At 38.0% G+C, this 224356-nt stretch overlaps 16 protein-coding genes, 1 long non-coding RNA gene and 9 other non-coding genes across 28 annotated transcripts; 20 read left to right on the top strand and 6 right to left on the bottom strand.

The window, feature by feature from the left end:
* Positions 1-28121: 28121 nt before the first annotated feature.
* LOC116287467 (T-cell acute lymphocytic leukemia protein 1 homolog) lies at positions 28122-29810 on the top strand. Its single transcript, XM_031694146.2, has one exon. The coding sequence runs from the start codon at positions 28670-28672 to the stop codon at positions 29201-29203; it is 534 nt and encodes a 177-aa protein (XP_031550006.1). The 5' UTR covers positions 28122-28669; the 3' UTR covers positions 29204-29810.
* A 1465-nt stretch (positions 29811-31275) lies between these two features.
* Positions 31276-31357, top strand: Trnas-gcu (transfer RNA serine (anticodon GCU)). Its single transcript has one exon. It is a non-coding gene; the product is annotated as a tRNA-Ser (tRNA).
* Positions 31358-32443: 1086 nt separating this feature from the next.
* On the top strand, positions 32444-32525 carry Trnas-gcu (transfer RNA serine (anticodon GCU)). Its single transcript has one exon. It is a non-coding gene; the product is annotated as a tRNA-Ser (tRNA).
* A 79-nt stretch (positions 32526-32604) lies between these two features.
* On the top strand, positions 32605-39427 carry LOC148911033 (uncharacterized). The gene has a single exon (XM_089030633.1). It carries the CDS (start codon positions 32983-32985, stop codon positions 38851-38853), a length of 5871 nt encoding a protein of 1956 aa, XP_088886759.1. The 5' UTR covers positions 32605-32982; the 3' UTR covers positions 38854-39427.
* A 1011-nt stretch (positions 39428-40438) lies between these two features.
* Positions 40439-40520, top strand: Trnas-gcu (transfer RNA serine (anticodon GCU)). Its single transcript has one exon. It is a non-coding gene; the product is annotated as a tRNA-Ser (tRNA).
* A 1635-nt stretch (positions 40521-42155) lies between these two features.
* LOC148911032 (uncharacterized) lies at positions 42156-44532 on the top strand. Its single transcript, XM_089030164.1, has 2 exons — positions 42156-44420; positions 44525-44532. Exons 1-2 carry the CDS (start codon positions 42185-42187, stop codon positions 44530-44532), a joined length of 2244 nt encoding a protein of 747 aa, XP_088886290.1. The 5' UTR covers positions 42156-42184.
* A 598-nt stretch (positions 44533-45130) lies between these two features.
* Positions 45131-45212, top strand: Trnas-gcu (transfer RNA serine (anticodon GCU)). Its single transcript has one exon. It is a non-coding gene; the product is annotated as a tRNA-Ser (tRNA).
* Positions 45213-46249: 1037 nt separating this feature from the next.
* Positions 46250-46351, top strand: Trnaf-gaa (transfer RNA phenylalanine (anticodon GAA)). The gene has a single exon. It is a non-coding gene; the product is annotated as a tRNA-Phe (tRNA).
* Positions 46352-54118: 7767 nt separating this feature from the next.
* LOC116287465 (T-cell acute lymphocytic leukemia protein 1) lies at positions 54119-55427 on the top strand. Its single transcript, XM_031694145.2, has one exon. It carries the CDS (start codon positions 54321-54323, stop codon positions 54873-54875), a length of 555 nt encoding a protein of 184 aa, XP_031550005.1. The 5' UTR covers positions 54119-54320; the 3' UTR covers positions 54876-55427.
* Positions 55428-58020: 2593 nt separating this feature from the next.
* Positions 58021-66124, top strand: LOC116299746 (uncharacterized). The gene is made up of 2 exons (XM_089030389.1): positions 58021-61618; positions 62096-66124. The coding sequence occupies exons 1-2, from the start codon at positions 58366-58368 to the stop codon at positions 62629-62631; spliced, it is 3789 nt and encodes a 1262-aa protein (XP_088886515.1). The 5' UTR covers positions 58021-58365; the 3' UTR covers positions 62632-66124.
* A 549-nt stretch (positions 66125-66673) lies between these two features.
* LOC116299745 (uncharacterized) lies at positions 66674-73440 on the bottom strand. The gene is made up of 2 exons (XM_089030390.1): positions 68996-73440; positions 66674-68412 (listed from the first exon to the last, which is right to left on the bottom strand). The coding sequence occupies exons 1-2, from the start codon at positions 72231-72233 to the stop codon at positions 67907-67909; spliced, it is 3744 nt and encodes a 1247-aa protein (XP_088886516.1). The 5' UTR covers positions 72234-73440; the 3' UTR covers positions 66674-67906.
* A 104-nt stretch (positions 73441-73544) lies between these two features.
* LOC116299748 (centromere protein P) lies at positions 73545-76837 on the bottom strand. Of its 2 annotated transcripts, none has more exons than XM_031708469.2 (2): positions 76329-76837; positions 73545-74934 (listed from the first exon to the last, which is right to left on the bottom strand). In XM_031708469.2, exons 1-2 carry the CDS (start codon positions 76786-76788, stop codon positions 74444-74446), a joined length of 951 nt encoding a protein of 316 aa, XP_031564329.1. In that variant the 5' UTR covers positions 76789-76837; the 3' UTR covers positions 73545-74443. The 2 variants fall into 2 exon arrangements, with proteins under 2 accessions (XP_031564329.1, XP_031564330.1); XM_031708470.2 differs by having other exon boundaries at positions 73545-74931.
* LOC116299747 (hydroxysteroid dehydrogenase-like protein 2) lies at positions 76831-89568 on the top strand. Of its 2 annotated transcripts, XM_031708467.2 has the most exons (9): positions 76831-76982; positions 77085-77248; positions 79864-80032; positions 81053-81097; positions 82369-82472; positions 83562-83663; positions 83848-84045; positions 87528-87773; positions 88629-89568. In XM_031708467.2, the coding sequence occupies exons 1-9, from the start codon at positions 76969-76971 to the stop codon at positions 88826-88828; spliced, it is 1242 nt and encodes a 413-aa protein (XP_031564327.1). In that variant the 5' UTR covers positions 76831-76968; the 3' UTR covers positions 88829-89568. The 2 variants fall into 2 exon arrangements, with proteins under 2 accessions (XP_031564327.1, XP_031564328.1); XM_031708468.2 differs by lacking the exons at positions 76831-76982; positions 77085-77248 and adding an exon at positions 77411-78399.
* Positions 83037-83299, top strand: LOC116299757 (small nucleolar RNA U85). The gene has a single exon (XR_004197509.1). It is a non-coding gene; the product is annotated as a small nucleolar RNA U85 (small nucleolar RNA).
* LOC116299749 (uncharacterized) lies at positions 88913-96067 on the bottom strand. Its single transcript, XM_031708471.2, has 5 exons — positions 95800-96067; positions 93790-94036; positions 92582-92791; positions 91553-91712; positions 88913-90490 (listed from the first exon to the last, which is right to left on the bottom strand). The coding sequence occupies exons 1-5, from the start codon at positions 95883-95885 to the stop codon at positions 90315-90317; spliced, it is 879 nt and encodes a 292-aa protein (XP_031564331.1). The 5' UTR covers positions 95886-96067; the 3' UTR covers positions 88913-90314.
* A 78-nt stretch (positions 96068-96145) lies between these two features.
* Positions 96146-101550, top strand: LOC116299750 (metalloendopeptidase OMA1, mitochondrial). The gene is made up of 8 exons (XM_031708472.2): positions 96146-96674; positions 97279-97672; positions 98201-98308; positions 98630-98758; positions 99095-99169; positions 99688-99834; positions 100290-100332; positions 101374-101550. Exons 1-8 carry the CDS (start codon positions 96238-96240, stop codon positions 101445-101447), a joined length of 1407 nt encoding a protein of 468 aa, XP_031564332.2. The 5' UTR covers positions 96146-96237; the 3' UTR covers positions 101448-101550.
* On the bottom strand, positions 101344-107873 carry LOC116299753 (UMP-CMP kinase). Its single transcript, XM_031708474.2, has 6 exons — positions 107684-107873; positions 106064-106207; positions 105516-105653; positions 104906-104982; positions 104317-104413; positions 101344-103771 (listed from the first exon to the last, which is right to left on the bottom strand). The coding sequence occupies exons 1-6, from the start codon at positions 107822-107824 to the stop codon at positions 103727-103729; spliced, it is 642 nt and encodes a 213-aa protein (XP_031564334.1). The 5' UTR covers positions 107825-107873; the 3' UTR covers positions 101344-103726.
* Positions 107874-107973: 100 nt separating this feature from the next.
* LOC116299752 (guanine nucleotide exchange factor subunit RIC1) lies at positions 107974-126935 on the top strand. The gene is made up of 34 exons (XM_031708473.2): positions 107974-108166; positions 108575-108682; positions 108829-108905; positions 109677-109772; positions 110721-110863; positions 111646-111779; positions 111880-111971; positions 112835-112923; positions 113639-113792; positions 114365-114413; positions 114516-114579; positions 114764-114819; positions 115140-115355; positions 115506-115544; positions 115933-116043; positions 116550-116639; positions 116854-117022; positions 117242-117343; positions 118243-118361; positions 118652-118780; positions 119108-119204; positions 119444-119568; positions 119834-119880; positions 120261-120385; positions 120803-120945; positions 121260-121346; positions 122395-122442; positions 122538-122863; positions 123266-123421; positions 123579-123718; positions 124240-124368; positions 124762-124930; positions 125245-125436; positions 126196-126935. The coding sequence occupies exons 1-34, from the start codon at positions 108026-108028 to the stop codon at positions 126434-126436; spliced, it is 4203 nt and encodes a 1400-aa protein (XP_031564333.2). The 5' UTR covers positions 107974-108025; the 3' UTR covers positions 126437-126935.
* A 3691-nt stretch (positions 126936-130626) lies between these two features.
* Positions 130627-168822, top strand: LOC116299722 (phosphatidylinositol 4-kinase alpha). The gene is made up of 30 exons (XM_089030400.1): positions 130627-130717; positions 133400-133790; positions 137915-138165; positions 138340-138405; positions 138765-138864; positions 139508-140892; positions 141421-141631; positions 142399-142594; positions 143092-143176; positions 143357-143530; positions 143963-144175; positions 144359-144527; positions 145004-145131; positions 145902-146108; positions 146587-146795; positions 156815-157025; positions 158420-158632; positions 160145-160263; positions 160529-160619; positions 160992-161276; positions 161732-161919; positions 162256-162482; positions 162990-163192; positions 164207-164332; positions 165167-165287; positions 166161-166278; positions 166606-166647; positions 167045-167134; positions 167674-167757; positions 168006-168822. The coding sequence occupies exons 1-30, from the start codon at positions 130631-130633 to the stop codon at positions 168055-168057; spliced, it is 6042 nt and encodes a 2013-aa protein (XP_088886526.1). The 5' UTR covers positions 130627-130630; the 3' UTR covers positions 168058-168822.
* LOC148911030 (cannabinoid receptor 1-like) lies at positions 151033-151870 on the top strand. The gene has a single exon (XM_089030401.1). It carries the CDS (start codon positions 151163-151165, stop codon positions 151850-151852), a length of 690 nt encoding a protein of 229 aa, XP_088886527.1. The 5' UTR covers positions 151033-151162; the 3' UTR covers positions 151853-151870.
* Positions 168823-170644: 1822 nt separating the features above from the next.
* Positions 170645-172399, top strand: LOC148911029 (uncharacterized; the record flags this gene model as incomplete). Its single annotated transcript, XM_089030163.1, has 4 exons — positions 170645-171037; positions 171129-171557; positions 171998-172150; positions 172316-172399. Coding segments are annotated over exons 1-4 (1059 nt in total), but the record flags the coding sequence as incomplete, so codon positions are not given.
* Positions 172400-172493: 94 nt separating this feature from the next.
* Positions 172494-174280, bottom strand: LOC148911028 (uncharacterized). Its single transcript, XR_016119875.1, has 2 exons — positions 173912-174280; positions 172494-173444 (listed from the first exon to the last, which is right to left on the bottom strand). It is a non-coding gene; the product is annotated as an uncharacterized LOC148911028 (long non-coding RNA).
* A 19879-nt stretch (positions 174281-194159) lies between these two features.
* On the bottom strand, positions 194160-208628 carry LOC116299744 (protein wntless homolog). The gene is made up of 13 exons (XM_031708461.2): positions 208408-208628; positions 205393-205653; positions 204856-204995; positions 202532-202684; positions 202133-202269; positions 201574-201614; positions 201215-201342; positions 200159-200256; positions 199941-200004; positions 198710-198853; positions 197785-197923; positions 196956-197048; positions 194160-196489 (listed from the first exon to the last, which is right to left on the bottom strand). The coding sequence occupies exons 1-13, from the start codon at positions 208508-208510 to the stop codon at positions 196377-196379; spliced, it is 1614 nt and encodes a 537-aa protein (XP_031564321.1). The 5' UTR covers positions 208511-208628; the 3' UTR covers positions 194160-196376.
* Positions 208629-216272: 7644 nt separating this feature from the next.
* Trnas-gcu (transfer RNA serine (anticodon GCU)) lies at positions 216273-216354 on the top strand. Its single transcript has one exon. It is a non-coding gene; the product is annotated as a tRNA-Ser (tRNA).
* Positions 216355-219705: 3351 nt separating this feature from the next.
* On the top strand, positions 219706-219787 carry Trnas-gcu (transfer RNA serine (anticodon GCU)). Its single transcript has one exon. It is a non-coding gene; the product is annotated as a tRNA-Ser (tRNA).
* Positions 219788-222713: 2926 nt separating this feature from the next.
* Positions 222714-222795, top strand: Trnas-gcu (transfer RNA serine (anticodon GCU)). The gene has a single exon. It is a non-coding gene; the product is annotated as a tRNA-Ser (tRNA).
* The last annotated feature ends 1561 nt before the right edge of the window (positions 222796-224356 follow it).

The following is a 224356-nucleotide window of genomic DNA, read 5'->3' as shown; positions in this document are numbered from 1 at the left end:
AGCACAACCCAACCGCCCGAATTGTCATAGGAAAGTTCACCCAGGGCGCTAAGGAGGGAGAGAAACACATGCAAAGGCGCCTAATAACAGACGAAGGTGAGTTAAGTTTCCTCATCAAGCGTGCCCATGACCAAGGAACCATGGTTTCCGTGGAGAAGTGGGACTATTTCATAGAAGCCGAGCAAAAAGAACACAAATGGAATGCTTTATGCTACTACCAAGATCATCGACCGCAATATTACCATCTCCGCGCCAGCATGCTTGCCTACGCGCATATCAACCTTCTCGCAATGCTACTGCGGTTTGATAAAGAAGATGTTCTGCGCGTAGCTACGGATTCTTTGTACGTTAAGCCGAGCGTATTGGAAAAGATGAAGGAATTCTACACTGCCGATGAACTCGCAGAAAGTGGCCAATGGCGCGTCAAAGATGAAGAAATAAAAGCCTGGAGGGCACGCGTGGAATATCACGGCGAGCACACCCGTGGTTCCGTAACGCCTACCAAAGAGCCTCAGTTGCCGACCCCATTTCCTACCAACGCTTCTCTTACCTCTACGGTACGGGAGGCAGCGGTAAGACGACGCGTGTGTTAGAACTCTTTCCGGCCTTAAAAGTGCTAACGCCAACGCATCGTTTGGAAAGAGAACTCTGCGAAATGGGTTACGACGCGCAGACCTACCACAGCTTCTTCCGTTGGAATGGACAAAAATGGGTACCAGAGGCCATCCATGACATACCTCCGGTGATACTTTGGGATGAGATTTGCACCGTGCCTTTGGAAATCCTACAAGAATTCGTAGACTTCCTCCGCGGAAAGTGCCAAGTAATATTCGCCGGAGATCCATGCCAGCCTCCTCCAATAGCCGGAGAGATGCCCCACGAATGGCTGAAAGATTTCGTAGACCATGCGGAGGAAATTAACACAGATTACCGCAGCAAGGATCAAGTAAGGAACCTGAAAGCGGAATTAAGGGGGCTCAGTGACGCCGAGCAATGCAAGACGCTGCGCAAACGTGTACGAGCGAAGTCCTACGAGGACTTTCTATACGCCTGGCATCCCAAAGATCTGGTGCTAAGTAGTAAGCGCGCAGCACAGTCTCGCATACAGAAAGATTTACTCAAAATACACCAAGAGCGCTTCCCTACACATCCCGTGCCCGTTTGTTATAAACCCCACGACACCCGCATGCAGCGCCGCGACGTCTGCGTACCCGGTACCGACATCCAACTGCAAAATGCGGTAACGCATGATAAAGCCTGGGTGCCCATAGAAAAGGTGGAAAAAATAACCTCCCATCCAGACTGGCGCTTGGGCTATTGCATGACAGTCCACAGCGCGCAAGGGCTTACCATAAAAGAAACCTTATGGATCATAGACCAGCGGCTGTGTTGGAGCAACCTTATCTACACCGCCGTAAGCCGCGTAGAATATGCCAAACAGTTAAAAAGAGCCTGGGGGCCGCAACTGCGTTACGACCGCACCCCAGAAGACATAGCAAAGGAGAACATTGCCAAGAAACTCCTTCGCTACAAAAGACACGACGAAGAGAAGGGTCATGTCTTTGAATTATGCGTGGACGACGTCTATAAGAAAGGGGCAAGGTGTGCCAAATGTAACATACCTCTACTATGGAGGTTTGACCCAAATGACGATCAGCCGTTCTCCGTGGATCGCATAAATAATAAACGCGGGCATTGTAGAGGCAACGTAAGACTGACAAGCCTAGAGTGTAATCGGGCGCGCGGAGCAGCACTACTCTGAGTCTTTGGGGACTATGAGCAACTCTTCCTTGACGAATCCGCGACTTGGGCCGTTTAGGTAATACAACACGGGTTGCCCTTCCTTGGTGACGGACTTCGAAATCTCATACGTTTCCAAAGATCAGTTAGGATCCGTGGCTCTCTTACTGCCACCTTCGAGTTCCCCCTGCTGATAGAGGTATCTGACCACTATGTTGCGGGGTAGCTTTTTTTCCTTCAGTCCGACCGCCCTCGAACTTCTGACGTAGGACTTGTGTTCCACGTGTTTCTTCTTCATAGCATCCCTGGGTTTCATTCCCGTAGCCCTGGCCGCCTCGTTGTTCAAAGCCGCGACGACCTGGGGGAGCCTCTGAGTCCATTCCCTGTTGCGTTTGGAGGGATCTTCCAGCTCTTTCCAATACTGGTACCCAAAGAGACGCTCGGCCAGGGTCTTATTAAATCTTTCGACGATGCTCTGACCCCTGTGGTACTCTGCTTCGGCTCTCCTAATCTTAGTGCCGTGGTCTTTCAGGGTCTTAGTAACCACGCCCATGAACTCTGTCCCCGCATCCACTTGCAGCAGCTTAGGCCATTTCAAGACGCGCTTATAAATCCTACCTAGGGCTTCTGCGACTTCTCCAGAATCCTTGCTGGTTATGGGTTCGGCGTCCTTATATCTGCTTGCGATATCAACTACGGTCAAAGCGTATCTATAGGTCTTTCTTCTCACCTTGTCGTGCGGTAAGAAAAGCAAATCTGCCTGATGAACCTCGTTGGGGGCATTTACGGTGAAGCTGGGCCTGGGAATGTACTTGGGCACGGGAAGATAAACCTGCCAGAGGGTTTGTTTTCTTAGCCAGTTCTTAGCCGTTTCTTCTGATACCCTGGCCGCGGTCGCGAGTTTCTTGATGGCCGACGCTCCTTTCCAATAGCCTTCAGGCCCATAGTAAATCCTTTTGAGGTTGTCCTCAGTTCGACCCATTATATGAATTCCAAAACGAGATTGATCTTACGTCCGTTGAAGTCCACCGTCTTTCCGTCCACTTTAATGGTGATGTTTATGCTTTCTACCAAATTAGACAAATCATAGCACAAAGAAATGGGAGTGTATTCTACTGGGTCAAATGGATTACCTTTGGGCAGAAACTTGGACATGAGAGAAGACTTTTCTCCATTGTTGTAACTATGGACTAAATCGCAGTAGACTTCGTAAGAGGATGCGACTTTCCTTTTCACGGGTATGGCCGTGTCGCTAATTGTCTTGCCCGAGGCACATAATAAAGATCCCAATGGGTCAAACTTTCCAAAAGTTACTGAATAGTTTGGCATATTATGTTCGAGGGTCATTTCGTGCGGCAATCCTGTGGTGAGAGTATAACCGCGCTTGGCAAGGGTGATTGGTGTGTAATGTCCATCGGGTAGCGTTACCAGTTGATAACTGCCGGGCCCATTAAGTACGTTGACCATGCCATTGACTAAATTATACCAAGAATTGTACAAAGAGCAACTAACCAGCCGAACCTTACAGGCTTTGATGGGGGGATTCAGATAAGTGGTAAAGTTATTCTTGTCGCTTTCCAAAAAGACGATCATTATATTAGATACGCCAAAGCTACGCCTCCCGCCAGCCCTGCGGCTCCTACGAAGACCAACTCATTGTCTTTTTGTTTCTTAGAAGGCTGGTAGTAATTCTTGAACTGGGGTTTTCTCATTCTAAGGGGCACCGACCCCGTCGATGCCGCGGGGTGTGCTGGCGCATAGAGCTTAAAGGCGTAGTCTGTATTTTCAAAGTTCTTGTCTGCCTGCATTTTGTCTTGGTAGTTCTTGTCCAACCAATCCCTGTAAGCTTGTTTTTTTTCATTCCAAGCTGCCACGTCCCTTTGATACTTTTCCAGCGCCAAGTCGTGCCTCTTTCTTTCGGCAGCGTCGCTGTGATCACTTCTGACTAATCTATCCAAATATTGACCACCATAATTAGCTCCAGTGAATGCTAAAGCTGTAATGACTCCATCTGCGATTAAACTAGCCATTTATATTACAGGGGACAAGTCCCCTTCTAGAAGTAAGCTACGCTTACTGAGGAATGTACTTTTCCTTCCGCAGGTAATCCTTTACCATGATAGCCCCGCCAACGGCAGCGGTCATCTTAGCAAAATTAGCGAAGCTCTTGCTTGGGTCTTCAGTAAAGTCTTCTTTGAGCACTTTATTACCTACCCAACCAATGCCCGCAACGATGGAAGTAATGATAGCTGCTTCTTCAACAGTTTTCAATAACGCGGTTGACATTATATTACAAAGCGAGAAGGTTATTCCATCACGGGTATTTTGCTTCTAGGCTCCTGCGCCACATGCACCGCCTCTAATTCTACCTTTGGCTTTGCTGCCCGCCATTGTAAGTAGAGGCTGCCTGCTGCTATGATGACTCCTAACGCGCCAATGACGTATCCCGGATTAATGAAGGATTCCTCTTCTTTCTCTTCCACCTTTTCCTCTTTCTTTGCTTTGTTCTTCTTATTCATCTCCGCGAGCTTCTTTCCGGCAGCGACTCTGCCTGGAGATTTAGCCTTGGTAATCTTTTGCTCCTCTTGGGGCTGCTTCTCCGCTTCCATTTATATCTAAGGACTTGAAGGACTTGATAAGTAACTTAATAGGACCTGAGCAAGTACTTAAGGACGACTTGACTTAGTACTTGAGGCGACCTGGGTAATTCCTGAGGACGACTTGACTAAGTACTTGAGGCGACTTGATCAGGTACCTCAGCAAGTGCCGCCTGGAAGACCCTCTCGACTTCTCTGTCCTTCTTGAAGTCCTTCCAAGATGTCGTAAGTTCCTTCAAGTCGACATGCTGAGCTACGTGAAGTGCCGCAGAGGCGACTGCCATTAACTTACCGCACTTCAAAGACAACCACCCGCAGGTTATCTTAAGTTCTTGAGATATGACATAGTCCTCGCTTATGTCCTTCCGCAGTTGCTCCACGTCGTCTATGGGCAGCGCAAGTCCGAGGAGTTTGGTGGCCAGCTTAATGGCGGAATCTGCTACGGCATCCGTGGTCTTACTTGCAAGGGCGGCCTCGTACCTCTTATGGAACTTCTTGACTTCCTCTTCTGACAACTTGTTAACTTGCTCATGGGTAAGTTCCTTGCCTATCATTTCTTTGCACTTCCCAGATGACACCAGGATGTTAAGTTGTTCCTTAAGGTTACTTTTGTCTAGCTGTGTGGGGACTTTATCTAAGAGCTGCTCAATCTCCATATACATTAGGAATCAAAGATTCCAACCGGTGTAGGGAAACCTCAAAGAGAAGATCATCTTGGAATGTTGGTGCGTTTTTAGATGCCGCATGTATTCGTGTAACTGTTCCTTGGATATCTCACCGCCGTAGTCGCTTAAGATGGTTTCCAGATCAGACTTGCTCGGAGTATGAAATACGACAAGTGAACCTATGTTTTCCCTGAAGGGCTTAGAGACGCTTGTAAGCTGCTGCGAGAGCAACCAAACGCTAATATTGTCGTGTCTGCCGCTAAAGGCGAGTTTAACGAGCTCTGACGTGCGTCGTCTACGTCGTCCCCGCAGGCAATGTCATCCATTATGAGGAGGGTTTGCGTACTCGCTCGTCGAGCCTCGCGAGACGAGAATTGTTTGTGCCAGAACTTAAGATGTCCAGATAACTCGTTAGGGTCTAAGATATCTACGAAGAAGTCGTCATCTTTCACTCCTATGCCCGTCCAGGTGCGGTTATTCACGTAGGTGGGGCAGAGCAGCACTATGTAGTCGAAGCGGTATCTAAAGGGTCCTAATAGCTGCTCTACCACGAACTGGGTCTTTCCGCAGCCAGTGGGTCCTACTATCAGAGCGTTACAAGGAATATGGTTCGGATCCATTATATCCCTTCTTTCGAAGGGAACTTGTTCCCTGACATATGTGGAGCCAGTGGAAGCAGTCAAAGCAATGGTTAACGTCGTCAAAGAGAAGTCGGACCTGAAGAGGACGGTCGAAATGCAAAGGGAGGAGATAGACAGGCTGAATGAACGCGTAAAGGAGCTTTATGAGGAAATGTGTGGTCTAAAGCGCGCAGAACGGTTTGGCGCGCTGATAACGATGGCAACGTGGGCAAAGGAGTCAGTCGTGGACTTCATGCGCTACCCAATCTAATGTTAAGAGCTCCTAGAAACCCCCTCAGAATGTTAAATGGAGGTTAAGATATTGTTAAGCTGGGTCCAAGACTCCCGTAAGAAATGCCTCAGAATGTTAAGATATGGTTAAGACTTTGTTAAGGAAGGTCGGAAACTATCTCAAAAGATGCCTCAGAATGTTAAGATATGGTTAAGACTTTGTTAAGGAAGGTCGGAAACTATTTCAAAAGATGCCTCAGAATGTTAAATGGAGGTTAAAATATTGTTAAGTATATATGGACTGCTTGAAATGTGAGAAAGTATTTAGTACCAAACAAAGACTGCAATACCATGTTTGGCATGGCGTTTGCACAAAGTAGCCAATCAGTAAGGCCTGCAATGACTGTAACAGGGAGTTCAGTACCTTACAGAAACTACAGCAGCATGTTAAGAAGGGCGTTTGCCGTAGGACAACAGAATGTAGTTACTGTGCTAAGGTTCTTAGTAGCCGCCAACGTCTTCAGACACATAAGAAAAGACACGAAAGGACATACCGATACCTTTCAGAGAAGTACGATCTGGAAGGAGTGGATTGTTACCAATGCGGCGATCTGATGAGTCGTTGTGAACATAGAGATGATTACCTAAGGAATCGAATAGACTACTTTAGGAAGATAAGCAGGACATTACCCCGCTTTGATACCTTAGAAGGTGTCCCATGGACTAACAGGGAATATTGGAGGCAGCAATGTGAGAGATGTGGATGCGTAAGAGAGGAGGAACACATATTCAACTGTCTCTTAACAAGAATTTAACCACACCTTAACATTCTGGGATGGTTTCTGAGATAGTTTCCGACCTTCCTTAACAAAGTCTTAACCATATCTTAACATTCTGAGGGGGTTTCTGACAAGGATATGTGATAGCCTACGCAGCAGCATTTCTTGGAGGATTCCTAATCGCCCTTTCAATATATGGACTGTATTACATGTGAACCCCCCGCAGACTGCATCGTTAAAAAAGAGTCGCCGACCCTCATTGTCGACGAACCCCACTTAAACGACGCTTTAGACGCGTCTAACCACATAGAGGCAAAGGAAGGACGCACTTTGCGACGTCAAAGGCCCAGCGGCCATCCTTCTTCCCATACGACCTCAGATGCGTGAACTCCTGTCCTTCGATGACGTATCGAACGCGATCCGGCGCCCACAGGCTGTACGTAACACCCTCATGCGCCAATAACAACCGTAGCCTGTCAATATCTTAAAAGGCTACATAATTTTTTATTTCATACGTAATGCCCTCCTTTAAGTCTCTCCAGTGTATCTGCCTTACAGCCTCAAACTCCATATATTCTATGAAACATTTTAAGATGCGTCTTTAGAGTGTCCGTGTTTTTAAAGCGCTTACAGCACCACCTACATGGTAAACGCATTCCTCGTGCATACTCCGTGATGGCTCTGCAGATGTCGTCGTAATCGTTGCTGATCAACACTTTGTACCCATTTCTTTCGTATTCGTGCAACAGGCGGCGTTGATCCTCAGATAATACCCCATTGCCTTTAGGGGTCTTCAGCTCTACGCAGAAACCACGGTATCGCACGTGTGCATTAAGAATTAACAAGTCGGGCTGGCCGCGTTGATATCCTTTCTGCCAGCACTTTATACGTTTGCCGTCCGAATCCTGCAGTTCACCTAGACCAGGGGTCACGAGCATTTGGGGGTAAAACCTGCGGATGTAGCCCACTACCTTTTTATGCAGGTCGAATTCATTTTCGATCTTAAATACCAACTTGTTAGGACTGTTAAAACGCCGCTCTATTTCATACTTGCCTGTCTTCCTTAATGCTGGCAAGACCTCTTCAAGCACCCAATCCTGGAATGCCTCTGCCGTTGGCATCTTAGAGCTAAATATCAATTGATACAACCCAGATTCGGTTACGTACAGGGAATCTGGGTGTAAGTTGGAAGGGAGGCGATTCACCTCCCTTCTAAGTTCCCTAAGTTTTATCTTGTACTTATCGCGAACGTGCACCTTAATAGCATCCTTAGGGTCTGCGTATTCCAACGCCAAAGCCACCTCCTTCGCTTTAAAGTATAAAGTTTCGCCTTGCACTATGCATTGCAGTTTGGTGTTTTCTTTGCAGAAGTTGCGTAACATGGTATATTAGACAAATATTTTAATAAGCAACGCTCTTTAGCTGATTCATTTCTACGCTTAGCTGCGCGTCAGACACCACGAAGACGTAGCAGTTTATCTTAGTCGAATCGCTGGCATGTTTGGTGCGTTTAATTTCCAAAGTAATGCCGTCTTGGGTGTTTACCAGCCGCAGACCCTGACCGTGCATAGATTCATCGTTGGTAGTGCGCATGTCAATCCATAACGCATACTTATCCGTGAAGAACTCCTTTGGGGCAATTTGGTCACCAAACTTGCGCGCGACTTCCCGGTACATATCCGCGGGCTTTATCCCTTGGGAGTAGACCTTGTTAGGCACTCCGTTAATACTAACACCTACGTTGGTAATGTTAGGATTAAAGAATACCTCAGAGTCACGCAATCCTGCGGTGTATGTCTTTGCGAACAGCAACATTAACCCTGTAAGGCTGCGCCTGGGAAGGTTAATGCTTTGGTTGATAACCTCTTCGACGTTGTTCGTAAAGCTGAACGTCTTGTACATTACTACGTGATCGTAAAGAAAAGCCTTCCCTGCACTGTATTCCATGCCAGCGCTACGAGCCAGCTCTTCGCTGTATACCGTTTCGTACTGCAGCTCCAAGTTAGTAACGGAGTATGGGTGGACGGCTGCTGAACTTACGTCTTTTCCCTGCAGGATGTTCGTAGTATCTGCTAGGGTCACTTCGAACTGCAGTTCACTTAGCTGCCTTGGGTAGTATGCACCGTGGTTCGTGATAACTTCGAAGTCCAACGGAATAACATATTTAGTACCGTAGGCCGCCTTTATTTCGTCTTCTCCTGAGGCGCCAGAGGCTGCGCTCCTTACCTTACGTATGGCTGCGCTTGCTATTCCTTGTTCTATCCTTTGCGCGCGGTCGAAGGCCGTCAACCATAAGTCTTTGTACGTGGTGTACAGATCGTACCTGTTCAAGTCCAAAAGGGATTCCCCGGCGAACTTGATTCTCATCTTAGAGACGAGGTTTCTGCCTGCGTTATTGACGACATGACGCGCGTCTGCGGTATCTGGCTGCACCGTTAGGTCAAACCTTAAAGCCAAGGTGCCGGGTACCAATACTAGGTTATCCGTTAGGCGGGGCACGCCTACATACAAGGTTTCTCCCGGCTTTGCGCTGGATGGCGTGAATGTGACCCGGTGAAAGGTGCGTTCTGCCTTTAGTCCGCCAACCTGCTTAGGTAATACGTTGGGGTTTAACTTTGAGCTTATCATATATAATGGAGGTAGACGAAACTACTAACTTTGACCCCACCACCGAAGAAGGTCAAGTCGACATTAACGATGAAGAATATGATACGTTAATCCCAAATGACAACGTTTCCCGCGAGTATATTTGGGATAGGCTTCGAAATAGGTTCGGAAGTAGGGCCCGCGAGGCCTGGCGTTCCTTAAAGGACAAGTGGCAATCGAGGAACCCAGGGAGATCTATTCCGGAGTACTTGAAATTGCAAAACTTGGATTCCACGGACCTAAGAACTGAAATGCTAAGGGGGCTTTTAGACGACGTAAGGGAGAAATTTCCAAATGTGGACTTGGCCCGCCTTAATTTCCAAACCGGAGATAAGGGGCTTCAAATTCAAATCCAGTACCAAGGAAGGGATAAGTGGTATAATCTCTACCAAAGGAGAGACTCCGACAGGCTCACCAGTAATCTCCCAAAAGAAATCAAAGACGCATTAGGAAGGCCTAATTTGGTGGAAAGACTAAGAGAAAACGATGAAAACACCAGCGAAGCCTTTGAAAAGTTCAAGACCCTAATGCAGCGGCAACAAAAAGGCATCGAAGCGATAAGGGAAGTCGAAGGACTAAAGGAAACAATGGAGGAAAGGGAAGCAGATTACATGAGGCAAAATCGACTACTCCTCGATGCTCAAAAAAGAGAACTTGACGACAAAAACCAAAGAATAATGCAAATTAGAGAACAAAGAGACAATGCCCTACGCGAAAGAGATCAAGCTCAAAAGTCCTTCGAGCTTGCCCTGCAAGACCTGGACATGAACATAAAAGAAGCCGAATCTTTGGAGGAAAGGCGGCAGTTGGTTGCCGAAAACAATACTAAAGAAGAGCAAATCCGGCAAAGAGATCAGGCCATCGAAGATCTGGAGGGGCAAATGGAGCGGCAGCGAGAAGTAGTTGCGGACCAGACTCGTCCCGAAGAGGAAAGGGAGGCTGCCCAAAGGGAAGTGGAGGCCCTCGAGGTACGCCTTGCGGAATTACAGGCGCAAAAGGAAAACCTGGAAAAGGAGTTGGGGCTTACCACCAAGGAAAAGGTAAAAAGAGCTCTGGTGAAGTATGGTATTCCGCTGGCGTTTGCGGTCGCTATTTCAAGCGTAGTAGGCGTGATCTTGTCCGCGCTTAAGGCTACAGGCGCGGGCGTAAAGAAATTAGGCAATGGGCTGACAGACTTGGGGAAAAAAATGGCAGCCGGCTTGCCTGGGCTGCTTGGTAGTGTTCTTGGCCTGGCACTTAGGGCCGGCGGTGAACTGTTGAAGTTCGTGGGGAATAACATTTGGATCTTGGTTGTCGCTATTGGAGTGGTACTCCTGAAGAAGATGAAGGCTTAATCTTGTCCTTGTGTATTACTGGTGGCTTATCGTCGTCAGGCATCCGAGGCGTCCTCGACTGGGGATAAGTAAAGATAGTATTCGCACCGCCTTGATAATTCGGAACTAGCGGCAGCACACTCATGGTGCTAATGGGCTTGTGATTCCAAGTAGCATCCGTCGAAGGGTTAACGGTCGGGGCGGCATTTATTCGTATGCGGCCGTTACCATCGCTGGGGCGAACTTGAAGCTTCGCATATTGGCAATTAGCTATCATATGGAAAGTTACCGGTGTTATGTCTTCCCCTTGCGGAGGAACGGGCTCCGACGAAAAATGAGTTGGATGCCTGGTATTACTTTTTACCCTGTATGGCGGTAATGGGTGGTTATTCTCATCAACGATCCTAAAGCCGGCATTGCATGAGTACCCCGCCGAAATACAAATAGTGCATATGATCAATCCCAGGCCTCCAACCTCCACCCACAATCCGGCGTCTTGCCACTTGTCGCCCACGTACTCCTTTTCCTCCAGGTAATGGAGAAACCAATCTTCCTTCGCGTGTGGGTTCATATATTTCAGCAAATAAATTTGCTTCTAAAGGCTAAGCACCGTAAGAGTGCTAATGGTAGCGTGATTATAAGGTCGATCTCTTTGGTCATGTATGCTATTTATCGTTACTACGCCCGTGTCGTCTACGCGTCTATCATAGAAGAAATAAATGTTGAAACTGCTTAGTATTTTTAGAGGAAGTCGGTACACGTGCATTAATGTGTTGGATAATTTCAAACTTAAATTTGTCCATAAATCATGTACTCATCGATTCAATTGAGTTCTAGAATTGTAAGTTTTATAATTGGTTTTCGTTTCATGTTCGCGCTGAAGGTGACTTAATTGCGAGTGTGATTTAACGGTTTTTTTATTGCTCGTATTGTGCTACTAACACTCGGATATTCGTAGTTTAGCACCTGTATTAGCTCAATTATTTAGCCTTTAACGAATAAAAAGAATGGTCATGAATTCTTTCTGCCGAATTTGACGAATCGAGCGCATTATATTTTTAAAAAGGAAAAAGTTTTTTTTATTTCTCGGTTTATTCATGTTGCCACACAACTACTTGCGCTCGATATATTTCTTCAAACTCAGCACTGTGACAGAATCCATGAATATGAAGTTTTAAGATAATTAAATCGATCAATATTTGAACTACATGCTCTACATTATTTTCTTCGCGTTGGTCTTTTTTCCCACTTAGGAATATTGTCACATGCATACAACCCGCCATCCACTACGTATCCCCCTTAGTTTCGTTCTTGGAAAAATTTCGGCAAAGTTTAACATGGCTGACATTCATTTTTATGATTTGAATTGCTGGTTAATTTTGGAAAACGAAAGATAACTCACAGATACTGAACAAAATAAAATACCAGGTTTAGTCGAATTTAAGTTGAATGTCTTTCATTCAAATCCAAAAGTATCTTTGATTTTGAGTAAGCAAAGTATTGAAAATTCAACCGTTTTAACATTCTATCTGAATATGAGCTCTATACATGGTTTGGAGGCGGATTATTAGTATTGACTTCAGTAATAATATGTATCTAATGGAGCATCTTCGATCATCAACGAAGAGTTGTATATTTCCTGGGCTAATTCCTGATCACATGCGTTAATACAAGATTTGTGTATTTGAGCGATGATTGGTTCCGAAGTTTCAGTACGCCAGGTACTTTTTGACTTCCTGTGTAGTGTCACAGACATTCTTACAACACAATGGCATACTTTCTATGGCTTCTTTAGAAGGCACTAGCCACGAAGATGATGAGAAAAATGAAGAAATAGAAAACGCGGGTGCGTGCTGTGTGCAGCTATAAAGCACGCAAGGGGCCGGCTGGCAGAACACGAGAGAAGGTTTTAGGAGAAGCACGACGCGTAGCGGAGTAGTTCTCGACACTTCACGAGTGATCTGCCAATCTCCAAGTGCTTTATAACTCCACACAGCACAGTAAGCAAGTTTTTTATTTCTTTTATGAAATACAAATTACATGAATGACGAAAATGAAAGTGCGTGTGCGTGCTGTGTGCTCTCATAAAGCACGCCCTCCCAACTAATCAGGACGCGGGTTTAGACCAGTTGTTTTTTAATAAGACTTATAGGGGTTCACTTATATTTCTTTTACATAACGATGTTTCAGTTTCCATATGATGGTTTTCCGTATGAAGAATTTTACGTCTTTATATGAATCGCATTTTTATCGCTATGAAAATGAAATGCTTCTGGTAGCAGCAAAAAGAAAATTAGCTGGAGATTGCCCAACTGAACAACAAAACCAAAAGCGTCAAGTAAAAAATATGATTTTCTTATCCTTATTCGTCACGATTTTTTCCCCCTGTTATATAAGACAGGAGTATCTCTGGCTCTAGCTGACCAGGACTTGAAATACAAGTTCAAGTTTAGTAAACGCATATTGATCTTTCAGAAAAGTATTTGTCACTTAATAAGATTTGCTTTTTCGGCCCAATCCAAGAGAAACGATTAAAAAACGCTGGAAACTGCAAACACAAGTTGAATGAAACTGCAAATTCCAAAAGAAAAGGTACATCGTTTTTTAACTCCATTTAGACGCCTATTCTAAATTTGAGCGCATTCACATGGAGCAGAAGGGGGCACTTATCTTTCATTGTTATATTATTTACCGCTGTACATAATATGAGTAAGCTTGAGTCCGTCAGATACCGCGCGCTGCCAAGCGCGCTTAGTGTGCCTTGTTAGGATGTGCCTTAGACCTAACGGTCAACCTCATCCCCAGGGCACTCTCACGCTCTCTTCCACGAGGTTGACCTAACGGTTGATTGACAGCCACGCGAGAGGGAAAAAGTTGCTTGGCATAATATAATTTGTTTTGAGCCCACGATGTGCGTGCGCTCAATAACCGTTGAATAACCTTCACGATGTTATTGAAGAATAGACGTTTTGAATTTTTGCACCGAACTCTATACTTTTTAATTTTATATTAAGCTTAATTTTTTTTAAATTCTAAAAAGCTACGTTATATATCTGGTTATATATCAAATTGATTTAAAAAGTTTTTTTTCTAACGCACTAAAAATGGATTTTTCTAGAAATTTGACTTCGAGACCGGCTTTTTAAGTAATTTTTGAGAATATTTGTTCATAATTATATTTTTATAGTTTTATTTATTTTTTTGGTCAAACATATATTTTTTATAGTTATTTTATTATGAGTATATTTTTTCCTACCAGTCTTGTTATATATTTCAACTTATTTATTATAAATAAATATAAATATGTTTTCATAGATAAATAAGTATATATTATATAGATTTGTTATTTTATATTCATAATCTTTTCTTTTTTGTTTTATAATTATAGCAATATTCTTATCACGTCTCATATTATAATGAATTATTAGTTAATTATTACTGTCAATAAAGTGACTATTATTATTATTATTATTATCATTAATGTCATTAATTATGCATGAATGTTTGAAAAGCACTAAAAGAGCGAAACATGATCAATCAATGTATTTCTTTTTTAATATCCATGCGTTATTGTAGAATATGGTTCACAAGCCGGCATTTGTGCAAATATATGGGCTGCAATTAATTCTTATCTCATGAGTTTTTTTTTCCGGTAAAACATCTTGGGCGAAATTTTTGCTTTAAAAATTTGCTCGTAGGCATTCAATAAAAGTTGAACTGCTGGAGAAATTCTCTAGCTTGCATTGACTGCTCTGGCAGTCCTGTTAGGAATCTTGCGTAGTAAACAGGCCATTTGGAGCAGGTCAGTTTCCTGGTGACTGGAAGACTGGTAAAAATATACACCGAATCGAAATGTGTCGACAAATTTGAATAACTATATCGTTCGGGACTGGCTAGCGACTGAATAGCTTTGTATTCACATGGGAACAGCGTGATTCGGTAAATGTGTGTTAATTCTTATTTCAGAATTCCCGAAAAGTTATTTTTAGATCTCGAGTACTCCTTAAGAAAACTAAGATTCCTCTGACAATTTTTCCTTCAAAATTTTCTATGAAGTGAAAGAATTTCAACAGACGAAAATAACAGTAATTTTTTTCTGATATTTTCTATTGATTTCCTTGTCCTGATTTGTGTAGTACTAGGTTTCCCATCATGCTTTGTGCTAGAGATTGCCTATTCTGATATCCCAAGGATAGAGAGAGAGTCCCTCTCTGTCCTTCATGGTCTCTTGTTTATATAGAACTCTCCTACGGGACTCTCGCGCTAAAACCACATTTAAATACGCGTGCCCACATACCAACGCCACAATGAAGAAGATCCGATTGTCACGGTTGGGAACGTCTGTAAAAATGTTTCAAAAATTTCCGGCAAAATGTTTCAAAAATGTGTCAAGTATTTTAAGTATTATTATGAATCCTGTCTTCAATTGTGGTATTTTTATAACTTTGTTTTGTTCTGATACGCAAGAAACGATCATGGCTTGAATCAGCTTCTAGGTAATACAGCTATAATATTCTGAGATGCTAAGAGGTAGTTTCAAGAACTCCTAATGCGACATATGGTAAGCATTTGTCTTTTGGAGTCCTTGACATTAGCTTTTATCAAATATTTAGGTAATTAAGACTAGTTTAGCATCACTAAAAGACTCTAATACCTATGGATTTTAAAGCAAGTGACGTTTACTTGAAAACAAAGCAATTCGTTCGCCCCATATGACACGACAGTGGCTTTCCTAGTTAAACCTGATCGTACAATATTCCTGACTTCTATTGGGCTTTTGAAAAGATTTTCAAAGAAGAAAAGCCGTCATTCCTTAGACATCTGTTTTCGTTGAACGAGTCGCTCTTTCTGAGCAAGATAAGTCGGTCATTGACTCTTGTGATATCAGGAATTCTTGAACCAAAGGTTATCTGTAATGATTCATCTCTTCAGGTTTGTGTTTGCCACACTACTAACCATTTGGTTTTAGGTGTTCGTGAGTACTCCCTTCAATACTGCTTCATGATCACTCATCATCGCGAGACGTTCTTCTAGTCTTTGCAATCCGTTGTTCAATCCGTTCCCTAAAGTCTCGCTTTATATTCCCCATGGCGGGGCTTTTTCGAAAAAGATGCTCCGCCCGGTCTCTCGACCTCTTAGCCTTTTATACACCAAATTGTTGGCAAAATGGTGCACCTTTCATAAAACATTCTCCATTCGTATGCCCAATGAAGCTTTCATGTTGTATGTGGCCAGTAGACCAAATATCAGTATCGATCGTCACGTGCATGCGTTCCGAGTTTGGCTAAAATTCCCCTTTTTTTAATATTAGCATTGCGAAACCAATACCTTTTTTAAAAAAAAGCCTAAACTCGCCAATTTCCAATTTTTTTTCAGTTTACCTCCAGCATAAAAACATACTCCTTTCGGGCGGAACATCCCCGTATGGCTAGCTTAGGTGAGTATCACCAATCCCCCCTCCCCACGGTAATAACTATTTACTCACTTTTACTGCACGCTTTTTGGGGTCTGTTGACCACTAAAATGTCAAATTTTCACAAAATATTTATATGTCCTTTGGCTATTAGTTTAATTGGCGCTTCATGTAAACTTGAAGTTCGAAAACTCCCTGGTTCACTCGGGTCATGTAGAGAAGATAGCTAAAGAATCTCTCGAACCCACAAAGCTGATAGAGGGATCATATTGAACCAATAGTGAAATCCAAGATATGCAACATGGATTACTAAGGTCCCATTCTGGTATATATACTGACAATGCATTCGCAGCCATTGCATGGGAAACTACATTACTGAACTACTAGCATAAATCTAAGGTGTAATTGCACAAACAAATTGCGTTTGAACGTTACGAATGAAGGATAGTTCAAACAATATCCCAAGTGAGCTGCAAAAATGGGTTGATTTCAAGACTTATATCAGTTTCCAACGTATTTTCATATGATTTAGTATACTTTTATATAGTCATATAACAACTTTTTAATGCAGTAGCATAGCTTTAAAACTACGAGTTTTTTAGATAGCCCTACTAGCAATTTACTGATAAACAATTAGATTTACTTATTTTTTAAACAATTTTATATATTCTTTCCATTTTTTTCAGAAGAGTTCGACCATATCGCTTTCCAAATCGTCCTTGTTTTTACGAGGTTAGCCCACACTTAATAAACAGTACATGGCTAACAAACCTGCCGGGCCCTCTTACATGATTGAATTGGAATTTAGGAGTTTTTTGTGGAAAAAGGAAAGCCGTAGAACACGTAGAAAAGCCCTCGACGCAAAGGAGAGAACCAACAAACAACTCAACTCTCACCGTCTCCTGTGGCAAACACATGATCATTTTACAACAAGTCCATTCCGTTCGATTCATATGTCGTTTTATTTCATTCGTGGTTTAAAACTTTGTTTTTGACATCTAGTTATATGCAGTATGTAGCTGTAAATTATACTCTCTTAAAAGGTTACAGAATAATATAACTCATACAACTGTAACTGGTCCAATCAGTCAATCCGAATGACTGAAAAATGATTCGAATTTGACTGAGTAAGATTTGCATGCCAATAAATGATATGCAAGACTTTCTTCAACGTAACTTGTTCAGCACAGCGTTTAGTTTATTAACTTTTAAGGCCTTGTTTCCAATGCACTACCTACACCATCCAACTTTGTTTACAAGCTATATATTTTCAGTGTAATCTACTCTACAAGTGGAGCTTAGATAAGTAAATATCAATACTGAGAGAGAAAAAATCCATTACCCATGAGATCCAGTGCCAAAAAAAAAAAACATATAGAAACAGATAAATGATAGAATACCACATGCAATGGAACAATGACTTAAGAGCTCCGAGCAAACTGTATCAGATTATTACTAAACAACATTAATCTCTTTTATATGAGCAAAACATCTCATGCATGTCACAAAGTTTTTTGATAACTGAATGAATAAAAACAAAGAATGCCATATATTGAACTAAAGGATGAATAAAAACACTACATTAAACTAAAGAAGAAGCAGAAAAAGCAGACGGCTTATCAATGTATGAACAAAAACGTGAGAAACGCTAGACAATAAAAACAACTTAGAAAAGGTTGCTGGGGGAAAAAAACAAGCTACACTAGCAAGTAGCACTAGTCTTTACGGATTGCCTATAGACTAGATATTAAGGCCAGTTAAATTAGATAAGTTAGCAAGTACTTTAACTTTCTTTCTTCCCATTATGAAATCATGACTGATAGACAAGGAGTGCGACTTATGAGTGTTATTAATGGTGTCTTCCGGTGTCGTGCAGGCCATGTTGCAAGTGTCCTTTGCAGATTTTTGTACATTTTATTTGCACATACAATTTTGACCACATCACCTCTCCTTTGATTGCTGCTTCTCCTGGTCTTCGAAGTCCAACCAGTTTTTAATTGAGATTCGCGGAACTTCTGTGTACACTGCTGTACGAAATCTGAACGCCTTCAGATAACACAATACTCAATGTTCTTTTGAAGCAAATAAAATGAACTTGAAAAAGAAGAAACGACATATTCAAGTTTATCTTCAAAAAAAATCTACTATCCAGTGTCTTGTACATTGCGAATATAAGTTGTACGAATGTAAGAATGTAGATAGGATTCGTCAGTGTTAGAAGTACTGACATAAAATCTTCTGAGAGTGATGAGTAAAAGAACGACAATGTAGTTGCATCAAATATATTATACTTCTCAAAATATCCTATGTACGTAGTTCGGCTCAAAAGCTATTGCTAAAACTTATTATTTTTATCATGATCTACTTGTGAAGAATCCCAATGCAAGGTGTTTTTCATCGCATGAAATGTAGTTGCATCAAATATATTATACTTCTCAAAACATCCTATGTACGTAGTCCGGCTCAAAAGCTTTTGCTAAAACTATTTAAATTTTTTTTATCTAGATCTACTTGTGAAGAATTCCAAGGTGTTTTTCATCGGATGCCATGTGGATGAAATACAAATTAATAGAATCAATAGTGTACGCACATTTGAAAGAGAACTAACAGGTGTGTACAACTATAGTGAGCAACTTCAAGAAAAAGCACGCTTGGAAGTGTTCTACATCAAAACCTCTTTCTTTATGACTTTTATATCAATAGAAAGACTTTCATGGCGATATAGATAGGGATGTTAGACAATCAGTGATTTACATCAATTCTCGTGGCACTGAAATAGTCAAGACATTAAATAATGTAACAACCATTTGTTGTGTTATTAACAGCTCGTTAAAGAAATACCCGCTGATGGTTTATTAAATTTAATTCCCATCTGTCTCTGTTTTGTTGTCAAATTCAGCTACAAAACATGATTTTGGGCGGTAAGTACGACTCAGAAATCAATAATTGAGTCCAACTTTTTGCTAAGACAGCTAAGACTCACAATAAGTTCACATATGTAGAAACCACATTTATTTTGGATGGGTGTACAGCAACATCCCAGCTGCTGCATCGCTGGCCCCTTCAGTCAGCATATATGCATCTATAGCATTACCTACGAAAATGTAATTACCCGACATCTAACAGCACTGTATGTAAGCCTTCTTGTAACACTACTGTTACGGCTTGTCGTAATTCATATAGCTTTGTGATTAAAGTAAACGTCTTTCCCACGATATTTCTAACCAAAATAACCCGGATATCTGACATTACAAACATAATGGCTGATAAGCTCCTTAAAACTGAAACCAAAGACGTTTATTTTATACTAGGACTTTGAGTCCCTAAAATCCAAAAATCCGTTTAACGTTGATTGTAGAAAGGAGTTTTGAGAATATATAGTACAGTTATTATGAGCCAATTATATATTCATATATATATAAAATATCATATCAAGTCACACAAAGGTTGATGTTTTCATTCGTATACTTATGAGTATCTTCACTGATTGCTAGTAAATACGACGTCCAGAGGTCCCGAAACGTAGATGAAATTAATCTAACCTACCTCGAGTATTAGTTAGTTTCACACGCTTTATGAAAACGATCCTGTATATAAACTATTGCCTTCTAAATTTCCCGCTAATCGTTGTTTAGTTGGTCTAGGTTGTCGTTCGTCGTTCCATGATCCCAAAAGAGATCCTGGACTGATGTCCGCGATAAGTCGCGACGCCAACAACAAAACAATTTTTTCATAAATATAACTGTTACTATGGTTAGTTTTAGGTTAAACTGGATATGTGTTTTTCGATGTCTTTGTTGAGGTTTCTGTTCTGGATAGGATTTGTCTGTCATGTGGGTTTGTAAGATCCATTTCGGACGCCATCACATCATCACTGGCGTTTTCTAAATTCAACTCCAGAGAAGACGAATTACTCTTACTTACAAATGCAGAATCGCATCCATTGAATTCCGTGCCATTATAATCCGATCTTTCTTCGTTTCCTTCTAAGTCATGAAGCAGTTTATCTAAGAACCTTATATATTTCATTGTTGTCCGTAAAATTTCGTGTTTTGATAGCTTTTTGTCGGTCGGATAGGTTGGTAACAGTTTACGAAGCTCAGCAAAAGCCATATTTACTTGATATTGTCTCCATCGTTCTCTACTATTAGTAAAAAGTCTTCGATGAACGGAACCATCTTGATAAGATTCTTCACGAGAACCACTTCGCTTCACTGTAGCTCTATTAGCTGGACAAACAGTCCCCGCATTACTCGTGTTATTCTTATCAGACCATTGTGATTCTTTCGTTGTTGGAGATTTTCTAGAAGGTGACATCATAGGACGAGAAGTATTCAACATTAGCAGTATGTAACATTGCTTGCCAGCTTTCGTTCACTTTTGATAGACGAGTTGTGAGCCTAGTTAACGTTGAACACTATCGATGAGCCAGAAAATAGATTAAAAAGTTAACAAACAATCAATCTTGATCGAATCAATCATTTGCTATCTGCGATGAAGATTGTGCAGTTTTCAGCCATCTTCTCTTATAAAACCGTTAACATATTTTCAATCTTTCAAAGCCGGCTCTCCGTTTGTATGTCGCTCGGAGATGATTCAGTCCTACATGGCTTTCGCCTCTTGGAGTATAAATTTTTGCTTGAATTTTTATGACACTGAACTTTTGCGATGTCGGCTTGTGCTCTCGGCGTTATCTTGATATGTCGATAAATCGTATTTGGGCTTTTAAGCCAATGGCCAGCTTCTTGAAGGTCGTTATCTTCACCATCTTTGAGAGTCAAGCTATTGCCGTTACGTATTTTGTGGCCCTCTAGCAACGTACACGCGAATTGAGCAGTCGAAGATAATACCTGCACGGGATACGAACAACAAGTAACTAGTTCCAAAGATTCTCTCTAAGGAAGCTCTACAAACTATAAACCAGGTTTTACATTGCAACGTCAACTTGCAATGAGCATCATAACGCTTTTAGTTTAGTAATTTTTAAAGAGAGTTCACTTCTACTCTGGATCTTAATTAGCTCATTAGCAAATTAGCTGTATTGGCTTGACCTCGTACAACTGAAAATAGCTATGAGGTTTGTTGAGGTGGAGGGCTGTGTTCGGTGTGGATGGCATTTCCGTCATAACCCGGCAGATGAGACTTTTTGAAAAAGCAACTTTACATTAGGCTTTCGACTATGATGACAGAAGACCAGAGTTATTAGCTTGAAACTGCCTGGTCTTTTCCCGAGGGGATGCAAACTGCTCGATACAGAAACACAAAGGGTCACTGGATTACCAATTCCAATGTCTTAGACACGGAACAAGTTTTAAGATATATCGTACACTTACATTATAGCAACGACAAACTAGCCACCCGTTAACAACTTTTTTCTGTTAACCATACTACTTGTTTAGTAGTCTTGGCGTTTTTCACTAGGGTGTTGGTCGAGCTGGTAATCCGTTCCCTCCCATGTGGTCGGATACCGCGAGTTGTTGCTAGATTGTCTAGGAAATAATCTCACATTTCTTTTGCCCCAAAAGTAGCCAGACTTTTTGCAAAAGCTGTGGAAGTCATTCTCCATTTAATTTGGTTTGATACTGGCATAGCTGGCTCAAAAATCAGCTAGACGTACAAAGGTGACCGAACTACTTAGACGTTGCCTGTGCGTCAAGATCAACCATCTTTTTTTAGGCAACACAAAATGCAAATAAAGTTTGCCGTTTCTTGTCGTATCTGAAATTTAAATTGATCACCACTCATGATGCACGAACCTTTCAACCTTTCAAGAAACTTTGACAAAATGCTGCTATTATTTAATTTAACCCAACGATAAGTTTTAAATCAGTAACACAAAAGGATCAGCAATGAATATGGTAAGCATCCATGTTGTATGACTGATGATTTCAGTTTTAGTTTGTTTTCTGACTCCGTTTTTATATAAAACCCTTAACACCAACAAACACATGAAAAGCTATAGAATGTCAAATAATAAAAAAACATACACTTAACATATATAATAAAAAAACAGCTTTCGTTTACTGAAATAATTGTTTTTATGTATACAGCTTGAACATCGACGAGAGAGAAATAGTTTGTCATCTATAACGGATGAACAGAGCTTTCAGCGAAATCCTTTCTAGTGAAGTCGTTAGGTTATGAAATAACAGCTTTCCACTCTTCACTTTTCGGTTAACTGTGTTTTTTTCCAGACCAATCTCGTCCCTGGAGATTTTTAGCCGATATCCCAGCTACCATCCAGGGCTTTGTTTACTAAATAAATGAAGAAAGTATTACTGATTAAACGTCTACGCACATAAAAAAACTACCGTAGGAAAAACTCGGTGAATGGCAATTTTCACTCTAGCCTGATCGTCGCAAAACTGAGAATGGTTTTAGTTTCAAAAACTCTCTTTCTTAACTCTACAGCACTGTACAGAATGAACACCTAGCGATACCAACCATCCCTTCTTGTATGCCATAAGCCTTTATGCTGTAGGGCTTTTATCTGCTTTAAACGCTTTACTAAACGTTCTTTCGCTTTGTATATTGAATTATATTTTTCCTTGACAAGATGACGCCCTATTGCATTATACAGGTTTTAAGCCTCTAGAAGCTTTTAGAAAACAGCTACGAAGGGGATTTGATCATCTGGGGAAAGCCGAAGGCACCGTAAATGATATTTCAATGCATTCGATAAGTGATGCGATAGAATATAGCAATGTTTCTAGTTTTATTCCCTTGAGCAAGGGCGTATTTTATAACCTATTCGTATACACTGCTTGTCACTAATGGAACAGTCGACATTATTTGTCGGCTCTTTATTTCTGGGAGAGGGGGGGTGGGGGGTGGGTTGGGAGGGGGTTAACTGGGGATTAACTGACAACTCCCCCCCCCCACCCCCAGAGCAACTATCTTTTTTATGACCCCTTCCCCACCCCCATCTCACTAGCAATTGCTGATACTTGTCATTATATACTGGTCCCCCACCTCAATTATTGTCTAAAAACCAAGTGTGTTCTCCCCAAAATTCTACGACTCTCATTTTTTTAGGATGAGACTTCATAGATGTTAATTTCATCGATAAATTCCAATCAGGAAAAAGAGTTTTTTAATTCTATCAAAAGTAGATACATTCATACCATGAGATACTAGAACAACTGTAATATGGCAAAATCATCCCTGTTGTCCCATAATAAACTGCGCTGCATATTCCTGCTTTTTCGTGGCCGCTCCACGAGCCAGCATGAGTATTATCTGCTATGTTAAATCTGATGCTTTGCCCTCAGTAGATATGAAAGTCGACCATCCTCCCGTCCCTGACAGTTATGACCAAATTGTCTTAAGCCTAGCGTGCAACTTGTTCAACAAGTTGTCCTTAGCGCAGCACTTTATTTCCAATTCAAGATCCAAATCTTGTGCTTTTATCCGAGCATTCGATAAACTTTAATCTATAGCTATAGCCAAATGATAAACTTTAATCCGCTAGCGGGTTTAAGCCATGGTTCTTACACTTCTGTCAATTGATATTATCAACCAAGCAAAGCCATTGAGAAAAGGCTATCTCACCAAGTCATCAGACATTAATCCTTCAGAAAGACGAGCTTTATGATATCTCACGTCGCATCTTCTCAGCTATGATTGTCCTTCTGATCTTTCGAGTATAATTAGACCGCAGAAAATCACTCAAGTTTGTCGATTCGTCAGTAAAACGATTCAAAATAGACGCGTTATGTGAAGAGCTAAATTTATACGTCTTTCTTGTACTTTAAGATGACAGATGAGGTTTGAAAGTTTTCTGAGCTCCTTGAATTCAAATATGATAATTATGGCAGGAATTGGTGCGCGCGCAGAGTTTTTGTTCTAGAATATTAAGGGAATTATTAATGAATCATTTTTGAGGTCTTGCGAATAAACGGCAGAAGGATATTGCGTGACATTGACTAAAAGTCGCTTTAGTTTTGTTATAGATTCTATCTTTGGTTTTTTAAAACAGGAATAACAACATTATAAAGTAGTTGCATTTGAATTTCATCAAGCACGTTAATTTGCATTTCTTTTCATGACTTTGGAATGGCATACTCCAAGTAAATGATTGATATTTTCTAGTCTATCTGCTGACCAAGGAGCGAATTAAGGATTTTTTTCTACAAGGCCGGGATGGAACTATTAGTTTTCAAGTAGTCAGTTAAGGAATTTAAAACGTGAACTGTGCAAACCGCGAATACAGAACGTTTAAAATTGCTATCGTGCGATCTCGTGTGATTAAATGCTTTGGGTTTACCCGTCTGTATTACCCTTGAGTCCTTGAGTTGCATCATAATTTCAAATGTGTTCATTATAACTTTGTTTGTTCTCTTTCTTTCTCGAAGCGACTAGACAATAGCTCTATCATTGCAAGCTCACCGTTCGTGTCACCGCTTCGATGCAAAGGCACGTACGGCTACCTTTCGAGATGGCACACAGAACTGTGAAGGGAACAATTGGAATACGGACCCATTCATTGGTACGGTCCCAATGATTATATTGATACTCAATACCTTTGAAAATACACGCAGATATGAACGAATTATCATTTATGGAATGAAATAGCGTAAAGTTCATGAGCGAACGGCAAATCCAATCATGGGCGGAATAGTTCATCATGATCAGCATATCACATGGACAGCATACATAAAGTATTTGTCAGTGAACACTTCAATTTGATAAGGCAAATTAGAAACAAGTGAGAAAAGGGACAGCTTGTATCCATTCCCAGCAATCGATACGAAGAATGCAAATACTGAAACCAGGCATCTTGCAAACAACAGTTATTTTACTATATACAGAAGGAACTTCCTTCAGTGTATAAGAGAGTCAAAGCATCATTTTTTGACGAGATGTTTATCAAATACCAACTCAAAAAATCTATCGTGTGTTATTACACGGCTTAGTAAACATCATATTTTACGAGTTATCGCGCTCAGTGTATGACAGACACAATATGCGAGCAATCGGCAGCGTACGCGGTAACTCTTTACGAATAAGCGCTGCCTACTTTATTGATAAGTTTTCTTTATTAAATCCAAGAAGCCCTTTGGCTATTACACAACTGTTTTGAGGTACCTGAACGCGTGTAATAACCTCTTTACAGTATGTGGTGTGTTCTTGGCGTGTTCATATTTTCTCTCATGTGTTTTGAATTAATCTTAAATTAGACCGGCGAAATGTGAAACATTTTTTCTTTCGAAATTGATTGCCTTTTAAAAGTCATAGCAGATGGAACATGTCTTCGTTGACTCACTATCTGATGGAACATCAAAGTAGAACGCTTTTAGATTCACAATTAAATAGTTTTTGAAGTTTTTGCTAAACCGACGAGACTTATTAATTCTAATCTGATATTGTTGAAAAAGCTAGCTAGACGCATGCGCATTAATCAAACAAGCCAGACACTTTTAACAATCTGGTACATTTCTACACATCATCCTCTAAATAATTTAGCCTATTGTATTGCATAAAGTATTTCCCTTAGTAGAGGTATTCGATACTAAAATTTGGAATGACCGACTTTCACTTTTAGGATGATACGAATGAACCCTTATGGAGTACATCATTCCGATGTTCAGTCCATCTTGAGATAACGAATTTTGAAGGCGGTAAAACAAACTATCAGAAATAGCAAAGTTACACGCCTTGTTATTTTGAGGCTTAAGTGTTGTTTTGATAAAACGACGAAGTGCTATACAAATATGAATCAATACAGATCCTTCTCACGCACGTTATACGTTAACACACCCCGTATTATGCCGGGAATATACGAAATGATTATCAATCAGTTGTAGATAATGCAGCATTTTTAACTGTTATAAACCCTTGAATTCACTTAAGTGCGTCAAGGAAAAAAAGAAGGCTTTACAGCTTAGTTCTTTGCCAGTCTTTATGCAGCAAGAGAGACTTAGATACTGGCATCATGAAAACATTACTGAGCTAGTTATCGTGCTGTGTTGTCTGGAATGTTATGCAAAAACTGCAATGACCCTTCATGGTTTCTTTTATGTACTTTTTGCTCCCATTCATAAGACTTCTCAATTTTTAACCCTGATGAATGATTCACCAGGGTAAGCTAGAGCATATGGTACTACTATGAGGTTTTAATGAATAATAGATAATTGGCAAAACACATGCATTTTGCCATATTTTGCACTTGAAATCTCCGTAGAAATGGCACGAACTTTAAGGAATGTTCATACCCATGTAAGCCCCTAGAAAGTGGTAGAAAACACTAAAAATACTTGGAATCTCTTATCAGACACCAATCCAGCAAATTTACGTATCTACTCAAGAGCAACTCCGCTGACCCCACTAAAATTGGTTCAATAGATTCGAGATTTATTAACGTTTAACTGATCTTGAAGAAAGTGACCCACTTGACTTGACTATCACTGGTGAAGTGCTTTATCGTAATGGTTTGGTAAATTTTATCAAATCGACCCGGAAACTGATAAAATGTTGTCTAGTTCATTCTGATAATGCTGCAATGCTTAAACATAAACTTAGCTACCTTTCTGCTCGCATGCACTCCCAAACAGATGGATGTTATAATGGCTACTTACTTTAGATGCAAATAAAAATAAGTGAATCAAATAAATTCAGTAAAATGAACTAGCATAAAATGAGTAATGAAATAAGGTTTAGCTTTTCGTTATGTTAAACAATGGAAACGAGTGTGTACACGTGGGCACCATAAAGGTTGACCTGATTATGATGAAACTGAGAAGCACGTACAATAACTACCATTATTCCAAATGCTGCTCGCAAAACTGTAGGGTATTTGAATATTCATTTCAGTTCTTCAAATGTCTCATCATTAATCCCTTAAAAATAATGGGATAGGGATATGGTCTTCATGTTAACACAAACGTACCGAAAAACGTAAAATACAGTAGGACTATATTAAGCCGCCAACCTCTATTTTAGAGACATGTTGCCAAAGTCCCGAAGAGAATGCTTATCGTCTCTTTTTTTCTTTCTTTCTTTTCTTTTCTTTTTTCTTTTCTTTTCTTTTTTCTTTTCTTTTCTGTTTTCTTTTTTCTTTTTTGTTTTCGTTTTTTGTGTGTGTGTTTTTGTTTTTCAAATTACTTTTTGTACCTCTGTTAAGCGCCCGAACTCTATCTTAGAGACCATTTGTGAAAGTCCCAAAGCGCTTTTCTTTTTTGCAGAGTACTTTAATACCTCTGTTAAGCGGCCAACCTCTAATTCAGCGACCAGTTATCAAAGTCCCTAAGATGTTTTTTTGAATGCAATTTACTTATACCTATGTTAAGCGGCAATGCAGCCTCTATTTTAGTTTAGCGACCGCTTGTCAAAGTTTAGTCCAAAAGCTAGAAGATTTTCGCATAGTACTTTATACTTATACATTTCGAAAGTGGCAAACCTCTATTCAGCGGCCACTTGACAATTTCTCGAGGGGGCCCTCTTCAATAGAATTGAGGAACTATTTTTAATAAATAAAAGACTTTTTAGAAAGACATTGCATTGCCGTATTGTATTTCACATGGAATATAGTATTGGTAGCATTGGTAGTATACTGGGGATAACCACATTGGCGCATATAGGTGATAAAATGGACTTGTATATATACTAAAGGGTTTCAAGTGCGGAGACGAGGAGTATTAGTTTGATACATTAACAGTAAGATGGTGATTGACAAGGCGCCCTATTGACCGATAGCATCTTGTTTAGTGTAACAACACGATCAACACCATATCATTCTATCGAGTATTTCGATTTGACTGAAGCGAACAGCACATGGGCTTACAAATCCACTTTTGGAAAACATAAGCAGGACATTGGTTTCCGAGCAAGACTGCTTGAACCTATGTATAATTTCATCCTGCTTTTGTCTGCGTTTACCAGCCTCTTGGTTGAAAGCAAGTGCACGTTTTTTTTTAACTATCATCTGACTACCGACACGGTTAAAACCATTATTTTCGTTGTTTGTCGCCATTGGCTAGTCATACGAGACGCTACGAAAACATCCTAGAGTAATAATGGATGATCTAAATTACCGCTAGTACAGCGATTTGGAAAGGTAAGAACTTCCTATGTGGTAAGCAGTGATGTTGATTTATAGAGAAGTCCCAGCTTGCTGCTTTTGGATGAAAGACTTCCTTCCTTGAGGCCTGCTGGAGGAACTTCTAAAGCGGCGAGGAAAGACATCTGGATTAGTGTATTTACCCACAAATGGAGAAGCTGTGAATACCAATTACCTGAATTCTATGCGAATGGATTGATTTTAGATCTTATCTTATTTGGCCGAAAAATGGAATGAGTTGAAGACCGGACATTGTATAACACACGACAACTTCTGTGGGCCATGCATGTGTAGCCATACATGTGTAGCCAAAAGCATTCAACTTATCGTCTGGTTTAGTCTTGCTTTTTTGAATTGTATTACTTACTACAAGTTCAATTAACGCTGTATTCTAGACACGCTACTAGAAGCGGACCTAAGTTAGGACCTCACGCGTGGTGAGCAATTAATTAGCTAGTGTTAATAGTCCTTCCTCAGAACAATAGAGTATCCAAATTGGATTAATACGGCTGATTATTGGAGTGATAAATACGAGACTAAAGGAAGCGCAATCGCAGAACGCGCCTGGCTTGATCTTATTCGCTAACGGCAAATCGTTTAACGGGAAATGATACAAGACACCATGAGTGAATTTTCAGACTTGGTACGCTGGTATTACAACCCAATGCAGCAGCAACAGCGATCGGAGTTTTGTCCACAATTCCTGCAATTTAACCCAAAAGAACACTTCAAGTACTTTGCTACAGAATACGGAGACTTGCCACTCGACACACTTGCCGTAACGTTTGGCTTTCAGACCAGAATGTTTACAAACAAGCGAGAAAGATGGAGGCAACAGAATGTAAACATGGCATTCACAGAACTGCGCAAGCTTCTTCCTACTTATCCACCAGATAAGAAACTTTCCAAAGTTGAAATTCTACGTAGTGCTGTCAAGTACATTGAATTTTTACAAAACGTCCTTAGAAACATGGACTTGCAAGAGATAGGTGTCAAAGATGGACAAGAGGAAATGTCTGCATGCTCATCAAAGTATTCACAAACTTTTAAAGATTTGAGTAGCGTTTTCCCATCTCCTGGTGAGAGCTGCAGCAGTAGTTCCTCTACAAACTCCTCTCTCTGCCACGAAGAGATAGGGTAAAAATACAAACAGTCAGTAGTCTCCAATGCAAACTTGTTGATGAATTGATTGATGAGATTTAGTTGACCACAACTGGTTGCATTCTGTTCGTGGTTTCTCATAAATAAACTGTGTGACTTGACGGAAAAGAACGTGAGTTTTAAATCGAGTACTTGTGGCAGCTGTTTAATGTTTCTTTACTCCTGCTATCATGATTTCTATTCGTGGTCCCGACTTTGAAAAAGAAAAGAATATGGCAGATAACCAATTTTAAAATGTTAATTATTATGATATCTGCATTTCACGAACAGTTCCTTCCTTCTTCATATTTGAAATCAACAAAATGAAAACAGTAGTTGCCGCAGCATACGTATACATATGTCTCTTGTTCTAGGTCAACTGACTGCAATTCCCTCATATTGAGTTAGCATATCTTCATCAAGAAACTCTTGATAACAAAGACAATTTCAAATATATATTATGTACATGGGGGTATATCACAAACGTGTTTTTTATAAGAGGTGATACGTACAAAAACATTGTACTATTCCCATAGCTACGCTTTGGACTTGGCAACATTACTGTCATTTTAGCCTAATTTTACTCTGCAGTGAAATAAAACATAATTACAGCACTTATAAGCCCTTGTCATTGTGTACAACTGAAGAAATGATTTTTAAGGAAACCATATAAAAGCATCGAAGCACCACCAAGGTTCGATAATCACGAGGGGTCAAGTGATAATTCATGTCCAATTGAATAGAAATCACCGGAAAACTGGGTAATGTAGTTTATACCCAGTGATACTATTCCATCGATGTCTAGATATAATACCTATGAGATTCCATGATGGGAAGAATCGTTAACGTACGAAGAAAGAAAATATTTACTATAGAGCTCGGGATTTGAAGGGTTGAAAAGGTGTGCCGATACCACGGGTATCACTGATCTGAATCTCCACTTTTTGCCAGACTATCTTCAAAAAAAATCCTATCGGATTGGTTCCATAATGCAACATCAAAACATGGGACTTTTTTATCACTTGTTTTTTGGATCCAAAGCATTTAGTTTCAAAGTCAATCGGCAATGTATGTTGCCAGTTAATGTTTTTCATCAGCATACAATGATGTGCAAATATTTTCATTTCTGAATCATGCAAGGAAAACTGAAAAGGTTTCATTTTTTGGACATTTGGAAACAATTAATTACGTTAAGTTATTTATAATTGCTGTTTTTAATTCTAGTTTGAAAAGCTTTCTATGTAGTTCTAGTAGTGGCCAAACGCTTTTTTTTTTCTGCTAGAATTTACTCGATACATATGATGGACCGGCCGTTTGTCATAAGTTATCTAAGAAAACCATGGTATGCCAAGTTTATTGAAAAAGTACGTGCGAAACCCTTGACGTAGAGAAAAAGTAAAAAAACGTTAAAAATAAGCAATACAGATCAAAGGTGGCTCTCTTCTGTAAAATGTAATCCCACTTTAACGACAATATAAGATTTCCTGTCAATGCGAATAACTCTCTGAATCCACTGGATGATACGCCGATAAGAATGTTATCTGTGGAAGAGAAGGGTTTTTATCTGTTTGATCATTTTTCTACAAAGTCTTCGCGAAGAAATAACAACTTAATGCGATTGAGAATTACTGGCCCAAGTATTTGCTAACCGTGCCGCCGAGTTCTGTCATTTCATAGTGTCATTCAATATGTTTTTGCGGATGTCTCGCTCCCTGATCGTAAGGAACCCAAAACGAAAAGTTGTTCTATCAACATTAGAAGGGTCAATATTTGTAGGAGAAGGAAAACACCTCACCGAGAGTAAAACAAGCAATCATCGAATTTGATGTGATGTTTATTCAATGGTTTAGTTTCTCACAACAATAGTCAGGAGACGCATCGGAAGAAGCAATTAAAAGCATATGGCTTTGCAAAACCTTGATCCGAAAATTGAGGCTAGTTGACTTTTCGCTGAGTTATTATTTTGCCATTAGGAGACCATAAGGCCAAACAAACCAAGAAATGATAGGTTCCTTGTGTGATACCTGAAAACAATATAAAAACATATAAATCTAGAAGTTATTAATCAGAGTTGACGAGGTGGCCGAGTGGTTAAGGCGTTGGACTGCTAATCCAATGGGCTCTGCTCGCGTGGGTTCGAATCCCATCCTCGTCGATTCTACTTCATCTTTTTTGCAAAACTGTTTAGCCCCGGAAGCCTTGAACTAACTCAAAGCTAAACATTTCTTTGTGGTTAATAAATGATTAAACCATTTCGTTTTATTACGGCTAAAAATAAATGAAAGAGATTGCACAATAGGCCACGTGATAAAAAGCGGAAACACCGCAGCATTATACGTAGCAGTTGAATGCTGCTTGCATGTGAGCAATCAATAAAGTGAAACTCGATTCCATCAACCCAATAGTGTGAGTATCTTTTCTGTAATGCAACTGAAAGGAAATTTCAGGGAAAAAAGTCCTTTTCGTTACGTCACAAAATGTCCAAACTTGTATAGTAACAATTTGAGGTGCTTTTTCAGATCATGTATTCTGATCACTTTCATCAGAGCCGATTTGTTGGTCATGTTGTACGACGTGAGCTAGACCTGTAAAGGGCCTATTGCCTCAGTCCACTTTACACTTTTATGGCCAGTGGATTGCTGCTTTGATTGTGGTGTCTTTCATTTTTACACCCGTTTTCTGCTTTTAGATTGTCTGCGAACCATCCCACACTGAATCATATGCCCCATAAAGTTGTCAATCACTGTCTGGCTGATTGCGTCATGTGCACAGGAAACCCAAGCGCGCAACACTGAAATGGAACAAATGACTTTTGCGATAGTGTAATTTCAGAACAGCTCTTGAGAGGAAGAAGTTTTAAGCCTACGTCCGAAATTCAATGGCTTAGTTCATCTCCAAATTGACGGTATTCTGATTTTCAATGCCCACAACTCTAGGTACCTTTACTCTAGGTCAGAATTAGCAGTCTTCATTCGCAAGGCGTCAGTTTTAATTTTTTCCCTCTGTACACGGACCGACACCTTTCCTCCCCATCCCCGCTTTAATAGTTAACAAAATCGATATTTCTTTAATAAATACTCCTTTTGATAGTTTAGTTCAGTGTACTCGAACAATAGTGCCAAGTCCAATACATGTGGTTTCATGACCAATCACGACCCACACCAAGGGACAATTTTTTTCTAGGGTTTGGAAAAACCACCTGACTCATGGACACACATACGAACTGACTCGTATTAAGTGTGACGAGGTGGCCGAGTGGTTAAGGCGTTGGACTGCTAATCCAATGGGCTCTGCCCGCGTGGGTTCGAATCCCATCCTCGTCGATTCAGCTTTAACATTTTTTGGGAACTGATTAGCTCCGGCCTTGAACCAACTCAAGACCTTGAACGTACTTGTTGAGGCATTTCTCAACAGTTTTGAGTTAGTGCGTATATCCGTCGTTTCAGTATGTCCAGTGTCCGTGTGGTTCCCTAACCGATTAACCCCGCGCGCCGTGTTGTCTGCCATGTGCTTATTGTGAGTCGTTCATCGTTTGGTAAGTGTTTGTTCTCTCTTAATTTTCATCTTGTTTTTTGTCTTCTATTCGCATTGTTTGTGAGCTAAATGTGCCTCGTTTGTTCGTGGTGTTATAAGTGTTTAACTTAATGTCTTTTTTTCTAGGATTTTACTTTTCTGTGTGTAAAACCAATCGATTTGAACGCCGTAAACATTGTTGTGTAATAAACCTTCCACATCGCCGTAAAATCCAAACGTGATCACCTATGAGTGAAATGTCAAGCTATGGACATGCAAGGAGTGTTAATTGAGAAGATCCGTAGTCTTGATAAATCCCGAAGTGGATATATTGCCTTTTTGACTCGGTTGTACAAGAAAATTGACGAGAGTTTGAATGGTTATGCAAATATCGAAGACATTCAAGACCTCCAAAACCGCCTTAGCGGCGCCTTTGATCGCTACAAGGAATGTTGTGAAAAATATGGAGAATTGTTAAACAAATCGTGTGAGAAATACCGCAGTGTTGAAGAACAGTTTCAGTCCCAGCGACTTAGAGTGCAAGAATACTACAAGAAAATAAATTCTTATATCTCAAACACAGTTGAGCTCGAGATGACAAGGTTGGAAATAGAAATCAAACAGAAGGAAGATGAACTACAACAGGCCTTAGAGCTGTCCAGAGTGCAATGTGGCAGTGGTAAATCAGTGGATTTCTCTCCTGAGAGATCAGTTAACGTGCAAACTACCCAGAATCAGGAACCTGTGCAAACTGACCAGTCCGACCAGCCCCGTGAAATGTTTGAAAACTCGCTTGAAGGAGGAAACTTTAGCAGCTTTGAGGCACCTATAATTCCACCTCCACCCATGTTCTCGGACTACCAAACACCAAGCCCATCTGTCTTACCCAAAATGATCAAGACGTCCACACCCAAAGACCTACCTTACTATCGAGAAGAGGATATTCTACCCCCGAAAAACCGTGAATACCAGTGTCCGAACACGGACCAGACAAGTACGCACAACAACATGGAGAGCAAGGACTGGCTTAACATTGCGACAGCCGGAATAGAGCCCATGCGACCTATGATGATTCAGGAGACAGTGATGAAGGACGATGAAAAACCCGACAAGATCAAGCCCATGTTAACCGTCCCACAGACGGGCCTACCAGTAGACACACCCTCAACTACCAACGCCTTAGCGAGGGAAACCCTTCTCACCACAATCGTATCAACCATGGACAGGATTAGTGCAGCCAACGACCTACCAAATGTTCAAGTGTTAAAGTTCGACGGCTCGCCCAACAAATATCATGGTTTTCGCCAGAGGTTCAAGCAGCTAGTAGAATCGAGACCCCTGGATGACGCTGTAAAAATGACTCGACTACTTCAATTCCTTGAGGGACCAGCCTTAGCTGCAGTGCAGAGATACGAAACCATACCTGGGGGGCTCGACAAGGCTTTTAAGGTGCTAGAAGAGCGCTTCGGAAAGCCGTATCAAGTTGTGAAGGCATGTATTGAAACAATGACAAAGGGACCAGTCATCCAAGCGAACGACAGTCAGGCGCTGCGGAACTTCGCCGATCTAGTACAGTCGAACTACGATACCCTAGATGCGATGGGTTATCTATCCGAGATTAACACAGATAACCTAGAGAAAATAATGGCTCGTCTACCAAGACAGATACAGTCCAGATTTGTAGAGCTGTTGAACAAGCGTGAAAGGCAAGGTCAGACCATGCCAAACTTCAAGGACGTTGCCGAGTTTTTAAGAGAGAGAGCAGATGTCGTCAACCACCCCTTCCTCGCTAAGCCGCCGGCCGAAGGACTGACAAGCCTAAAACCAAGAATAAAGACAACAACACAGAGGGTCTCAACCTTTACAACCAGTACCGATGTTAAAGGTCCAGCAGAGTCATGTTTCCTGTGTTCCAAGTCGCATAGACTGTATCACTGTGATGTCTTTAAAGCCAAATCACCGAAAGAGAGAAACGACTTTGTCAAGTCCAGGCATATATGCTTCAACTGCCTCAGTTCAACTAAACACCGCTCCAGATCGTGCGGGTCATCTACGAGATGTCGTGCGCCAAGCTGCGACAAACCGCATCACACATTGCTGCATTTCAATGACAAGAAAGAGACTGAAGGAGCAAATGCTGCAACTTTCTCACAAGAAACCGGCAAGGCCGAACCCACTGTGAATTCCGATGTTGGTGGATCACACGCAGTCTCCTCAAGTGTTGACTCCTGTGAAGTTCTGTTACAAGTCATACCACTTAAAGTGATAAGTAAGAAAGGAGACTCAGTCACAACCTACGGTCTACTAGACACGGGTTCAGACATAAGCATGATAGACCCATCACTAGCAAACGAACTCGGCATGCAAGGGACTCCGAGCCGAATCTCGTTGTCTACCGTCAGCAATACTGGAGTTCCAGAAAACGGTACGAAAGTAGAGTTCAACATTTCATCATTAGAGAACACTAATGACAGACGATCCGTTAATGTCAGCTCAGCGTGGGCTATTAAGGAGCTGGAGATCCCTCTTAAACACGCCAAGATCCTCAAGGCCGTTGATCGTTGGCCACACCTGAAAGAAGTACCATTTCCAGAAGTGCAGAGAAAGAAGATATCACTCCTCATCGGAACGGGTGTCCAAGAAGCCTTCCTACCCCTTGAAGTTAGACAGGGAAAATCCGACGAACCCTTTGCCATCAGAACAATCTTAGGCTGGAGCGTCCTCGGCGGAGCCTCCAAGGAGAGACCATGCAAAGGGTCGTGTTCCAATCACGTATGCGGAACAGACACTACTCTGAGCCATCAAGTAGAGGAGTTTTGGAAAGTAGAGTCTTATGGTATTGAGAGACCGGAGAGCGAACCAATGTCGGTGGAGGATAAAAGAGCAATGAAGGTGATAGAAGATACCATCTCGAAGCAAGATGGACACTACCAAATGGGTTTGCTATGGAAGAGAGAGAAACCCCAATTACCTTACAACCGCCCGCTTGCTGAAGCTAGACTACGAAGTCTCAAGGGACGTCTCGTTAGAGATCCGGAGTTGTTGCTTAGATACAAATCAGCAATCGAGGGCCACTTAGACAAGGGACACGCTCGGAAGCTAACGAAGGACGAAGTCGAGACAGTGAGCGACAAGACCTGGTTCTTACCTCACCACCCTGTAAGCAACCCCAACAAGCCGGGAAAGACACGTGTCGTCTTCGACGCGGCCGCTAGGTTCGGCGGCACATCACTCAACGATCAGCTGTTACAAGGCCCAAGTATTATCAACGACCTGACAGGTGTGCTCATCCGCTTCCGCCAAGAAAGGGTCGCCTTCACAGCAGACATTGAATCAATGTTTTATCAGACTAGAGTCATCGAGAGCGATACAGATGCATTAAGATTTTTATGGTGGTCCGACAGCCTAGAAGACTCACCAGACGAGTACAAAATGTTAGTGCACATATTCGGAGCCAAGTCTTCGCCATGCTGTGCGAACAGGGCCCTACGAATGAACGCTGAGGACAACGCAAGTGATTTCGATCCAGAAGTCATCCAGTCAGTCTACCGTAACTTCTACGTAGATGACCTACTGAAGTCCGCTCCAACGACGGAAGAGGCTATTCGTCTTGCAACCGACCTAGTTAAATTGCTGAAGGTAGGCGGTTTCAAGCTTACCAAGTTCACAAGTAACTGCCGCGAAGTGCTGACGTCCATCCCTCCAAAAGACAGAGCTAGTCCAACGCTAAATTTGGATCTCGATAAGTTACCAATGGAAAGAGCATTAGGAGTGACCTGGGACGCAGAGTCAGATACCTTCAGATTCAAGGTTATACCAACGAACAAGCCTCCAACGAAAAGAGGAGTACTTTCGGTGGTCAGTTCGTTGTTCGACCCCTTGGGATTTCTGGCCCCCCTCACGTTATCAGTAAAGATCCTCCTGCAAGATTTATGGAGAGCGGGAGTGTCATGGGATCAAGAAATCCCAGAACCATATCTGTCGATATGGCGAGAGTGGTCTCGAGGGATACCACACGTCGTGCATGTCCAGATCCCAAGATGTTTCCAGAGCCCAGAGCTAAGTGTAATCGTGAACATTCAACTACACACCTTCAGCGACGCATCCAGACGAGGTTTGGCTGCTGTTTCTTATCTACGAATGACTGATGAGACTGGGAAGGCGCACTGCGCATTTGTAATGGGCAAAGCGCGGAACGCACCGTTAAGAGAGTGGACAATTCCCCGCCTCGAACTCCAGGCGGCAGTGGTGGCTACACGCCTTTGCAAGACTGTTCTGAAAGAACTGGACCTGTCCGTAAGTTCGACCATTTTCTGGACGGATTCTATGACCACCCTGCAGTACATCAGGAACAAGACAAGACGTTTCCCAGTGTTCGTCGCTAATCGGGTGACCGAAATACACGAGGCCTCGTTACCAGAACAATGGAAACACGTGCCGGGCCTCCAGAACCCTGCAGACGAAGGCTCTCGAGGAGCAAACATTCATTATTTTAAACGAGATTGTAGATGGTGGCGTGGACCAGAATTCTTGCTGCTGCCGGAAGAACAGTGGCCGACAGAAGAGCCAGAGATTACAGAAGAACCCGACGAGCAGTCAGACGCAGCGACAACTGCAATGGTGATAACCTCAGGGTCACAGATTGACCTCCTGTTGAAACGTTACTCGTCCTGGCCTCTTCTAACCAGAGTGATGTCATGGCTACTCAGATTTGTGAGGGGCGTAAAGAAAGAAACTTACCGTTGCCAACAACCTTATCTTTCATCTGCTGAAATTCGAGATGCGAGCAGAGAAATCGTGAGGCTAGCGCAGAGCTGTTTCCACGAAGAGTGCCTCGCCCTACAAGAGGGACGTCAAGTCAAGCGTCAGAGCAAGTTAGCCAATCTGAGCCCAGTACTAAATGAAGGTGTCATACTCGTCGGAGGAAGAGTACACCGCGCACCGATTCCCTACAGTACGGCTCATCCCATGATCCTACCCAGAGACCATCCAATATCTGAGCTGATCGTAAGGCACTATCACAAGATTCTCGGTCATGCTGGAAGAGAACACGTGCTATCTACTATGCGCCAACGATACTGGATCCTGCAAGCAAGAACTCTAGTAAGGCGCGTGCTACACAAGTGTGTTCAATGTCGCAGACGAAACGCTTCAACCATGCAGCAGATAATGGGAAACCTACCCAAGGAAAGGCTAACACCGTACCAACCGCCCTTTACATACACGGGAGTCGATTTTTTCGGCCCGTTTCATGTTAAACGAGGTCGCAGTAGCGTTAAGGTCTACGGATGCATTTTCGTATGCTTTAACTCCAGAGCTATACACATTGAGGACGTGAGTTCACTAGAGACAGACACCTTTATCCAAGCCCTAAGGAGATTCATCTCTGTCAGAGGCACCCCGAAAGAGATATGGTCAGACAATGGGACGAACTTTGCCGGAGCTGAGAAGGAGCTTCGACTCGAAATCCAGGAGCTAAACCAGAAGGAAATAAAGAATGCGATGCTTTCCAAGGGCACCGAGTTCCACAGTTACCCAACTTTCAAGTGGCGGTTCCAGCCCCCGGCAGCCAGTCACATGTCGGGAGTTTGGGAAAGAATGATACGAAGTGTACGCAAAACTATGAGGGCTATCGTTGGAAGTCCAAGTGCAACCATCGGACTTGGAACCTTGCGCACTGTATTTTGCGAAGCTGTATCTATACTGAACAGCCGTCCCCTCTGCCCAAGTAGCGATGACCCAAGGGACCTTGAACCACTTACTCCCAACCACTTCCTGCTCCTCAGATCGAATGCTACACCAGCACCAGGAATATTCACAGACCATGACGTTTACTCAAGGAAACAATGGAGACATGCCCAAGTCCTTTCAGACCACTTCTGGAACAGATGGATCCGTGAATATCTGCCGACCCTCCAGCAGAGACAAAAGTGGCTGTTAAAGAAGAGGGACTTGAAAGTAAATGATCTAGTCCTCATAACTGACAGCGCAGAACCAAGATGCAGGTGGCTACTTGGCCGTGTAACTAAGGTCTTCCCCGGTCGAGATGCTCACGTGAGATCGGCAGAAGTCAAGACCAAGAACTCAACATTAGTTCGCCCCATCACGAAGCTATGTTTGCTGGAGGAATCAGTTTAAAGACAAGATTGAACTGTGAACATTTAGTAGCCTTTGAGCTAGAACTTTGCCTGAATCGTTTATAATTTGTTGTTGATAATTAGCGTAATTATTTCAGCCTGGAGCCCCAGGATGTTGAGGCATTTCTCAACAGTTTTGAGTTAGTGCGTATATCCGTCGTTTCAGTATGTCCAGTGTCCGTGTGGTTCCCTAACCGATTAACCCCGCGCGCCGTGTTGTCTGCCATGTGCTTATTGTGAGTCGTTCATCGTTTGGTAAGTGTTTGTTCTCTCTTAATTTTCATCTTGTTTTTTGTCTTCTATTCGCATTGTTTGTGAGCTAAATGTGCCTCGTTTGTTCGTGGTGTTATAAGTGTTTAACTTAATGTCTTTTTTTCTAGGATTTTACTTTTCTGTGTGTAAAACCAATCGATTTGAACGCCGTAAACATTGTTGTGTAATAAACCTTCTACAGTACTCTAAGTTAAAGGTTTCCTTTGTGGGGAAATAAATGATTGAATCCAATGGGCTCTGCCCGCGTGGGTTCGAATCCCATCCTCGTCGATTTTACTTCAATATTTTTTGCAAAACTGTTTAGCCCCGGAAGCCTTGAACTAACTCAAAGCTTAATGTTTCTTTGTGGTTAATAAATGATTAGACCATTTCGCTTTATTACGTCTAAAAATATATGAAAGAGATTGCACAATAGGCCACGTAATGAAAAAACTGAAACACTGCAACATCGTACGTAGCAGTTGAATGCTGCTTGCATGAGACTACTCAATAAAGTGAAACTCGACTCTATCAACCCAATAGTGTGAGTATCTTTTTTGTAATGCAACTGAAAGGAACTTTCAGGGAAAAAAGTCCTTTTCGTTACGTCACGAAATGTTCAAACTTCAAATTTTTCATCAAAGCCAATTTGTTGGTCACGTTGTACGACGTGACCTAGACCTGTAAAGGGCCTATTGCCTCAGTCCACTTTACACTTTTATGGCCAGTGGATTGCTGCTTTGATTGTGGTGTCTTTCATTTTTACACCCGTTTTCTGCTTTTAGATTGTCTGCGAACCATCCCACACTGAATCATATGCCCCATAAAGTTGTCAATCACTGTCTGGCTGATTGCGTCATGTGCACAGGAAACCCAAGCGCGCAACACTGAAATGGAACAAATAACTTTTGCGATAGTGTAATTTCCGAACAGCTCTTGAGAGGAAGAAGTTTTAAGTCTACGTCCGAAATTCAATGGCTTAGTTCATCTCCAAATTGACGGTATTCTGATTTTCAATGCCCACAACTCTAGGCACGTTTAGCCTAGGTAATTACCAGTCTCCAATCGCAAAGCGTCAGTTTAAATTTTTTCCCTCTGTACACGGACCGACGCCTTTCCTCCCCATCCCCACTTTAATAGTTAACAAATTCGATATTTCTTTAATAAATACTCCTTTTGATAGTTTAGTTCAGTGTACTCGAACAATAGTGCCAAGTCCAATACATGTGGTTTCATGACCAATCACGACCCACACCAAGGGACAAATTGTTTCTAAGGTTTGAAAAAATCGCGTGACTCTTGGACACACATACAAACTGTTTTGTACTAAGTGTGACGAGGTGGCCGAGTGGTTAAGGCGTTGGACTGCTAATCCAATGGGCTCTGCCCGCGTGGGTTCGAATCCCATTCTCGTCGATTCAGCTTTATAATTTTTGGGGAACTGCTTAGCTCCGGCCTTGAACCAACCCAAGGCCTTGAACGTACTCTAAGTTAAAGGTTTTCTTTGTGGTGAAATAAATGCCGGATTGAATCAATTATTTTTATAACTGCTAAAAAAAGTATGAAAGAGTTGCACGATAGTATGGACTAAATAAAAAAACTGAACCAGAGTAGTATTGTACTTTGCAGTGCGATGCCTGCTTGCATGACCACTCAGTAAAGCGAAACTCCATTCCAATAACCCAATAGTGTGATTAACTTTTATTACTAAGAATGTATAGCTGATACGCAAGCCATACCCACCAGCAATATGTATAGTATGTAGCATGCTATAGTGTTAATTGGAAGTGCTTTTGATCATTTTTCCTCGTAGACGGACTTGTTGGAGACGTTGTACCAAGTGACCTAATTCCGCAAAGGGCCTATTGTCTCGGTGCGCTGTACATTGTTATGGCCAGTGGATTGTCGCCTTGATTGTATAGTGTCTTTGGGGGGGGGGGGGGGTGGGGACCGGAGAATCCGGAGAAAATCCCTCGTAACACAGAAGAGTGATCAACAAACAATTCTACTCACATACGATACCAAGCCCGGTAGGACTCAATCCCGGGTCGCATTGATGAGAGGCGAGCTCTCTCGCCACTGCGAAATGGTTTGCAGACAATAGCAGAAAATGCCCCGGCTTATAGTTCTTGCCACTATTAGCCTAGATAGTTTCCAGTCTCCATTTATAAGACGTGTAAAATGTCCATATATATAGTCTTCGGGTATATTTGGGATAATCATATCGTATTAATCCCTGTCCTTACCTATCATACCATGTAGAGCAAAGGTCCAGCAATTGATTAGCATTGCTAAACTTAAATGTTTGGCAATATACATGGTAACGAAATCGCGCTATTTTTAAACATTGTTGCGTTGCAAGCAAGAGCAAAATGTTGCTCGTATAATTAACACTCAATGCGCAACAAATCGTTATTGTCGCAAAGACTATAGAGAGTTTAAAGCCTAGTTCACACGGGCAAACGCAAACGCAAACGCAAACGCAAACGCAAACGCAAACGCAAACGCAAACGCAAACGCAAACGCAAGAAAATCAGATATTTCGCGACACTTAAGCCTGGTTCACACGAGCAACGCAAACGCAAACGCAAGCGCAAACGCAAGAAAACTACGTGTGAACTACAGTAACACAAACGCAAACGCAAACGCAAGGAATGGAAAATTTTTTTCTTGTGCTTGCGTTTGCGTTTGCGTTTGCGTTTGCGTTTTTAACTTGTGAACCGGAGAAAACGCAAATGCAAGCACAAACGCAAGACGTGGTTCACACGAGCAACGCAAACGCAAACGCAAGGAAAATACGTGTGAACTATAAACAATCACTACTGCGCATGCGTATCTTAATTTACTTGCATTTGCGTTGTACGTGTGAACATTGCTTGCGTTTGCGTTTGCGCTTGCGTTTGCGTTTGCGTTGCTCGTGTGAACCAGGCTTTAAATTTGGCGGTTTTACGAAAAATGTATATTACAACTGATTTTAATTTCGCGACTTTATCGCCACGTGATAAACTCGTGAATTTTGTGATCGGATATTTCGCGACAATAATTGCCCTACGTCTAATGGTGGTCATACTCTTGATCTTATGGTTACTCGTACTGATGACGATCTGGTATCTGACACCCGTGTGTCGGATTTGATTATCTCTGATCATTTTCCTGTTCTTTGTCACCTAAATCTTGTGAAACCTCTAAGCAAGAAAAAAATTGTCTCGCTTAGAAATTTAAAGTCTGTCTGTCTTGAATCATTTAAATGTGATATCAGTGATTCCTTTGTTCTTGAGGACAATTCAGACCTGTCAATGCTGGTATCGCAGTATCATGAGGTACTTTCTTCTACACTTGACTCTCATGCTCCGCTTAAGCGTAGAGCTGTTACTATCCGCGTCAAGAAGGCGCCTTGGTATACCCCTGAGATTGATTCTCAGAAGAAATTGAGACGAAGGTATGAGCGTCGTGGGAGGTCGACTGGACTTGCTTCTGACAAGGAGCGTTTTTCTGGGCAATGCGTAGTTGTCAATAGAATGTTGTTTTTATCCAAACAACAGTATTTCAGCAGTGTGATCGCTGATAACGAGAATGAACAGCGCTCTCTCTTCAAGATCGTCTCTAACCTACTTCGGCCGAAGCAGAACTTACAGTATCCACCTAGTTCTGATGACACATGTCTGGCTAACTCTTTCATTCAGTTCTTCTCTGATAAGATAGAACGCATCAAACTGGGTATTTCTAAAACTCTATCTGGTCAAACTCAGTTGCAACTAGAGACTGTTACTTGCTCCTCTACTTTTCGATGTTTTGAAGCTTTAAGCCATGACGATGTCTCACGCTTGGTTGGGTCTACTGCGAAGTCATGTAGCCTTGACCCAATACCTGCCTCTCTCCTGATGGAGTGTCTTGATCTTCTAATACCAGTTTTCACAAATATTATCAACCTCTCTCTTTCCCAAGGTGTGTTTCCTGATTCTCTGAAAATTGCTAAACTTACACCTATTCTCAAAAAGCCAAATGCAGACCATGATGATTTTTCCAATTTCCGTCCTGTTTCTAATCTACCGTTTATCTCTAAACTAATTGAAAAGGCTGTTGCATCTCAGTTAAACAGTTATCTAATGGACCATAATCTTCACGATTCATTCCAGTCGGCTTATAAAGCTATGCACAGCACTGAGACTGCTTTGGTGTGTGTCTATAACGACATTCTTCAATCAGTTGATGCTGGCAACTGTGTTATTCTTATTTTCCTTGATATGTCAGCTGCCTTTGACACAGTTGTTCATGATACTCTACTTGATAGACTTGCTTATCGGTTTGGAATTGGTGATGTTGTGTTAAGCTGGTTTAGATCCTACCTTTCTAACAGGAAGCAATTTGTTGATATCAATGACTGCTCATCCTGCCTTGTTAATCTTGATGTTGGAGTTCCGCACGGCTCCGTACTGGGCCCTATTCTTTACTTGCTTTACACCTCTCCAGTGGCTGACATTGTTAAGCGACACAATCTTAACTATCATTTCTATGCTGACGATTCTCAGCTCTATATATCTTTTAAGGGCAATGACAAACTTGTGCAATCTAGACAATCGTTAGAGGAATGTCTAACCGACATCTCTAGGTGGATGCTTTCCAATGGCTTAAAGTTAAACCATAATAAGACTGAACTTATGTGCATCCACTCTAGATTTCAAGATCGTCCTTCCTTGAGGGAAATTCTTGTCTGTGGCGACACCATTGTCCCTTGTATGTCAGCCGTTAATCTTGGAGTTGTTTTTGACCAATGTATGACCGGGGAGCTCCAAGTTAACAATATCTGTAAATCATCTTACTTTCATTTGAGGAATCTGTCAACTATCAGGAAATACTTAACCTCTCATGCTGCTCAGTCGGTTATCCATGCTCTTATTTCTTCTAAACTAGACTACTGTAATGCTCTACTTTATGGACTTCCTAAATATGTCGTGGAGAGGCTGCAACGCATTCAGAACTCTGCTGCTCGTGTTGTCACCTTCACCAGGAAATTTGACCACATCACTCCTGTGTTGGTTGACCTGCACTGGTTGCCAGTATACTACAGAGTAATTTTCAAGATGCTGTTGCTGACCTACAAGGCCTTACATGGCCTTGCCCCAACATATCTGTCTGATCTTCTGTGCTATCGTTCTTCTTCTTATGCTCTCCGATCTATCTCCAACAAACTTCTGGTTGAACCTAAAGCTAGGCGTACTACGTATGGTTTCAGGTCATTTTCCTTTGCTGCTCCCAGATTATGGAATAGGCTCCCTTTTGAGATTCGCTCTTGTACTACTGTTGCTTCCTTTAAAAGTAAGCTTAAAACTTATTTATTTACTTTATTCCTTAATAATAGGAAATATATTTAGATCTCTTTTGTTTGATTCATTTCCTGCTTTTATGCATATTGCCTTTAGGCTTTTAAGATAAGTTTTTCCTTTTATAATTAGATTTACTTATTAATATTTTAAATACGTAGCATTGTAAATATTGTAAATACATATATATAATTTATGCACATATTCCTGTTGTAAAGCGCCTTGGACATGCTCATGGATATGAGCGCTATATAAATAAACTTTATTATTATTATTATTATTACAATAGACCGTTTTCTCAAGGTTGCGTGCGCATCCAAATTTAAAACTTGACGGGCCACGATACCAGAACACGAACTTTATGATGAGTATTACCATTTATTGCTATGAAATGTTTTTCGATAACAATTCATTCTCGTCTTATGTAAAAATAATCATAAAACTGGCTTCTCGATTTTACTGAATTTGCGTTTTTTAGTTTTGTGGATGCGCACGCAACCTTGAGAAAACGGTCAATTAAACATCGGCGGTTTTACAAGGAAAAAAATATATATTATAACTCACTTTAATTTGCAAACACACATATTTCTGATGCATGTGGCTTCATGATCAATCACAACCCACACCAAGGGACACATTTTTTCTATGGTTTGGACAAACCACCTGACGCATGAACACACATACAAACTATTTTGTAACAAGTTTGACGAGGTGGCCGAGTGGTTAAGGCGTTGGATTGCTAATCCAATGGGCTCTGCCCGCGTGGGTTCGAATCCCATCCTCGTCGAGTCGTAAATAATAAGTTGATTTCTTATACCCATTTTTTTTCTACGATTAGTTATTCTGGAGCGATTGGACGCGTGGGGAATATAATTGTTGCAGTCAACATGGCAACCGCGTGAGTAAGTCGTATGGGAAGGCCTTGCCTGATTACAAAGTTATATGCTCTAGTTTAACGTTAGAAGAGATCATTATGCCAACAGACCTGTTGCACTAACAGCTGAGGTAACCTAGCCGGCACTTAATCGATTAGCTCGTTTTATTGCTTACTATCAATCACGTGACTTTTTGGAGTTAAATGGGGGGCAAACAAGCGGTTGGCTGGGGGGCAACTAGCGGAAGTCAAAACATATCAAAATAAGTCCTCAAACTATTGTATTTGACTATTTTCACGACATTAAACCAGAAAACAAGAGATCAAAACAACCTCCAGGATTCTACAAGCCATCAAAAAAGAGCTATTACCAGAAGTGACGTCTATTGATAGCAACTTATATGGTGTTTATTTTGACGCATAACTGCATGTGTTAGCAGGAGACCTGTAAATGCAAATGGATGAAAATGGATGACTGTAGTGTGAAACTTAATATTAATTTTTAGTATTTATCGTAACTTTTATATTTTCGTTTGTTAACTTATTTACGTATTGATTGGCAATCATAACATTGACTATCAATAGACGTCACTTCCTGTAATAACTTTGCTTTGACAAGGGGACAATTAACATTTGAAAACTTGGAGCCATCTGGCATAGGGGTTGTATGTGACCGTCAAAATCTTGATTTCAGGTTTCAGGCCGTACAAACAGTCATATAGAATACTTTGGGAATATATTTTGACATGTTATGTTTTACTTAACAGTCGCTAGTTGCATATTATTGCCCTCACTCACTTCCCCCCTCCACTCATCTCCCCCCCCCCCCCCCCCCCCACCCACTCCCCCCAGTCAACTCCAAAGATTCACGTGATTGATAGTATGCAGAAACAATCCCAATAACGATAAAACCAATAAAAATAGTAGTCCTAAAACATTATCATACGTTTGCCGAAATAGCTCAGTTGGGAGAGCGTCAGACTGAAGATCTGAAGGTCCCTGGTTCAAACCGGAGAGTTCGTAGGAACTCTGAACAATCCCGGGTTTCGGCATTTTTTTGTTTCTTTTCGTTTTGAATGGGTCATTAACGGTTTTCAAAGTGGAAAATGCTATCAATTTTTTATTTAGAATTTGACCGAATATTTGTTTTTCATATAGTTGAAATTTAACAATTTAACGATTTGTAATTACTCTGTTATGTCAACCAACATGGCCGCAGTCTTTTTATCAGTTATGAAAAGGAAGTTTGCATACTGGCGTCATTAGACTGATAGATTCTTAGATTCCTTGCAATATTCACTCTTCTCCACCATATCAGTCAACTTTGCTTGCTCACGCTCTCAGTTTAGTAAAACGTTTACCTCTTTTACAAAAGAAACGCAGGCAGGCAGGCAGGCAGGCAGGCAGGCAGGTAGGCATATGCATATACAAACATATAGGTATTACAGGCGGACAGAAAGAAAGACAAAAAAAAAAAAAGACAAATTACACATAAACAAATATTTAAGGGGAGAAAATAATTAGTGGATGAAGGTAGAACTGACCGAAGAGTCCTTGATTTTAGAACTGCATAGCATCAGCACGTGTATTTTCGATATAAATTAGGAGAGATAAAGATCTTGGAAGTAGCATTTGAACCTTTAAAACATCTGTTCCTCAATCGATCATCACTCATTAAAAATAACTGAAATCCTTAGTAAAAACAGGGAAAGATAGTAGAAGTAGGCATAAAATCAATGACATGTTGAATGATTAGAGACTTGCGGATCGAATATATGGTCCAGCCAATACTGATATTGCGTTAGGAATCATTTGATAGAACATCATAGTCATTACAGCAGTGATAGCAAAAACATGCAGAAAAGGAAAGGACTGTTAGGAGTGAAAGACGTAATATCGAGTATATGGTCCAGCCAATACTGATATTGCGTTAGGAATCATTTGATAGAACATCATAGTCATTACAGCAATGATAGCAAAAACAGGAAAGGAAAGGACTGTAAGGAGTGAAAGACGTGATTATCGAACATATGGTCCAGCCAATACTGATATTGCGTTAGGAATCATTTGATAGAACATCATAGTCATAACAGCAATGATAGCAAAAACAGGCGAGGGAGGGACAGAGTTGGTAATAAATCTATTTTCCTCAATATTCAATGACTGTAATGATAATATATGTATTTGTAGGATTTTCTCGTTAGAAAGATGAACACTGTGATACGATTTAATCTGGCTTGCAGTCAATAATCTTCATAAGGAATTATGCAAGGCCAAAATTCCTATCATTGTAACGCAAATCGTACACAAATAATCATTCCCATAAGGAGTTTGAGTAAGCAAATTGGATTTCTTGGAATCAATGGCTAAAGATTTCTAGATAAGAGAGGTCGGCTTAGATAGGGTAAAGGTTAGGAAAGTGTTTTACAGATGTTGTTTTTTCCAGTGTGCTACAGGAAACTAGATGAAAATCTCATCTTTCAAAAAATCGAGCATTCCTGGAAAGCAACCGCTTTGACGCAGAATGAGGGCGACTTGATTTGGTTCTTTCAAAAAGTATTGTGTTATAAACAGTGACTTCTAATTCTATATTTCATGTGATAAACTATTTCCTTCTAAGTAATGACCGGTTCAATTGCACCATCGACTTTAAGCTAAAGTGGTTAGTGGTTCATCATATTTGTTGCGACAAACCATCGTTCTGCTCCAATAAGGGAGACTGCTCTCGAGCGCTTATTTGATTTTTTAGTAAACGACCAACTTACTTTTGAAGATTGCCACCACTACATTCTTTAACCATTGCAAAGTTCAAACATATGTTCAAAAGCTGGTACTTTTGCATGAAATCATTCATAACATTCCTTAATATGACAAGAATAGAGCTTTTTAGAATTAAACACAGATTTTGCAGCAGGGGTGTACGCATTCGTTTTGTCAAAGAACTCTGAAATGAAATATCTTGCATCTGACCGATTTCAGAGTTGGCTCATTTCGTAAACAGGCCAAGCCGAAGCACGCCTTTGCAGCAATTAAAACATTTTTACTGTTATACTCCTATTTATACATATGATGATATCCATTCTACATCTCAGTCCATCAAAACATATCACACTTGCCCGTTTGTATTGTTGCTCGTGAATAATCGGGTCAGGGAATTATATATGATTTAATTAGGGAATCTAGCGCCGAGTAGTGCTTCTCAGCCTCTGGCCATGGAGTTTTGGGTTTGATTCCTGGACTTGGCATTACATTGTGAGAAGAGTTTGTTAGGTCCCTGCCTTGATTCGAGTCTCTAGGGGTTTCGTACTTAAAAGAAGATGACGAAAACCCAGTCAGCCGACTTTCATTATAGTACGTACTTGCAATGCAACTTCATGTATGGAGCGCAGAAGAGTTTATTTTACAGAAGGGATAGGTTTACAAGTTTCCTCGTACTTTCTAAGGGGTTTAGTGCTGTGGTTGTTTTAACACGGTCGTTTTACCACTACTTCACATAGTTCAAAGACACTGAATAATAATGTCAGAACGGTGTTTTTCATCCACACGTGAGGTACTCAACTGTAAATACTATTTAAACTATCATTTATTTAACATCTTCCAATTCGGAAATAGATATTTCCTATACTTAGTAGTAATTATTTCCCAATACAAACATCTCCTCAATAGTCCAGCTTAATGATCTTATGAAACTGTACTTGGATTATTAATCTGAGAATCTAAGCCCCAGATAAAGTCAAGTTCGGAGCCTTTCCCGTATTGTTTCCGTGCAAGATTCAGTCCTGGGACGATCACTAACGCGCTTAACCCTCATTAGAGTAACCGCAGACCAATTTACAGGTCTGTATGTTGTCACTTCGAGATCTAATTCGAATCAAGTGTCGGTTTATATGGCTATAAATCTCGACACACGTACACCTTATAGCTTTATTTAAACAGAGGATTAAGTAAAAAAGGATGGTTATTGAAATATGACTAGTTTCATTGATCAAGGAATTTCGTGTCCACGAACATGTACAAACATGTAATAGGGGAGGTGACCACTATATATTTCCTTAGGAATTATGCAGTGCCTACCAAACTATGACTTTATTCAGTTAAAATACATACAATTTGTTTCGGGCAAATCACTGAAAAAAGGCCAGGAATAGAAGGTACAAAGCAGGCTCGTGCTAGTCCTGAATAAATGCAAGAAAACTGTGTAGGATGGTTGTGTTTTTATTTTACTTTCTTATTCTGCCATTAAATGGGTTGGCTCTGAATTTTACTGCGAAAATGACTCACCCACGGGCTAGCTGGAGCTATGTTCGTGTTTTTCAATGTTTTTATCAAACCTCTTGAAGATTTAAGACTGGTTCTCATCACTATCGATGCAATCGGACGCAAACATCAGCAAAGCGCAAACAAATGCAAGAACAGCAAAATCTTCCATTCTCTCTTGCTTTAGTGTTGCGTCACTTCTTCTCTTAATGAGAACATGAAGTCTACTTGCGTTTGCTTCCTTGGGCTTGCATTACGTCGCTTTAAGAACATAGTGCCGTTAAAATTCTGGTGAAATAAAATTGTTGAATGTAGAAAGTAGCGCATTGTTAATAGTCTGTTCGTTTGTATTTATTCCAGGAAAGGCATTTTTAAATTAGATACTTAGAATAAAACATTATTCATTGTTTTGAAGAAGTCTTTTCTGTGCACAGAATATTTCTGATTTAACGAGAGATTTTAATCAGTGGTCCACTTAATAACCGGCGAATGAATAATAGCTAGAACTATAAAAAAATATTTTCGAATATAAAATAAATTATCTCAAAATATTATCAAGCGATTTGATTTTTTTTTTCCAAATGATCTAGGATAACAAGTTATATATAACTCTTTACCCTCAATTTGGGGGATTTACCTGGCTTGTAAAGAGGATATATCAATTTTAGTGTTACTGATATATTTACAGATGGGCTCTTGTTCTTGAGATGCTTTGACCTGGCAACTTATCAAGATCCCTTTTCGTTCACCCAAATTGAAAAAAAGAAAGAAAGAAAGAAAGAAATGACAAGGTGATCAAAAAGACTCGACGTGTCGTTTTTTCCTGTTAAATATATATAGCAACTCTGATGAAAAGGTAAACCAGCGTAGCAAAAATAAATACTATTTTTTGTTCATTGTTTCGTGCCGTAATAAGTAAAAAATGATTTACATTAGATTACATTATCATATTACATCAAATGCCTACGAAATCACAGGGCGTTAAATTATACAAATTATATATTTTACGCAAGATCAGTTTTCCTCTTCAAATCATTTTCTTTCTTTTTTGCTATTTAAACTAGTTCCCTCAAATTACCGAAAATCTACCCATAAATTCATGAGCAACTGATTTCATTTCTCGGCCTATTTTAAGAATGTGGACCTGCTCATATTGTGCTGAATTCGAATAAAACACGTCTAGACGCTGGTCACTGTCTCGCTCGAGAATCCCTTCAGTGATTTTGTACCTCGTGTGTATTTAGGTAAGGTTTCCCATTATAATCCTGCATTATAATCACACGCCCACTCATCTGTTTGGTAATTACAATCGATACTCCAGTCTTTTGAATTAGTATCTTTGGCAATTTTACAGACACACGAGTCTAACAATACCAGTCTGTTTTCTTGGATAAGTATGAGTTACGTTGATCTCTATTCTAATTCTTAATTGCTAATTATTAGCTATTCTACTCTATTCAGTACTGTTCTTTTTAAAATTAATGAACTGTCGACTTGTTCCGATATTAAATGACATTCAATTGACTATTATTTGACTATTTTGTCATGAAAAAACGAAACACAAATAGTTTCTAATGATTATTGTTGTGTGCCCTCTTCAATTAGCTGGCCGCGCCTTGTTGCTGTATGGCCGGATATGAAAATTTAGCATCGATCATTTGAAATCAATTTGTTCAACACACTGGGTTAGTTAAGATTGGAATTTGGGCTGAGCAACTCAATTGATTTGCTATTAATATTTGAGAGAGGAAAAAAAGCTATTTATCAATCTTTTTTAAACCTTATTGCACTTCATGCACTTCCTATTTAAAAATTCCAACCTCGAACAATCTTAGTCAAATATTATTATTAGCACATCTTTTACAGTTAGGTAAGCACAATGAGCTATTTTCATAAAATATGTTTACCAATAAAACAAACACTTGACGCGGCGTGTTGGTGATATATAACAATATATATTGATCAATGGAACGACCATCTTAATTCAGTCGTGGGTCGACAACGAGGAGACTTCACACTTCCTCTGTTTTATTGCTCTATTTTATTGTATTGTTGTTTACCTGCTCCTAAATCTTGCTCTAAATTCCACTTTTACAATAATTAGTGAAAAATAAAATGTTTTTCAGTAATTAATGGGTAAAAAGGACTTTACAAAGTCAAATGTGTTCAGCGAGCAATAAAACTTCCAACCAAAAACTTTTAAAAAATATTTTCCTTAAAAAATGTGTTTAAATGAAAGCTAAATTAACAAAACGTCTATGAATGGCTAATGATTAGTTCCATAATTAGTTACTAAATATAATCTAGAATCTGGAAGGTATTTAAGAACGTTGGTAATGCGGCGATGCCATCCAGACTAATATCCCACTGAGAGTTAGAATTAAAGGTCAAAAAAGCTGTATTTAGCTCATGATCGATCAGAGCAAGCCTGTAGGGCAGGTGAGAAAAGCGAGGAAGGAAGTAAATAAATCACTAAGAATACTTCATATGTGATGTATTTAAACCACTATATGTTAGTCTGCAGTAATTGTTACAAGTTATATAGCACAGGTTTACCGTACAGGTACACGTGGTAATAAACCTATAGTATTCAAGTTTACTGAGAACCAATGTACTTTTGATGCGTTTCTTGGAAGTAAATGCTGGTCGGTGGTGTCATACTGATACAGCTCCGACCTTTCAGGCAGCCAGGCCTTGAAATGTATTCAGGAAGTAAGGCTAGAAAAAGTTTCTTAACTGTAACTGTACGTCATACCGTAGTTTGGGACCAAAAAATCTCGGGTGGTCCGGTAATAAGGACGGCTAGTTATAACTAGGACATCAAAGTGCACCATAGTTATTACTATGAGTGCTCTTAGAAATTAAAAACTGCCAGTTTGGAAAAGATACTGATTGCAATCACTAAACTAATTGGCTAGTTTTCTCCCGACAAAATGTTCAGTGGGAAAATCAAATTATGTCAGCGAATTCTTGGTGGATAAAAGGGGCGAAATAAAAGAAGAATTCATCTAAAACTCCTTAATTTCCTTAGTTATTTTGGTCTCGGATATCAAAAGACGTAAGACCCGGTTACCGGTAACATTATGGCAACCACAAACGCCGACGCATTGGCAGGAAAAGATAGAATAACAAACAAACAAACAAACAAAAACCACACGAAGAACATCTACACTTGACTAAATGAGGATTGTTTATTGAGTTATGAGCCTGTTTATTTTGAGTTCACTCAACTTACAAACTACTTTACAACATATGCAACATGCACTGAGCAACAATAAAACTGACAATTATATTAAAGCCGAAAATTTCGGTTGAGCACCGATCAAACATCCTTGCAGGTCTAATAACTTAATCACGGTATTCGCGTCTATCAATCGCCGTTAATAAGGTTTCCAAGAGCGTAAATCAAAAACGTTTACTTGCTTGAGTGAGTAAAGTATCCTCGCCGGTGAACCCTAAAAAGAAGAACAAAACAACTGGGAGTTGCAGTGGGTCGGAACTTCAAAAATGACTAGCATTTTATTGACACACCTAAAGCAAAAACTCGTATTTCTCTCCTTGCAAGCAAAATCGGATCATCTTTACAACAATAGTCATTTGCCTTGATTAGTGTCTAACTTTAAAGTCAAAACAAAACAGTTTCTATTTCGATACACCTTTTGTCGCGTGAAAGATTATTTGCTTTTCTTCTCCGCAAACAAAACTCTTATCTTAATCCAATAAAGGTTAATCAAGCCGGAATAACACTTAGGCACGATCTTGACACATTTTACACACATTTAACACACAACAGCTATGTTAATATGATAGCTACTAAATTTTTACTCTTGTACTGTGGTATTTTGAATGACAATTGACGTACCACGCGTCCTAGAATGAGCCTCATATGCCTGTATTCTTCGGTACCTTTTGTTTGAAAGAGGGTCGACAATGTTTATCGAAAACATCACTTATTGTTGTCTGAATTTATTGAATTTATTGCAATTGTGACTGTTTTGGTAATAGACACTATTTATCACTGACACAATCATAATCTAATGAATGGGATCTGGTTTTTATCACTGGCAAATCTTTAGATCTAATGTTCTGAACACATTCAATCATACTTGGTGTCTCTTCAGATCCCCCAAATCGAACCCCACTTCTAGTTAACCGAGATAAGAGGTAAAAAATACTGGAGCGTGCAGTTAGTTTTTAATGCCTTCGGCGCTAGCCCAAGGAGATATTTAAGTAAGATTGTTTTTAGTGGTTACGAGGGGTGTACCTACATAATTAAAAGGTGTGTTGCGTATTTGTATCATTAGAAGAGCATGTAGTTCTCAGACCACACAACAAAGCGTAGTTGTTAATGATTACTAATTGAAATTTGTAAACGACTTGACACCAATTATAGACGAAGATTGTAGTAGGAATGTGATTGGTTGGTTCGAGTGTGACTTCAAAAAACCCCCAGTGAGTTGTGAAAAGGCAATTTCCTGATCATGTGTAACCAGAGCCAACACGAGGCGGTGTCTTATAAAGCTCTCGTCGCTTTGTGAAAGACTTGTAAACCGTGCTTGGAATGCGATCAGAGGTTATCTCCAAAAGGATATAAATGAATTACCATTTATAATACGAAAGCCAGATCAACGGATTCGAGGTCTGCAGTGGAGCACTCCCAGTCAGTTGATATATCAGTGCACAGATCGGAAAACAGATAAAGCAAGCGTTAGCTTCATTGAGGGATCACTGTGCAACACCGACAAGCTACAGATACTTATCACCATGCGAGACTTTGAGGCATCTAGCTGCGAACAACGGTCGCTGCTCTCTCCCCTCAGCACAGGTAGTTCCAGTGGATCAGAAACCAGTCTCAGTCCAGGCTCAACCACAAGGAACCAAAGCCGATACTACGTGAACAGGAAGGCTGTGACACTACCTCTGGATGACAGAAGGCATGCCTACATGAAAAGACTATATACCAATAGCCGTGAACGCTGGAGACAACAGCATGTCAACCTAGCTTTTGCAGAACTCAGAAAACTAATTCCAACTTATCCACCAGAGAGAAAGCTCTCCAAAAACGAGATCCTGAGACTATCGATGAAGTATATAAAATTTCTTGAACGCGTTCTTGGCGACATGAACACAACTTCAGATGACCCAAGAGATGCTCAAAATGATAAAAACCAAGATAGTGACACACAATCATCGGCCCGCGATACTTCCTCGAACCAAGGCAATGCGTGTACTTCTAATAAAGACAGTCCCATGACGATAGAAGATGATCATTCATCAACACAAGACGAAATCTCAGCTCTTATATTTGGACAATCATGAACGATCATGGAAGAAAGATATGAGAAGATCTAATTCTAATAATTAAATATCTTCGATCTTTTATGAAAAGGTCGAGATGTAAGATATTATCGCATCGAACCCCAATAACTTGATGTTCAAATTGTACATATTATATTTTTAAAGGACGATTATCACAGTAATTCCTTTAAGTTTGACGAGTCATATGTTATTCGATTGAAATCCGGGGAATGTTATTGTAGATTGTTTATCAAGTAAAAATAAAACTAGGCTAGTTATTATATAATGTTTATTTTATGATCGATAAAAGTGACAGGGGCCAGTGAAGTCTGGATCAACTTCTTTCGTCTTCTAACCCTTACATCTTAATAGTCTAGATTTCAAGAGCGCCTCAGAATGTAATCTATAGGGACTAAGGTTTGATCAGATATAGCATTTTATATTATTTTACGAGGTACTCATCAACTAATGTGTAAACTAATATAATAATCGATTATTACTGCATGGCAGAGAATTCAGTGTTCATGAAAAAGATGGCACCAAAATTACTTAATAAAGACTAAGAAAAACCAATGACTTTGTGAGAGTTTTTGAACTTCTTTTTATCATGGCGGGTAGCCGTTTCTGTAATGAGTTATTTCTTTTTCTGGTAAATGTCTTCAATTCGAAACGAATCTTTCGTGTCGAAGACAATTGTAAGACGAGAAGATAGCGGATGAGATATTGAACTTGAATCCGTGAAAGGGATAATATTTCTGTGGATATCGGTAGATCGACCCAACGATAAGCTGTGATGTGGATAAAAAGGGGGTAATAAAGAACCATTCGAGAACACACTACGAGATATTTAATTGTTTTGCCATAGGGTCAATCCTCTTGACAAGGCGCCTAATAGATCAATGCCAAACTTTCCAAAAAAGACACGTCCTCAACATAATACCTTCACCCATTCTTGGCGATGACCTGAGTGGATTTTCACACAGTTCTAATAGTTTTTCAGGGAACGGCTTAGTTTCCCACGACCAGTACAACTGATACCCAAGGGCCTTGACAAATGGTTTTCATGCTCCGACATTATGACTAAAAGCATTTTTATTAAGTTCAAACTTAACCCCCTAGTGAGGACATTTGAAGTTATTAGTCTGCAACTCACTCTTCCGAACTATAACAAACTGTTTTTCAGATTTCCAAAAGACAGGCTGTGGCGCTGAATGAAACTTGTCTTTATAACTGTGTACTTGGTTTATTTATATGTCTACAGTTTGGAATTCTGGAAAAAATCCAACTTACGAACAATACCAAAAAACAGAATCCCCAACATCCATTACATGCAGGACAACGAGAGTAATAGACTGTATTGTTCAACTTGAATAAAGTATTCAGCTAAGTAAACAATGTGGACCAAATCTTTCTTTAAGTTCTCGGTTAAATGACTTCTAAAGCATTCGGGAGTGCAGTACGATTTTCCCAGTTCGAAGCTCTTTCAACGCAGCCCTCAACCTCGTGTTTAACGGGGGCCTCAAAAATGTTCAGGTTATTCTCATACTGCATTTTCTTTTAAAGGGTTAGAGACATAATAATGAAACTTCTGAGAATGTTTGATCATATATTTATATCATATAACACTTCTGGACAAACTTTCCAGGGTTTTAGAAAATTTTCAGTGACTGACTATATCACTGAGTTCGATGTCTAGGAAAATATTTTGAAGATGAGGTCGAACATTAGGAAAAGTTTAACATCGACCGAGTGTCCATAAGACAAATCAATCGCAATCAGTATTGCAAACATTCTGCAGACCATCATGTAGTGTTTTAAATCAAGAAGAACAGAAATTCTACCCCCCCCCCCCCTCCTCCCCCCCTCCCCCCTCCGTCCTCCTTCCTTCATTGGCTAGTCTTATTATGCTGGTTGGCCTAAGTCATCGTTTGTACGCACATCTTTGCCTGATGCATGAGCAGAACAAATTCAACAACAAACCCACATCTGAATTGAATTTTCAAGTGCGCTGTCCTCTCATTTGACAGGGCGGCCGGCTTTCTGACTAGTCCGGCTTCATGTGGCACACAAGGCAGTCAAGTAAAACATGTTTTTATTAAAACTAGTAAATGCAATGCTGCTTTATACGACAAAGGAAATAAATAAAGTTTTAAAATTTATTCAATTCTATTTTAGCATTATTATTATTCTTTTTTTTAATGCGAAGTTTAACAGTAATGAATCGAGCTTTAATTAGATATCTAGACGCTGTTACCGGCCGTATGATTTTTATCTGAGGTAATAAAGATGCACTAGATATCTGTTCCATTAAAAAAAATATACCAAGTGTTTTGGTGACCGGCAGAACATGTCTGAGCTGAACCTGGTTTTAATAGCATATGAAGACACATGTCGCTTTAGGGGTTAGAGGCTACTGGATCATGCATCGATAAGAAGGCGCCTATACTCACCAACGATTAACAGCACGTTGTTTTATTGACTTTATTCATAAATATGCAGGAAAGATTGCAAGAATAGTCATTTGAGGACGCCTTGGTCTGGCACCGACACCATGAACTTGCATGCGCACCTATGGCTGAACTTTTTTTTAGCATGGCTCAATGGAAGAACGTATTAGATACCGAGGCTTGATTGAAACGTTTTTATCTTTTGCCCTGTATTTCAATCTACCTTAAATTGCAAACCTTAGCTTATTACCGAAGAAAAGTATTCTTTTCAGTTATCTACCACTTGTAGATCCACTTGCTAATTGAAAAGAAAAGAGAAGAGAAGAGAAGAGAAGAGAAGACAAGAGAAGAGAAGAGAAGAGAAGAGAAGAGAAGAGAAGAGAAGAGAAGAGAAGAGAAGAAGAGAAGAGAAGAGAAGAGAAGAGAAGAGAAGAGAAGAGAGAAGAGAAGACAACAAAGAAAGAAAGAAGACAAGAGAAGAAGACAAAGAGAAGAGAAAGAATATAAACTATAATATCGAAAAAAGAAATCAAGATCAAAAGATACAGGAAAGACAAGATACAAAAAAGACACAGAAGACAATAAAGACAAGAAAACAAAGAAGACAGAGAATACAATATAAAAATAGAAAGAAAGTACAAACAATAGAATAAATACAAATAAGACAAAAAAATAAAAAAGAGAAGACAAGAGAAGACAGACAAGAGAAGAGAAGACAAGAGAAGACAAGAGAAGACAAGAGAAGACGAGAGAAGACAAGAGAAAAGTTTAAATCAGGATCGGATACGTATATGCGGAAAGGGCATATCATCACATGACTCTGTCTGATAACGCCTCTTGCGTGACATTCCCCCTCAGTACGTGGCGGAAGTCACATTCTTCTACTTGATCTTTTTTGTGCAACAGTTTTCTTGGAAATAGGATATTTAAATTCGGGGAAAACAAGGAAACTTGTTCTAATCATACTTGCATTGCCTTCAGTGTTCAGTGTAAACCGAGAATCAAAAGTATATTGCACTAAAATATCCATTTGGTCCGATATCATTAAGTTCAAAGAAACAACAATGAAGAAACGTGAGATATTGAGTCTAGGTATTCTTATTTGTTTGATAAAAGTAAACGAAGTCTTGGCTAATGCTTGGACGACAATAACTGCATCACCTTCTGGAAATGATCTTCCTTCTTGTGGTTCCATTGCAAATCCGTGTAAAACACTAGACATGGCGTTACAAACAGCGAAGAACCGAGGTATGAACTTCACTCGAATACAACTCAAACAAGGGAACTACGACTTGAAGAAAACATTCATCTTCACTTCCACAGAAAACGTTTCTTTTGTGGGAGAGACTCCTCAAGTGGTAATTCAATGCTCGGTTAATGTAAGCCTGACTTTTCTATTGAGTCAAAACATAGAATTGCACAACTTGAAGTTCATGGGTTGTGGAGGATGGCAGAAAAGTTTAGTGGCTAGTAGAGGCACTTCTGGTACTTTACAGTACATGGAATACATAACAGGACTGTACTTTAGTTATGTAAAAAACCTCCATATTAGTAATATTGAAGTCTCGGCAAGTCATGGTGTCGGAATAACGCTTAACGATGTCGCAGGGACTATCAACATAACAAAGAGTGCGTTTGTTGATAATCTGCCTAGAGGTAGACAAATTAATCAGATAAACACGAGCAAGACGGAAGAAAATAATCGGGCACACACTGGAGGAGGTATATTTGTATTACTCAATTCCTATGGTTACAACCTGATCAATATCAGCAAGGAGACACACGACACTTATCAGAACAATAACCAATACTTGTTTACCGACGTCGTCTTTCGTGGAAACGAAGCGGAAAGTCCCGGATTTAAAGTCACAATGAATACTCCACTAGTGCCATTCAGTCGTGGCGGAGGTCTCGGCATATATTTGTTCGGTAACGCCAGTGGTAACGTACTTACCATAACGAGATGTGAGTTCGTTGGTAATAAGGCCCAGTGGGGAGGGGGTTTACAAGTGGAATTCAAGCATTTCACTCAAAATAACCGTCTACACGTCCAGCAATCCATTTTCAAAGAGAATTACGCCAGCTTTGCCGGAGGTGGGGCGAGATTCGGGGATTTAACGATGTCTAAACGAGCTCTTCTGCCAAACACGTTCCATTTTGACGACTGTCAATTCCTCAACAACACTTCTATCTGGGGAGGAGGAACCTCAATGTATGGCACAACATTCATGGGACAAATAGAGTCGCCATCAAACAGACAGAAGTTTGTATTAAATAATTGTTACTGGGGAGAGAACAGAGGCAACGTAGGATCTGCCATTGGAGCCTTTCTCTTTAACCTCAACGATAACAATATTGGACCCTATCAACCAGTCCATATAGTTCTTGATAACTGCAAAGTTGTGAACAATGAAGTCATTACTCAAGAAGAGGACATTTTAATTGGTCATGGAGCGGTATACACAGTTGAGGTGCTCATCATATTCAAAGGAAACATTAGTATTGGGAATAACACCAATACTGGTATGGTACTGGACTCGGCTATGGCAGTGATTGATGGACAAGTTGTATTTCATGGTAACAAAGGATACCGTGGAGGAGCATTGGCATTGTATGGCAACTCCAGAGTAAGACTCGGCAAGAGGTCCAAACTGGTCTTCGTTGGTAATGAATGCATGGAGAAGGGAGGAGCAATGTACATTAATGCACCAGGACCCCCTGAGGTTAGCTTTAATGCAACAGGCTACAGTACGCACCAGTGTTTTTTTGACTACGTTGAGCAATTCGTTGACTACGACCAATGGGAAACAGAAATAGTCTTCCAAAATAACAGAGCACCAAACGAAGAATCAGGACTATCGGTTTACGCCACGACACTGCAAAATTGCCGTCGTGTCGGCGAAAAAAGAAAAAACAACACGGTTCTACAATGGCGTATTGTAACATTTCTCGACGCAAGCGGTAAAAATCGAACAAGTGTGAGTAGAGAAGTGTCGACGGATCCTTTAGATATTGCATTTGATAAAGATGATTGGATTGTTGGGGCAAGTGAGCCTTTCAACGCTTCGTTGGCACTCCTGGATGAGAAAGGCAATCCTGTTGTTGGAATGATAGATGTCAATACTTCAAAAGAAGACAGCTCTGGCGGTAATGTTCGATTATCTACACCATCTTCACTCTTTCTGGTGAATAATAAGAAAATACAGCACCTTTCATTGGCTGGCAAAGTAGGCAACAGGTTTAGTGTTGTTCTAAGGTCAATAGGAGAACATCAGCTTCGAAAAGTCATAACGAATCTTACTCTCAAAGAATGTAACCCTGGATTCCATAACGAAGGAGACGAATGTGTTTGCTCTGACACCATCTTAGATGGTATTTCACGATGCGGAGACGATAGAAAAAGTGTGTACCTGAAGCGTGGCTACTGGGCAGGTATGGTCGATGGAAAGTTTCAAACCGCAATTTGTCCTGTCAACTACTGTACATGTCTTGATCCATTTGGAAGTAACCTCGTTGGTGAATGCACTTATATTCCAAGCCAAATATGCACTGGAAATCGAGACAGTGATAGCGTACTGTGTGGAAAGTGTAAGCCTGGATATACGGCTGGTTTTGGAAGCGAGGACTGCGACCAAAACTGCACGCCTTATAGGATTTTGTATTTCATTCCAATAGCATTTGGTTTATCTTTATTAGTAATGTTCATAATGGTGATTGAAGTGGATGTATTCACTGGTTATCTCAACGCCTGGCTCTACTCTTATCAGGTCATTACACTTATTACGCCAGGAACATTTGCCTTTGATGGATTCATGTCATTTATCATAGGATTGCTCAACTTTCAGTTAAGGCTTGGTAGAACGGGAATCTGCTTTACGAAGGAAATAGATGAAGCTGACGAGATGATGATTTTATATTTTTTCCCTACATATGTCTTGGTGCTGGTGTATTTTATAGCCAAGGCAGTGCGTCGCTGGCCTAACTGGCGCTATAGCCGTAAAGTCAAGTCTCCATTCAGCACACTGTGTACTCTTTTCGTCTTATGCTACACTAACATCACGAGTATTTCGTTGAAAATCCTTAACCCTGTCAAAGTAGGAGATAAAATACAGCTGTCCTTACAAGGAGAGCTGGGTTTCTTCCAAGGCAAACACATCGCGTATGGTATCATTGCTATCCTATTCATCTTGTTAGTTGTGTTGATGGTCCCATTTCTTCTCATCTTTCAAGCATGCGTGACCAAATATCTTCGACAAATCAAAATTAACGCTCAGAATCTGAAACCTTTTTTTGACAAACTTCAAGGCTGTTTTAAGGGTAAGTCAACTGCGGTCTCTAAATAATAAATGGTGTTGAATTCCATTTATAATTTGTCACTTGTCGTTTTTGATAGAAAAATGAAATTTGCCGTTTTTTATTTCCTAAGAACATTCAATCTACTCAAAATGTCAATTTTTTTATCGTCAAACGAGAGTTAACGTTCTTGATAGAAACTAGCCTGTTTAAAAAAATACTCTACGAATTGCAAACATTCCAGCAACATAAACCTCTTATTAGGTCAGTTTAGTTTTCTTTAGGCAGGTCCACATCACTGCTTCTAAAATTGGCAGATTTAACCTTTGTTACCAAATAAATTATGTAGGTAGGTAGGCGGGTAGGCGGGTAGGCGGGGTACAATAGGCTTTTAGAAATGATATTTTCAAATGAACTATCAAGCTTACTTCATTTTACTCATATAATTAGTAAAATTAGTCTTGTCATGTATGCAATTTTTAAATGTTGAATTTTTTTTAGACCAATACCGCTGGTGTGCAGCGTTCTATTTCCTGAGTCGGTTGCTCATATTGGTATTGGACACCTACATTACTCGCAGTCCATTGAAGCGAGCTTTCCTCGAAGGAGCATGCGTACTCATACTGACGGTCTTTGTATACCTCCGACCATACAAAGAAGGGAAAGAAGGAGAAACTAGTTACGACTGGATCAATATTTCAGATGCAGTTCTTCTTTCTAACCTGACAGTCATAGCCATATTCAGTTCAGTTATCGAGGAAAGTGCATCAAAATCGGTCAGAAAAAGAGTGGGTGTGCTGATCAATGCTCTGGCATACGTACCATTGATCGTCTTAACTGCAGTGCTATATAAGGCTTTTCAACAGTATACCCAAACCCGCGACAAACAGGGAAGACATCCATTGAAAGTCAGGTTTTCGCAACTGTTATACAACAGGAAAGGTAATGATAATGAGGTCAGTGAATCGACTTCGGAGAACCGATTGTCTGGTCATCGTACAAGTGCTTCTGGATACAGATCCTCTGTAGAGTATTGATTAGCAGGTACGGTTACTGTCTAAAGCCTGTTGTGGGCTCTCTTTTCAACTTTATATTGCCAACTTAAATGTTACCTGGTTTTTCCTTTAATTTGCCATTCCCCGGCAAGTGTTTATGATAATGCTGAGTTATCTATAATTTATAAATATGATGAAATACTGAGGAGCCCAGGTTTGGCATGGTAACATGGTAATAGTCCCCTTCACGGTTCCCTGCGCCATCTTGAAAGGTAGCCGGGCCTTTGCATCGCAGCGAGACGAACGGTGGGCCACAGGCAGCCCAAACAAGGTTCCTGTTTATGGTTTATAAGGGAATGTATGGGAGTTATGATAAAGTCATGACAATAAAATTTTTCACTCAACAATTTGCCTCGAAACCTGCTGCAGTTGTGAGCTTGCAGTGATAGGAACCTGTGAATAATTGTCCAAGGTGTTGAATAAAGGTCTCTATCATTGCATGCTCACCGTTCGTGTCACTTCAATGCAAAGGCACGGCTACCTTACAAGATGGCGCAGGGAACTGTGAAAGGGACTATTGGCCACTTTAGAGTGAAGAACTGAGAAGGAGTACGACATGGAAGGTATTGATAATTAATCTTATTAAAAGATGACGAGAAAGAGCACATGAAAATCAACAGGTTTCTGCAGTATAGCTGCGATTTGCTAAGTAACAGCTGAATTATAAGCAATCAAAAACATCAAAAAATACAAAGAAATGTATATTTACTAGCTGTGGACACTCGTCCCCAGTAACCATACTTTTCTTTGTAATTTTTGAGAATTTTGGAAGGTTGCTACTCAAAAGGTATGAAACCTAAAGTCTTGAAACTCCAAAAATTTACTCATTTTGATGCATGTACTCTTTCTTTTTATGGTGGTTATTTTTTAACTAGATTAATTCTAAAAACTCGTTCCCAGTCCTCAACTCGTTTCTAAGGTGGCCAATTGCCCTGTTTCATTATGACGTCACGGATTGCTTACGTGGACAAGCGTAATAGAAATTTAGGCTAAATCTTCTTTCTTTTAGAGATATTTAGTGGAATATTAATATATATATTAATTCTCGCTTTTCACTGTCTCATGCATAAACCGAGTTTTACTGGGCTTTCGTTTGTGTTGCAGCTATTTCATCTTCTCTGTAGACCATATGATATCTAACAATTTTACAGACTAAATAAACTATAAATGTCGATGATCTTTTTCGTTAAAACGATAGATTGTTTTGATGTGACGTCAAAGTAAAATAGAGCAAGTAGATGCAATTTTAATTCCAGCTTGGAATCTAAAATGTAGAGACATACGATGGAGCCAGACAGCCCGCTTTATCGTCGTGCAACTTATATCAGCTAGCTAGGTGGTGGGGGTGGAGGGGGAAGGGTTGCAGAAAACGTTAAAGGGCCAACGCAACGCAACGCAACTTTCAGTGTAAGCACCGTGGCGAATGACCAATCAGAGCGCAGCTCTTCCAAGACCATATGCGCTGACATATCCGATTTCATTGTAGACCAAGAAGCCTAGCGTTCCAAGTTGCGAAGAGAGTTGCGCGTTGTGATTTTTTAACAGGACCTTTTAAAACATATCTACAAATAAGGTAGACAGGGACATTTAGATTTTTACCGTTGAAGCCTTTTAGAAGAGGTCGTAAGGCCGGTGTTACTGCCCAGATTTACTTGCATTGAGCAATTACCCTTCATTTTTAAAAGTAAGGGAAGGTACTTTCTAATTGTGGTTGGGGGTGAAGGAGGCCTGTGGGATTGGCTGTAAACTTACTGAAAATAGTTGGCACCCCCCTCCCTCCTTCCATGCCTTTGGTTTTATTCAGTAAGAAATCCCGGACTCTCCTCAAAGAGTAAGCTGGAAAAAAATTGAAACTGATACCCTCGGAAATGCGATTTCCAGAGTTTTAATTATGTAACATTTTACAAAGGCAATTGCCTCCCTTTCCTCATAGTGCCTACGGCCCCAGCAAGAAAACATCTTTCGTCAAAATAAAAAGGTTTGTACCTTCCAAAACCTCTAATTATTTCTGATGACCCTCTTCTCTGAAGTCCCAGCCCTTCCCTCCCCCGGCGGCCTCCCCAATGCAAACGTACCTTCCCTAACATAACGATACTTATTGACCAGCAGAAGTTTCAGTGAAGTTTCAACGGATATAGAATACATTATAGCCATAAAACTATTGACAAGTTCACGAGAGTAATAACGTATAGTCTATATATGACATTAAAATTAACGTTTGAAACGCACAAAGAAAGACAATTTATAAATTATATAACTACTGTACTTTTACTCTCTCGTGCGAATGCAAATTGACGTGAAAAATTAACTAGAGTGAATAATACGTGTAAACTTTGTATAGTGAAGCTGAAACTCAAGTAAATTACTCTTATACAAAATCACTTATTCACTGTAGTTTTTTTTTTTTTTTTTATCTTAGCAATAATCGTTTACGATAATATTAATTATTTAGGTGTAGCGGGATTGATCTGTTTCATGATATCCCACAATGCTCCAGTTTCGAGTTCTCTGTTGTTCATCAGGGTTAACCTCGATTTTGTGCAGAATAATTATGTGATCCAGTCAAGGCCCGTGCATAATTTCAAAGTGTTCGTATTGTTGAAGTTATGCATTTGTTACTTTTAATAGACCAAATTCAAAACTCGCACCGATGTGAGGCTTAAGGTGTGAACAAAGGAATCTGGCGTGATTCGTGACTTTTGAATCACGCCAGATTACTTTGAGTCACGCCAGATTGCTTTGTTCACAACTTAAGCCTCACATCGGTGCGAGTCTTGAATTTGGTCTATACCGTTGGCATTTGTGAATATTATTTAGACACTGATTCAAAGCTAACCCTGAGTAAACGAGACTGAAATCAAAGAACACAGTGGCAATTTGAACTCGAAAATGGTCTGTTAGCGGATCAAGCACAGGTAGCTCAAGCTTGGTTTCTGTGGTGTCATGTTATAATGAAATGTATGATTCATCAAAAATTTCAATAAAATCATTGAAACGTAAAAAAATTGAGAAATAGCACTTCTTTCGCTCTGTGTGGTTATTTTTTTAATTTAGCCCGTTTTAAGGATTTTAATTTCTTACTTGGGGGGGAGAATGCTTTTTTACGTTTCAATGATTTTATTGAAATTTTTGATGAATCCCATACATTTCCTTATAACATGACAACACAGATATCAAGCTTGGGTTACCTGTGGATCAAGGGGTTGTTCCATGGAACCGGGTTTGTAAAGCTGATCGTCGTCTTTACGTTCAGTAGAACGAAATTGATTAAAATTATTGTTTGTCCTCAACTTTAAATGTAGGAAATATGCAGGAAATAGCTTTCTCTAGAACTCTTCTATTTTAAAATCCTGGGTTCAGTACTGTGATGGAAAATGAACATTTGATAACTAGTTCTCAATTTGTAAAGGGGTAATAGCGGAAACCGTTAGTGACACCAAATGATGTGTATAACAATAAAATGCTGATAAAAGGAGTTTGTTAATTTCGTAATATATCGGTAACATTTCTATTACAACAACAACAACAACAACAACAACTTTACTCTCATTTCAATAATAATGTTACAATTATAATTGCTTAACCGCAGTTAGCATGAAAAAAAACTATTCGAGACGGAAGCAATTTGAAAAAAAAACCAAAATTAACATAGCTTCATTAATACAGAAAAGAATTGTAAAAAAAAAGAAACGAAACGAAACAAAAGAAAAAAATGCAAGGCAAAGGGACAAATTAAAGGGACAAACTTTCGAGAGGTATATACATCTTATTACCAATTCAAGGGGAAATGTACAGTGACTGTTGGTTCGGTTGGGTGTGTGGGAGTTGGGATGGACTAGATGGGACTACTTCCACTTTATGCCGTTTTCGTTAGACGTATAATCACAACTCAACACAAACTAGCTATAATAACTTTGGCCAAGTAAACGCCTATCCTGATCGAAGATCAAAAATAATGACTATATACTGACTCGCAGCTTAAGTACTTTGAACCTGCGTCTAGGCATAAATCAAGCATTTCAACACGGATTACTCTTATTTATTTGTTATAGAGCTATAAATCTACAATATTGACAAAGATAATAATAGATTGCTTAGCGTCCATCTTTGGAACCTACGATATTCTATCGTCCATGTTACTCAGTTTTCCTTTCTTCAGTTGCTAGCACAGATATTATTCATAATTTCCTGATAACTAAACGTTAAACACTACTCCTTCAAACGCTTTTATATAGAAGTTATATGATATGAAAAGTTATGTACTAAGGCAAATATTTATCAGCACAGGACTACTAACTGATGACCAAGCCGTATTACGCATTTTTAATGTACTAGATTGTTAAAGTTATCAAACATGTTTTTTGACAAGACCCATATATTTGTCAGGTATTTGCAGTCCAAAACGCTCGTCTTGCGCGCGGAAAGCACGTGTTGTTGTTGAAATTTCATAATGAATGAGTAATCATGCATGGGCTCAGGCATAAATGTCTTCCCATTTCACATCACGTGTCATTCCCTTGAAAATATAGCTGGGATTTTTTTTGTGAAGTTGTATCCATAGTCACGTGTCTTCTCATACGCGCAACGTTAAACGATGAAATGATAGTCTAGGGAATGAAACGTGGTCAGAAATGGGAATATATTTTGCTCAAGCTAAGGGGGTCAATATATATGTGTACACAACTCCCCTTTTTCTATTTGAGGGATAGGGGTAGGGAGTTCTAATTGACTAGTGCACTGTATATATGTCTTTTTGCGCTTTGTTTTGCATCGAATGAAAACTATCAGTTTTCTCTGTAATCACAGAGTGGGACAATCACGAACGGAATCCTCAGATCCATCCTAGGTGAAAGCCCAAGATCGAATAGAATGGAGGGAGGAAACCCTCAAAGCACTGGAGAGAACCAACAACTCAACTCACATACAACATACACATACACATACAACACCGAGCTCGCAGGGACTCGAACCCGGGTCGCATTGGTGAGAGGCGAGCGCTCACACCGCTAAGCCACCCATGCTTCCCACAAAATCCTTGAAATGCCTTGAACTATAAAACTAAACTAGCGGTTAACGAGTAAGACCGGAATAGTTCCATTTTTTAGTGAAGAAAAAACTAGTAAGATAATCTTTAATCTGCCAAGTCCCTTCTTTCTTATTTGCTAACTACTTTACTAAAATTAAAATCTTGAGACACAAATGCGACATCTTCCCACTGACCAAAGGATATCAATAGCCTGGTTATAATCGCTCGTTATCAAGCAAGTTCTGTCCCTCCGCTTGGTTCTTCATGAGTTCCTTCTCCATCCTGCGAACCAGTGCTTCGGTTACACGTAAAAACATTCTGAAAGGCAGATGGGATAAATTTCTTTCCCATATGTCTTCTCCTTTCGCGGTAACCTTTGATGGCTTTATACGAAACGTAAAGCAAGAAGACAAATGGTACGTATGCCAGAACATTGATGAACACACCCACTCCTTTTCTGACCGATTTGGATGCACTTTCCTCGATAACTGAACTGAATATGGCTATGACTGTCAGGTTAGAAAGAAGAACTGCATCTGAAATATTGATCCAGTCGTAACTAGTTTCTCCTTCTTTCCCTTCTTTGTATGGTCGGAGGTATACAAAGACCGTCAGTATGAGTACGCATGCTCCTTCGAGGAAAGCTCGCTTCAATGGACTGCGAGTAATGTAGGTGTCCAATGCCAATATGAACAACCGACTCAGGAAATAGAACGCACCACACCAGCGGTATTCCTCTAAAATGACAAAAATACGAAATCAATTGAGGCTCAGGTCAAACGTCGAACCTTCACATGAGCCGTACGCATTGAAAAAGATCAATAATAATATCATTAGGTTCGGCCCATGTGAAGTTCGACGTTTGTATTTGGCCTGAGTAACACCAACTAAATCAGGAAATATATGTATGAATAGTAAATATATATGAAAGTGGAACGCGTATAGCACTAGAAAGCAAGTTGCAGTCCTAAAAAAATCCGGCAATCAGTCAATTCGTAGGTCATGGTAAAATACAGAATATTTCAATATTTCAATATTCCAAATCATGAATTTAAGCCAATCAGAAATTGTTATTGTCACGGTCTTTCGTATGACGAATACATTTGAAAATATTTGGAGGTAGACAGTAAAATTATGTTTTCGAGGTACATAAAAAATCTATCACGTGACAGATTTTGATAGCCGATTGACCCAGAAAAAAAACAACTCTGTGCCGCTGGCTACTGATTTTCGAAGTAGCGGGAAGAGAACGATTCTACTACCGAGAAGCACTGGAGCGAAAGAGCCCCTTGAACCCATGGTACATTACAATATACCTACCTTTAAAACAACCTTGTAGCTTGTCCAATAATGGTCTTAGGCTTTGAGCACATTTGTTGACGCATGAAGTACATGAATGGATTATAAGAAGAAATGGAACCATCAACACAACTAATAAGATGAGTAGGATAGCGGTGATACCATACCCGATGTGTTTGCCTTGGAAGAATCCCAGCTCTCCTTGTAAAAACAGCTGTAATTTATCTCCTACTTTGACAGGGTTAAGGATTTTCAACGAAATACTCGTGATGTTAGTGTAGCATAAGACCAAGAAGATACATAAGGCACTGTAAGGAGACTTGACTCTATTAGTATAACGGCGAGGACACCATTTCTTCTTTGCGCCAAAGAAAAACACCACCCCCACTAGGATCATCGTTACTACAGGGATTAATAACGTTATCATCATCTCGTCCGCGTCGTCAATCCCATTTATTAAACAGAATTTTTTAACTCGTAATTCTAAGTTGGCTAGTCCAATAACAAAAGTCATGAATCCATCAAAGGCAAATGTTCCTGGCGTAATAAGTGTAATGACCTGATAGGAGTAGAGCCAGGCGTTGAGATAACCAGTGAATACATCCACTTCAATCACCATTGCACCTAACACCAACAAAAACAAGCACAAAAATATTAAAAGGAAATACCATTTTTTTGAATCACTGCATTCCTCAACGCATTCGTCACTTTCAAAAGCAGCCGTATATCCAGGCTTACACTTTCCACACAGTACGCTATCACTGTCTCGATTTCCATCGCATATTTGGCTTGGAATATAAGTGCATTCACCAACGAGGTTACTTCCAAATGGATCAAGACATGTACAGTAGTTGACAGGACAAATTGCGGTTTGAAACTTTCCATCGACCATCCCTGCCCAGTAGCCGCGCTTCAGGTACACACTTTTTCTATCGTCTCCGCATCGTGAAATACCATCTAAGATGATGTCAGAGCAAACACATTCGTCTCCTTCGTTATGGAATCCAGGGTTACATTCTTTGAGAGTAAGATTCGTTATGACTTTTCGAAGCTGATGTTCTCCTATTGACCTTAGTGCAACACTAAACCTGTTGCCTCCTTTGCCAGCTAATGATAGGTACTCTATAGTATTGTTTTTCACCAGAAAGAGTGAAGATGGTGTGGATAATCGAACATTACCAGAGCTGTCTTCTTTTGAAGTACTGACATCTATCATTCCAACAACAGGATTGCCTTTCTCATCCAGGAGTGCCAACGAAGCGTTGAAAGGCTCACTTGCCCCAACAATCCAATCATCTTTATCAAATGCAATATCTAAAGGATCCGTCGACACTTCTCTACTCACACTTGTTCGATTTTTACCGCTTGCGTCGAGAAATGTTACAATACGCCATTGTAGAACCGTGTTGTTTTTTCTTTTTTCGCCGACACGACGGCAATTTTGCAGTGTCGTGGCGTAAACCGATAGTCCTGATTCTTCGTTTGGTGCTCTGTTATTTTGGAAGACTATTTCTGTTTCCCATTGGTCGTAGTCAACGAATTGCTCAACGTAGTCAAAAAAACACTGGTGCGTACTGTAGCCTGTTGCATTAAAGCTAACCTCAGGGGGTCCTGGTGCATTAATGTACATTGCCCCTCCCTTCTCCATGCATTCATTACCTACGAAGATCAGTTTGGACCTCTTGCTGAGTCTTACTCTGGAGTTGCCATACAATGCCAATGCTCCTCCACGGTATCCTTTGTTACCATGAAATACAACTTGTCCATCAATCACTGCCATAGCCGAGTCCAGTACCATACCAGTATTGGTGTTATTCCCAATACTAATGTTTTCTTTGAATATGATGGGCACCTCAACTGTGTACACCGCTCCTTGACCAATTAAAATGTCCTCTTCTTGAGTAATGACTTCATTGTTCACAACTTTGCAGTTATCAAGAACTATATGGACTGTTTGATAGGGTCCAATATTGTCATCGTTGAGGTTGAAGAGAAAGGCTCCAATGGCAGATCCTACGTTGCCTCTGTTCTCTCCCCAGTAACAATTATTTAATACAAACTTCTGTCTGTTTGATGGCGACTCTATTTGTCCCATGAATGTTGTGCTATACATTGAGGTTCCTCCTCCCCAGATAGAAGTGTTGTTGAGGAATTGACAGTCGTCAAAATGGAACGTGTTTGGCAGAAGAGCTCGTTTAGACATCGTTAAATCCCCGAATCTCGCCCCACCTCCGGCAAAGCTGGCGTAATTCTCTTTGAAAATGGATTGCTGGACGTGTAGATGGTTATTTTGAGTGAAATGCTTGAATTCCACTTGTAAACCCCCTCCCCACTGGGCCTTATTACCAACGAACTCACATCTTGTTATGGTAAGTACGTTACCACTGGCGTTACCGAACAAATATATGCCAAGACCTCCGCCACGACTGAATGGCACTAGTGGAGTATTCATTGTGACTTTAAATCCGGGACTTTCCGCTTCGTTTCCACGAAAGACGACGTCGGTAAACAAGTATTGGTTATTGTTCTGATAAGTGTCGTGTGTCTCCTTGCTGATATTGATCAGGTTGTAACCATAGGAATTGAGTAATACAAATATACCTCCTCCAGTGTGTGCCCGATTATTTTCTTCCGTCTTGCTCGTGTTTATCTGATTAATTTGTCTACCTCTAGGCAGATTATCAACAAACGCACTCTTTGTTATGTTGATAGTCCCTGCGACATCGTTAAGCGTTATTCCGACACCACGACTTGCCGAGACTTCAATATTACTAATATGGAGGTTTTTTACATAACTAAAGTACAGTCCTGTTATATATTCCATGTACTGTAAAGTACCAGAAGAGCCTTTACTAGCCACTAAACTTTTCTGCCATCCTCCACAACCCATGAACTTCAAGTTGTGCAATTCTATGTTTTGACTCAATAGAAAAGTCAGGCTTACATTAACCGAGCATTGAATTACCACTTGAGGAGTCTCTCCCACAAAAGAAACATTTTCTGCGGAAGTGAAGATGAATGTTTTCTTCAAGTCGTAGTTCCCTTGTTTGAGTTGTATTCGAGTGAAGTTCATACCTCGGTTCTTCGCTGTTTGTAACGCCATGTCTAGTGTTTTACACGGATTTGCAATGGAACCACAAGAAGGAAGATCATTTCCAGGAGGTGAAACAAAGATTGTCTTAGTGCTTGCGAAAACCAGTCTTACTTTGATGACGAGGAATAGTGCTTGCAAAAGCCATGATCGTCCAAGAACCATCATGAAATGACGAGGTGTTTTTTTTTGGTTTTGATGGAGTGTTTTGCGTGATTTGGATCCGCACTTTGATTCACGTAGGAACTCAGAAATTGTCTAGTGTTTTTATGTCACTTATTTTCCTTTGCGAACTGGTTAAACCTGGCGATAAAGCAACAACAACTGGATCGTAGATAAGTGTAGAATATGAATCAAATGTTCTGATTTTCCACGTAAAGCATTAAGGCGTATTCCTTTCAAGTTTCTGAATACTATATGGCGATTTCCAAGAAATTGTCAAGCCAACGATGCACATGCACGCGTAATGTTTTTAATGTTTTTAGAGACGCTTTTTCAGCCAATGAGGATCCATGGTATATGAACCGTACTAATACAGACAAGAATAGTCCTAACCGTGCGCCAGCTATTTTCGCATCCTTTGTATTTTCAGAAGCATGGTTTCAGTTTTTTTAAGCATGCTCCAATGTTAAGGCTTTATATAGGCGATCACACTACTAATCGTGATTGGAAAGTACTACGCAGACAGAAAATACTTCAAGATTCATTGAGACCGCAAGCAAAATACCCAGACCTTAGGGTCGTCGCTCGACATTTAGAGTTTTACTTCTTACTGTTCGTTCAATCATAATTATAAAACGACAACAACCAGACCAAGAATGAATTCGTGATACGAACTATCCTAATCTGAAACAACTGATAAGTGAACTAGCAAGTGCGCTTGATGTATCTCAGCGTGACGTTGTCAAACATATATAAGTATCAATTAGTATTAGTTTAGGCATGTCCTAGAAGCTGGACTGGAGTCTGGACTGGACTCTGTGCTTTTCATCTTGGACTAGACTTCCAGTTTTACATGACAATTAAAAAATATGAGGTTATGATAAGTAATATGAGGGGAAATTAATGATTCTTTACGACGACTATGAAATTCTTGTGATATTTTTTGTTGTCTGTGATCATGATTGTGATTGGTCGATTAGGTCACGTGCCATTTGATCACGCTCCTACTCCTCTGCGTGACTCCCATGTTATCAGAGCGCTTGTCATCTCTTGAGTAACTTGTCAGTATTTGCTGATGTGTTTTTTTTTGGTCATGGCGGAAATTCTGATCCTGTTGGAACATTCCCATCGATGATAGGTAGGATTCGACTTTGAGCATTATAAATTTTTTTCTGCTCAAGAACCAACGGCTTAAAATATATTTTCGAAACCTACTACGTTTATCTAGCTTTTATAGAATAAAGTTGAAAAGACAGCGCGAAATTCGGCTTCCGCGCAAAGCGGTTATCTTACAAGGTATCCAGATATCGATAGACATTTCTTTATCTGTTTTTTTTTTTTTTCCGAGAAATTTTAGCTAGTTTTGTAGCTGTCTTTGCCTCAGTTATCTGTCATTCAATCTTCAGCGTTTTTTTCGTAGAAACATGTACAAATCCCCACTTTAAATTTAGTAAAACTTTTTTTTTGAAAAATATATTATGTCAAGAAAGGAGCTGGAATTTCTGTGCTTTTGGGCTCTGATAACATGGGAGTCATGAATAAACAGCAAACTGTCAGGACTGACAACTTATAACTCCCAGCCATGTCACTTGAGATTTTCGCTTCCAGCCACACACACACACACAAAGAACATTGATTGCCAAAAATAAATGATATAATCTTAAATATGTATAGGTATTGAAGAGAATGAATGATGAAAAGATGTATAATTTTCATGTAAAACTGAAAGTGTAGTCCAAGATGAAAGCACAGAGTCCAGTCCAGGTTCTAGGACATGCCGATAAAACAAGGCGCATAATATTCATTGCTACAATAAAACTACAAGTTAATTATTTCATGTTCTACTCGAGTGATTTTACTTGGCCTGTGAAACGAATTTGAAAGTTGTAAGTCTGCTCATAGATACTGTAGATCTAACTGCAGGGCACAGGACTAAAGTTTCTTAATAGATAAGGTATAGATAAGTTGATACGTGAAATGAAAATATATTTATTTTAAAAAAAACAACGAAATGGTCAAAAAATGCATTTTTACGAGCAAAGACCAGGTTGAGTTTTACAAAAAATCAAATTTTTTTGGCTCAAAAAAGAGAAAAAAGTGAAATTTAAATTTTAAATAGAAATTTCACTTAGTATTTGGAATTAAAATGGCTTAGCTGTGTAAGTTCCATGCTTCAAATCTAAAAGTTTTACTCTTATCTAATTATAACTTAATACCTACTGTTGGGCAATCATTATAATACATTCTATTGCTTGCTCAATTCCAAACCTAGATAACATTTTCCTGAATTGCTCTGGAGTGGAATTTAACACAGGCATTATTTCTGACCCACAAACCTTGCTTGGACAAGCAACAAAGGCATCAATTTGTGGCAGAACATTCCCATCTTTTTGTATAATTATAGTCCAATGAATGATGAAATAAAGGCCGATATGGACTCTATTTCTTATTTCCATAGTGTCACTTCTATTTGGCCCATCGAAGATGCATACCAGATCAGGGTATTTTGACTTAAAGTGAACAAAAGTCTTTTTTCTACAGTCATACCACTTAGCATATTGCTCTAATGCTATAAATGTGGTTCCAATGGCTTTTTCCTGTTCTGCAGTTGCTATGAATCTGTTCAATTCTTTGGCTGCCAAGGGACAATTTACTTCAAATGAAAGCTTTGTCACTCTAACAGTAATATCCTCATGATCTTCTACTGCTATAAACAATAACATCAGGGATTTAATTACAAGATATTGTGAGAAAATGAACCTTAAAATGGGCAGTGGCTAACAAACCTATGGCCTTTGTTTTTTTTATTAAATTGGAATTTAGAAACATATAAATATATTGGATGGTGAGTCTGACAATGAAACTCATTACGACAATGGTGAGAAGCTGTGCAGCATTGCATGCCATCTATGCTTCCAATATAAACCATGTCACAATGCCTATTTTTCCATGCTATTAAGGTTTTAGAAACTACTCAGATCATTGGTGTTTTGATGGACTAGGTTTCTATACTCCTGCTAAAGCTTTTCCTGCCAACTTATTTGGTGAAAAATGATTTCACATTTAAATAACACCATGTTATGGTATTTTTTGCAGTTACTAAAATAGTAGCAAATACTTTGGTTGCATGGAAAAGATTAGCATCATGCAGTCAAAAAACTATAGTTTTTTCCATGAATCAGAAATAGGCTGGCTAGACTCGGGGAGATTAGGGGGAAAGTTGGCACTTAGCCTTAAATCCTTGCCCAAGTACCTGGGGGAGTAGTGGTAGATAGATAAAATATTCTGAAACCCCCTGGAAGCATTAGAGTTCTTTGTAAAGACCTGTTTTCAATAAAGTATTTGACTCTAAAGTTCTAAGGAAAGCAAACGGAGGTATAACAATGTTTTTTGTTTGAGTTTTATCTTGACTTTGATTTACTGGCATTGGGATTGCTGTGTTGACCTACACCGCCCATAAACTGGAAACTAGTCATGCACAAAATGGCAGACACTGAAGGTCAGAAAGGTGAGCATTTTGAATCTTAATCCTTTAAATCTATAAACAAATCATACTATCCACTATTTTTGTTGCAAAATAAAGAAACATGAAAGAACAAAACCTAACATTTCTTGATATTGATTATCAAATGCTCTATTTGCCATACATGTTACTGATATCTTGTCTTTCAGTTTGTTTTATGGATCTAGTGTGTGCACTCTACGGTTTTGTGTTACTTTTGTGATCTGTTATTTCAACTCCATAACAATTTTGTCCCAGGGGCTGGTGGAATATAGGGGTATTTTCTAAGAAACCTTGCCCCATATTTGGGGAAATACAGATAGCTTTCCTCTAGGCTCAAAGCAAAGTCCACACATTTGCCCTGGGTCCCCCCCCCCCCCCCCCCCCCTGTGGAACCCAATGACAAGTACATCATGATATTTGTATTAGTTTGACCTGCCTTCAAGGTGCTCAGTATAAAGTTCATTCTCCCTGACGAATCAAGACCACACTGGCTTGTATTAGGCAAGTATCAGGAAGGTGGGGGGGCTACTGAAATTATGTATTATTTCAACTATTTTCAACTTTGTTATACTGTCATGCATTTTATACTACGATACCTTTCTTAACATTTGCTGGCTCTTCTTCTTCAGGTATTTCTTCTGTTTCAAACTGGATAAGAAACGGCAGACTAAAACATTTTCCAGATAAAATCCGTCTCCATCTCTTGGCTGTTCTTGCAATCTTTATATTGTTATTTATATAGTCATCCGTGGAGGATATTAATTCTGCTTTGTTCTCGTCAAATATAATTCCTGTAAGGCTTTCCAGTTTTTCTAACTTGGACAACAATAAATTTAATTCTTGTTCTTCGTTAGATTTTTTCCTTGGATTCCTATGTCCTACTCGCAGACTATTAATAATACCAGCCAAAGACTCATCAGCAAAAACCTCAGCTACATGGCGCTCCTTGATCTCTAAGTCATTCTCAAGACAGTTTATCTCCTTACTTAGTTCTTCTATTTCCTTAAGACAGGTCGCTTTTAAATCAGGGTTTTCTTTCCTTTTTCTTTTAGGCATTTTTTCATGAGACTTTGATAATTATTTTTGTGCTTTCCGCCATCTTGAATGTTTTGGCGCCAAAAATTGAATGCTCACTCCCAAACGTCTTGGACATAACGTTCGGGGTATGGGGAGAGGAGTATTTGAAAACCGCTGTTCAAAGGTCGTCGGCGCACACGTGTCTTCAACACCATCAAAATGTTGAACACAGGGTAAGTTTTCTTGAGCTTTCTTATCATCTTTTTTTCTTTCTGAATTATTTTCTTTATGTCAAACGAAATTTTAATAGTGTTTTGTGTTGTTCAACTTCAAAGGAAGCTTGCTGGAAAGACCTTATTCATAACGGGGGCCAGTCGAGGTATTGGTAAAGCCATCGCTTTGAAAGCAGCTCGTGACGGAGCAAATGTGATTATTGCTGCAAAGACAGCCGCTCCACATCCAACACTACCAGGGACTATTTATACTGCTGCTAAGGAAGGTAATAAATTAATAGATTTAGCTTATGAAATAAAACTAATTGCAATTTCAGATATTTATTAAGTGAGTCGTTCAGCTTCAAATAATGCTCATCCACAGGCAACCTAAACAGTTGTATTTAAGCAATAGAAAACTTTTTCCGTGTTTACATAGCCTGATAGCAACACGAGGGGAGGTTGGGAGAATTCGAGACAGTTATGCAAACCCGAGACGTAGTCGAGGGTTTGCATAACTGTCGAGAATTCTCCCAACCCCCCGAGTGTTGCTATCAGGCTATGTAAACACAGAGAAAAAAGTTTTCTATTGCTTTTATAAAATAAATACTAAGGGAAAACATTACCACTTGCAAGAAAATAAATCTTTATTTGAATTTGATTCTCATATCAAAATACAAATTCTCCATACATCACGAACTTTGATCGTTAGCCAATCAAATTTCGTGTAATAAACGCCAAGGAGGCAAATGTGAAGCGAGAAAGAATCGCTAGCTATTTTAAACATTTATCATTCTAAAACTTTAAAACAAATACAAAGAAATGTCCAAAGATTGAATATAAATCTTAATAAAAGATTTCAGAATTGATTATCTTTACGAAAGTGATCAAAAGTAGATAACTGAGTGTCACTGTGACTGGAATTCTCGGTTGAAAGAAACGTGGATTTGCTCAATTTGACAGCCAGAAAACATGGCAGCGAAGTTGATTGTTTCGTCTCGCCTCGTGAAGATATTTTGTGGAGCTGAAGAGCTATCGCTGGAAAAAGTTTGAAGCTGCTGACTGTTTCCTTGAAATACTTGTATTCCTTATCGGGCGGTGCATTTAAATCATGAGAAAGCACGTCGCTGAACAACCGAAGCTGTCCTGACGAAGGACGTGTGTTGTAGCTCCTGAGGGAATTCTCTTTGCGGTGACCAACGAGAGATTGTCATGATATTACGATCAGAAAGACCTGTGTGAGACCATAGGGTTATGCCTGAGGCCCTGACACAAGTCAAAATTTGGAACTTCGTCTTCAAAATACATTTTTGGGGGCGTTTTTTTTCTCGAAAGAAACTGTAAATTTTTGAACTTATACCGGGAAAACAAGAAAGTTGTGACGTCAAAACTGTGTTTACATACCCTCATGCAAACATGGCTATCAACCAATCACAGCGTGCGTACTATTTAATTTATTTTATAAATGTAATTAGCTGTGCACTTTGTAGTTGTTCTATGCCTTTCGTATTTGTTCTCGTATATGTAACCTCGGATTTAGGACGTGAGGAAATCTTTGGGAAAGATTAATTCTGATTGTTATATACAGTAGCTATGAAATTTTCCGATATAACGAACCCTCTCATTGGTTGAAAGATGACCACGTGACACTAGTTAAATCTCAATGTATCAAGAACGGGATATAAGTTGCACGTGACAATAATCGTGAAAATAAACAAGTGCAAGTGATCAGAACGTGAAAATCGCTGAGGGCGTGATATTTTGCACCAATCAAAAACAACAGAGCGGAAGCAGATATTTTGCTTGAATTTTCAGTACAAACGGAGCTCAAAGCGTAACGATAGAGATTTTCCAGTGTTTCTACAGAGACATTACAGACTTTTATTGAGAAAAAGAATTCAGAAAATGTGAAAAAAGCACTTAAAAATGTTGTTGCTGCTCTCCTTGCTTTTTGGTAGAGAAATACAAGACCGTTTGTGAGTTGTATTTGTAAAATCATAATCAGTTTTCATGAGCGTCTCAATTGCTATATAACAAAACACTTGACATATCTGGTCCTTCAGGAAATTAGTTAGTTTTGTTTTCCCTCGAGTCTTGATGTTTCCCTTGGCTTTGAAACATTGAGACCCTCGGGAGAACAAAACTACCTATTTCCCTCGCGACCAGACATGAAGTGTATAATGGAAGTCCTTGGACTGAGAATTGGGTTATATTGTCGTGAACGGGAATAGGTGACTTGCACTAAGAGGTCACGTGATGAACTCGGCCATTGTTGCTGGCATCCTACAGGCTTTTTGCAGTGTGAGAATGTAAAAAAAGATGGAGAATTCGGGTAGTTTTTTGACAATGAAATGTAAGTTGACGCACCAAATAACAATAAAAATCCCCTTTTCTTGTAAAAAATATATTCTTAGTAGATATCTAAAGTAGGTATTTTTTGCGCTACAATGTGAAGACCTACGAAGTGTTTTAGTCTTGTTTCGGCTGCATGACCTCAAAATATACCACATTTTTCCTCTTCCTGGTGAATCAATAGCAAAAATCTACTTAAGGCACCCATCAAAAGGATATTTCTTGCAAGAAAAATGCATTTTTTAAGAATGAAGTTGGAAAATACTTGTTATTTGAAGTTGTTGTTTTGAGGTCATGAAGTCGGCAAAACAAGACTAAACACTTCGTAGGTCTTCACATTGAAGCGCAAAAAACACCATATTTTCTTCTTCTTGGCAAGCTATTAGCAAAAATCTACTTTAGATATCTAAGTTTGGACCCCCAAGGGGTTAATTAATGTGAAACTGAATGTAATTGATCTCAAGAGTTTATCATTGTTTCTTATAATATTTACCAGTACAGATGAATTTATCTGATAGTAAGATTACTATTATTCATTTTGTTTGAATAGTGGAAGAAGCTGGAGGTCACTGTCTACCTTGTGTAGTCGACATTAGAGATGAAAGTGCTGTTATTGGTGCAGTTGAAGAGGGAGTGACAAAGTTTGGTGGGATTGACATCTTAGTTAATAATGCAAGTGCAATCAGTCTTACAGGCACATTGGAGACACCAATGAAAAGGTAATATACAAATCAAGGTTCAAAATAGTGGCCTGCAAATGCCCAAAATGCAAATTTATTGGGGAGTCAGAATGGTGAGGTGGTAAGATGCTAGCTTCACCTCTGAGGTCTGGGGTTTTGAATCCCAGTCACCCCATGTGAGCTGAGTTGGTTGGTTCTCTTTCTAACTCCGATGGTTTTTCTGACTTTCCGGTTGTTCTTCCCTACACTCACACCAACCCTAATATTCAAACTGGTTAGAGCTGTGCTCCAGGCTCATACATGGACTGTATAGCAGCTGCCAGCTCAGATGCCTTCACATGCTTTCAGTTCATCCCTGTTGAATTGCACCACTGCTGTACTTTGTGGTGGTGATTAGCAATGACAAGTTGTTTTTTTAATAGTTTTTTTAATGCAGGTCAAATTTTTCTACTTAGAGGGCAACACGATTTTGAACTGTGAAATTTTGCAACACCAGAATTATTTGCCCTGCCAATTTTCATTTTTTATTTTGAGACCAGACTTCAAATGAAAAAAGTAAAAAAGTTAATACATTTTGGTCTGACTGAGAGTAATTGCTGGTAATAGATATGAAGGACATAGTCCAGTTATTGCTGAAAACACCCCCATAAAGCTACTGAGATTCTAACAAGAAATCCTGAAACATGCAGCTACTTTGTAAAAATCTTAAGATGTACATGTATTCCTTGCTTACATTAATTTTGATGATACTTTTATGCTGGTATAAGAAGAATGATATGATACTGTTTAATACATATGGTACATTGACAAAAAGTAATTCTTGTTATTTGCTAAAACATTAAATAAATATATAAACATTTTCATTTTCCTCAATCAGAAGAGAAATGAACTTAATTTCCAATTGTGTTTCGCCTACGATTAATACACTGAGGCTGTTTGTCACATGTTCATATGTATGTATACATTAGAATGTATTGTAATTCAGATGAATATGTATCATTTATTACAATTCCCACAAATATATTTTCATTTCAATTAAACATTTTCTTGTTATTCCAGATATGACTTGATGAACAACATCAATGCAAGGGGAACTTATTTATGGTAAGCTTCATCCTTTATATGTTTATGAAGATAAGATATTCTTTGAAAGAAAAACTCTTGTTAATAAATATAATCCTAATGCTTCATGATTATGAATACATGAAAATATAGAAATATAGATAAGTTATAGTGCTTGGGAACGAGGTTATTCCGGGCGAAAGACCCTTGGAATTAAATTGGAAAAATTAATTTCCGACCTTGCTGGGAATCGAACCCACGACCTTCGGAATTGTACTACTGATGCTCTACCAGCTGAGCTAGAGGTCAGACTGAGAGCAGGTCGGGGTGAAATAGATGTTAGGTCGCGGTAATTATGATGCAAAGATGAGAATATGTGGACCGCGTAGCACTTATGAAATACAATGATTATAAATAGATCTCTCTGAGTGAGAGAGACAGTTTTGGAAAATTGAACTAAGCTCAGAAATAGTGACATAATGCTTTCATCCCATGCAAATAAGACTACAAGTAAGGTGCTTTTCCAACCACTGTTGAAGGAGAAAGAGGTCAAGGTTAGGCATCATATAACCATCCAATGAAAGCAAATTTGTTGAGGGGAGGAGAGGGGAAAAGGGAAAGGAGAGCAGGTTTTAGACTGTAGGCCATAGGATAAAGAAATGAAACTGCAAAGAATTTACATGTATTTTCTTGCCAAATGATGATTCTCCACGGATCTGAATATTATATATTTTTTGCTTTTCTTTTATTTAAGCTTGAAACCAGAGTAATGGTCTGAAATCTTAATGGATATCCAAACTATGGGCATTCATTGTAAAGGCAGGCCTAGATTAAATTCTGTACCCTCTTGCGGGTGACTGTCTTGAGAACAGACACTCTCTTATTAATACAGAATACATCAAACCAATCCATCTTGATGTTTTTAACTTAAATGTTTCTGATGGCAAGAATTTTATATTCAAAGATAACTAGGGCTAAGTAACCAGCTGAGTTGACCTTTGGAAAGATCCCAAGGTCAACCAATCAGAATTGAGGATTCAACGTTGTATTAATTTTGATTTGCATTTCCCATGGTTCTGCCACTAGGAACCATTGAAATGTGAATTTTTAATTCTTTAAATGGTTCATAACTGCTATTCAGACTTATGGCAGAATTCCATTTCAATTGACAAGAAAAATCTACATTGTACTCGGTGCTTGCTTGCAAAGTGCTAGCCAAAAATAGTTGAACCATAATTCCTTTCTAGGAACACAGTCAACTAAGCTGGAATAAGTGAAGATTTGTAGTAATATTGAATTTTTTCTGTTGACAGCTCTCAGGCCTGTTTACCTTATTTGAAAAAAGGAAAGAACCCACACATACTGACATTGAGTCCACCTCTGAATATGAATCCTATCTGGTTCAAGAATCATGTTGGTAATTAGATGCTAGAACACATGTAGGCATTAATTTTGTTTTGTCCTGTGAGTTTGATGTTGAGTCATTCTCTTGAGTGTTATGCTCTTGGAATGTGATATTAAGGAATATAAAATGTACACTCGTCTCTATGCTGTGATGTACACATTGGGGCACACTTTTAAAGGTGTAGAAAATGAGAGAAGTAAGCTCTCTCACATGAGGCATAGCTGAGTGTTTCATGAGTGCTCTACAGCTGCCAGAGTGTTTATATCACAAATTTATACAGAGACATAAGCAGCCATTTTATATTGCTTGTATAAAAATATTTTTGAACAATTTTTCGTGATAGTGTGTCTAATAAAATAAACTAAAACGAAAGTGTGAACTCTAATTTGTTCCTAGCACACACCAGTTTTCAAACTCTAATGAAGTCAGTGCTGTAGGACAAATCATTAAGAAACATACCTTTTGTAAATTTAATTATGCCACAAATGCCCACAGACAGTCCTCAGTTATACAGCTGTAACGGGTACTGATTTAGTTTAGATTTACAGAGAACAAACTTTTACATCATTTAAAGTTGCCACATGATGATACAATGAACTGATTTTTTAAAATGTCTACAAGACATTTGAAACCAGAGTAGAATGGTTTGGAATCTTAGAGGCTGTACCTAAATTGTGGTCCTCCTCTGTAAAGGCAAACCTAGATAAACGTATTCTGTGCTTTTTCTCTTCTGGAGTGGATGCCTTAAAGACAGACATTCATTAACGAAGTCAGATATATTCTCAACAAAAAAATCACCGTTAATAGTGATGACTTGGTTCTTTAGTAATCTGATGGCAATTAAGTAAACATGCGTAAGTAAATATAGGGCGAGCACATGCGTTTTGGCGCGAAAATTCCCGCCAAATCCACAGGTAGCCCAATGAAATAGGAAGAAAGAAAAAAATGATATTATTTTGCCTCCCACCCTGACTACGCCTTTGCTGAAATAAAGAATAGCTCATAAACCAAATGGAGGCCAAAGAGAAGACATGCCAAATTGAACATCATAATAGCGAAAATTTGTGAATAGTTTTTAAATTTTTTTCGTATTTTATTCAGCGTACACAATGGCCAAGTATGGCATGTCCATGTGTGCACTTGGAATGGCAGAAGAATTCAAAGATGATGGCATAGCTGTCAATGCACTCTGGCCAAAAACAGGTTAGCTGGATGCAACACATCCAAGGGAAGCACGGGTTGTGTACGAGGCAAATGTGCCGCCTGTACACAATGCGTTCCGGGTTTGTTCGTATGCGAATAGAGTTGTTTGTTGGTTGTCTCCTGTTCTTCGATGGATTTTCTCGGGGTTCTCCTGTGATTTTTTTTTCTCATGTTCTTTTTGTAGCCATAGCAACAGCTGCCATGAAGATGCTCGGAGGAGAAGAAGCCATCAAACAATGCCGTACCGTAGATATCATGGCAGATGCCGCTTACGTCATCCTAACACGTGACAGCCGCTCATATACTGGACAGTTCTTGATTGATGAAGATGTACTACGAGATGTGGGTGTCACGGATATGGAGCCCTACGCTTGTGTACCGGGTATGAATGAACTTGAACAAAATAAATTTACAAATTTTAAGGTATTAATTTATAAGTCAAACCTAAGAAGAAGAGAGAAATAGAAAAAATAAGTAAAATAGAGAGTACTAATGAGTTAACACTGAAACGAGTAAACTATGGAATGAACTGTTAGTCACTAAAGGTTACTAGTTGGGATTGCGTTACAATTGAAAAGTTTATAACAATACTGACGTTCGGACCAAGGGCGGATCCATCCAAAATTTTATTTTACGGGGGGATGGGCTAATTGAGATTCTTCCGTCAACAAAACGGAAAACAGTTAAAAAAAGCATCTAATTCTTCATTTTTTTTTTCTGCTGAAGGAGGGCTACATTTCTCCTTGCCCCCCCCCCCCCCCCCCCTTGGATCCGCCATAGCGGACGTTAGTCGTTCGTCGGAGTAAAAGAAGAAATTAGAGAAAGAATATAGTTTATGTAGTATAGGAAGTAAATTGCCCTATTTCGCTATGACGTACTAATGAGTTAACACTGAAACGAGTAAACTATGGAATGAACTGTTAGTCACTAAAGGTTACTAGTTGGGATTGCGTTACAATTGAAAAGTTTATAACAATACTGACGTTCGGACCAAGGGCGGATCCATCCAAAATTTTATTTTACGGGGGGATGGGGGGGGGGGGGGGGGGAGGCTAATTGAGATTCTTCCGTCAACAAAACGGAAAACAGTTAAAAAAAGCATCTAATTCTTCATTTTTTTTTCTGCTGAAGGAGGGCTACATTTCTCCTTGCCCCCCCCCCCCCCCCCCTTGGATCCGCCATAGCGGACGTTAGTCGTTCGTCGGAGTAAAAGAAGAAATTAGAGAAAGAATATAGTTTATGTAGTATAGTAAGTAAATTGCCCTATTTCGCTATGACGTCACTGCCTATTTATGTGGGGGATAGAATCACCAAATCCAATAGAAAATTCAACAAAATTTGCTCCTAGCGAAACAGTTTAATCTAAAATGGCCTGGTTTTCGGATATAGTATGTGTTAATATGTACTAAAAAATATTCTGAGAATTTGCTGGCTATTCTACTTCTCTTCGTGGATTGATACGGGTTTTAGAACAATTTTCGGTGAATTTGCGTTGAATTGACCCCCTCCGACGACCATGATCCTTTGCTTTTAAACAATAGATTGTTTTGATGTGACGTCATAGTGAAATAGGGCAATTAAAAGGATGACCAAAAGGAAACAGCATGATGAAACGTTACGACAAAAAAAAACAACAAAAAAACAAAAAAAAACAAAAACGAAAGGTATCAATGAAAAGCGAAGCATAAATTTATCCATAGTTAATAATGGAGTGGAATGGTTTGGAAACTCCATAGGACAAATCTATTGTTTTGTGTACCATCACGTGATACTGACCCTTCACGATGAACCAAAGCAACTTATGGCTAGAAATACTCATTTCCTTATTATTTTCATGTATAATCATTCTAAAGTGAAAACTTTCATTCGATGGCCAAAAACCATGCGAATGAATATTTCCGGGCAGATGCAGTTAAGTTACTAGATGATAAATAAGAAAGTAATAAAAAGGGCAATCTCCTTTCCAATAAACAATTAATATTAATGATATAGGATTAAATAACAAATAGTAACTTTTTTAAAACGATTTTGTAGGGGGAAAAAATTCTGTATACTATGAACAAAAAGAAAAAAAATTTCCTTCTCTGTGCAGGGTGAACGCCATATAACAATGGATAAAGTAGAACAAAAAGCTAGAACTATTGACGAATCTTAAAAATCAAGCTTCGAATCCAGGAGTTGCTTGCTTTGTCATTCTAATTTCTGCTTTTGTTTACCGACCTCACAAGTGAGGCTAAGCCCCCATACACTGGAGTTTTAAGAGTCGTCGATAGGTTTCCCAACCTTTCCGTTCCATTAACTATGATTCGTCCCATTAGAATGTTGGATGATTTCGATTCCAACATCATGGATTGCAAATGCATTTTGTGATTTTTTCGAACTCGCTCGTCATAAAGTATCGTATCAAAAACACTCAGATGTTTTTGAACTTGGCACATGTAGTAGCGTATCACATGTAATAGCTCAAACGTTTAGGCTTCTAACGGTTTATTCGAAATTTTAGTTTTGAGTCGCGTTTGCGATTTTTCACAATGTCATTCTCCCGTTCGCTTAAAAATCAATCAATTTAAACGAAACTTCAAATTATTGGTAAATAGATTTTCGTAATTTTGCCAGCCGGGTTTCGGGAAAAGGTATCCATTGCAAGTAGGCCTAAAATAGCAGCTAAGTTTGCAGTTATAATAAATTGGAAGGGAAGCACGGGTGACGTAGCGGGGAGAGAGCTCGCCTCTCGCCAATGCGATCCGGGTTCGAAACCCGCCCGGGCTTGTTGTCGTATGTGAGTAGAGTTGTTTGTTGGTTCTCTCCTGTGCTTCGAGGGTTTTCCGGGTTCTCTGGTTTTCCTCCCTTCGTAAAGATCCTAAATTCCAATTGGAATCCATTGGGAGAAGAGCCACTCTGTGGCATCAACCGTTAATCCCATTACCTTGCCGTAAATGATGCATATAAAATATCGGCGCACAGAAGACTATTTAAAAAAATCTTTTATAAAGTCCATCAAGAAGTAGTACAAATGCCATTCCAGAAACTGTAAGAATATAATGAATAGTCTTACTCTATTACACGGTTCCAGAGAACGAAAGGAGGGAAAGATTTCATGCTCCTCCCCCCCCCCCCCCCCCTGCACGTCATTCAGAGTTTAAAAAAAGGCCTATGTGTGTGATTGCGAAGTTCCTGTGTTTCCATAGTGTTTCAGCTGTTTTTCTATTTTCATTCGGTTGGGCGTGCCTTCAGATTGGGAAGACTAAACTTATTCGACCGACTGCGTAATCGACGTGAACGAAACGTGACATTTGCATAATGTTTCTCAAAGTAGCGCTTGTTTTCCATTGAACGTCACGCGTAACACTAATTCACGTGGCGAAAGGCGATTGAGTTTCGAAACGGCTTGATGAAGCGAAAAGTAGAAGCTAAATGAGTTTCTAAGACAACAATAAGCTTTGGATTGATCTCCGTCCACACTTATCCAGATATTTTCTTTGCGGAATGGCCTTCCGTGACTTTCGTCCACATGTACCCGGTGAATACGCCACTTGAAAACGAAACACGATTCGAAAACGCTACGTGTGGACGAGAATTCTAAAAAAAAAAAAAAAAAAAAGGGAAAGAAACGGAATGAAAAAAAAAATCCTTTTAAAAATTTCTATATATATATATATATATCCCGGTACGCTGGATACGTGTGGAAGGTACGACGTCAGCGCACGGCTAACTCACGTGATGAACTCCTTTTGTTTGGATTATAAAGTTTCGAAACATTTTTCCACACTTTATAAGTGAGCCAGTAACACTCTAACTAAGGTTAAAGGTCAACGTTTCATTGCGCGACCAGACACCAACCACGTTTCATTCTTATCCTTCTAGGAAGCACTCTTCTTCCCGACTTTTTCCTGGATGAAGCGAACCCAGAGAAGCTCTTAAAGGATCATCACAAAATGGAAAAACTGGAAGCGAGTGCTGGTTCATCAACGGGTAACGTTGCTAAAGTTTTTGAGACCATAAAATCGCTATGTGATGATGAACTTGTCAAGACTATTAATGGAGTGTTTGAGTTTGATATCCACGGGAAGGATGCTGGCTTGTGGTATCTAGACTTAAAGAATGGACCAGGTACTATATTAAGATTAATTATGACTAAGATTACATTTTCTTTTGACTGATTGAATGTATTAACAAAGAATACGCGTTCGTTTACACACCGCCCACAATAATCGTTGACCTTACCACAGGAATCCCTCCCCAATATATTTACATGCAATATCCTTTATTCTATCGGGAAAGAATGAAGGTAATTTGTGAAACTGTTTTGGTTCCTGAAAATATTCTTATTTAGGTAGGGTTGGATTCGAATACTACATGTAGATATAAATGGTGGGAAGGGTCAGAATCTCCTTGGTAGGGGTGGAGCTATGACATCCGATTTGACCAGTTTGTGGGACATGAGGAGACAACTACAAGAGGTTCTTTCAAACCAGCGCCTAGAAACTGCTTGACCCAAACCACAACAACAAGCAACAACAAAAGAAAATAAGAAAAATACTAAAATAAAAAAGTAAAAATAAAACCAATACTTGCCATCTAGCACAACTTGACGAGAAGGCACTTCTGGTATGATTGAAGGCTATGGACCATTTTTGGCTTTGGCATGTTATCTGATTTCAAACTATGTGATTCTTCTTGAGTATTACATATGCCCACATACACATAAATGCATCTTCTCAAGCATTAAAGGAAAACAAAGACATTATTTCCAAGAGAATCTAGTCTATGCAGATATTGATCCTTATGGGTGATATCATGATTTTTTTAAGTATCATGTCATGTGAAGACTCACATTGTCAGAATGGAAAGAACTTGCTCACAAGCCAAACAGGTCATTTGGAAATTGGAAGGATATTTCATGTATTAACTGTTACTTGTTACAAACACATGTCTGATGCAATTATTACAATGTATTGTGTTTAGGTAGTGCAGGTTCAGGGTCATACCCAGGTGGTCAAGCACAGTGTACCATGTCCCTTGACTCTGAGGACTTTCTTAAGATGTTCCAAGGTCAACTTAATCCAACACAAGCATTTATGAGTGGCAAGCTCAAGATAAAAGGAGACATGATGATTGCAATGAAATTAGAAAAGCTTATGGGAAAGATGAAATCTAAACTATGAGAACATTAACACTATATTAATACTTCACAGGAAAGTGTTCCTGAACATTTTTCCGAAGCAATTGATCAAACAAATTCATGCATGTTTATACTTTCATCAGTTCTTTTTAATGAGCTCTTAAGATTATTTAATTATCTTGAAATAGAAGTGGAATAGGCTTTTACAAAATTTAACATTACTGCTTCTTCCTTGCTCTCCAACAGAGCTGCTTTTAGACAACTTCACTTTCTGTGGGGGGTGGGGCAGTAGCAAAATTTTCCTTCTCAATCATCAGCTACTCAGTGTATTACCACTGTTTTCATTGCTACACACTGATCAAGTCAGCAGTTGCTAGAGGAAAATCGGGCAATAGACTGAACATTTGAAAAAATTGTTTGGTACCTTTACATACTCTGATAAATGGCATTGTATTGCTCACTTTTTGTTGTGACTGTTGCCGTGATCAGTGGTAAATAAAAGATATTCTGCTTCAATATTCAACATTGGCCTTTGGTGACGGTTAAAATGGAATCAGCTCTCTTATACCTAAACGAGTATATCCTTACTAAACACAATATTTTAAAGGTTTGTCTGCAAACAAGACATATTCAAGGTCTTGGACTCTTTTCCAATTTATTTGTTGTGTGCTGTGTATATTTTTTTAATACAGGATACCAATGAAAATGATTTTGAAAATTGAAAACTACTGGAATTTGTATGTATAATTACACATTAAAATATTTAATAAAAGTTTTCTTGTTCTTATTGTGTAATACAGTTCCTTTGAGGTACAAGTGTGCGTTGTCAATAAATCCATGACCCTTCTCAAAACTATCCTGAATGGAAGAATAATGTGGTTTCCATTGAAAAAATGTGTCAGATTTCTTTTGTATTTCCATGTTATCCTCACTGGCATCCAATATAATTTTGATATAGTTCCATACACCGTTTCCTCAAGGTTGTGTGCGCATCCAACTTGACAGGCCACAAAATTGAAAAACGAAAATTCAGTATAATTGAGAAGCCAGTTTTATATTTAAAGATGAGAATAATCAATTTTATGAATTCTTTCTGAAAAAAATTAATAGAAATGTATGGTAATTCTCATTATAAAGCTCTTGTTCTGGTATCGTGGCCCGTCAAGTACCTTAAATTTGGATGCGCACGCAACCTTGAAAAAATGGTCTATTGGAATTCTTTTCTTTAAGGGTATAATTTAAATCCAAGTTTTTTCAAAAATGGTACACCTTCATGATGTTTGACTACCCTTCTTGGAGATAGAAGTCCCTTTTGTAATTCTCTCTTTGCTGAGTCTTTGAATTACTTGTCAAGAACAACAAAATAAAGCCAGAAAACAAAGACTTGGCAAAAAGCTGAAATAAAAAGGAACGGATGGGAATTTTATTGATTAGATTAATGGCAGACTAGCATAGTTTATGAATAGTTTCAGTTTACCATCTTGTTGGTAAACACCTATTATTTTACATATTTCAGGTTTTGTAACATTTTATGTTGCTTCCTGGTCTTGTTTTTCTTTTTCAAGTTTTTGTTGTCGTTCTCTGGCAATTACCAGAGACTTGAGTGCTCTAGCTCTAAATTCTAGTTCCCTGAGGTCAGCTTCAGCCATCAATAAAGATTGGTCATCTTCTTGAGTTGGACTGCCTTTCTCTTCACCTGCCATATCTAGAGAGCAATCATATTTAATTTGATAATATTAGAAATACTGGGGAAGAAAAATATAGTAAAATATGATGCAACAAGGAATTTGAAGTCAATGACAATCACCAGACGGCAAATCAATATTAGTTTTCTGTGTGCAAACTGGAACAAAAATAATTTTCATAATTTTACTAAAAGTCTTATAAACTACTGTACATTTTTAAAAGCAACTTGCCTGCTAGCAGATATTTCAAGCAATGTGCTGTTGCACAACAAAATATCACTTCCTTTTCTCTTCATAAGTACTACCTTGTCCCTCTCTTTTACTCATTAGCTTTGAAGGAATGGATTAAAGCTCGTGTAGAGCCGCCAGAAATAGAGCACAACTTAGCGATAAATTTGTCCATTTGATGCTCTACTTAATCATGATTAACTAACAGCCCTCGCATAACTTAGTTTACTATACATAATGCTAATTATGTCATTGCATGGGGTCATGAATATTCATGAAGTATAAAAAGGGCATATAATAGATGCTTAGCACCATCGTGATGGCAGCTATGCCAGGAGGTAGGAATAACAACAATTTATTCAAAGCAACTTTTTGGAACTATGAGATTGATATTTAAAATAAAGAAAGAAAAAAAGACTAAGATACAGTACTGGCTGCATGTATGCAAAAACATACGTCAGACAGCCAATTCACATGAACAATTGAATCTGGTCTAATCTGAAGTACTTCACATTTACTTGAAAACCAGAAATTCCGGTTATTGAAAAACGAATGTTATGTGCTATTCCAATCGGAAGGTTCCAGAAAACTTGGTCTTCTTTTAGGTTCTTCGGGTAGATGCGTGTGCTATTTGGCAGAAGTCAACTTTCCCGCACTTTTCTCACTACTAGCAATTAAATTTCTAACCAAATGGATTGGTTTAATGGTAAGCACCCCTGATTTACCCGGGTACACAAGAAAAATACTCCATTTTTGTACTTTCTATCATGGCTACAGTACCATCGTGATGGTGCAAAGCCTTTATACATATGGGTATAAATTTATGGATCTATCAATAAAAAAACAGAAATAACCTTGTTCCTCCAGCTCCAGCTGTACTGGTTGTTGAGAGGTTTGAGGTTCTGGTTCGATTAGTTCATCTATCTCATCTTGATTGGGTAACAAGCTCATTTCTTCAAGGATACTGACTTTCGGAGGCTGTTCTTCTGTATTCTCTATTGCTGCTGCATCCAACTGAAATATTCAATGACAGTGAACAATCAGAGAATTTTAATTAGTGTTACTATGGTAACCATGGTATAGTTTTGGTAAATGTCTTGCAATGTGCATGTGAGCATTTTCCTATGACATGCACTGAATATAAATATTAAAAGTAACCCTCCTGACAATATTCTCAGTATTGGTTCCAGGTGATCTCTGTTCTATCAGGCAGAACAAATTGGCCAATCAGCAAACATTTTGTTCGTACGTAGTTCAAGATTTTCAAAGTTTTCGGCTCAAAAAAAACGTCTTTAACTCAAAAATAAAGAAAATAAAACACTTCTGTGGAAAGATTTACTAAATACCTCTTAGAAGTAGCATATTTTTGTCTTTGTTGGTGGAAAATATTTCATTTTATCGAAAGATAGAGAAAGCACTTGGGATCTTTCGCTGTGACAAACAATGCATTGTGTGCCTAGATTTCAAATCACCTGGTTCTCACAAGTGGTAAGCTCTGAATCACCCCAAAAAAATTCATAGTTTGAGTGCAGCTTCTTGAAGCTATGAAGTTTTTTCCATGTCATATGCTTATGCTGTGATGTATGAGGAAGCAATGGTTTTTTTTTTTTGTAATTGGAAACACTACTATGCGAAAACTAACATGCAATAATTTCCAAGACCAATGGGGGGAAACAATGACGTACTGTATTTCAAATACAATTTATCTGTGCCATTAATATATTGAATATTAACCTCATACATCACAGTCATTAATAGTTGACGTTTTTTGTTATTAGGTGATAGGTTGAAAATTGGCATCCATATCAGGTTTGTTATTATGATATTTTGTGTTTCGATTTGAGGTTGGTAGAGGTATCTACCAGTATCCCTGCTGTACAAACCTGTTTTGATGTTTTGTTTGCAGATGTATCCATTTTTACACTTTCATTCTCTCCATCGTTAGCATCTTGTGGCTGATGTTCTTGAGCTTCACTCTCATCTGATGATGAAGAAACCATTTCCTGGCCAGCTATTACATGCCGTATCCTTTTTTGGGACATCACTACAAGCTGCTCCAGGCAAAGACTCTTAAATTCCTTGAATTTCAATTTCTTAAAAAAAAAAAGAAATTGGTTTAAAGACAACTGTAACAACAACAATGATAAAATAACAATAATAATTATATTGAGGAGATAACTAGCTTAAAACTAGTGTGAGCTGCATCGGTGCATCTAATGAAACAGTAATGATAAAAGGGTAAATTATACACCGTGAAAAGATGAAAAACCTTACTGACGTTTCGGACGCTAGTCCTTCGTTGGAGTAAAAGAGGAAGTTTTTACAGGGAACGTGCTGAGGTAAACACTTAAAATTCAAGGACTATTCAAGGAGTATACAAGGACCCAAAAATGAAATTACAAGGAGTATGTTCAGCTAAATATGCCAAGGTTTTACAAGGTGGTTGCACATGGCCGACTTTCAGATTTTCCGATCTTTCTGACTAGATCTATTTCAGAACCATGCAAGTAATGATCAAAGCAAAAATTCAAGGAGTTTTCAAGGAGTTTCGTTAAAATCATAAAATTCAAGAGCTTTTCAAGTGCCCTTGAAAACGTGAATTAAATTCAAGGAGTATTCAAGGAGTTTAAGGAGTAGCACGAACCCTGTTTTTATATTTAAAGTGCATTTCACAATAACATCTCAATGTGCTTTTAATTTGTAACCAATGAAGGATTTTACAGACTACATATCAAGGCTCCCTTAGCTAGCAGTCATGTCAGTTGTTATCATGAATGAATTGTTAGTTATAAGTGTTAAGCCTATAATTTTCAATGCAGCAAGTTGATAAATTGCTCACACATTGACAGGTTATACTGGTAAATAGAGCAAGAATGATGGTGCAAAGTAATGCAAGATGCCTAGGCTTGGAACTTGGCTGAGACTTCCATAAAACTGATGAAATTGGTACCAAGTGTTATCATTATTTTTATGCACTGGCAAAAAGTACACATACATGTACAGTACAGCATTACAGGTTGCTATTTATATCCAAAATCAATATATATTTAATACAAACTAGCACTATCTAGCTAGGTGATAACTACAGTACCTTGAGTGATGAAGGTAGAAGATCTTTGACCTCTTTCTTGCTGACAAGTGAAAATATTTCCTTGTGTAACTTCTTTTTGTCATCAATGTACCCCGCTAAGGGTTTAATATCGATGATTTCCTCATCAGATTCATCTGAGTTGGCTGGAGAGTGAGAGCTTCTTTTATGCTTCTTGGATTTCTTGTGAGTGTGAGTATGGTTGCTTTCACTGGAAGAAGATTTTACTTTCTTGTGTTTCGTTTTGGACCTAATGTCAAATTACCAATTTTTGCTTTAATTACCAACTTTAATTACCAAAAATTGCTTGAAAAGAGGGTAATTTTTTAAAATATACTTTATCATAAAATAACTGTTATGAATGTTGCGTTCTGATTGGTTTGGAACGTGTGCTTTATGACAGCACATTGCACGCATGTGCACTTTCCGTTGCGTCATTCCTATCTATTATTGTAATTCATATTTATAACAGAAATAAAAAACTTGCTTGTTGTGCTGTGTGCAGTCATAAAGCACTTGGGGGTTGGCAGAACACTCGAGAAGTGTCCAGAAGCACTCCGCTATGCATCGTGCTTCTGCTTACACTTCTCTCGTGTTCTGCCAACCCTGCGTGCTTTATGACAGCACACAGCATGCGCGCATGTTTTCTTCAACAATGGTAATCTGGTTACACAGCTTTTGAGGATAAGCTTCTGTTAATTTCAGACAAATAATAAAAAATAGAAAATAATTCGCACAAAGGATCTAAATAGATAATTATGAAATCTATATTTTCCTTGGTTCCAGAATGTACTGACAATCTTCAGCAACACCACCAGTTACCAAGCATAAGACCAAGAGAATAAGAGTAATAGATTTGCATCTATGGCACGCACATATTGAAAGCTACTGCTAACAATTTTCATTATTTACAAAAAATGGAATTATTTAGACAAGAAAGGTACTTTATCACCCAAGTTCCACATCATGAACACCAGTAAACATTCATTTTTCCACGGGTTACCCTGATGCTGGGCATTTCCTCATGTGGGTTACCTGTGGTAGTGTATGCTCAGTCTAGATTTATATTACTGTACGCGTATACAGTGCAGCGTGCAAAAGTAAGACTATTTGCATACTTCGATGCACAGCTTTGTACGTCAAACCAACACATTTTGATGTGAAGCTGGCTGGTTTTACCAAATAAGGCGTGTAAACGCTTGTTTGACAGCATGAAGCCTGTGCACAGAAGTATGTGAATACATTAAATGTGGTCATACTTTTGTGCATTATGCAGTAACTTTAACCAAGAGAGTACTTCATACTCTCTTGCTTTGTGTTATAATATCCACTATAATGAATAAGTATGAAAAATGAAAAAAAGACTCACCTGTTTTCAAAATAATTTTCTGGACACAAATCTGTGACCCTCATTTCTCTTGAGACCTAATTCACCATTTTCCATACATTGATTCACTGGTCAAACACAAAGCGCTCAAGCGGGGTGCCAAGGTACTTTCAGAGGATTATTCAAATTTGAACCTAATTGCAACCTCAACTAAATGCTTTGTGTTTGACCAGTGAACCGATGTGTGGAAAATGGTGAATGGCATTCCTTGCCCATTGTTTTATGGATAACTTTTACATAACTCAATAGACCTCCTTGGCTCAGCCATAATGTTTTTCCATTTCAGACCACGTGTCACTCCCTTGAGAATAAGATTCTTTGTTTGAGTTGTAACAATATTTATGTGCTTCTCATGTGCAACCAAGTGCAAGCGTTAAAAAAAAAAAAGAAATGATACTGTAGGAAGTAACACGTGGTCTGAAATGGGAAAACGTTACGCCCGAGCAGAGGAGGTCTATTCTGGGAAATGTCTAACCGAAACTTGGTCGGTAGGTTGTATGGTACAAGTTAAGTTGTTAATTGTGTCAAAGAGTTGCTGTCTTTACTATATCACTTTCTTTACTCAAAAATTCCCAGAGTCGAGTCATCAAACTTATGTATTTATATTATTTACGCCTTAAACTTACTTTTGTTTGTGCTTTCTTTTCTTTGACTTTCTGCTCTTTTCTGAGATGTGCGTGGATGAGTCGGGAGAGACACCTCGATCAGCCATGACTTGGTTTCTTTCTTCTTCTCGTTAATTATACTACATTTTGTGGGAAGTCTCTTGTTGATTCCCCTCCTAGTGAAACAATATCCTATCTCATCCTGTTATATTTTCAGCTTTGTTTTAAATAAATTAGAATTTTAAAGGAAAATTCAATACAGCGAAATGTAGCTCTGCGCACATGAAGGCCGCCATCTTGGATTGACGATCCAACCGAGGGTTCCTGGGCCGAATATCTACGTAGCGAAGAACGCCTGGTTGAAAAGGCGCCAACTCCAATGTTACAATTAGTGTCGTTCACGTTTTCATGTTTTTCCCCAATTTTGTCGTCAAAATGAGAGAATTTTTCATCCGATAGATGTCAATCAGCATTATGGCTTCAACATTCTTGAATAATTTCAGGCATCGCCCAATATGTTTGTTCTTGAGATCGCGACTTTCTTTGCAAGGAATCAGAACATTTCATCATCCGGGACGTTCTTCTTCTTTTAGATTCCTAAATCAACGTTTTGTCCCATTTAGATATTGGAATTTGTCATTTAACAGAACTCAAAGATGTCTACTAAGTAATAATTGTAATCATTCAAGGTTTTACGAGATTCATTGTTGGAGCAGAGAGCATTGGTTTAGAAGTGAAGGTTGGAAGGATGTTTGTTGTCGTCTGAGGGGTCGTTACAAGTATCAAAGTTTTCATACAAGTGCTCGAAGAGATGCTTGGCCCATTGCTGCTTTGTTAGTTAAGTTTGTTGGACCTCTTTCAAAAGTTTTAAAGCTGGTCGCGATGGTGGGTGGAAGGTATGCTACATGTATCATTTTCAGTAGCAAGTGATATGTAAATGCTTCGATACTACTTTCTGAATAAGAAATGTTGGGCTTCCTGTGGTTTTGCTAACATGACTTTGGAAACACCTTTATCAACACAACTTTCTTTTCTTGGTCTGGAACATACTTCCCATCTCACCGTTACATCACATTCTTTGAATCTATATTCCCTAATCTTTATGCATTTCCATTTTTCCCTGTCCCACCATTTCCATCATCTATCATCACTTCCCACCCAACACATCATTGTCTCTCATTCATTTCTCTCTATCCGTCCTATCTTCTACCTCGAACAACTTATTTGCCCCCCTCCCCCCCCCCCCCCCCCCACCCTAGCTTTTAATTTCATGAATATTATCTTATAAACATGATACTGTAAGAGGGGGAGTGCAGGGTGGAAGCAGCATTAGAGTGATTTAAAATTTTTTAGTCCTGTAACATTATTTGCCCTATAGCAAATAAATTTTGTTTGGTTGGGCATTAATAAATGAAACTTATCTTCTTTTATGGATACTCATCTGTGTTGGGATGTAGGGTTAATGAACATACATGTTGTTACATTTTTGTTTATTTTCAGGTCTTTTAGAAAATGGTACCAAAAACTCAGCCCCAAATATAAGTTGCAGTTATTGAATGACAAAAGGACAGAAAAATTGGTTATAATATCTGGAAGTATAGGAGGACTGTTTATTGCATATTACTTCTTTCATCTTGAAGAGACACCTGTCACTAACAGGGTTAGATTCATGCCAATTGGAAATGCACAAATGGAACATCTGGTTGAATCAGAGTACAAGCAAACTTTGGAACTTTGTGGAGAATACATTTTGCCTGTCAATCATCCAGACCATATAAGAGTGTTTCAAGTCACCAAAAGGTTATTGAAGGGTAATCAGTCCAAGGAGACGGATGGAATTAAATGGCAGGTTAATGTTGTGAATACAGCTGATATTAATGCTTTTGTTTTGCCGGTAAGGAACAGTCATTGGGGTACCAAAATAATGTTTTCTACAAGTTTCATCAGTACATGAGAAATAAAATAATGAACTAGTTATATTACTAGAGGGTCAAACAAATATATGTCCAAATGTCAAGGGAGTCATAAGTTTTAGCTATATAGCACAAGCTCCATGAAACACCAGAGCAAAAAGGTAGATTCTAATTTGAGTAGGCCGCAATTCCAACTAGCTGTGCATGTAGTCATCGAGACAAAAATGTGTAAGACAATGTACTATGCTTCTGGCCATTACAATTAAGGACTATGGGGCATGATCCTTGAAATTGAAGAGGCTTATTTGAAAATATACCACTGCAGATTATTATAATGGGGAAGGGCGGGGCTGATACCTGGAAACGTAGTGGGGTAGTAGCAAAATGTACAATCAGTTATATCAATTGCAGTCCCAGATACAATTATTAATACATATACATTAAGTCTGCTTCATAGAGTATCTAAAGACATACTGTTTGTTGATGCATTTTATACTCCATATCTCTAGAATGGCCAGATATTTATGTTTAAAGGAATGCTTGACATGCTATCTAATGATAGTGAATTAGCGACCATACTGGGACATGAGATGGCTCATGCTATCTTGGGACATGGGGTAAGTTTTTGAATATATTTTGTTTTGAAATTTTCATACACAGACTTGATTTTTACATTACATTGGCAGGGGGGAGGGAGGGGTTGACGAGCTGAGTACATGGAAACTAACCAAATTCTTGTATACTAGCTGTCATTTCCAAGGAATTAATACATTGAAAATAAAGCATCTTTGAAGAAAATTAAATATTAAGTACTATTTTGCATCTGGGGTGTAACTCCCAATTCCAAAATTATTGCACTATAGGAGTGAAAAAGTTTACAGTTCAACCATTTATATTATTTTAATTTATTTAGTACTTCGTTTTATTCTCAATTCCAGGCAGAGCAGGCAAGCTTGCATGGCATCATCAATTTGTTCATAGTAGTGTCCTTGGCTATTCTTTGGGCTGTCCTTCCTACAGACTATATTGCTATAGCTGCACAGTGGATACAAGATCAAATTTTGACTGTAAGTATAAATTTGGATCTTCAATTTAGAATTATTGTTAGCCACCGATTCTGGCCCATATAGTTTTTAGAGCTCCAGTTATCACATGAAGTTATGCAACCTCCACAACTTCCAGCTTTGTCTTTTTTTGGGGGGGGGGGGGGGGGGCTTCTGTCGATTATTAATTGTTAACTCAGCTGCCCATTGTAAATTTGAAGTATAGCAGCCGAAAATGAAAAAAACTAACTGCATTTCATTTGAAGTTGTCTGGTTTTGAGATAACAAATTAATATTAAAAAGGTCTATAATGCGTTTAAGATTGTGTTTTTGACTAAGTATTGTAACCTTGCTTTTCAGATTCTTCTACATTTGCCATATTCAAGGAAGCTTGAGGAAGAAGCAGATGAAGTTGGAATGCTGTTTGCAGCAAAGGTTGGTCATTGGTATTATTAATACTCCATTTTACAGTTCTGTTCAAGTGACCATGAATAATAGTTGCAAGTCAAGGCTGCAGTTTCCGCGCATAGCAAAACTATACTTTTTATCATGCATGAAAACTCCAGCCTCGGCTTGGAACGGAACTGTAAAATGGAGTATTGAAATGCCAAACTATGCATATCATAGTAAAGATTAAATTTTAATTCAAAGAAAAGCCCAGTACTGCATTATTGGTGTCCTGGCTGGAGGGGGAGGGGGGAGGGCAATCTCATAATATTTGAATATGTTTGTCCCCGAAAGGTACCCATGCAAGTCAACTAATGATTTTTACCCTACTAGATACTAAATGCTCATTAGCAATAATTATTGTAAATGTATATCTATGAGTGCTACAGTAAAGTGGCAGAGTATAAATCCAGCATCCTTGCCCTTTTCCCAATGTTAGTCCCCCCAGGACTGATGTGAGGTGTTAAAAAATTTGACAATTATTTTGATGTATTGATCATGACTAGGCATGTTTTGATGTGCGTCAAAGCCCCAAAGTATGGAAAAGACTGGCAGCACAACAGCAGTTAAAAGGAAACACTGATGTGGAATGGCTTTCCACACATCCATCTCATGCCACTAGAGCTAACAACCTTGAAAGTCTATTGCCAGAGGTAAGTCTATTGATTTCAATGAGTATATTAGACAATTCTAACACTGTACATATAAATATATATAATGCAAGGACTTGTGGTTTCAACACTGATCTAATTTGTCGCCCAACCCCCCCCCCCCCCCAAATGTTTGGAGGGCATATATTTATGCCAAAATTCTTGAGAACAAAAGGAATTGAAGTCAGAGGTTTCATGTAAGAATACTGCCATGTTCGTTCTTCCAGAAGGCACATGGGATAAATGTCACATAGCAAGGAACAGAGAACAATACATCTACAGTACATGTAGCTAGTTATACTCAACACTTTGTGCATAATTACTTGAGCAGGAATCAAACATATTAGAAGAAATTGTGGCCCCTTTTGCACATCTATTATCAGCTGTCCTCCTCAGCTTGCATCATTTATCTGCCATTTGTTCAAGCAACATCTTAGCTAGATTGTTTTTATCTACAGGCTCTAGAGATAAGAAAAGAATGCAATTGTCCAACCCTAGAATGTAAGTTATTGGATATACTCAAGTTGTTGGATATACTCAAGACATCCAGCAAAACGTATACCCTTACTGCAACTCTGTGAGGTTGTATGACTTATATTAATGAATACTTGAGCATGCCTGCCATATACAGTCAATGTCATTAACGTTGTCCACCAAAAAAAGACATTTACACATTTAGGCTAAAAGAAATATCATGTGTTTCCTTGAAGGTTCTGGCATAAAACAAATGCTGAAATACCATTCTCCATCTTAATTCCTCACTAAATGGTCAGGGCATTCTGAATTTTCGATTCACAAGTTGAATTTTACATTTAAAGTTACATAATGAAACACGTACATGATATATCTTTCAGTCTAAATGTTTGTGAGATATACAACTTTTAAACAGATGTTTCAGTCTAAACGAAGACCTTCATGAGTGTGTCTTTATTTAAACCAAAACATCTGTTTAAAAGTTGTAAATCTCACAAGTCAGAGACAACTTCAAATTATGATGAATGATGAATCCTGACTGCGATTACGGAATATATAATTATATTCTGGTTGTCAAATGCCTAAGAATTCACTCAGGCATGAACGAAACAAAGACTCAGAGGTATTTCCTTTTGTTCCCAATGTATGCTCCAGTGATAATTAATCCACAATTTCGTACAAAATGATGCAAAGACAAAATATGGCTGGTTTTGTTTACGGATATATGCATGGTCCACGCCTCTCTAGATGCATTTTTCACGGTGATTTTATAAACATGGGAACTCTGTATCTCCACGTTGCACGCTGAATTTTTTTTTCTGATGACGTCAATCAAACATATTCAGTTGGTATACCTTTCATTCTTTTTGACTGGTGGCAGCAAAAAACCACATTTCAGTGTGCAACTTGGAGACACAGACTTCTAATGTTTCTGAAAATTGCAGTAAAGATGACCTCTATTGTTTTATAATCATGGGAAACAATGTTAAGCTTACAGTGACAAGAGTTCTATTGTCTATCAACATTGAACAGCAACACTTTAATAATTGAATCTCCTTTTATTTTCAGCTTTGCCTCCTCTCCTAGTTACAACACAGCCAAGACTGATGAAGCTTTTTGGAGTAAAAATGGCACAGAAATAAAGTAGTGAATATATGTTATTGAGTGATCAAAATAATAAATTTATTTTGAGGGATAACTTAGAAAATTGTTATAGGTTATTGCGCATCCCTCAATAATAAAGTTATGTTATTGTGTGAATCCTATTAATTTTGACTACTAACCATGGTCAGGGGTGGATACAAAAATTTGATAGGGGGGTGTCCCAAATGAAGAAATGTATATAGAGATATTTTGCATCGCTTCAAAAAAAGCATACTAATTACGGTGTTAGGGGGTCTCCGGTACACAGCAGGACACCCCCCTGGATTATTAGTAATCAAGGACCAATGAGTCATTAATTTTAATCATGAAATAAATATTATTAAAATAATGTATATTGAAGTGTGAGTTTATGATACTTCAATTCCCAGTTCAGTGATAGCAATTTTTCAACATGAAAATGGTTATGATTTTAAAGCCTGGTCACTAATGCAATTTAACAAACTCCATGTCACATGACAGGGCTGTCAACCCCCGAGATATTCAAATCTGGAGAATTGATAGGGAAGGGACATGACGTCACAGAGGAAAAAAGCGCGCGAAAAGACGTCATTCGCTTTGTGACATTTGATGTAACATTAAATTGGTTTATTTCTGACCAATCAGATTATCGCTTCTATTACAATGGCCTGCTTGCAAGAACAGTTCATGAGGAACGTTTTGATTTTGTTAGCGATGTAAAACAACACAAACAACATAAAATAATTGGAATTTTATGGTTGTGAAAGTCAAGTCTCACAAGAAATGGTCAGCTTCTGCGATTATCCGGGAGATTTGAGACTCTAATCTGGAGACCGGGAGATACGGTCCAAAATCTGGAGACTCCTGGTTTATCCGGGAGAGTTAACAGCCCTGCATCATAATATTATCTTAATTCAACATTGAAAGACTATTTCATCCGGTTTATCCAAACACAGAGATGTGTTATAAGACATTGTACTTCAAAATGTCCCAATAAAATATTTGCTCAATGTTTCATCATGGTTACTCAAAAGATTAATATTTCACAGAGAAAATTAAAGCAGAAGTTGACCAAGCTTTATGCTAGCTATGTAAGTATGAAAAGATACTGTATCCAAACCACTTTTATGGTTGTAGTGATTTACCTGGTTTGTTCTAAATAAACATTTACTTATTAATTTATCTAATTATAAATTTGAGAAAAACAGTGTGATGCCTGATCAGAGATTTTCAAATACAAGTGTCCAGAGGCACTTCAAAAATATGATGGTTACCTCAGGAAAAAATACAAGACCTACAGTACAAACAAAATAACATTATCTAATTGCACTACCAACACAACGTAGAACATCTTAATTGCTAGCCACTTCTACAGGTAACCTTTGGCATAAACCATGTAGACAATGAGGGGACTGAAGGCTTCCGTAAGGGGCCAGAACTGAGGATGACTCCCAACACAGGAAGTCCAAAGTCATAAATGTAGATGCCTTAGAGGAGACTACTTTATTGCTAAATATTTGTTATGTTGTGATGGTATTTTAGAATTTTCAAACCCCCATCCTCCCCAAGTATTTATTTAGCTTGTGAAAATGATTATGAGATGGAATATAAGTCTATTTAGTAATACCTGTTTTAGTCATATAATCATACAGCTTCTCATTAATCCCATATAGGTAACTGTCCAATTATTTTCTTGATTGGACAGGTCTTGTTGGTATAGGATTAATTAGGCAGCTATATAATTAATAGGTAATGGAATTTCATGCTCTCCCATCAATAAATAATTAGACTCAGAAAAATTCCTCTGACTGCCAAATTGGACTCGGCCTAGGGCTTCATCCAATTTTGTCAATCCTCGGATTTTCCTCGTCCTATTATTTCTTAATTGGACAGCATGGAGCCCTATTACATATACTAATTTCACGTCTTAACCCAACTTGGCAATCATGAAAAAACCTTGCTAATACTACTGTACAAACACATGTGACCACATGTGCTTCAAGTTGATATAAAAACCATTATTAAAATCATCAACTAATTATTCTCTTCATTTTGTTGAAGGCAAACTTTCTTTTCCTACAATTGATTCCCATAGCCTAAGTTACTTCTTTCTTGAGCACAAGCAAACAAAGGCAAAGGGAATATTTGAAATTCTATAGCTGAAAACAAGGTTTCAGTTAAGCACTGCTTTACCATCAGATCTAGAGTGATATGTGTTCCTCATTTTTGATGAAGAAAAGTACCAAAGCCAAAGGTGCCATCACATAAGATAAGAAGATTGTTGAACGTCTTGATTGGGTTATTGTCCTAATGTTTTGAATACTTCCTTTACAGTCTGAAACACCTAAAAGAATAAAATACTGGACTATATTTCACAATAAAAACTAACTTACTATTGATAAAAAAGAACAATATTTTTACATCATCTGGATGTCACTGTCAAGTTTAAATGATTATAATTAGAGGAGATTGAAGAATCTAAATATGTATATGTTGTAATCAATAATAAGAAACAATGAGGTATTGTGTTGGTATTGGTAGAGTTTGGCCTTCATTGAATCACTTAGTAGAGACATTGCATTCCAGTTTATTGTTTTTATCCTCAGAGGTGGAATAAGAACTATGCATTCTAATATTTTAAAAGTTACTTCAACCCTAGACTTAACAATAATTTTGACAAGCTTTCAACCTAAGCGATCATCTTCAGCCCTACAGAAGGTATACTGAATGCTTAGGTCAAAAGCTCAACAAAAAACATTGGAAAGATTTTAGGGCTGGCTTTAATATATTACGAATGAATTTAAACACAATTTGCAAAGCACTTGTTTAATAATTCTAAGATGGTTTTTGTCATATACAATCTATAGGAGGTATATATATAAACCTTACCTCATCTGGGGATCCAAGACCAGAAATGGTTCTAACAAGTCCTAATTTTTTATAATATTCTATGATTGGTATGGTTGAATTTCTGTGTGTTTGAAACCTAAAACAAACATAAAGAGTATGAGCTTTGTTGACCCAAACCTTTTGTTATCTAATCTTTTAAATGAATGTAAATTACATACAGTATTTTATTAATAAAGATGCCAAGCTAAATTTTGTATTATTTTTAAAACATTTATTTTCCAATGCTAGGCAAAGTGAATATCAGTTTAATATTTACCAAAACACATACCAATGAGAACATGGGACTTGAATTTTTCGAGCATATCTACAAAGTACTATATGAGCAACAAAGTCACAAGTAGAAGACTTGTTTTCTTTTAGCAAGGATTTTATTTTTGCTCTGCTCCAAAAATGTTCCCATTGGCTACATTGATAAGCACATACACCGAGTACGGAAAAACCCGTTGAAAAATTTGGTGCTAAGCAGAAATTGAAAGTCCTCATTCGTGCCAGCAAAAATAGATAAATAAAAAGTACTTTTAGAAAGTCTAGCTATGTGTAGGATCTCAGGTTGGTACATGCATAATACCTTTTACGCAAACTATCTATATTGTCATCTGATCTTCCACTTGATTTGCCTCTATCCAATATTCTTTTGATGCATACCTAAAGTAAATGAACCATTACCAATAGAAGTGGATTCATAAATATGCATGCATGGGGTAAATAGATTATAATGTTTAGTGTTCCCGATTAGTGTACTACTAGTGGTACGCTAGAATTAGACCAACATGTTAATAATAAAAGATTATGTAATATATGCAAGGGCGGATCCAGCCAAAATTTTAGGGCGGGACTAATATTATTGAGCTTAGGGGGGCTAATTGAGTTTCTTCCGTCAACACAACGGAAAACAATAAAAAAAGCATCTAATTCTTCAGATTTGTTTTTCTGCTGAAGGGGGGCTTCATCCCCCCTAGCTTTGTCCCCCTGGATCTGCCCTTGATATATATGTATGTACATGTAAGATGCAGTATCTCTAATATATCCCCATTATGCCAATGCTTTTGTGAATTATTACAGTAATGTAAATTCAGGAAAAAATATAGGTTTTTGGGTCACAAGTTAGTTTTCATTAATCATGATTTAATATATTTTTAAAACAAACTAATGTAATGAGTATAATAAAGTGTACTAACATCTTCTGGAACTTGGAAAACAAATACAGCCTTGAGATCTACTTTTCCCTTCATTTCTCGCTCCCATCCTTGTAGATTGTCTTCATTTCTAGGAAACCCATCAATCAGGAATTTTTTTATAGGACTTTTATCCATGGCCTGAAATATATCCATAAAGATATAGATCTATATCTTAGCAAAAAAATAAAGTTCATATTAAGGCCTATTTACACGGTACGATTTACCGAGCGCGACTTGACGTATACGGCAAATTTTGGTACCATTTACACGAGCACAACTTGTCGCACGCGACACAAAAAAACGCAAGCAATTTACTCGTCATTACAGCAAATGTTTCTTGTAAAATGCCACCATACACAGTTGAGAAGTGCAGTAAATAATCATGTCTACCATGTATACATCAAGTTGCGCGCGGCAAATCGTGCCGTGTAAGTAGGCCTTAAGGTTTTTTCACTGGAAAACTGGCCTGGCTATATCATATAGCTCAAGAGCTCAAATTTTCAAGTCATACTGTATGTTCTATAATAAGTAGTCTATTCTTATCTGACCTTTTGTAACAGCCGAATAGTTATTTCAACAGGAACAATTTTCCCATCTGTCATGCAGGACTCAATGAGATCTCCATCTTTAGAGCCACTGGCTCTCTCTTCCCTTAGCAGTTCTCCGGCAGATAGATGATTGTAGCCATATTCCTGGAATTAAAATGATTTTACTTAGTGATGAAAAGACAAGTTAAAAATAGACTCATTATGTCTACCGTCCCAGAAAAAGATAGCCTTAACATCATCACATGTATGCATAAGTCTGTAAATATAAAAATGATAACATAGCCACAATATAACACCAATCTGATTTAATAATTAGCATGTGTGAGCATGCATCCCAAAAATGGATGGTAAGTTATGATTGAGAACTCATGTAGAGTGCACCATGTAATAGAGATTTCATCAGAACAAAATTTGATTTTTTAAAAATATATTTGAACAATTTCTTTTGTGGTTTTGGTAATGTTAGAAAAACAATGCATTCAGAATGCTAAGCATTGACCATTCCAAGCGATCATTCCTTAAATAATCATCAAACTGAGCCAATATCAAATCATATGAAAACAAACCATTGTCAATCAAACACTTAACATAATTACTTGATTGACATTCATTCAAGTATTAAAGTAAACACTGTCATTGTTAGTGTAAACACCAAGTAAAACCTAGCTAAAGTCAAGAAGTAGACATCAACTAATTAGCCTTAGAGTTACACTGATAAACTGTCCTATCTAGGGTGGTTTAGGTACACTGTGTGGTAAAAGTGCTTGTAAGTAACAGTATTATCAGGGCAACAACACTAATATTGAAATGTCTACAATGAGAAGTTCCATTCACAACACTAAAATTCAGAGTAAAAACAAGTGTAAAACAAAAAACAACAACAACGACAAACAAAGTGGAACCGCAGCATAATATTTATGTGGAAATTCCACTGTTAAATCATTTACTTATTTCATTTTTGAAAAAAATTAATTCTCAGCAAATCAAAGGTTATTCACTAATAATTAATTAACTACTTGTGCAGCAGGGGTGGGGGTAGGTACTGTAGTAGGTCAAGATTTGTAGACTGATTCCTAGACAAATTTAGTAGACTATTAAAACAGTATAAACACTCCTAGCATGAAGCCTAAAGGTTGTGTATGTACAAGTAACATAATGACATATAAAAGCAATAGCCAGGCCAACATGCAAGGTTGCCATAGAAGGCGGGCCGGGGTAGCAAATAGTTTATGCTACGAAAGGGATCTAAAGTGCTAGTCTTTAACTAGTTGATCGTCCCATCAAGTGAACGTTTCCCCATGCCAGTTTTCTAAACTCTTTATTCTCGTGATTGTTAGCTAAAAGCAAATTGGGGAAAAGTTTGAAGTAATTTCCATGTCATAGAAGATCTAAGGCATCGTTTATTGAGACGTGAGACGTGGCTACTTCATGAATTTAAATGAATTCAAACGAAATTGGATTCAAACCTCAACATACTTCGAACTTATATTGGAATAATATAAGACAAGCTCAACTAAGAAAGAAAGAAACCATCTAGATTTCTAGATGTTTAGATAAATCCCTACACAAAAAATAAGTATAGCTTCGAATCTGTGACGGCTTCGATATAAAGTCACTTACTTGAACTATCTTTTCACATTGAGTGCCTTTCCCAGCCCCAGGGCCACCAAGAACAAAGATTACGATAGGCTTAGCTGTTGCTGACATTAGACGTTTAGCATAAAGCGAAATATCCGCTACAAAGTACGAGAAATGAAACATGAGATCTTCAAATATCTTCAACTCCACAAACTTTTCTCTTAATTTTTGACGACCGAGTACGAACAAAAACCTGGGAACTAGGGACTTTAGCCTCGTCACGAAGACGAGGTCGAGGGGAGAAAAATCGAGAAAAACCGGGTCGAGTCAAAACATCCAAGATGGCGGACGAGTCGTGAGTTGAAGACACGGATATTCAAAAATATGTATTTTCCTATAGGATGGCCTAAATATTATAGTCCTAAAGATGTGGAATGTGGTGAGCTGTCTGCGTTGAAGTATAATCGGGATCGATCACTGCTCGCTGTCATCTCTTCACACAGTGTTTGTGTGTGGAATAATCGAGTAAGAATCATCTACGTACACATAAGCTTTTAATAACTTTAATATGCACTGGATCTGTTTTGTTAGATTTATTCATTCTAGCCGGCTTTGCTGAACTTAGAAGAGTGTATTTTTTATCACGTGGTTTCTCTTCTGATTCTTTAACTCTTTATTATTTCCTAGCTTCGTTCCATCATTTAACTTGGGGTATATTTCGGAGGACCTAAGTTTTTGAGAAGCCCCTAAATTCCTGGAGACATGAAGATCCTTGTGGAATTCCCTGCTGTTCATGATTTATCCCTGAAGAATACATGTGCAATAGCCCATTCGTTGTTCTGTCTACTACATGTACTTGTACTACTACTGCATGTTTAGCTGCACGTTGCATTGCTAAGAAGGATTTTGTTTCCTTTCTTCATTTAATATTAGCCAAGAGTCTTAATTGTTACTATAAGAAGGTCACCAAGTTCTCTAAAAGAAGTTGGAACACATGTTGCAGTCGCCTGGAGGCCAGATTCCTCAGTCATTGCTGTTTCTGTGAGTTTTATGAATATTATGGTTATACATTTATGTTAAGCTTATTCATCTGCCCAGCTCCCTCATCATCAGCATCATCATCATCATGATCGTCTTCATCATCTTCATCATCACCACTATTATTATTATTATTATATGATTGCTAGACTTCAGAAGGAAAGATAGTTTTACTAGAGTTACAAAGAAGTAGCGAACAGCAATTGTACAAGTCACAGATTTTGAGGTTAGTTAAATGCTTTTCGTTAACACATTCGTTTTGTCTACCACTGTAACTTTTTTATTATTTTGTTTATAGTACCATTAATAAAATAAATCCTTAAGTAGCATAGCTACTCGTGTAACTTTATATGCTATATATTGATTAATTTGGTTGATGGAAGTCTGGTTGCCCAATAATAGTACCCTTCACAGTTACCTGCGCCCTCTGGAATTGAAATGAAGCCATGCCTTTGTGCTGAAGCAAGACAAACAGTTATCTTGCAATGATAGAGACGTAAAAAGTCCACCTTTTGAGCGCTAGCCCAAAACACGTTGGACTGTGTTATGGTCACCACAAAGTTTTGACAAGGTTTCCGGATTCCCATACAAATTTATTGAATTTTGAAAAGATAATTCAGACCAATTTCTTTCGTTACTTTTTAGTTACTTCTTTAGCAGTAAGAGAGCTTCAATCCAGTTAGAGAAATGATATTTTGCTTGTATTTAGAGAGCTAAACAATCCATGGAACAGCACTCAAAAGGTGAATTATTGTCCAAGGTGTAAAAAAGATACTGTATCTGTTACTGCAAGCTCACCGTTCATCTCGCCTTGATACAAAGGCACAGCTGCCTCATAACATGACGCAGGAACTGTGAAAGGGACTATTTCCCTGTCGAGACTTTCGTGTCAATCATGGTAAATTACAGTGTGGTAGTTCAAATATCGTATTTAATCTGAAATTTTCACAAGAAAAACAGAACCCTTGCCCAGAGTCCAATTCTATTTCCCTTCCAGCTCATCCAATCATTATCAAAGTCCTTATCAAAATGGAGTACCGGCAATCAAGCTGGTTGAGATTTCCATCATCACGATAACTGGAGATGTCACATGGTAAAATATTTCATTATTTTTCTGAACGCCGATTTACATTGTATGATTTTTTCTCACAACTTTCACACATAACATGCTGACAACACAAATTGCTTTGTGTAAATCAAACTGTACAAGTTACTTATAATGTATTGACTGCAATAAAAGCTAAAACTTGAGGTAAGCATATTGCGTGTGACAGTCGTGAGGAAAAATCATACCTGGCATAACGGCCTTACAATAAATGTATCACTAGTAGATGTAGTACTTTTCAATAATTTGAACAAAGATGAGAATATGTGGACCGCGTAGCACTTATGAAATACAAGATATAGACATATAGATAAGTTATAGTGCTTGGGAATGAGGTTATTCCAGGCAAAAGACCCTTGGAAATAAATTCGGAAAAATTAATTTCCGACCTCGCTGGGAATTGAACCCACAACCTATATCTTGTATTTCATAAGTGCTACGTGGTCCACATATTCTCATCTTTGCATCATAATTACCGCGACCTAACATCTATTACACCCTGGGCTGCTCTCAGTCTGACCTCTAGCTCAGCTGGTAGAGCATCGGTAGTACAATTCTGAAAGTCGTGGGTTCGATTCCCAGCGAGGTCGGAAATTAATTTTTCCAAATTTATTTCCAAGGGTCTTTCGCCCGGAATAACCTCAATCCCAAGCACTATAACTCATCTATATTTCTATATCTAATAATTTGAGCAGGTCAGGGTGATACTGTACATACTTATACATGGGTAACCAATTATAAACAATTATTGGTCGGACAAGGTTGAGGTTGCCAAAGGCAAAGGCAAATAATTACTATCAGGGCACTAACAAATCAAAATATTTTGCATTAACTTAGTTCAATAATGAGCTGTTCATTTGCCTGTAGCCTGATGTTTTTAGAATAATTTTCTTGAGATTTCTTATGCGTGTTATTATTACTGTATTTTTTTTAAAGTTTTGCCCCAAGAAAAGATGAGTTGTTTGTATGCAGTGGAAAAGGATTCCTTCACAGGATCACATGGGATGGATACCTTGAGTCCAGTTACTCCATGCCTGTCCATTCCATTCCTTTTACGAATGACTTGCAGAATATTAGAGGTACACTGTACATAAGGGACCATTAATTAGTAACCCATATGAGAAATTTGATCCGCCCGCCTCTCCTTTGTTGCATAAAAAATGGCCCTATCATTTATGAAATGTGTTTTTGCCACTTGGTAAAGATCTATATGTTAAGTGTATGCTACATCGAGTGTATATTTTTAAATCTGTTTATACACTGGATGTAGCATACACTTAACATATGGCCCTATCATTGATTTTCATTATCACAACATATTTAATTGTAAAAAAAAATTTGTACAACAAATTCTTTTGCATGGCTCCTCTCTCGAGCCTACATAGTTATTTTCTTAGCCTCCCGCAAGGTTCTCTTATATATTCCCCCTTCCCCGTAAAAAAATTAATGCTCTCTAAATTGAATTTTTCATGGCATCATACTTGAAGTTATCAATGACTGTGTATTATTAAGAGCACTTTGCAGTCTCAATGTTTCTATGCCAAGATAACTTAGTAAACTAATAGACCACTGTTCATCAAACTATAATATCTGAAGCATTATAAATAGGGATTTAACGATTGAATGCACCTCCAAATGTCTACAACTTCACCGACAGTCATCAGACTCTTATTCTGCATTCCTTTCCTCACATGTCAACATCCTTTCATAAATTTGTTTCTCACAAATATTATCAAATGGAATATCCGATGCAGACTAAAAGGTTGACAATTGTTGGTGGGGGACTTCGTGTATATAAATTGTATGCGGCGTGAATCTGGCATGTGACATTTGTACCAATATATTTTAATTGATGTTGTAGCTGTGCCACTAGAGTTAGAAGGTGTGTGCTTCAGAGCCATGGAATACAGCCCTTTGCTGGGCGGTTTTGCTGTGGTATTGGCTGATGGACGAGGAGGATTTGTCTCTGCTGAAACTTCCAACTTTGAACCTGCTGTAAGAATTTGATTTGTTGATTATCTGTTTTCTTATTCTCCTATTTTTCACACAGACCATTTATCTTTAAAAAGTTCTTTTTGAAACCATTATTTTGAAGGAAATGATAGGTGTGTGGGCAAGAGATCTTGATTCTGCAACTTGTGTGGCAATAAACCATCGTTACAGATTGATAGTTTTTGGTTGTACCAAGTAAGTCACTACATGTCTGAAGTTTTGATTATCAAGCATTTTGATGGGCAATCTAGATCCATAGATTAGATAACAGAAATACTAACCTGTATGCATGACCAATCAAGTACAACTTACTGTTCCCAGAACAGTAACGATTTAGCTAATTTATTTTTTATCATAAGCATCAGTTCACAAGACTCAAAAAAGCATTAAATGCGGCAGCCACAGGCGCCAAGCAAAGCTCACAGCCTACCACAGTTTGTGGTTTTTCTTTTTGTTTAAAGAGCCTAGAGCAGATTTGGATAGGCGCTATATAAATATTTATTATTATTATTATTATTATTAAATAAGTTACATATAGTTTAAGTTTAAGCATGTGTTGGCCGACTATCGGCTGTGTGTTGGCCGTGATTGCCTGACTGTTGGTCAAGTTGTCCGCCAACGCATGGCCAGTAGTCAGATGTTTGTCCACCAATACCTTTCAGTGGCTGGTCATAATTATGTACATGATTACCAATTTTGTCAAAGCTTGGCTGAAACAAATTTAAGGCGGATCTAAGCCAGGATGCTTGGTAGACCTCATCAGATGAATATTGAAATTGTAATAGTATGTCATTGGGTTTTATGGAGACTGAGAAAAACTAGTTTAGAACACCCTGAGAATAGAAGAAAGACTCTTGCATTGATGGAGATCAGGCCCAACAATTTTCTCTCACTAACAAATGCACGGCTTAATTTCATGCTCTTACATCCAGCAGTCTAATTCAATCTAAGATCCCAGAGGTGATTTTTGTGTGCTTTACTACCAGTGAGACCACCTTTAATACCAAGATCAACTCTACTACATGTATTTATCAATATTTTTTGTCTTTGTTGTTCAGTGGAGCAAGTCTAGTGTATGGATTTGATGACACAACAGGTGCCTTAGAACTATCTCACACCCTGGTACTATCCAGCAAGGACTATCCTGGTATCCTTAACAATTTTATTTATCACTGATGTACATTATGTGTGCTGAAATGTGTACCATTTGCAAGTACAGTTTCACAGCATTTAACAATTATTTGCTGAAGGCAAAGTGAATATCAGGGAACAGGGCCATAACAAGGGGGGAGCACAGGGTGCACATGCACCCCCCATAAAAGCTTAAGGTCTGCTCATCCATCTTCTTTTTTTGGTTCTGATTTCTTTTGGTTACCTTTTTTTTTTTTGGTTCTGCTTTCTAAAAAGAAACGATCAATGGTCCAATTTTATTCGATGTGCACCCTCCCTGTAAAAGTTCTGGTATGGCCCTGGGGAATATTTACTGAGATGCAAGCGTGGGTGTGTAACAGCATAAGAAGTAAATTGTGACCAATGAGAGTGTCATATTCACTTGCACCATGTCTAATATGTATTATTAAATAGGTTAATTTTAGGTGCCTTGTCATCTTTTCTGGTTGCTTTAGTTTCATGATGTTAGATTGAAAGGGATGCAGCTCAACATAGTTTAGTAAATTTACATTACTAATTAATTAGTCTTTCCATTTTCTGGCTCTAGCTTGGATAATTGTATTTTTAATTAATACAAAATTAAATGTACTTAGAATACTTCGACAATATTGCTGCCATCATCAAAGTAGTCCGTTAGCACATTATGTCCAAGAGGTATACAAAGCTGTCATCCTTAACATCTGGCTGTATAGATGCTATTCAAAGTACAGGAGGTGTTCAGTGTCTGGCCTGGACACCAGATGGCTGTGCTTTGGCTGTTTCCTGGTCATGGACATCCCATGGAGGGTTAGCTGTCTGGAGTGTTTTTGGTTCTCTTTTGATGTGTACTTTAGGAGGAGACTATGGGTAAATAATTGTTTTGTATTTTTTCCTGGGGGGTGGGGGGAGTAACTATTGTTAGAACAACTTGCAAATATTAGGATATTGCATATAATTATATAGCCTACACTGTACATGCAGCCTTTAATTAAATCTGGATATCCGAGAAGAAAGTTAAAAGTCTTTAGCCCCCCCCCCCTACTTTTTCCCTTTCCCCTACCTAGTGTCTTATTATAATATTTTCCAATCTTAGCCATCCCCCAAATTTTTCCCATACTATGTACTCTCAATCTAAGCTCCCCCCTCCCCCATGCACACACACACTTTTAAGGTTGTTCCACAGTCCCTGTACATTCTTTATTTTGTTAGTAGAAACCTAGTAATGGTCTATCACAAATCCTGCTATCTGATTGGCTGAGTAGCTTGTGGTGTTTTGGTGAATGACCACTAGTAGCCAAAAGTGCCTGTTCCAAAACCTACACAATGTGAAAAGTTAATTTTAAATGGTTGTTTCCATTCATTTGACCAGTTTGACCAAAAACCACAAATTTCCTCATAATTCAATCAATTTTTATCCTTTTTGATTCCCTAAACTTCAGAAATTCTCAGGAAGCATTTTTGCACAATCCATTTCATGTCAAGTCTATGGTGAGTTAAAGGAAACATTCTTCCAGGAATGAGGCTATTAAATATTAAATATATTTGTGTGTAAAAACATTGAGTTTGAGACTGAATTATTTTGTGTGGTAGGGCTGGGGACCAGAGGGATACAACCTGGTGATGGTGTCGTCAGAAGAAGATAATGGATGTACTGGTAGGAAAAAAACTGAATTCCCCCCACCTCCTGCAAAATACTGGCTGTACTTTCTCAGCCACCTTGTGTGCAATAATGACAGGAAGTGCTCAGAAGGCTATTGCTTATATTAAAATACAGTCAAAGCACTTTCATGATGACTCATTCTTCACACAATATTTCATATTTTCAATTTTTTCCCCAGGTGATATCATGCAGTTACAGTTTGTAAAAAGTACACTAGCTGTCAATCCTTGTATGGTGAGAATGCTTAGCTATGAGAAATTATTAAGACAATAGTTAGCAGCAAATAGTATTGTGTTGTCATTTCCTTATTATTGAGATCAACTACGGTGAGTAATCCAGTACCGCTTGAAAGCTAGATTTTCATTGCTCCCTAAGTACAGTACCGCTTTTGTAAGGTTAGGTTTAGTGCTATAGTTTGGTTGACCAATCTATTGTTTTTTAATCCAATCATGTAACTCGTTCCGAGCGGTACGGGCTGGCTCACTACAGCACAGGGAAACGACTTTAAATTCATGAATCACAATGATTGCAACATGCATACTCATTTTTTCCAGAGCAATCATCGCCACCTATTTCTTCAAAGTGAAGACAGTCTATATCTCAATACTGGTGAAATGGTCAGTGACTGTACCAATAATTTTAGAAATACTAGCAAGAATGGTACAACCACTTCGATTGGTTCTTCAGATGAAAATGGTACAACACCATTGATTGGTTCATCTGTAGGACCAAGTACTCTTGTCAGTAACAAACAGTGGATCATTATACAGGTGAGTTAGGGTTGGGAAAAGTGTTTGTTAGGCCATCAGGGCCATTAGTAGGTTGTGATTAGCCACCCTGAAGTTCCAAACATATTGCTCTGTAGTCGTTGTGTTTTGCTAGCGATGGCTAAATCAATACTGTTTCATTATTTTTTTCAGATACCTGTGAATTATTTGGAAAATAACTGGCCTATAAGGGTATGTGGATTTTAACCATTTCTAATTCTGTTGCCATGAAATATCTTAAATTACTATTATTAGAGAAAGAATGGGGGAAAGGAGAGAAAGAAAGAAAAAACGAAACTAGAAAATAAGAAGAAAGAGAGAGAGAGAGAAAAGAAAGAAAAAAGTAGAAAGTAAAAGAAAAGGAAGGAAGGAAGGAAAAAAGGAGAGAAAGAAAGAAAAAGCCTAAGAAAAAAGTAAGAAGAAAGAGAGAGAGAAACGAAAGAAAAAAGAAGAAAGTAAAGGAAGAGAAAGGTAGGAAGGAAGAAAGAAAAGAAGAAAAGAAACAAAAAAAAAAAAAAAAAAGAAATGATACCATACATATACTTGTTGCTCAAGACGTTGTTTGCAATTCTTCTTACAGTATGCTGCTGTTCATCCAACTGGTTCACATGTTGCTATTGCAGGCAAGGCAGGTATTGCTCACTATGCTCTGCTTACAAGGAAATGGAAGCTCTTTGGTAACATCTCACAGGTAAATCCATTACACAGACACCGACACCAGTATTATTTTTTGTTCATTAATTACTACTTACCACCAGTTTACCATTGTTATTTGCTCCCTTCCTAGTCAAAACCTATTACTAGACTAAGTATTATTTGACGATTTTTATGCTTGCTTTATTCACTCATTATTAACTTTTAGTATTTTTACACAAGTGAATATAGTAAATCCGGCGCACTCATTGGTCACAATTAACGCATTGTGCTGTTATATTCACCTACAGGTGAATATAACTTGCACACGCTTGCTCGTTTGTCGATTTTTACCGCTTGCATAGATAAATAAGATTTGAAAAAAAACAAAACACATTCTCTCCCCGTTATTTATTGAATTCACTTGAATTAGAAATACTAAAACAATTATTCGCCTTATTGTATCATTCGTATGCAGCATTAGAAAAAGTAAGCAAATTATATATATTAATATGTATATCATGTAAAAAATACAGCGATCACATTTTTTGTTGTCTTTACTAGGAACAAACTATAATCTGTCGTGGTGGTTTAGCTTGGTGGAAAGATTTCATCGTGGTTCCATGTTACAACAGTCATTCAAGTAGTGATGAAGTAAGTTGGAAAAATTGCAATAAATGACGTTTAATAAATGTGGGATGACGGAAATACTATTCTTAAGTAATGCTGTACAGGTATTTTCCTTCAATTTAATATTTTGTTTGTTTGTTTTTTCCTTCCTTCCTTCCTTCCTTCCTTCCTTCCTTCCTTCCTTCTTTATTTCTTGTTTATTGGGAAATATGCCATCATGATTTTCCTCTTTTTTCAGGTCCGGTTTTATCCCCGTACTTCTAATCTTGACAATGCATTTGCTGTTAGCGTAAAGCTTCCTGCGCCAGCCTTTCTAGTGAACGTCTTTAGGGATTTACTTCTCGTCTACTGCTCAGACTGTAGAGTCGTGTTTTACTCATTGGAACGAATAAAGACTAGTAGTTCTGGTGAGTACAACCAATTACCACAATTTCGTTTACTGAAAACTTTCTTTCGAATCCTTAGCTTTTTATCCCACAGGTAACCCAATTTCTTAAAAGAAAACATCGCGATTAAAAGCCAGCAGTCTGATGACCAAATATCTTGGCTTATTTGCCTTTCCATCGGCTCTATGTATTAACCTGCATATTATTAGCATGCATATTCTTTGTATTCCTTCCCAACAGACGCAAGCATATTAGTAAGCCGACTTCAAGAGTTTTCATTAGCCAATCACGTGCCTCACCCGTTAGCTGTTATCCACGTGACACTCACTTCACAGTATTCAGGTATGTACTACCTGGTTTTGCTTTCTTTAATTAATTGCTTACTATCAATCACGTGACTCTTTTGGAGTTGACTGGGGGGCAAACAAGCGATTGACTGAGGGACAACTAGCGGATGTTAAGTCAAAACAGGTCAAAATAAGTCCTCAAGCTATTGTATGCGACATGAAACCGGAAAACAAGAAATTGAAACAACCTCCAAGATTTTACAAGCCATTAAAAAAGCAGTTATTACTGGAAGTGACGTCTATTGATAGCAACCTATTTCATTTAAGGGGGCACTTGGATGAAAATCAATGAAAATTAGAAATGACTTTAAACTTGGTTAAACTTATCTATATGGCCCAGATAGTAGCCAGGTAACATATCTTTTTCACATTCAAAAGTGGCGGGTAAAAATTATCAATTTTATTCAGCATCTAAATTGTGAGTAAATGGCGTCATTTACTCAACCCATATCTCAACAGCGAGTGGCTCCCTGGCTAAAATTTTCACTCATCTGATTTTCATAATCATAATTGAGTCATATTATCCTCGAATACTTCAATTATTCGGACTTTCAAAAATCGGGGCGTTTTCATCCAAGTGTCCCTTTAAAGACAGTACTGTGTTGAATTTGCTTGAGTGACCACGAAACAATGGCTCCAAGTCGAGGGTGCACTTGACCAGTGTTTATAAATTTACTGTATTTTATGAAGTCCAACCTTAACTTATAGCATTTGTTTCATGGTAACTCAAGGAAATCTGGATGAAAATGTCTATTGTTTACTATTAATCGGATGTAAATCCCCAATACTTAGATCAGCCTAGTGGTTGATTCAGGTGGTGATGTGCTTGGTTTGGATCGGTTTGGTTGAAATTACTTTACTTTTATTTTATGTTATTTTTTCCTGTTAATGTAGAGTCCGGTAACCTAGACGGTCTTGAGGCAATAGAATCCTTGATAGCAAATGTCGGTGGCTGGTTATTGATGCTTCAGAAGGACAAAGCAAGTCCTGAGAAAGACAAAAAGTCTAAAAAGGTTCGACCAACAAATCTATCAGCATTGTATTCCATGCATTAATTATCCATCCTGCTTACTCATTAGCATTAATTAAGGTCTGACGAGCAAGTTCGTGGGGACAAGCCAATGAGCAAACGGAAGGGTAGGCGGATGAGTGCGAATCCTTCCTTCACGCCGGTTCGCGCCAAATGACATATTTGCATAATTTATTCTTCCTTAATAATACTTAATGTTTCTTTAAGAATACTAATGAATGTTCAATGAAATAGAATAGTTTTAGTTTCCTCACCTCTTTGAAACGTTTTCAGGCGCCGTTTTGTCTGCCGGTGATTCTCGCATCTTGCGTGGAAAATATTTGGACCTCCACGACATCAAGTGTAAATAAAAGACATTTAATGGAGGCGTTGTGGTTGGGCTGTGGTGCACAGGGGATGAAGGTGATCAGCGTTCTTTACAAATATTTATATATATTCCTTTACAAATATAAATCTAATTGGTTATATCTAATAAAGTCTCAGCATTGCGTTTCCAATTGTCACGCTGGACATCCAACATGGCGGAAAATGGTCACGTGATATTTATGTTTATACTGTTGGTTTTAATTATTCCCAAGATTATGAAATGACGAAAGACACGGCGGCCATGTTGGATGATATAACAAAAGAGACCAATGACGAATCTTTTGTTAAATTCATTCAACACGGCGGCTGTGAAAACCATTAATATATTATATGTCTTTATGACCGTTGTGTCAATTATCGTAGGTTTGGTTGCCATTATTCCCTGGTAATGATCAAAAACCACCCAACTTCTTGTCCAAAAGAGTGATGTTACCTTTTCAACTGAATATTTACCCCTTAGGTAAGGATAGAAAGTAATGTATGCCACAACAGTATCAACATGTATTAAAGGCTTGCAAATGTGCGCGCTTATTTGCACTTTCCTTTTGCGCTTTTTTCAACTCGTCCAAGGAACCAACTTGAAGGAATGGTACATGTGGTACAGTTGCTTTATTCAGACAGAGAAAAAAACGGTCAGTTACAGAATAAGTCGTAATTTGCGCAAAGGAAATTATGTAATATTTTTCCTTTCTTTACTAGCTGTGTTATTTCAAGATGCCGTGGTATTGGGTGCTGCAAACGAACCTATGCCTTTAGACTGCATGTCACCAAACCCTGCTTCCTTGTCACCTCAACCTTTTCCATTCTGTACCCTGGAAAGAACAGTAAGACAAGGCCCTTTAATATCCAATATAGACCCCTTGCATTGATTTCCTAGAGGAATTGTTCTGGGGACAAAACAATAGGACCTCTTTTCTGAGGCAAAATAATAATAATAATAATAATAATAATAATGAAAAATTCCATTGTTTTGTCCCACAATGATTCCTCTTGGGGCTCAGGGCAAAGGGTCTATATCTCATATTACACTGAATTCTTCAACGTCTTGACATGATTGATGAGGCCTCTAATTTGTTATTTAATTCTTAGACTCAAGTCTATCTTCACCATGTGCTGAGGCAGCTCTTACGAAAAAAGTTAGTATTTACGCACACTTCTATATTTAATTTACACTAGTTTTCACTAGTTTTCCACCTTATATTTAATTTACATAATATTACATCACTGTGCTGTTATGCTCTTGTAATTCCATTTCTTATCGATTGTTTAAAATTGGTATCTCACTGGATCTTACTTGCTCCTCGGCAAAGCCTTCTTTCCCAGATTACTCAAGTATAACGGGAAAAAATCAGGAAAATGACTTTTTCTAATCCTGCAAAGAGAAGTAAAGCTAGGGTTTTGTTGAAATAATGTGATGTTCTCATATATTAGTGGGCTATTTCCAAGCTAAAGATGAATATGCAATGTTTTATGAAATTAACCCAATATATAATGCACGAATTTCTGTCCTTACCAGCCTTGGCCAACAAGCCCTCGAAATTGCCAACACATGTACAGATCTCCCATACTTCCCACATGTTCTTGAACTGATGCTTCATGAAGTACTGGAAGAAGAAGCCACGGCCTCTGAACCCATACCAGGTATGACGGTAAAGGGTGGCATGGATGACGTACGCTGCTAATGTGTCGTCCTTTACTGCTGGCGGTGAGTCCAACGGGTCGGGTCGCTGGTTCGAGCCCTGCGGACTTCATATATGTATTGAGTTTGTTTGATGTGTTGTTCTATACCTTGCCACGAGAGTTTTTCTCCGGGTTCTCCGGTTTTCCTCCCCCAGTAAAAATTTTTTTTTTTTAAAAAAAGGTTGGACGTATTGAGATTGGTAAATACTGAAGCTATAAGGGGTTTCTTTTCAGTTAACTTAAATGAGCCAATAAGTAAAACTTGATAAACAATAAGCACCGGCTATATATAACGATGTCTATTTTGCGCGCGTTTTCTCTCTTTTTTGATTGCTGTTTTTCTTCCAAGAAACTCATCTATTCGCCGTTTGTTTTCAGACCCAATGCTTCCACAGGTAGTGAGATTCATTCAAGAATTTCGTCAGTACTTAGAGACTGTTGTCCACTGCGCCCGAAAGACCGAGGTAGCACTTTGGAGTTATTTGTTCTCGGCTGTTGGAAACCCAAGAGATTTATTTAAGGTAAGTACCAAGTACGGCATGCCATTTGAGTGCTAAGGTTTGGCGTCATTCTTAACTACTGCAAAACTACCATAATACTTCGCAATTGTTATTCACAAATGTTATCGTCTGATGGGAATAATATTAGGCAGATGATGCTATGTAAACAAGAAAACGTATAGTTTGTGCGGCAAGGGATTCTGGTAGTTGTAGTATTGATATGAGGTTATAAAAAGGTTGTTGTAGATAAAGACTGAAAATAAATACTCTAATAGAAATCTGACCATCATTAATGTGCTGGCTTTGCTGTTAAGTTAATATGATTGATATCTCAGGAATGCCTCAGTTCTGGTCGCCTTCAAACTGCTGCGTCATACCTTATCATCTTGCAAAACCTCGAACATCCTACCGTCAGCAAACAGGTGAAAAGCAATGTGATGATGATGTTGATGATGATAATGGTGATAATGATGATGATGATGGTGATGATGATGATGATGATGGTGATAATGATGATGTGATGGTGATGATCATGGTCGTAATCATGATGATGGTGATGATGATCATGATCATGATCATGATGATGGTGATGATGATCATGATGATGATGGTGATGATGATCATGATGATGATGGTGATGATGATCATGATGATGATGGTGATGATACATGATGATGATGGTGATGATGATCATGATGGTGATGATGATCATGATGATGATGGTGATGATGATCATGATGATGGTGATAATGATGATGGTGATGATGATGATAATGATGATGATGGTGATAATGATGATGATAATGATGATCATGATGGTGATGATCATGATGGTGATGATGATCATGATAATCATGATGATGGTGATGATGATCATGATGATGATGGTGATGATGATCATGATGGTGATGATGATCATGATGATGATGGTGATAATGATCATGATGATGGTGATGATGATCATGATGATGATGGTGATAATGATGATGATGATGGTGATGATGATCATGATGATGATGGTGATGATGTGATGGTGATGATGATCATGATGATGATGGTGATGATGATCATGATGATGATGGTGATGATGATGGTGATGATGATCATGATGATGATGATCATGATGGTGATGATGATCATGATGATGATGGTGATAATGATGATGTGATGGTGATGATGATCATGATGGTGATGATAATGATGATGCTGATGATGATGATGATGATATTGATATTGATGACTTCATTATGTTGAGGATGACGATGTTGATAGTAAGGATGACGATGAAGATGTTGATAGTAACTGTTGATGATGATAATGCTGACTTCATGATGTTGTTGAGGATGATACTGATGATAATGATGATATTGATAGTGAAGATGATGATGATGATGAGTGATGAATTTCCTTCTGAGCAATATCAATGGGTGGCAATGGTGATGATCACTAAACCTTCTTATTTGTCATTAGCACGCAACTATTCTTTTGGACAAAGCTTTGGAATTATGCCAATGGGAGGTGAGTTGAATGAAAATATATGAGAATAAAAAGGAAAACTACCGTTGTTGTATATTAATAGAATATATATATATATTTTTTTTTTTTTTTCACAGACCTCGAAGGATCTTGTACGATTTTTACGGTGTATCAGCGAAGGAGAACTAGACTCGCCACCAAGAACACCCACTTGTAGGCCACTACATTCCCCACCTCATCCTACCATGACTACAGTTGACGATGAAGATATGGCATTCTCGTTTTCGGTAAGCCCTCAGTCCCGCGGGTCAAAGCCTACAACTCGCGGGACCCTATCAAGAGGAAGTTCAGTCGACAAAACTCATTCGGCACGAACACAGTCTCTGGAGAAGACACCAAAGCCTAGTTCACATGACAGCGTCAGTCGCTCAAAGAGTGGGTCAGTTTCGTCAGCGGACGCGAGGTTAGTCATTGATTTTGACGCTTGTCTAGTCTTGTATCCTCCCGCCAAGCTCGGTTTTACACGTGGAGTTTTCATTCGTCCCAGCCTCCCCTCCTCCTGCTCACCCAAATGTAAGTCGAGAAGATTACGGGCGCTTCGAGACTTACACCACAGATGAAAATCGAGTATTTTTGGAGTGCATGTTACGTCAAAGCCGCCATCTTAGTTGACTATACAAAGCATTTCTCATTAAGGTTGGATCAACCAAGATGACGCCTGCTTTATTATTATTTATATCTCAGGGGATTTTTTGGTCACGTGGTAGCACTTCAAGAAACATCCTTCGAGCGCGCCTACTTGCCAGGCAACTGAATTGATCTACGTTTTCCAATCTTTAAATAACTAATTCCATTTCTCCTCCAGGTCTAGTTGCGACGTCGATTCAGCAGAAAACTACTTCATTGACAGCATCCTCAACAGACATGCGCGTTTATTGTTATCATCCAATAGGCTGCGAGATCTTGGTCGTTTTTCTGCACACGTTGATTTTCAAATAGTTCCATGGCTCGTAAAAGAAAGGTAAGACAACTCTTGGAATTTTATTTCTTTTATATTTGTTATCAACATTTGTTTATTTTGATTTTTTTACGACGGTCACGCCCTTGCATTCACTATTAAGAGTATAATCCTTTTTAAGAAATTTTTGATTGATTTTATTCTTATAATTTTATTGTAGAAATCGAGCTGCACGAGTAGAAGGCTACGTACAAACACTACTTTTCGTTCATCGCCAATTTGATTTACAACTGCCATCCATCACCCAACCCACCATAACTGTACAGTCACCGCAATCACACCAACCTGGACCACGAATCAGTAAGTACAAATGAAGGTAGAAAAAGGGATTGAAAAGTTATGAAGATCACCCAAACAAAGATCAGGTTTAGGGTTAGGAAAACCTTCCATTGATTGGATAAAAGCATTGACTTTTCCACTGGATAAGGATTTATCAGTAAGGATAGCGCTATCCACCCTTTGTACGACCGGGCCCAGATGTTTAGTGCATTTCTAGGCTTTCACTTAAAGTCCAGTTTCTTTTATTCCCCTTATGTATATATCTGGTGCTTCTGAGGGAACGACTTTTATAATAGGCAGATTAAGATTCACGTTTTTTATTCCCGCAAACGGCAAACGTGACCACGATTTCCCTACATTTCACTTTACCTTTTGCAAACCTTCTCGACAAAGACAAGTATTCTTTTGTTTATCTACTAGTTGGAGATTTTTGCGATTCCTTTTCGCCAATTTTAAAGAATTTTTTAATGGTCAACTGACGTTTCACGTTTGCCGTAAACGAGGATCTTAAACTCTCTAATGATACAGTAATAACTTAACAGGTCGTCTTGCGTCTGCATCTTCGTCAAGCACTCGTAGCAGCCGACAAGGTCTCGACGATGATGCTCTTGTTGATGACATCGAAGAAGGACACGAGATCGAAGAGACGGCGCACTTGCATCCGCCTAGAGGTATGACGTGACTGCTATTTTCTTTAAACTTCTCAGTTAACCTAAGACTCAGGTCAAACGTCCAACTTCACATGAGCCGAACCTAATTGCAACAACGGATAGCAAGGCGCTCTTCTTTGATGTCATTAGGTTCGGCTAATGAGAAGTTCGACGTATGACCTTAGTCTTAAAAAACCGATTGGCTTTGTAATAACTTTTTGCTATTGTAATTAGAATATATTAGAAGCAGGGCCCCTCTGGATACCAGCCTAGTTGCTGAATGGGCCACCCTGCCTAAATAAAGTTTACCTTAACCTTAACCTGCCTATAGTATAGGGTCTGTTCGTTGCTTACTTTTTCTCATAGTTTTGACAAATTTGATACTACAAGATTCAACATGTAATATTCTTTTAGTTGAAGAAATCGACCGTCTCAGTGCAACTCAATCAGAAACGAGCTCGTTGGCGTGTTCTGCTGATGAGGAGTACGTGTGGGGCGGCCAGGAGATTGGATTCATTGATATTGCTCAAATAAGAGAACAGTTAGCATTTAGTGGATGTCAACAGTCGTTAAAAGAAGTGAGGTAAGCTAAGGAGTTTGTTGGAAAATTATCTCCTATGCATGCGTTCATCACATGGATTGTTGGCTTCGAGGAAAGCAGCGTTAATATCTAAGAAATGGGAAAAAATTAGTACGAGCCCATCCAATTTAGGGACCGCAGAGAGGATCGGAAGGATCTGGCTTAGGCGGTGTAGTCTCGGGCCCCTTTCGTATTCATGTTTTGCAATATAATTTCACCCTTTCCTTAGACACACACATAGACACAGGCATTTTTTGAGGGGTTGCGCTGTTCTTGCTCTTTTTTTCTTAATTTAATTCAAATTTGTTTGTCCGCAGATTTCTCCTAAAAATCTTTATCGAGGCCTCATGCTATGATTGGTGGTTTCTTTTGGCCCTAGTATTGCGTGACGCTAATTCCATTGCAGAATGCATCAATAAGGCTATCACACTCAAAGATGTGACGACCGAGGCACTAAGTCGATTAAATGAGGGAATAAAAGCTTTAGAAGCCTGGAGCGAACGAGAGTGGTAAGACTTTTTTTTTGTCTTTATCTTCGACGTCATTATTTCTTGAAAGTTGTATATTGAGAAGATCTGACGTATGCACTCAATAAGCCTGAAGCGAGATGACGTTTTACCCCCGACTCTATACCATAATAGTTTTTAAAAGTCTTTCATATTAAATTTTTTGATTCCTTAGAGAATACAGGAACAATAGTCATAATAAAAGAACAAAAGCAATGTGAAAAGGATTATGGTCTAGAGACGGGGGTAAAACGTCATCTCGCTTCAGGCTTATTGCAAGAGGTTCAAAAACATAGAAGCCAAAATGGTACAATGGAAGTATGTTGATTAGATGTATCTAGTCCTAGTGATACAGTTCTTGGGATGTAAATAAATTGTTTCACTGACGGAAAGCATGGAGGCTTTTAACACATGTTTTATATCGACTGTGTATCTCAAATACATACATCAGAGTATGTATTAATTTCCCAGAATACCTATCAGTCTCAACTTCTATGTGCTGTATTTAGAACACTAAGTTAGTTTGCAATTGAGCAGTGTTTAAGAAAACAAAATTCGTGCACTTTAGCAGTTCTGAGTTGGCCCCAAAACGTTAGTAACGAGTACAAAAACTAATTAGTACAAAATAGCGCCAATGAATTAATCTGGATTGGAAACAAAAGAAACAGAAACAGATGTGCTAAAAACCTGCCATCATTATTTGTATTATTATATATGGTTTGTACTCTATAAACGTTACTATGATAATGCGTCTTTCCACAGTATTGGTTATAGTTTGTTTCTGAGTCTTCAAAAGCCTCAGTTCCAGACCGTAGCGGATGCCATCACAGCTGTAAAAGCGAAGACCCCTGAGCGCAAAGACAGTAACCCCACCGTGGAACCAGCTCGTCAAACACCTCGAACAAGTACGAGCGAGGAAGATAAAATAATCGAGGAGAAGGATGAAGTTGGAAATGATGAGGAGAAAGAAGAAGAAGAATCGAGTGAATGTGTTTTGTCTTGAATAAAGATCGAGAAAATCATGTGCTTCAAATGCGTGACAACATTTCATCATCGTACCGCTGACTATGAAATATTTTTATTGCATTATTGTAGGTTTATTTTTCGAATTTTACCAAATTATAAATAAAATAATGAAATGTTAACTAGAAATGGCATAAATCATGTAATATATATTCCAATCAACTCCAAGTGCAACCAGAAGAAAACCACCTCATCAATATTCAACGAACAAGAGCAAGAAAAGAAAAGAAAATATCAACAGAGAGTTCTGGAAGTGGAAATGGGTTCATTTACACCGCTTATCTTTGGGACCAATGGTGGTATGGGCAAGGAAAGCCAAATTTTCCTAAAAACTCTAGCGGATAAACTGGCGAACAAAACTGGACAAAGCTATTCTGACACAATAACATATATTAGAACAAAGTTGTCGTTTGAGATTTTGAAAGCTGTAATTACATGCATTAGAGGCTCCCGCACTCCTTTTTATAAGAACAACGAAAGTGACTTTCTATTGGACTTTAGCATTAATACTAACCTTGCCGATATTAGATAATTTTAGACTTTTTTATAATGCTTGTTTTTCATTTTGTTTTTTTCTAGTTTTTTGTAAATAGTAACTTTTTCTCTTTAAATTTTCACAAAGTACATAATGTAAATATTCTTTATTATTATTATTATTTTTTTTAATGATTTACAAACTTATTATTATTATTACATTATTGTTATTAAAATTTTTTGTGTTATATATATTCCAATTAATATTAAAAATGAAATATTTGCCTACCGGTGTGAGTATACACTTTTTAGAGTGATTTCACTTGGTCTGTAAATCACCCTAGGGCAACCCTGCATATACACCCAGTCAAAACGTTTTCAAAATAAAATTACTTGCTAGTTATCTCCTGTTTTGAGAAACTTTAGTTATACTAAATGCACAATTTCATGCAAATTCCATTGTTTTCTATTGTTTAATTAGCACTATTTTGTACTATTTAGTAATTACTGTTTCACGGATTAATTGTTTGCACTCTAACTGTCCACTCTGTTATTTTTCCTGTGATAAAACTTTAACTGATAACCCTGCACCGCCCGGTGATCAGTTCCCGTTCCCTGTGTGCTCCAAATTTTTGCTCCGGTTTTTCGGTCATCGCAAAAATCAACTTCTATAAAATCCAGTTCGATCTGGTGTCGAAAACTAAAGCCAGGAGCTCTTTAGATAGCAATTGAATTTGTGTTTCCCACTTTTTGTTCAATACTTTTCACTTGCATCTATAAAATTGGGCTTCCTGTGCCTCGATAAAGGTATAGGAAGGTACTTCATGGAATCTTGTATATAGTGTCCTCTCGTAGAGTACTCCGCTGACCAGTACTGTTCCAAAACAAACTTTCAAGGGTTATTACTTCGTGTAAGACTACATGAGTTGTCCCGGCTTTATACACCACTATTTTAAAGATTCCCTAAATTCCCCTGTGATCCCCTGCGTTTCCCTGCATTCCCCTGCGTTCCCCTGTATTCCCCTGTATTCCCATGTGATCCTCTGCGTTCCCCTGTGTTCCCCTGTATTCCCATGTGTTCCCCTGTGTTCCCCTGTATTCCCATGTGATCCCCTGTGTTCCCCTGTGATCCCCTGTGTTCCCCTGTATTCCCATGTGATCCCCTGTGTTCCCCTGTATTCCCCTGTATTCCCATGTGATCCCCTGTATTCCCCTGTATTCCCATGTGATCCCCTGTGTTCCCCTGTATTCCCTTGTATTCCCATGTGATCCCCTGTTTTTTCATGTGATCCCCTGTATTCCCCTGTATTCCCATGTGTTCCCATGTGTTCCCCTGTATTCCCATGTGATCCCCTGTGTTCCCCTGCATTCCCCTGCATTCCCCTGTATTACCATGTGATCCCCTGTATTCCCATGTATTCCCATGTGATCCCCTGTGTTCCCATGTGTTTCCCTGTATTCCCCTGTATTCCCCTGTATTCCCCTGTATTCCCCTGTATTCCCTTGTGATCCCCTGTGTTCCCTTGTATTCCCCTGTATTCCCATGTGTTCCCCTGCATTCCCCTGTATTCCCCTGCGTTCCCATGTGATCCCATGTGATCCCCTGTATTCCCCTGTGATCCCCTGCGTTCTCCTGCATTCCCCTGCATTCCCCTGTGTTCCCTTATTCTCCTGTGTTGCCCTGTATGAATTCCCGACTTCACAAGTGTTCCCTGTAATTCTCATTGTTCTCCTATGCTTCCCTAGTGGCCCTCTTTGTCCACTGTAATTCCCTGTGTCCACTTGTGAATCACTGTGATTTTGAGTGCGCACTGGGGTTCCCCTGTAATCCCTTGTATATTTCTGAGGTCCCCGGTTTTGACCTGTGTTCCCGTGTCCACCCCTGATCCTTAGTGTCCATTTACATCTCACGATCTGTCTCATGATATTCATTTGCGTTTTGTCAGTTTTTCTCTCATATACTATATATATATCTATGTATATACCATGTATATAACATGTGTTTTTCTGCTATCCCATATGATAGTTCAATCAAAGTAACATTATCCAATAAGTGCTTGTAAGCCGAGTTAAGATTCATGATAGTTATGATTCATCAGCTTTTTAATTATAAATCAAGCCAAGCTTTTGAGCATCTTGCTCTTCATCATGGTTTCCGATTCAATCTTTTTGGCAAAACTGCTTAACATTCCAAAGCCGACATGTAAAAAATCAAATTTGAAGTAATTATTTTCGTTTTTTAATCAGTAATTTTCTTGGTACTTTTGTTTTAAGCTTTCAACTTGTTCTTTGCAACTTTCAGAGTATTTTGCCAACTTCACGATTGCTCTTGCTTTTTTAAAATATACAGGAATCACAGTGGAGATGGGGGATACAAGGGAATACAGGGGATCACAGGGGAATGCAGGGGAACACAGGGGAATACAGGGGATCACAGGGGAACACAGGGGATCACATGGGAACGCAGGGGAATACAGGGGAATACAGGGGATCACAGGGGAATGCAGGGGAACGCAGGGGAACACAGGGGAATACAGGGGAACACAGGGGATCACAGGGGAACGCAGGGGAATGCAGGGGAACGCAGGGGAACACAGGGGAATACAGGGGAACGCAGGGGATCACATGGGAACGCAGGGGAATGCAGGGGAACGCAGGGGAACACAGGGGAATACAGGGGAATACAGGGGAACACAGGGGATCACAGGGGAACGCAGGGGAACACAGGGGAATGCAGGGGATCACAGGGGAATACAGGGGATCACATGGGAACGCAGGGGAATACAGGGGAATACAGGGGAACGCAGGGGAATGCAGGGGAACGCAGGGGAATACAGGGGAACACAGGGGATCACAGGGGAATGCAGGGGAACGCAGGGGAACACAGGGGAATACAGGGGATCACAGGGGATCTCATGAAAAAACAGGGGATCACATGGGAATACAGGGGAATACAGGGGATCACAGGGGAATGCAGGGGAATGCAGGGGAACGCAGGGGAACGCAGGGGAACACAGGGGAATGCAGGGGAATACAGGGGATCACAGGGGATCTCATGAAAAAACAGGGGATCACATGGGAATACAGGGGATCACAGGGGAATGCAGGGGAAAGCAGGGGAACACAGGGGAATGCAGAGGAATACAGGGGAATACAGGGGAATACAGGGGATCACATGGGAACGCAGGGGAATACAGGGGAATACAGGGGAATGCAGGGGAACGCAGGGGAACACAGGGGAATACATGGGAATACAGGGGAACACAGGGGATCACAGGGGAACGCAGGGGATCACATGGGATCACAGGGGAACGCAGGGGAACACAGGGGAATGCAGGGGAACGCAGGGGAACACAGGGGAATACAGGGGAATACAAGGGATCACAGGGGATCACAGGGGATCGCAGGGGAACGCAGGGGATCACATGGGAACGCAGGGGAAAACAGGGGAATACAGGGGATCACAAGGGAATGCAGGGGAACGCAGGGGAACACAGTGGAATACAGGGAAATACAGGGGATAACAGGTGATCACAGGTGATCACAGGGGAAAGCAGGGGATCACAGGGGAACGCAGGGGAATGCAGGGAAACGCAGGGGATCACAGGGGAATTTAGGGAATCTTTAAAATAGTGGTGTATAAAGCCGGGACAACTCATGTAGTCCTACACGAAGTACTGACCCTTTCAAGAAAAACAAGATGGCGGTGGAAGAACCGAGCTCAGCTCAAACATTACGGCATTTAGCTTGCTGCCTTGCTGCTCTCAACCCTGCACCATGGGAAAAGGTAAAGAGTAAACTATATATATTCTTGTCTTCTTTTTTAACATTTAAAATCGTTGGAAAAGATTGATTTTATTTTCCAATCGAACGTAAAGTTGACAGGCGTCATGCAGAAGGATCCAACTTTCCATCTTGGCGAAAGAATACCTTACTTCCTTCGACTAGTACACCTATTTCCTTTCTTCTTGTGATAAGTACTGATTTCCCTACATAAAGACTAGATTATCCTCTTCATCTTGCCTACTTTTTGTATTCAGGAGGCTATAGGGTTGGTATTTATAATTAAGATTTGCTCTGCTAAATTATAACATATATTCTACTGAAACATTACCTGGTTCGTGTACTGGTTTACCGTCCTTTAAATGATAAATGCTTGGAGAAATGTGACATATGAATAAATAAATAGATTTCTATATCATTTTATTTCTTTGTATTCCATTTCTGCTTAGAGTTCTCAAAAGAATGAAGTCCTGAATTTTACTGATTTATTCGAGAATTTCCTTTAATTAAGATTTAATGATTAATGATGCCATTCACTCGATATCCTGTCATTCGTGAATATTCTGGAAAGTAATTTTTTTAAAAGCTACATAAGAATGACAACTTTTGAAAATATTAGTTCTTTTTATTATATTATGCAGTTTATTAAACATCTGGATTCAAGACAGACACTCATAGGGCGCGTAAACATAACCTATGGGTGTTCAAACTATTTACAATCAGATATGCTCAACAATAAAATATTTACAAATCTTACAATTTTTTACAATATAAATCAACCTATTTATTATTATTACTATTATTATATTATTATTATTATTTTATTATTATTACTATTATCATTATTATTATTATGCAGTTTATTAAACATCTGGATGCAAGACAAAGACACTCATAGGGCGCGTAAACGTAACCTATGGGTGTTCAAACTACATTTACAATTAGATATGCTCAACAATAAAATATTAACAAATCTTACAATTATTTACAATATAAATCATCCTATTTATTAATATATTATCATTATTATTGTTATTGTTATTATTATTAATATTATTGTTATTATTATTATATATATATCTAAAACCTGGATAATAGAAAATCTTGATTCCATAGTGAATGGCTATATTCGTAAATGGCTTGATATCCCGATATGTGGTACACTGAGTAATGTTTTTCTACAACGCAATAAATTTGGTCTCAATATTTGTCCTCCATCAATTAAATTCATTCAGTGCCAAACTGTTCTCCGTAATTCCTTAAAAAAGTCAAGAAATGTTCCTATAAGAGATTTCTGGAAGTCATCAAGCGGTCACACTAATGTTCAATATGATGTGTATAATTCCACCAAGGAAGTTTTTAAAGATTTTCGTTCTTATCAAGAAAATAAACTGAAACACCACCTAACATCACAAGGTTTCTTTTTCTCAAATGTCATAAAGCTTTCATTGTCATCTGTTAATTCTATTTGGTCTTCTGTTCAGTCTAACCTACCCAAGAACATTTACAACTTCACCATTCGCTACATAAATAACTCCCTTGCTACACGTAAAAATCTGACAAGATGGGGATTATATCACAAAGTCCTGATTGCTCCTTTTGCATTAATCCTGAGACACTCCTCCATGTTGTTCCTGGTTGTCACCATTACCTCGAACGCTTTACATGGAGATATGACTCAATTCTTAACTTCATTGCCAACTCGCTCAAACCTGTAATTAATCATCCCTCTTAACTCTATGCTGATGTAAATGGTTTTTTAAGTCCTTCAATTATTACTGGTGACACTTTTCATCCAGATCTCCTTCTCCTAATACAGTCCAAGTGCCTTCATGTTCTAGAACTAACAGTTGGGTTTGAGTCTAACCTTAATAACAATGCAGTCCATAAAAGAGAAAAATACAAGAATTTGATAAAGATTTGACCAGTAAATTCGCGTTAAATTTGTAAACCTCTCGATGAGCTCTCTTGGCGTCCTGTCCGACGAATGTTCTACGTTTTTAGACATGATGAATGACATTGGAGTCGACAAAAAACAACAACACTATATAATCAAAAAAATAATGAATCTTGCCATTAGAGCCACGTATTACATATTTTGTTGTAAAAATAAGATTTGGGAAAGCCCAGACTTAATGAAATTTTAATATATTTTTTTAATATATATACATATATATATATATATATCATTTATATATAAATCAATTTCGAGTAGCCAGTTGTTAATTGCCTATACTTAGAGAGATTTACAACTGTATTTAAGAAAAAGAATAAAGTTTCCATTATTATTATTATTAAATAATTAGTGCAATGGAAAAAGTAAGGCTTAGTTTGCTAGTAGTCATATATTTACTGCCTGAACTACCACTAAATGAAATCATAGAGACAGCTTTTTTTCCCAACCCCTTCCCCTTGCAATGTTGCATGGTCAATCAGTCAGAAGCTACCATTTATTAGGTGAGACAATATTAAATAGGTAGGGGAGGGGGGTTTTAATTTTTGCATAAGGGTCCATTATCTTATTCACCAATTTGTACAGTAGTTCTCTATATTTTTATATCGCAGTATATGAAACACAAGTGGCCACTTTATTTTTACATAAACTGATATAAACGTAGTAGCATTAGTCTGTTGCTGAGTGTTTTATATCTTGATTATATCTTATGACTTGGTATTCTTTTAATAGGTCAAGAAAATGTCCCGCCTTTGTCCAGCACGACCAAAACCTCCCTCCAACTCCTTCATACTAGACAAGCGCAGCCAAGAAGCCATTCTGGCCCTTGGTTCATATGAGCTTCTGTCAAATCTACAGTACAAGGCCAAAATAATGCCATACCTGTTAGATGTGCTTAGAGGACTTCCTCATACTAAATGGATAGAACCCAGAATGAATGTTCTGTGTACCAAGTCATCAATGGCAGGGGAGTTTGCTTTGTGTTTTATAAGCCTGATGAGTAGCTTGGCTGAGAAAGACAACCAGTTGGCCTCTAAGATAAATACATATGTGATTGATGTATTTGGAGCATTGGTTACAAGGTGTTGTTCACACAAAGACTTGAAAACCCTGGAATCAAAAGGTAACATCCCTGATGATTTAAGAGCGTATGTCTGTAAGCGTCGAGAATCTTAAATCAGTTTCAAAAAATCGAATTTCTTTTTATTGTACCAAAACAACCCTTTGGGTAAGTTGTTTTAGGAAATAATATCAAAATGTCCTCAGCGCGCTTTTATTTTTGAGAAAATTGCAAAAGTTTGAAAAATCGATTAAAATGGGTAATTTTCCTAATTAATATGCAAAAATGGATGGCCATCTTTAAAGAGCTCTCAATAGATCAAAAAGAATCCAAATGAATTCATATTTCCCAGGTAGTTAGATCAACTCTATATCTTTAAGAATGGTTCAAGAATTTGTAATAAATTGCTTTTTAAATACGAGAAATCGGCCTTCTAAAACATGTTGTGTTTTTATGATCGAGCGGCAGTCAAATTATAGGTGAAATTCAGCCTCCAATATCGCTGCTGGTACCTAATAAATCGAAAGAACACTTGCACAGCACGAAAGTACACACATTCTAGTTTACTTGTGCCACGTTTTAGCTCCGACTATTAAAATGCCACCGCGTGAAGGAATTTCAACTTGTAGCGTTCAAACACGCTATACGGCTAATCAATTACACGGGTTGTTTATCAATATAACACTAAATCGACTCAATATTTCTCTTTTTTAAAATTTTTGTATTAAGATGGTTTGCCAAGAGTATAAAAAGCATAACTAGAGAGTAAATACTCTTCAATCAAGTGGTCCTCTGTGTTAATCCACGATAATCGAGCGCAGCTTGAGCTTAAAACCATGTCACACAATCTGGGGTCAGGACAAATGCACCCCGTCGTCGGTGGCTTTAGCTAGATTTCTTCTCCAATGCAAAAGATTTATCTCCTACTCTGAGATACCAAATGCTCTATGAATTTAGCCGGTTTTTAAACTATTGAAACGGTTTTTGATGAATTATTACCATGACTGTCTTGAGACTTGCATGTAAACATTTAACGTCCTAGCGAGCTGTCAATGGCACTCTAAATAAACACATGAATTCTACCAAATCCCCCGGGGGGGGGGGGGGGTACTTTGCCAGAATTTGGGTAGGGGTGTTCCGCTGGGATTCTGAAAGGGGTACCCTGTTTATGACAAAAAAACTCAAATTTGTAGACCCTGTTTATGACAAAAGATATAATTTATTGCACTGAGTTCCTGTTTCAATTATCATGTCATCTCGCGTATCGTTTTTTTACGGCCATAATAACCAGTTTCGGTCAATACGAAAGTAGAAACCCTGAATATGACAGGAAGCTCAGGGAGAACTTGGAACTTAAATGAAATTGCATACCCTATTTATGACAAGAAGATCGAAAAACCATACCCGGATCATCATCGTAACTTACCAGTTACCAAACCACCAAACTTTGATTACTTGGTCTGAACAGATATTGCAAGTTTCTTTAACTCCATATATCATTAAGCATTTTCCCTGTTTTAACGGATGGCAAGATTGTGGAGTGACAATCGGAGCATGCTTTGTCACTACAAGTTGAATTAATTTTCCCAAAAAAGTTAATCGTTATCTATAAGCGTTTAATACAACGCGCTAATATTAGCTTGGTAAGCCCGCTTTTGGGTTGTTTAGGTACGATGGCGCTCTGTGGATTTTCGGCTCTTATTGGATATAGTCCTTGCGGGACCAGTACAGATTATCCAGATCAAGTGCACTCTGTTGCATTTTAATAGTCGGAGCTAAAACATGGCACAAGTAAACTAGAATATGTGTACTTTCGTGCTGTGCAAGTGTTCTTTCGATTTATTAGGTAACAGCAGCGATATTGGAGGCTGAATTTCACCTATAATTTGACTGCCGCTCGATCATAAAAACACAACATGTTTTAGAAGGCCGATTTCTCGTATTTAAAAAGCAATTTATTACAAATTCTTGAACCATTCTTAAAGATATAGAGTTGATCTAACTACCTGGGAAACATGAATTCATTTGGATTCTTTTTGATCTATTGAGAGCTCTTTAAAGATGGCCATCCATTTTTGCATATTAATTAGGAAAATTACCCATTTTAATCGATTTTTCAAACTTTTGCAATTTTCTCAAAAATAAAAGCGCGCTGGGACATTTTGATATTATTTCCTAAAACAACTTACCCAAAGGGTTGTTTTGGTACAATAAAAAGAAATTCGATTTTTTGAAACTGATTTAAGATTCTCGACGCTTACAGACATACGCTCTTAATACCTTAGTCTTACTTTTAGTAGATCATTTATTCATCCACCTTCTCTTACAGTGCAACTACTGTAACCTGGACCACTTCTAAAGACAGTTAGACAAGAGAAACAATTGTCATGTAAAATGTCTAATGAAAACAATATATTCCAACTTGGGATAGTAGAGCCAATTAGAAACCTAGACTGCATGAGAATTGTAATTTGACCCTGGTGTTCCTGTAAACAACTAGCCAGCCATCATTATTTTCTCGTGAGAATAAAAAGATATAATATTGAAAGCCTATATTGTTTTCTGCTGATTTCTGATTGGCTCCACTACCCAAAGTCAGAATGTATCATTTCTATTCTACATTTTGATTGGTTCTAGCTGTCTAAGTGACCCCGGTTATAGTACATAGTTGCACTGTAGTTTAATCTAGGTAAAAATTATAATAGTCACTAGCCCACTCTTGATATTTTTGTTGAATAATCACTAACAAATAAAGCATACAGGAGTGAGGTTGGGAAGCAAAAGAATAATTACTTGATTCAGGGCTATATTTCAGAATGTTTTTAAGTAGCCTAGATGGTCATAAGTCTGAAGTAGCTGACTGTGATCCAATACATACAGAAAGTATCTTATAGAAAAGAAAAAGTAGCCGGTGGTTAACTTTGAAGCAACTGCTGGAGCTCTGGCTGCCACCAGATTGTTGTGAAAGCCCTAATGATTACTGCATTTTCCCCTGAGTCTTGATTTAGTTTGGTTTTGGTGTATATAGCCATGTATCAGACTAGATTTATATCAAAAGTAGTGTATTTGAGGACATCTGAGTGATCTGTGTGGAGTTCCATAGCTTACATGTATTTTTGAATGATTTTAAATACCAAGCAATAACAACAAGTGAAAGGCGTAAGCAATATTAAATAGGTCATTCTACTGAGATACAGGAATAGCTGGAATGAGTACAAAATAGATTCTTGAAAATTAATATTTTTCTCAAAAATGCAGTGGTTAGTGTTGAGATGTCCATGCAGCATTGCTTGTAGTCAATAGATTCATCGTACAGGTCTACAGGCTTACAGGTCTCAGTATTACTCATATTTCATGTAGATTTATGTGGCCCCATAAATCCTTTTTGCTCCACCATCGTTATCTATCAATCTTCTTTTGCTATCTGACTCTTTTAGACAATTTTTTTAATTAATATTTTTAATTAATATATAATTAATTAATTGATTGATTGATCTACTAATTAATTAATTAGTATAGGAAATCGCACGATCTCGAGTACAATTTGGAAATTAATAGACACGAGTAATGTTTTGAAAGTTCTTGTAATTGCCGAGCCTTTAGGCGAGTGCAATTAAAGAACTTTCAAAACATTACGAGTGTCTATTAATTCCAAATTGTACGAGAAGATTGTGCGATTTTTTGTATATAGTTCACTCAACAAAATTTCAGTAAAAAATGCGAAGCTACGCCATTCATCTTTGTCCATTTGGCAGCCGATTTTTAGTCCATCGCGCAACTGAAATGCATAAAAAAGATTAGTTCTTACGGCTTTAAAATTTTATTTATATGTTTTTTAAGTACAAAATGATGGAAAATAATTGTTTTGACATTGTTTTGGCCGTGTTGCCATAGCGACTTAATTAAGTACTCCTACGGAGTACAATTAACGCTATAATTGTACTCCTCTTGACCAATCAGAGTCAAGTAATTTTGTTGAGTGTACTATAAATTAATTAATTACAAATTAATGCAATTAATTACAAATTAATGCAATTAATTACAAATTAATGCAATTAATTACACATTAATGTAATTAGTTACACATTAATGTAATTAGTTACAAATTAATGTAATTAGTTACAAATTAATGTTTTTACCTATTTCCTCTAATTTCCCATTTCATTTGTCAATGATTTCTTTAACAGCCAATCTCTGCCAGTACACCATTCCATTACTGCTTGGAGTAGCCCAAGCATTAGGAGTTTCAAAAGTTTATGTAGGATCAGAGCCATTAATTTTTGAGCTAATCTCCACAAGTGGATTTAGCACAACTAAAGGGTGTCTGAACAGCTTCTCAAGACAGAATAGTCATCTTTACCTGCAGACATCCTCTGAACCAAACAAAGGGCAAGGCCTATGCTTCTCAAATGTAGAACTCTCAAGTCTTGTGAGCCAGGTAATATTGTTACCATCATTATTATTTATCAACATATTTCAAAAAAAAATTTTTTTTTTGCTTGTAGCATTTCTAAACTCCTGTAATTAAAATCTTGTAAGCTTGTATTTTTTTTCTGTTGTACTGTCTCATAAATAAATAGTAATAATAATTATGTTCTGAACTTGTTCTCAGGCAGAGAAGATGCTGGATTCTCAAATACTTGCTGCAATAGATGGTATTTTGTCAGAATGCCTTGAGGTAAGTAGAAAAGGAAAAAAAGAACTAAAAAAGTACTGGTTAGACTAAGGTCAAACGTTGAACTTCACATGAGCTGAACCTAATGACATCAATTAATTAAAACCACCTTGTTATCCATTGTTTCAATCATTATTAGGTTCAGCTCAAGTGAAGTTCAACATTTGACCTCAGCCATCAACCTTTTCTTAGATAGCAAACATGGTGCATTGTGGTGTAGCTTCAGTACAAACATCATGCCTTATATGGTGTTGTTTGTACTGAATCTAGACCACAATGCATACTGTTTATCGAACTCAAGGCCTATTATAGACTTAAGTATGCTAATGTTATTCTAATTATGTATACATTTTGCTGCACAGACTGGTGCCCTTCAGGAAAGTTTTGCCTACAAGTCTTTTAAAGAAGTAATCACAATGTCCATGATGGGACTACTGAGAGATGTCTACCGGACAACTCCAGGTATTTCATAGTTAACATGGCTCAACTAATGCACCCTGAATCTCAAAAGTATCCTGGATATAAGGATAACATGGAAATACAAAAGAAATGCCACAAATTCTAGGAAGAAAAAGTGTGATTTCTTTTGCATTTCCATGTTGTCCTTGCATCCACAATGCTTTTAAGAAGGGTCCAATATCGTAAGCTAGTTGGATATATTCTAATAACAAATGGCTTTATGCATGCATACATTTCAGAGATTTACAATAGATACTGTACTGCTGTCAGTGCCAATATCATAAGCTAGTTGGATATTTTAATAAAAAATGGCTTTATACATTTCAGAGATTTAGATACTGTACTGCTGTCAGTGCCAATATCATAAGCTAGTTGGATATATTCTGATAACAAATGGCTTTATACATGCATACATTTCAGAGATTTAGATACTGTACTGCTGTCAGTGCCAATATCATAAGCTAGTTGGATATATTCTAATAACAAATGGCTTTATACATGCAGCTATTGTACTGCTGTCAGCATTCTTCAATAAGGCTGGTTACTGTTTCCATGTCTGAATTGAAAAACATCATTCTCCAACAAATTGTTATTTTCATTGATTATTATTAATAATAATAATATAACTTAATTTTATCCATAATAGGCATGCCACCAAAGCTTTCCAGCAAAGCACAAGAAATAGGAAGAAAGATCTTTCTAGCAGAGAAGTCAGAAGTTCTCAAAAGAAGTGACCACAGCATTACCAATCTCAAATGGAAGCTACAGACTGTTTCTGCAAGTGTTGACCTGACTGTTTGGACAGCACAGGAAGACCAAGATGCAGATACTTTCTGTCAGAATATTTCAGAATTTCTGTGCTCCAACTTAGCTGCATCGCTGGTGCAAACTGACATATGTTTGTTTACATGTTGCTTAGAAGGGCTGGCTACCCTTGCTGAAAAGTTCCCCCACATGGCAAACACTGTTCTGGCTTGTTTTCGTGATTTCCTTCTGACACCAGCCCCTGTGCTGGCCAGGAAGGACCAGTCAACAAAGAAAGTTACAACAACAATCGTCATGTCAGTGACAGATGCTGAAGACAACACCCCTGCAATGACTGTGGGTGTGAGTGATGATAAGAGTATGGACAAAGACTCGCTTGCTCATTTGCTTAAGAAAACTGCACTTGAAAGCATCTGCAGGGCTCTAAAGGCAGGTCAAGCAGTGGATGAAAACTGTGTTCAAGCTTTCTTAACTTCATTATCAAATAAGTTATACACTTTAGAGAATGTAGACTATGATACAGCTAACCTCATTTCAACCAATGCGATCATTACTCTCGGTCATGTGGCTTTTAAGTTGCACACTGTTCCTGAGTCCACGGAGTCAGTTTTGACAATTCTTCAGCACAGGTTTTGCCATCCCCCTTCATCGTTAGATCCCCTGATTGTTGAACAACTGGGTAATCTAGTTCTGACGGGATCGGATCAAATGTACCAGCAGATTATGGGTATGTTTATGAAGATCACTATTGATGCTGGTTCAATGGCATATTCTAGAGAACCAACAGCTGTAAGAGAAACAACACAGGGATATCGACACTGTGCTCTTGCTGTACTCAATGCCTATACTAACCTGGCATCGAACCTCAAGGGTGAGGTCATGTTACAGGACTTCTTAGTAAGAGTACTCGAGTTGTTTGTACAGCTTGGTTTGGAAAGCAAGAGAGCAAGCGAAAAGAGCCCATTTGCTATCAAGGCCTCGTCAAGTGCTGGTAACCTAGGCGTCTTGATTCCTGTCATCGCAACTGTAGTTGCTCGACTTCAACCAATCACAGACCCTAAACCACGTCTGCAGAAATTGTTCTGGGACTTCTGGTTGTATTGTGTGGTGATGGGGTTTGGTGTTGAGGGTTCAACCTTGTGGCCTAATGAATGGTATGTAGGGGTGTGTACCATTGCTGCCAAGTCACCTCTTCTTCTTGGAGCTGAGCACTTGAGGTCACGATTAATGTACAACTCTGCTTTGAGGAACGATGCTGTTGCACCGGTAAGAGACAAGTAGATCCATAACAGCGTTCGGGAGGGGGAGGGGAGGGGAAGGTGAGCCAGTCCCACTCTCCTTCCTCCTCAACCAGCTTCCTCGTCCCCAAAGCGCCGATACGCAAGCTATGTTGGATGTTCTTTTACTATGTCATCCAACATGGCAGCTATGATATCACATACTGATAGATTTTACCAAGGCTTCAAACAATTAAGTGTCTACAGGTCATCGGAGAAATGTCCGGTAAAAATGACAACTTGACTGGTAAATGATTTTCGTTTGCCGGACATTTGACCGAGCAAATTTGATAACAACACAAGATAATAACATCTGAATTTTTTTTTTTTTGTTTGACCACCCTTGGGTTTTAACAGGTCAACATACCTCTGATCTGACAAATTACCTGCTTATCGAAAAAAGCTAAAGAGATCACAGGGGAGTTAGAATCTTACATATCAGCGTGCTAACCATACCTGCAGGTGTCAGGCTGTGATCTTTTCTTCCTGAATCTAAGGGTATCGCTTTATTTTTAAGGCTGAATTGAACGAAGTCCGCACTAAAGTCCTGGAGACCATCGGGAATTCACCAGAAATCGCCGCGTTGGTCAGCAAGCTTAACTTTGGCCAGTGTACCTACTTACTGTCTGTATACAGATTAGAGACGCTTCGAGTATCCTCGGATTCTGGTTCTTTCCATTCCATTTTTGAGTATCTTGAAGACCGAGCTGTTCAGAAAGACAAAGCAGGTATGATTGGATAGACATTGTTTTCGTACGGTTTTCTATACCTTTAACCAGGTGATCTCGGGGAACGCGCGCAAAGGATTGTTGTAATTTTTTCTTACTTTGGTCGCCTTGTTTTCGATGGATCACCTGAACAGATTTCTTCTTGGTCTTATTTGATTTGATTTGATTTGACGTGGAGTACTCTTAAAATGAATAATCAATGAGAAGTTCAGAATATTTTTTCTTCTTAAATCGAGCTATTACAATAGATCCTAAAAACAATAGATCCTAAAAACAATAGATCCTAAAAACAATAGATCCTAAAAACAATAGATCCTAAAAACAATAGATCCTAAAAACAATAGATCCTAAAAACAATAGATCCTAAAAACAATAGATCCTAAAAACTAGATATTCTGAAAAACGGATCTTACGTTGACATTTGCATTTGCGTAATCACATTCACACGTTTTAAATGCAGTGTTTTTTGAGCTACTATCTTATTTTCACGTTTTTTAATTAAGAAACAAACATTAGAATGCATCATGGTCCTTCCAGGTCATTTTGATTGGCTTGGTCTAGCTTTTGGCGCGAAACCTTTACTTATTGGTTTTCTGACAAATGTTTTGTGCTGGAGGAGGTTTGGGGCACACGAACGAAAGGTTGTTTACTAGTCTAGTCTAACTACTTCCCTTCACACATGCGCTCAAAAAAGACTATTTAATTTTCAAGTATGACTGCACACAAAAGTGAATAATATTTTGAATCTTTGCACTATTTGATGACAGGAATGTGGCAATGTGTTGCCGCCATTGGAGATAAAGCCTTTTCGTTCTTCCTCAATGCCATGGCCAGTAAACCAAGGACAGCGGAACGTGAAAAAGAACTGGAAGAGCATGCGCAGTTCTTGCTAGTCAAATTTAACCATCTGTTTAAAAGAATTCGCCGAGTTGCTGATAAATACTTGTCGTCTCTTGTTGATAAGTAAGTAGAAATGGCTTACTCACGCGGCGGCCACGTTTATTCTCATCAAAATAAAAACCTTTGTTTCACCAAGTAATTTAAGCCATCCGCAAATTACAGTGCTTTCCAACCATGCACGTGTTAAATCGTACAATTTTTATCGCGACTAAATGGAGTTTTAAAGGACGTCAATCGAAGAGTTTCCATGGCATTGTCGAAATACAATAAGGTTTGAAGGACGCTTGCCTATGGAATGTCATGAAAACGCCTAGATAGACGTCACCGTCTTTTCTCTACGACTGCAAGTTGTACGATTTGGCGCGTCTGTTTGAAAACTACCCTAAACTGGCTTTTTTCCTAAGACTTTAAAATACCGAGCGCATTAGGTTTTCCCTAAACATTGATATGGTAATTCCTCTCTGAACTAATGTTTGGGCATGGTCTGCTGTTACAAATATGCATTCTCCGAGTCTTATCCTTGAATACGTACTAAATATTTATATATTGTTGTATTAAAGATTCCCGCATCTGTTATGGAATAGCACCGTACTACATTTCAGTCTGGATTTGCTGCATACATTGTCACAAACATTACATCAACCTGTGAGTATACATGTTAGTCTTGTCCCCCTAGCTTGGCTTGTTTTCAAATTATAAGGCTGCGTTCATAATGTATGGCAGAGGGGGAGGGGGGAGGGGGGGACAGGTGAAATTGAGGGGGATCTGCAAAATTTTGGTAGGATTTAACGTTTTTAAATATGTTTTGATCGTTTTTGATCTTAGAACGAAAATCACCAAGTCATGGAAGTAGTCGTACCAGGGACATGCTATAAGCTGATGGTACATGAAGAGATTGATGGACGTGAAGGGACAGTGATGGACTTTGCTGCGCGCTGCAGTGGTATTTTACAAGAGGCTATCAAGTGGGCACCTGAGGCCACACGCTCGCTATTGCAGGTTAGTTGACAAGACTCGTGTTAAAATGAGCAAGGGACAGTGATGCAAGGTTTAGGTACCATGGATAATGCACGTCCAGAAACCCCAGGACTACTTTTCCATTCGCTCAGCACGATGGAATAGTTGTGTAGTAGAAGCAATGCTTCTTGATCAAAGGCTTATTGAAAGGTAAACTCTTAGAAATAATAGAGTTAGCCGTCGTGTCTAATATGTTTGGGACTGAGGCTTGTATGCAAAAAAATCTGAAAAGGAAACCGGAAAGCTGAAGTTTGTAAAAAGAGGGTTCGCTATCTGCTGCAATGAAAACTCGACTATTTCATTATAAGGCCACCCCCTCCCCCAAGATTATGCTAGTTTTTAGTTATTGTAGTGGAGCCGAGAATAATGTGAAGCGTGTACTCAGTAGATCTTTCATATTTCCATGTTATACAGGATTACATAATGGCGAGAGAGCACGATTCTATGTCCTTATCACATCACACGGGACTTGCCTTAGCTATGGAGAATATCATCCAGAACGCAGGACTAAACCAGTTTTCTGCGTCACTGAGCGCAACAACTCTAGTGAAAAGACCAGGCTGTTTTAAGAATAATTGTGCTGAAGTGTCCTCGGGATTGACTCTCAGAAGTAAATATGTTGGTGAGGTAAATGATTGAAATAATTCGATTCGTCTGTCTGTTTTTCTGTTTGTCTGTCTGCCGGTCTGTGTATCGGTCGGTCGGTCGGTCGTTCGGTATGGACTGGATGACTTGCTGGTTTGCTTGTTTCGTCACATACCAACAATATTTATCGTTCAGCTTACTTGACTAACAGTTCAACGTTTCTAGGTTATCGGTATGAAGGAAGCTCTAGCATGCCAGACAGGGAAAGGGGAAGTAACCCAAAATTTATGCCAAATTCTCAACAAACAGTTGACAGATAGTGTTGTTGCTGGTGGTGGAGAACCGTTTACAGCTGCCATTTTTAAAGCAACAGCAGTGATTGTTACTACTAAAGGTAAGCAGTGACGCGTCATTTGCCTCTGACTGACCCTATGCTGAAACTGCGATGCCTTCATATGAACGCTAATGATAGTAATGATAATATTTAAAATTTGTAAATATTTGTAAACTATTGTGTGGATATAATATCGAGTCTGCTGTATTTTGTCGAGCTCGACGGGGCGACACGAAATACAAGGAGAAAAAATGTCCACCCGTATTCAACCCTAAAATGTCTAATTAGTTATTTAGTATACAAAAATAAATTAATTAATGAATACAATTTCTTTTGTAGTTAGATGTATAAGCGTTATTATATTAATAAGTTATCATTCTAGATTTAAATTATTCACTTTATTCACTTGTATAGTATCTTTGTTGTTCCAAGTCACTATTTGGGGGTGGCACTTTTACGCATGAACATTCATTAGTACTCATCTGCGTTTACCTAGTAACTGTTTTCTTACTTTATTGTGATCTTCAACTTTGCAGAAGTAAATAGGCAGTTGATACACAATGTGTGTTGGTGTCCTGCGCAGATCTTCACTGAAGAAGCCATGTCTACTGCAGTGTCGTGCTGGGAATGGATTCTTGGAGCAAGAAAGGACCTCGAACTTCAAGTATATCTTTTTTTATATTATTATTGTTTTAATGAATATATATTCCACGCAGTAAAGTCCCAGTATGATGTGTAGACCAGTGTACGTGGGGATGGTATGGTGCATCGGAGTATCTTAGTTTTTCCTTTTTTAAAATCACGGCCAACATGCTGTGACACGCAACGACAATTTTTTGCGCAACATGAAAGTTGTTGTCGTGTGACTTCGATCTTTTCTGTGATAGCGAACATGGTGAATTGTGGTCTAGCTTGGGTACAAACATCTTGTGTTCATCATACCTTATATGGTGTTGTTTATACCGATTCTAGACCACAATGCATTCTGTTTATAAATCTCAGAAAAGTCCCAATGGCGTGAATGTTATAAGTTTTAACGATAACTTGTTGCGGCAACATGTTGCAGGCTTTTGAACGACCTGTAAAACTCACAACATTGTTGCCGTCGGTTTGTGTTGCCGCGCTTACCGTGTTCACGACACGAGGCCAACTTTTCATTAACGCAACAGTATTGCTCTACAAACCGTTTCAGTTGTAACACCTTTTAAGGTGTTAAAAATCCATCAAAAAAAGACCAGCAAATGTTTCGTTTTCACTTCCAAATTCGATCAATACTTACGGCTGAAATTCGATTTTTGACGACCAGGATTTTCTCCAAGTTTTCATTAATGGAGAGAACGGGAACTAGAATAACCAATAAAAGGCGTCCATGCTTTAGTTGAGTTTGTTAAAGTAAAACACAATGAACAACATATTGGTACTTTGTTTTATTAGATTCTGAGCAAGATAAGTTGGGCGTGGCAGTGGACTGTATGTCGTCGGGTGGGTCTTTTCTCACGCGATCAAACATTAGAAAGCCCCCTGGCGTCATTTGAGGAGAACAAAATCATACCTTCACCTCCTGCAGTTGGTGCACATGATGTCTGGATCAAGTTCCTTGCTCAGAGATTTGAGATTGCCAAGTACTATAGTTCAGATCAAGTAAGACTTACACTACACTACACCACACCACACCACACCACACCACACCACACCACACCACACCACACTACACTACACCACACTACACTACACCACACCTACAACATTACATTACAATGCACTTGCAATACACTACACTACACTTCACTACACTACACTACACTACACTACACTACACTACGCTACGCTACGCTAAACTACGCTACGCTGCGATACACTACACTACACTACACTACACTACACTACACTACACTACACTACACTACACTACACTAGACTAGACTAGACTAGACTAGACTAGACTAGACTAGACTAGACTAGACTAGACTAGACTAGACTAGACTGCACTGCACTACACTATACTTTGCTATGCTACATTACGCTTGTGCGGCGTTGTGCAAGTTAATGTTAACCAAAATCCCGTTCTTTATCTCCAAGCATTTCATCCGTTAAGCAAGGTTGTTTGTTTGTGTTCCAGGTGGAAATAATAGCGACACTCTTACAACGATCGCTAACTCTTACTTTGAGTCGTTCTGGACTACTTTCCCGGCACATCGCAGCTTTAAGACCTAGGTTCAGACTGTTACAACTTGGTCTATCAATCCTACAAGGGGAATTCTTGACGAACTCTGTTGCTAAAAATGTGTTGAGGGAAAGAATCTACACTAACGCATTGGACTATTTCAGGTACGAATACAATTAATAGAATTCATTTGTTATGAGGGGAACTGGTAACTACCCCGTGGTGCACAGGATTAGGGGCAAATGAATATGAATGCTAGATGACGAAGCTTTTTAATGTCGTCACTGAACTCAGGCCCATAATCCTTTGTGCCACGAGGTACTGAGTTAAAAGTATTCTTTTGAAGTTCAGAAAGGCGAATTTAATTTGTTATTTCAAACAAAAATATTTCAATGGAAAGATCTTAAGAAATTTCTTTTTTCTTTCTTTCTATTTTTGTTTTTAAAATTATTTAACTTTTAAAGACAGTGCAGCTGGAAAATAGTGTTTCTTGCCCAGCTGTTTGTAACACTTAAACGATTTCGTAATTTCATTGCCGTTAATTGGTAAACACTGTTTCATTTTTTCTCTCTTACATGACTGTGCTAACAGATGCCGATTTGTGCAACCTTTTCCCTTCATCGTTAGTCTCATAAAAACATTCTTTTCTCATATCAAAATGATTACCCAATTGCCGCTCAGGTATCTCTTGACTGATCTTGACTATTGTTCTCAAGAACTATAAGTATTATGACTTATAATGAAACGATTAAGCAGGTTCGGTCTTCGTTTTTTAATTACCGCTGTAATTGATGCCATCTTGGTTTTTTTTAAACAAACATGGTCTTGACAGCTATGTATATCACTGTTTCAAAGATTCAATTTGAAAAGCTAGGTGGATATTGCTTTGCTTGGTCTTGACTTCAAAATCTTGAAATCGTGAAAATCTCATGGCACTTATTAACGAAAGCAGAATCAGTTGTCTAAGAGACTTTGAAGGTATGCTTGCTCGAACTGAGATTGGAAATCCAGGTTACAAAGGATTGTTTATCACTGTTGCTGTCTTCAACTCTGTACTGACGCTTCCTACTATCCTCGGTAATGGTATCGTTATCCTAGCGATCTTTATAACGCCTACTCTTCAAAGCCCTTCTTATATCCTAATCTCAAGTCTGGCTTTAACTGATATGATCGTTGGCTTGATAGTCAATCCCATCCAAGTGGTAATGGCTGTGGCAGATCTTTCAAACTATTCTGAGATGGTCTGTAGTTTGATTTTACCTAGTCGACAGATTGCTGTGACGCTCGGATCGGCTTCCTTCTTGTCTCTTGTCGCCATCAGCATCGATAGATACCTCGCCATTTATCTCAAACTACAATATAAATTCCGTGTAACGATGTTTCGAGTGCGTATGTTGGTGATTGGGTTATGGTTATTTGCTATCGCTGTTGGTTTTCTTTCCACCAGAAAAGAAATTTCCATTCTCGTTTTCCCAGCTGTTGCGCTTTTTGCAGTTTGTTTGGTTGTCTTGATTGTTTGCTACGTCAAGTCCTTCCACGCCTTGAAAGAACACTGCGCACAGATAAACCCACAAGAGTACTGTGATACTGCAAAAAGGCATTGCGTTAACGTAACAAAGTACCGTAAAGTTCTTATGACTATGGCTTGGTTATTTGCATTCATCATTGGTTGTTACCTGCCATTGTCGTGCATGTTTATTGCTGTCGCATTTGCTGAAGTTAATGCAGACGTTGCGGCGATCTTTTGTCTCGTTGTTACTGCGGTATATGTCAATTCCTGTATCAATCCTATAATTTACATCGTAAGGATGAGTGAGATTCGACAAGCATGTCTTCAGGTGCTGAGAAAGATGAGACAAATGTGTGATAGCAAGCACACTGTAGTTGAACCTTTCTCATCGCCAACCGCCTCTGGTATGCAGTTAGTACCACAGTAGAACTTCTGGTACCCAACTGCCTTAGTCGACCGTCTATCGGTCGTTACAGTTGGGGGACACTAACCGAAAGACAGCTTGAATATAATCTAAAATAAATAACCTTAACAAATTAGGAGGAAGAATCAGTATTATATTTTCCTCCGACAATCATCATCTATCATTTCCATGATTGCTGATAGAATCAAAGGTTTTCTAAGATATCTAGGCTGCGTTGCTTTCTCCCGATTAGTTCAAGTTTTCACTCATGATTGGTTAACTTTCTTTAAGTGTTGCTGGTGTGTCGCATATTCAAGTAATCGGTAAACACTTGCGTCCGGTTACGTGCTACTATCCTTTATTGCTCCAGTTTCAAGTTGTCTGTTGTTCAGGGTTATTATCAGTTTTGTGTAGAATATTTATTTCAGTGTTCTCGCGAAGGTCCGTGGAATTGTCAAGTGTTTGTATTGTTGAAGTTGTGCATTCATATTTTAACGCTGAAGCGAAGCTAACCCTGAGTAAACGAGTCTGTAATCAAGGGATACAGCGCTATTCAACGAATTGGAAAAAAGATCAGATAAAAAGAGAGTTAATTACTTATTCCAAGATGACTAAGTGATTTGAATGCCCAAGGGCGTAGCAGTGTGAACCAATAATCGGAGTGGGAATCGGAAGCAGAAGGGCGACAGAATTGCAAGGATCAGAAGTTTTTCTTCCGATTCGAATCATGATGATCAAGTGTGAACAAAGAATCGGAATCGGAAGTTTTGACCAATTTTGGCCATTGACACTGAGCAGAAAACTTTGCAAGCCTTATAACTATGGGAACAACTAAGACGCGAGCGTCGAATCGAGGCTTACGATTCTGCTTGCGTTGTTTTAGATCACACTGACCACCATATCGTAAGCTTCTTGCGCTTCCGTTTCCGACTCTGGAGCTTACAACGCTAGTGTGAACCAGCCTTAAGAGAACACATGCTGATTATAAATGCAATAAATTTCTTCTTGCTTCACGTTTATGATGTACTACCACTTTTGGCATGTATACCGCATTTGGTTTAACAAGTGTGTTGCCATCAAATACATAAAGGAAATCCTTGACTGACTGAACCGATCTTATAAATGAAAGACAAACCAGAACAGATGTTTCTTCCCCTCCTATACCCCATTCACACCTAAACGTGTTTAGTTAAACTATGTTTTCATTAGGAAAAAAATTGAGAAACTAGAAACCTACAATATAATGAAACTTTCTAATTAATATTGTCACAGCAAGACAAAGGATAGTTTACATGCATTATTTCTCCAAATATTGTGCAGTGTTCGTAGATAGTTTTCCAAACCTGTTTAGTTAAACCACTTTAAAACATGTTTAAGCCTTGGTGTGAATGGGGTACTAGTCTCCTCCATACACCAAAATCTAGAACAACTACTTTTGTTGATAGAACTTGTGCAATAGCTGCGCCTGTGCTCTAGAACAATCTCCCCGATGACATAAAACATGACGACTTTATTGCTGTAATAATAATAACTTTCCTGTTTAACAGGAATAATCGACTACTGTCCTGCTGTCGTAATGAGGCATCGATTACTGTTTTACACACTGTAACATTAGTTTCTTCGTGATGTGTTTTAGCGTCCACGAGATTGGAACAATCAATATTGTGTAAAACATTTTTTATTACTTTCGTTGTGTAAAGGCAGGTGTATATCTCGATCCGATTCGACTCGTATTATACATCAGAATTCAAGGTCTTTTTTAGTATGTTATATTTTGTTCTTTGTTGTCATGATCATACCATTTGTTTATATATTTTAAAAAAATAGCCATCGATGAAATATCTATTTTTCTCTATTATTTATCTTCACATGTGAAAATAATCAAGAATGAAAAAATTGTAAAAGTTGTATTTCATCGATAATTATAGAATGAACAGAATATTACATGGCCGCTTGGAGATACGAATTTTACCTTCTCGAGTTGAAAATGTCTTTCTCGTTCAATATACTCACTTATTACCTCAACACAACTCGAAGATAAAATCCATATCCAGTCCGTATCCGGCCATGTAATATCTTCTGCATACGTTATAAGAAAGACGCGTATTAAGAAATTAAAATTACAATACAACATTTTTGACTGTCTAAAGAGCCAAGTCTTTTGAACCACATAGTTCAGTCCCCTTGAACATTGCATTGACAATACTACGCAGGTGCATGTGAAAATGTTAACGAGCTTTCTAAGATTAAAAAGGCCACCTGAAATCGAAATGATTTGAAAAGAAATAATCATTGAAACAAGCCTTCGGGAACTTTAAAAGGATGTTCTAGGACGATCACAAGACTTCATTATGAACAACACTACGTGTTTAAAGGAGTTACTTAGTTACAACGTTCGTACAGAAATAGGAATTCCATCCACAAGTGAACATTTGATTGCATTTTTTATCATGAACATCTTGCTGGCTGTCCCTACGGTGATGTTGAACGGTATTGTGATAATAGCCTGCTTCACAACCTCAACCTTACGAGGGCCGTCTTACATATTGTTGACAAGTTTTGCGTTTACTGATTTTTTGCTTGGTTTGTTGGCGGAACCTTTGCTGGTGGCGCTTACCATGTCTGATGTTATGCATAACGAACAACTGTTTTGTCGCCTGGCTTTACCCGCAAGACAAGTAACCATTTCACTAGCTACGGCTTCCTATTCCTCTCTTGTTGCCATCAGCATTGACCGATACCTTGCAATAAGACTAAAAATGCGCTATAAATCTGCGGTAACCTTGACGCGTGTACGGATCATTGTCATTGGACTTTGGGTTTTTTCTGTATGTGTAGGATTTCTCTCGATGTTTCAAGTGGTTAAAGCGCTCATTCCCGCAGCAGCCGTCATTCTAGTCGCCTCTCTTGTTCTTCTTATAGTTCTCTATGTCAAGTCATTCAGTGCACTGCGAAAATACTGCGCACAGATCAAACCAGAAGAAGTTTCGGACGCTGATTCGTATGCCGATGGCACCTCCAGAACTCATGTTAAACGGCCTTGCTTCGATGTTAGTCAGTACGAAAGAGCTTTAATTACCATGGTACTTGTCTTCATTATGATAATATTGTGCTACATACCGACTGTTTGTGTTTTTGGATATATTAGTGTTGTTGGTGTACATCGAATAGCAACAGTAGCAATCAATTATGCTACATTGGCAGTGAACATGAAGTCGTTAGTGAACCCCATCATGTATGTGGTACGAATGAGAGAGGTCAGAGATGCATGTCTGGTTATACTAAGGAAAGTGAAACATATTGGTTAATGCGGGTATTCTTCTCTCTCTCTCTCTCTCTCTCTCTCTCTCTCTCTCTCTCTGTCACCTTTTTTTGTTTGTTTGTTGGCCAACAAAATGTCAATTAAATTTAATCAGTTTCTAGTTGAGCTGGCTCATTTTTTACGCGACTTGAAGTTGTGAAAGGCTTGTATGGCACTCTTCTTCAGTCGTTTCATCTAAGGCTCGTAATTTACTTATTACGCATGTTGGTATTTTTACTATCAAATTTCTGAATATTTCTGAGGTTTTTTATCTGATTTCTGTGTTATGAAGTTCAATAATGTATACCGTAGTTTTTCACACTGCTTTGTAAAGAAGTGTTTTTATTTAACATATGGAACCAGCCTGTTTAAATGAAAACGATTCCATTCTTCCTATTTTCCCTTCCTTTCTTCCTTCCTTTCTTCCTTTCTTCCTTCCTTTCTTCCTTCCTCTCTTCCTTCCCTCCTTCCTTCTTTCATTCATTCATGTATATGTTTTTCTTTATCGTCGTTATTTTAATGCCCAACTTTTATTCACGATCATATATTTATGAAAGCAATGTATTTACGGTGATAAAGGCCACCCGTCAGTCCACCTAACCTTCCTCTTTTTGTTATTGCTATTCAGAGGCCCAAGGGGGGTCTCGGCACAGTTCACGACGATTTAAAAAGTACGATCGCGGCTCACGGAAATTAATATTAAAGATTTGAGTCTCCTTTGCAGACGTTCTTTGTGTAAGGAGGCTAGATGGAATCACCAATCATGAAATCAATCGTTACCTCCCCTGTCTTTTTCTCCTCCTTTTCTTTCTTCTATCTTTCTTTTTCTTTTCTTTTGTTGGGGGTGGGGGGGGAGGGTTTGGTGTCGGTTGGGGTGGCGGTGGAGGCGGTATTTGACGGTTTTATTTTGCTTTTCTTTTCGGTTCTTTCTGTCTTCTTTTTCTGTCATTATTGAGGATGCTTTTTCTTCTTCTTTTCTTCTCTTTCTTCTTGCTTATTCTTCTTTTTCTTCTTCTTTTTTGTTTTGTCGTTTTTGTGCGTCCAATTTTCCGCTGAATTTTAAATAAATGCGAAAAATCCCCATGAATAGAAGACATATAATTAAAGCAACTAGCTCAATAAGACAGATAAAGGCCGGAACTGACATAAAAAGATGTTTTCAATTAAGCTTTTTCCACCTGCGTTCTGTCTTTTAAACCAAACCGCCTTTCTCTGTCTCTATTCATGAAACTCCTTTATCATCACCTGTTCCCTTCTCTTATCGTTTCGCTTCTCATATTCAAACTATATAAATAATGCAGAAAAATAAAACTTTCCTTCATTTAAGAATACGATTTTTTTCAGTGTCTTTGGCATTTCCTTTATTTGATTCTTATGAAGTGTATATGACCTTCAGAGCTTGAGGTCCACGTTCGATCCTTAGGATCTCCACCTTTTTTTTCGACTTCTCTGTAATCCGTGTAGCTTCAGCTTTGAATACTCTTAAAACAGAGCACTGATGGAGAGAGGGGGTAAAGTGCGCACCGTCGGCTTCCATTGATAGCAGTTGAATTTCAACTGAAGGAACTACCGACGTTAAATATAGGTACTTTACTTTTTATATCATTCAAACAGTTGAGTTTTTTCTCGTACTATACTGACTATATCACAGAATAGAAGGTTTTAAGGTGGTTGGGTACAATTTATAGTCGACCGCATCAAGCTTGTTTATTCGCTTCGTTTATAATGTTGCTTTTATTTAATTACCATGAAACTTTCATCAAATATTAGACAATAATTGAAGTTTATAATAGTTAATTTTGTTTTGAAATAGCGTTAAATAAATCAAAGTTATAGATAATTATAATTATAAATCAAATATTAGACAATAATTGAAGTTTATAATAGTTAATTTTGTTTTGAAATAGCGTTAAATAAATCAAAGTTATAGATAATTATAATTATAAATCAAATATTAGACAATAATTGAAGTTTATAATAGTTAATTTTGTTTTGAAATAGCGTTAAATAAATCAAAGTTATAGGGAAATATTAAAAGTAAGAAAAAAACAAATTCTGTGTGTTTCCCTCGTTTTATTTTCAAATTACTTCATTTACACAAACTATGATATATGACTTACAAAATATCAAAGCTTAAAAAGACTCTGTGGCGCAGATTTTGAGAAAATAATGCGAACATTTTATAACCTCGATTTTGCTCACTTTTCATACACAATACCATTAAGGTTGTACCATTGTTCCTGGTCTGCTTTTCGAGAATGTGCCTGTCATAGAGGTTAACCTCATAAAGTACACTAGTTTTATTTTAATGAATTTATTTTTCCATTCTTATTTTTTATTTTTACGTACAATGTTAGATTTTTTGCATATATTTTTACAGCACACAGCGCGCGCGCGCGTTTTCTATTTCTTCACTTCAATTATTGCCTAATTGATGAAAGTTTCATGGTAATTAAATAAAAGCAACATTATAAACGAAGCGAATAAACAAGCTTGATGCGATCGGCTATAATTTTTTTAAACAGTTTTATTGGGAAACTAATATTACAATGTGTTGAATAGAAAAATAATAATAGTTACCAAGAAAGAAAAGTCACGAACGGGACACGAGACCCATGCGAGGTGACCACCTCATGAAATGTTGAAATAATTAAACGTAAAAATATATGCAAAAAATATAACATTGTGCGTAAAAATAAAAATAAGAATGGAAAAATAACTTCATTAAGATAAAACTAGTGTACTTTATGAGGTTAACCTCTATGACAGGGACATTGTCGAAAGACAGACCATGTACAAGACCTGTCAATATCAAAAGCAGAATCAAGTAAAGAAAAGTAACGTACTGAAATGTGGTTTTTGAAAGTAGCTATACTAGAAAAGCATGTATAAGGAGAAGATTTACAAATGGAATTCCAAAGTTTAACGATATGAGGCCTGAAAAGTATTAGAGTTACAGAAAGGAACCTTGAGCATCAATCTAGGATTAAGACAGTTACGTATATTACTATGCTTACTAAAGACGACAAAGTCACTAATGTTAAAGTCAATATGTCCATAAAGAGCTTTATAGAAGAATATTAAGTCTTTGACTTCCCTGTCGTAGCACAGGGGAAGCAGATGGAGAGCTTGCAGGCGTTCTTTATAGTTGGTGTCACCTAATCTTGTTCTCAGAATCCATCTAGTTACCCGCCTTTGGACGCGTTCGATTTTAGCCTACATCGCGACCTGGTGCGGCGACCAAACCACCGTAGCGTAGCAAAGCTTGGACTTGACCAAGGACAAATACAGGGTTCTGCGAACTTTGATGTTCGTTAACAAGGGCAATCCTAACATCTTGTTGGCTTTGGCGATGATGAAGTGAATATGTGAGTCCCAGGAAAGATTATCTTTGACCATAATGCCAAGGTCTTTTCCTTCTTTGACATGGAGGAGCTTGGATAAGTTGAGATCATAATTATAATTGACTGGATTTTTCTTGCGTGTAATTGAAAACACCTTGCACTTGGTAGCGTTGAACCTGATATTGTTATCGCGGGCTCCAGATTGGCAAGTTGGATAGTGTTTTGTTGAAGATTTTCAGAGTCCTCAACAGATGTAATGTTCTTGTATAACTTAGTATCATCAGTACATAAAGCAGCGATTATACCATGCCGAGACAGCTTCTGGAAGGTCATTTATAAAAAGGATGAAAAGAACTGGACCAAGTAAGCTCCCTTGAGGAACTCCAGAAGTGACAGGAGCCCAGTCAGAGGCTACACCATCAACAACTACTCTCTGTTTGCGTCCAGTAGAATAATCTCCAAACCAGTTGAAGAGGTGCCCAGATATTCCAAACGATTTGAGCTTGTCTAGGAGAACTACATGGTCCACGGAATCAAAGGCTTTAGCGAAGTCAAGGTATAGGATGTCAGTTTTGCTCAATCCTCCGTACAGGTCACAACAGCAGTCCAGCAAAACAACATGATGGTTGCTTCAGTGCTCGTGTATGATCGAATTTCTCTAGTTCAAATTAGGTTCAGGTCAAACGTCGAACTTCAAATGAGCCGTACACATTGAAGACTATGACTAAGGCGCGATTATTCGGCCTGAGAAACTATGACTTGATTAATTTTTCTTAGTTTCTAGAAGAAAACATTTTCTTGGCATCGAAATAAATTCTTTTCGTAGCCTTCGAAAACCCCATTAGCCTGTGGTCCGCGTTTGTGACCTGGCTCAGGCTAGAACATATTTGAGTTGAGTTTGTTTGATGTGTTGTTCTCTCCCTTGCTACGCCGGTTTTTCTCCGGGTTCTCGGGTGCTGCTCCCTCCGGTGAACATGCGAGTTAAGTGCTGTATGTTGTAAATATAGAATCTAGTGTTAGTGCGAGTAGAGCGAACCTCACGAAAGAGGAACGTACGGGGAGTGATGTTTGCATACAATAGACCAGGTGCGAGTTCCAAATTATCTCTAAGTTCCTTGATTACAGACTCATTTACTCATTACATTAACCTCGTATCAGCGTCTAAGAAGAGATAACTAGCTAAAAACTAGTGTGAGCTGCGTCGGTGTTTCTAATGAAACAGTAGTGATAAAAGAATAAATTTTACGCCGTGAAAAGAAGAAAAAAAACTTACTGACGTTTCGGACGCTAGTCCTTCGTCGGAGTAAAAGAGGAAACGTCCGAAATGTCCGTAAGTTTTTTTTTATCTTTTCACGGTGTAAAATTTACCCTTTTATCACTAGCGTCTAAACAATATTCACAAATACCAACGGTAAAGTAAAGAATGCACAACTTCAACAATGCTAACACTGAAATTCCACGGACCTTTACTAGAACACGTGAATATTCTAACCCTGTGTAAATGAGTCTGCAATCAAGAAACCCAGCGGTAATTTGGAACTCGAAAATGGTCTATTTGCTAGTAATCCTAAAATTAGTATTTTATGGGTTTTTTTTGTTTTTTTGTTTTTTATTTCTCTCTTAAGCGTTGAGCCCATGTGGCCCGTCATGGAAGGTACCGAACTACGCGAAGATATCAAAATCCTCATCAAGTTCTGGCAATCAATATTATCTGACAAGAAATACATGAAAAACTTTATGAACGCACTCGACCCATTCCAGCTCGGCCAACAAAGTTCAGCTGGGCCTGGGTTTCAGTACTCTAGTTCACAGACTGGTTTGGGCCCGTACTTACAGGTGAGTAAAAATAGCCTCCATTACGTTCATTCGTGCCATTTTGGATTTTATGTAACTACTAACCTGCGTCACATCCGGAATTTCGGAATTTTTTGAATTCCGGGTGTGACGCAGGTTATATAACTACCAACATTCAATATTTTGGTCGATTGCCGGGATGCGGAGAATCATTTTCTCCTCTTTCTCTCCCTTCTTTAGGCGGGGAGGAGATAGACTCTGCCATTGTAGGATGTTTCTTTTAAATATGTACCGGCGTCCGAACGAAACCAGTTTTAAAACCGGGCTTTTTTTCTTTAAGGATATTTGCTAATACAGTGTAGTCTACTTTGCAGCCGCTCTTAGTGTCGGTCCGAACGCTTTCCTCTCCACTAAATCGAGCTCTACATTCCTTTCTCATTCTCTGGCCAAACACAGTTAACCTACTATAATCTGGGAGCTGAATCCTGATTGGCTAAAATAGTAGCCATGTTGTATTCCTAACATTACTGAAAACACATAAGAAATCGGCGCCTTAGTCTTGCATTTCCGTCGAAAATTGATCGGAAACTGAAATCTAACATTGCCTGATTCTCTTTCCTTAATAATGAGCCTTTATTTCCTTGAGCACGTTGGAAGCTTTACTACGAACAAAGCGAAGAATCTTCTCAATTACAAGAGTTCTTGAAATCAAGGCACTCGAATGCAATTTTCTTTAGAAGACCGTGAGTGAGCGCTTTCAAGAATAAATGTAGCTTGAAGGCACCTTAAAACTTCTACTCCAAATGTTCCTGTAATATTTGCTTGATCCACTAAAGAACAAATATATTCTTCGTTTGCAATAGACGTCATAGCCGCCATGTTGGAAGAATTTGACAAGATTTTTCAATGAATTCTTTTGTTATATCTTCCAACATGGCGGACATCCCTTTTGTTATTGTGCTTTCTTGGGATTGATTGCAAACCAAGAATAGTTGAAGAAGTATATAGTACTACATACACTGTGAAAACGAAGCAGTTTCATGACAGGTGATCAGTGACACTTTTGACTCGTTGATTGAACTTATATTCTGATCTTCAGGATTGAGCGCTCCATTGAGCAGACGGTATTAGGTGGGGATTTTCGGACCGCTAAGAACGGCTGGAAATGCGTTTGCAATGCCCTTGAGCATGAGCAAATTTAATTTGTCGCGGCGGCTGTCAAATTCATGTAGAGGATTTTGACAGTGTTGCTAAGTAACCTCACGCATGCACGACTGACAAATATAGCGCCCTCATTCGGCATTAGACCCTAGTAGCGTGTTGCAAAATATTAGATGCTTGACAAAGTATCGCAATCAGTTATTTATTTCTTTTATTGCTTAACTTTCGTAGCTAAATTACCATTATTTTGCCATGTTTTTGTGTTGTTTTGTTAGGGCAATCTCTGGATGAACACGATGCCACTAGCAAGTAACCTTTCGTCAAGACGTTCGACCAGCGTCTCTGATACCAAGGACTTCGCCAACAACCAAAATGCTTTCAAGGACTACCTAAAGCGGCGCAACTTGATTTTAGCGCTGATTCGTAAAGAAGTAGATCGACTTTCCACTTGGCACAATTCTACTGCAAGAACTGATCTGGCTTTTGAGGTACGAAAATTTCTAAACTAGTATTTCTTAAAGCAATGGCTCCGCCCGAGAAGGAGAAGTGCTTTCCACGAAGATTTTGTGCAGGGTTTGAATCTAACTAAATATCTTGTTTGCCTATAGAGTTTTCCGCAAACTTCTGTTCTTGCTTTGCTTAAGGTGGCTGGACCCCCTCACGCTTGACCGCTACCTTCCACTTTTGGAACGCTAGTGCATAAACGTCTTTTATCCGATTGCAAATCTTTTTTGCACATAAGTCACATAAAGATTGAATTAATATTTGATGCAATTTTTAGTGAGATCGGACGTCATAACACGTGATTATGATGAAATATTTGTTTTCGTTTAGAAAATAATTTTAGCCTTGCAGAGCGTTCAACACTAAAATGCTTCGTACCACATAATTATATACTGGATGCCTCCATTTGTGGGGATTTTTGAAAAAATCTATCTAGCTAATAATGAGATATTTGAGATTATTTAAATATAGTGCATAATCTACTTCAAAACTAAACAATGGATTTCATACGGCCGAAATTAATATTTCAGAGCTATATATTCACAAAAGTCATTGCTCATTTAGTTTTACTATGTATCTAGTTTTAAAAGGAACATCTCGAAGGTAATCGACTTATGCGATTTTGTGAAAACGTATAGTGCAGAAGACGGGGTAAACATTTGATGCGCACTTTTCATCGCAGTTTTCTAGTCAATCTTACTAGATCTTCCATTATTCTAAAATTCGCTGACCATTTCTCTCAAAATTACGTCAGGATACAAATTTGAACTTAAACTGATATTACACAAAATTGCAAGACTAATGAACTCATTTAAAGCGATCTAAAGCGAACGAGAAATACAGAAAACATTGATCGTTTCCCAACGATTTGATGCTCTGGGAATTCTATTGTTTGCTAATGATCATAACATCAAATTCTTTCGCACCATGCACGGTCTCATCTCGCTTGGCTGCTTTCCGATTTACCCCCGAAGTTTGGTAACAAACAGTTGTTTTTTTTATTCAAACGTGGGACGTTTGTCATGATGTACTTTGTCAGTGTGAGTGAATAGAATCGGCGAACATGCCTCAAATTAAAACTTCAAGAAAGAAGCGAGCAAGACTTTTGAGTTTAGATAAATAACCATACTTCGGTAGTAAATGAGGGGGTCCAGCCACCTTAAACCACGATGTTCCAAATGCAGCGAGAAGAGAGAGTCGAAGTTGCGCGCGGACTTGGACGAAAGTCAGTCCTCTTACAGCTGGCACGAGCTGAATTATAATGCCCAAAATAGTGTTATTCGGGAAAATAATATACTCCTTTAGCTTGGATGTAATGTTTTGCCCATTTCAGACCGCGTGTCATTCCCTCGAGTATTATTTCTTTGTTTGGACGTAAATGAAACAAACAATATTATTCTGAAAGAAATGACACGTGGTCTGAAATGGGCAAAACAATTGCCCAAGTTAAAATGGTCTATTAGTAATCTAACCCTTCAATTGTGTTTGGATACTAGGGCGAGGATTCACTTCTCAACTGGGCCAACCAAACCATCTTCACGGAACGAATATGGAGAGATCTAGTACGGCTGGCATGGCAGATGTCACCTGACATTGCAGTCTATCTACCAGCCAGGTAACAATAAATGTTGGCATTTTGATTGGATACTGATTTACTTCATATACCAACGATCGTCCAATCAAGTAAAGCATATTTTAATTCATAAGGGAAAAAACAGTGCCATCCGGCAGTTCCAAGTAATCACTATCCTTCCATTTTCGGATTGGAAAGACTGCTGACGAAAGACAATCGTCTCATAAATCAAACAGTAAGAATAAATGAGGTGATCTTGGTTAGAGGTTTAGATGATTTTGAAATGATGACGTATGTTTTAAAACAGGTTCAAAGAAATACCATCCTTACATAAGGAAGTATCTCGTCTGGTGAGACTATACCCAACTGCCGTGTCTGATTTACCTGAGGCGTTACAGGTTAGAATAGAGATATGCGTATATATAAATTATCTTTCAAAAGGAATATAAAACGCGCGCGCATGTTTCTTTACTATGATATAATCAGTCTGGTAGCTGTAGAACACGAGAGAAGCAGGCTTGGGAACACATCTCCTTCTCCCCTCGTGCTCTACAGCTCCCAGAGTGTTTATATCACAGTACAGAGACACAAGCAGCCGGTTTATATTGCTTGTCAATTTTGCTCGAGTGTCTCTGTCCTTTGACATAAACACGGTAGCCAACCCATCAGCGCGCGCGTTATATCTCAAATATTTAATAAATATATGCATTTATATATCTTTTATTTTTTGAAACTCCAAGTTAAAATCTTTAATTATTTGTACCCCATAGTTTCTCGTTACCACGACAACCGTCAAGACAGACATCCCAGAGCTAACGTACGTCCTGTGTTGGGCCCCAGTCCCTCCTGTACAAGCAATGGCTTTTTTTTCACAGCAGTATCCTCCACATCCATTGACAGCCCAGTACGCTATCCGGGTTCTGCAGTCCTTCCCGCCAAATTCTATACTTTTCTACATTCCTCAACTGGTTCAAGCAACTCGATACGATGCTCTGGGGTTTGTTTCCGAGTACATTCTGTGGGCCTCACAACACTCGCAGTTATTAGCTCACCAGGTAAATTTGAGTATACCACAATAGCAGTCGGATTCACCTTTCATTGTTCAAGATACTCGCATTGATAGGGACTTCCTTAAGGTCCGGTTACACTAGGCATTTTTTCTTGCAACTTTCAATGCAATGCTGCACGAAGGCAGAGCAGTGCAAGCTGCAAATCAGATGTCAGACGCGCGCAACGCTATGTTAGGAGGAAATAGGAAAAGCTACGCTCTGATTGGTGATTTGCGACATTGGTTGCATTGCAGATTGCGGGATGTATGTTACACGCTGCGACTTGCCTTGCAACGTTGCGAAAAATGGAAGCTCACTCGACTTTTTTCGCAACTTTCAATGGGGATGCTACACGCGCAATCCCTCTTGCAACACAACAGCGTTCCATTGCATATCACAAGAAAAACTGCCTCGTGTAACTCAGTGCCTTGAATCTCTATTGCTCAATCTTGCTTTCCCAGATTATTTGGAACATGAAAACAAACATATTCACGGACGAGGAAGCTACCCACAAAGACTCTCAGATTGGTGATCACCTGGAATCGCTGATCAACAGGATCATTGAATCTATATCAGGACCTGCCAGAGAATTCTATGAGAGAGAATTCGACTTCTTTGATAAAGTCACTAACATATCAGCTATCATTAAGTAAGTATTGCCTATCTATTCCACATGCAATAACATTATACGTACCCCCAACAAGAGTATGGTTGTCAGAGCAAACGGCATTCCCGCAGTCTCGGTATACATACAGTTTCTCATTCTAAAAGCTAGTTTTAGTCGGTCACAGTCAAGTGTTGAAACATACGTTTAAAACAAGACATTCTCATATGATTTATGGACTATATTTATTTGTAGACTAATATTGGATTTCTCCCAATGAAACATAAAATGGATGACTCCAGAGGAGATCGCCCTTTGCTTTATCGCCAAGACAAAAATCGTTTACAATTCGTCTTTTTCTCACATCTTTTTTTCTTTCAGACCATACCCAAAAGGTCCTGAACGCAAACAAGCTTGCTTGAACGCCTTAAGTCAAATCACAGCTGAAAAAGGTGTTTATTTACCGAGCAATCCCGAAGCAATGGTATTAGAAGTGGATCAGAAGTCCGGTAGGCCTATGCAGAGTGCAGCTAAAGCTCCATTCTTGGCGAAGTTTCGTGTCAAGAAATGTGGCATTACAGAACTGGAAAATATTAACGTGAAAAAGGGTAAGTTCCATTTCTTTTTATGGACCTACTTAATGACAGAATATGTGTATGAGAATATATATGAAATATATATTTGTACTGCGGTTGTAATGTATCAAATTGAGCAGATCCTCGCAGTACTCGAAGCAACTTCTGCAGCTGCAAATTGAAAGACTCAGAAAAAATTCTGAGTCTTGAACGGGATTTGAACCCGTGCCCTGATGATAGAATGATGGAAGCCCCGAAAGATTCCAACATTACCACTTGATTGACACTTGATTCACCGGTTTAAATATTGGCAGTCAACAAAGGCTGACATCTCCCTTATAGAGGGTTTGCATTATCGAACGGGTGGCAATGTTAGATGGCAGAACCGTAGAACCCTTTACTCTCGGGAATTCAATTCTTCGTCATGTAAAGCGATTGCATTGTTTCTATCATCCAACATGGCTGCCGTCACGTAATCGTGCAAAACCGCGTGCAAAACAGAAAAAGTCGTTCACTTCCGATGCTCAAATGTTTTTACAGAATTTCCAGAAGAATCAGAAGAAAACAAGCGCAACAACCAGGACAGCAGTATTTACTGGCAAGCGGCCATCTTCAAAGTGGGTGATGACGTCAGACAGGATATGCTGGCCCTGCAAGTGATTTCTTTGTTCAAAAATATATTTGAGGAAATTGGATTGAACGTTTACCTAAAGCCATATAGGGTCGTGGCTACTTCTCCTGGGGTGAGTTGTCTTTGTCATACTAAAAATAAGATAAGTCATCTTGAGAGGAATACTGATATTCTTTTTTCTCCATTTGTTAAATACCGAGGTAATACTTAAACCTCGCTTGAAAGAAAAGTCCAATATCATGTATTAGTCAAATCTAACTAGCGGTCTATCTATGCTAAATTCTGATTGGATGAGCTACTACAAGGCTATAAGTTACAGCATAGTTAATGGAGCGGAATGGTTGGGAAACCTATTGTTCTAGGTTTTTGTTCGACTTTATCCATTATCATATGACGTTGACCCTGCACAGAGAAGGAAACGTTGCTCCATTTGTTCAAAGTACTAGGGAATATAGAAGTTTTTTTCCTAAAAAAATCGTTCCAAGATAGTTATTATTTGTTAATTAATCCTATATTATTAATATCTATTTTTTATTGAAAAGGAAATTGCTCTTTTTCATGCTTTCTTATTTATCATCTAGTAACTTAGCTGTATCTGCGCGGAAATATTTATCCACATGGTTTATGGTCATCGAATGAAAGTTTTCACTTTCAAAATGTTCCATACACGAAAACAATAAGGAAATATACTTGCTTTGATTCATTGTGCACGGTCAGTATCACGTGATGGTACGGTTCAACCTCAAACGCAAAATAATAGCTTTGTTCTATGGAATTTCCAAACCATTCCGCTCCATTAACTATGGTTACAGCCTAGTAGTAGCTAAAGGTGCCGGCTTTGAAAACCAAACCATTAACTTTAATTCAAAACTTATTTGCACCTACATATTTGACCGACTATAGTGGAGTTTGACTAAACAATAAGTCCCCTCACCCTCATGGCACCTCATGACCTGTGAGTCAATAGCCCATTCGGGTTTGGGGCTAATTGCTAAATAGTATCTGTGGGATATGCGATTTGAGCAAAAGCAAATGACCCGTACCATGGCTAGAATGTGAGAGGAAGTGGGAAAACACAAATGACGGAAAGAAAGATGATCAAGAAGAATGTCTTTTTTTTCCATAGTGTGGTGTCATTGAGTGCGTACCAGACTCTGAGTCACGTGACCAGCTGGGTCGTCAGACGGACATCGATTTGTACCAGTACTACTTGAAGACCTATGGTGATGAAAGTACGACTCACTTCCAACAGGTACGAAATCACTTGCACCTACTACCATTATAAGCAATCAGTTATCTTCAAGAAATCGGTGCTACTTCAGGCCAAACAAGAGGCATTTGTTTAAGCCTCCAGTTTTAACCATAAAAGGAGTCGCCATTAATGGCTATTGTGTTGAAAAAATGGTATATTTTATTGTTGAAAGATCCAGTATGGCATGAACCACGGAAGAGATGTGGTTACTTATAGTCCTGCTTCCCTTAGTTACAGTTGCTATGCCCCACAAGCTCACCAAATTAGCTAGACTATCAGAATTTGATCGCCGAAAAATTTATTCGACGTTGTTTCTATTGTTTTTGCCCTGCGAAAATAAAGGAAAAGTGCCTCATAGTCCTCGTAGCACTCGTAGCACTCATTAAAACAGATACTGTATAGTTGTTTTTTTGGAGGAGACTTAAAGTCCACTAAGAAAACTACTGCAACGGTGATTGGTTCGCTATGGTCTGAGGGGGAATCATGAATTATTGGTGTAACAAGCCAGAGCTATCCACCCTTCCTTCAACCTAGCCTCCTCTGCAAGCGTCTCTTTGCTCTTTTCTCTCTTCCTTCTCTTCCTTCTCTTTTCCTATACTGGGCTTCCTGTGTTGGCTGAGAGTTGACCGAGCGGGACTAGTCCCTCTCGAACAGCAGCAACAAAACTCTAGCGAGTAGCCTGCGGAGGAGGCTACGTTCACCTGCACCTTGGAAACGTTGCTGCAAACTGTTTTCTTGAGAATTGACAGAGTTGTTAATGTTTGTACTAGTTTCTTTATTTTTTTTTTATTTATTTATTTTATTTATTTATTTATTTTTTTTTTTTTTACTTAGGCACGTTCAAACTTTATCAAGAGTATGGCAGCCTATTCCATCGTCAGCTTTTTACTCCAAATAAAGGACAGACACAATGGTAACTTGATGTTGAATCGAGCTGGACACATCATTCACATAGGTACGCGTCTAGTTTGTCCTAATGTAAATAGTTTATTTATGAGCTAGAAGAACCTCAGTACCTGAGCATATTTTCACGACGTCAGCGTCTGGCAACGCCAATCAGATAAAAGAGAACGGGATTGGGTACTTCATTGTTGCACTTGCCCATTTCGAAAGTTTAAAACCAGCATTCTACAAATACTTCTTTACAGATATTCTTACTTTGAATAGCCATTTCTTTCACCTAGGGATGCTTGCATTATATAATTACAATCCAAAATATGATCCCCGTGAATCATTAACAGTAAACAACAGAGTGATAGAAAAAAACCTTCGCGCTATGATCTAAGAATTCATAGAATATAAGGCTTTGCACCATCACATGATGGCAGCCATGATAGGAGGCAGGAGCAATTGAATCTGGTTTCATCTCATTTATATGAAAAAGAATTATGTTTCCCAGTGGGAAAAGACTATTGTTTTGCTTCCTGTCATGGCAGCTATCATTTATTGTTATGCCTCTATAGACCTCTCGCATGTGACGTCAAAGCAGCTCAATTTGAAGGACATCATTTTCAATCTGCTGAGAATTGGAAACCCTATTGTTATGTCATCCAAATTAAGCTGCATTACGACGTGCTGCTAGGGGTCGTTTCACTCGGGAAAAGACTATTGTTTTGCCTCCTGTCATGTCTGCTATCATTTATTGTTATGCCTCTATAGACCTCTCGCATGTGACGGCAAAGCAGCTCAATTTGAAGGACATCATTTTTAATCTGCTGAGAATCGGAAACCTATTGTTATGTCATCCAAATTAAGCTGCATTCCGACGTGCTGCTAGGGGTCTATACGTTTCACTCGGGGCAACGCTAATACTTTTTTATGGTATTAGATTTTGGATTCATGTTCGAATCTTCCCCTGGTGGAAACCTTGGTTTTGAACCTGACATGAAGATTTCTCATGAGATGGTGATGATTATGGGAGGCACAATGGAGTCTCCTCCTTTCAGGTAATGAAGTATACATGTTTGAAATATGCAGCTACTGTATGATCAGGTCTTCGGTTATCTAACTAGATTAGCTCTGCAACATGCTTCACACTTGCCTTGGAATCCAAATCGGAAACAACATACACTATGCATCAAGAGTTCCGCATTTCTGCTCAAAGCGCATGCTCAAGGGGTCAAAAAGTGGAACCGTGGGCTGTAAAAATTGCTGCATTTTGGTATATTTGATTTGGAATTAGCTTTACGCTACGTGCTCTTGGATATTTAATGAAACTTGTGCTTGATAAGACAAACACAAATTACTTATGAGCGTTTGTTTCTCGTCAATAGGTGGTTCATGGATTTATGTGTGAAGTCGTACCTTGCTGTCAGGTAAAAATATATTACGATAATCTTGAACCAATATTCCCCTTCACAATTCCCTGCGCCATCTTGAAAGCAAAGCAAGGACGACGGTGACCTTGCATTGTTAAAGATCTTTTTCATACCTTGGACAATGATTCACTTATTCACTATCATTGCTGTACAGGCACGGTTACCTTATATGGCTCAGAAAACTATGATAGAGACTATTTACGATATTGTTTCAGTGGAAGATTTCGTGGGCTGGTTTGGCCGGGTCTTGAACCTATGACTCCGCGCACAACAAGGTTCTAATTTAACACTTTTTTTTGTCGAACTACCTAGTGAAGTTATTCATTACCTCATTTTTATGCGGACACTGAATTTTTTATTGAAAAACAAAAATATGTTCATTATCTTTGAACAGGCCATACCAAGAAGCAATCGTATCGCTAGTAGCACTCATGCTCGACACAGGCCTGCCCTGTTTTAGAGGAGAGACACTTAAAAGATTAAGGTAATATCTGAAAACCAAGACAACAAGACAAATTCCAGTCTTCTATAAGTTTCGGTTTTCACTAATCAAATTTTCGGCAGTCTGTTGATAATTTTTTTGAGTAACGCATGCCAAACGTACAAAGGTGTGGAATTACCGTGGTTTGGTTGTGATGGAAATGATAGAGTGCATTCACTAAACCCGTGAATAATATTTAGTTCTAAAGTAGTAATTCATACAGAATCCTTTGTTTCCTATTGTTTGATTATCACTATTTAGTACTAAAAATTAGTATTTGTTTAATGTTTCACGGGTTTAGTGCGAGCACTCTAGTAAAGATTGTCGGATATCGATATTTTGACTTATAGACAAGATAAAAATAATTACTAGTAATATATAATCTGGGTTTTCATGAGGGCTCGGAGATCGTAGAATGTTACGGTTACTGAGTATAATTCTCCGGGTTAAACCATCGTGATCTTCTCCTATTATTTCAAAACTATTGAAAACCGGCCTGTATATCAAGTAATGATTGTATTGTGAATATTTGTGTCTGTCAGGGCTCGATTCAGTCCAGCTCAGAGTGAAAGAGAAGCTGCCAACTACATGTTAAAAGTGATCAGGGATTCTTTCTTGAACTACAGGTAATATATTATGTGTCTTGTGACTATTTGTGTTTGCTCTTTTTATCATATTTGCTACAATAAGTACCTATTGATCATTAATCATCATTATCATTATCATCATCATCATCAATCACTACTGACTACCACCAAATGTAGTATTAGAACATTAAGTATCATCATCATTACCATCACTGATCATTGATCATCATCACTGATTAACATTCTCAGCGCCACTAAAAACAATCCCACTTGTTTGCTTTTCGCAGGACCCGAGTGTACGACTTGATTCAGCTCGCACAAAACCAGATTCCTTGCTAGATTGCTTAATAAATAAATAAATGACTTCAAATTTTTATTGACGCTGTAATGGTTAAGATTTTAGCGGACTTTGAATCTCTGAAAACGCGATAATATACAAACAACTAGAACTAGTGGCGGACTATCACAAAACATCACATTCATTTTTAAAGGTGTGTTTGTCTGTTAGTGATATATTTCTAGTAAAGTAGAAATAAAAAGATAGCTGCTTAGAGCCCACTTTGTGAAGATTTAGAGAAAGAACTTTGAATTTTATTTATATATTCTAATCGTGACTTTCCAACAAGTTTGTCTGTACTAGAACAGTTATACTATCAGTTCATTCGGGCTGCAAATCTAAGGGTTTATAATAGGCAGATTAAGATTCACGTTTTTCCTTACCGCAAACGGCAAACTTGACCACGTTTTCATCGTTTCCCTACATTTCACTTTACCTTTTGCAAACCTTCTCGACAAAGACAAGTATTCTTTTGTTTATCTACTACTTGGAGATCATTGCGATTCCTTTTCACTAATTGTAAAGAATTTTTTAATGGTCATCTGACGTTTCACGTTTGCCGTAAACGAGAAGCTTAACCTCTAATGTTACAGTTTCTTTGGAATGGAAGCTTTTTCTAACTCGAGGCGAGCACCAAGAAAGAACATTATTCATCTTCCTTGTTTATAATTACAGCTATTTGTTAGGGCGTATGCCGTTATTGTAAATACATTATAGGGTAATTTAATTCAAAAGTAAGAAAAAATAAAGAAATTAGGAAAGCAGTAGTACACTTAGTAAAATCTCCTGGTGTGTTTTTTATTACATTAATTTAAAGATAAATACTGAAAGTATAAAAAGAATATAGAAAGGAAGGAATGAAAGAACGAAAGAAAGAAAAAATGAATGAAAATATAAGAACAATAGACCTTTCCCGATTTAGCTTGATTGATCACGAAACAATAGTTTCAAGGCTAAACTTGATAAATAAAAGAAGTTCAGTCTCGACGTGAAACCATTGTTTCTTGGTCTTCTAAGCGAATACTTGAGCTCCAGTTTCGAGTTCTTTGTTGCTCAGGGTTAGCCTCGACTTTGTTTGAAGTGTAGAATATTGACGTGTTTCAGTGAGGGTCCGTGGAATTTAAAAAGTGTTCGTAATTGTTGAAGTTGTGCGTTCTTTACTTTATCGTTGCTATTTATGGATATTTAAACACTGGTTCGAGGCTAGCCCTGAGTAAATGAGTCTTTATCAAAAAACACAGCAGTAATTTGGAACTCGAAAATGGTCTATTAATGGTCTAATGGACTAAACAAGAGTAAACATACAAACGCTTGTCTTTCCACGGCCGGGACCTTCACTGGCACACGACATGAATACTCTACAAACTGGGGTATAAGTGCTCATTGCCAAGATATAAATTCGATTAGGAAATCGCACGATCTCGAGTACCATTAGGGAATTTATAGGCACGAGTGATGTTTTGAAAGTTTTCAAATTGGACAAGCCATTAAATGAGTTCATTTTGAGAACTTTCAAAACATCACGAGTATCTATAAATTCAGAATTGTACGAGAAGATTGTGCGATTTTGTGTTTATAATACACTCAAAAAAACTGAGCAACTTAATTGGGACTCTACAGAGTACAATTTGGGATTTAATTGTACTCCTCTGGTCCAGTCAGAATCGAGTAATTTTGTTGAGTGTATTGTAAAAAGGAAAAGCTTTGCTCTTCGAAAGTCTGTATCGGTGCAGTCGGTCTCGTGCCTCCCTTCCCATGAGAATAAAAGAAAAAAAGACGTGGCCGCCATGTTGGTTGACATGACAAAAGACATCAAGATCAAATAATTTGCCAAAGTCAACCAAAATGGTGGTTATCAAGTCCGGCATGCAACCCAAGAATAGTGGAGTTCTAATATAATTAGAACTCATTCAAGGTACTCGAGAATACTTCCTCATATATAGATATGTCACTGAAACGAGAAGGGGGTCGTGGCAGACCGGCTACGGAATAAAAAACGCTCCCATGATCACACGGCTGTTTGAATTACGACATTAGGTTCCAGGCGCGCGCGCGGCCAAATCGCGTTGCTAAGCTGCTTCTCTTCCTTGACAACGAAAATGGCGGCAATTTTGAAACTTTGTTTTCCTCATTCAGCAAAATTAAAACCGGTTTAAAAAACCTTTTCTTTCAAGTTAAGATTCCAAACACGAAATACAGGTAAGTTAATCTAATCTTTTATCGAAATTCATTTTATTTATGGAAGTAAAAACGTTTTTCTTCGCAAAAATCAGGGTTTTTCTACCGAGTTAAGTTTCGTGGCTGAGCACGTAATCCTGAAAAATAAAGATATTCAATACGTGTTTACGGCTTCCACGAGCAAACAACATCGACAACTAAAACAAATTTTCGATTCTCATTTGATACGCATCTTAAAATTTAGAATACAGGTTAATGAAGTTTTTTTTGGTTTAGTCTAAAAGCTTTTTTATTGACAGATGAATGGCTTCCCTGAAAGCGTAGCAAGTTTATAGTAATGGAGTTTCACTTACGTGAACTACAACTAAATAACATCGACAACTAAAACATATTTTCGATTCTCATTTAGTAATGGAGTTTCACTTGCGTGAACTGAAGGTATCTTGTCGTGTTTGTGGATTTAAGGCGGGAAACTCGCAAGGATATGTTTACAAAACGTCTACAAACCATGTTGCAGACAAATTACAAGTCGCATATGGTTTATCTGTCCAAGACGACGACGAAAATGTTCATCCACAAAATGTGTGTGTCAACTGTTACGTGAAAAGCTTTAACGCATGCAAAAATTTGAATTACAAGTGCAGCACTCAACCAGTTGTTTGGCACCCGCATGAAAAAGAAGACTGTGAAACATGCGAGAGTTTTGCAAGAAGAAACCGGGGAGGCAAAAAACCAAAGGCGAGAAAGGGAAGAGGACGCCCCAAACAAGGTTTAAGAAGCGATGGCATTAACCCTTCTCAAAAGGCAATATATATTCCTTCAGAAATAGTTCCGGCGGCGCTTATGAATCCCATGCCAAGCATCGAGAGATTTTCCAATATTAGTAAGGAGCTGATCTGCCCTATTTGTCGTGAAGTACTGGACAGGCCATTACAAGCAAGTTGCGACCATTTTTTTTTGTTACTCTTGCATCGAGAATTGGATTCATTACGTCGGAGACGGTGCTGGGTGTCCCGTATGCAAGAGGATAATTAAGATTCAAGAGCTTCGAAAGCCGCCCAGACTACTATTAAACCTCCTGTCAGCATCCTGTCTAGAATGTGCTATCTGTAAGTCCCTTGTAAAACTCGAACAGCTTGCACAACACGAGTCTAGCTGCACCTCTTACACGACTGGTCGATGCACCACGCTTGTTAGCGAAGTTCTGAAAACCCCGTTATCGGCTCCATTGTCGCAGGTAGAAGAGTCCCTGACAACTCATTTAATGAAACGAAAGTTGACCGCTTCCGATTCCCCTACCGTTGTTTTACGAACTGGCGGAACTGTAAGTATAGTAAAGTATATGATTAGAATCTCAGTAGCGAATAGATTTTGAAAGCTAAACACCGAGTTTTGCTGCACGCAATGACGTGAGTGGATGAAGCAAGCCACGAAAAATGATGGGGGGGGGGGGGCGTCACTACATGAATTAAATACTTTCCATAGATTGTACTTTTTTGTGGCCGAAAACTGTACGCACCCAAGCCTCCCTCCTTCCCCACACTGCCAGCCCAGCCTCTCCCTTTGCAACGGCCATGAGTCTTAAACATCATTTGAAAGGTTAAAGAAAACAATCACTTGCAGCGTTGGCATATCAGTTTGATAGCGTTTGCTTAATGGTATGAGTTAAAACCATTTTCGTAGAGGGCGCAACTTTATTCTTTGCAGCCCTTACAAGTATCTATCCTATAGGCAGTGGAATAACCACATCTTCATTTGTGTCAGGAAAAGAAAGTTCAAGACATTCGGTCAAAGTCGTGGTGTGGAAAAGGGCCATGTAAGGAAGAACTTGACAAGCAATTAAAGCAGATTGGTGCTGAACGCCAGGCTTATCATGGTGGGACATTCAATGGCAACCACACACACAAATGCCTTAAGGTATTAAATTATGTTTTTGGAGGCTTTCATTTCCTCTATATAATACTATAAATAATTGTAAGCTACATATAATCTAAGTGGGAAAAGAAAAAAAAATTAAATATAGGTTTTTTTAATAAATAGATGGTTTTGTTCCTTCTCTTATCCCTTATTCATTACCTGTAGGAAACAAATATCAAGCTGTTAGTTGAGGTACCAGTTGTTGTCTCTAGTAAAGTAATGCCCAATTTAATACAAGAGGCCAATGATGTGAAGCAGAAATTTAAAGAAACACTGGAATCATTTGGGAAATACCACAGGATATATACTACGAAAGAAAAGCTATGCAATAGCCAAATCATAATCCTTGGTAAGATATGTATATTTAACAATAATAACATTTTATACACACTGGTTAACTAATTTTCAGAAACAGTGAGGGCAAAGGAATGTTTTCAAAGAGTATGTGCTATTCCCATTGGTTGCTTTGATAAATAAAAATAAGAATTTTTCATAAGTATTGTCACTCCAAAAAGATAAAAAAGCACATTTATATCAGGTCTATATTGTCTGTCCTCTTAATGGCAAAAAATTTAAGTTATTTTGACATTTTTTAAAGTACCAGTGTTAATTAATGACGATTCGTGGCAAAAGAGGACAGACACATAAATAAACAGATCTACAGTACATTCAAAATATATATTATAGACCAAATTCAAAACTTGCACTGATGTGAGGCTTGAGTTGTGAACAAAGAGATATGGCGTGATTTGTTACGCCAGATCGCTTTGAGTCATGCCAGATCCCCTTGATAAGGTTGTCTTCCCTTTCAGAGAAAGAAATTGAAAGTTTCATGAAAGTGTACAGGCAAAACTTTCCTCGTGCAACTGTTTTGCCAAAAATGCATTTCTTAGAGGATCACATGATCACATGGGTTAAGAGGTATCAGTTATGTAGTAACTATTATAAAATAATAACTATAACTGTCATAATAATAATATACAGTAGTAATATAACAATAATGGTAATAACAATGATGATGAAGTTGATTGTAAAGAGTGTCATGAAATAATAAACTTGTGATCCTTATTGACCAATTTAACTACATGTAATAACTTTGTAGGTATGGAACTGGTATGGGGCTGCTTGGTGAGCAAGGGGTCGAATCAATTCATCATGAGATTAATGACCTCTTACGCTCCCACTCCTGCATAAGACGAGGCTGCGACAAGCTTGAAAAAGTCATGTTGGAGCATCACAGACGTTGCTATCCAGCAAACATGACAAAAACACCAAAAGTAAAGAAGCGAAAAGTCTGCGAAGAATAAAGAAAAATTTATATTTTTGCTTTACCAAGTTTCAAAAGCTACTGTAAATTGATCGAGAGATACTATAATTATAATATATCAATCTGAGGATAAACATAATAATAAGGTTTACACAATATCAGATTTACACGTAAATAGATTGTATATAAAAATAGAAATGAATTTACATGAAACTAAAATTAAAATGTCCCCATCATTGGCTCCAAGAAAGTAAACAACCTGGACAAGAAGCCACACTTGATTTTGGGGGTAACACTTTTAGACGCGTGTAAAAAAAAGCGGGAAATTACACCGGAAGTCGAGTAAACGATGAAAGCAATCGATTGATCAAGTATTCCAACATCGAAACCAACGCGAAAACATGGTCCACTTTGCATCCACAAAAAATAATTCATAAAAAGAAAACACGATATGACAATAAATACATTGCTTATACATCAAATTATTTGCTTACCTGAGTCATCAATTGCTCCTGTATTGAGAAACACTCCTCGAAAATACCACAACTCTGCGATAAACTGCACGTGCACGATTTCTCGATCATTCCCCAGATGGAAGGTAAACATCAAAAAACAAAGTCTTCGGCGTATCCTCGTAACTTGAACGACTCTCAGCTAAGAGATAATGTTCTTTTTCTGAAGCTACTTAAAGCAAAATTATTATTTCTTAACCATGAAATAAATAAAAACGCCGCAAACAACCACTTTCTTTCATAAGTAACGATCCTTCTCGGCGCCATTTTAAAAGCCTCGTTACGGTGCAGCTGACCGCGTAATTTCGGTCAATCGTGCTCCTGGAACCTAATGTCGCTTTTTATTTGAATTGAAACAGCCGTGATCAACTGACGGATATATTGACTGAGCGGTACAATGTTAAATGAATACTTTCCATAGCTAGCGGATAAAGACAGCCAGCTGAGGAATAATTTGGTTTTGCAAGAATCTGTGAAGAAATAAAGAGATTTTTAATCAACCGAGCCTAGATAGAAAATTTTTAACATTCGTTTACAACGTTAACGTTACGTCGTATTTACCTCTGATTTTCGATTTTAGGGCAGTTCAATCATGGTGATGGATGAAATTTCGACACATGAATATAACATGCAAACTGAAAAGTATAGCTCGTACTTATATCTAACGGGGGGAAATATCAAATAAACATAAGAAATTAGACTGTCTTAATGCGACTAGAAAAAAGATATAGCCGAATTTACAGTGTTTAGCTAGAAATATCTTTTGTCCATTGTTTATATTCTTTTGCTTGTCTTATACTCATTTGAATGAATCTGTACGAAGTAATAATCCCTAAGTCATACAACGCTCCAGAAAAACATTAATACGGGTATAGCCAGAGCCCAAACAAACAAACATAAATTATCATATTGTTTGTATTATGAGATTTGGAATAAAAAACTCAATTACGCCCAAGGTTCAAGTAAGGGTCTACATGTATAACTCTTGACGTATCAATTATAAAGAAAGAGATAGAGAGACTTTAATCCGTTAAATAGACATTATGATATGCATAGTAAACATAATTGTAATTCCTTTAATTTTGCAATTAAATTGCTTTCTTTTTCCACTGTATTTTACAATTGGTTTCACGGTTTAAATGCAATTACATCAAAAATTCAACGAGATTCTAACAATTTCTTTATCGAGTTGTCTAATTTGGGTATAAGATGTTTGAGATCAAACTATGACTACATGGCAAATTAATATGATGATATCGACGTTTTCGGTAAGACCATCATTACCTATATAATTAAACGTTATCGATATGATTAAACGTCTTACTGCCGCATGTAAATTGACATTTTTTTATTCTTGCGTACTGTAGCGTTCAACAATTCGAAAATCTCGAAGTTGCCAGAACAGAAATGAGAATAAGCAACACTTATCTGATTGAAATATTTTACAAGAATATGACATCGATTAATTTTTTTTTTTTTTTTTTTTTTTTTTTTTAATTATTTTTTAAAATTTTTTTCAAAGAAAATTAATTGCGTCACAATACATTATAATGTATCGATCTTTCGAGTCCCGCGGTCAGTCACGGGTATCATGGGCACGTACAGGATTGTATCATCAGCAGACCTTTAAATTGGTTCGAGCCTTGCAGTGTGGGCGCCATATGTGATTGTCTTTTATTTTTTATTTTCAGATTTCATCATTTTATTCAAGCCCCATTAATTACTTATTTTATATCAATAATGAAATATGAATATTCAAAATGAAAAATGAAATCGATAAAATAAGGAGTAACATTAGGGGAAAAAATCCATGCCAAATGTGATTTGATATTTCCCCGGATACTCTGGTCTTCCCCGTCGTAAATAATAATCACCAAATATCAGATATAGGTTGTGTGCGGCGTAAAACATTGTTTAGAAACGATTTTTTTAAATTCCGTTTTCAAAAAAAAAAAATTTGTCCAGATGTTGTGTGCGGCGTAAAACATGGTTAGAAAGGTTTTTTTTTTATTCCGTTTAAAAATAAAATAAAAATTTTAAAAAAAACGTGTCCAGACGTAGCGTTTTCGAATCGTTTTGCCCGTCCACGCATATACATTTTTGAAAAGTTTGGATTTCAAAACAATCCCCAAAGGTAAAATTCAGTTTTCGAAAATATTCATGTGGCAGATACGTGGAAGGGCCGGACTGAAATATGGAGTCAGTGCAGGTTTACGTATCGCACTAAATTCAAACTACCTTAGAATCGAAACATCAAAAAATATTAACATCAAATAGAGGGGAATTCTTTTACGCGATATTTTTACTCGTAAATGACGACAAAACCGGAGACAAGTGAAGGAAATGGAATTGAAAGCATAATTTAATGTTTAACTGTGAACAACGATTAACCAAATATTGAACACATATATTCAAAGTTGTAATAACAATGCCTGCTAGACAGTTATACAGTCAGCAGTTTAAACAATCCCTTAGCTGGACTAAGGTCTAGTCATTGATGGCTCATTGAAGAAATTGGACCTTAACATCGAATCAAAGGAGAGAACCAACAAACTCTGCTCGCATGTGATGCCGAGTCCATGCAGAAGTCGATCGAGAGACTCCAGCTAGAGAGTTAAGGGCAAGAGTACTATCGCCATTCCACCGCGAGACTATAGCCCGGGTATGCAACTACTGATCTACTGACCAAGCGGCCAGTAGTCAGATAGCTGTCTATTATAGATCGGTAGATCTACGAATCCCAAATATTCTGAAGAATAGCAATGATATACTTGATTTACAGTAAGCAATTGTAATCCAAGATTTATAAATACTATTTATTGAATCTCTAGCTCGCTGACACATATTAACAAATATACAACATACACCTAAAAATTACATTACAATTACAATGCGGTCTATATTACAATTCGCTAGTATATCTACACTAAATTTCTACTATCCGTTTACATCAACTTATTTTCATATTTACAATATATAATATATACAGTGAAAAATTTACAATACGTAACTTGTATCATACAAAGTATTACAAAATTTAAGTATATTGTGCAAGTGAAATTACAATTTTTATTGATGCTAAATCGTTGTTCCAGGCCTACGATTATATTGTTAAAAGTAAGCTACTAAACTGGTAAAAACAAAAACAAAAAAAAAAAAAACAAAAACAAAAACAAAAACAAAAAAAAAACACTAAAACAATTGCCAGAAGAAGAAAATTATCGTAGGTAAAAGTTATGACAGAGCGAGACGATTTGTTTTCAGCTGATTGTGATATTTCATATACCATTAGTCCATCAGGTTTTTTAACAACTCTTCCTTTTGAATCAAGTGTCTTTTTATTTTTGTTCTCTTGTTTTCTTGTGAAGTTCATTCGATTCAGTTTTTGTTTTCCATAACCAGGAAGGAATTCCTTTTTTAACTCCATCGTTTTTTGTTTTTTGTTTCATTTTCTTTTCACTTCTACTCGACTCCCCTGAAGGTCCCGCTTGCATTGTTCTTGTACGCTCACTATCTGCCACTGAACGATCCGTTCTTTCTCTATCTTTTCTCCTGTCGTCATTCCTTGAATCCCTTTCTGAGGGATACGATTCAGCCCCACTGCTAGAATGATTTGGCGTACTTTGTGATGTTCCACAACCCATCGTTACGAAACGACAGTTCAAAGAGCACAAATATTTCCTAATCCTGAAATTCTTGTTCAGGTGGTTAATTCGAGTGCAGTTTTCAGCAATATAGAACGAGAGTCTGGATTATTCAATATCATAAGCGCCTGGGCTCGGTAATTAATATACGGTAGGAGTCTTTAGAAGAGACAGAGTTATTTGCTATTCCATCAACTACGTGATTTTTTATAGAATGAGAAACGAATGGGTTCTCTTATTGACGTCTCGTAATTAAAAAAACAATTACTGATGTAATTATTATAAATACACAACTATTGCAGGAAAAGATCGATATTTTTCCCCTCTGTAAAAGTCGTTGATTTAAAAAAAAGCACACACACACACACAAACACACCAGACACACAAACACACACACACAAAACAGGAAAGGCAGTAATAGCATAGAAGGTATGACCAGTCGGCGACAATTTTGATCAAAGTTTAGATAAAAATTAACAAATGTTCTCAGAATTGAGTCTTTACCCAATTATAGCCTAAGGACCTTTTAAAGTCTTTAAATGCTTTTTACGTCCATGCCATTCTTTTAATTACGAAAATTATTTTAAAAAACTTGTGATATTAGTGAATGACGTTTCGGTGTCAATCTTCTAATCAGAATTCGAGTATTAATGAGATATCGAGGAGGAGAGCTAAGACTTTCGAAATTGCTTGACCAAATCTAATCAAACTGACCACGATACTAATCAAGGGGACGATAAGACGGCTAAGAGAGCTTTTGATTCCACTTTTATCGAACAAGGGTGCGGAGTCACGCCATGGGTAGGCAGCAAAATAGAATCCCAATATATGCAGTTACAAAAAGAAAGGAAGGAAGGAAGGAAGGAAGGAAGGAAGGAAGGAAGGAAGGAAGGAAGAACCGTCAAAATTGGGGAAATAATATTAGTTTAAAGGGGCACGTGGACGAAAATCGCTCCAAAATTAAAACTCTTTCATTAAATCTGGAAGTTTGCTGAAATAATCTTGAACACATTTATAATCACTCACCGAAATATTTTTCTGATATTTGAAACAAAAGTGCCAAAATTTTACGATTTATTTGTTCCGCCATTAACTTGACTTATGCTGTGACGTCATACATGCAACACATTCATGTTTAGCGTCGTTTTGACTATACATTTCTTGTTAAATAACCTGAAGTTTATTTGATGTTTTAAACGCGTTATCGTGAAAAGAATGATCTAAATAGACTTTTCTTAAGTCTTTGATACCTTTTCAAATGATGGAAAGTCCTTTGGGCGCTCACTTTTTCTATTCTGAAGAGTTAGAACAAGTGGCTACCTACGAAGAAGTTATCGCTTATAAGAGAGAAGATGAAGCCGAACTAGAAGAAGAAGCAATGCTTGCGAAGACGTTTTCATAAGAATTCCTTACTTTCATTCCATGATTTGTATTTGCGACATACTGTCCATGGTATGAACATCTTAAATTTAAAGTTTCGATATAACTAACAGCTATTGATGTTCTGCAAAAATCCGATTGCCTTTCGAATTCTGCGTTGTGATATAAAGATTTGTGATAATTACTTAAGATAATTTAGAATGTGAGCTCGTAATTCTCCTGATTTGCTACAGAACGGTTATTATTTGCTCCAAAATGTTCATTATGCATTTGGTACGTACAAACATACGATTATCTAATATTTTCTTTCTAACAGAACATGGCAAAGGTTTCTTATTTATTACTCGCGCGACAGCGGCGTCTGTCACTCAGCTCGTAGATTTTTCTTTTGTCGGATGTTTCGCGGACCCAAATTGGGAGGTTGCTCTTTGCTCTCGTATGTAAATATACCTTGAAAAGTTGTTATCCTTAAAATGATTCGAATAAATCCCGTATCTCCCATTCATGGTGGGATGGGGCCGCAAGAACCTCTTGGCGTGCCGAATTGTATTGAAATTCCCGAATTATAATCGTCAATATATTGTTACAACTGAAAAATTTCAGCGCCTAGACATTGTTTGGTCATATTATAATAGTTAAGGAATCGAATGAGACATTATATATTTTTTGAATAAACCAAATAAACCGAGTTTTACTAACATGGTACATGCATACATTTAGCCACCAATGTTTTGGTTTGGGTTGAATGTTGAATGTTGATTTTTATAGTTCTTATATTGCTGATCACCGGTTCATACCAGCTGTTCTATTGTGTCCAGCTGATCGTTTTCTTTTTTTAAATCAGGGTAAATAAAGATATTATTATTATTATTATTATTATTATTATTATTATTAATGTATGACGTCATACGTTACTCGTGCCAGTCTTCTTGAGCCGAATTCTTGTAACTACAAATTATGGTGGGCGAAAATAAATCGTAACATATTTGACATTTTTCTTTCGAATATCAGAAAGATATTTCAGTGAGTGGTTCTTAATGTATTCAAGATTATTTCAGCAACGTTCCAGCTCGAATGAAAGAGTTTTAATTTTAGAGCGAATCTGCGTGGAATTCTTAACTGAATGACAAAAACTAATTATCGGAATTTCATATTCAAGTCAAAGATGCATAATTAATTAAGAGCGCCACACCTAAACACGTCTAATCTTGCGTTCACAATTACTAGCGCGCGCTTTACCGACGGACGTCATGCAAGTCCGCAGAAAAGAGCTCAATGTGCTTGGCTTTGGTTAAGATCAATTGGTTCTTAACACGACCATTTTAAAAAAAGACACTTATGCTGATTAATTATACAAGGGGATAAGGAGAACATGATTGCCATCTTACGAGACCTGATTTAGATAGGAGGGGTGGGGTTACCGGGCGCCACCATCTATAGAACTGAAATCCTTCACTTTTTGGTCCTCATGATCAACCATCTCAGCTCCAAAACTGAAACTAAGGTCACAAATATGAATGTACTGTCTGTATACGTACTAAACAACATACTTTTAGAATTCTTAACACAAGTGAATTTAAAAGGTTTAAAAGTTTAAAAAGTTTTAAAAAAAATTAAAATAAAAAAAAACGCAGAAATATTTTATATAGAAATATATATTATATTGATTTCACATGCATTTATGGTTTTTAGATCTTTTGATTAGTGCTGGCCAGTTACAAATGACTTTCTCAAGTCTCACTGTCTTTTTTAAAATGTTTGTAGTTCTTTGTAATTCTTTGTGTGTGTTTTTGTGGTTTCTTATCTGCTGCGTGTGTGTATGTGTGTGCTTTTTGGGGATTCGAGGGATTGATATTTGAAATGTGTGTTAAATGCGCTTCCTTCAGCAGCCATATTGGATTCACAAAAATGCCGTTGAAAATACAATACAAATCAGAATGATTTCTTTCCTAACGTCAATACATGTCTTGACCGTTACAGCGATACTTCATGCAACAAAAGCTTTTGTTATTAATATACCAGCCAGAGGTCGATTGGCTGGTGACATAAAGAAACTTGCTGAGCACGTAACGAGCTTTTGTGAAAATGGTACATGGTTGGCATATTAACAGGACAATTTTTTTCAATTTCTGAAGCCTTATATATTATTATTATGTAACTATTATATTCATTAATATATTACGTTTCTTCATTTCATAAATCAAAGGAGACACACCCTAATTAATGACATCTCACCCATATGAGGTCCCAAGAGCGCAAACATTACGTCTAATTAAGCTACTAAGAACATTACGCCATAATTGTTTTCCTTTGTGTTGTTTAATCATAAGTGTCACCCTGATGTTTTTTACCGTGTTTAAATAGAGTTGTCTGTCTGTTTGTCTGTCGGTCTTAATTCATGGTTCCGACTCCACTTAGTCACCGTTGCTATGTCCCTAAAGCTCAACAAAGAGAATAGAATATCTCAAAATTAAAAGCTTTGATTGCAAAAAATTGATAATAAATAGTTTCATATTTTTTTTAAATATTTAACAAATAGATCAGGCTTAGCTATGTTCTGTTCTCTGATAAAACACGACTGCAGCTGTAGAACACGAAAAACGTTATAGAAATCACGAAACCGTAGGTAACCTTAGTTACTGTTGCTATGTCCCACAAACTTAACAAAGAGAATAGAATATCTCAAAATTGCCTCGTTATCCTAGCCTGCGTCACATCCGGAATTTTCTTCGTAAATACGGTCTTTACGAAGAAAATTCCGGATGTGACGCAGGCTACGTTATCCTTCTAGTATTCTTTAAAACAGATACTATGAATTTGTGGGACGAGATTTTAATTTGTATAGGAAATCGCACGATCTCGAGTACAATTTGGAAATTAATAGACACGAGTAATGTTTTGAAAGTTCTTGTAATTGCACGAGCCTTACGAGTGTCTAATTAATTCCAAATTGTACGAGAAGATCGTGCGATTTTTTGTTTATAGTTCACTCAACAAAATTTCAGTAACTGAAAATGCGAAGCGACGCCGTTCATCTTTGTCTATTTGGCGACCGATTTTCAGTCCATCGCGCAACTGAAGTACATAAAAAAGATTAGTTCTTACGGCTTTAAAAATTCTATTTATATGTATTTTAAGTACAAAATGATAGAAAATAATTGTTTTGACATTGTTTTGGCCGTGTAGCCATAGCGACTTAATTCGGTACTCCTACGGAGTACAATTAACGATATAATTGTACTCCTCTCGACCAATTAGAGTCGAGCAATTTTGTTGGGTGTACTACAAAACCGGGAAAACTGATTCGCTATTTTGTCCCCTAGAAAAGCCCCAGATTCGACCCATTTCCCCCTCAACATTGGATTTGATAATAAACAAATAGACTATATTCACTTTATCAAATTCAAAATTTACTTTTCTTAAATCTTTACAATTCAATAATACAAAACTTGCTTTTATTTTAAACTGTATCACAACTGTAACAATGGTTGTTGTTTAAAGTATTAATGCTAAGCTATAAAAATGTTTCCTTCAAAACACAAGCATGTTTATCTAAAAATAGAATAATGTAAAAACTTCCGTAATTTTATGAAATAATTAAACTGATTTTGGCCTTCAACGTTTGGATAAAACAATAAAGCAGCGTGTTTTTTTTAAAGAAAAAATGCATTATTTTATGCTTAGTTCCAAAGACTTATTTTATGGTACAAAGTTGCTGACCTTCAACATTCTGTCATATAAAGTTAAATTAGTAAATATATATATATGTGTCGCGGGGCCGAGATCTTTGAGCTTGTAGTTTTTCACCAGTAAATTCTATTCAGTAATTAGGAATGATATCAAAACTTACAAAAAATAAATGAGATGGATTTTGTGTGGTTATGGTGCATGGTCGCCATGTTGAATGCTTTGATGATATAATAAGGCTCAGCATCATTAAGGCATGGCTCTCAGATGAAAAACTGATTAGCTATATCAAAGCCAGTTTTCTACGAATCTTCCCCAAACTTGGCAAGTTAATGTCTTTTGTGAAAAGAAGGAACCTTAGAGCCTTGGTTACCATGGAAACTAAGTCACGTGACCACAAGGCCGCCATCTTGGATTTTTAAACAAGCCGTTTGTAAACGTACCGAAACATCTTTAAAAGTCATGAAAATGCAGATTACTATTCATATTTACAATGCCTATATGGATCTAATTGGATATCTTGGAAATTATTTTAAGTTTAATTTTTAGAATATTTTCTATTTTTTCCAAAAAATTAAAAATGTTCTAAGAATTAAACTTAACATAATTTCCAAGATATCCAATTAGATCCATATAGGTATTGCAAATATCAAAAGGAATATGGATTTTCAGGACTTTTGAAGTAGTTTCAATACGACTACAAACGATTTTTTTTAAAATCTAAGATGGCGGCCTGTGGTCACGTGACCTGGTTTCCATGGTAACAGATATGCGGTAATTGCTTGCCTTGAAGAATTACTACTACGAGCCAAATTTGGGAAAGATTCATAGTAAACTGTCAAAGATATGAATAAATAACTGATTTTCCATCACTTCCTCAAAAGAGCCATGCCTTAATGTGAACAAATAAAGTGTGCAAGGTATTGGTATGCTCATCCAACATGGCTAACGTCAACTGCTCAAGCACTGATGCTATCTAGGGCTGAACAAATTCATATCAATTTTTAAAATGTATGTTGAAGTAACGCCATTTGGTCAGCAGAATAAAACAGGGTATTTTTTATACTTGGGTACGTTATTAATAGCATAAATCTATAACTTAATAACATTTAATATAAAATATCAATTTAAATTCGATGCGAAAGGCAAGCTAAAACAAGTTTTTAAAACGTTTTTTGGAAATTCGAAAAATAAATAATCTAAAAATGCAAAAATACCGTAGGTATATCTATAACAAGTTGGACTCGTTTTCTTAGCCTCGGGTTTATCGGTCTTTAGTTAACCGCAAATTCTGCTTCCAGAAGATTCGTTCTTCTTTTATGAAGTTTTTTAATCAGTAGAAATAATTGTCTTGTTAGTTAGAATAGCGTCGTTTTGTACAGTTTGTACAAAAACGATCCCCAATGTGAATAACATGTCCACATAAATGACATTGGGAAACGCCATTTTCTACTCCATTGCTAGCTTTCCCTCTTTCCTTTTCTCTTTCTTTGTTGTTGTCATCTTCTTTCTCAGTTTTAGGGCTGAGACCATTTGTACTTTCGTCGCGTTCTCTTTCTGGCTGTCCGTTGTGAATAACATGTTGCGAATCCTCGATAGTCATGGCAGGGAATGAACCAGGAGGGGGTACGCAGCCGAATGGCGATGCTCCCCCTGGAAACATATAGGAGCTCAAAGGAAGCATTCCAGGGGGTACAAGGTATCGGAAGTTACCATTCATACCGTTGAATTTATACAACGGCGGTAGTATATTGTTCAATGGAGGGATATTACTTGCTTCGGTGCCGACTGGAATGGGAGGAATGAAAAGTGTCATGGATGTAGTTCTCGGAAGTTTATCATATTGCGAAATTATCTCAATAGCATGTAAAACATTCCCGTTGCATCCCTTCAGGACAAGGTTCAAAACCATTGCAGAGTGATGAGGGAAAGCTCGAGTTAAAACCTCTTGTGGCATCGGAAGGTTTGGTGCGCATGCGCCGTCTTGGATCGTGGGTGGAGAGTCGAGAGCGAAGCGTTTTGCTCCTTGTGCTGAGCAACTCATGTCACTTCCGGGGCTGTTTGATCCTGAATCACTGGACTGGTGGTATTTTCGCTTGCTATATCCTATGGAAATGAAACAAAAAACAATATTATATACTTCTCTTTGAACTTTCTAAATCATTATAATACATAAATAGTAATAACTAGCTAAAAACTAGTGTTAGCTGTGTCGGTGTTTCTAATGAAACAGTAATGATAAAAATGTAAATTATACACCGTGAAAAGATGAAAAAACGTACTGACGTTTCGGACTGTAGTCCTTCGTCGGAGTAAAAGACTAATACATAAATAATGATTTTGTGATTACATTATAAAAGTCGTCAAAAATCGCTTTATTACACTTGTTCAAATACAGTGTTGCAACGGCAAACATGTAATTATTCGCCAGGAAATGACGACATTAAGTAAACCGTGTTGCAGGAAATGAGCATTGCATTGATTTTTAAAACTTGTCTTAGAAGAAATTACATCGATGTGTAGAGAACAAAGAGTCAAAAAATTTCAAGTTCAAAATGACGGGGTCTAATGTTTTTATTTCCGTGAGTTTCAACATTTCTAAGCAGCATTTAATAACCGAATTATTCAAAAGAAAAGCCCAACAGCACGAAATTTTAAATTCTTCTCGGAAAATTTCCTGTTTCATTGCTGTTTCAAACGTTATGCATAACCCATACCCTTTGCCCAGTTTTATAACTGACAGTATACGTACAAATCCCGTTCAAGACTCAGAATTTTTTCTGAGTCTTATAATCAGCAGCATAAGTTGCTTGATACACTGCGCAGATCAGCTCAATTAGATAGATCATAACCGCAGTACTATTATATATTCTATACACATTCTCATATAAGTATACGTACAGTATTAATATAGTAGTAAATTACTATCACAAACAAAATTATTGAAAAGTTTGCTGTTAGTCTTGATTTCTCGTGATGTACAAAAGAGTTTATTTCAAATTATGAAAAACATTTCAGAGTGAACTTCAGAACAAGGCCAAAAAACACTGATAGAAACAGTATTTCAGGTGTTTCCTTGTTAATCATAGTTCACAAGGGGCTAGAAACTTGCGCAACGAGAGTGTGTAAACACCCAAGCCAAATAAATACGAAGCTAATTAGACACTCGGAAATATATTGACCCTAATTTGAATTATGGACAATAGTCTTGACTTTTACTATTATTTGGTATCATTGAACTTCATAACTATTTATTTTAATGCGTCAACTTCAAAGGCTATATCGTGGGAAACTTATTACTGTTTGGGACAGTCGAGATATCATAAAAAGTTTATCTGTTGTGGTACCACTGCTAATAAACCTATTTCAAAAAACGTCATCGCGAAATACGATAGCTCATTCTGACATGGAAATGGTTTCGTTGAATACGAAGAACATTGAATCAATCTCAACACTAAGGTCCATGTTCTTGACGAAAATAAAAAGCAGAAACACAGTCTTGGATCTTAGAATGACCTGTTTTTTATCTCTTTTCGCCCATTGCCTTTTGCGATAACAACGTTTATTGAAAAATGTATTTTTTTCCGAAACAGGCCTATGTTTGTGGCAGGTAGATAAAATGTACCATTGCCAATAGTTCTTAAAAGAACAAGCTCCAAAACGGAATGGAAAAAAATTAAAGCCAAAGAAAAGCTTTATTCTAAAATAAGAGCTGTCGTTGATGATGCGGTGGTGCTTGGATCTTTCGCAAAGAAGAAAGAAAACATTGTACCGCTAATTACCACCAAATAACAACAACAATGAGAGCAGATTCAGCTACAACACCGTTACCTCAAATAGTACTCATGACGAAGTGAAAAGCTTCGAAACAAAATATACTTACTCTATATCTTATATCTATATCATCAGCAATAGTTACTGTAGGAAAAACATTACCCAACTAACCACTACTTTGGAACATCTTAGACTAGGAGGCGTTGCACGCGGTTTTCAAATTTGCCGCGCAACGACGTGCAACATGCATTCCTAAGGAAATCTCTTTTCAATAGAGCGGAAAGTGAATTGTTCGTGTTCATGTGGCGCGGAAATGACTTTAGATACAGCTGCTACGACTTGTAATTAAAGCTTTGATTCTTCCTTTATTCACTGTGAGATCTGTACTCTATATTGTATGTCTTACGTTGTACAGAAAAACTATTTTTCGCAAAGAAAAGATGCACATGGGATTCTTTATCGAGATTTCCAACAAGAAATAGATAAGTCTTCGCACAGCCTACGCACACGGGATTATAGTTTTCGTAGCAAGATTTAGAAATCTCTTCCGATCCGTTAAATAGAATTAAAACGGAAGCTAGGGTCAGCCCAAATATTTTTGTGGTAACGAATATTTATTCGAAGCATTTTCCAATTAAGTTGTTGAACCAAAATAGTTCTTTTAAAGATCATCAAATGCAGCTAAACTCGAGCTAACACGTTTTTAAAAAATAATAAAAAGAATTGGAATTTAGCTTATTGCTGGATTTAGACGTTCATTTTTTACGGAGTTAAGGAAATCCGGGGACCCCCAGCAAAAACACTCGAAGCACAGAACCAAGAGATAAAAGAAAGATTGGCAGAAAAACGCCTATTGCCTAGACACCTCCTTTTAGATGTGAATATCATCGCATGAGGAAACACAAATACTTTGAGACGAACAAACTTTTCTAATTCTTCGTCAATTACAATAAGGATGTCTCATTGCAATTAACTCTACGTGCAGGGACATTAACCTCATTGTTACCAGTACAAGAATGGTTATTTTAACATTCATTTTGTTTTATTCAAGATATATCACTATGCACGTTTTATTTTGTCTAATTAGTACAATAAACTTTAATCATCAAGAAGAAAAGTTAATTTACGTAAAAACTAGACATTTTTTTTTTCTTTAAAAAATTCCATAGAAAATTTATATTTCTAAACCATAGCTATGAAGCCGAGTCTCGGATATCTAGCGGTGACTAGTTAGGACTGCGGTGGCGTGTTACATACAGCAAGTGAATAAGAGGGAAAATAAAAAACTGTGTAAAAAAAGTTTGTAAATGTTCCATCATAATCCGACGAAGAACTAACGTCTGAAACTTCAGCACAGTTAGAAACTATCAAAGTTCAAGTTCAAAGTAGGTGTCACATTTTTGGCGCGTATTCAGCCAGCACGCCTTTCACGCTATATAAAAAAAAGAAAAAATAGCGAAGAATTTTTGGTAACCCAAGTGATGTGTCTAATATTTCTATCAGTGATTACACCTAACACTGAGCCAACATTTCAATGTATTATCTGACCATTTGTTCTTTGTTCGATTGTGTTTTTCCGCCTTTGACAATAGAGTAGCGTCAAAGTGTGTTTGTAATTAGAACACTATTGTCTTGTATTGTTGAAATTGGTTTTTACATGTTATGAGAAATCAAAAAATCAAAAAATATTTTTAAAAAAGCTTGAAAGGAAAAGAACTTTTTCCAATTCGGGCACGAAAATTACGCGCAAATCCAAAAAAAAAAAAAAAAAATCCCAATCTACTACCACTTGACTTATAACAGTTATGTTAGCATACTAAATAATTATGATGATAGATCAATGCAACTTAAAATTAGTGTTATATTGAGTAACTTTTCGAAACCCTTTTCAATTTTTGAAGGAATTTGTAAAAAATCTCTAGTGTACAGATTCATTTGATTGGTTGTAACATTTTGTGAATTCCTTGTTAAGCATGTTTTAAAGCACAAAGCGAATAATGCTGTATTCTATGGTGCACGAAATGATGACTTTAAAGCTAAAAAAAGACTGAAAACGTCTTCCAAGTTCGGAACCAGCGAAGTTCTGGCTGCAGCCTCAAGTTCATTGATTTCATACTTAAAATCCTTGATACGAAGACATACCTTTCACATTATTGATCAGAACAGATTCGGATCCGCGTTCGTATGTGTGAGAGAATTTATTTCTTCTAATAATAATGTTTATGTATGGCCTGAAAATCAATTGGTTCCCTCTATTAACCGCATGATTCCCTATCTTCTTCAACAAAATATTTTACTTCGGACGGTACACAGACTAACCAAGCATCATAAGTAACTACCAAAATCCAGAATAAGTAAAGCAAAGGAAACGTACTTATTGCCAAGGAACTCACAATTTTCACAATTCTCACAAAGAATAGATATCTTTTGACGTCAAAACTACACGCAAGTAACACTCAGATACTTTAAGCCGAATGAGTTTCTCACTGGTCATGGATGATAGTCGCTGAACGACCCTTTCCGGCTAAGCGCAAGAAACTTCTCAAAACATACCATGAAGTAACTATAAGTTTTGCCAAAACGTTTATACCGAGCGAAAAATACAAAATGATAAAGAGGCAAAGCCGAGTAATCTTGAAGTTGTTTTTGTACATGAAATTTAGAAGGAGATTAAAGAAAACTTACCATTCTCCAAAGACTTTTCGTCCATGTTTCCATTCCACACGCCATTCCCTTCGACTCCGTTCTCGAAGCTTTGTGAGTTGTGTTTCATTTCGTTTTCGCAATTTCTTTGTTGGCGATAAAGAGCGATTCGAACTGCGGTTTGACGTTGTCCGTCTGTCACGATAACACATTTGCTACACATGCAATCTTTGAACTTACACTGATGCTTGTGGCCTCGTACGTCAGAAAGAACGTTGTGATTACGGCATCGCCTGCATTTGGGGGCCCGTGATGAACTACCATTTTGGCTCTTCTCAAGAGAAGACTCGCTCAGCGATTCTTCGTTCATATCGACAATATACATCATCCAAGGAACGCCGGCGTCTTGTTCTGCCTGTAATTCAAAATGATCGAACTTTACTTGACGTCATACCATCGACTCACGTGCTTCAGCGAACCGCGGCTTCGATTCCCAAGGGGAAGGCCGTAAGTCATATTCTATTCTCCATCTACAGATTGTTCAAATTTCTGACATTCAAGTGTAAAATCATCAAGGTGACAAAATTAATTTGAATATTCACTATCTATTTTCTGTTCAAAGTCGGCCGCGTCCAAGGCGAAGCGGGATCGTATACTTCAAAAAATGCGGCAAAAAGGCAGAGAAATTGGGCTTGGTCCATTCGACTAAAACGAAATACGTACAACTTTAATGGAGTGCAGCATATGGATTTTTATTATTATTATTATTATTTTCGTGCAATCAGTAAGTAACCACTCTCTTGAGCAAAGTCTGCCATAACGTCCAAGCCGAGCCTCGGCTGATTCCACTGAATGGAGAACGGTTTAACCTAAAATCCACGACTACAAGCGAAGATGCACGCCTGGATATCAAAGCGGGGGCATTCTGGCAACGAGGAGTGACAGCATTTTTTGACGTACGAGTGTCGCATGTCAACTCCAAGTGCAACCAGAAGAAAACCACCTCATCAATATTCAACGAACAAGAGCAAGAAAAGAAAAGAAAATATCAACAGAGAGTTCTGGAAGTGGAAATGGGTTCATTTACACCGCTTATCTTTGGGACCAATGGTGGTATGGGCAAGGAAAGCCAAATTTTCCTAAAAACTCTAGCGGATAAACTGGCGAACAAAACTGGACAAAGCTATTCTGACACAATAACATATATTAGAACAAAGTTGTCGTTTGAGATTTTGAAAGCTGTAATTACATGCATTAGAGGCTCCCGCACTCCTTTTTATAAGAACAACGAAAGTGACTTTCTATTGGACTTTAGCATTAATACTAACCTTGCCGATATTAGATAATTTTAGACTTTTTTATAATGCTTGTTTTTCATTTTGTTTTATTCTAGTTTTTTGTAAATAGTAACTTTTTCTCTTTAAATTTTCACAAAGTACATAATGTAAATATTCTTTTATTATTATTATTTTTTTTTTTAATGATTTACAAACTTATTATTATTATTACATTATTGTTATTAAAATTATATTTCCCTATCAGTAAGTAAATCAGCACGATTCTCGTTTATAAACGCCAGTGGCAAATTAAATTTGCTTCGTATTTTATAGATGTGTGACATGTTCGATTGAGTACAGCAAGTTTATTATCACGCATTTCAAACCAGTATCTCGTCTTTCGCTTGAACGACACAGTCAATATTAAGGTGGAACTGAAACTATAAATTCAAAGCGAATTTTGAACAATCTTATTCTCGCTCGCTTTGCAAAACTAGAGCGTCAATTTAACTGGATTTTTTATATAATGTGCTGGGATTATCCTAGAATCTAACAGTGTATTTTATTTTAAGATTTTTAAAGTGTTATAGCCTATTATCTGGGCCGTAAATCAAACAGTGTCATTTTTAGTTTTTGGCTTTTTTCTCCTCATCCTCAGGTACGATTTTTCTGAAATTTTCAGAATTTAATTTATCATCTATAGTGCTCTATTATAGGAATAATAATGCCGGAAATAGCTACAATTAATTAAACGAGTTTATTGAGAACACTGCACCATTTTCCATCCAAGTGCTTGCAGTGCTATATATTCGATTTGTTACATGGCTTCAAAAGTGTGTTTGGAGAGTATTCGCGTGTTAAAGATTTATCATAACTGGGTCTTGGTGCCTTGTTCGGACAGTAGGTACGTGATGACCTGCACCCGACTAAAGGAAAAGGAAACTATATTTACTCAATACTTTCGTAGCTGTATACTTTTGTATATCCACGGCAAGAAAAAAAGGGAAAAAAAAAGAAAAAGAGAGAGAGAGAGAGAGAGAGAGAGAGAGAGAGAGAGAGAGAGAGAAGGAGAGAGAGAGAGAAAAGCGATCACCTTTTTCCAGTTAAAAATGCGACCAAAACACAGGTTGATGAAAAACATGCAAGTCTTTACAACGTACATGAACTTTAATGAAGAAGACTCTACGAACATGCTTTAGAAGACATATAATTCATGATTTCATATATCGTTCTGACATTGTTATTAAGCCCGCTGACAAAGGCGGTGCAGTAGTTGTCTGGCGTTCTGACCTGTATAAACAGGAGGCTTTACGTCAACTCTCTGATACTAATTTTTATTGTGAAGTGGATAAGGATCTTACCCCTGACAATCAAAAATTAGTTAAAGACACTGTTAACTCTTTCATTTCTGATGGCTCTTTACCCTCCACTGCTAAAAACCTTTTTGTTATTACTCCTCGTACTTCTCACGTCTATTTTCTTCCTAAGATTCACAAAGCTAACAACCCTGGCCGTCCTATTGTTTCTGCTTGTAGTTGTCCTACCGAACTCATCTCTAGCTATCTAGATTCTCTCATGCTGCCTATTGTTCAGTCTTTACCTACTTATATTAAGGATACTAATCACGCTCTTAGTATTTTTAATGATTTTCGCTTTCCTGATAACTCTTCTAAGCTTTTGTTTACTATGGATGTCAAATCTTTGTATACTGTTATTCCTAATGATGAGGGCCTTCGTGCTCTTCAGCATTTTTTCGATCTTCGTCCTGTCCTCGAGCCCAGCACTCCCACTTTGTTACGCTTAGCTGAACTTGTTCTTACTCTTAATTGTTTTTCTTTCGGTGATCGGTATTATCGGCAGATAAACGGTGTTGCTATGGGTACTAAGATGGGCCCTAGTTATGCCAATTTGTTTGTTGGTTATATCGAAAACCTTGTTTTTCAACAATATACTGGACCTAAACCTGAGTTTTTTGGACGGTATATTGATGATTGTATTGGTGCTACTCCTTGTTCGCGTAATGACTTAGATTCTTTCATCTCTTTTGTTAACTCTTTTCACCCTGCCTTAGACTTTACGTGGGAGGTTAGTGAAACATCAGTCACTTTCCTTGACATCTTGCTTAGTGTTAATGACGACCGTCTTAGCACTAGTGTCCATTACAAACCTACTGACTCTCATTCTTATTTACTCTACTCGTCTTCTCATCCTAAGCACACTCTTAACGCTATTCCGTTCTCGCAATTTCTTCGTCTTCGTCGTTTGTGTAGTGATGATCTTGATTTTTCTGTTAAATGTTCTGAGATGCGTTCCTTCTTCCTTAAGCGTAATTATCCTGCTCATGTTATTGATCGCGCCATTCGTAAAGTTTCTACTATTGATCGTACCACCGTTCTCACTCCTCACACTCGTCCCTCTAATGACCGCATTCCTTTCACTCTTACGTATCATCCTATTAACATTTCCATTAAACCCATTGTTAACCGCAACTTTTCTCTGCTTGACTCTGATACTCGCACTTCTGCTATTTTCAACAACCGCCCTCTCTTTTCCTATAAACGTGATCGTAATCTCCGTTCTTTCTTGGTCAAGGGAGTTCTCCCTCTAACAAAGAACCTGGTACTTTTCGCTGTTCTCGTAAACGTTGTTATACTTGTCCTCACATAGTCTCTCACACTTCTGTTGTCGGTCCTAAATCAACTGTTAAAATCACTGACCATTTTGTTTGTACCACTTCTAATGTTGTATATTGTATTAAATGTACCCGCTGTAATCTTTTGTATGTGGGCGAGACTGGCCGCCGTCTTGGTGATCGCATTTGCAATCATCTTTATGATATTCGCAATAACGATCCCACCAAACCAGTTTCCCGCCATTTTAATCTAGCTAACCATTCTCTTTCTGACTTCATTGTTTTCGGTCTTTCTTTGCTTAACGGCAACAATGATTGTCGCAAGACCAAAGAAATGCGGCTTATTCACCTATTGGGCACTCTTAGTCCCAACGGGATTAATGAACGCTTTATTTTCAACTAACCTTTTCTTTTGTCTTTTGATTGTTTGTTTTTTTTCCCTTGCCTACCTTGCTCTCATTGGTTTCTTTTGTCTTATTCCATCATATATACACTCCTTTCTACCACTTCTTTCTCTTTTACTCCGACGAAGGACTAGCGTCCGAAACGTCAGTAAGTTTTTTCATCTTTTCACGGTGTATAATTTATCTTTTCATCATTACTGTTTCATTAGAAACACCGACGCAGCTCACACTAGTTTTTAGCTAGTTATATCTTTTTATAATTCATGATTTCATATAGTTCTTTCGCACTCAAAAATGAAAAAAAACAAAAACGTTCCAATAAAGTACTATCATGTGATATCTTGTACACAAAGAAACGAAAGATTATCTAGAGACTGAGGGACCACGTGACTGTCTCTATCCCTGAAAAATATCACGTGATGTCAAGCTATGAACTACGTACAGTTCTGTTAGAAATGTTGGATGTCTACCTTAGTGTCAGCCTGAGAAAAAGACGTCTGTTTTCTCGGGCCACATTTATGTCATGCTATAGACCAAATTCAAAACTCGCACCGATGTGAGGCTTAAGTTGTAAACAAAGGGATCTGGCGTGACTCAAAGTAATCTGGCGTGATTCAAATGTCACGAATCACGCCAGATTCCTTTGTTCGCAACTTAAGCCTCACATCGGTGCGAGTTTTGAATTTGGTCTATGATGAAGCGAACATGCACCCAAGGACTCAGTCCACTGCCAGTTTTCAAGCCGAGAAGAACTAGGCACCAGACGGTAGAAAAATCCAAACTGGCGGATGCTTACAAAACCTGAGTAATTATTATTTGGCAGTGGTACTGCGCGAGTGCTGTTTCTGATAACAACTAACTTTTTTATTTCAATCTTCCTGTTGATTTCGAACTTAGATTAAATTCTGAGCTCGATTTTTCTGGATTTCCTCAAGAATCGTCTTTTTTTCTCCTCAATGCTTAATCTATATAACCTTGTGAATGGCACTCATGTTCTTTAAAAACTAGTATTTAATAATGTTCTTGAGCAAATACCTGCCTGCGTGTGATTGGCGCAATATGACTTCCATCTAGGAAGACACAAACTAGGTCTCAGCCCCTCTCGGCTTGAAATTAGGTAATTAAATCGAACCAGTTGCTAGGCAACATGGCAAAAGATCAAAATTTGTAAGGGGGTACTATGAGATTAGACTGATTCCATAAGTCGTAGTTTAGTTTTTGCTTCTTTGTTCCTGGTGGTCGGTTAATTACGACCCGTGAGCGACAAAAAAAAAAAAAAAAAAAAAAAAGAACAGAGAGCGAACAGGGTACGACTTATGGGATCAGTCTACTAAGGCGTAGTCTCCCCCACAGCCGCTTTCAGTGTCGTCACGCAACGCTTTCTCCCCTGACTAGCGGCTGCTTACCCGAGCACAACATTCCTTTCCTATGAATTAACCAATCACGGCTCAGTTCTCGAAAACCAGGAACCATTCGCGCCATATGGAAAGCACGATGCGTCGAAGGCTTCGAAATAGCAGCTAAGAAATTTCGCATCAAACAGCAGAAAGACGCTATACGAAAGATTTTACAAGAAAAACAAGATTTCTTTGAAAATCTGCCTACTGGATATGGGAAATCGCTCAAAGGAATAAAATATTGGCGCTCTAGAGTATAGCCCAGTAATTTCTTTCGTAATTTACTTATTACGCATGTTCTTATTTGATATCCGAGCCCATCCCACACGGCGCACTGCCACATCTATCTAGTACTACTTTTTCGTGGGATTGCCAGCTCACTAGATACACTGTGCTGACGAGGCCCAATACAGGCCGAAACAGCTGTCCACAGTTTGTAGTTGAGCTGGCTCATTTTTTACGCGACTTGAAGTTGTGAAAGGCTTGTATGGCACTCTTCTTCAGTCGTTTCATCTAAGGCTCGTAATTTACTTATTACGCATGTTCTAATTTCTTTCGAGACAAGCTCGAGGACTTTTTGAATAACAGGAGTTCGAAGTTCAGACTGCTATAAAACGCGACGTTAGAAGGTTGGCCATAAGATAACGCTTTAGCTAACGATTCGTGTTCACTTTTCACGACTTTTCTAACAGTATCAAATTGAGCTAATCCTCGCAGTATACGAGAAGTAAATACCAGAACTGTGAGCATTCAGAAGTTTACAATGAATAACTGTGGAAGTCAACGGTGTGACAGTGTCAGATTTAAAAGTTATCTAGCCTTTTTGTGATTTTCTTGAGCTTAACACCTTGCATTCGTTGTTTAAAATGTGATCTGCGCGGCTCATCTTCTTCGTTTATTAGAAATACTGTCAGACTTTATATTCGAATTCAATCTCTTAAATCTTGAGTCGTCTCATTTAACTTCCAAGAGTCTAAATTACGCTTTTTAAAAAAGTTTTCCAGTTTCTTTTTGCTTCTAATATTTTGGTACGAGCTCGATAGCAAGTACAAACTCGAATTCACTGTCGGCCGATTAAACAATGTCGATAGCTAAACTTATAAAAATATAAATATTTTCTTTCTTTATGAACAAAGAAAACACTTAGTTCCGTCTCCAATAATATTTTTTCTAGTATTAAACATTTAACAAGAACAAATTCAATTTTAATTTCCCAAAGATTTTCTCCAACCTCCACTCAAATGCGTCTTAGAATTATTTCTCTAGTCTCGCGAATGTTTACGAGATGTCAAATTCGAAACGTTTTGATTGGTTCTTGAAACACAATGAGACTTATCTAATTGGTTGAACACAAACAATAGGAAAGGAATGTTGTGCTCGGGTAAGCAGCCGCTAGTCAGGGGAGAAAGCGTTGCGTGACGACACTGAAAGCGGCTGTGGGGGAGACTAACTAAGGCGAGGAAAATATTACGTTCACATATGCTCATTGAAACTAATAACTGCCTCAAAATGGCTTCTTATCGCCATGAAAGTGAAAACAAGCGATAGGAACAAGGGTCGCTGAGAGATCATTGTCAGCACCATTGGCGTTAGTTGAATTGAGTTCGAGTTATTCTTGCGCCGTTTTTCCAGCCATCGAGTATACAATAGATTCCTTTGCTCCAGAAACTGGATCAGCAGCTCCCGTTAGCTCTACAGTCTCTCGATTACCATCGAATGAAGCTGGAGAGGCAATGGAAACAAAGATGTAATTAGTCAGAAGTCTAATCGAACCAACACCAACATTCAAATAATGAAAATCTCGTGGTATACAAACGTAAATAAATATATCATGCGTGCGATACAGCAGATCTACGGCGGGAATGGATTGGTTTGCATTTCGTGTCACTTCGCTTATCAAGTCTCTATCATTTACTGATCCAAAGATCTTTTTAAACAAATTAAAGCTACATGTTCCAAACTCTCCCTACTTAGTTACCGTTACTATGTTCCACAAGCTAGAATATCTCAGAATTTATATCCCTGATCGCGGAAAATCGATTATAAAATAAACTAGCAGTGTAATCCTTGTAGTGCTCTTTAAAACTGCTGCAACAGTGTCTGAGTCGGAACCATGAATGGTTAAACAGGTCAAGTTGGAAATATTTTGGTTTGGGCTACCTGTGGTAAAAAAGAGTTACTGACTTACCTTGATAGCGATCCGAGGTAGTTGGGGCGTAGAGGAACATGATTGACATGACATACACATTCCACATGCCATATACACCAGTGAATAAAGCACCTAGAAAAACAATAGAAAACAAATCGTTTAAATACAGTGTTAAATCAATAACTAGATACCTTATTGCTTACTATCAATCACGTGACTTTTTGGAGTTGACTGGGGGGCAAACAAGCGGTTGACTGGGGGCAACTAGCGGATGCTAAGTCAAAACATATCAAAATAAGTCCTCAAACTATTGTATTTGACTATTTTCACGACATCAAACCAGAAAACAAGAGATCAAAACAACCTCCAGAATTCTACAAGCCATCAAAAAAGAGCTATTACCGGAAGTGACGTCTATTGATAGCAACCTATTACATATTTAATGTATGGATAAAAGTCCTTTGATATAAGCCGTTTGCATGATGGCGTCATTTGACTCCCACTACCAAGATGCTTTGCGAATTTTCTTTCTTATTTAAATTTGTATTCCCTCATGAGAATAGTAAGACAATTGGTGCTAATTAACTGAACAAAAGAAAGCCATCGTGCAAACGTCCTATTGAGAGTAAGGAGTAGCTCCAGTACTCATTATCTTCGAGTCAAAACCCAGGATCTAACACAATTTTTAAAATCATTTTAAAGACAATAAAATAATTATATTAATTCAAAGAATATGTGCATTTGGAAAAAAATATTTTTGATTTATTTAATGTAATTGCGAAAGTGTTGTTCCGACTTCTGAAATCGCGAAACCAACATGTCGCGAAAGTTTCATGTAATAAGTTATTCCTAATAAATGTATTCTTACTTGATATTTCAACTGTTGATTCTTCCGAGCCAAATTTCCAGTGGGCTTCATTGACGTTGCTTATGACGAAGAATACCACGGTTAGACCAGCACATAACAGAGTTACCACCATCAGGAACTCGAAACGGTAAATAAGACCCTATGGATAGATATCAACCTGTCAGATGCATTGGTGATAGGATCGTTTGTAAGACCATAGTTAAATATGGTAAAACAGGGACATTGTTCTCAAATGCGGCTGTTTCAAAAAAGGCTTTGAAGGTTTTGTGGCAAGTTTGGGCTGCGCCACTGCTGTACTAGTTGCGTTGGTGATCAGCGATTATGACTTTTTTTTTCTCGCATGTTGCATACCAAGCCCGAAATGCATTATATGCAAAGTGAATACCGGCATAAGCAAAAGGTCACAACGATGTTAAATTTCCCCAGAATTTGTCCGCACTATATTTTTTATGTACTATTACTTACATTTGAATATAATGGATTTTAAAGCTTGGTAACCAACGTGTGAGAAGTCGACGATTGTTGGCCCAATTGAAAGTAATAATGATAATGATAATAAGGATTTATGCTTTATATAGCGCCCTTTCTATATTGATATAATCAAATGCGCTTTACATTGAGTTGTGAATGACGGATTGCTTTTATGCAATTTACAAGCATGAGAGATGATAGAGACCTCTTTTCAACACCTTGGACAATTATTCACATGTCTCTATCACTGCAAGCTCACCGTTCGTCTCGCTTCGATACAAAGACACGGCTACCTTTCAAAATGGCGCAGGGAACTGTGAAGGGGACTATTACACTTAACTTTAAAATGCGCCCCAGTCCCTTGCTCGTTTCGCCTTGGCCGATTTGATAGCTTTCATTTTGAACTTGAAGATAGTTTGATTTGTTCGACACTTGAGTGTCATCATCCACTCACCTCGTAATTTAGGCGTCTTGCTCGGGACATGTTCTTAAATGTCGCTCTCTTGCCTCGAATGTTCCAAAAAACTTTGATAACCAAAACACACAAGAACAAGAAGTATACGCATGCGCAAACAGCAGCACAGATGATGAAGGCGTACTTGATGGTAGTTAAGGATAGTACATCTAAAGGTGATAATAAATGTTCAAATTTTCGTATCCAAGGAATGGACCCTTCTTAGAATTATCTTGAATGCAAGGCTAACATGGAAACACAAAAGAAAAAAGTTCCATGGAGAAAAGCGTGATTTCTTTCGTGTTTTCATTACTTTTTTTTAGATTTGCTTCAACAATATGACCCAAAATCAATGCGAGGATGGTAGGCGAGTGTTGACATTGACAATATAAAGGCTCAATATGAAATCTCACTTATATACAATATAATATAATACTCTCAAGTCGAAGAGTAAAATAAAACAAATACCTTTCGATATTTTGCTGCAATTAAAAAAAGAAAGGAAGGAAAAAGAATGATGAATCCATTTAAGACTATCATGTGTGAAGCTAAGAAGAGACTACGAATAAATACCTCATTATCCGCCCCCTAGTTTCCTACACAGCCGCTATTATAATAGCGACTAATAGCGACTAATAGCGACTAATAGCGACTAATAGCGACTGTGTAGGAGACTAGCCCCTTCCCCGTGAGGTGTTTCATTCATGGTGTTTTCAACTGCGTAGTCAATGTTTTCCGGCAACCTTACAGCTCGGTGCAGACGAAACCCAAACATAGAAAACCCACGCCATTGAAAAGCAATTAAATGTATAATACGCGATGCTGTATGTTGTGTAACTTCTTAATTGTTTAGTAGTTTAAGAAACAGGTTTTTCAGAAAGTTCTGTATTGTCTGCCTGCATTTTCCATTTATCTGCTTTGACATTAAAATGGACATGTACGAGAAAAAAGAACAGCATGGTATATTATCTTCAAAATGGGAAAGACCACAACAGCGACAACAACAACGACAACAACGATAACAACAATAACAACAACGACAACAATGTCAACGACAATTAACAACGACAACGACAACGACAACGACAACGATAACAACAACAACGACAACAACGATACAACCACAACAACAACAACAGCAAACAAAAAGACTGCGAAAACAGCAATCAAAAAGAAAAACGACAACAATATAATAGAGAGAATAAAGGAACAAAGCTAAAATAAAGGATACTGCCAGGTCGTTTCCAAGTTTTGTAGCCCAAATACTGAAAAAAGGATTTTTGAGCTGGTATCCTCTGAAAATTAATGTCAACAAAACGATTTGAATTAATTAATGCTAGTCATATTATATTTTTAAGACGATAACAGTTTTGTATATATTCGCTACTAAAGTCTATTGTAGCAAAACATCCAGAGGCCATTAAGCAGAGACAAGCAGAAGTGGAATACCTTTCACAGAGATCAAAAACGAGTAGACAAGCACCTCCAAATGCAATCGCTCCAACCTGTCGCCAGTATACTTTTAGTCTGTTCCTTTCTGATTGGTCCTTTAAAAAAAGAAGAACACTTTTAGCACCCAACACATCCATTCCATTTAACTTGCATTAGAAATTATACACGAAGACTAAAAACTGAAGTGTTAGAACATTAACTTTCCTGTCTAACATAAAGTTATGCGGTTTGCAAAGGCACCGCGGACGAAACAAGGGGGTCCATCACCCTTCCATTTTCACCACCTATTTCGAATAGCTTCAGATTCTAAACCCCTTCCTCGCTTCTTATCCGACTAAAGCAAAGTAAATGGACCAACCGATGTCTTCTATTAAAAATCTCACGGTTTACAGCCGCCCTTATTTGTTAATCTTGTACAGAATCTAAAACTAAGAAAGTTCTCAGAATTGCATACAAATAAGGAAGTCGTGCTTTTAAAATGAGAACCGTTACTTCCCGTTCTCTAGGCTTCGAACAATTAACTCGATCAAAATTGCTGAATATCCCCCCGGGAGGTGGGGTGAGTCTACTTAGTACTCCCATTCATAAAAGGGCAGGGATGCTTGTTGGAAAATTTTGAAATGATTCCTAAAACTGAGGTACACGAGTGTTATCCAGGTGGGCGTAGCAATTAATGATTTCTACTAGTGAACCAATCATCTATGAGTGCTATGTGACAGGATTCATATGATGAATCGAAAATAAATATCCTGCATTACAACTGCCATTCTGGCTGTTAAGTTAATATAATCTCGGGTATCTTATTAATCTTACACACCCCTAAGAGGTGCCGGCTCAGTCTGTCATGGTCCGTTTAGTCTTGTGTCAACCTAAATGGTACGAGACCCCAGATTTGGAACCTTAAAAACGTACCGTGAAACGCCACCAAGCATCTTCTTTCGTTGTTCTGGATGACCCTTACTTTTCCTTTCAAGATTTCTAGTTGCTTAATTAACGGGCATTAACATTTATTTTGCTTTCAAGAAAAAGTTATTGTATCAAGTTTTTACATACCAGCAAGTGCTCTCCGGTGAATATGATCCAGAAGCACATGAGCATGGCATAAAACAGACCTTGACGTATGTCAGTCAATAGCAGCATAAATGGCATATCCACCCACAAAGTAAACCACTCGATTGGTACTGAAAGAAAAATAATCAAACTTTCACATTTTATCTTATTGAAGCCTGAAACTAGTTCGAGCTCTGGGCGCATTAAAGTCAGAGCACGGCTAACCTCACAGATCCAATTGGAATTTAGCTGGTTAAGTTCTGCGCAGGGAAAGGAAAACCGGAGTCTCCGGAAAAAAACTCTTCGTCTTAGCCATTTTGCGCATGCGTCTAACTTGCATTGTCTCTTTTACTAAGACTTACGGTTGAGAAACGCTGTTACAACTCCAAGTAAAAAAAGAGTCCTGAAAACAAGAAGAAATCTAGATTAACCTTCCTTTACAAGATTACAGTTTTGGGATATTGAATGATTTAGATTCGCGCGTCTGCTCGTCTTCTGTTCATTTTTCCCGCCATAGCGCCTTATTCCTACCGAAGGAATAGAGCTATCTAAAATTGATATTGGTTAGACGGACTATATTATTGGTATGCAGCTACATGTAGGCAGACAGACAGACACATATTTTATTCAGCGTTTTGCACGTAGTTGCACATCAACATAGTTCCAGTTGTAGGCGGGGACGTAGAGAGTTCTTGATTATGTGAACCCGTTTCCCCCTCCCTACACTAGTGGCTCAAATGACTTGAAATAACTCGAGATATAAATAACAATGCATGAAACAGCCGCCATGCTGGTTCGTCCTCGTACAAGAAAAGCTATTTAGGAATTACTTTGTTATAGTCAATTAATATGGTGGCTATAATTAACAAGCACCCCAAGAATGAATGATCAACTAAGAAATTGAAGTAGAGAGCAACTTACTTCTCAAGCAGCACAGGTCCACGACTAAGGTTCTTAACTCGCTTAGCAAACCACAAGAGCAAGATGATGCTAATGGGTGATACGATTGTCTTCATGGTAAACCAAACCCGAGTGAAGCCACCATTTTGATGAATCTCCTGATAATAATATATGTAAAAAGATACGGGTCGAGCTTAAGTCCCAAGAATACCCTGGATACCAGAGGCAGTGAGTGAGCCCCACGAGGCCTCTGGTACCCAGGGTATCCCAAAAACCAAATTAAAACAAACAAAGCAAACGAAACAAGACAGACAGACAGACAGACAGACAGACAGACAGACAGACCGACAGACAGACCGACAGACCGACCGACAGACAGACAGACAAATTAAACAAACGTATTTGAAAAGGTGGACTTACCACAAAATGTAGTTCAGACACTGGTCCTATGTGTCTGTTCTTGGATCGATGTACGGGTAGCCTCAGGTTGACCAAGTAGTATTCATGATAAACACTACCGATTTCAAAAAATGGGATATCTTCGCAATCATAATAACCTCCATCGCGATTATTCTGAAAACGAGAATCATTTTGATGTGATCAATTTAAGAAATTGTCATTAGAAAACTGTGACTACATTTTATTTAACGAGAGAAAAAGAGAATGGCACTAGCCGCTACGGTGGGGATTTCCCGCCTTTCGCAAGAAACGTCAAGACGACGACAAGGCGACCATTTTGAGTTTTCAATTCAAGGTAAAATTGTTTGAATGGAATCTTTTTTTCGGAAATCTTCTTTGTTTAGAGTGTATCTTGCAGGGTTATTTGGGTTGAGTGAGTTGAGTATCTCATAAATTCAAAAAAGTGAAGATAGGAAAAGAAAAGCAGGTAAGAGACTAGCTTTATATTATACAGACATGGCTCAGGAAAGATGAGGAGAATATGAGAATGAGAGGTCATATACCTCCGGTGTAATATAATTAATGCTGCTCTTTTGTTATGTCTATTGTGACTCTTGGTATTTTCAAAGTGAGGCTAACATCGTTGGTATTTTTGACTCATTAGATTTGCAGCATTTATCAGTATTTTCCTATTAATCTTTCACTCAAGATAAAAAACTAAAGGATATGTGCCCCCCAGGAAAGAAAACTGGGGTTATGATTGTTCAATTAGAGCATTTGTACGATGTCTCCTGAACCTGGAAATGGTCACTTCAAGATCACAACCCAGGGCTTGATATTGATAGGTGTATTATATTCCCAAGGTCTACATCTGATTGCATTACAGTGCTACCCAGACAAATTCTCATATAAAATTTGCCAATCAGGAGTGAGTATTTAAACAATTGAAATCTGCCCAATTTTGACACAATTATTGGATGAGGGTGAGCATTACATCGTAAATTAAATTACCAAGATCTGCATGCAAGGTTGTGTTGATTGGATAAAACAGCTGAGTCTTGATAATTTACCTTATTATACATTTTACTTGATTCTGAATGGTCAAAAGCCCTCAGCCAATTCCTGATATGGTGCAATCTTGTCATGATAAATCTATTATCTCTAGGTATTTTTGCGAATAATAGTCATGTCAAATTCCCCGATGGTCACAATTTGTTTGGCAATTTTTCAAAAGCAGATTTAGATCTTTATGCTTACAACTGTAGTTTACAAAATGTATATTAATCTATGTTCAGTTTTTACATGATATCACCTGGATAAATGATCAAGAACTCTGCCATTTTATCTGCATCAGCCTATGGCAGAACACATAGCCAAATAGTCTTGAACATTTATGATGCATGCATATGTTATATAACTAAATTCCATAATTGTTTTTAATATTGTACATTTTGTACAGTCTGATAGTAAAAGTTTAGTCTGCTTCAGGAAAAAGGTGAATAATAAAAATTTTAATCTCCATTGTGACCTTGGGTGAATTTGATGTAATAAATTGTTTTATCTGCAGAACAATTTTACCTACTGATGATACAATATCATTTCAAGTTTACACACTATCGAAGATTGACTGAGTGTTTTCATCTAATTAGTAACAGGGGAAACAGCAAGTTGTAACATAACATCATGCTGTATCAATACAGAAAAAGTGGTAGCTAGCCTACTTGAAGGATTATTGAGAATTATTTGCACCATGACTGGCATATGGTAAAGGGTAAAGAACATGCACCTATATTTAATGTCAGTAGTTCCTTCAGTTGAAATGCAACTGTTATCAATGGAATCTGACGGTGTGCACTTACACCCTCTCTCCATCAGTGTTCTGTTTTAAGAGTATTCAGAGCTGAATTAGAGAGAAGTTGAAATAGACGTGGAGATCCTGAAGATCGAACCGTGTACCTCTAGCTCTGAAAGCCGCGTACTAACCAACTGAGCTACTCCTGACCGACCTGATCCATACTCTTAGTGCTTTCTTTCATGCCAACTGACAATTATTACTATATAGGGGTATATACATACAGTAGAAAGATGTATTTATAAATCCTATTCAGGGGGATACTTGCCATTAGACATGCAGATATCATGCCATTAGACATGCAGACTAGAATGCACTGAGCTAGTTATCTCCCTGCGACTCCCCCAGTTTTGTTTGGGGATTGGATTTTTACCCTGGTCGTATGACATTAATCACTTCACTTGTACCAACAGAGGCTGGTCAATGGCAGTCTCAAAATTCTTCTTGCTGGCTATTGTCCAGTTTATTAAGAAACATTAAAGTAGTGAATTACCTTTGACTCTTTGAAATGACATACAAGTTCCCGATCTTCTAAGGAACGTGCCATGAGTTTCCATCCACCAGATGTATCATTTTTATCCTTATAAAACAGGCTTGCTTCAAATGTCCACACTGGATAGCCATGTTTATCATCTTTACAGATAAAATTGGAAATTATACCACAATTTTAAATAATTATCTAGTTGATATCTAGGTTATATGACATTGCTAATAAGTAATATTTAAATATTTGAATTGTGTTTCATCAAGCAAATGTTTCTCAGAAAACATTCCGATGTCCAGGCAGGATTCAAACTCATGACCTTCTGCTTTCTAGTCTAAGGCTCTAACCAACTGAGCTACTGAACTTATGTCAATGAGCAAGGCCTATATGTTATTTGCTGTTTAATTATCTAAGTGAAAGTTGATTGTGAAATATCTTAAATTCAACAACTGATATTCATGTATAAGTATAAAGATGTTTTGGCAAAGCAGGAGAAATACAAAATTGGAACTTCAGGCCTAATTATTGGTTTCTATAATTTCTTACCTTTTGCTCTGTAAGGAAAACTAGAGTCAAATCTTAAATCAAGTCTAACAGATGCTGCAATAAATTGATGCCAGCGAGACATCTCTAATCCAGGATGGGGAAATTGGATGGCAAACACAATTTCATGGGGTGTGATCCCTTTTTCCCTGGCTTGATCAAGATTGTCAAGGTGTGCACATGTCCATGGTTCTTGAGCAGCGTCTTGGTTTTTAGTGTGACATATATGTGCTGTGTGAAGCATTGCATTTGTTGGAGAAGGTGCTGAAATACATTTTGAAAATTATGAAAGTCATTAAAAGTTCATCTAAAAAACAAAAGCGAAAAAAATGAAATTATAATTATCGATATTAAACTTATCAGAGGCACTTGATGCTTAATTATAAATAATATTATTAGAATTATTAATATTTTAAGAGGTATAAAAATTGTATTCGCTAATCACCTTCACAAAGTACGGCAGTGGCACAGCTCAATGAGGTCAAGTTTTAAATAAAAGAAAAACAAGAATATACACATGTATATCCAAAGAACTATTTTTTTCCAAAAATTTAAGTAATGTAACACTTCAATTAAAAATTCATTAAAAAGATAAGAAATTGTTTTTCAAAATTAATAGGTTAATAAAATTAAAACTATATATCGGTTAATGAAATTGAAACTATATTGTACAAACACCTATAATATTATTATCAGAGAGAAACATACACGTTCTGGAATATAAAATAAATTGTTGGTCAGTCAGTCAGTCAGTCAGTCAGTCAGTCAGTCAGTCAGTCAGTCAGTCAGTCAGTCATTCAGCCAGCAAGTCAGTCATTCAGCCAGCAAGTCAGTCAGTCAGTCAGTCAGTCAGTCAGTCAGCCAGCCAGTCAGTCACTCAGTCACTCAGTCAGCCAGCAAGTCAGTCATTCAGCCAGCAAGTCAGTCAGTCAGTCAGTCAGTCAGTAAGTATGTATTTATATAATTTAAGGCATATTAAACTGATCTAATCTAATAATGTAGATGACAACTAGTTTTGGAACTAGCTTGGACTGCATTGGTGTTTTTTAGTTGAACCAAATGTGTCATAGTAGATAATTTTATCTCCGTAGGTACAAAAGATAGTAGACTGATGTTTCAGATGTTGCTCCTTCGTCGAAGTCAAATGATCTACTATGACACTTTTAATATGATAATGCATCTCTGTGATATAAACCTGCACTCCGACCCATTGAAGATGCAAAAAACCTGAAAATGCGATTAAATTGTTACTTTGTATTTTAATAATACGAGCTTGTTTCTCTTATGTTCTACGGTGTGTTTATTTTCCAGTAGAAACACCTACAAGCAGCCATTATTTTGTATAATTTATACATGTGAATAAATTATTAGGTAAATTATATAAGAGGGACAACACAACTGATTAATGGTATGTCCTAGAATACAACTTTTATTAGGTATATTTATTAATAGATTATCATATTATTATTAGAGTATTATATATTAATATAGTAAAGTTATTTCTTTTATATTCAGTACTATTTATTGTCTCAGGGTCAAGGTCAGGATTTACTCAGCTTTTGTAGTCCCATCAGTTCATTTCTGTTGAAAACTGACTCAATTGCCCAAGATAGTTGCTGTTGAGTGATGATTGTGTGTTTTGAACTCATGTGGGAGGTGTCCCCATAGGTTGGTGATAAAAGCAAAATGTTTGTTAAGAATATTGTTAGTCTAAAACACTTTTTCATTTCACTATCAAAAAAATATCAAAAAATTAGTTGCAACAGTTATTCATTTATACAATGTACTTGATCCTTGTACATTTTCATGGATAATTATTATTTTACAAATGTAAAATATTAGTCACTCATGGCAATTGACAAAATTCTTTGAATTTCCTGCTGACTTACAGTATGGTGACTTTTAAAAATGGCTTTGTGGAAAATTAACGGTTTGAGATCCCTTTAAAAAGTCAGAGATGAATTTATTTATTTATTGTAAATTATTCTTTCAGTCACTCCATTTAAAAAATACTAATGAATGAAAAAGTAATATATTAAAAAGAAGGCGTCACTGCAGACAAAACAAGATATAATTAAATACATTTTATCATAGATTGGTAGATAATAAAATCACAAAAATCAGTTATAGCTTAAAGGAGCGCTTTAGGCATTTTGTCGAGAAACGCCGGTCACGAAGAACTTAAGCTGAGTGACATAAATGTTTAGGAATGGTTGAAAAACAGGAAAATAATGAAAAAGGGCATTTGTTTTTATCTCTACACCTTCATCATTTCCTCGTTAGTGTGTTTAGCCACCCATGGTTTAATCATTCAAATAGACTCAAAACAATTAATGTAAGGGATGACTTCAAAAGCTCCGAGCAGGCACCGGATATGAATCTCTCGGATTCAGACAATCGAGGATTGCTTTCTTGAACATGTCAAGTCACCTCCGAGAAAGAACAGCCGTAATGCATTCTGTTCAACTGGCAAGCTCTTGATTTATCGATGAACATTTTTGCTAATCGTAATTATTCAGATGAAGATTCAAGGGTCAGCCTATAGAAGGCATCACAATCGTCTGGAAAAGTAACAGCCAAGACTGGTACTTATACACGCGATCGCTTTTACTTACAATACAAAACTCCAGTAGCGGTCAAATAAGGGGATAATGATGAATATTTGTATCAAGAAATCGCATTCGTCCATGTCGCCTTAAATATTATGAGAAGTTTTGAATTCAATGCAAGGATATTCGCCGTATAAACTTCGATTGATTACTTGAAGTGTTTTGATTGTTTGAAAATGATTGACCCCGTGAATATATCGTATCGATATCAATGACAAAAATCTTAGTACAAATGCCGGTAGTCTAGTAGCAAGGATAAACAGTGAATAGGGATTCAAGCTAAATAGATTTCCAGAAGATCAGAGATTTACATAAGTATTTCGCCGCATCTAGTTTCTCAGATCGAAGGAGCCATTTAGAGGAGTTAGACTAAGGTGTGAAATACAACAAGTATAGTACAGTAGCTTACCTATCTTGCCGCCAGCGATGAAAAACGCGCAGAGAATGACAACGATACCGAGACCAAGAGCTATCAACTGCTTAACGCTCAGACTTTCAAGGATCACAGCCATAATTCAGATGTATTCTCTAAGACCTCCAAGGGACGCTTGATGAGAATAACTTTCCAGACGTCGCTTTACATTCAGCCAAATCAAATTGAAATAAAGATCACTACACCGCACGTTATGGTATATAGATTACGACCCTAGCGTAATAACTTTCAATCAGCAATCCAACCAATCAAAATGCTTCATAACACAATACGCAAATGTATGATAACAAAAGCCTTGTGTGACCTTTTGGCGGGGGTAGAATGATAATTGGAAACTATGCAAAGGAAATGATTCAACATGATTGCAATGTAATGGGAGTCTAGTGAGACGTGATCACAATAAAAGGTAATTGTTTTAGATAGTGCTCAGTAACGTATCTATTCTGTAAACAGTTCTCTTCGCATGATATATCAATTGTGACTAGATAATAAAAGTCAATGTGTCCGGGTCTTTTTGTTGTTTCTTTTCCCTTTTTCCCCCGCCTTCTTTTTTATTCGGTGTACTCGTTTATTTATAATAGCTTATAAAATCTCTCGTCATTTTGGATCACGACAATTCCGTCACCTGATTGGCTAAATGCTGATCCAGCATGCGTTGTGCTCCCATCTTACCTTTCTTCAGTTTTTCTTCTCTTAATTATTTTCAATTTACAGTTTTCTCATCTTTTTCATCCCCTTTGCTTTTCTCTTGTCTATTGTATTGGCCTTTTATTTATTTTTTGTTACTTTTGTTTCGTTGTGGGCATGCAACCAACCGTAAGTTACTTGTTGTTTTCAATTATCTTCCCTTTCTCTCCTCTCCTCTCTAATATTCTAGAAGTATTGCATTGTCTTTCAGAACTTTTTATAATGTACTCCTCGGCCCTTTTTGGATTGGCCCATAAACTGGTGTAAACAGCCAGTATTTTTAAAATTACATTTGACATTTCTCAAATATTTCTGCAGTAAAATTTGTTTGCAGATTGAATTCAAGTGTATGATTGTTTCTCGGGATATACAACCCTAATTACTTACCGTGATCCTGATCGTGCGAGGTAAACATCCGTTGCCACGGAACCAGCAAGGGTGTTTTCTTCCGTATGCATCCGTTTTGAACTGTTGGACACGTTTACGGGTTGGGAGCAAAGAAAATTTCCTTTGAAATACCGTGTCATTTCGAGCGGCCTTGATTGGCAAAAAGAAAGAAAGAAAGCCAAAAAAAAAAGTCTCTGGCTTAATCAAACTTTTGACAGTGATCAAAAAAAATTTTGTCTTCTTTTTCACAATTCCATTAGTTCGAATTTCTATACCAACCCTGGATTCTGAGGCTTTTTTAGGCTCTTATTTTTTAATTCTTTTTTTAGTCCAATCTTTTTTTCAACTTCAAAGTTATAGCGTTAAAAGCGGAGTGCAACACTGAAGTCAGGGAATAATAATAAACGTCATTCTGATGACTGCAGATCAAATAAGGCCAAATGCAGACCAGAAAATAATGCAAATTAACATGCTGAAGCGAACGAAATGTGGGGCAAGAGGCAAATGGGAGCCAAATGGGGTGTACTAGGAGAGACCAACTTCTTGTAGACAGATGCTTGATGAAGTAAAAGATCACAAACAAAAATTGGCAGTGGTCAATGAGACTACAAGAAAGCGTATGACAATGTACCGCATTCTTGGATGGACATGGTGTAAAGATGGATGGGGCTCAGCTCGAAAAAATGGGATGGAATTGGTCGGATTAAACCTAGAGTTCGAAGAGAATGGCATCTACTTGACAGGAGAAGTGTTGCAAGGATCGTGGCAGGATACCTGGCAGAAGTTAAAAAAATAATTCAAGAGCTAAAGAACAAAAGAGAGTAGAGACATACAAGGAAATGCCGTTTCAAAGCATGGTGTATGGGGTAATCAGGATGAAGCTGCGTTCAAGTGGTTAAACAGAAGCATGATGCCGGAAAAAGTTTCAGCAATGATAGAAATACAAGAACAGATGATAGAAACAAGGGCAAGGATCAAGTTGAATCAGTAAAGTGCCGCTTATGTGGATGCCAGAATGAAACAGTGCAGCATTGGCTGGCTGGCTGCAAGATCTTAGCAAGCGGAGAATATCTTCAGCGTCATGACAATGCATGCGCACTTTTAAAAGGTTTTTGCTACAGAGTGGGTTAAAGCAGGAGGGCTTAATAAGTGAGAAGTCTGTTTGGTACGAAGAGGTATGGGAGAGAGGAACAGTCAATGAAACCCAACAAAGACGACTTAAGAGGGGACTATGATTGGCAGACAAGAACAGCAATAACACACCGACGCCCAGACTTCGTACTGGAGCCGGAGTACGTCGACGAGAAGAAGATTATCCTAGACATGGGATGTCCTTGGGAAGAAAATGTAAGAGCAACGGAGTTGGAAATTTAAAAAGGTTCAAATACCAACAGCTATGCTACGACATCGCCAACTATTCCGGTCATGCGCCCGCGTACAAATGCAGCGGTGTCGCTTGAAAATGTTAAGCGAGTTAAGTCAGATTTTAGAATGAAATGTGTAGAGAGTCAAGATAGTTTTCGATTTATAAATTTCTGTGTAAACAGTTTTCCGCTTGCCGGGGTAGAAGAACAATATATATCATAAAAGCATTTGATTTTTACCAAACATACTTAAATTTGTTTGGAAAAAACTTTTCGTCTCTATAGTTAGATTTTAACAGCCTTCTTGCCATAAGTGCTTTGTTAAATTGTTGAAGAAAAACACAAAAGGTCAAATATTATAAACAGGATTTCTCAAAATCAGAACTAGTTACCTCATTTGCCGGGGTCGTTCCTTAAAATACACACATTTTAAATTACTGATGTCGAATCTGTGGGCGATTGAACGAATTTATACTTTTCGTTTTTTACTTTCAAGAGCTCCGATTTGAGACGAATATTTGTGAGATCCTTCTTCAAGAATAGGCACTTTGTGAAGCAAAAACCTTGAAAATTATTCGCAAAATACAGCATGTTTGGTAACAAAATAAAGCTTGAATCCTCAGCTCTCGTTTGCCATCGTTTGTAATAGGATACCTATTAAAGCACAGCAATACCGTAGCAAAAGGTTTTGTTTCTCTAAGTCCGGGCCTGAGAGAGCTTGGGCTTCCTGTGGTTTTTATTTTATACATATCCGCTGACTTAGCGAGCGGCGCATGGCCGGAATAGTTGGCGATGGCTCCGAGTTCTGTAGCTAGGATGGACGATACACTTGATTCCGCAGATTATCATTGGATGGCTTGGCAATGTTAACAATGTGAGATCTAACATCTCCAGGATGCTTGAGAAAAAGCGAGTAAATTGGACTTTGATAGAGGTGCAAAGAATAGTTGTTTGTAGCTCTGAGACAATTGTAAGGGAAAATATTTTAAATGGACTTTACTAGTCAGTATATGTTAGGGTTTGAGGAGAGTATTACATGAGCCATGAACTAGCAAGCGGACCATAAACTATCAGACTAATATTTTCTCACGTTTTACCTTAGTTGATTCTACTGTATGGTCTGGCCGTGTTTCATGGATTATACAAAGCTTTCCCTAGACGGTAATGATAATTGATGATGATTTATGATAATGATTTATGATTTATATATCGCCCTTTCTATATTGATATAATCAAAGGCGCTTTACATTGACTAAATGACAGATTGAATGGCAGATTGCTTTTATGCAATTTACAAGCATGAGAGATGGTTAGTATGAGGTGTAGGCACTGAGGGTGGTCACTGCCAGGGTTTTTTTACGTCCTCAGTGGCTCTTTTACGTCCCTTCGATGTTGGTTAGTAATGTTGAGTGTGGAGAGACAGGACCGCCGTTTAAAGTGGTCATCCGAGCCACTTGATAGTCTAACCATTTGCAGACGTAATTACATAGGCAGCACTTTCTTCTTAGTTATTTTAAGACCCTGAGTGGAACCAATCACAGAACAGAATTCTTATATTCAGCCAATCAGAGAAGAGAATGATTAGCATTTATGAATATTTAATGATTTGCTGATAAATCGTTTATTTTATACCAGGAAAAACCAGATTGATTCACTTCTTCTTGTACATTAAATTGATTATTCTGCACTCTTTATTGTGTCTTTTTTTGTGTATGATTACAAAAAGGAAATGATTAAGTATGGTAATTGAACTTCGTGTCGTGCAATATTAGACCAAAATCATACTTGTGATTAACGAATTGCACTCCCGCTACTCGCTCGTGCAATTTTGTAATACTCGTATGATTTTGGTCCAAATTGCACTCCACTCAGTTTAATTACCCTCATTAATAATAGTAATCATAATAATAACATTAATCAATTACCCTCATTAATCGTAATAATCATAATAACAGCGTAGCGGAAAAGTATTATTATTATCAATTATCATTATTGTTTATTATTATTATGACTATTGCTAACCCGCAATATTCTGTTGAACTAGTACAAATCAAAAGTTTAAATAAACAAATACTAATAATTATTATATTAAAAACAATAATAATTTAACGTCTCGGTAAACATTCCCAGCAATTCACTTCGCCTTCGTCGAATAATTGTTTTAGTTTTTTTTAAACACAAGTGAGTATAATAAATAGCGAAGAAAGAGTTTTGATTTTTTTTTTTTTTTTTTTTTTTTTTTTTTTTTTTCCCAGAACTTATTTATCTCTGCTAGCGGCAATCTCGTACCAAGAGTTTGCGTTTCTTTTGGCCTGCAGCGAAGAACGAAAGCTCTGGCATAATCCATTTTTTGGCGCATGCGCAATTTTCGAATAAGAGATATATAACCGATCAATAATCAAATCAAAAATTAAATCAAAGCAAAAATCGAAGTAGAAATCAAAGTAAAGATCATAGGCAAAATTAGAAATCGGGAAAATATTTTTAATTTTTGGCAAATCTTTGAACGCATGCGCTTTTGAACAGGAAGTCCAAGAAATCCTGGTCTCAAAAAATGGATTATGCCAGAGCCCTCGTTCTTCGCTGCAGGCCAAAAGAAACGCAGGCTCTTGGTACGAGATTGTGCTAGCGGCACAAATCGACAAACGAACGTGCGCATGCGTGTTATATTCACCCGTGGGTAAATATAACAGCATAAGACACAGGGTGCCCACAGGACCTTTAAAACTCTTGAATTTGACCGTTCCTTGAAAACTAATTGAATTTGACTTTTTTTGTAATTTGTCCTAAATATTCTTGATTTTAAAAAAATTTCTTGCATTTGCATTAATCATCCTCAAAAAATAAAGCAAAAATAAAGCTATCCCGAATTCGCTTGACTGGTCACGAAACAATGGTTTCAAGTCGAGGTTGAACTTGATGAATAAAAGAATCAAGTTTAGTCTCGACTTCAAACCATTGATTCGAGGTCAGTCAAGCGAATTCGGGATAGGTCTATTCTTGGTTTTCACCTACGTCATCATGAATTTCAAAAGCTTAAATTCGCATTATAATGAAATAAAAGTTTTATATTCTTGCAAAGCGGTCCAAACTACATATACTGGCCAAATTTTAAGGCTGTAAAGCATTTCGTGGCGGAACTATAGGCAAGTAAACATGACGCAATTTTTGGTTAAAATGTATGGAGCGGCCATCTTGGTGTTCCAAGTTGGTACACCATCATGGCGGACGAAATTCCAAAGGCTTAAAATGATGGAATATTTCATATGTTTGGCTATATTTCAATTAAATATACTTTATATAGATCTTTACAACGTGTCTAAGGGAAAATCTTTCAACTAGAGTAAATTATTTTAATATTTTCATCGCTATTTAGATAGACGTGACGGTATTGCGTGACACAAAGTCAACCTTCATAACTCGGGAACCAAACATCGAAATGACTCGAGATTTTTTCTTGTGACTTATAACACTGATTTCTAAAACATATTTGAGAAATGCCTTTATACGATCTATAGTTTAGATTTTGATGTTTTGATGACGTCATGTGAAAACCAGCAATTGTCATATATACTCAATACATGTGCTCGAAAGACGTGAATAGAATATTTTAAATATTCTGCCGAGTGTTTCTGCTCATGGGTGCGTTTCCCGATATGAAACGAGAACAAAAGGGATATTTTTCTATCCTTGAAAACATTGTAAAATTCCGTCTTGAAGTAGAAGAAAAAATCTTTGTAATAAGAGATAAATTAGACCAATGAGCGCGCCGGATTTATTTTATTTCCTTGTGTTATTGTTTGTCATGTCTGTGGATGTGGTATGATTATAAGACTTTACCAAGCCACCACTGGGTGGTAGATGAAGACGAAGATGAGCATCGATGAGCAGAGTTTATAACATCGTATCTTCCAAAATTGTCGCACCAGTCACCATGAATATTGCGTACTCCTCCAGGTCTTCCATTCCATTGGCAACCGATATTAAATCCATACCCACTATCAACAAATGAATGCAGAGCAGAGGTTTGTCTGAAATGAGTGGTACAGTTCTGACAGCTGATTCCACGAACGTTGATGTACTCGACTCTAGCACACGTGGCATCCCCCAAGTACGTCAGAATATCCATTTCACTCAGACGTCCCCGGATGTAGTCTGTTTTGACCAGTCCATCAGTGTCATAGTTAGTTACAAGTGGCTCTCCAGTGAGTAGCATCACGTTTAACGTGTTGCATGGCATTGCGTGACAAGCGATAGGTAGACCAGTTTGAAGGGTTTTCTTCGTTGGAAGGAAAATCCATTGTCATGGGTGCCGGTTGGAATTTTTCTTTTGCCGAAAGAGAAAAAGACTCGATCAAAGTCCATACCATCCCCTGCTCTGACGTCATATCACAGTACACCTTCAAAACTTTTCCATTGGTTGTATAGATTGGATAGATATTTGGCACAGACATGTGGCTGTACGCTTCACATGAACGAGGACGAATCTTACAAACTCTTCCACCAAACCCCTGTGGACATTTGCACTGAAACTTGTGTGTGACGTTTTGGCACGTTTCGATGCAGGTTCCACCGTTAAGGCAAGGTTTAGAATAACGACAACAGCCATTATTACACTGACTTGAACAACCAGCACTGTTGGACTGCGATAGATTAAAGACTCTTTTTAGAAAACTTTAAAAAAGTGTATTGAAGTTTTAAAAGTGGTTAGTGCACACTTACATCTTATTGAATGTTATTTTGTTTATGTTACCTTTCTAAATTGTTGCTTTAGCTCGTAGTACTTGTATCCTACCAATGGGATGAAACGATTAGGAGCTGTGTGTCTGTCCTCGTCAATCAGCTCACATCGTCTACCAGATAGTTGATAGGACACACATCGACAGTCATTGACACAGACACTGAAGCACTCCTGTACGGTATTGGTGGTCAGGTTTTTGTAGGATCGTCCAATAAGGGCGTGGTCTTTCACGTGCTCGTTCTCTTTGAATCTGCCAGTGTATCTGACCACTGGACAGGTTTCCTCAGATACAGAGACTGTGGCCAGCAATTGGTACGTTGAGTATAGTAAATAAAGCTTGAACATCTCTTTAGCTAATAAGCACCTTTCGCTGTTCATTATGACAAAATAAAGACGTTATTTATTAAGATTTCAGTGCTCATTTTCAGTTGCAACGTATGTGCAAGCTTTACTGAGCATATAGATATGCGCATGGTCTCGAATACATAGAGATTGTATATAGTTTTTATTCACGAGTTTCCATGTCATATAGTAAACAAGCGAGTCCTCGAGCGAGAAGTGATATGGAAGACGAGTGAATAAAGATTGAAGGTTGATTCCGTTACCACAAAGTTTCCAGGTTATTTTAAAGTTTTAAGAACATCTTTTTTCCATATGAAGTTGAAGAGGTGGCCGAGTGGTTAAGGCGTTGGACTGCTAATCCAATGGGCTCTGCCCGCGTGGGTTCGAATCCCATCCTCTTCGAAAGCTCTATTTTTTTCTTCCATTTTCAAGCATGTTACGTTCAATTGTAAAGGAATTATGGAAGTAGTGTATATTGGTGTGCAAAGAGATAATAACATGTTAAAAGTTATCGCAAACAAGCGAGCGAACGATATGGTATATCGGAGTTCACCGTGAAGTTATTTATTGTTATTCTTTTTTTATTAACCTAACTTTGCCTCCAGTTTTAAATACGAAAGGGAAAGGGAAAGGGGGGAGGGGGGGGAATGTGATGCAAATATAGATACATGTTCTGAGGCAGGGAAACCTCAACAGCTAATGCCAATTACTGCGGACCCTAATCAAAATAATAAAGTCAGTGTCTTGTCAATACATTTAGGAGCAGCACATTAAAGGACTAAGGAGGCAACGAGCAGGATTACATTTTAAGCAAATTGATTTCATTGAGCGAGGATCATCTTGGTCGTGTGAGCACAGAAGAGCTGAGATGTAGTACTGGAAAATGTGTCTTTTAAAGGAAGATAGTGATAGCGTTAGATGACGTAATTCATGTGGTAAAATGTTCCAAACTTTATCCTATCCTGCATGTATCAGTATCGTATCACTTCACTGATATGGTTTTTATTCACGGCTCTAACACACTGATATCGAACTTAAATACGTAATGGATAAACAAAAAAATACCATGAAAGGGGCTTTGTACTGTTGTTATTCACTCGTTTCGTATCATAAAACTCACTCGTTCGAAGACTCGTTCTTTCGTAGTTTTTATCAGTGCCATACCACGATTTGGGAATAAAAAACATACGCGCGCGCACTTTCCATTTAGACAAATCTCCATTAATCATAATGGTTGTGGGTGAAGTGAAAATGGATTAAATTTAAAATTATTTTAAAAGATTAAATTGATCTATTATGTCCATGCTGCATGCTAGAGAATAAAATGACTATAACATATGCATTCATAATATAGTAACAGAGAGAAATTGTTTTGTTAATAAGAAATGTTTATAGGGTTTTTGCATACAAATGTTTAGTTAAAAAACTGTATAAGGAACCCGTTTCTTTCGCGTTTGAGAAGTCCAGAATATTGCAGTCCAACATCTGATATAGCAATTCAGCTCGATAAGTTTTCACTTCTCTGAGCAGCTTTTACCAGGTTATCTGGGGTTTTTTTTTTCATTTTCATTTACTGTATTGTATTATGTGAATTTTTAGTTAAAAAAGTTATATATATTACATACATAATACTGTTACTATACTGTTACCATGGGGTTACCACTATGTTTTGTAAATGTAGCTAGATGTATTAGCAATAAGCAGATGAATTCAGCCTGCTAATGATAAAAGGAGTATAACTTTTAAGTATTCTCTTTTTTATATGAGGATGCTCGTTAATATTGGCTTTTAAAACCAGATAGTCGAATTGAATTTTTCAACGGAATATATATTGTTGGGTTAAATTTCATGACCGGCATAAGATCGATCGTTAAAATTGTATTTTGTTTCCAAAGATATAAGCTAAGATATAATAGCATACAACCTTAGACTGTATCGTGTTTGATATATACTATTCACCATACGACTCTTTCCCCTCTGTTTTTTCGTCATTCAATAAAAAACAAAGTTTTCAATTAACTTTACCTCCAGATTAAACCATTGAAAAAACACGAAGAGTGCGCCTTTGTTTAGCTTGTTAGGGAACCGTTAAATGATGAGACTAGAGTTGAAGCTTCTAAAAAATCGATCACTTGAACTGATTGCGATATCAAAAGCTTTCCTTAATAATTTATGACTCATAATTGGCAAAAGATAAGCTTTTAAGCCATATTAAATAAAAACAGCATCTGGAAGCTTATCTGGATTTGTGCGATCAGTCCATATTATTTTCTTTACAACATTCTGCATTCTGTCACATAAACCCAAGCTTAAATTGAAATTTAGCGTTTTATATGTTTTGCGGAAGAAGGAAAAATCGGAGGCCGTAATAAGAAAATCCCTCGAATCTAAAGGAAAGGAACTAACAAACTCTACTCACACGAGGTGCTGAGTCTGGAAATGCGAACATTAAATGAGAGGTGCGAGTGCACTAACGCTACGTCACCCTGGATTCCCAAATGCAGGTATACTTTACACGGATGGCTTTATTGATTTATCTTTATTCATTAATCCAGTTGATTCAAATTTTTTGCCTTTTCGAGGTTTCTATAATTCAACCCACATGCAGTGGCTATGAAAGGCAGACGGAGTACTTGATTAATATTGTTTTGAGAAGTCCAGCGAATATTGCAGTCCATCCTTTGATACTACGTAGTATTTCAAAGCCGACAATGAGCACTGGATGGGATTTCAAGTGCAAGCAATTAGTTGCTAATTACTAATTGCGCGGATTTGAAATCCTGTCCAGTCCGATATTGTAGGCTTTGAAATGACTTCTCATGCTCATTAGTTATTCGACTGAATAAATTTTGTTCCAGTTACTACAGACTGAATTCAGTCCTTTCACAGAACTTTACCAGGTTTCATGTAACATCATGTGACCCATTTGGCTGGTTTACTCATTAATTATTAATGAGAATACTGTTTCTATACTGACATGGGTTAGCCAATGCGCAATTATTAGTGTGAGGGGAAAATGAACTAAAAAGAGACTTAAAACCTAAAGTCGGTAAACCACAATTGGTTATTCTTCGATTTATCATTCAGTGCGGAATGTACTGAAATATATGAGAGCAGATTTCACCGATAGACCTCTTCTGCTTTGACGTAATGTTTTCCCATTTCAAACCACATGTCATTCCCTAGAGTATCATTTCTTTGTTTAAGGTTTGCGCTCGGTAGCACATGAGAAGACACATGAATATGGATACAGCTCAAACAAAGAATCTTATTCTCAAGGGAATGACACGTGGTCTGAAATGGGAAAACATTACCCCAAGTCCGACCTAATAGTGTAATATACCTATAGTAGTCTGACTTCTGGTTTTTTTTAGCTTGTAATAGTTATTGCCTGAAGACAGTGCCCTGTCATTATTTCTCTATTCAAATATATGTATATTTATTTATTATCATTATCTGTAAATATTGGGTACATTAAACATCTAAACAAGCCGAAGAGGTCTATTGCTAAGCATTTAACAGTCACTACTTTTTGTTTGTTGGAATAAGCGAGCAAATTTCAAAGCCCTGGACCCGGTTGTACGAAGCCTGGATAGCGCTATCCGGCAGATAAATCCTTATCTATTTGATAAGTCGATGCTGTTATCCAATAAATTTATGCACTGGATAAGATTTAACCGTTGGATCCAGTCTTCGTACAACCGGGCCCAGATGGTTCAAAGTTTTAAGAACATGTTATTTACATATGAAGTTGACGAGGTGGCCGAGTGGTTAAGGCGTTGGACTGCTAATCCAATGGGCTCTGCCCGCGTGGGTTCGAATCCCATCCTCGTCGAGAACTCTATTTTTTACCTCTCATTTTACCACCTAGATGGAGGAGTTGAAAACCAGCATTCACAACTGGGATCATCAATGTTTTATCCCGATTTCTAGATCAGACAAAAGTCGATCCACCTGTGAGTTTATTGAACAGCTTCAACTCGGAAATAATAGGCCACGTACGAGATATAAAAAAATTAGCACGATTCAAACACCAGCAATTAAGAACTCATTAATTAATCATATTGTGGCATTGTCATCAAGCGCTTATATTAGCCACGTTCGTTGTATTTTATTTTGGTTTTTCAGTAAAGGTTTCTTAGTGATAGTTCTCCCATCATTTCAAAACGGAAAAGTGACGCCTCTGGTTTTACAAAATTAATTTTCTTGATTCTGATTGACTAAAAAATTTTCGGGACAGCTGTCTTGCTTTGGAGCGAAAAACAAGTGTGGAGAGATGTCATTAATTGTTACTTTTGTATGAGAAAATCCTCCAATTCAAGCGAATAAAGTTTTTGCAGTTTTTTTTGCAACACTGATATCAATGGGCCATCGTGGTCAACATAAGCTCATGAGGCACTTCATTCATGTATGAATCAGGAATATGACATACACTCAATTGAAGAATAGTTGTCGGGTTCAGAAACATAGAACATAAAAGCTGAGACCGAAATGGCACATGGGAAATGACATAATTATATTATAATTTATTCATTTGTGCCATCCATGCAGTCGGTTTAGAATGCCTAACGCGTATTAAAAACAGTGGATGATGCCACGGGTCGCCAGTCACAGCATGCATCTAATTAACGTACTTCCCATGTGCCATTTCGGTCTCAGCTTCTATGTTCTATGTTTCTGAACCCGACAACGATTTTTCAATTGAGTGTACACTATTATAAATACAGCGCTCTATCTGACATAAAGCTTTTGCCCTCTTGCAGTTAGATTCGAAAACCAGTTTTGGCCGGTCTAAAAGCTTGTTGATTAACCAGTCGAAAATGTTATAATGCAGAATCTAGCTGTCTAGAAATCATTTTTCCAATTCTTAGTTAATACAGACCGTAATAAACTGGATAGAGCAGATTTCACCGAGTGCTAAACACATTATCTAACAGTAGTTAGTTCGGTTGTCAATATCTTTTTATGTACCATGTTTGATTGGTACATTAAAATCGAACAAGCGTGTTAATCTTAAAGGCGTGATGGATTAAATTCCGTCCAAGTTACTTAAAAATGTTTTGGCAAAGCCTCTTGAGATCTTGTTTAATGCATCGTTTTCAGCTGGTATAGTACCAGACTTTCTTAAGTCAGCTAGTGTTATACCAGTTCATGAGAAAGGCTCACACCTTTCCCTCAACAATTATCGACCAATATCATTACTTTCTGTATTCAATCGACTCCTGGAAAAACTTATGTACAACAGGTTATTAAAATTCTTAGACAAAAATGAATTTCTTTCCAGCAAACAGTTTGGATTCCGTGCAAAGCATTCAACTGATCATGCTATTCTTAGCATTGTTGATAAAATTCAAAAAGCAGTTGATGAGCATGACTTTTCCTGTGGAATCTTTCTGGATTTTAGTAAAGCCTTTGATACGGTTGACCACAGAATTTTAATTAGCAATTTAGAACGCTATGGTGTAAGAGGAGTGGCTAAAAGCTGGTTCACATCTTATCTTAGTAATCGTAATCAAACTACTGTTGTTAATAATGTTACTTCAAACCCACTGGATATAACATGTGGAGTGCCTCAAGGATCTGTCCTTGGTCCTTTGCTTTTCCTACTCTATATAAATGATTTTCACCTTTGCTCCAATCTCTTTGAATTCCATCTGTTTACTGATGATGCTAACCTTTTTTATAGACATAGAGACATCAAAACATTAGAATCTCATATTAACTCAGAAATTAGTAATGTTCACATTTGGCTCTGTGCCAATAAATTATCACTCAACATAGAAAAATCCAACTTTGTTCTTTTCCATGCACCCCAAAGAAAAATCACACACCATTTCCATCTAACCATTAATAACAATACTATGTGAATTCAAGGATTTTGAATAATTTGTATTGTGCTTTAATTTACCCTTTCTTAATGTATGGTATAATAGCATGGGGAAATACCTATCAAACTACATTAAAACCTTTATATCTATTACAAAAGAAAGTTGTGCGTATTATTACATTTTCTTCATTTGATGAGCATTCAAGCCCTATATTTAAACAATTAACTTTCATTAAAATCTTTGATCTTGTAATTTTCAAAATATCAACTTTCATGTACAAATTTAATAACAAGTTATTAACCTGTACCTTTGAATCATTTTTTACTACTATTGATAAGGTGCATGGATATAACACAAGAGCAGCAACAAAAAAGTCTTTTTATTTACCCAAGGCTAGAACTAATTATGGAATATTTAACATACGATTTCAAGGACCTAAAATCTGGAATTCTATTGATGAATCATTTAAGAAATTGTCTCTTTATCAATTTAAGAAAAAGCTGAAAATTGATTTAATTTCTAAATATTAAGATCAAGTTTTAATGCTTTTACAAATTAACTTAAATATACTGTAAAGACTGATGATGCTCTTGTGTGCTGCGTGTGTATTTGCATAGTTTTTATGTCTTTTTTGTCCCTATTTCAATCATATTGACTTTTTTTCCTATGTGTTTATACGGTGTGTTATTATGCTCATTATTATAATTGTAAATAGCAGAAATCCCGACCCTAAATGTAATGACTTTTAATTAAGAATATGTAAACCGACTTCCAAGCATTTTTAGCTTTTTAGTTATTTTTGGAAGTTGGTACCCCTCAATCTGTTCAACATAAAATGATGTATCAAATTAGAACAAAAAATGTAATAATGGGTACAAATAAAGTTCTTCTTCTTCAAGAACGCAGTGTTCCCAGGTTTGTTTTTTAAAAGTTGACGAGGTGGCCGAGTGGTTAAGGCGTTGGACTGCTAATCCAATGGGCTCTGCCCGCGTGGGTTCGAATCCCATCCTCGTCGAATAAGTGTTTTCTTATCTTTTGTTGCCTCTTACTCTGCTATTACTAAGACTCCCTAGAGTTGTAGACGACAGCATATGCCAACGAATTTCAACTTGAAAGGTGCACTGGACGACGAAATGTTGTGGTAAGTGGCTATTCGGGTATCGTGCTTGAGTCTATCATTTTTAAGGCTCTGAGTATATTCTAATAGTGATTGTAAATGTTAAACATCTGGTTGTTGATTTAATATTAACGCAATTAATATTTTATTGAACCTAGTAGTATGTCTATTGTATTGGACTGCTTTTCATCTTAATTAGAATTGAAGATTTATTTAAAATCCTATCTTTCGCACTAACTAGTCCATCTCAGTTGAGAGCCGGTACCTTTTCCATCCACTTTCTTAATTGCGATTGTCGTTGACAAAAACAGTCAAATAATTAGGATGTGTTATGTGACCGTTTATCAACATCGCCGCAACAATTGTGCAAGCTTAAGAGTCGTCACGAATCCAACGAGTCAGCTGATAAAAAAGGCAGTGCTAGCAGTACAGTGTTGTACAATTCGATCTCTTTTAACTGTCTAATCCATTCGTCAAATTTACAGTACTTAGTTCGCTGCTTTTTGTACATCTCTGAGCGTTTACCTAACTGTCACAATTCAGCCTACAACGATTCTCTCAGTGCAGTCTGCATAGAATCATGATTTGAAAAAGACAAGTAAACCACCGAATCACATATTCCAATAAGACATTGCTTTTAGCTTATAGCCGTAAGCCTAAAAGTGCTTTTCGGTGATGATATTCATTTTTAAACTGATTAGGACCATACCTCCAGACCCTGTGCTGAAGCGCAGTATGGCATGAGCGCGAAGCATTTACAGCTATGCCGGAGATTTCGGCCCCGACACCGCTATCCATTGACTGATCAGGAAGCTCGGCCGCAGCCTAAGGGAGGGGTTAGTTGGCCCCTAGACCGTACATGATTAACCCTTGCTATGACCAGCTATTTAGGAATATGATTCTTTGGTCATTAAGGTCATTTGGCATTTCTGGCATAGCTCTTCAATGGTTTAAGTCCTACCTCACTGATCGCTTTCAATTTGTTTCCATTGATGATTTTTCTTCTGAAGCCCTTCAACTTGATTGTGGCGTACCTCAAGGTTCTGTACTTGGTCCTTTGTTGTATCTCCTTTATACTTCTCCAGTAGCTGATATCCTCCGAATACACAGAATGTCTTTCCACCTTTATGCTGATGACACTCAATTATATATTCCTTTCTCCTGTAATGATGATTTGTCCCTTAATGATTCCATGAATCTGATTGAAAACTGTCTATCTGATATTGATGCTTGGATGACTACAAATAAATTGAAACTAAATAAAGGCAAAACTGAATTCCTGTTATTTTCTTCAAAGCACAGCCCACAGTTAACTCTTCCTTCTCTTCAATTTGGTTCTGATGTGATAATGCCCTCAATGCATGCTCGGAACATTGGTGTCATATTTGATACGCATCTTACTTTGGTTCGTCATGTGAATAATATTTGCAAGTCTTCTTTTTATCATCTCAGAAACATT

Source organism: Actinia tenebrosa, unplaced genomic scaffold, assembly GCF_029948245.1.
Source record: "Actinia tenebrosa isolate PJP-AT-01 unplaced genomic scaffold, QUT_ActTen_1.0 PGA_scaffold15__27_contigs__length_11533743, whole genome shotgun sequence".
In the NCBI taxonomy this organism is placed as follows: domain Eukaryota; kingdom Metazoa; phylum Cnidaria; class Anthozoa; order Actiniaria; family Actiniidae; genus Actinia; species Actinia tenebrosa.
This window is presented reverse-complemented; position numbering and strand designations above follow the sequence as displayed.

Coding starts and splice junctions, on each gene's coding strand:
- LOC116299748 (XM_031708469.2), bottom strand. CDS start 76,788: ATGCCTAAAAGAAAAAGGAAAGAAAACCCTGATTTAAAAGCGACCTGT. Junction 74,935..76,328: donor GCCAGCAAATGTTAAGAAAG/GTATCGTAGTAT, acceptor TATTGTTTATAG/CAGTAGAAGATCATGAGGAT.
- LOC116287465 (XM_031694145.2), top strand. CDS start 54,321: ATGCGAGACTTTGAGGCATCTAGCTGCGAACAACGGTCGCTGCTCTCT.
- LOC116299749 (XM_031708471.2), bottom strand. CDS start 95,885: ATGGCTGATCGAGGTGTCTCTCCCGACTCATCCACGCACATCTCAGAA. Junction 94,037..95,799: donor AAAAGAAAGCACAAACAAAA/GTAAGTTTAAGG, acceptor ATTTGACATTAG/GTCCAAAACGAAACACAAGA. Junction 92,792..93,789: donor TTCTACCTTCATCACTCAAG/GTACTGTAGTTA, acceptor TTTTTTTTTAAG/AAATTGAAATTCAAGGAATT.
- LOC116287467 (XM_031694146.2), top strand. CDS start 28,670: ATGATACAAGACACCATGAGTGAATTTTCAGACTTGGTACGCTGGTAT.
- LOC116299746 (XM_089030389.1), top strand. CDS start 58,366: ATGAAGAAACGTGAGATATTGAGTCTAGGTATTCTTATTTGTTTGATA. Junction 61,619..62,095: donor ACTTCAAGGCTGTTTTAAGG/GTAAGTCAACTG, acceptor AATTTTTTTTAG/ACCAATACCGCTGGTGTGCA.
- LOC116299752 (XM_031708473.2), top strand. CDS start 108,026: ATGTATTTTCCTATAGGATGGCCTAAATATTATAGTCCTAAAGATGTG. Junction 109,773..110,720: donor ATAACTGGAGATGTCACATG/GTAAAATATTTC, acceptor TTTTTTTTAAAG/TTTTGCCCCAAGAAAAGATG. Junction 111,780..111,879: donor CTTCCAACTTTGAACCTGCT/GTAAGAATTTGA, acceptor ATTATTTTGAAG/GAAATGATAGGTGTGTGGGC.
- LOC116299744 (XM_031708461.2), bottom strand. CDS start 208,510: ATGGCTGTGATCCTTGAAAGTCTGAGCGTTAAGCAGTTGATAGCTCTT. Junction 204,996..205,392: donor TTTTCCTTACAGAGCAAAAG/GTAAGAAATTAT, acceptor TTATCTGTAAAG/ATGATAAACATGGCTATCCA. Junction 201,343..201,573: donor TGTAACAGCGTTTCTCAACC/GTAAGTCTTAGT, acceptor TTTTTCTTTCAG/TACCAATCGAGTGGTTTACT.
- LOC148911030 (XM_089030401.1), top strand. CDS start 151,163: ATGTCTGATGTTATGCATAACGAACAACTGTTTTGTCGCCTGGCTTTA.
- LOC116299745 (XM_089030390.1), bottom strand. CDS start 72,233: ATGATGGTTCTTGGACGATCATGGCTTTTGCAAGCACTATTCCTCGTC. Junction 68,413..68,995: donor GCTACAAGGTTGTTTTAAAG/GTAGGTATATTG, acceptor TTGTCATTTTAG/AGGAATACCGCTGGTGTGGT.
- LOC148911032 (XM_089030164.1), top strand. CDS start 42,185: ATGGTTACTCGTACTGATGACGATCTGGTATCTGACACCCGTGTGTCG.
- LOC116299722 (XM_089030400.1), top strand. CDS start 130,631: ATGGCGGTGGAAGAACCGAGCTCAGCTCAAACATTACGGCATTTAGCT. Junction 143,531..143,962: donor CCACACGCTCGCTATTGCAG/GTTAGTTGACAA, acceptor CATGTTATACAG/GATTACATAATGGCGAGAGA. Junction 165,288..166,160: donor TGGACACATCATTCACATAG/GTACGCGTCTAG, acceptor TTATGGTATTAG/ATTTTGGATTCATGTTCGAA.
- LOC116299753 (XM_031708474.2), bottom strand. CDS start 107,824: ATGTTTCATTTCTCGTACTTTGTAGCGGATATTTCGCTTTATGCTAAA. Junction 106,208..107,683: donor AATGTGAAAAGATAGTTCAA/GTAAGTGACTTT, acceptor TTTTAATTCCAG/GAATATGGCTACAATCATCT. Junction 104,414..104,905: donor ATAGATAGTTTGCGTAAAAG/GTATTATGCATG, acceptor TGTTTGTTTTAG/GTTTCAAACACACAGAAATT.
- LOC116299750 (XM_031708472.2), top strand. CDS start 96,238: ATGTCAATCAGCATTATGGCTTCAACATTCTTGAATAATTTCAGGCAT. Junction 98,309..98,629: donor ATGCTATCTTGGGACATGGG/GTAAGTTTTTGA, acceptor TCTCAATTCCAG/GCAGAGCAGGCAAGCTTGCA. Junction 98,759..99,094: donor TACAAGATCAAATTTTGACT/GTAAGTATAAAT, acceptor CTTGCTTTTCAG/ATTCTTCTACATTTGCCATA.
- LOC148911033 (XM_089030633.1), top strand. CDS start 32,983: ATGGACATGCAAGGAGTGTTAATTGAGAAGATCCGTAGTCTTGATAAA.
- LOC116299747 (XM_031708467.2), top strand. Junction 77,249..79,863: donor TTATACTGCTGCTAAGGAAG/GTAATAAATTAA, acceptor TTGTTTGAATAG/TGGAAGAAGCTGGAGGTCAC. Junction 81,098..82,368: donor GCAAGGGGAACTTATTTATG/GTAAGCTTCATC, acceptor TTCTGTTGACAG/CTCTCAGGCCTGTTTACCTT.